Source organism: Lepisma saccharinum, chromosome 5 (assembly GCF_977018435.1).
Source record: "Lepisma saccharinum chromosome 5, izLepSacc3.1, whole genome shotgun sequence".
Lineage (NCBI taxonomy): Eukaryota > Metazoa > Arthropoda > Insecta > Zygentoma > Lepismatidae > Lepisma > Lepisma saccharinum.
Genome location: NC_139233.1, coordinates 94,332,820 through 94,621,177, shown reverse-complemented (window position 1 = coordinate 94,621,177; position 288,358 = coordinate 94,332,820). Strand labels below are relative to the sequence as shown.

At 39.1% G+C, this 288,358-nt stretch overlaps 1 protein-coding gene across 1 annotated transcript; it reads left to right on the top strand.

Annotated features, from left to right (window-relative positions):
* The first annotated feature begins 117,976 nt into the window (after window positions 1–117,976).
* On the top strand, window positions 117,977–261,627 carry LOC145988152 (uncharacterized). The gene is made up of 6 exons (XM_083122983.1): window positions 117,977–118,135; window positions 120,078–120,200; window positions 123,622–123,712; window positions 210,805–211,099; window positions 257,719–257,777; window positions 261,466–261,627. Exons 1-6 carry the CDS (start codon window positions 118,089–118,091, stop codon window positions 261,625–261,627), a joined length of 777 nt encoding a protein of 258 aa, XP_082979109.1. The 5' UTR covers window positions 117,977–118,088.
* The last annotated feature ends 26,731 nt before the right edge of the window (window positions 261,628–288,358 follow it).

The window sequence follows — 288,358 nt, the reverse complement described above, 5'->3', positions numbered from 1 at the left end:
CAAGTTTTAAATATGCCATGTGATAATCACCAAATGTCTGGCAATTTAAATTGTTCCACATCAACTGGGCATGGTGATAATCTTCATCAGTGATTCCAGATCCTCTGATTCTGCTGTAAAACTCTTCTTGTGGTGGCAGGGAACACTCATCAAATTTAGAAAAATCTGTAACATAGTCATATGGATATACACCCTTCCGCCTAATTAATTTCAGGTCCTGATTTGGAAACAATGCACGTGTGATTTTGAATTGATCATCAGATAATAGAGTGGCCAGTGTATCTAGGCTAGCAGATAAAAATCTGTAAGAATCAAGAAATCTTATGTGAATAGGAACACCATCAACTTTAATTATCTTGCTAATAGATATATATTTTTCATCATTTTCAGCTAAAATGTTTAAATTCTGCTTGTCAAACCCCTCGTACCTGATCAGATGATGGAAATCATAATTGGATGCTCCATGGCAAAATATGGGGACAAATCTTGGTCTCTTGATCTTAATATTACAGCTATTACACAGGGCCTGTTTATATCGACCATCTGTATGAGAATGGTGACGTACCTTGATATTTGTATCTGAAAATTCAGAATCACATACCGGGCATTTTTCTGCATTGTTGAAATCTTCAATCTGTTCCTCTGTTAAAGGCAACATAGGCTTTGATATTAATAAGATGTTAGATGCTATGTCACGACACTCATTTTCCATTCTATGTGCAAATTCTTTGATGGCATTTGGTCCCTTGTATGAATATTCTTTAATAACAACACCATCCCGTATAACTATATAACAAAAACTGGAAGGTTTATGTAGCTGGTATGGTGTAATTGAAGATTCATCAGGATCTGGATTGCAGAATGCAAGAGGTTTGAGGTTCGATTCGAAATCACAGACAATATATGCTGGGTGTTCCAACAAGGCTTCATACTTTTTGAATTCTGCTTTTTCACTTGGATTGGGCATCACCATATGAACAGGTTTATGGTTCCCACAGTATTTTAGATGCTCAATTAACTTGTTTTTGGCAATTTCTGCATTCACTTCACTAATCCCATTTATTATTTTTTTACCATCAAATACAGTCAAACATCTTCTGCACAACTTGAATATTCTATGAGTTTTGTCTAGTTGTGTTCTCACTAAAGCTTCAAGACTGTGTATCAGAGTGTAATGATATGTGCCATCTTTTTCAATTAAGAGCAGATCAATCGGAATTGCAGATTCATCATCAAGTGTACTGATTCTGAGAGGATCTATCAAGCAATTGCCAGTGGAACAAGTAAATACATTAATAGATAATTGCTTGCCATTGATATGCTTGGCCCTTTTTTCAAATTTATCAATATTCTGAATAGACATTGGATATTCCAAACCCTCCATTGCATCGTCAAAATCGTGCTCGTGTTGTTTGTAATAATTTATTCTCTCAGGATGCCTTGAAACTGGATACAAAGCAGCTAAAATACACCACAAAAAGCATTTCTGGTCGGTATTTTTTATATTAACCACGGCTTGTTTGTTTTTAATATTAGCAGGTAATGGCAGATATGTAGAACCTTGTAATGGGCTGAATTCAGAAATATTAACATATAATTTGTGTGATGAACCGCATAGGCTCCATCCTGACTCTTTTGCTGCAAATTCAGAGTGTTTAATATTCAATTGATTTATCAAGCTGCTTATTATTGTGTCCGAATTTGCGTTTGAATATACCGGTACAGTTTCTGTTATGTGGGGCTGTGTAAATTTTGTGCCATTTGGTTTCTTATATTGTGCAAACAATTTAAGGGACAGTTTATAAGATCCATTTTGTGCATTAAGAATTGCCTGCAGATCAGAATTTATACTGTTCAAAAAATTCTTAATGTCACATCTTGGCTCTGATACAAACAGGTAATCCCTAAGTTGGGCATTAAAACTGCTATGGATGGGTGCATGGCGTGGCTGCTTTGCTGCTCTGGTATTAAGAGGTGCTTCGTGCTTTCTTTTCAGAGCAGATGTAGATGGTTGTGAGGGCAATGTTGCTGACTGTGCAGAGCAAGTATCTTTATGTATATATATGAAGTATTGCATGCTGTATTTTCTATTGCATTTGGGGCAAATTTTTGTGGGAGTTCTGTATTTGTCCGGGTTACAAATCTTTTGGTGCTTGGCCCAATTGGGGCTGGATATATTCTTATTGCATTGATTACAATATTTTTGACTTGGCATTTTTGTTGTTGTTTATTATATACAATTTCTTGGGATTCAATTCAAAATTCTATGCTGGATAAAAATAGCAGTTGGGTTCAACACTGTCCTGTGTATGTGTGTGTACGTGTGTATGTGTGTGTACACTTAATATTTTTGGCTTTGGTATTTATATACAATTTCTTGGGATTCAATTCAAAATTCTATGCTGGATAAAAATAGCAGTTGGGTTCAACACTGTCCTGTGTATGTGTGTGTACGTGTGTATGTGTGTGTACACTTAATATTTTTGGCTTTGGTATTTATATACAATTTCTTGGGATTCAATTCAAAATTCTATGCTGGATAAAAATAGCAGTTGGGTTCAACACTGTCCTGTGTATGTGTGTGTACGTGTGTATGTGTGTGGGTGTGGGTGGGTGTGGGTGTATGTGGGTGGGTGTGGGTGTATGTGGGTGGGTGTGGGTGGGTGTGGGTGGGTGTGGGTGTATGTGGGTGGGTGTGGGTGGGTGTGGGTGGGTGTGGGTGTATGTGGGTGGGTGTGGGTGTATGTGGGTGGGTGTGGGTGGGTGTGGGTGGGTGTGGGTGTATGTGGGTGGGTGTGGGTGGGTGTGGGTGGGTGTGGGTGGGTGTTAATACGTTTGGCGTAGTTTTAGGTGTGGCCAAAAAAAATATCAAGAGGGGCATATTTTTGACAGGATTATGGACAACAATCTCACAGAAGTGCCTTTTGTAAGTATAGACAAATCAATCTGAGGGGGTTCATACTTTCTGAGAAATTCCCGAGGGCATTTTTACAAAAATCTTGGATTAGACAAGATTCCACACTAGAGCAAAAAGCTCATGTAGGCATGTTGAGCTTGTTTTAAGTATAGCCAAATCTGCTTGAGGGGGGTTCATACTTTCTACACTTGTAAGTGGTCCTGGTAGTATATACTTTTATACTACTGCATCGTGGTAGTTCCCAAGGTTTTGGCAATCCAGCTCGCGCCACATGGACTGAGCATGGTTGTAGTCGTCCTCAGAGATGCCTGAGCCTCGCAGATTGCTGTAGAAGTTCGCTCGGGGAGGCAGCGACTTCTCCGCAAACTTGGTAGAGTCGGTAATGTATTCGTAAGGGTAGAGCCCCTTACGCCTGAAGAGACCGGCGTCCAAGTTCGGAAAGATGGCAGAGGTGATTAGCAGTTGTTCTTCGCTGAGCTTTCTCGCTAGGGCATCGAGGCTGGCCGGGAGGAACCTCAGGGAGTCGAGGAAACGAAGTTCGATGCGGGAACCTGATTCTGGGATTCGTACCGACTTGCTCAAACTAATGTAACGTTCCTCGTTCTGCGCCAGAACGTTAATTTGCATGTCTTCGTACCCGAGATGCGGCACCAGATGGTGGAAGTCGTACCCCGAGCCATTGTGGAAAAACACAGGGATGAAGCCCGGGTCCTGGGCCAACAAATTACACCGGTTGCACCAAGGACCAACACAGTTGCCATTGAAGTGATTATGATGTTGAACTGTACGGTTGTTGGTGGTAAACTTCCAGGTGCACACAGAACAGGTAGTAGCCTTCTCGTGCTTGATTTTGTCGTCACGAGACAGCGGTAGCATAGGCTTGGGGGTCATTAGGAACTCCCCTATCTCGTTGGCTTCCGCAACCGTCCTCTCGAGAAAGTGTTTGGCTGGGTCGGAATCGCGATACACATAGGCTCGGGGTCAACATGTCTGTCTCGCCACACCACAATATAAGCAAAACTCGAGGCCTCGTGAAGTTAGTAAGGGATAGTGGAGGAATCTTCGGGATTGGGATCGCATGTGGACATAGGTTTGAGGAAGGCCTTGAAATCGGCGATGATGATAGCAGAGTGCTCTACCATGGCACCGTGCATGTGAAATGTTTCTACAGTGCCAGGTTTGTGCAAAACTGCCACCCCTATCTCCTTGGCATTGCAGTAGAGTTTGTTGCGAGCAAGCTTCTCGGCAGCAATGTTGGGATCTCTGATACTCTGATAATCCTGCTGTTTTCGATTATCAAAAGTGGACAAGCACCTGTGACAAACTTCTATGTGGTGTTTGTATTCGCTTGTTTTTGGCTACAAACAAGCCGAGAGAGAGCTAATAAGATTGTAGAGATGGTGAGTATCATCCTTGATGAGTAAAAGATGGATTTCTTGAGTATCATTGGTGTCTACGTCGCTTACCCGAATTGGGTATACTTTGTTTTTCTCTTCCGAGGCCATAAACATTGATAGCTAACTGCGGGTTGTGTGTACGGGCCTCGAGCTTGCGAATATCCGAGACCTCCACCGGGTAGTCGATCCCAACCATAACTTCTTTTAGCTCCAACTCGTACTGCTTGTAGTGGGCAACACGATGCGGTTGTTTTTTCCAGTGGACAGGATGCAATGCTGCAAGCACCGTCCAGAGGAAGCACTTGGCGTCTCTGTTCTGAATATTCAGAACAGCCTTCTTTGCCACAAACTTGGACGGCAGGGGAACATAGCTGGACCCTGACAGTGGCATGAACTTGGTAAGATTGACGCAGAATTTGTGCGGGGTGCCACACAGCGAGCCACCTTTAGCCTCGTGCTCCTCCTGTTTGGCCAGCAGCTCTTCGACAAACTTGTCATAGATGGTTGCGAGGTTGTCGCCATCCGCCAGATGCAATGTTTTGCCTTGGTGTTGTGGCAGAAGCTGTACGTTTCATTGGATGGCTTCTTGTACTTGCAACATAACAAGGCGTAGAACTTAGTAGAATGCGTGGCCAATGCATCGCGAAGGATGGAAATCATCCTGGCCCGTTCGCAATCTAAGAACCTTCGCACATCGCATGAGCCATCCGAAATAAGAACAAACTCTTCCAATATACGCTCGAAAGCGGTTTGGTTTGCTTTTGTCACAGGCTTGACGCGTTTGGCAGATGGTGCGTTGATGGGAGCTGCTTCTGCCTTCCTCTTGGTCGAGGTGGATGGTTGTGGAACTGGGGCTCCGTCACCCTTGCAAGCAAGTTGATGCCTTTTTATGTTATTTATAGTAATATGTTTACGACATCCCGAACACTGTTTGGTAGCAGCCACATGTTTACCAGGCACACAAGCACGACAATGTTGTGTGTAATATTTACTTGAAATATTTTTCTCGCACACAAGGCAAGTCTTCATGTCGGTGAAATATTTTTTAGGATATGTTATTTTATATGTGTTGTTTGGTTGGTGAAGTGTGTATGTTCACAAAAAAAAAATCCTTACAAAAGAAAATCTTGTGAGGCTAGTTCGCAATAGTGCTAGATTTTTTATTTATGTATATGTTATTCTTTGGTGATGTTGTCTTCCACAAATATGCTTCTTAATTAACCCTGTAAATAAATAAAAAAATATATAAGAAAATATGTTTGCGAATCGAATGTATACATAATTCTATTTAACTTGTTCGACCAAACAATCTGTTTCTAACCCTCAATCCTCTTGGCGTATGAAATATAAATCATAATTCCAGAAAACAGTTATTTCCAGTCGCTATTTTTAAAAAATCAAACAATAAGCATTGCACTAGACTCTCGCGAATTCGGCACCAATATGTGCGGGTAATGGCCATATTAGCGAGATAGTCAATAGCAATGGCTTTCTGAGAAGAGAAGAGCTTTGGTTCAACTTATCTAAAATTTCGAGTTTCTGCTTGAGGTACAGCGTAACATGTTTCCTTTTAGAAGCCATAGTATGTACTGAACTTTACTGTAAGAAAGTCACAATTTCAAATACTGTAAGTATGTATAGCATTGTTTAACATTTTTCTTTTAACTAACAACATTGTTGAACACAATAATTTATTGTTGCGCGCGTCATTTCTGCTTGAGTAACTACAGGTCGAATGTGGGCCAGACTACTGAGATGGGCAGACTATTGAGGGCCGGATTAGTGAGAGTCTAGTGTATTTATGTTTATACTATTTGTCGAGCAATACGAGATAAAACAAGAATGGGTTTTCTACAACCCATAGTTTATAAATTACAAGACATCTTAGAAATTACATTTTGAAATTTTAATCCAAAATAACTCGAAAACAGTAGGCACTAATCATCATCTCTCCAATAGGTTGTAGAGTACTTCTAATTTTTTATCGAATGCTATTAAAATTTTCGAATTAGGTTAAAAACTGAGCCAGCAAATCAAGTTTCTCAAAAATAAAAATAAAATGTATTTCTGAAACTTGATGGGGGTAGAATCGATTCTATTTGCTAGTCGAATAGTTCTCGTCGAATCCTATCCAACAAACCTAAAATCATCATCCTAACTCAATTAGGAGCGAAGAAAATCAGTCTTGGAAAACGTCTTAAGATATTTGTCTTAAGAAAATGTTCTTGAGAGACCGGAAGTAACATCTTGACTAACCGGAAGTCGACTTTCTTAAAGATTAAGATATTTGTCTTAAGATGTTTTCCAAGACATTAATTTTCTTGGCTCCAATGGGACCTAGAATCATGTAACTTTGGTTTATGTGTATACCATTGTTTTTCCTACATATTCACTCACCTTACAACCCACTCGAACAAAAAAGTAAAGTTGACCCCTGCGCACATGCACACATGTATAAATTTAAATATAGATGAGAAGCTACGCTCGAAAAAAAATTATCACTTTTCTTCCCTCTGGCCAAGATTGCAAATAATTGCAGAAGTAAAACCATAATATTTTAGACTGTAGGTCCAAGTCGCGAGCCATACAACATATTTGCACTACAACAACAAAAAAAGTAGAATTAAAAAATTCATATCTGTGCATATGTGGGCATAGGGAAGTCCAATACATAGCTCCAACATAGTTGACAATGTGTGATGTGATCAGCACCAAACATTTAATTTATAGGTATATTTAAGTCCAACATTATTTGTGTTGCAATCATGAAATTAAATTTTAATTAACTTCTCTATCCATCTCTCACTCTATATAGCCTGATCATGTTTGGCACAGTCATTGCGAGTCCGCTATTTTGTTTACGTAGCAATTGGGTTTAAAAGAAACAATATCTCAAGCCACATCATCGCCATTTTTGCGAATGCTCGCTGTAGCCATAAGCATAATTGGATATAGTTGCCATTAATTAGAGGATTTTATTTAATTTTAGGTTTAATATCAAAACGCTTTTTTTTTCGTGCATAAAAAATAAATATTTTAAATAATAAGATTCGAATCACAATGTTCCTCCACCAGATATCGAACACACAACTCTTCGATCAGGCTCTCCATTTTGTTGCCTTCCTCTAACAATTTAACACATTTCGACCTTTTATTATTTTTTAAATATGCCCCCGCACACATATTTCCTACCAACAACGGCACACAGAAGAGAAAAATATTCCAGCTAGCCACATACTGAAAACGATATAGAACTAATTTTAAGAATTCACGAATAACATATTGCTCACAAATTCTTAAAAATAGTTACATTAAATTATCAGCATGCTCCAAATATATAGAGCAGAGAGAGAGAGAGAGAGAGAGAGAGAGACATGAAACACACTCAAAAAACTTCTATACTCTCTCTTTGTATGTTTGTCTATTTTCTTCCACAATACGTAAGGGCTGTTTGGTTTTTTCAGGAAGTTACCTCCCATCCACAATCCCTTACGTCTGCTTGGATTTTCAGAATCGACTCACAAAGCAACGCCATATTTATAACTCAAAGCCAACCCATGCAAGCTAAGACACAAAGTTACTCACTTTGGGAAATCCTGCTAAAATATTCTTCTTCACTGAGGTTCAAAATAAAACAGAACTTTAAACACTAGAGCTTTTAGATTTATCCGTTTAATTGAGGTCGAGGAGTGATATGTTAGCCAAAGCAACGTGGACCAATAGAAATCCGAGACAATTCGCTCTAGAAAATAGTCCCCTACATTTCAGCCACATCCATTTTGCGATTTCCAATGCTATTAACTAAAGTCACTATTCCTCAACAATTGCCATCGTCTGTATTGAAACATGAACAAACAGATTTATACGGCAGTGAGGAATTCCATCTTTATTGTTTAGCTACTGAAAAAAACAGGAAGTATAACTTCCGCTCTCCAAAGCCTACCTATTGTTCATTCTGTCACGTAACTCAATATTGTTAGCACACAGGGGGAACGAAATTGTAGTTTCTAGATGTCATTTCATTTACCACAGAAAAATAATTTTCAAATACGATAACAGAGACAGCACACTCGCTTTCAATACCAAAAACTAATTGCTAAAATATAATAAGTATATTTAATATTAATAGCGAAATATTAATATTTATTTTCTTTATTAACAATATCTATGAATTTATTTCGAACAAAAATATGTTATAAAAGCATTGCCAGCTGTAAGATTAAATTGCCCCCTTTCCCTTCCAAATCGCATTACATACATACATTTCGTCCATGGCGTTACGAGAGAAGAGCACTGCTTAAAAAAAATGGTTAGCATGCAATAGATCAGTATGCTAGAAAAGACAGAAAAAAGGGAGGTGGTTAACAAGAGCATCAACACTGCACCACCACTATTGCCAGTTAGCATGTGTTAGATCGTAGTCATTTGTCACCAACTCTCCATCTTACTGCATACTTATCATCTAAGAAGGCTACAAAATATTACAGCATATATCGTAGTCAGCGCTGTCAACTCCTATTTGTAGGTTAGCCTCGCCTGTGAAATATCATATGGCAAAATTAAAATCGAAAGGTTTGTGAAGCGACTTTTTGGTACTAGTCAGTATTTGCTAACTCCTATTTGTAGGTTAGCGTCGCCTGTAAAATATCATATGGTAAAATTTTCGTGGGGTGGGTTAGCAACACTGTGAGCCAACTGTGCCCAAAAAGAGGTTGGTGAACCGGTCAATTGCCACTACTTGTGGGACCTATTTATCTCCGAACAGAACTAAACTCCGTACCAACTAACTGTAGACTAGGCAAAAGAGAACAAGTCTCTGGGCTCTCTGCGCAAGTAGTGACGCGAGATGGCTCCACCAATGAACAGTGAGAGAAACACGATTGTGTAATGGGCGATGGAAGTTTCAGATTTCCTCGAGGAAACCTGTAAGCGATGCAAACTTTTGAAAAGGATAATACCGAACGCACATGACACACGGACCGTATTTTTGTCTCCAGGTCCGTAGGATTGGGTTATGATTTTCTTAGGGAAATCCTCTATCTTATGCTCAAAGATAAACTGAACAGCTTAATTATTTCATAATTTCCAAAAGTGAAGATATAACAACGCATTTAAAATGTTGTGAATTTTTCTTATTACACCATTGGTATCTTATATGTTGTATTATTATCTATTCTCTTTATTATTAAACTGAATTGACGAAAGCTTTGTTTGCTCGAAATTTTTGCGTGTCGTGTTAGAATGTTACAGTGCATTTATTTCAGACTTTTCCTACATAAATTCGTAATAATTTTCCTGTATTAAATACAGGGAGGATTAATTTGTAACTCTAACATTCTACTCGTATCATATTTTCAGAGAAATAAAATTTTACTTAAAACTTTTTGGAATTTGAATATCACGCTGAAAACAGCCCGAGTTGCTTACACCAGGATATCACAGACGGGGTTTAAAGATTAACGAAATTCGAGTGCTTTTTGAACAGATTTGCCTCCCACGCAATAATGTTAATAATATACAAGATATACATGAACAATATGTCTTCTCAAAGCTTGTAATGCACTGTACCAGGGTGTTACTACTTTTCCACGTAGTCACCATATTTGTCCACACAAATGCCAACGTCGGAGAAGTTGTTATATCCCGTCGGCGAAGAAATCAGGCGTCTTCTCCCGGCACACATCTGCTTGCATCTCCTCATCACTGGTGTAACGGTGTCCTTTCAGCTGCTCTTTCAACGTCGGAAGAAGGAAAGAGCCACAAAGTGCGAAGTCTGGGCTGTACGACGGGTGGGGTAAAATATCGTGGAATTTGAGACCCTGTGTTTGGCGACTCGTGTGTGGGCGAGCATTGTCATGTTAAAGAATTACGTCCTTGCCAGGCCTAACTCGCAGTAATTGTGCGCGGAGTTTCTCAAACGTTTTCACCTACCGATAGGAGTTTACAGTGGTTGCGTTCTCTAAAGATTATGTGTGGACTATGCAGTCACAGTCCCAAGAGATGTTAGCAACACTTTCCCTGTGCATGCCTGGCTGTTATGGGTCGTCCATCGCGGACCTGATCATGCAGGCTGGTCGTGGCCGGATCGTCGACTTTCAGATTCTTTGCGCACCTCCTGATAGTACTCACATCCACACAGGCGTCGCCATAGACACCACTCATTCGTCGATGAATGTCAGTAAGGGCACAACCCTCTGCTGTGAGGAATTCAATAACAGCACATGATTTCAACCGTACGTCAATGTTTGTCACCATTTTACTCACTATTGTGCGCATGCGGGACGTTGCAGGCGAACGCCGCTAGATGTCGCAACAGTCAGTGAATTACCGATAATTCTCACACCAATTTTGCATGTCTCTGAGCAGTGTTGCTTGAGTTACTGCATTGGAGGCAAATCTCTTCAAAACGCCCCCGTACTTAGTTTAATATTAGCAACATAACTGCTTTTATGATGCCGGATTAATATTTCATTCTTTCAGCGTTCCTGACGAAGGAGGTTTAGTGTACTACGAGTGGGATTTCTTTCCTAGACACAGATATACTAGAGATGTGATGTTTGGCAAACTAGAAATAATCGGTGAGTTTTGAGTGAATGATATGATTTTTCTTTGATTTAAACAATTTCGTCGTAATAGAACCACAGAGTCGTAACTCCAATTTATCAAGAGGAAATGATGTATTCTTAGGAATATGTCCGACTCTTAAAAGGAGCCAGTAAATGGTAGATAAGTCCTTTATATGGCTTTTCTGCTAAGGATGAGAAGTGGAGATACACTATGTGGTCAGATGTATCCGGACACCCACCTGAAAATAAAGTACAAGTTTGGGCAACCCTCCATCGGGAACACTGGCAAACAATACGGTGTTGGCCCACCCTCAGCCTTGATGACAGCGTTCACTCTCACAGGCATACTTTCAATCAGGTGCCGGAAGGTTTCCTGAGGAATGGCAGCCCATTCCTCGCAGAGCGCCAAAATGAGAAGAGGTATTGATGTGGATCGGTGTGGTCTAGCAAGAAGTCGGCATGCCAAAACATCCCAGAGATGTTCTATGGGATTCAAATCAGGGCTCTGCGCAGGGCAGTCCCTTAGTGGGACGTTGTTCTCGTCAAACCACTCCCCCCACAAGCCCTGCAATATCGACGGTGTGCTCGGACACAATGGTCATCCCTGAACTGGGCTTCGACGCTAGGCAGCATGAAAGCTGTGAAAATGTCAACGTAAGTTTGTGCCGTGACATTTCCATGTAAAGCAACAAGGGGGAAAAGCCCCCTCCAGGAGAAACATGACCGCACTGTAACCCCGCCACCTCCGAATTTCACTGTAGGCACTACACAGGCTGGTAGATGTCGTTCACCAGGCATTCGCCACACCCACACCCTACCATCGGATCGCCACATTGTGTACTGTGATTCATCACTCCACACAACGGTTTTCCACTGTTCTATGGTCCAATTTCGACGCTCCTTGCACCACACGAGGCGGAGTTTGGCATTTGTCTGTGTGATGCTTGACTTATGGGCAGCTGCTCCGCCATGGAAATCAAGTTGCCGCACCTTGCGCCAAACAGTAATGGTGCTTGGAGTAGAACCTGATGCAGTTCGGAATTCCTGTGTGATGGTGGCGATGGATGATTGACGATAATGCTGTACGACCCTCTTCAACACTCGATGGTCTCTGGAGGTGAACATGGGAGGTTGGCCTGCACGCTTTTGGGTTGTACATATCCCTTCACTATAACATTGGAAACAGTGGACAGAGTCATGTTTAGAAGGGTGGAAATCTCACACACAGACTTCCTACACAAGTGGCACATCTCCAACTGACCACGTTGAAAGTCTGTGAGTTCCTCAGGCCACCCCATACTGCTGTCTCACACTGTCTGCAGACTACTGAGTTCGCTGACTATGTGTTCCATGCGGTAGATGGCAGTACTGTGTCGCCCTCTATGATAAACACACGTTTTGCGGTGTGTCCGGATACTTTTGATCACATAGTGTATGTCTGTCTGACTCCAAATAGAGGTGGAGTTTATTTTTAGAAAATTGAAAACCGTATTTTTGGAGTTACGTTCTTCTGATTCTCATATGGTGTTTTGTAATTGACATTTGGCGAAAATAACAGTTTTTAACCGTTTATAATGTCCTTGCGAAAGATTAAATATGAACCCCTAGACAGCTAAGGTGGAAAATCAGGAATACTAAAAACAAGGCGCAGTCATTTTGAAGACCTTGCTCTTTTGCTTTATAGAAATAGTTTTGGATGAAAAGATTCTCTCGGGCTATCGACCAGGTGAGTTGCGAAAAAGATTCCAAGCTTTTGAGAGAGCTAAGTAACTGACTAACTAACTAATAATCATGGGAAAATCATCCTTATCCATTTAATAAATTGTTTGAAATACAAAAACAATGGGCTGAAGCCGATGTAATAAATCCCCATATTTCTTTGTGTACTGTCATTAATTATTTCCAGAACTTCGATCTAATACTTTCACTCTCTTACATCCTTTGATTTATCAACTACATATTCCATTACATACCCAATGTTCAATTCACTTCAGAGATCTAGGTTTACATGCATTGTACAGAGAAAAATGGCCAATGCAAGTAATGATTTACTCCGATGGTTCTAAAAATAACAAAGGTGTAGGATGTGCCTATTACATCCCAGAGAAAAACATTTATCAACAATTTAGATTACCTATAGATTCATCTATTTTTACTGCAGAAAGTTATGCTTTATACAAAGCCTTACAATGTGGAATAGCTGAAGATTTTTTAAAAATCTTCTCCTTACAGATTCTCTGAGTGTTCTTCAAGCATTATCTACATCCTATCCGAATTATGTCATCAATCATATCTTATTATTTTAATTATTCAACAAGTTCAATTTGCTTGCAAAAGGAACATTGACATACAATTTAGTTATGTTAAAGCTCATAGGAAATGATCGAGTGGACTTATATGCTAAACAGGCCAGAGATATACAACACATAAGTTTCTATAGGTTAATGTATACTGATTTATTACCACGAGTGAAGATTTAAATTAAACAATGGTACGAAAGGTGCAAGGATCAATTTAAGTTTGTGGGCAATACATATAGATGGATTGCAGAATTTAAATCCGAGGTCCCTTGGTTCAATTCATACACACTCCCACGGCAAGTCATAGTTTTTATTAATAGATTAAGAACAGGACATGTACGTACACCAGCACATTTAGAAAAAATTAATATTACAACTCAAGAAAATTGTAAATGTGGAAATAATAATCCTGATGCTCAACATTTATTTCTAGAATGTCAATTTTTTTCAGATCAACAAATCACACTCTACAAAGGTTTACAACGTTTAAAAATTCCATTTCTAATATCACTCTTGTCCATTCTAACAAATTTATCCCCTTCATTAATATTAGAAAGAGCAAGAGGATAAAAAAGTGAATTATTCATAATAATCGTTCTATATTTGTGATTCTGATTAATTTGAGAGACTAACTATCAATTTTAGAAGAAAACATTAAAACAAATACAAAACAGTAACTATGTCCAAAGATAATGCTGACAGGGACAGTTAAAAAGAAGAAGAATAACAATTCGAGAGGTAACATCACCCTCATCTTCAGGGTAGAAGTGCAATCCTAAGCGTCAACCAGGTGTATATACATTCGTGGAGGGCTAGGGGGGGGGGGGGTAGCAAATGTTTTATTGACAATTAAATTTGGCTGATAACCTGATAACATAATTTGCTTCTGATAGTATTAGTAACAAATAAAAAATTACATGATTTAACGTTCATAGTTATATTTAAAAAAGCAATTTGTTTCATATTCCACACAATTGCTTTGAAACAATGTCTGCAATACATTTTTATCGCCCTCTTTTCCGTTCATGGTTGTCACAGGCTATTCGGAAGTTTGATAGATGGATGTTGTGCCATGAGCGTCTAAAGCAGCAAATTTGTTTTAGATTTCTGTTGCATAACGCAATTGACTTTTTCCTAAATGAAACAAAAATATATGTGGTAAATTTGGTTAAGTTAAAGCTAAAGTGCAGGAGGCCTTAGCAAGATCGCTTCACGGGCTTACAGCAGACGACAATATGGGGGTTTGTCTGCGAGAACCAATCAGGTCCGCGAATGAGCGAGCCCGGTTGCCACAGCTAGCTCGCTGCACCCTTCTGGAAGGGTGAGGGACCTCTGTCTTTTGCTACCTCGGCCTATTTGTTCGGCTGAGGAGCACACGACACGAGAGTGTCGGCAATAGCGTGCGAGCGACGTCTGCTGTTAGCCCGCGAAACGCTCTTTCTAAGGCCTCCTGCACTATAATGCTTCGTCAGAACGACTACACAGATATCAAATAATTTGTCAACTGGACATCAATTCAACCCACAAAGTATTACTCCCTCCACAGTTTAAGACAAATTGACGGTACTAAAGGTGCCAAGCACAGCATGTGGTAAGAAAGGGTAGGGATAGCTTTTTGTATCCACGCGTCGTCAATATGAGGAAGTCTTATCTTTCTAGGGTTAAATGCAAAATGTAAAGAATGAAAGAAATACAGCGTTTTTCAAAGATATGAAGGAAATTACAAATTTTTATTATGGGAAAAAGTTAAAAGCTAGGAATATTTTGTTACGTACCTTTCAGTCAGATCAGGAATTTACCCTTCGCTCATCTTGTTGTTGTCAAAAGACTCCAGTGATCACAAGGCCTGGAAATGAAAACTTACTTTTTCACCTTAATGTAAGGCATATTTCTGAAAACACACACTTACAGCATATTACAAATATTTTCAACATTTTTCTGCCACTATTAACCCGTTGCTATTGTAGTTCTATGCTTGTTGATTAATCTATCAGTTTGTTCAAGGTTATTAGAATTATATAAGGTTTGGTCGTAAGCTTGTTTACTCAAAATGCATACGATCTGATGACGAATCGTGGGATCAAGTGAATATAACCCCCGAAAGTTCACATGGAAGTGTTGCATTATCCACATATGAAGAAAGAGCACAATGTGAAAACTTGAAATGAAGCACAGAAATGCTTATATCTTGATGTACAGTGGGATCCATGAGTATTACCTTGCAAATTGTCCATCACCATGTTCGTGCACTTTATTTGACCCAATAAGAGCTTCAAGAATTAAAAGAAAACTCAAAACAAGCTGTTGACAACTTCTTCACCAGGACACACAAAAATCCATCGCTTAAAAACACATAGGATGTAAGAGAAAATTTAATGAAAATGATCATGGACTATTTGCATGGTAATACTCATGGATCCCACTGTACAGTTCATTTATGGTTCGAAATTACTAAAAATCGTTAGAGGTTTTCACTTTAAGGGGGTTGAAATTGCTTTTCAGATAGAAATGCAAGCTAGCTATCTAATGTGAAATCCGAGGCCACATTTCAGATATGCAGAATGAAAGTTTTGTGCCACTCTTTTACACAATTAGTGGTACAAACAACGACAAAGATCAAACTAGTAGACCTCACTGCGAAGTGGGTTAGAAACCCTGCGTGCTTCAAGGCAGCTTTGATAAGGCACCTGAATTGTCTCGAGCTGAACCAGGAAATGGACGATTTTTAATCCCCAAAGCCATTCTGCAAAACTAATGCCAGAAGAGGTTTGTTTGTGTGTGGATTTGCTGGGTAATGATCAGTGTATATGTTATTGTTTTCTGTTTTCGTTATTTTACGTTGCTTTGATACCTCTGGAATTTGAATGACGAATCGAGTGATTTGATGAACTGATATACACGAAAACACAACCCCTTGGCAAATTGGTTAGGGTACCGCTCTTCAAAGTCGAATAATTCGGTTTAGAACCTGGTTTCCATACCACCTCCAACTATCACATGTTTAATCTTTATCATCGTAATTAACGGAGACTGGTAGAACAATAGCGTGAAATTACAAAAATATAACCTTCGGTCTAGGCTTCTGAGTTTGAAGCACTGTTGTTTCGTCAATCAATAGCAAAGATAGACCGTGAGAGTGAGATGAGATCTTACAACCTTTAGATTGTGAAGCAAAAACTATAGAACTGTACTATTTTGCCACTACAACATATACGAGTTATGAATAGAATATATACTTTCCATTGTTTTTAGGTTTGAACTAGGAATCAAATATACTGCTTTAGCAACTTATAATTGTTTTTCAGTTTAAAAAGTTGCCTCTGCACGTTATATACGGTAAAAATTTACTATCCTTCGGACACCTCTAATTTTTTCGTTTCGTCAATTTTTGACATTTGTACTTACGTATCTACTTCGCGGAACATTCCTGAAGATGTATCAACATTGTTTTGATGAAAGTAAGAGCAATTTTTCACAATACCAGCAGGGGCGGCGCGTGCCTTTTCAGTCAGGCAGGGCACATTTTTCTTTTGGGTGGGGAGGGGGGGGGGGGCAGTTTACCTCTATATTCCTCTTTAAGGTTTTTGGGGGGAGTTTCTTGATATGGAGTAAGTAAATTGTTCGAACAATTTGGAATAAAATTAACATTCTGATCAATATATCTCTCCAAAGAGCATTAAATACTCACTACGTAGGAATACGAATAATCAGCAACATATGGAACAAATTACATGAATAAAATAAAACTCGAATACCGACGTCGGAACCCTATACGCTTGCAGTTGGGTACATACTGGAATGATGAGGAAAATGTTACACTGAAGTTTCTCTTCCATTGTCAATGAATTGAAAGGCGTAGATATTGAAGTTTCTACATGATTCAATGTCATAATCACCAAGTATCCACTAATATCAATGACTAAGTAGGAAAATGATGCAGCTTTAAGTTCAGTTACAACACTTTACATTGGCCATGTACAACCAAAAAGTTACGAAGATATTCTGCATGTCAAGTTGCTGGAACCCAGACACAATTACACAAATAAATAAACACGTACAGTAACTATAAAATAGCTAAAAACTAATTATTTCATAACCGACCAATACGCACAGACGGAACGCAACGCAAACACACACACTAACTCAAATCCAAATCCGTATTACAATGGGAAGAAAGGATGATTTTTTTTAAAAAATACAAGGGACTAGTTTGTGCAATAAAAAGTGTTGTCAACTTTTCAGGTCGCCGGAACAAGCGCGAAGAAAAGCATTCGAGGGATTTTTGCTGCAGGCTGGAAGAACGAATGAACTGCCTGCCAAGCGTTGGAAACACTGAACTGTGAACGAGGCAAACATCAATGGGCAGGGCACATCGTTCACTGCCCAGAGACGGCTACGAATTTTGCGCCTTTCCATTGTGAGGGGACCGTCCCTTGCCTAAGCTGCAAATGTTTGGATCAGTCAGTGACGTCACGTCTCCGGGCAGAGCCGAGCTTGGACTCTCTCCAACAGGACGGAGAAATATATTAACCTCGCACAGGGTACATACCCTGTAAGTCTCGTTGCAGCAACGTAGAGGTTGAGGGAAAAAAAAATATTTACGCGTATATACCGATCGTCTCTTCAGATGAACTTTTTATGTTAAAATTGTTATGGGGCAGTGTCCTAGTTGCAATTATGCTTTATGTAGCATCGCCACTGATTACCAGTACGCCTTTCTGGCAGGCCTTTTCGCTTGCCTGACACAATATGGCGAGTACACCTTCCTACATAATGACGCGTCGGGCTTGTCTTTCCTCGATTTTCAATTCTTATGCAGTGTTTCAACTTTCGGAACCCAAGAAATGCCCGTGAACAAAGTTCACCAGATCTATTTCTTTTACATTCTTTTTTTGCGTTCTTTTACGAAGAAAATTGTAATCTTTCGTGGCGCTATCCGTGAATCGTTTTTGGGGCTATCCGTCCTGGAATAAGTGGGAAATATCAAGAAATTGCATAATAAGCGAAAATAAGGCATAGGTTTTCGAAATGGAAACTGTCGATTTTCGCGATTTTTTCTGTTTCACAACCAAATATATATATTCCTGATGCTACCACGACACCAAACTTTAACTCTATTTTCTAACATAACTGAACTAACCTAAGCACGCGCCAATGGTTCATGGGGCTGGCGCCAATGGTTCGTGGGCTAGCGCCAATGGTTCGTGGGGCTAGCGCCAATGGTTCATGGGGTAGCGCCAATGGTTCGAGGGGCTACCGCCAATGGTTTGTGAGGCTAGCGCCAATGATTCGTGAGGCTAGAGCCAATGGTTCGTGGGGCTAGCGCCAATGGTTCGAGGGGCTAGCGCCAATGGGTAATGGGGCTAGCGCCAATGGGTAATGGGGCTAGCGCCAATGGTTCATGGGGCTAGCGCCAATGGTTCGAGGGGCTAGCGCCAATGGTTCGTGGGGCTAGCGCCAATGGTTCGAGGGGCTAGCGTCAATGGTTCATGGGGCTAGCGCCAATGGTTCGAGGGGCTAGCGCCAATGGTTCGAGGGCCTAGCGCCAATGGTTTGTGGGGCTAGCGCCAATGGTTCATGGGGCTAGCGCCAATGGTTCGTGGGGCTAGCGCCAATGGTTCGTGGGGCTAGCGCCAATGGTTCGTGGGGCTAGCGCCAATGGTTCGAGGGGCTAGCGCCAATGGTTCGTGGGGCTATTGCCAATGGTTCGCAATTATTTCCAATTTCTAGATCCTGATACTAACACGACACCAAATTTAACTATGTTTCCTAACCTAACTGAACTAACCTAACCACGCGCCAAAGGTTCGTGAGGCTTGCCACACGCCATCTTTCCAACTCTCGTTTCGTCTTTCTAACTCTCGTTGCAAACGCAGACAGTTCGAAACACTGGAAACCCAATGAACATGAACAAAACAGAATCACGACGAATGATGCATGAAGAAGAAGAAGAAGAAGAAGAAGACGACGACGCGTGATGGTGTACGAAGGTGTACGCGCCAAACGCTATTCTCTGTCGGAGAATTAATTTTCAACGAACAACATGAATTTCAGCTATGAAACAGGCCCACATCACACAAAACACTTTCCCGGTGTTCGATAATGCTACAGTAACTTATTACAGTAAGTAGTTTCTTCTGTAAAAATGAATAAATGTGTCCGAAGGATAGCAAACTAGTACCTTATTTTGTTTAACGTGTACAGCCAAAGGCAAATTAAATAGGTGAAAAAAATAATATTTTCCCGACGGAAAATAAATTGGCAATTCTGCGAACACCGAGGTATTTTTGATAAGACGCTTGAAGATCGTCGAACAAACTTTTCTGAAAAGTGCAACTCCAGTATCGAAGGCCGTGCTAGACGTGGATTGGCCACTATCTGGAGCATGGTGTCTGTCTACACAACTCTCACGAAATGCCTGTTTGAAAATGAACTTTCTACTCGCATTTTATTATTCAGATGTAGTTCCGACATTCTAGTTTGCAATTATTTTTATTTGTTCTTATTTTGCTTCGCTTTTACGTCACTTTATACATAATTAATCAAAACTATGAAGATTCATGATAATCAGATTAAATTGATGAAGGGACACTTAAAACAGAGATTGCCAGACCAGGACTCGAACCCGGAGCATAAAGCTGATAGGTTGGGTAAGACCGTCCATAACAGTAGTTGTATTTACGGTGAAACCAGCACAACAAAGGAAGAGCCTCTTCAAGCGCATTTGCTTACACTTAAAACTATCTCAACATTAGCATATGAGCTTTTTGATCAAGTGTGGAACCCCGTCTAACCCAAGATTTTTGTAAAAACGCCCTCGGGAATTTCCCGAAAAAGGAAGAGGCTCTCAGATTGATTTGTCTACACTTATAAAAGGCACTTCTGCCAGATTTTTGTCCACAAACTTGCTATTTTTTTGGCTATACCTGAAATTAAGCCAAAACACAGCACACAGCACACACGCACGCACACGCACAGCACACACACACACACAGCACACAGCACACAGCACACACACACACACGCACAGCACACACACCCCCATGCACATGCACACACACATGTAATGCAAGAGCTATTGCATCATGCTTTGCAACACCAGCGACAAAACACGATGCAGCGCCACGGAGTTGTGGGATCAATATTCGGTGCAATTTCTCGGCGCGGCAGGCAACAGGTGGGATCTGATCGATATTGCGAGCAGAACAATTTAGTTCCAGACAAATCCGCTCGCCTCAGCATGGAGGCGCTGCGGTCTCGATTGCATGTACGCTCAGCAGAAAAATGGGATGCACGCTCAGGAGACAAAAATATAAGTGTTTCTGAATGCACCCCAACCCACCTCCACACACCCCCAACCCACCCACACACGCACACACACACACACACACACACACACACACACACACACACACACACACACACACACACACACATACACACATACACATATTTACTTCCGGTCCACTTCCAGTTTGACTTCAATTGGGCACCAGGCCCAACTTGCATATCTAGTACTAAGACAATGTAATATGCAGAGGCTTTCTAGAATTGTTCTGTGACTCTCTCATTTCTTACATCATAAACATATGATTTTTCTCCTATGAGAATAACACTACATATGGTGTCATCGGGGAGTGTATCGTGGAATTCACAGATAATTTTAATGTTCGTCCTGTCATTCACCACAACTTGTTTTCTTTTGGAAGTGTTAATGACAAACATGGGTCTCTGTGCTTTGAATTCATCTGGTGTGTAATACATATCAGTATTGCCTGTAGTGACACGTTTGAAGGATGAAAAAGCCTCATATAATTTGAGGAAATCATCCTTGGACATGTCTAAATAATAATTTTCTCTAGGAAAGACCTCATTTCTGCCATTTTTAAGATAAATGTTCTTGATGTTGCAGTTATCAAACTTGCTTGAATTTTTTTCCTGATTATTGTGTCTCCCAGTCTGAAACAGTACCACCACAAAATCAGGCATGTCATATTGAATACTGGAGAATGAATTTGTTGCATCAAACTCATAATAGGTACCAGATGCGGGCTTCTGTACGCATTGATATGTATAAAATTGCAGAGGAATCTGTGGATTTTTTATTATATCTGCTTTGTGTTTAAGAGCATAACTGGCCTCGTATTCAACAACAGGGATTCTTAACTCCATAGTCTGAATAATGCATTTGCCTGCATCAGGTAAGGTATTAGGCAGAGCATCCCCTGTAGAGTTTAATGTGCTGTACCTCATCAAAGCATTGTTATCATTGGCAGCTCTTCTAAATGTAATTCTTAAACCACCCTTCCACATAATATCTTTGTAATCTGAGAAGAATCCTGGCAATAGGCGCATGGGGAACAGTACAGTGTGGCTTTTGGTTAATATTTTCTCACCAGCTTCAAATCCGCCTATTTTGTAGTATGAAGCCTCGGTTTTGGATAATTTTAATGTGGCCAAAGCTGTGGAGGTAATGCCGGGATAATCTACTCTGTTTATAACAACGCCATGTTTTCTGACCTCAATTTCAGAGAACAGATGCGGCACAAAATTGTCTACAAGTCTTATATTTGAATTTGCCGGATAATCCGTTCCATCGAGCTTTACAACATCAAATTTGATGTATAGATCTGCTCTGTGAGGGTGTATAAATCCGTCCCCTACATCAAGATCAACCTCAATCTCTGTGTTGGGTTGATTTAAATTTGCAAATGTCCTCCTGTTTGGGGGGAATGACTGCAGCTCATAACTCTCAATATTTTCCATTGTATGTATTTTTATTTAAATATTAATCTCTATGATTGCAGTTGTTGTGGCTCCAGCAAAATCAACTAATTCTTCTTTTTCATTAGTGACCATCAATTCGATGTAATCTATTCTGTTGTGGCACACAGGAAAATATAATGTTGGGGATGGATTGTAGATGATGGGCTCCATGAATTCAGAATTAGGTTTGAATGTTGCAATGATGCCGGTTTGTTTGTGAGTGCCTATGCCATTTGATTTGGTGATCATACCCTCGGCCACATTGCAGTGAATATTCAGAGTCTCTATGGCCAAGAATTTAGGTATATTCATAGCAGTGTGTTTGATGCCTGCTTCAAGTTTTGTGTTGTTCTCAAAGCCTAACAGCTCTCCTATAGTACCCAGATGCACTGTTTCTGTGGCAGATACAATTTCTACTCTGTGAGTGACAGAATTTTGACTTAACACCACACCTCTGGGTAACTGAGCATTTAGAGTAGACAGATTATATTGCCCTGGAGTGATGACAATTTTTTGATCCCCAACTGCAATTGTGTTGTTGTGGTGTGTAATATTAGGGATCAGGTACATGCCGTAAAATGCCCTGAGAGCTATTGTTTTGGGATACACTATGTCATCATGCAATTTGAGTTTCAATATTGAATTTTGGCTGGTGAGATGGAATACCCCCATGATGTTTCAGATACCACAAGGCTTTTGGAAAATTTTCAATTGATGGTTTATTTATTTGAGACATATATCTAAGAACAGATAAACACAAATGTCCGCAATTAACATCTTTGAAGTTTTGAACACGGGCATTATTGTAATAAAGATTAGCTGATTTTAGATATTTTATTAAATTTTCAGGTGGAACACCTCCAAATGAATCAAACACAAATGCCTCATCTTTTAAATATTTAAGATAACAAATCCAGTGAGTGCCCTGATTTTTGTACTCATCCAAATTAACAATGCCACACTCTTTGTTGAGTGGTTGTTCTGGCAAAGAATCAGACATGTACACACCTCTAAAATGTTTGATGCCCAGTGGCCTGATTAAAGCTTCAATATCTTGGTTTGAAAGCGGCTCTTGTTTTTTTTAAACTTATTCATGGCTCTCTTAACACCTTTGCCTTGTTTCTCCATTGCCAGGTTATGGCGCCTCTGTTCATCTAATTCTGCCCTATTCTTCTTGGCATCTATTACTGTTTTTGCTATGGCAGCTGACCCCCCAGCCAAGCTCCCAACAGCCCCGAGAGCAGCTAAGATGGCAGGGATGGTAAATATGAATCCCCCAACATGTGATTTTTTTCTTGATTGTTGTAATTTTTTTAATTGGGGGGTACTAAGCAACAATTTCATACCATGCCCCTTGGCAATACAAGAATTTTTTTTCTTGCGCTGCTTTTTGGTCAAAAGACTGTCAATAGTTTTAAGAGATTTGAGACCTGCATAAGGTATTTGATACATAACACCCTTGGCCTTCATTGTAGGTTTATTATTTACAACCCCCACCCCAATTTTTGTTTGGTGCTCATAGCTATGGTGGTTCCCAATGCTGATATTCTCTCACTCAAAGAAGCATCTTTGCTTACAAATCTGCCAAATGCAGCCTCTTCTAATTTCTTGTCTGCAACATGTCTCTTGTCAAGATCAGAATGTGTGTTGTATGCTATGTCATGGTCTCTACAAGCAGCATCTAGGGGATTAACACCAGGATCCCCTCTGTTTAATCTATGCTCTAATTTCGTGCCTGGACCACAATACTGATAGCCTGGAATATGTAGTTCAAATGGCAACTTGTTTATAATGTCATTAACAAGGCCCCGACCCTCAGAAATATTCCAAAATTTAGGTGGTAGAGTATTAATAATTTTTATGAGATATCCAATCCCCTTAGTGTCATTCACTATAAAATTAGACAATTTGGTGCTTATCATGTCCATAATTCCAACCTTTTCATTGTAAAAATTGTGGTTCCCAGCATTTTCCTCCCCAGCTATCACCAATAACCTATCTACAAGTTTCCTGACATCATCAACCCACACAAATTCTTTAGGCAGGGTGTTGTATTGTTTGATTCCACTGCCTGTCTTGATCTGTGACCATATGGGCTTGATTAAATTATTGTATTTTGCTCCACTGCTAGACTTGACTCTTTTTTGTGTGGGATCATTGTTCTGGTATAGAGCATCTGATTTTATTAATATCTCTTTATAATAATCATAATCTTGATCCGTATAGCTGCCAGGTCTCTTCCTAGTCATCAGTTCCCACAATCCAGGTGTGCCGGGGTACTTAACAAAAGCACCTTTTTCTCCGAGACGAGATTCTGAATAAACAATCAGATCATCCCCCATAAATGTTACCCTAAAATTGCCAATTCTATGTATGATGCTCCCATCAAGCTCTGTGTCAGCATATAAGCCAAACACCTCATCTTTATTGTCTTTAGGTGTTGTTAAATATTTTTGAGCAAGAAGACCCAATTCAATAGGATCCTGACTAGCTTCAATTCTTCTAGGAGCAACAGGACTAGGTGTATGAATACTGGAAAGTGGGGTGATTGGATAAACTAATATGTTCCTTGCAGCTACAGGTACAAGCTCTGTGATCAAGTTTTGATTTTGCTCTGTAACAGTTTTGATATTCTTACCTAAATTATTAATAGCGTCAATCACAGGCTGTTCTGCTTGTTTGTGTTTTTCATAAATTCCCCGGTTCTCTGATTTCCATCCCTTAAATCTTTTTACAAGATAATCTCTTAACTTAAGATCATCAATGATTGATCGTTTCATGGTTGTTTATATACGTCTCTACGTCTAGAAAATCGTTGATTTTATTTCTGTATTTGCCACTATCGGGTGTTCTTGTCATATCAATTGTGACAAACCCATAACTGTCCTGGTTCCAGCACTTGCTGCAAAACTTGGAAAAATCATTGTAGCTCAAGTCCCCACCTACATATTCATCATGTATGTGCTTGAGGTTCGTATGATCTTGATGAAACACACATATAAAATTGCTATTGTCCCGGATCAGTTGCTTCGGTATTTTAGAAAAAGTCTGTGCCAGGTAGAAGCAATCAATATTTTTGTGTCGGCCCTGTGTAAAGAAATTTCTAACCTTGTTTTGATTATCCAGTATAATGTCATCAAACACAACAACAGAATTATCGAGACATTCATCGAGTGGCTTAACATCTGGTTCAAAAGTGGCTATATCCAGTCCATCATATAACTTCATCAGCTGCTGATATTTTAATTGTTCCAAGCTCTTAGAGAAGACATACAAGTGCCTGTTTTTCCAGTCTAGCCAGTTGGGTGCCAATAAAAAATTATCAACCATTAGTGTAGTTTTACCACAAGCAGATGGCCCAACAATAAGACACCTAATATTATCAGGCAGCAAGTTGCCATTTCTCTTATTCTGTTGTTCAGGTTCTGGCAGCCTTTTTATAACATCCCAGGTGTTCATATTATCACTTTGTTTGCATCGATCCAGCTGTTTTCCGGATGACCTAGCCATTTGACAAGTAACTTGTTGCCTTTTCTGCGGATGATTTTTTCTATGAGATATGTGTCAGGCTGTTTAGTTTTGCTGAGCTCTTGTTCATAGAACCTGCCTTTGAGAATTTCTCCTCGGTGATCCTTTATTATATATGTGTTAAGGGTCCCGGGTTTAACTTGAACCACTGTAAATAATTCAGTGCTCCAGTTTCTCGTAAAGCCTCTTTTGAATAAGTGCTTATATTTGCTTATTCTTACTTGATCACCCACCCTGTATTTGGCCTTTCTTATTGTTGGCTGGTATCTAGGATAATAAACAGTGCTGATCAATTTTTGCTCATCAGATGAAGTTACTTCGGAGGGTTTCATGTTGATTGTGGAATGGACAGAATTGTTATATTTATGTAGAAGTTCTGGAAGAATATTAATCCATTTATAATTACCTTGAAGTGTAAATTGTTTATACATAAGATTTTTTAAGGTTCTGTTGAATCTCTCTACAATTGAGGCCTTGAGGTCACTGTAACTCGAATAATGTTGTATTGCATGGCTTTTAATAAATTGTTGAAACACTGAATTATAAAATTCTTTGCCATTATCTGTTTGCAAATAGCGCGGGGATCTTCCACTCTGATTGATAATTGTTCTAAAAGCTTCTGTAACGCATTTTCCAGTCTTGGATTTAAGTGGCAGAGCCCAGGCAAATTTTGAAAATGTGTCTATCACAGTGAATAGATACTTGTAGCCCTTGTTGATTTTGTCTAAGTTTTTCAACTGTCCACTTGCCATTTCAACCAAGTCACACTGCCATAAATCATCTACGCCTTTTGTAACCACTGGCAGTATCTTATAATTATGTCTGGCTTGTCTGTGTAATTCATCAACAATAATTTGTCTAGACATAGTATGTAAACAAGAATATTGCAACTATAGGGTGTTCAGCAGCTGAGACTGCAGGATTTTCTAAATATAATTTGTCTCCAATATGTATTTTAAATTCCAGAGTGCCATCATCTTCAGCATAAGATGTTTCTAATGTATTGGGGTCTGTAAAATCCTCTAACTCTACACTGGTGATTTTTGGTTTGTTATCAGCATTTGTTATTGATAAGGTGGGGTAGTGATGTGCCTGTGGCTGAAGCCAATATTTGATCTTGATAGGTCTCAATGTGCCCCCAACAAAGAATTGGTAATAAAATTGTGCAGGGGACAGCATATATATTTTGCCACCCGGTGTAAATGGAGAATCATATTCTTTGTTGGGGATGCTGTACAATTCAAGAATTACTGTATGTTTAGGATTTTCAATTATGCCTGTTATTTTCTTTTCTGCTGTGAGCAATCTGCTTGTTACAGATTCAAGATGCTCATTGATGGTTCTAACAATCTCATCGTGCCCAGGCTTGATTCTTATGTCCACAGCAAGTTTCTTGTATTGTTGCACAATTTCTTGTAGCTGGGTGGCAAAAACAGACAGGGCATTTGCTTGATTGGATTCCATGGTCCCTAGCTGTTGCTTGATATTAGCTACAATTTGCTGTAAATTTTCAACAATTGCCAATTTTGAATTTTGAGCAGTAAGATCATGGACCTGTCTTCTGATATCCTCAAACAGGGCATGCAGTTCATTAATATGTTGATTTGTTGGTAGAGTGGCCACTGTCTGTGTGAGTTGTTTGATCTCTGCCTGGATATTCTTGATATCTTCTGATTTCAATATCCTATTCACTGCCCTCTTTATATTTTTAAGTTCCTGTGATGTAGGCAGATTTGATACTGTATTTTGCAAAGATTCAAGTGCCAATTTCACATTGTGTAATTCAGAAGCATCAGCCACATTTTGCATAGCATTTTGGAGCAGGGCTATATCTGCCTGAGAGGGTGTTGAATGTTGTAAAATTTCAAGCTTTGTTTGGATATCATCGATCAAATGATGAAAATGAGATAGTTCAGATTCAGTGTTGAGGTTTTCAAGCTTTGTGATTTGTTGCTGGACACTGACAAGTGTATCTACAATCCCAGGCAATTGGGATTCAAGTACATTTGCCAAATCACTTTGCACTGCTGCTATTGTACCTTCAAGATGAGTTATGGAACTTTGAATTTTTCCAAAATCTTCATATGTTTCAAGTTGCAGCTTAATATTTGCAACACTCCGAGTTATTGCATTCAAAGCATCAGAAGATGGCAAATTGTTCATAAAATTTTCAAGTGTCTCAATTTTTTCTTTAACCTCGGCTATGGCATTGTTCAGAGGGTCCAGATTAGGTATCTGGAGTGACTGAATCTGTTCCTTTAGAGTGGAAATCACTAGATCAAAATCTTCTTGTGATTTTATGCTTTTGACAATTGTTTGGAGTTGTGTCTGGACATTATTTATCTGTTCTTCCAATTGTTGTTTCAATTGCTCAGAGTTGGTGGCCTGGGTCTTAAATTTGGCTTGAAGAGCTGCTACAGCTTCTTCTAAACTTTGAAAATTATCCAATGTGGCCAGGTCAGTATATTTCTGAAGCAGCAACTTGAGTTCAGAATCAATTTTAAGAAGAGGGTCCATGCATTGTGATTGCAAATTTGTAATTTCTAATTGAAGACTGGCATTGAGTGTAGTTTGTAAAGCTTGTAAATCACTTCTTAATTTCTTGACTCTGACATCAAGCATCAAAATCTCATCACTGTGATCTTCATGTCTTGTATGGCCAAAAATATCATTAGGCATTTTGTTTAGTAGTTATTTATTATTGAATATCTGATTCTTAATTCTATAAAAAAGGGTATAAGCTTGTCATATGATCCAGGGACCTCAATATATAAGCAGTCACCAGCAGAAACAGTATAAACAGTGCCAGAAACCATGTTTGAGTGCTTAATTCTGTAAATATTTCTCCCTACTGAAATTTTAACATCACCCTCAGGGGTTGTAATAAATTGCAATTGACCACCTACAGGTAATTGGTAATGATTTAAATTATTGTTAAATATGTACAATATTTTGCCTGTTTTATCATCAATATCTGTAAGTATGCTGTTCAGATGAATAATTAACAAGCCACTCAGTTTAGACATTACAGATTGTAAATCAGGAGAGGGTTTTGGTGTTGGCAGGTCCATAATAGCCTGTTTTTTGAACCCAAATAAGTTCATGGGCATGTTTATTTATTCCAAATCATGCTCTGTAATTGGGCATTGATTCCCATTTTTCAAATAACAATGACCCCACGGTAGAGTATGTATGCCACATGATAAAATGCATCTCTTATCATCATGTGGGTCCAGAGCCACTTTTCTTACAATATTGCTAGTCAATAAATGATCGACACTCTGAATTCTGCATTCTGATGTTTTGATTGAACTCTGGGATTTGATGCAATTTTCATAATCTTCAATTTGAAGTTCTTTTTCAACAGTTACTTTGCCAACGCCCTTGGCCTTTTTGGCAACGGCACCACTACATGTTTTAAAACTATACACCTTGGCACTTAACCCAGCAAATTTCACAATAACATCACCAAGTGTCTCATCTTTTAACATGCCGGGCACCTTTTTGTTGTGGGGTTGAATCCTTGTATGTTCGCTGGTATCAAAATATTTAAACAATTCAGGCTGTGCCATATCTTGATAAACATCTTCTGTCTGAATATCAAGAATAAAACTATCCGTGTCCATGTACATCAGTTTTACACGATCACCATAAAAAGGTTTCAGCACATCATAATACAATGTTAACATATGTAATTTGGACAAATCCAATATCGCAGCCCCTACATAAATAGGTTTATCAAACTTAATCTTTGTTTTTTTCATGTTGAAAAGTGCCATGTGCTCATCATAAATTCTTCTGTAATTGAAGTTGGGCTTTGCAACCAATTTTTTGCTCCGGCTGGGGTCAGTAATTATTTTAACATCGGTATGTTTTCTGACATTTTCAATTGTTTTGCCATAGACAGAATTAACCATCAATTTAAACAAGCTCTTATCAGATTGGCTCTTTGCAGATGTTCGAAGCTCTGTGTTTGTATCAATGTATGGTTTCAACCATCTTGAGTGCCTGAACCTCAAAACTTTTCCAACTTTGGTTACTTGAACACCATGTTTCATCAGGAACTGGAGGTTTTTGTAATATATGACATAGCCTTGTTTTGGCTCCAGGGTCATCATGAGCTTCTTCTGTTTAGAGCCAGGTGAGCACTGAACCTCAGGATTTGGGGGCAGATCAGAAAATTTGTTGTGCAAATCATCAGGAAATATCAGATCAACCTCTAAGATGAGGCCATAGTCACTGTCATCAAAGTCCTTAAGATCTTCAATATTAAAATCTTCGACCCATTCAAGCTCTGCATATGGCAGTTTATCCATCATAGCGTGACCATACAAGCTGTTTGCATCCACATACAATATATAATTTGATGGCCGTGCTGGATCATAATCAGGCATATGTTTGTTATTTGCTCTGGCATATCTCTGGGAACATTGCACCATCCCCCCTCTTATACATTGCTCAATAAACAAGTACATATCTTGATCTTGGATCAGATCCAATTGCATTTTGGTGTTGAAAAACATTGAAGACCATGCTAGACCCGGGGCACTGAAAAAATACACTGGGTCCAGTCCATAATTTTGCATAGAAGATTTTCTGGATGCCTGCAGTGCATCAGCTAAGAGAGCCACATCAAGTTTCAAATAAGCCATGTGATAATCACGAAATGTCTTGCATTTTAAATTGTTCCACATCAATTGGGCATGGCGATAATCTTCATCAGTGATTCCAGATCCTCTGATTTTGCTGTAAAATGCTTCTTGTGGTGGCAGGGAACACTCATCAAATTTAGAAAAGTCTGTAACATAGTCATATGGATATACACCCTTCCGCCTAAGCAAATTCAGGTCCAGATTTGGAAACATAGCACGTGTGATTATGAATTTCTCATCAGATAATTGAGTAGCCAGTGTGGCCAGGCTAGCAGGTGAAATTCTGTAAGAATCAAGAAATCTCATTTGAATAGGAACACCATTAACTTCAATTTTCTTGCTAATAGATATATATTTCTCATCATTTTCAGCTAAAATATTTAAATTCTGCTTGTCAAACCCCTCGTACCTGATCAGATGATGGAAATCATAATTGGATGCTCCATGGCAAAATATGGGGATAAATCTCGGTCTCTTGATCTTAATATTACAGCTATTACACAGGGCCTGTTTATATCGACCATCTGAATGAGAATGGTGATGTACCTTGATATTTGTATCTGAAAATTCACAATCACATACCGGGCATTTTTCTGCATTGTTGAAATCCTCAATCTGATCCTCTGTTAAAGGCAACATAGGCTTTGATTTTAATAAGATGTTAGATGCTATGTCACGGCACTCATTTTCTATTCTATGTGCAAATATTTTGATGGCATTTGGTCCCAAGTATGAATATTCTTTACTAACAACACCATCCCGTATAACCACATAACAAAAGCTGGAAGGTTCATGTAACTGATATGGTGTAATTGAAGAATCTTCAGGATTTGGATTGCAGAATGCAAGAGATTTGAGATTTGATTCAGAATCCCAGACAATATATGTTGGGTGTTCCAACAAGGCTTCAAACTTATTGAATTTTGCTTTTTCACCTGGCATTGGCATCACCATATGAACGGGTTTATGGTTGCCACAATATTTCCGATGCTCAATTAACTTGTTTTTTGCAATTTCCGCACTCTCTTCACGAACCCCTTTCACCATTTTCCTGCCATCAAATTCAGTCAAGCATCTTCTGCACAACTTAAATATTTTTTTATATTTGTCTAGCTGTGTTCTCACCAAAGCTTCAAGTTTTTTTATCAGAGTGTAATGATATGTGCCATCCCCTTCAATTAAGAGCAGATCAATCGGAACGGCGGAATCATCATCAAATGTACTGATTCTAAGAGGTGCTATCGGGCAATTGCCAGTGGAACAAATAAATACATTAATAGATAATTGTTTGCCATTGATATGCCTGGCTCTTTTTTCAAATTTATCGATATTCTGAACTAGCATTGGATATTCTAAACCCTCCATCGCCTCGTCAAATTGATGTTCATGTTGTTTGTAATAATTTATTCTCTGAGGATTTCTTGAAACTGGATACAAAGCAGCTAATATACACCACAGAAAGCATTTCTGGTCGGTGTTTTGTATATTGACCACGGCTTGTTTGTTTTTGATATTGTCAGGTAATGGAAGATATGTAGATCCTTGTAATGGGCTGAATTCAGAAATGTTGACATATAACTTGTGTGGAGAGCCGCATAGGCTCCAGCCACTCTCTTTCGCAGCAAATTCAGAGTGTTTGATGTTCAATTGATCCATCAGACTGTTTATTACTGTGTCTGAATTTGCATTTGAATATATCGGTACAGTTTCTGTTATGTGGGGCTGTGTAAATTTTGCGCCGTTTGGTTTCTTATATTGTACAAACAATTTGAGGGACAGCTTATAAGAGCCATTTTGTGCATTTAGAATTGCCTGCACATCAGGATTTATACTGTTCAAAAAATTCTGAATACCACATTTTGGCTCTGATACAAACCGGTGATCTCTTAATTGCCCATTAAAACTGCTACGGGTGGGTGCATTGCGTGACTGCTTTGCAGGTCCGGCATTAACAGGTGCTTCATGCTTCCTTTTCCGATCAGATGTGGATGGTTGTGTTGATGACTGTACAGAGCAAGTATCTTTATGTATATTTAAGAAGTATGGCATGCTGTATTCTATATGACATTTAGGGCATATTATTCTGGGAGTTCTGTATTTGTCCGGGTTGCAAATCTTTTGGTGTCTGGCCCAATTAGAGCTTAATATATTTTTATTGCATTGGTCACAATGTTTTCGTTTTGGCATTTTTGTTGTTGTTTATTCTGGGCTTCAATTCAAAACTTTATACTTAACAGTTAGGTTCGGCTGTGTGATTTGTATATTTAGTGTATATACTTAATATTAATATTATTAATATTATTATTAATTTTTATCCTCGGTTTTATTATATAAACTTTTTGGGTTTTAAAATCAAAAACTCTATGCCTATCTTATGACAGGTTGTAAGGCCAATAATCCACGAGTGGAAATATTGATCTAAACTGACCTTCCGCAAGTGCCTGCGCGGACATGCATATCTAGCTCAATGGCCTTGTCATGTATTGATTTTTTGTATAACAGGCTGGGGGAGATATAAGCTTGACCCTAAATACGAGTGGATTATAATAAACAAGTTGAATATCAGGCCTGTAAGTATGAGAAATACTGTAATAATACGTCTGTTCTTCTCAAGCACTGTAATAACACGTCTGTTCTTCTCAAGCACTCTCACAATACTGGCTGATATGTAATGCAATAGCTCTTGCATCATGTTTTGTTGCTGGTGTTGCAAAGCATGATGCAATAGCTCTTGCATCGTGTTTTGTCGCTGGTGTTGCAAAGCATGATGCAATAGCTCTTGCATTACATGTGTGTGTGCGTGTGTGTGTGTGTGCTGTGTGCTGTGTGCTGTGTGTGTGTGTGTGCTGTGCGTGTGCGTGCGTGTGTGCTGTGTGCTGTGTTTTGGCTTAATTTCAGGTATAGCCAAAAAAATAGCAAGTTTGTGGACAAAAATCTGGCAGAAGTGCCTTTTATAAGTGTAGACAAATCAATCTGAGAGCCTCTTCCTTTTTCGGGAAATTCCCGAGGGCGTTTTTACAAAAATCTTGGGTTAGACTGGGTTCCACACTTGATCAAAAAGCTCATATGCTAATGTTGAGATAGTTTTAAGTGTAAGCAAATGCGCTTGAAGAGGCTCTTCCTTTGTTGTGCTGGTTTCACCGTAAATACAACTACTCATAACTCCCGGCTACGAACTGTCTTAAAATACTTGTAATTGCTCAGGAGTTTTTTTTTTGCTCTGTTCATGCCAAATGCCTGCTTTCGGACACTTAATATATAAGTGACATTAAGAGGAGGGACACATCTCCAAATTCATATACCAAATACAATCATGGCCTATACTTGAATTGATTGATTGAATTGCTTTATTTTACTTCGCTTCTTGTGCCACTTTTAGCTAAATTGCGAAGATGAGGATGAGTGATGAAATGATGAAATTGATGAATACACACTCACAAACATCCACGCCCAGGCCAGAATTCGAACCCGGAACCACTGGTTAGGTTAGGTTATGTAAGGAAAAATAGTTAAAATTTGGTGTCATGTTAGTATCACGGTCTAGAAATAGGAAATAATTGCGAACTATTGGCGCTAGTCCCACGAAACATTGGCGCTTGCCCCACGAACCATTGACGCTAGCCCCACGAACCATTGGCGCTAGCCCCACGAAACATTTGCGCTAGCCCCACGAAGCATTGGCGGTAGCCCCTCGAACCATTGGCGCTAGCCCCACGAACCATTGGCGCTAGCCCCACGAACCATTGACGCCAGCCCCATGAACCATTGGTGCGTGGTTAGGTTAGTTCAGTTAGGTTAGAAATTATAGCTAAAATTTGGTGTCGTGTTCGTATCAGGATCTAGAAATTGGAAATAATTGCGAACCATTGGCGCTAGCCCCACGAACCATTGGCGCGTGGTTAGGTTAGTTCAGTTAGGTTAGGAAATATAGTTAAAGTTTGGTGTCGTGGTAGTATCAGGAATATATATACAGGGTGATTCTAAAGGTATAGTACAAACAAAAACCACAGATACCTCCCATGAAATAGAGACCAAAGTTCCCCTTCCACTTTGCCGAGAGATGCCTCCGTGAGGAGCTAGACAACGCCGAAAACGTGTGAAAATAAACTTCACACCTCTGTACAGCCAGTACCAGTGAAGATAGAAAGGCGGAACAAACGAAGTCAAAAGGAACACCAAAGTCGCCCATCCGAAAAACACTAGGCGGAAGCTGCCCAACGCAAGCGCATGGGTTTCCACAAAGGGAATAGGAGTGTCCCGCAAGACAAGTTAAGGGAAAGGGAAGCGATCGACAACGGTAGGGGGAAAAGAAGCTATGAAGCATGAAGTAACAATTGCACAGCGGGAAACAAACACCATGACTGAAGCAGGGCAGTCGAGAAAAGTAGTGCGGGGTTGCAGAACCACTTGAGGACGACGCAGGATGTAAAAACACACCGAGAATGCAAGCAAAGTGGTCCGTGACACTCGACAGGCAACAGACGCGTACATGGTTCGGGGCAGAAATGGCGGCGCTGGCGGTGCAGCGAAAGGGGAGTCCCCAAAAGAGAGTGTGGAGACACCGCAGCAAGAACAAAGCACGGTGCAACAAAAGAGAAAGAGGACCGGACGGGGAATGGTACCTGCCAAGGAGACAACAAATGCGGGACGAGGGATTCCCCGTAGCAGCACCGAGGGGATGTCACACAGAGGTCGTGCGCCAGCAGGACAAACGCAGTAACTACGGGTACAGGAGGTTATTGCTAATGACAGGTGCACGTACAGATAGGACCAAGTACCCCGTACTGACGTTGTAACAAACGTCGTGATGGGGCCCAATCAGCCTCTTAGAAATGAAGCCGGAGGCACATCGCTGGGTGCGAGCTGGCGAAAGGCTGCTGGAGTGTCGTACGGACCCCACCACTCCGTACGGTGGACGACACTAATGGACGAGGTCGGAATGTTTCCATCCCGATCACCAGGTCCAACGTTCCCAGACTTGACGCGGCTGCTTGCTTCCGAGCGCAACCCCAACCGAACAATTTGAGTCTCTCCTCGGCCGCAGCCTTCCGCTCCGAAACCAAGCGTGGCCTCACACCACCGCAGCCGCACACGCAGGCTGGACAGATAAACTGCGTGGGACAATCGTGTAATGAAGCTAAGTGGGGGCATGCACGTCTGTTCAACTGCTGGGTAACCCCACATTGGTGTACACAAACACCACACGATCGTACGTAGTGCTCCCCGTCGGCTCGAGCAAGACGGACGAAGTTTCGTGTTGTGGGTGAATGGGGCAAGAATGAAGGACGCTACATGTGTTCCACGATGACAAGGCCCCAGAGTACATGGCCCCACCTGACGGCAGTGGTCAGGTAGTGAAGAGCACAGGCGCGGGTGGCTCAGGAACGTCAGCTGATTGTACCACAGCGCCGTGCGGACGTGTGGGCTGATTGGAAGTGCAGCGTCAGGGAGCGTGTCAGTGAAAGAGCCGGTGTGGTGGTGGTGTGCTTGACGTACGACAATGGAGTACGTTGTTTCGAAGCCGTTGTGACCAGTGTGTGTGTGTGTGTGTGCCACCTGTGCACTGCAGTACAGTATTCCATAATTGGCACTATCCTCACCGTACCATGGAACGCTACACATTTGTAGAACTGAGGGACATGCATTTTGTCTACGGCCTTGCAGATGGCAATGGCCGAGCAGCTGCACGCCTTTATCGCGGACGGTATCCGGAGAGGCGACAACCCGACAGCAGGTTGTTTTCGAACGTGCCCCGTACCCTTGGTGAATCGGGTGTGTTACGTGCAGGCCATCATGTCGGTCACCCAAGACATGTGCGCACCGCGGCGGTCGAGGAGGACGTACTTGCTCGCGTGGACGACACGCCGTCCACTAGCACCCGTAGCATTGCACGTGCAGTGGGAGTATCACAGTCGACAGTGTGGCGTGTCCTTCATGATGATCTGCTGTATTCCTATCACCCACAGCGAGTCCACGCGTTGCAGGTTGGGGATTACCCACGACGTGTGGAATTCTGTCAACGACTGTTGCAGTTTTGTACCGACGATCCCCGTTTTTTGCGCCATGTGCTTTTCACTGACGAGGCAACATTCACCCGTGAGGGCATCTTCAATTGCCGAAACAGCCATGTGTGGGATTATGAAAATCCACATGCAGCAGTCGAGGTGCACCATCAGACCCAGTTTGCAGTGAATATCTGGGCAGGTATCATCGATGAACAGATTATCGGTCCATACCTGCTGTCACCACGTTTAAATGGCCGCCTCTATCGCACCTTTCTTGCATCAGTCCTTCGAGAGCTGCTAGAAGTTGTACCCCTCAACGTGCGACATCGTATGTGGTTTCAATTGGATGGAGCGCCTCCACATTTTGATGGCACAGTGCGAACCCTTTTGCACCGTACCTACCCACGGCGCGGGATCGGCAGAGAGGGCCCTGTCCCCTGGCCCGCCCGTTCGCCTGACCTCACACCAATGGATTTCTTCTTGTGGGGCCATGAGAAAACACTCGTCTACGAGACCCCGGTGCCTGACAAGGAAACATTGGTAGCGCGGATACTTGCAGCATCGGCCGAGGTGTGTACCATGCCAGGGAGTTTTGATAGGGTTCGCCAGAATTTCCTGCGACGCTGCAATGCCTGCTTTGAATGTGGTGGTCGTCAATTTGAGCAACTTTTGTAACAACGTCAGTCAGGGGTACGACTACAAACTACGTACTATTCCTATCTGTAAGTGCACCTTTGCGTGGCAATAAACCTCCTGTGCCCGTAGTTGCTGTGTTTGTCCTGCTGGCGCGCGACCTCTGTGTGACATCCCCTCGGTGCTGCTACGGGGAATCCCTCGTCCCGCATTTGTTGTCTCCTTGACAGGTACCATTCCCCGTCCGGTCCTCTTTCTCTTTTGTTGAACCGTGCTTTGTTCTTGCTGCGGTGTCTCCCCACTGTGTTTGGGGACTCCCCACGCGCTGCATGTGTTTGTTTCCCGCTGTGCAATTGTTACTTCATGCTTCATTGCTTCTTTTGTCCCTACCGTTGTCGATCGCTACCCTTTCCTTTCACTTGTCTTGCGGGACACTCCTATTTCCTTTGTGGAACCCCATGCGCATGCGTCGCGCAGCTGCCGCCTAGTGTTTTTCGGATGGGCGACTTTAATGTTCCTTTTGACTTCGTTTGTTCCGCCTTTCTATCTTCACTGGTACTATCTGTACAGAGGTGTGAAGTTCATTTTTACACGTTTTCGGCGTTGTCTAGTTCCTCACGGAGGCATCTCTCGGCAAAGTGGAAGGGAACTTTCGTCTCTATTTCATGGGAGGTATGTGTGGTTTTCGTTTGTACTATACCTTTAGAATCACCCTGTATTTGGTTGTGAAACAGAAAGATTCGCGAAAATCTACAGTTTCCATTTCGAAAACCTATGCCTTATTCTCGCTTATTATGCAATTTCTAGATGTTTCCCACTTATTCCAGGACGGATAGCCCCAAAAACGATTCACGGATAGCGCCACGAAAGATTACAATTTTCTTCGTAAAAGAACGCGAAAAAAAAATGAAAACAAAAAAATAGATCTGATGAACTTTGTTCACGGGCATTTCTTGGGTTCCGAAGGTTGAAACACTGCATAAAAATTGAAAATCGAGGAAACAGAAGCCCGACGCGTCATTATGTAAGAAGGTGTACGCGCCATATTGTGTGTGATGCAAGCGGAAAGACTAGGAGAAAGAAGTACTAGTAATGTGAAAAATTGCTCTTACTTTCATCAAAACAACGTCAATACGAGGGTCACTATTTATATTTTGAGCCTTGGCGACAGTTATTGAAGTTAGGCGCGATTTGACGTTTGCACGGAATCGTCTGGCATTACTGACCATAACGTACTTGAAATGTTTTGTCAATAGCTTCATTTGTGTTGTTTATGTTGCCTTGGAGATTGCGCAACATCAATAAAATGGAATTAACTCGTGAACATTTTCGTGCGATGATTCTTTTACGATTTTCGACGTGGATTATCAAGAAGAGGAGTGCATCGATCAACTTACTTACACATTTGGCGATGAAGCCCCATCCTTTGCCACTGTAAAACGCTGGTATTACGAATTTAGTCGAGGCTGCCATTCGCCCACCGACGAAATTCGCAAAGGTCGCCCAAAATCAGTTGTGTTTCAAGAAAACATTGATGCTGTGGAAAACCTAATACTGCAAGATTGTCATGTGACATACTGTGAGATTGAGGCAACCATAGGCATTAGTTCCACCAGCATATATAAAATATTACATGATCATTTAGCTGTGAGAAAGGTATGTTCTCGTTGGATCCCACACAATTTGAGAAAAACTCAAAAAGACGCTCGCGTCAATAAATACAATCGTGGTGCTTCAAAAGACGTATATAAGATTGTAACAGGTGACGAATCATGGATATATGCATATGAGCCGGAACGTAAACAGCAGTCGACTGTATGGGTGTTTCAAGATGAACCCAATCCAACAAAAGTTGTTCGCACTCCAAGCACATCGAAACAAATGGTCGCCTGTTTTTTTCGGGAAAACTGGTCATGTGGCAACTGTGCCTTTAGAGGAACGTAGAACGGTCAACTCTGAATGGTACACAACAATTTGCCAGAGGTCTTCGGTCAAATACGGAAAACAAACAAACGCCGTCGGATCATTCTCCATCAAGACAATGCCAGCTGTCACACATCTCGTCTAACAACCGACTTTATGAACAGTCAAAAAATCGAATTGATGGGTCATCCGCCGTACAGTCCTGATTTGGCACCCAATGACTTCTTCTCATTCCCAAATGTCAAGAATAAATTGCGTGGACAACGATTTTCGTCGGCGGAAGATGCCGTTGATGCGTTCAAAAACCATATTATGGAGGTGTCTCAAGAAGATTGGAAAAACTGCTTTGACAAATGGTTCGAACGAATACAAAAGTGTATTGACCATAAAGGAGAATACTTCGAAAAACAATAAAGCAGTTTCAATGCCAAATTCCTGTTTTTTCATTGTTAGGCTCAAAATATAAATAGTGACCCTCGTACATCTTCAGGAATGTTCCGCGAAGTAGATACGTAAGTACGAATGTCAAAAATTGACGAAACGAAAAAATTAGAGGTGTCCGAAGGATAGTAAATTTTTACCGTAAATAACGTGCAGAGGCAACTTTTTAAACTGAAAAACAATTTTAAGTTGCTAAAGCAGTATATTTGATTCCTAGTTCAAACCTAAAAACAATGGAAAGTATATATTCTATTCATAACTCGTATATGTTGTGGTGGCAAAATAGTTCAGTGGTATAGTTTTTGCTTCACAAACTAAAGGTTGTAAGATCGATTCCGGTACCAATTATTTTTCTTATTTGTATTTTGCTCATTCTGATTATCCTCGTCACTTTAATTGTATCACATAACATGATACGTGATTATTTATGAATAATTTGTATCATGATTAGTAAGTGCAATCTATTTTAAAAGATCAATCAATATATATTGAATATTGAAAAATTATGAAAATTACGTAATTGTAAAATTGAAACATCATCATTTCTCAAAAATGGTTATATACTACTAGTTTCTGCCGTTGAGGTCCAAAGATACAAACAACAAACATTTCGTACAGTAATATTCCAAGCGCTACGACGCCAAGGGTCCCGGGTTCGAATCCCGGCCTGGGCATGGATGTTTGTGGCACTAAAAGCGTAGAAAAATCAAGCTAATCAATCAATCAATGAATCAATCGAGTAATATTCTAAGGATTCGTCTCCATTTTGACCAGTGAATTTGTGCTTGCAAGCTAAAGATGCTAGCAGTATAAATAATAATATTCAATAACACATAGCGCGACAGCCCTCGAAGGGCTTTGGCCTATCTCTCGACTGCCAGTCTCCCTCCCACAATCCTACCTAGAGGTGTGGAGGAGATCTTCAACCGGTAATGGGGTGACGTGGGGTCAGGACGACGAACTCTCAGTCGATATAGGAGATTTCCGAGACCGGGTTACGCTACTCACTCGTAGCTCCCCAATTTCCTCACGGTGGTGGGTTGCCACCGGACCTATACACAGACCGAGAACCCAGAGACTGAACGCAGGCGGACTGAGCTCATGCCGTCCCGCAGTCGGGGTCCAAAGCACAGCGCCATAGACAGCACAGCCACGGAGGAGGACCTAACAATATACGAAGCGCATCCAGAAAGTAAGTTTCCCTATTTAAAAAAAAAACAACAACACTGTTTCAGGAAATCATTTATTGGCAACAGGTACAGCAAGGGTTCAGCTATTTTTCAACATAGCAGCCACCAGAATTGAGACACTTGTCGTATCGTGGTATCAACTTTTGGATCCCACTGTCGTAGAACTCTGCCGCCTGTGAATAGAACCAGCGTGTGACAGACGTCTTCAGCTCTTCGTCGTTGCCAAAACGCTCACCGGAGGACAGGGATTTCTTGAGGTGCAAGAAAACGTGAAAATCGCTGGGAGCCAGATCAGGACTGTAAGGTGGATGATCAAACAACTCCCAGCCAAATTTCGTCAAAACAGCTGCTGCGCGCCGAGCCGTATGTGGACGAGCATTGTCATGGAGGAGCACAACACCTGCAGTAAGCATGCCACGCCTCTTGTTTTGAATGGCACGTCGCAATTTCCTTAGTGTTTCACAGTAATGGTCAGCGTTCACCGTTTCACCTCTCGGGAGGAAGTCAATGAGCATAATGCCCTTCCTGTCCCAAAACACTGTGCACATCACTTTCTGTACCAACAGCGTCTGTTTGAATTTCTTCTTGACCGGAGATCCACTATGCCGCCAATGCATTGACTGCTGCTTGGTTTCCGGGGTGAAGTGCGAAATGCACGTCTCATCGCCCGTGACGATGCTGTCGAGGAAATCATCGCCGTCATCATGGTACCGTTGCAGGAATGTCAGTGCTGCTCCTGAACGTTTCAATTTGTGTTCGGGTGTCAGTTTTTTTGGCACCCACCTGGCACACAATTTTTTGAACAGCAGGCGCTGCGTGACAATCTCATGCAACACGGATCGCGATATCTGCGGGAAAAGGCTACTCAACTCCGTAATCGTGAAGCGACGGTTCTCTACGATGCGCTGCCGCACCAGCTCAACCAGATTATCAGTGATGAGGGACGGACGCCCACTGCGCTCTTCATAATGGACACTTTGACGACCTTCCGAAAACTGCCGACACCAGCGACCCAACATCTGCTTACTCATAATGTTCGGCCCTTAGACCTCACAGAGCTGACGATGAATGTCAATTGGCGCAATGCTTTGTGCATTCAGGAACTTTATCACCCACCGAACCTCGCATGCGGCGGGAGAAGGAATACGAGCTTCCATTTCGGACCACTGCTGCCTTGCTACTGGCATGCGGCGGGAGAAGGGATGCGTGCTTCCACTTCGGACCACTGCTGCCTCGCTACTGGCGCCGGGCGGGATCTGTCCGCCAGGCATACGATTGATACGTCTTAGCTCTGCTGCGCATGCTCAATTTACACGGCTCATTATGTTTACTTTCACGAGAAACAATAGGGAAACTTACTTTCTGGATGCGCCTCGTAAAACATGCAAAAATGCGTATAGTTTATATTTCAATGCAAAATACTATGTGCGGAGTCCATAGGGAAGGTCTGTAATTGTAAAGATGTAACTCTAGGAGGCAGGATACAACACTAAAATATTTCATTTTAAAAGTTGTTCCAAGACAAGAATGGTTAGTCATCTCGTGTCCTTTTAAGGAGACTTTGCATTTATTACTTTGTTTTTCATGAATTTTCTCAAACTTTCGGAGCCGGCCCCCTTGACGGAGTGGTTAGCTACGACGCCAGGGGTCCAGGGTTTCTAGTTTATGATTATCTATTCGTCAAATTCATCATTATTATGACTCATCTCCATCTTCACAATTAGCCAAAAGTGTCAAAAAAGAGTAGTAAAATAAACTAAATCAAAATTTTGGGAGGGCACTATAGCCCCATCAGTTACCCTCTGCGTACACCAGTGGCGAAATCTAAACGTCCTAGCGCCTAAGATGATTTTAAAATAGAATGCAGGTTCAAGAAACGCCTTCTGTAAATAAGACTTGGTCACCTTCCATTATGTCGGTAAACATGTGTTCACAGGAAATGCGAACAGCATTGACTCCACGTAGCTACGAATTATTGATATTAATTATTTGAATTATCAGTTCTTTGATTTTCTTAGAGAGAGAGAGAGAGAGAGAGAGAGAGAGAGAGAGAGAGAGAGAGAGAGAGAGAGAGAGAGAGAGAGGAGAGAGAGAGAGAGAGAGAAAGAGAGAGAAGGGGGAGTGGACTATCTTCGATCTCGTCTCAAAAACTCTAGAAAGATTTGATCTGACTTTCGTCTCAAGTTCTAAAAGATTACCGCAACTAGTCTCAAAATTCGAGACGGGACTGAGATAAAACAGATATCTCTCTTATCTCCTCACCCACAACCTCTAATTTCAAGAGACTCTCCATCGGCTAATAAGCAAAGTGTTCCGGACACCTTTTGACAAAGTTAATAACTTTAAGATATGGGGTATGGGGTAAGGGGTGATAACTTAAGATTTTAAGTTAAAATTGTTACGCGGAAAAAATATTTGCTTAAACTAAAGAAAAATGTTAGGTTGACAGTTTGGCGTTGAGCAGCTTCACGATTTGTTTGTTTCCAATAACCAAACATCAGTGAAAATTTCTCAACCATTTTGTTTATGAATACCAAAGAAAAATGTCACATGAAAGTTTGTAGAGCCCAAACAATGTATACACATACAAGTACAGAATTTTATTAAATACACTCAAGAAAACCAAAGTTAAAGAAAATGACTATGTTTGCTTATTCACATAACTCGGTTAAAAAGTATGCTTTTTGTGTGAAAACTTTTATTTGAAACATAAACAATATATTCTTGAATAATTATACAAGGAAATATTTCATCAAAGTGCTTGATGTTACACAGTGTACTTTGTATTTCAGTGTATAACATAAATATCAACTTGTCTTCCATTATCTCCGATTAACCTAAAGAGGCAGAAAAGCGAGCTAAAAATGAGAATATAAATGTTCATACGGTATTTCTCAATCTTGCTCAGTTCTATAGTTTTCTTTCCTTAAGTATACTTTGAAACTAAATATTTGTATAAATTATATGGAAGTCTCGATAACGAACATGTTATCGAAGCACTAGACCGTTTGGTAGATGTGACAATATTTTATAACATTGAACAATTCATTTTGAAACGATAAAAAACTATGTAAAGTTAAATAAATTTGGTAATTCATGTTAAATTATTTGGCATTTCTAAATAAATTAGCTTGGTTAGATTTACCAATTCGATACTGGTGATCAAAAATGATTTTCAAGAAACAAGTAAAACTTGAGCAAATCTAAAAGTTTGTAAGATGCCTGTTTCGTGCACATTAAATCTTTACATTGTGAACTAAGCTATTTCTCAAGTTTTTGATAAGTATAAAATCTATGTTACTTACCCTGGAGTTGATCGTAGGGACAAAATTACTTGGAATTGCCCTAATCCATTTATCTTTTTTAGTAACTAACATCTTGAGGAAATATAAATACATTAGTTTTACTGTTCTCATCATACTTTTCTCTACACTGGGATACTCAACACTTATAGACCATATTTCTTGTATGTTCACACTTCACTTAAACTACGTTTTAGTTCTTAAAATTGCATTGCAATTCCACATTCACTAAAAAGGTCGAACATTACTTCCACCAAATAAATCAAACATGGCGGCTGTCTCGCCTACAGATGATGACGTCGCTCACGTGACTAGAATAAGCCATTCGGCTTTCTCCAGTTTGAGAAGGTGATGATTATATGCACAGAGGTTAATCGGGACGAGAGCTACAGCTTCTAGTAGAATTGAATTGTTTTGTTTTTTTGAAGTTAACTTTATGCACAGATAGGTTAATCGGGACGGAACCTACAGTTTAAAGTCGGATTTGAACCACTGTGCAATGTGCCTCCACCGGGTATCGAACTCGGGACCCATTATTACAAGTTGACGACGTTACCAATACGCCATAGGGGAAGTCCTTCTTGTAGAATCTGAATGACTTAATGAAATGTTACCTTCACTGGGATCGAACCTGGGACCCCTTGATATGAAGGCAGCAATTATATTGCTAGACCATGGAGGCTGGGAAGCCAATCTTAATATTTCCAATATTTTAGCGTTTAGGAATTAGGTAGTTTGTGTATTTTAAATTCGTATTTCTCCCTCTCGAATATTTGCAGTGATAAGGATAGGAAGGTTTGCGTTGCTGCTGCTATAAAATTCGGGTTTAAAAATTCTGAATAATTAGCTACATAGAAATAGCTATAACCATGAAACCAATGAGAGAACATATCTAACTCTCATGCAGTTGTCTGTACTCCAATGAGGAACTAACAAACAGAAAGGAAACATAACGCTTCTTTAGATTTTGAACGTCATCCTATTTATACAAAAGTAATTTGTCACACCTGTTAGACCTATTTCGAAATATAGTGATATCATTTACAGAGACTGCCAACAACAACCAAAGAGCAATCTCACATCCACTGAATACTTCCGTCTTCCAGGCAGTCAGCAGATTTCGTAGCAAGTTTGGCGACTCCTGATTGGCAAATTACTTAATATCGAATTACAAGTGGCCTATTGAATTCAGAACATACTGTAATAAAGTAATTGCGATATAACCAAACTAGAAAATGTACTTGAACATTGTACTTTCCCCAATGAAAGTTTCATAATGTTAAAATGTAAATTTTACTTTTTAAGTTTTCGGTTGAAATGCGTCTACCGTACTACAAAAATCTAGGGGCTACCGGAAGAGGTGCAGAGGCCTGGTTTTTGGGGGCTTCACCCCTCCCTAGCCCCCTTTCCCCGTGTAACGCCGCCCCTTGTCACCAGAGAAAGTAATAATGAAAGTCCGCGTAGAATTTCCGTAGTATCTCGCACAAATTCTCTGCAGGTGGCCCAAGCAACATGGCGACTCTCACGAGAAGTCATTCTGAGTGGCTACTCTTCGCCAAGCGAAATTTTGCATTGTTGGTGACAAGCCACCCTGCCTACATCCACGCCTATACCTTATCTCTGGCGATATGTAAAATGCAATGCTCAGTTCCACTTCTACCTGAAAATATCCCTAATAACAAGCGTGGCATTGAGTTCATAACCGAAGACAAACTGATGCACGTGACGAATGGAAAGGATTCTTCCTTTGAATTTTTAGCCTCGCATCATGGTGCGCACATTCAGTGCAAGAAGACAATCGATATTTACTCCCTCCAGTGACGCATAGCAGATGTTTGTATCTTTTACCGCGTCCCAAAATAAAGATTTGTAATTTCCTTTTCTCTTCGAATTACGTTGTATTTTCCGTTTCCCACTGCGGAGAAATATTATTTCTGTATTTATTTGTTGTGGATGTAAATATATATGTAATTCTCTCTCTCTCTCTCTCTCTCTCTGAGAACAGGAGAGAGTGATAGGGAAGGGTCGGTTCCATTAATGTTCCTGTCCCTCACATGTCGGGCAACGTGATTGGTTGGCCAAGAAGAAATAGGTGTCCACAAAGTTTGGCGCGTTCACTTTTGGAAGTGGGATGAACGCGCCAAACGTTGCGACCGCAACCGGATCTAGAGTTGCCAGACATTCCTCTTTTATCTTGAACTTCACTGCTTCTAATTGAAGTAATATCCAACATTAAATCATCTCGTTTGTGAACTTAATAGTTAGACATTTAAAGTGAAACTCGTTTTGTTATATCTCCCGTGAAGCAATGTTGAAACAACACGGCACTCGATTTTCTTGGTTCTCTTCCGACATATGAGTCAGAAGCAGCGGTAACCATGCCAGCGTAAGCTCCGTCTGCCTGGTGTGACCCGGGGACAGAAAGTCTTCCCAACTAGCATTCCATATGCTTCGCGGTATTGAGATAGACTGAGTCCAGGCGCGTCGCCTGATAATGTTCGCATGAGCACGTGAACACTCATGCATATGATTAAATTATGTAAGTAGTAGGATTGGCCCTATTACTGGGACAACAAAAGTATGACCCCCCTCAGATTGATTTGGCTACACTTAAAACTAGGTCAAGATGCTTATATAAACTTATTGCCTACAGTGTGCTACTCTGTCTAATCCAAGATTTTTGTGAAAAGCCTTCGCGAATTTCCCGTACAAAGTACGACCCCCCCCCCTCAGACTGGGATTGGCTACACATATAAAAAGCTGGATCTAACTAACAGATTAGTTAGTATTGTGAGAGTGGTTGAAGAGTACGGACGTGTTGTTACAGTGCTCCTCATAATTTTTTTTGTTAGAAATTAAGTATTAGTAAAATGGAATATCCTATAACTAGAACACAAAAATAAAACAGACTCGTATAGACTGGACCACAGGTCTGTTCGGTTTGATATATAGATTTTTTTATTATTCATTTTAAACATATTTCTGGTATACTGTACAAAAAGCTTATATTTTGTATAAACTAGTCCGATATTTGACAAATCCAGCTTGTTTGTTATAATCCACTCATGTTTAGAGTCAGGCTTATATCTGTCCCAGTTGGTTATAGGGGATCAATACGGCGGCTATACCACGTGATACGCTTTTCGGTCATTGCCATTCTATAAACACGGCGTGCCTGTGTAGACAGGTATTTACGGTAGGTTGTTGTATCTGTAGATCAACATAGTAGGTCAATAGCTTTAAGAACTGTCATAGTTTGTTAGACACCTGTGTTTTTTTTATTAAGTATATAGTTTTGATTTGAACCCCAATAACTTGTATATAAATACATGCGACAAAAAATGCCAAATCAAAAATATTGTAATGAATGCGATAAGAATATATCCAGCCCTAATTGGGCTAAGCACCAACGTAATTGTGATCCTGAGAAACGCAAAATGCCTACTAAAATATGCCCAAAATGCCATAGAAAATTTAGCAAGGCATACTTCAATAGACATATAGGCTCTTTTTCTGCACAGGAATCAACATTGCCCCCACAGCCATCTACATCTGGTCTAAAAGAAATCTTGATATATCCGATAATACTAGACCGGCAAAGCGATCACGCAATGCACCCTTTTATAGAAGTTTTGATGGTCAACTAAGGGATTACCGTTTTGTATCAGAGTTAATATGTGATATTAAGAATTTTTTGAACAGTAAAAATCCTGATATGTTAGCTAATCTAAATGCAAGAAATGGCTTTTATAAGCTGTTTCTGAAATTGTATACTGAATATAAGAAACCAAACGGCACAAAATGTACACACCCCCACATAACAGAAACTTTAGCTGTGTATTCAAATACAAACTTAGACAAAATACTAAGCAGGTTGGTAGACCAATTGCTTGTCAAACACTCTGAGTTTGCTGCTAAGGAATCGGGTTGGAGTCTTTGCGGATCCCCACACAGGCTCTATGTTAATATTTATGAATTCAGCCCATTACAAGGTTCTACATATCTGCTTTTACCTGACAATATCAAAAACAAAAAAAAACCGTGGTTAACGTAGAAAATACCGACCAGAAATGCTTTTTTGGTGTATTATGGCTGCTTTGTTTCCAGTTTTAGATCATCCAGAGCGAATAAATCATTATAAACAGCATGAACATGATTTTGATGATGCTATGGATGGCTTAGAATATCCAATGTTTGTACAGAATATCGATAAATTTGAAAAAGGGCCAAAGATAGCAAAGGTATGCCTTTATCTATTAATGTGTTTATTTGTTCTGCTAGTCGTGGCGATTGCTTAATAGAGCCTCTTAGAATCAGCGACCTTGATGATGACTCTGCTGTCTGGATTGTTCTGCTCTTAATTGAGGGGCATGGTATATATCACTACACTCTGATATGCAATCTTCAGGCTTTAGTCAGAAAACAACAAGGCAAATCCAACACAATATACAAGTTGTGTCGAAGATGTTTGACTGTATTTGATGGTCGAAACATGGTAAATGGTGTTCGTAAAAATAATATCGAAATTGCTCAAAATAAGTTTATTGAGCATTTAAAATACTGTGGCAACCATAAACCTGTTCATATGGTTATGCCTAAACCAAATGAAAATGCCGAATTCAAAAAATTCGAAGCCTTGTTGTCTGTGATTTTGAATCAAATCTCAAACCGCTTGCATTCTGCAGCCCAGATCCTGAAGAATCATCAAGTACAGCGTATCAGCTACATGAACCTTCTAGTTTTTGTTATGCAGTTGTACAGGATGGTGTTGTTAGCAAACCATACTCATACATGGAACCAGATGCTGTTTAAAAATTTGCACGTGAAATAGAAAATGAGTGCCATCGCATAGCCCATGATATATTATTAAAATCAGAACCTATGCTACCTTTAACACAGGATCAAATCGAAGATTTCAACAGTACAAAAAAATGCCCGGTATGCAATTCTGAATTTTCGGATACAAATATTAAGGTGCGTCATCATCGCCATACGGACGGTCGATATAAACAGGCTTTGTGTAGTAGCTGTAATATTAAGATCCAGAGACCAAAATTTGTCCCGATATTGGGAACGGTGCATCTAATTATGATTTTCATCATCTGATCAGATACGACGGGTTTGACAAGCAGGATTTAAATATTTTAGCAGAAAATGACGAAAAATATATAGCTATTAGCAAAATAATCAGTGTTAATGGCAGGCCCATATACCTAAGATTTCTAGATTCATATAGATTTCTGTCGGCTAGCCTTGCCACTCTGGCCAGTCAATTATCTGATGCCCAATTCAAAATTACGTCTCACACGTTTCCAAATTTGGACCTGAAATTGCTTAGGCGTAAGGGTGTATATCCATACGTCTATGTTACAGATTTTTCAAAATTTGACGAGCGTGCTCTGACACCGCAACAAGAGTTCTATAGCAAGCTCAGAGAATCAGGAATTAGTGATGATGATAATCGCCATGTCAAGTTGATGTGGACCAACTTAAATTGTCAGAATCTTGGTGATTATCATAAATACTATTTGACACTCGATGTGACGCTCTTAGAAGATGTTATTGAGGCATTCAGAACATCCTCAATACAAAATTATTAACTTGACCCGGTCTATTCTTACAGTGCTCCAGGCCTAGCATGGTCTGCGTTGTTTCTGAATACTAAAATAAAATTGGATCTGATCCAGGACCAGGACATGTATCTGTTCATCGAACAATGTATACGAGGGGGCATGGTACAATGTTCTCAAAGATATGTCAGAGCCAACAACAAGTGTGTTCCCAATTATGATTCTGCGCGACCATCAAACTATATACTTTATGTGGATGCCAACAGCCTGTATGGTTATGCTATGATGGATAAACTGCCATACGCAGGTCTAGAGTGGGTCGAAGATTTTAATATTGAGGATCTTCAAGACTTTGATAACAGTGACTATGGCCTCTTCTTAGAGGTTGATCTGACAATTCTTGATAATTTGCACAGCCAGTTTTCTGATCTGCCGCCGATTCCTGAGGTCGAGTGTTCGCCTGGCTCTAAACAGAAGAAGCTAATGATGACTCTAAAACCAAAACAGGGCTATGGCATATACTACAAAAACCTTCAGTTCCTGATGCGTCATGGTGTTAAAGTAACCAAGGTTGCCAAAGTCTTAAGGTTCAGGCACTCAAGATGGTTGAAGCCCTATATTGATACAAATACCGAGCTTCAAACATGTGCGATAACACAATTTGATAAGACTTTGTTGAAATTGATGGTCAATTCGGCGTATGGTAAGACCATAGAAAATGTCAGAAAGCATACTGATGTCAAGTTGGTTACCGACCCCAGCCAGAGCAAAAAATTGTTAGCAAAACCTAATTTCAACTACAGAAGAATTTATGACGATAATCTTTCACTCTTCAACATGAAAAAGCGTAGATCAAGTTTGATAAGCCTATTTATGTAGGGGCTGTAATATTAGAATGGGCCAAATTACACATGCTGGAGCTATATTACAATGTGCTGAAGCCTTTGATGGTGATCGTGTAAAACTGATGTATATGGACACGGATAGCTTTATCATTGATATTCAGACAGAAGATGTATATCAAGATATAGCACAGCCAGCATTTCTTGAATTTTTCGATACCAGCGAATTGTCTGGCCATCTGAATATTCAACCACACAACAAAAAGGTGCCTGGTAAGTTAAAAGACGAGACACTTGGCGATGTTATTGTAACATTTGCTGGGAAAAGGTCCAAAATGTACGGCTTTGAAACATCAAGTGGTGCGAATACCAAAAAAGCCAAGGGCATTGGTAGAGTAACTGTGGACTAAGAACTCAGATTTGAAGATTATGAAGATTGTCTCAAATCATATAATACAATCAGAACATCAGAATGTAGAATCCAGAGTGTGGATCACTTGTTGACTACAAATATTGTAAGAAAAGTGACTCTGGACCCACATGACTATAAGAGATGCGTTTTATCATGTGGTATACATACTCTACCATGGGGTCATTGTGACTTGATAAGTGGCAATCAATGCCCAATCACAGAGCATGGTTTACAATAAATAAACATGCCGATGAACTTATTATGGTTCAAAAACAGGCTATTATGGACCTGCCAACACCATCACCCTCTCCTGATATACAGTCTATGCTATCTAAACTAAGTGGTTTGTTAATTATTCATCTGAATAGCATACTTACAGATGTTGATGTTAATACGGGTAAAACATTGTACATATTTAACAATAACTTAAACCACTATCAGTTACCTATAGGTGGTCAATTACAATTTATTACAACCCTCGAGGGCAATGTCAAGGTTTCAGTAGGCAGAAATATTTACAGAATTAAACACTCAAACATGTCTGTCTCTGCCGGTGACTGTTTATATATTGAAGTCCCGGGACACTATGACAAGCTTATACATCTTTTTATAGAATTAAGAATCAGATAGTCTATAATAAATAACCGATAAAAAAACACAATGCCTAACGATATATTTGGCCATGCAAGGCATGAAGATCACAGCGACGAGATTCTGATGTTTGACGTTAAAAACTAACTAACTCTCTAGCCTTCTTAAACCCGAAGGTTCATGGCTGCAGCAACACAGGCCTTCCATCTGTCCCTATCTTCAGCAAGATCTATATACTCTTTTCCATCCCTTCCGATTTCCTTTAGATCCATCTCAACGTTGTCCCTCCATCTTCGTCTTGGCCTTCCTACAGGTCTCTTACCATCAGGTTTCCCAACAAGAATCCTGTAAACTCCTCTTTCCTCTCCCATTCGTGCCACATGGCCTGCCCACCTAAGTCTTCTTGATTTAATTATTCTAATAATATCTGGACATGAATACAAATTATGTAGTTCTAAATTATGTAACCTTCTCCACTCACCTGTCTCCTCATCCCTTTTAGGTCCAAATATTTTCCTAAGAATCTTATTTTCAAATACTCTCAATTTATGTTCCTCTTTTAATGTAAGGGACCAAGTTTCACACCCGTATAATACTACAGGCAAAATTACTGTTTTGTATATTTTAACTTTTAGTTTCTTAGATATTAAACGAGAAGACAAAAGTTTATGAAGAGAGAAGTAACATGCATTTCCTGAATTAAGCCTACTTTTTATTTCCTCTTTAATATAATTTTCATTTGTTAATATTACTCCTAAGTATTTGAATTTGGAAACTGGTTCAAACGAGTTGTTATCAATAATTAGATTTTGATTATTACCTAACACTTGGTTTCGGCCTGTAAGCATATATTTAGTTTTCTCTTTGTTAACTTCCAAACCTATCTCTTTAGCAGTTTTGAAAAATATTTTAGCATTATTCTTAATCGTATTTATATCATCCCCCAGTAAGTCTACATCATCTGCATATGCTAACAACTGAGTCACACCATTTAATTTTAGTCCTTCTTTAGTTTCTTTTACCTTCCTAACAGCATATTCTAAGGCAAAATTAAAGAGCAATGGAGATAATGCATCTCCTTGTTTTAACCCATCATGAATTATAAATTTGTCAGACATATTATTACCCACACGAATTTTACTTTCTGTTTCACTGGTGCATATTTTTATCATACTAACAAGCTTCTTAGGTATTCCAAACTCTACTAATATATTATATAATTTATCTCTTTTGACCGAATCATATGCTTTTTTGAAATCAATGAATAGCTGATGGACATTTTGATTATATTCCCACTTTTTTTCAAGTGTCTGTCTGATGTGAAAAATTTGATCTGTAGTTGATCTGTTACGTTTAAATCCACATTGATAATCACCTATAATTTCATTAGTATATGGGGTTAGTCTTGTTAAAAGAATGTTAGACAATATTTTGTATGTTGTTGAGAGTAGAGAAATTCCACGGTAATTATTGCAGTTCATTTTATCACCTTTTTTAAACACAGGAACAATTACGGATTCTTTCCACTGTTGAGGGATTTCTTCTTTATTCCATATTAAACTAATTAATTTATGAATTTGTCATATTAATGAATTTCCACCATATTTAATTAACTCAGCTGGTATTAAATCAATGCCAGGTGCTTTGTTATTCTTAAGCCTTTTAATAGCATCTTTAACTTCAGTCAAGTTAGGTTCTGGAACTAAAGGTTCTGCTGTGTGGACTTCATTTACTTCTGATTTATCTCCTACATGTACATTTAAAAGGTCATTAAAGTAGTTCTTCCATCTATTTAGAATATCGCTTGGGTCAGCTAGAAAATCACCGTCTTTATCTTTTATCAAGTTTACTTTAGGTTGCCACCCCTTTCTAAATTCATTTACACCTTTATATAAATCTCTGATATTTTTATTTTTGCTGTTTGTTTCAATTTCGTTAATTTTGCTTTTCAAGTAATCTCTTTTTTTACTTCTAAACGTGCGGTTAACTTCTCGCTTTATTGTATTATAATTGCTTAGATTTGTATCATCCGAGTTATTTAACCACCTAAGTCTAGCCTGATTTCTTATTTCTATTAGATTATGACATTCATTATCAAACCATGGCTTACTTTTTCTTGGTTTATGGTATCCTATAGTTTCTTTAGCTGCTGATTCTATTGCATTACGTATGTGCTCCCAATTCTTATTTACGTCTGTTTCATTTATATTTTCATCATCATTTAAATCCTGCAAAACCTCAAATCTATTTGACAGTTTAATTTGGTAATCTTTCTTAATTCTTTTATCAGCAAACTTTCCTGTATCAAATTTTATAACTTTTAGATTTTGTTGCTTATGATTTATCACTGAGAGTCTTTCTCTTAATTTAGCAATTACTAAATAATGGTCACTGGCACAGTCAGCACCTCTATGTGTACGAACGTCAATTATACTAGTATGCCTTCTCTTATCAATGAGAATATGGTCTATCTGATTATGAGTTTTACCATTTGGAGAAAACCAGGTATATTTATGGATATCTTTATGTTTAAAAGTGGTACTTTTCACAATTAAATTCTTTGAGGTTGCAAAAGTAATCAATCTTATACCATTATCATTACTTAATTCATGAAGACTTTCTTTACCAATCGTGGGTTTAAATGTCTCTTCTTTGCCAATCTGTGCATTACAGTCACCTAACAGAATTTTCATATCATACTGAGAAAATTTATCAAAGACCTGTTCTAACTCTGTATAAAAATCATCTTTAGTATTATCATCTTTATCTTCCGTTGGTGCATGTATGTTTATTAAAATAATTTTACACCACCTACCCTGTAAAACTGCATATGATATCCTATCATTAATAAATTCTATTGTTTTAAGAGCCGAGATAATTCTATTATTTATGAAAAAGCCTGTTCCAAAATTATGATTTTCAGTACCACCATAGAAAAAAGTATAATTTTTAGTTTTACAATTCCCTTCTCCTGGCCACCTAACTTCCTGGACAGCTACTACATCTAATTTATACTTAACTATCTCATTAACTGTACACTGAAATGCCCCAGGCCGGTAAAGGCTCAGAACATTCCAGGTGCCTAATTTAATATCCTTATTCCTAACGTAGATCTTATCCTTAGTCCAGGGACCTCCCAAAGTAGTCCCCACCCGGAGATCCGAACGGGGGACTATTTTACCTCCGGAATATTTTACCTTGGGAACATCCATGGCCTTATATTTCTGTTTCTTGACATGTCTTTTTACATGATACGTTAGAGTCAAAAAATGAAGAAGCTATTAACAAGCTCTACAAACCACACTTATTGCCAGTCTTCAACTTGAGATTACTAATTTACAATCACAATGCATGGTCGCCCTTCTTAAAATCAACTCAGAACTTAAATTGCTGCTTCAGGCATACACTGACTTGGCTACATTAGATAATCTACAGAGTCTTGAAGAGGCTGTAGCAGCTCTTCAAGCCAAATTTAAGACTCAGGCTACCAACTCTGAACAACTGAAACAACACCTAGAAGAGCAGATTGGTAGTGTCCAGACACAGCTCCAAACAATTGTCAAAAGCATAAAGTCCTAAGATGATTTTGATCTAGTGATTTCTACTTTAAAAGAACAGATTCAATCACTAGAGATACTTAATCTGGACCCCTTAAACAATGCCATAGCCGAGGTCAAAGAAAAAATCGAAACACTCGAAAACTTTATGAACAACCTACCATCTTCGGATGCTCTGAGTACTATTACTCGTAGTGTTGCCAACATCAAGCTACAACTAGAGACATACGAGGATTTTTGCAAAATTCAGAGTACCATAACCCATCTTGAGGGTACCATAGCAGCAGTACGCAACGATCTCACAAATGTACAAGAAACTCTGGAGTCCCGTTTAGCTGGTATCGTAGACACTCTTGCAGTGTAAAGCAACAGATTACCAAACTTGAAAATCTCAACACCGAATCCCAGGTATCCCATTTTCATCACTTGATCGATGATATCCAAATCAAAGCTTGAAATTTTACAACAATCAACACCTACTCAGGCAGACATAGCCCTGCTCCAAGATGCTATGCGTAGTGTAGTTGATGCTACTGAATTAAATGCTGAAAAATTGGCCCTTGAGTCTCTGCAGAATACTGTGGCCAATCTGCCTACATCACAGGAACTTAAAAATATTAAAAGAGCCGTGAATCGCATACTGAAATCAGAAGACATCAAGAATATCCAGACAGAGATCAAACAGCTTACTCAGACAGTGGTTACTCTTCCAACCAATGAGCATATTAACGAACTGCATGCCCTGTTTGAGGATATCAGAACCCAAGTCCATGATCTTACAGCCCAAAGTTCAAAATTGACTGTTGTTGAAAATCTACAGCAAATTGTAGCTAACATCAAGCACAGCTACGGACCCTAGAATCCAACCAAGCAAATGCTTTGTCTGTTTTTGCCACGCAGCTTCAAGAGATTTTGCAACAATACAAAAAGCTTGCTGTGAACATAAGAATCAAACCAGGGCACGACGAGATTGTTAGGACTATCAACGAGCATCTTGAATCTGTAATGAGTAGATTGCTTACAGCAAAAAAAGAAATAACTGACCTAATCGAGAATCCTAAGCACACAGTAATCCTTGAATTGTACAGTGTCCTCAACAGAGAATACGAATCACCGTTTACACCAGGTGGCAAACTGTATATGTTGTCCCCTGCTCAATTTTATTACCAGTTCTTCGTAAGGGGCACACTTAGACCGGTCAAGATCAAATACTGGCTACAACCAAAGGCACACCACTACCCTACCTTACCAATAGCCAATTCTGACAACATACCAAAAATCACCAGTGTGGAGTTGGAGGAATTTACAGACACCGATACACTAGAAACAGCCTATACTGAAGATGATGGTTCTCTCGAATTTATTATACAAATAGGGGATAAGATGTATTTAGAAAATCCTGTAGTATCAGCTGCTGAACACCCCATAGTTGCAATATTCTTGCTTACATACTATGTCTAGACAAACAATAGTTGACGAGTTACATAGACCAGCCAGACGTAACTATAAGCGACTGCTAGTGGTCACAAAAGGCATAGACGATTTGTGGCAGGCTCACTTGGTTGAGATGGCCAGTGGACAGCTAAAAAACATTGACAAGATCAACTAGGGCTACAAATATCTACGTACTGTCATAGATACATTTTCGAAATATACCTGGGATGTGCCACTCAAATCCTAGACTGGAGCATGTGTTACAGAAGCTTTTAGAACAATCATCAATCAGAGTGACAGATTACCACGCTATCTACAAACAGATAATGGTAAAGAATTCTATAATTTGGTGTTTCAACAATTTGTTAAGAGCCAGTCAATACGACAATTTTCAAGTTATAGCGATCTCAAAGCCTCTATTGTATAAAGATTCAACAGGACCCTAAAAAGTCATATGTATAAGCAATTTACGCTTCAAGGTAATTATAAATGGGTTGCTATGATACCAGAACATCTAGATCAGTATAACAACTCGGTCCACACCACAATTAATAAGAAGCCATCTGATGTCACCAAATCTGACGAGCAGGAATTGATCAACACTGTTTACTATCCGAGATATCAGCCAACAACCAGATGACCTATATACAAGGTAGGTGATCAAGTGAGGATTAGTAAATATAAACACATATTCCAAAGAGGCTTTACTAGAAACTGGAGCACTGAATTATTTACAGTGGTTCAAGTTAAACCCGGGACCCGTAACACTTATATAATAAAAGACCATCACAACGTAATAATCAAATTCCGATTCTATGAAGAAGAACTTAGCAAAACTAAACAGCCTGACGCATATCTCATAGAAAAAGTCATCCGCAAAAAAGGCAACAAGTTACTGGTCAAATGGCTAGGTCATCCAGAAAACAGCTGGATCAAAGCAGACACCTGGGATGTTATAAAGCGATTACCAGAGCCCGAACAGCAGACTAAGAAAAATGGCAATCTGCTACCTGATAATATTCGTTGTCTTATTGTTTGGCCATCGGATTGCGGTAAAACAACGCTACTGGTTGATAATTTTTACTGGCACCCAACTGGTTAGACTGCAAAAACAGGCACTTGTACGTCTTCTCTAAAAGCTTAGAACAATTAAAATATCAGCAGCTGATGAAGCTATACGATGGACTGGATATAGCCACTTTTGAATCAGATGTTAAGCCACTCGATGACGGTCTCGATAACTCTGTTGTTGTGTTTGATGACATTATACTGGATAACTAAAACGAGGTTCGAAATTTTTTTACACAGGGCCGACACAAAAACATAGATTGCTTCTACCTGGAACAGACCTTTTCCAAAATACCATAACAGCCGCTACGAGACAACAGCAATTTTATATGTGTGTTTCGTCAAGACCATACTAACCTCAAACACATACATGGTGAGTATGTAGGTGGGGACTTGAGCTACAACAATTTTTATAAGTTTTGTGGTAAGTGCTGGAACCAGGACAGCTATGGGTTTGTCACAATCGATATGACAAGGAAGCCCAATAGTGGTAAATATAGAAGTAAAATCTACGATTTTCTAGACGTAGAGACGTATATAAACAACGATGAAACGACCAATCGTTGACGATCTTAAATTAAGAGACTATCTTGTAAAACGATTCAAGGGATGGAAATCGGAGAACCGAGGTTTTTATGAACAACACAAGCGCACAGAACAGCCTATTATTGATGCTATTAGTGAACTGGGTAAAAATATCATAACTGTTACAGAGCAGAACCAAAATTTGATCTCAGAGCTTGTGCCTGTAGCTGCTCGGAACATATTAGATTATCCAATCACCCCCTTTCTAGTATTCATACACCTAGTCCTTTTCGTCCTCGAAGAATCGAAGATAGTCAGGATCCTATTGAATTGGGCCTTCTTGCTCAAAAATATTTAAGCACACCTAAAGACAACAAAGACGAGGTCTTCGGTTTATATGCTGATACAGAGCGTGACGGAAGTATCATACATAAAATTGGCAATTTTAGGGTAACATTTATGGGCGATTATCTGATTGTATATTCAGAATCTCATCTTAGAAAAAGAGGCGGTTTTGTTAAGTATCCTGTATAGCGTGACATGTGTGGTCAAAAGCAATCGCACAAATTGATTAATTGGAAACAACTGGGCTGCGATCGCGTGCAAGGTAAAATAATCTTAACGTACACACTTCACGCTACAAGCTTTAATCTTCTTGTGTCGTACTTCCTGTACCGTGCTGCGAGAGTCTACGGGCAGCAAGCACAAGAAGCACGAGACAAAAAAGGGACCCTGGAATAAAGAAACTTATGAATTATGCACACTTATGCAATAGTTTCGAAGGGATTCGCCAGTGGATAGCAATGCTTGCCTTCTCCGCTGTAATCTAGATTTTATGGTTACGTTCTCCCGACGTAATATCCTTTCTCCTTTTTCAACGTTGCCAAACGTGTATTCCAATAGTAGTTCTTTAAGGTTAACTTCAAATCGGGCTTTGAACCAGTCCCACCTTTTTTTTGTAAATCTTACTATTTAGTGCAAGTAATCAAGATAATTTAAATGATCTGCACAATTCAATTTAACAAATATATATATATTCAAAGTTCCAAAACAATACACCTGCGAGTATATGCAATCTCCAAAAAGGGAGCAATTTTAACAATCAATGTAACATTAACAATAACCTGCGCGTCCTGCGCGCTATTTTAATCTTCTCGCGAAACTTTCTATTTTTTTTTTGTTAACAAATCACGAGTATGCACTTAAAATACAGTTTAAATCACAACCTTATTCTGGATGGGGCGAGACACCATAAACAGTCGGCGTGTACCGGCTTGTGTGTCTAAATTACCTTGAAGATACAATTTTGCAAATATAGCGTTCCGCTATTTCTTTTGTATAAACTCAAAAAATGCCTCTCTTTTTTATGCTTAATCAAATGCCTCTCTTTATGCTTAATCAAATGCCTCTCTTTTATACTTAATCAAATGCCTCTCTTTTATACTTAATCAAATGCCTCTCTTTTACACTTAATCAAATGCCTCTCTTTTATACTTAATCAAATACCTCTCTTTTACACTTAATCAAATGCCTCTCTTTTATACTTAATCAATTAGTGCTACCGAAAGGCGGGCAGGTAGGTTATTAACTACGAGATAGTGAATTGGGATAAAACAGTAAGAGTCGCTGTTCTTTTCTAATCAAAGGCGCACAGGCGCGCATTCGACTCCTCCGACAGCAGCTTAGGGCAATCAAAAAGGGAAACACTTCACTGTCAATCTTCAAACGCTGGCTATGCGCGGATAGAATTTGTTAATTAATTCAATTATGCAGTTAGCCATGTTTAATGTAAGGCTTTCTTTGAGAATATCAGATTATTAAACGCGTCGGCAATATAGGACAAGTTCATGCGTGCATACGCTCGCCTTCTTTCCTTTTACTCTCTTTTATACTTGTTTAACGCCACTCACCAATACATACGTTGGTTTCAAACACTTATCAAAAGTTCATCGAGAGTAACGCACAAAGCCAAAAAGGGGGGGGGGACAACCGAAGTAGAAGCACTGTTTGTTTTCTAGAATTCGTTACTCAAAGTTCCGTAAAGGTCAAAATAAATTATCAAAATGTTGGCAGCGAACGGCAAGATCGCAAGATGTAATCACCATTTCCATATCACGGTCAAAAGATAGTTTTTTGTACATACCTCCACTAACGTTCAATATACACAAAGGTCCAGGTCTTCCTTCCGCTGTACTCATTCAACAGGCTTCTGCTAGTTAACGGTTGGAATGGCAGGTTTCACTTCAGGAAGCTCTGGTGGAGTTGTATCTCTTGCCGACGAAGGATTAGACCTCGTGCCCAAGGACAGGCACCTGCCGTTCGGAGCGGGAGTAGGAAGTAGCTGCGAGAGGCGAAACGCACACGCCGACTGACTGAAGCAGCGTATTTTACGAGCTGACCAGTGGTTTCAGAAATCGCCGCTAGAGGCAGCACAAGAAGTCATCGTGAGGTAAAACGAGCTCCGATGGCTAAAAAAAGGGGAACGTCGCTTTTTCTTCACTTTTTTTGAATGTGTAATGTTTGTAAAGCAAAAATAATGCAAACGTTACAAATACCCCCCACTAGAAAAGAGAAAGGAAAACCCACTGATATAGAGAAGGCAATACAAATATATACCCAATTAGTAACCAACAATTTAAGAATGGTAAAGCAAGTAATACTAGTTAAAAAAAATTCCAAAAAATTAACAAAACACATAATGAGCACACTAAATCGTAATCACCAATCAGAGTTCAACTCTGACAATTTTCATAATTTACACGTAAAGTTCAAAATTTTTGAAAACCAATTCTGTTGTCAATTCTCCAATTTGCAGAACATCGTGCACGCCTCCCGGTCGAAACACCTCGATGTCTGACAAAATTCCAACTCTCTCCGGACTGAAGCATATCTGCAACGTTGTCATTCCTAAGCATGCATGAAAAGGCCACGCCGAAGTGTACAGAGAGTTGTAACTCTGAACCATTTCCCAAAGGGCACCAGTAGTATATCACATCCTCGGAGGAGTAAAACATAGAAAAGAAAAAAAAACAGGAATCAAAAACTAGAAAAGAGGGAAGGAAGACGTAAGAAATAGGAAAGAAGAGGAGGGAAATTACTACAACTGGGAAAAGGAAGGTAGCACTATTACAAAAGATGCAAGAAGCAGGAATAACAATAGGATACACAACATATACAGAGTCAATATTCAAGAGAGCATAATGAACAGTATTAATAAACACCTTTGCAAAGAATGAAGAAAATCATTCATAAATACACATAAAGCCTTAATTATAAGAATAATACCTATATGCATGACAATAAATCTTGAAAAAAAAATTTACATCATATATATATATATATACAAGAGTGATCGAAGAAAGGGAGCTAGGATATACATCGGAGGAACCAAGCACTACCCCAGAAAAAAAATCAAAGCCCATTATGAACCGGAAGGGACAGGTGAAGACTGGAGAGTAGCAGCAACATCGGAATCCGCTAAATCGACAGATTGAGGCACCACTTCCTCGTCACGAATAACATATGGCTTGATATGGGAGACATGAACCCTTCGGACGATTTGCTGAGTGTCAGGGTCAACCAGCATGACGGTAACCGGACCCAGCATTTTAAACTACTAACAAAATCCAAAGTTGAAGGGGAGGGTGGAGGTAAGGGGACGGTGCATAGGGAGGCGGAATATCAAATGTCATTTCGCTATCTCAGAAAAAGGCAGGGAAATATGTAAACACACAGATGAAAAATCACCAAAAATATCTGTAAAAAGGCAAAATGGAGAAAAAAAAGACGATATAAGATCCAAGGAGAAAAAAAAGGGGGGGGACTACTGAAATAGGGAAAAAGGTACGTTACAATGGTAACGAAGAGGAACAATGTTGGTTGCTTAGATCAAAAAAAGTGCTGCTAAGTCTGAACTGAATCCAGTTACAATTGCACCAAAGATAATGTAGTAACACAGTATATATGTACCCGAAAAAGGGGAAGGAAAAAATCAATTACCCAAAAAAAAGGGGGGGCCAAAAACAATCGGGGGGTGGAAAAAAATTTGTCAGGTTAAGTAATAACAAGAATAATGATGCCGCAATGAATCAGAAAACGATGCTCTGGTACCAAAATTTATAGCGTGACATGTGTGGTCAAAAGCAATCGCACAAATTGATTAATTGGAAACGACTGGGCTGCGATCGCGTGCAAGGTAAAATAATCTTAACGTACACACTTCACGCTACAAGCTTTAATCTTCTTGTGTCGTACTTCCTGTACCGTGCTGCGAGAGTCTACGGGCAGCAAGCACAAGAAGCACGAGACAAAAAAGGGACCCTGGAATAAAGAAACTTATGAATTATGCACACTTATGCAATAGTTTCGAAGGGATTCGCCAGTGGATAGCAATGCTTGCCTTCTCCGCTGTAATCTAGATTTTATGGTTACGTTCTCCCGACGTAATATCCTTTCTCCTTTTTCAACGTTGCCAAACGTGTATTCCAATAGTAGTTCTTTAAGGTTAACTTCAAATCGGGCTTTGAACCAGTCCCACCTTTTTTTTGTAAATCTTACTATTTAGTGCAAGTAATCAAGATAATTTAAATGATCTGCACAATTCAATTTAACAAATATATATATATTCAAAGTTCCAAAACAATACACCTGCGAGTATATGCAATCTCCAAAAAGGGAGCAATTTTAACAATCAATGTAACATTAACAATAACCTGCGCGTCCTGCGCGCTATTTTAATCTTCTCGCGTAACTTTCTATTTTTTTTTTGTTAACAAATCACGAGTATGCACTTAAAATACAGTTTAAATCACAACCTTATTCTGGATGGGGCGAGACACCATAAACAGTCGGCGTGTACCGGCTTGTGTGTCTAAATTACCTTGAAGATACAATTTTGCAAATATAGCGTTCCGCTTTTTCTTTTGTATAAACTCAAAAAATGCCTCTCTTTTTTATGCTTAATCAAATGCCTCTCTTTATGCTTAATCAAATGCCTCTCTTTTATACATAATCAAATGCCTCTCTTTTACACTTAATCAAATGCCTCTCTTTTATACTTAATCAAATACCTCTCTTTTACACTTAATCAAATGCCTCTCTTTTATACTTAATCAATTAGTGCTACCGAAAGGCGGGCAGGTAGGTTATTAACTACGAGATAGTGAATTGGGATAAAACAGTAAGAGTCGCTGTTCTTTTCTAATCAAAGGCGCACAGGCGCGCATTCGACTCCTCCGACAGCAGCTTAGGGCAATCAAAAAGGGAAACACTTCACTGTCAATCTTCAAACGCTGGCTATGCGCGGATAGAATTTGTTAATTAATTCAATTATGCAGTTAGCCATGTTTAATGTAAGGCTTTCTTTGAGAATATCAGATTATTAAACGCGTCGGCAATATAGGACAAGTTCATGCGTGCATACGCTCGCCTTCTTTCCTTTTACTCTCTTTTATACTTGTTTAACGCCACTCACCAATACATACGTTGGTTTCAAACACTTATCAAAAGTTCATCGAGAGTAACGCACAAAGCCAAAAAGGGGGGGGGGACAACCGAAGTAGAAGCACTGTTTGTTTTCTAGAATTCGTTACTCAAAGTTCCGTAAAGGTCAAAATAAATTATCAAAATGTTGGCAGCGAACGGCAAGATCGCAAGATGTAATCACCATTTCCATATCACGGTCAAAAGATAGTTTTTTGTACATACCTCCACTAACGTTCAATATACACAAAGGTCCAGGTCTTCCTTCCGCTGTACTCATTCAACAGGCTTCTGCTAGTTAACGGTTGGAATGGCAGGTTTCACTTCAGGAAGCTCTGGTGGAGTTGTATCTCTTGCCGACGAAGGATTAGACCTCGTGCCCAAGGACAGGCACCTGCCGTTCGGAGCGGGAGTAGGAAGTAGCTGCGAGAGGCGAAACGCACACGCCGACTGACTGAAGCAGCGTATTTTACGAGCTGACCAGTGGTTTCAGAAATCGCCGCTAGAGGCAGCACAAGAAGTCATCGTGAGGTAAAACGAGCTCCGATGGCTAAAAAAAAGGGGAACGTCGCTTTTTCTTCACTTTTTTTTGAATGTGTAATGTTTGTAAAGCAAAAATAATGCAAACGTTACACCTGGAACACCTGGATTGTGGGAACGGATGACTCCTAAACGGCCTGACGACTATACAGATCAAGACTATGAGTACTACAAAGAAATACTAATAAAATCGGATGCCCTGTACCAAAACAACAACCCTACAAAAAATGAGTCAAGTCTAGCAGTGGAGCAAAATACAACTTAATCAAGCCCATATGGTCACAGATCAAGACAGGTAGCGGAATCAAACATTACACCACCCTGCCTAAAGAATTTGTCTGGGTTGACGATGTAAGAAAACTAATAGATAGGCTGCTTATTATAGCTGGCGAAGAAAATGCCGGTAACCATAATTTTTACAACGAAAAAGTCGGAATTATGGATATGATAGCCACAAAATTGTCTAATATTATAGTCAACGACACTAAGGGTAATGGATATCTTATAAAAATTATTAATACTCTACCGCCTAAATTTTGGAATATCTCTGAGGGTCGGGGGCTGGTTAATGACATCATAAACAAGCTGCCATTTGAGCTACACATACCAGGCTATCAGTATTGTGGTCCCGGTACCAAACTAGACCATAGACTAAACAGAGGGGACCCTGGTGTTAATCCCATAGACGCCGCTTGTAGAGACCATGATATAGCATACAACACGCATACCGATCTTGACAAGCGACATGTGGCAGACAAAAAATTAGCAGAGGCTGCATTTGGTAGATTAGTATGCAGAGATGCTTCTTTGGGTGAAAAAATAGCAGGATTAGGGCCCACCATAGCTATGAACACCCAACAAAAACAGACTAAATAAACTGGTCCAGCAATAAGTGTTACGATTTAAATTTAAACCACTTAATTAAGCTATATAATCCCAGAATATGTATATAATAAACCTACGATGAAGGCCAAGGGTGTTATGTATCAGATACCTTAAGCAGGTCTTAAATCTCTTGGTACTATCAATAGTTTTTTTTAACCAAAACGCAACGCAAAAGCAAAAGCAAAAGCCATGGTATGAAGTTGTTACTTAGTACCCCCCAAATACATCTACACTCCATCACCAACATTATATTTTCCTGTGTGCCATAATAGAATCGACTACATTGAGTTGGTGGTCACTAACGAAAAAGAAGAATTAGTTGATTTTGCCTTAGCCACAACAACCGCTATCATAGAGATTAATATATATATATATATATATATATATATAAAATACATACTAAAAAATGGAGCATACCAAAGCTACGAGCTATAGTCGTTCCCTCCGAACCGTAGGACCTTTGCCAATTTGAATCAGCCCAACACGGAGATTGAGGTTGACCTTGACGTAGGGGATGGCTTTATACACCCCCACAGAGCAGACCTATATATAAAGTTTGATGTTGTCAAGCCCGATGGTACAGATTATTCTGCTAACTCAAATATAGACTAGTAGACAATTTTGTACCGCATCTGTTTTCTCAAATCGAGATCAGAAAGCATGGTGTTGTCATAGACAGAGTAGACTATCCTGGTATTACATCTACAGCTTTGCCACACTGAACGTATCCAAGACCGAGGCCTCGTACTACAAAATCGGTGGATTTGAGGCTGGCGATAAAATAATAACCAATGGCCACACTGTACTGTTTCCGATGCGCCTGTTACCTGGATTCTTCTCAGATTACAAAGACATTATGTGGAAGGGTGGTTTAAGAATCACATTTCGAAGAGCTGCCAATGAAAATAATGCTTTGATGCGGTATAGTACATTAAACTCTACTGGTGCGGCTCTGCCTAACACCCTACCTGACGCAGGCAAATGTCTTATTCAGACTATGGAGCTAAGAATCCCGGTTGTTGAATATGAAGCCAGTTATGCTCTTAAATACAAAGCAGATATACTAAAAAATCCACAGGTGCCTTTTCAATTTTATATATATCAATGCGCCCAGAAGCCTACCCCTGGTAGCTATTACGAATTCGATGCTACGAATTCATTTTCTGGTATACAATATGACATGCCAGATTTTGTGGTGGTGCTGTTTCAGACTGGTCGAATCAACAACCAGCAACAAAATTCAAGTAAGTTCGATAGCTGTAACATCAAGAACATATATCTTAAAAAAGGCAGAAACGAGGTGTTTCCTAGAGAAAATTATAATTTAGACATGTCCAAGGATGATTTTCTTAAATTATACGAGGCCTACACATCATACAAAAGAATCACTACTGGCAATACCGACATGTATTACTCACCCGATGAATTCAAAGCACAGAGACCGATGTTTGTAATCAACATCTCAAAATGCAAACAGGTTGTAGTTAATGACAGGACAAACATTAAAATAATCAGTGAATTCCATGATACACCACCTGCCAACACCATATGCAGTGTTATTCTTATAGGTCAGAAATCATATGTTTATGATATAAGAAACGAGAGAGTCACAGAGCAATTTTAGAAGACCTCTGCACAATGCATTGTTTTAGTATTAGATATATGAGTTGAGCCTGGTGCTCAATTAACATATTCGGGTTAACATATTAATACTCTGAACTGACTGTCAAGTATTTAAGCACACTTTACAGAATATTACACTAAAGGCAATAAGCTCATATGAGCATTTTAGCTTAGCTTTAAGTGTAGCCAAAACAATGCCAAGAGGGCCATATTTTTTACAATCCTATGGACAACAATCTGACAGATCCAGCTTTTATACGTGTAGCCAAATCAATCTGAGGGGATCATACTTTTTACAGGCAATCCCCGAGGGCTTTTTACAAAAATCTTGGATTAGACAGAGTAGCACACTGTAGGCAATAAGCGTATATAAGCATCTTGACATAGTTTTAACTGTAGCCAAAACCAGTCTGAGGGGTACATACTTTTATTGTCCCAGTTACGGGAAATCCCCGAGCGCTTTTTACAAAAGTCTTGTATTCGGCGGGTAGCACACTGTAGGCAATAAGCTTATATACGCATCTTGACCTAGTTTCAAATGTGGCCAAATCAATCTGAGAGGGGTCATACTTTTGTTGTCCCAGTAATAGGGCCAATCCTACTACTTATGTACATATTAAATGCACACACACACATGCACATACACACACGTAGTATAGAGGGTGACCTGTAATTAGATATATTCCCTGAAAGGGGTTAAAGTAAATGCAGTTTGCAATGAATTTGACCATATGATATCCTGTCCGAAAATTAGTAGTTTTCGAGATAATGGAATTTTTATTGTTGTTTTAATTATAATTTTTAACATAAAAATACGAATTGAGAAAGAAACAGCTCATTGTATGGCACTTATTTCAGAGTTTTCTGATATATAACAAATAAGTAGTTTGTTGACAAAACGTTTGTTACAAATAACAATCACATGTAAGTAACGGGTGGGTCTAAACTTACAAGTGACGATAAAAAAATGCACTCTTAGTTTACTTGGCAACGTACTAATAACAAAAATGGTATGACACGAAGCGTACAAATTACTTACTACTTATCAGCTATCCAACAAGGTAGAAATGTTGCTAACATTGACATTTGTGTACAAGAAATAATACTTCATTCATTTTTATGTTAATTTCCTTAGAATTGTGGTATCTGGGCCGCTGTTACTCACGCTTTGGTTGTTTCATGTTATATCGTACGCCCACTAGAGGACATAACTTGTCTCATCACGTAATGAAGTGACACAAATGTGAATCATGCAGCTAACTAGATGGCTCACGGGTTTTGTGATAGTGACGCAGCTGCAGCACGAAGAGAATACGAGCGTCGTTTCCCTAATCGCCGTTTACCAGACGCGCGAGTGTTTTGTACGACATACCGGGGCATCCGCGAAACCGGTTCGGTTCGACGAAGGCAAGGCGATGCAGGCGAGTTTGCTCCTGAAGCGGAGGAAGAAATGTGTTTTCAAAGGGACGGCATTACTCCGACGAGTGTTGTGGCCAAGCAACTTGGGTTATACGTAAAAACATCGACGCAAATACATCGATAACAAAAACATCGCCTACATTTCATCGACAGAACAAAACATCGACAGCACAAAACATCGACAGCACAAAACAACGACACGAAAAACATCGACGGCAAAAACATCGACACCAAAAGTATCGACGGAAAAAACATCGAACACCAAAAACATCAACGGCAAAAACATCGACAGCACAAAACATCGAAGACAAAAACATCGACTGCAAAAACATCGACGCCAAGAACATCAACGGCAAAAACATCGACGGCAAAAACATCGACGGCAAAAACATCGACACCAAAAACATCGACGGCAAAATAATCGAACACCAAAAACATCGACGACAAAAACATCGACGCCAAAAACATCGACAGTACAAAACATCGACACCAAAAACATCGACAGTACAGAACATCGACAGCACAAAACATCGAGGACAAGAACATCGACGGCAAAAACATCGACACCAAAAACATCGACACCAAAAACATTGACACCAAAAACATCGACAGCAAAAACATCGACACCAAAATCATCGACGGCAAAAACATCGATGTCAAAAACATCAACGGAAAAACATCGACACCAAAAACATCGACGGCAAAATCATCGAACACCAAAAACATCAACGGCAAAAACATCGACAGCACAAAACATCAACAGCACAAAACATCGACAACAAAAACTTCGACAGTAGATGAGTGTCCCCGGTTCAGAAACCGAAAATGAGGCTCGGTGAGGCTCGCCTTAATGGATTTCTCTCGTAAGGCATGAGCCTCATTTTCTCGCAGTGTTGCCAACTTCTTACTCGAAAAAATCACCAAGGTTTTTTTTGGGTCTAACCTAACCTTAAGCAAGGAGCTGGCAACACTGCTTGAGGCTTGCCTTGTAGCGTTGCCAACATCTTACTCGAAAAAATCACCAAGGTTTTTATTCTGGTCTAACCTAACCTAAAGCAAGGAGCTGGCAATACTGCTTGAGGCTTGTCTTGCAGTATTGCCAACATCTTACTCGAAAAGTCACCAAGGTTTTTATTTTGGTCTAACCTAACCTAAAACAAGGAGCTGACAACACTACTTGAGGCTTTACAGTGCATAAAGCAATTTGCCAACCTACTGGTACTTTTGCTATAGCTTTTTACAAAAAAAAAAGAGAGAGAGGAGAAAAAGAGAGAGAAGGAAGAGTTAAACAACCGACAATGCTGCCAACACCTACCTACAGTTTTTTTTTTACTTGGTAAGGGTTTAGCTAATTTAGTAAGGAGTGCCGACAACAAATATATACTGCTGTAAAAAAAAAAAAGAGAGATGGATGGATGGATGGCAACACAGTATGTGTGTGCGTGTGTGTATAATATGTAGCATTATTAACTAGAGTGTGTTGGCAACCTATCTGCAACTAAAAAAAGATAGAGATACCAACATTGCTGTAAGATAAAGAAAGAGAGACCTATTGCGACTTTTGTAAACCTCTCTCGGGGGAAACACGATGTGCTATACACACGTGCGCGCTTGTGCTTCTTATTATTTTCGTATTGTGGCGCAAACAAACAAATAATAATTGTTTTTTTTTTTTTAGGATGCCTGGCCCCTATAACCTCGCCAGGGTGCGTGGTGCCCAACCAAAAAAGTAAAAGGTTCTAACGGCTGCGGTTGTAGATTACCGCACCTCTGTAGAGTTTCACGTGTTTTTTTTTTTGTATGGTAGTGGTGGTGCTGGCAATAGTAGGTGGGTTAATTGTTGTTGTAGTATTTTGGTTATTTAGCAGAGTGCTGCTGGTAACTGGAGGAGTTAGCGTGGGAACGTTAATCGATGGCGTCTGATTGTCTCTCGCGTTATTGTTCCCACCTGAAGGTCTGCTTCGCCCAGTTCCGGTCGGTCTTTGTACGGGCGACCTCGGCGGTATTGTGTTGGTTTCGCCGCCGGGCACGCCAGTGAGGCGGTGGCGTCTGATTGTCTCCTGTGTTATTGTTCCCACCCGAAGGTCTGCTTCGCCCAGTTCCGGTCGGTCTTTGTACGGGTGGCCTCGACGGTATTGTGCTGCGATCCAAATCATGATGGACGGGTGTGTTGTTTTTTTTTTGTTATTATTTATCGTCAAAGGCCATGCACACGTAACTTGAACCAACCTTGGAATTTTAGCTACTGACAGGTATAAGTTTCTATTAGAAACCCCGCGCACATTAGTTGCAGTCGAGTATTGCTACTGGGTAGCCGCATAAAAGTGTACGCTATACCAAGTGTAATATCAAGTGTAATAGAAACCGAATTAGTTTGGTCTGTCAGATGAGTACCATATCAGCATAAGTTATACGCACACAAGTTGCTTGACCAGCTATAAAACTAAAATTTACGCAATTATACTACTGTTTTGTGTGTGTTAAATTGCTAGCAGCTTTTTGTAGGTAAGTTTTGTTTTTTGTTATTTTTTTTGCATGTGTGTGTGTTAATAATAATTGCGAGCGGCGTTAGTGAACAGAAACTGTTGTTTTGATTAAACAACGAAATTACGCTAAACAAAAAAAATATGAGCATATATATAACATGTGTTTGAAAAAAAAACTATTCTTCATTGCAAATAACATAAAAGCGAGGTAACAATCGGAGGGGGAGGGGGCAATGATTATGATCATGTTAGTTTACTTATAGTGGATAGTATTGACGCGTGTACACTGGGTTGGATTTGTTTTTTAAGTCTATTTTATGCATAGTAAGGCTAATTGAAACTGGGTCTACAGTGGGATCCGAACCACTTCCACTGGGTATCGAACTTGGAGTTTACAATTATACAAGTGTACAGGGGAAACTTTATTTTTTTGAATTTGTTGATACTCTCGATTAGATTTTGTTGTTTTAAGTCTATTTTATGCATAGTAAGGCTAATCGAAACTGGGCCTACAGCGGGATCCGAACCACCTCTGCCGGGTATCGAACTTGGAGTTTAAAATTATACAAGTGTACAGGGGAAACTCTATTTTTTTTTAATTTGTTGATACTCTGGATTGGATTTTGTTGTTTTTAAGTCTATTTTATGCACAGTAAGGCTAATCGAAACTGGACCTACAGTGGGATCCGAACCACCTCCGTCGGGTATCGAACTTGGAGTTTACAATTATACAAGTGTACAGGGGGAAACTCTATTTTTTGAATTTGTTGATACTCTGGGTTGGATTTGTTGTTTTAAGTCTATTTTATGCACAGTAAGGCTAATCGGGACTAGGCCTACAGTTTTTTTTTAAAAGTAGGATCCGAACCACTATATATTTTTATCGGGTTCGAACCTAGGACCTCTTGATTACAAGGCAACAACACAACCACAGCACTATCGAACCCTAGTAAATATGTAGGAAAAAACAACGCTATATACATAATCCAAAGTTGCGTGGTTCTAGGTCCCATAGGAACCAAGAAAATCAATGTCTTGGAAAACATCTTAAGATATTTGTCTTAATCTTTAAGAAAGTCGACTTCCGGTCTGTCAAGATGTTACTTCCGGTCTGTCAAGAAAATTTTCTTAAGATATTTGTCTTAAGATGTTTTCCAAGACATTGATTTTCTTGTCTCCTAATTGACCTAGGATGATGATTTTAGGTTTGTTGGATAGGATTTGACGAAAACTATTCGACTAGCAAATAAAATCGATTCCACCCCCTCAAGTTTCGAAAATATAAACAATTTTTTTATTTTTTGAGAAACTTGATTTGTTGGCTTAGTTTTTACCCTATTTCGAAAATTTTAATGATATTTGATAAAAAATTGAATGTACTCTACAACCTATTGGAAACATAATGATTAGTGCTTACTGTTTTCGAGTTATTTTAAATTTCAATTTCAATATGTAATTTCTAAGTTGTTTTGTAACTCGTAAACTATGGGTCGTAGAAAACCCATTCTTGTTTTATCTGCTATTGCCCGACAAATACTATAAACACAAATAATGTTTATTGCTTGATTTAAAAAAATAAAGATCGAAAATAATTTTGTTTTGTGAAAATAAAAAATGTGTGTATGGAAAAAAAAATACGATTGTGTAATTTTTTTATGATGTATGTTTGCATGTAAAAATAAGTATACCTGAAAGTTTTAGAATTTCAAAATAGCTATATATATATATTTGCTATTATATCAGTCAAAATAATAGAATATATATAAACAAGTACATTTTCATAGTTTCATACCTCTACTAGATTGGTGGAAAAATATACTAATGGGCAATAAAATCTGAAGAAAATTTGTGTCTAACAAAAATAAACTAAATAGAATTACACATGCATACAATATTTATTGTGTTTTTTTCTATCTACAATTATATTTTTCTTATATATTTTTTTTATTTTTTTATAGAGTCGATTAAAGCACATATTTGAGGAAGGCAACACCACCCATATATAAATAAACATACCCCGAAAAAAATGCGCTCCATGAAAAGTTGCCCTGTGTGTAAAAAAACTATATCAAGCAAAAATTTTGCAAGACATTGTCGCACCTGCGTGCCAGGCAAGCATTTGGCTGCCACCAAACTGTGTTCCGGATGCAATAAACACATTACAATTGCGTATGTCAAAAAGCATAAGCTTATTTGTCTAAGCAAAAATACATCTGGGGCACAGCCTTCAACCTCCACCAAGACAAAGGCAGAAGCAGCCTCTATCAATGCACCACCCGCCAAATGCGTCAAGCCTGCGATAAAAGCGAACCAGTCTGCTTTCCAGCGTTTGTTAGAGGACTTTCCCCTTACTTCGGAGGACTCATGCGACGTGCGTAGCTTTTTGGAGAATGTGCAAGCCCAAATTATTTCCATCCTCGGCGATGCGCTTGCAACGCACTCCACAAAATTCTACGCATCGCTTTGTTGCTGGTACAAGAAGCCGTCTGATGAAATTTACAGTTTTTGTCACAACACCAAGGCGAAGACGCTGCATCTGGCGGATGTCAACAACCTCGAGGTCATCTACAACAAGTTTGTCGAGGAGCTGGCGGCAAAGCAAGAAGAACATCAAGCCAAGGGCTCGGGGGGTTCGCTGTGTGGGAAGCCTCACGAACTGCGCGTCAAACTTTGCAAGTTTGTGCCTCTCTCCGCCTCCAGCTACGCCCCCTTGCCAGAAGCGATTGTGGAAAAAAAGGCCGTCCTGAACATTCAGAACAGTGACGCCAAGTGCTTCGTATGGTGTGTGCTTGCAGCGTTACACCCTGTCCAAAGGAAAAACCAACCACGCCGAGTTAACCACTACCTACCCTACGAGCCAGAGCTGGAAGATGCGATCGCTGGGATCGACTACCCGGTGGCGCTTTCGGACATTCGCAAGTTCGAGACCCGTACACACAACCCTCGGTTGGCCATCAACGTTTATGGCCTCACCGATGAAAATGTGGTGTACCCTATCCGGGTGAACGACGTAGATGACGATGGTGTGCAGGAAATTCATCTTCTGCTCATCAAGGGCGAGACCCATCACCATTACACCCTCATCCGTTCCCTCTCTCGGCTTGTTTCGAGCCAAACAAGCAAAGACAGTCACCACGTAGAAGTTTGTCCCAGGTGCTTGTCTATATTTCGTAATCGAGAACGGCAGGATTATCACCGCATCAGAGGTTCCAACATCGCTGTCGAGAAGCTCGCCAGCCATAAGCTCTACTGCAATGCCAACAAGCCTGAGGTGGTAGTCTTGCCCGAACCTGGCACCGTGGAGCGTTTCCACATGCACGGTGCCATGGTGGAGCACCCTGCTATCATCATCGCGGATTTCGAGGCCTTCCTCAAACCCCTGTCGACTTGCGATCCCGATCCTGAAGTTTCTTCCACCACCCCGTACCAACTCCACGAGGCCTCGAGTTATGCCTACGTTGTGGTGCGTCGAGACCAGCACATCACCCCCAAGCCCTACGTGTACCGTGGTCCTGACGCAGCCAAACACTTCCTCGAGAGGATGGCTGCGGAAGCCAACGAGATAGGGAAGGTGCTGTTGACCCCCAAGTCTATGCTCCCACTGTCCCTCGACGATCAACGTAGACACGACGAGGCCATCGCTTGCCCTGTCTGCGTTGAGGGGTACACTGCCAAAAACCATAAAGTCTGACATCACGATCACTTTAACGGTAGGTATGTTGGTCCTTGGTGCGACGACTGCAACCGCAGGGACCGGGACTCGCGCTTCATCCCTGTGTTTTTTCACAATGGCTCGGGGTACGACTTTCACCACCTGATCAAGCATCTTGGGTAGGACAACATGCAAATCAACGTTCTCGCCCAGAACGAGGAGCGTTACATTAGTGTGAGCAAATGGGTTCGAATCCCAGAATTAGACTCTACCGTCGAGCTTCGCTTTCTCGACTCCCTGAGGTTCCTCCCGGCCAGCCTCGATGCCCTGGCGAAAAAGCTCAGCGACGGGCAAATGCTCATTACCTCTGCAAATTTTCCAAACTTGGATGCCGGTCTCTTCAGGCGTAAGGGGGTCTACCCCTACGAATACGTCACCGACTCTACCAAGTTTGCGGAGACGTCGCTACCTCCTCAAGCGAAGTTCTACAGTCAGCTACGAGGCTCGAACATCACCGACGAAGAATATCACCACGCCCAGTCCATGTGGCGCGAGCTGGATTGCCGAACTCTCGGAGACTACCACGACGCCTACCTCAAACTTGATGTGACGCTCCTCGCCGACGTGTTCCAGACGTTCCGGGCGACCGCAATGAAGATCTACCACCTGGATCCTGCCTACTTCTATAGTCTCCCCGGACTGGCGTGGTCAGCCATGTTTCTGGTGACGAAAATCAAGCTGGAACTTCTTTCGGACGTAGACATGGTGCTGTTTGTGGAACGCGCCGTACGGGGTGGAATGGTCCAGGTGTCGCAACGGCACGCGCGCGCCAACAACCATCACATGGCTACTGGCTACGACTCCACCCAACCGTCGAGCTACATCATGCACACGGACGTGAATAACTTGTACGGGCACTCCATGATGCAGCCACTCCCTTTTAGAGGGTTCGAGTGGACTGACTCTTCCAACTTCGACGTTGAAGGTTTCGACGATTCAGAACATGGGTTCTTTGCCGAGGTGGACCTTGAGTTCTCCGAGAAGCTGCAGGATTCGTTCTGCGATCTCCCCCCTACACCCGAGTTCAAGTGTCCACCCGATTCCAACCAAACGAAGCTCCTCATGGATTTCGAACCCAAGAAGAATTACGTCCTTCACTACCAGAATCTCCGGTGGTTGATGCAGCGAGGGGTCACAGTCCACGCTGTTCACCGCATCCTCAAGTTCGAGCATTCTCCATGGTTGCGTCCATATATTGAAGTCAACACTGAATACCGCACCGCAGCCACGTCCGAGCTTGATAAGGATTTCTTCAAGCTCATGAATAATGCAGTGTTTGGCAAGACCATGGAGAATGTACGGAATCGCGTGGACATAAAATTGGTGACGAGGAAAGAGCGATGTCGTCAGCTTGTCGCGAGTCCATTGTTCAAGTCTCGAACAATCTACAACGAGCAGCTGGCTCTGATTCACATGAAGCAAGGTGTGGTGAAACTCACCAAGCCCATCTACGTTGGAGCCACGGTTCTGGATCTGAGCAAGCTCCACATGCTCGAGACGTACTACGACATATTACGTCCACACTACGGCCACAACATCTCGCTTCTCTACACGGACACGGACAGCTTGGTGTACCACGTTCGCTCAACCGACGCATACGGGGATATAGCCACAGTTCCATCTTTGGTTATCCTCTTCGACACCTCGGGCTATCCCCAGCCGAACCAGTATGGTATCCTGGCCCGCAACAAGAAGGTGCCTGGCAAACTCAAAGATGAGAAGGACGGAGACGTGATTCTTGAGTTTGCAGGTCTTCGCCCCAAGGCCTACACCATCAAAGCCGAGGGCAGCGTTACCAAGAAGGCCAAGGGTGTCGGCAGACAGGTGGTTCGGGAGCATCTCACATTCGAGGACTTCGTGGATTGCCTCAAGACCAGGTCGTCGGTTCTAAGAGCAGAACAGCGCATCCAGAGCGTCGACCATGTGTTGACCACCAACAAGGTGAGGAAGATTGCCCTGGATCCCAACGACGACAAGAGGTGCGTTCTCCAATGTGGAATCCACACACTGCCGTGGGGGCACTATCGCTTAGCAGAAAGCAAAACCTGCAACATATGCCCATCTTCAACAGAAGATTCATAAAAAAAACAACCAAAAAAAAAAACACTGACAGTTATTACAAAAAAAACTTTGACCGTATTCTTAAATAACCAGCATACCTATGAATCTCTATGGTTTCCGAAAACAAACCAACATGGAGACTGTACACCGCGCGACGACAGATCATGAATTTCTACCTTCCATGTTAACTAAACTCAACGGTCTACTGATCGTTCATCTCAACAGCATTTGGACAAAATTGGATGACGATGTGGGCAAGATGTTTTACGTCTTTAACAACAATTTACATTTCTACGAAATTCCGATCGATGGAAAACTTCAAATCACCGTGAATCCGGAAAACGTAGGCGAAATCAAAATATCTACCGGCAAGAACATTTTTCGAATCAAGCACGACAAGATGCTTTCTAACATTACGTACGATGTTTCTGCAGGAGATTGTTTATACGTGGAACTCCTAGGAGATTACGACAAACTTGTTCCTCTCTTCGTAGAATTACGAATCGTCTATCCTATTATAAATAACCGTTAACCAAAATGCCTAAGGATATTTTCGGCAACACTAAGCGTGTAGACCACGCAGAAGACATTCTCATGTTGGACGTCCGAATTAAAAAGTTGAGGAGCGATTTGATCGCTTTGCAGGAGACCTTAAACAAAAGTTTAGAGTCGGAGATTGCTACGCTCCAAACGCAATGTCTCAACCCCATTCTGAAAATCGATTCCGAACTGAAAACGCTCATAAAAAATTATGTCGACGTACCTTCTTACGACAACGTTCAAAATATACAGTTGAGCGTGGATAAGCTTCAAAATGATTTGGCCAAATTACAACAATTTCAATCGAAAAATGAAGATTTGGAAAAATTGAAACTCGAAATCGAAGAACGAACTTCGGCAATAGAAAAGAATTTCTCTGAACTTCAAACCGTCGTGAAAGATATTGATGTAGAACGCTTGCATGTTGTTGTTTCCAAATTACAAGAAGAATTCGCCGGCACGTTGGAAGAAATTAAATCCAAGTTACAGACTTTGGAAGATACCATGACGAACCTACCATCGTCAGACGAACTGCAGGTCATCGGCAAAAGCGTTGCGAACATAAAAATTCAATTGGAGGCTTATCAAGATTTCGAACACATTCAAACCACCATCGCTACGCTTCAGGCGTCTCTGGAGTTGATCAACGAAGAAATTAAAAATATTCACGCTGAAGCCAGTGCGTTGACGAGCATACAAGACACGTTGAGCACGGTTCAGCAGAAGATCGAATATTTAGAAAATTTGAACGTCGAAACGAATCTTGCTCATTTTCATCACGCACTGGACAACATACAGGGTGACTTGGAATCGTTACGGACGAGCGTACCTTCGAGCGAAGATTTGGAAAAATTGAAAACGGCGGTGACGGCACTATCCGATTCGAGCGACATCAAAAGTTCATTGAGCGATCTCGAGAGTAGGGTGGCCAATCTCCCCACCTCAAAAGAATTGCACGCTTTGAAAAGGAACATATCACGTATGCTGAAACGACTGGAAACGGAAACGGCGAACGTGGAACAGATTCGAGACGAACTTACTTCGCTGGTGTCGACGCTGCCCACTTCGCAGAGCGTCGCCGACCTTCACACGCAGTTTACCGAGATGCGAAGCATCGTGAACGATCTTACCGAGAAGAGCTCTAAATTGAATCAAGTCGAGAACCTTCAGAGTATCGTCGTTAACACCAAAAATCAAGTTGGAGTGCTGGAATCCACGCAGGAATCGACGCTGGCCTCTTTCGGTGCCAAATTACAAGAACTCAACGAAAACTTCAAGCAGTTGAACGTGGAAGTGAAAATCAAGCCGTCATTTTCTACAGTAACGGATACCATCGTCGAACATTTGTTGCCCTTACAAAATACACTGGGACAGCTTCACAGCAACCTCGTTAGCGTCGATACTAAATTCGCTAAACTGCATTCTCTGCAAGCCATCGAAATTAACAGCGTACCCAATCAACAGAGAATCTCCACGTTCGTCGAAGGTAACAAACTGTACATGTTACATCCTTATCATCCGTACTACAAGTTTCTCCTCGATGGCACGATTCAGATAAATGAATTTTCGTACTGGTCTCACGGCAGAAAAGCTAGCGTTCCCACCATGACCTTGATATCGAATCGTGGTGTCCAGAAAGCAGGAAACATTCCTCTGGCACGTTGGAACGAAACGCGCAACATATATGAAATACACGAAGACGAAGATCTTACCGTTTTTGACGTGAGTGCCGGCGATAAGCTGATCATTCAAAACACGAGCGAAGTGCCACCCTCTTTGAATCCCATCACGCTGGTGCTTCTCTTCAAACGTAATCTCTAAAAAAAATGTCTAGGCAAGCCATCGTCCAAGAATTGCATAAACCTGCACGCCGCAACTACGAACGTTTGGCGGTGGTAACCAAGGGAATCGATGACCTCTGGCAAAGTGACCTCGTGGAGATGAGTAGCGGCAATCTGAAAAACGTACATAAATTGAACAAGGGCAACAAGTACCTCCTCACCGTCATAGACACGTTTTCGAAATTCGCATGGGCTCTACCTTTGAAAGCCAAAACAGGAACGTGCGTAACGGAATCATTCAAGACAATTTTTCTCGAAAGCGACAGACGACCACGGTTTTTGCAAACAGACAACGGGAAGGAATTTTACAATGCCGTATTCCAAAAATTTATTAAAAAACATGACATTCGACATTATTCAACTTTCAGTCACATCAAAGCCAGCATCGTGGAAAGATTTAATCGCACTCTGAAATCGCGCATGTGGAAACGATTCACGCTTCGGGGAAATTACAAATGGGTCGACATTCTGCCGGAACTCGTCGACACCTATAATGATACGGTACACAGAACGATAGACATGAAGCCAGCTGACGTTACCAAGTCCGACGAGCGGCGTTTAATTTCTACAGTTTACTGTCCAAAGTACACGCTCACGACTACCAAGAAATCAAAATACAAAATTGGAGACCAGGTGAGGGTCAGTAAATTGAAGCGAACGTTCGACAGGGGTTTCACACGAAACTGGAGCACGGAACTTTTTACCGTGGTTCGAGTTCTACCCGGAAACCGTCACACATATATAATAAAGGACAGTGGCGGTGAAATTTTATTGGGACGCTTCTACGAGGAGGAACTCTCTAAAACTAAATATCCCGACACGTACCTTATCGAAAAAGTTTTGCGTAAGAGAGGCGACAAACTTTTGGTGAAATGGCTGGGACTTCCGGACACGAGTTGGATCGATTCAAACGAAGTGATTCTATGAGTGCATGGAATATCGTGAAACGTCTACCTGATTCGGAAAATCGAAAGAAGAAAAGGAACGGCGAGTTGCTTCCCGACAGCATCCGCTGTCTGATCGTAGGTCCTTCAGAGTGTGGGAAAACAACACTGCTCGTGGACAATTTTCTCCTCGCACCGAATTGGTTAGATTGGAAAAACAGGCACCTGTACGTGTTCTCGAAAAGTTTGGAGCAATCCAAATACCAGCAACTGATGAAACTGTATGATGGTCTGGACATTGCAAGGTTCTCTTCGGAAATAAAACCACTCGACGATTGTCGTGAAAATTCAGTCGTTGTGTTCGACGATGTCATCCTGGAAAATCAAAATGAAATTCGCAACTTTTTCACGCAAGGTCGTCACAAAGGAATAGATTGCTTCTTCCTAGCTCAAACGTTTTCCAAAATTCCAAAACAGATAGTACGCGACAACGCTAATTTCATATGTTTGTTTCGTCAAGATCACACCAACCTCAAGCACGCGTACGATGACTACGTAGGCGGAGACATGAACTACAATCAATTTTCGGAACGATGCTGCTCCCACTGCTGGAACAGTGACGATTTCGGATTCGCGACGATCGACATGACGAGGAAACCCAACGACGGAAAATACAGAAACAAAATCAACGACTTTCTAAACGTTGCAACGTTGTGAGAAACGACGTGTATAAATAACGCTATGACGAAACGAAAAATCGAAGACGAAAATCTCAAGCTTCGCGATTACCTCGCGAAACGTTTCAAAGGTTGGAAATCCGAGAATCGCGGATTCTACGAAGAGAAGAAACGTCAAGATCAACCTGTGATCGACGCCATCAGCGATCTAGGTAAAGAAATCAAAGGCGTCACGAAACAAAATAAAAATTTGATCAACGAACTCGTACCACTTGCAGCTAAAAGTTACACCGTACCCACGCCCATTTCGAGCATTCCTTCGACGCCGTTCGAACTGAAGGACGTACCGGCACGACGTCGAGCCATAGGTAGCACGTCTTCGGATAAAATCGAGTTGGGACCTTTGGCACGAGACTACCTGAGCACGGGGATATTCGACAAGGATGAAGTGTTCGGATTGTATCCGAGCATGGAGAGCAACGAAGGCGGCGGTGTGGTTTGGAAGATTGGAAAATCGAAGGTGAGCTTCGAAGGCAACGACATTAAAGTTAATTTAGGCGACAAGGATAGTTGGACCAGGTATCCGGGTACGGTGGGACTGTGGGAACTCGTTGCCAAAAAGCAGCCGAAAGATTACACCGACGAAGATTACCAGAGTTACAAGGAAATTTTGATCATGACGGATGCCTTATACCAAAACAACGACGCTACGCAGAATAGGGTTAAATCCAGCAGCGGTGAGAAGTACAGGAATCTCATCAAGCCGATATGGAACCAGGTGAAAACAGGCAGCGGCGTCAAACTCTACAACACCCTGCCCAAAGAGTTAGGAAACTCGTGGACCGATTGTTGGTTATTGCAGGAGAGGAGAATGCAGGCAATCGTAATTTCTACAACGAGAAGGTAGCAATTGTGGACATGATCAGCACAAAACTTTCCAACTTCATCGTGAACAACGACAAGGGCATAGGTTACCTCATTAAAATTATCAACACGCTGCCTCCGAGATTCTGGAACGTGGCCGAAGGAAAGGGACTCGTGAACGACATCATCAACAAGTTACCTTTCGAGATGCATTTACCCGGCTACCAGTACTGCGGACCGGGTACCAAACTCGAGAAAAGATTGGAGAGAGGAGACAAGGGTGTGAATCCGTTGGACGCCGCATGCAAAGATCACGACATCGCCTACAACACCACTCGCACCGATCTGGATGCACGTCACGAAGCAGACAGAAAGTTAGAGCACGCAGCTTTCGAAAGATTCGTTAGCAGAGACGCTTCGCTGGGAGAAAGAGTTGCAGCACTGGGCACCACCATCGCCATGAACACGAAACAAAAATTTGGATGGGGTGTGTAGAAATAAAAAAAATTCTCGAACCGTGAAAAAAAATTTCTTCGGTATATAAATAACACTACGTAAAAAAAAAACTCCAGTTGTGTTTGTCATCTTATAAAAATGAGTAAACAATCACTAGACGCCCAAGCATTAAAACAAATGCTAAATTCATCAGTCGAATATGTAAAAATTCAGGAATTGGAAGTGGACAAATCTTACACGATAACTTCCGGTTCAATTGTTTCTACCCAGTATGGTCCCAAGGCGCGTCTGTTGCTCAACGCACAATACAGTCTATTTTTACCAGATCGATACGCTAACATGTTATCCGACGAAAAGCTAGCTATTTTAATCGAGAACAAAACTCGAATCGTGTACAAGGGTACAAAGGAACTTCTTGGTAAGAAAACAAAGCACGTAATAGAATTTGTGTAACGGCTCTGCGCGGAGTATATCCTTGAAAAAAAAAATTACACGGAACAAAAAAATCTCAGAACATTTATATATAAATAACATACCGAAAAAAAATTACACAAAACAAAAAAATCTCAGAACATATATATAAATAACATACCGTGAAGATAACATATAGAGCATCAACATGAAGCCCAAAGGTGTCGTGTACCAGATACCATACTCCAATCTGAAAAATCTAGGTGCCCTCGATGGGTTACTCACCAAGAAACAACGCGAGAAGAAACGTTCTTGCTTGACGAAAGGACACGGAATGAAATTACTTCTCAGCACACCTCAATTGAGACGCTTGCAGCGTTCGCGGGAACAGCAAAAAATCGGAGGTTTCATATTCAGCATCCCAGCCATCCTGGCAGCATTGGGGGCCGTTGGAAGTTTGGCCGGCGGAAGTGCCGCCAAAGAAGAAGAAGAAGAAGAACAAGGCAGAATTGGAAGAACAGAAACGTCACAACCTGGCTATGGAGAAGAAGGGGAAAGGTATAACCAAAAAACAAAAAAGCAAACTCGATGCTTTTAAGAAATATAAAAAAAAGAAGAAGCCCTGTCCAACTTCGATATTGAATCTCTGATCGAACTGTTAGGAATAAAGAACTTCAGGGGTGTTTTCATGTCCGATTCTCTACCCTCTGCTGTGAAGAAAAAGGAGTATGGCGTGGTCAACCTGGACAGTTACAAAAATCCTGGTACACATTGGATATGCTACCTCAAAATTGACGATAACAATGCATTTGTTTTCGATTCGTTCGGTGGCACACCACCTGCCAGGTTGGTGAAGTATCTCAGTGTTGCCAACCTCTACTACAATGACAAACGCATCCAGGGTTTCACCGATGTTAACTGCGGCCACCTATGCCTTTCCGTTCTCGCATACATGTCTAAAATAAATAACCCGTCGGTGGAACATTTTCAGAAAGCATTGTGGAATCTTAAACACGATGGGCGTGTTCCATCTCACGAGCGAATCTTCATTCTTGAAACTCACGCTGCACGACGACATCGTCTATCCTAAATCCGTAGCTCTGCGTGCATTCTACAGCATGTACCTCATACCTAACGTCACGCAGCACAACAACAAAATTAGCGTCGGAAGCGAACACATCGTCGTCACGCCAGGCCAATACAATCTTTCCACTTTGCAAGCTCAGTTACCCAAAGGCACGTACCTTTCTCAAAATTCGGTCACGCACAGAGTGGAAATTGTGTCGGCGACGGAGACCGTGGATCTGGGTACCATGGGTGAACTTTTAGGTTTCGAGAACAACACAAAACTCGAAGCTGGCATCAAGCACACGGCAGCAAACATTCCTAAATTTCTGGCCATAGAGACTCTGAACGTTCACTGTAACGTGGCAGAAGGCATGATCACTAAATCTTCGGACGGGGAGTTGCTGGGAAGTCACAAGCAGACGGGAATCATCGCCACGTTCAAACCCAGTTCCGAATTCATGGAACCGATCATCTACACACCCTCTTCGCCGATCTAGTTTCCAGTATGTCACAACCGCATAGACGACATAGAGTTGGTGGTGACGAACGAGAAAGGAGACGTGGTGGATTTCGCAGGTGCAACAACCACTGCCATCGTGGAGATCAACGTATAATAAATAACACGCATAGTGAAAATGGAGCAAATCGAAAGTTACGAATTGCAATCTTTTCCTCCGAACCGTCGCACGTTCGCCAATCTCAACGAAGCGAACAGGGAGATCGAATACGACGTGGACGTAGGCGATGGGTTTGTTCATCCTCACAGAGCGGACCTCTATCTTCAATTCGACGTGGTGAAGAAGGAAAGCGGAGACGCGTTTCCGCCCAATGCAAATTTGATACTCGTGGACAACTTCGTGCCTCATCTGTTCTCGCAGGTGGAGGTGAGGAAACACAACACCGTCATCGACAGAATCGATTATCCAGGCATCACGTCGACGGCAGTGGGAACATTGAAATTATCCAAAACAGACGCAGCGTACTATCAAGCAGGAGGATTCGAAGCAGGGACGAAAATATCGACGACAAGTCACACAGTGCTTTTTCCCATGCGTCTGCTGCCGGGATTCTTCTCGGACTACAAAGAGATCATGTGGAAGGGAGGATTGCGCGTCACTTTTCGAAGAGCAGCCAACGACAACGACGCGCTGATGCGATACACCAACTTGAACGCCGACGGCACGCCGATAGCCAACACATTACCTGAAGCAGCCAAGTGCGTCATCCGGAGCATGGAGTTGAGAATGCCGATCGTGGAATACGAAACAAACTACGCCCTCAAGTACAAAGCGGAGATCTTGAAGAGTCCGCAGGTGCCGATTCACTTTCACGGTTACCAGTGCGTGCAGAAGGTGGCGTCGGGAAGTCACATGGAATTCGACGTGACAACGCAGTTCAACAACATACAGTTCGACATGCCAGATTTCGTCGTAGTGCTCTTTCAGACCGGGCGCGATAAGAATCAGGAAAAAAATTCCAGCAAATTCGACAACTGCAAGATCAAGAACGTTTATCTGAAGAATGGAAGAAACGAAGTGTTCCCGCGCGAGAATTAAAACCTCGACATGACCAAAGACGATTACCTAAAACTTTACGAAGCTTACACCTCTTTCAAACGCGTGACCGAGGGAAACGTGGACATGTACTACACGCCCAGCGAATTCATAACCCACAGACCCATGTCCGTCATCAATACCACGAAGAGGAAGCAGGTGGTGGTCAACGATCGCACCAACATCAAGGTCGTCTGCGAGTTCCACGAAGCCTTGCCCGAGGACACCGTATGCAGTGTGATCCTGGTCGCCGAGAAGTCCTTCGTCCACGACGTGAAGAACTAGAGGGTCACAGAGCAGTTTTAACAAGTTTTTAACATTTTTTCTTGCACAATAAGGAATTTTTGTACTAGCACAATCAGTTTCAATGGCACAATACGAAAATTTCACTAGTTCAAGATCAGTTGCAATATCAATTTCATCAGTTATCAGTTACAATATCTTTTTTGCACTATAGCACGAGACAATCAGAAATTTTTGCACAAAAAAAAATTGTTGTTGTTGTTTTTTACACGAGAAAATTAACAATAAAATTCTTTTTTTTATCGTTTCAGATGCTGTCGAACATCAAAAACACATACACATACAAACACACTAAAAAAATAAGCATGCAACTTTATTTGTAAAACACACATACATTCTCCATCTTCATCAAAAAATATTATAATAAACATAATTATTTTTATCTATATCTCACAATAAAACTCTATATCCAAAAATATTACAACATCAAAATAACACTAGAGTCGTTAGTACACGTTGCATGCATTACGGAGGTCCTCTGTAGGGTTTCATGGAAGTTTGGGGAAAAAAAAAAACAAGTGAAACTCTACAGAGGTGCGGTAATCTACAACCGCAGCCGTTAGAACCTTTTACTTTTTTGGTTGGGCACCACGCACCCTGGCGAGGTTATAGGGGCCAGGCATCCTAAAAAAAAACAACAATTATTATTTGTTTGTTTGCGCCACAATACGAAAATAATAAGAAGCACCAGCGCGCACGTGTGTATAGCACATCGTGTTTCCCCCGAGAGAGGTTTACAAAAGTCGCAATAGGTCTCTCTTTCTTTATCTTACAGCAATGTTGGTATCTCTATCTTTTTTTAGTTGCAGATAGGTTGCCAACACACTCTAGTTAATAATGCTACATATTATACACACACGCACACACATACTGTGTTGCCATCCATCCATCCATCTCTCTTTTTTTTTTTTTTACAGCAGTATATATTTATTGTCGGCACTCCTTACTAAATTAGCTAAACCCTTACCAAGTAAAAAAAAAACTGTAGGTAGGTGTTGGCAGCATTGTCGGTTGTTTAACTCTTCCCTCTCTCTCTTTTTCTCCTCTCTCTCTTTTTTTTTGTAAAAAGCTATAGCAAAAGTACCAGTAGGTTGGCAAATTGCTTTATGCACTGTAAAGCCTCAAGTAGTGTTGTCAGCTCCTTGTTTTAGGTTAGGTTAGACCAAAATAAAAACCTTGGTGACTTTTCGAGTAAGATGTTGGCAATACTGCAAGACAAGCCTCAAGCAGTATTGCCAGCTCCTTGCTTTAGGTTAGGTTAGACCAGAATAAAAACCTTGGTGATTTTTTCGAGTAAGATGTTGGCAACGCTGCAAGGCAAGCCTCAAGCAGTGTTGCCAGCTCCTTGCTTTAGGTTAGGTTAGACCCAAAAAAAAAACCTTGGTGATTTTTTCGAGTAAGAAGTTGGCAACACTGCGAGAAAATGAGGCTCATGCCTTACGAGAGAAATCCATTAAGGCGAGCCTCACCGAGCCTCATTTTCGGTTTCTGAACCGGGGACACTCATCTACTATCGACAGCAAAAACATCGACGGCAAAAACATCGACGGCAAAAACATCGACATCAAAAACATCGACACCAAAAACATCGACGACAAAAACATCGACAACAAAAACATCGAAGGGAAAAACATCAACACCAAAAACATCGACACCAAAAAAATCGACGACAAAAACATCGACGCCAAAAACATCGACGGAAAAACATCGACGACAAAAATATCGACACCAAAAACATGGACGGCAAAAACATCGACCCTAAAAACATCGACGCCAAAAATATCGCTATTTCTTAGTCATCACAATGCGAAGTGTCATGTTTCCTTCTACTTTCTAGCAAGCTGCTTTTAACTCCATACTTCATAAACGGGATAGTTGTGTGCTCGTTATATTGTGGACGTTGAAGAAATATTCTTTGATGACTATGGTACGAAACCGACTGAGGGCCCCTTTGCTGTACCTCTCCCGCCCACCTTCACGCAGCGGTATCTGCATACCCCTTGTGACAGCTACTGGACAGAAGCCTTCAAAACATCGTCTCTCACAAACATCAGGGTTTATCCGCAACTGATATCAATTCTGCCAGTCACAGCAGAAGGGTTTCTAGAATTTTTGTCACAACTATAGATTGTGCATGAAGTGTTTTTAACAAAGAACGTGTTTTATTTTTTTAAAATACACAGCCTTATATGAACTTAAGAAAATAGGGAGAATAATTTAAGGAATTCCGTCCATTGGAATTTATTTAGCTGTAATTTTTTGCTACTAGTTTGTGTTAGATATAAATACACAGGTTGTCGCCATACACATAGGCGGATCTAGAACTTGTTTCTGGGAATGGCACGGAATATAGAATATATATATACACGTATATGCTGGCCTAGGCATGTGCATTCTTTGCGAGTGTCTATCAATTTCATTATATCTCTCATCCTCATCGTCACGATTAGCCAAATGTGGCAGAAAAGTGAAACTAATTAACAAAAATAATATATACCTATTAGGGCTGAGACTATACCGATGTCGTTGTATCAGTATCGACTGATAATAATAGTATCGATATCGGAAAGTATCCGCTGGATTCAGTGGCGGCGATTGGGTTCCAAAACCGTGGGGCAAGGTGCAAAAACTGGGGGGGGGGGGCAAAACAGTATATTTCCCTTTGTATATAAGGTTCAGCATAGTGCGGGAGCAAAAGTGAGGAAAAATGGGTTGGCAACTGCCCCCCTCGCCCTCCTCCCTAATCGCCGCCACTGGCTGCATTTAACTTTCAGATATTGGCCGATACTTTTCCTGTGTTTTGAGAGTTGGCGTGTCCATAAAAATACCGCGCGACAATTTCACACAGTCTAAGTTTCTTAGGTGTTCAGCAAAATTTAAGTTTACATTGATTTTGTGCCAATATTGAGTGAGAAAACTATATTTTGTGATTCCTTAACGCATATATTTATATACTGGTACAATTTTTTAATAGTTGGATGTATTTGGTGGTTGTGGGGTTGTTCTTTTGTTGAAGGTTCAAACGCTGACGAAGAATGTGTGCATACAGCTAAGTGTGTATAATTCCCTTATAAATCGAATCGCTATTTTTAGAATAGGTCTAACAGGTGAGAAAATATTTTTTTTATAAGCAGGAGGACGTTCAACATCTAAAGAACTTTTAAGCTTCATTTCTGTTTGTTAGTTAGTTCCTCATTCGAGTACCGACAATATTAGTGTTAGCAATGTTCTCTCATTCGTGTCATAATTATACACTGCCTTTCACGGCCGATGTGGCCGTGAAGCGTCGGAAAGCGCGCCGGGAAGTAGGAAAGCGTCTTCCGGCAAACTGGGTGCAAGATCCGCGTAACTGGAACCGCTAGGTATGTAATTAAATATGCTCGTACAATTGCATTGACAGTTACAATTAAAAGGAACACGTACCTTGTTACAAAAGGTGTTTGAAATGATGTCCTCCTGCATCCACATATTTATCGGAAATTTTCACTAACACGTATCAATTCCTCTTTCGAAATTGCTTCAATTTATTTCTTCATATTTTCTTTCAATTCTTCTGATCTATGGCTTCCGGTATAAAAGCTTGGTAGCTCGCCACGATGACGTTAGAAATGTGTCTGTTTCTTGTGCAAGGCGCCGGAGAGATTTCTGAGGAGTATGTTTCAATCGTGTTCCAACGTCGTCTAGTTATCCTCAGTAAGAACATGCCGTTTTACCTTAACAAGAGCAGACCCTATTTTCCAAAATTTGTTCCCAAGTAACAGAACACTGTCTCTGTGTGAAACAGGAACATCTGGGAATTCTGCTCCGAAACGCATTCTAACTTCCCTACAAGAATTCGTAATGACGTAAGAGTCGTATATAAAAATTCGTTGTTTAAAATTTTACGAATAGAGTGGTATTATTAGACTGCAGAGAAAAGACTGGCAATACGTAAACTAAAACAAAACAATCTAAAACACTTGTTAACAAATTAACACTTCACAAACACATGCAAACTAGACAACAGCTGTCTGGATACTGAAGCACTGACGTGTCTAATGCCGGTAGATGTGCTCTTACTTTCCGACGCGCTAGCCGCCGTCCAACGGCCACGTCGGCCGTGACAGCACCGTATAGATATATCCTTTTCGCTAAAAATTCCGAGAGAGAGAAATACGACGTTATGAAATCAAGGAGTTAACAAACTATGAATTAGAAATATTAAAATTGAGTTCCAGACCCAGGTAGTCTGGCAATAAGACTGCTGCCTTGTAACCAAGTGTACCCGTGTTCGATCCCTGGTGTGGGTACATTTCATTTAGAGGCTCGAATTCCACTATAAAATATTGCAATTTGTGCAAAAGTCAGCACGCTTGGGCAATTTAATGCTCTTCGGAGTCTTAGCAGTATGCCTACATTCCACAAGCGTGCTGATTTTTGCACCGTATTGCTATATTTATTTGGTTGGATGTATATTAACCTCATTTCTGAGGTTAGAAAAGAATTATGCACTGTCATGGTAGCCCATTTCGATTCCAGCATGTGAAAGCAGAAGAGCTACATGTGAAGAGAACATTAAAATTATGATTTATGAATTTCTAAATTAAAGGAAAGCTTTACGAAGGACAGTAAGTGATGTGTTAATTGGATTTGGCCGTTTCAATTCAGAAAGTTCCGAATTTATGAACTACCGAAAGCTACAATCTTCCGCCGCTCACTACTGTTGTGATATGGAAGGGAATTAGAAATAATAACCCTCCACAAACTGCCTGCAATGGTTGAAACGCTCAAAATTGCCTTTAACGAAATTTATAAGCTTTGTGTTATTCATCAACAGTTAAATGCAGTGGAGGCGATTGGGTTCCAAAACTTGGGGGGGGGGGGGGGGGAGGGCAAGAACAATTTACTTTCTCTTCGTACATAAGGTTTAGCATAATGCGGGGGCAAAAGCAGCAAAATGTGTGTGTGTGGGGCGGGGGGGCCTTTTGCACCCCCATGCCAACCTAATCGAGAATCAAAAAGTTTTTCCATCCCATAAAAATATTATCCTGGACTATTTTGTTAAATAACTGTTACATTTGAGGGGATAAATACAGCACTCAACTTCTAGTTACCAATCCCATTACGAAGGTAACCCATGATTTGCTGTAAAGTAGAAAAATGTTCTATCACATTTAACTAGTGGCGGAGATTATGGGGGCGTGGGAGGGCAGTTACACCCCCGATACATTTTGCCACATTTTCTCTCGCACTATGCTAAACCTTATGTACGAAGGGAAAGTAAACTGTCCTTGTCCTCCCCGCCCATCCTCCCAGTTTTGGAAACCAATCGCCGCCACTTTTAGACATCATTTTACCACGTATTTCCTATTTTTTTGTTTGACGAGGAATTTCTCTATCCAAATTCATGGGCGTAACTTGGAATCTAACTTTAGGGGGTCAAAATCGAACTTGCCGTTTAACTTTTTGGGGGAGGATTCAAAAGTTTTCTAGGCCATAAAAATAGCGTCCAAGATTATTTTTATTTTGTGAAACAACTGTCACATTTGTGAAATCATAAAAATTGCTCCTCTGGTACGAAGAGGTCAATAAAAGTACCATTGACTTGTAAATTTTAATAAACCTGAAAATTTTGGACGTGCAATGCCCCCCCTTGCTTCCGCCATTCTCATTTGCGAAAGCAGTCCTCTTCTATTGCCTTCACTTCAGTTACTTTTGTATTTGAGACTATTTGCTGATGTCAAATATTTACGGAAAGAATTTATGACTGTCATAGCATTCGCACAGCAAACCCATCTTGTTACAGATAGGATCTTTAAAGGAATAAGTTTCTATCCTGCATCTCTTAAGATGCTTTCGAAGATACCATGCCTTGTTGGACTACTTGGAATTAAGCTATATATGAATTGCATTATTAAAAAAAAGATCACACTGTTTAAATTATATGTGACTTTAAATTAAACTCTCAGGTTCAGATTCAAAACAACTACACATAATAATTTATTAGTTTCCAAGTATGAGCCATTTATTCGCCAGCCATATTAAGCTACACAGCTCACAACTCACAGCTAACGTATAAAGTATGAGTGAGTGTTAATTACAAGAAATTTCCTAGAAAACGGAGTGGAATAGTTCGATTATATACAAAGTAATACAAGCAACCCCCTCTCCCGTAGTTGGTTAAACATGTATCGGCTTAAAAATAGGTAACATTCTTTTAGAGTATAATATTATAACTGCAATAAGATTATATTGCATTTCTAAGTAAAGGTTTAGGGGTGGGACAGTCGGCCACCCTTGCCTCCCCGTGCGCACGTCTATGAAAATGAAGCTTAAAGGTTCGTTAGGTGTTGAACGTCCTCCTACTTATGAAAAAAATATTTTCGCACCTTTTAGACCTATTCCTAAAAATAGTGATTCAATTTTTGTAGCAAGTTTGGTGAATTGTGATTGGCCAAATGGAAATTTTTTAATGGAAAATATTGAGTGAGAAAACTTCTAGTTTTTCCAATTTTTAGTCGAAATGCGTCTAACCTACTATAATAATCTTGGGGAGAAGGGAGCCAGAGATGTTTTGCGGGGCTTCAGTCTCCTAGCCCGCCTGGAACGCCGTTCCTGATAAGGTAGACATAAGGAAATAAGAGCAAACATTCTGAGGAAAAGTGACTCACTAGATGGATAGTTTGATTCAGATGGTCATTCATACCCATTACTGTAACGTTTGTAAGAGTGCAGTGAAAAATTTAAAAATACTTTCTATCACCAGTAACTTTATTTGCAAAAGAAACTAATTTTTCCAATTGTCTCTGGAATAAACGCAGTGTTACCCTGTAATCATGGGTCCCGGGTTCGATACCCAGTGAAAGCACATGGTGGTTCAGATCCTTTTTTAAACTATGGGTCCAGTCCCGATTAACTTCTCTGTGCATAAATAGGACTTAAACGGTTATTATTATTATTATTATTTTATGGGTGCACATGTAACATTGAAATTTTCGGTATTTGGAATAGCCTATTATTTATTTTGTACTGTATATTTATTTTTTTAAAACTGAAACATGCAATTCGTGGTTTTATACAATCTCAATTGTTTGCAAATATATTTATAACAAAAAACAATATATATTTAATCGTAATGATTGAGGATTTGGTGTTTTAGACCTTTAATTTAACATATATTAAGAGCCCGGTCTCTGGCACCGTGAGCGATCAACAGGGTAATTTTTCTCGTGTGACCCACGAAGGGTTAATCGAAACTAAACCTATAGTTTACAGAATCCATACAACTGTGCAACTTGCCTCCACCGGGGATCGAACCTCGAACCCCTTGATTCAAATACAACAGCGGTACTAATACCCAGTGAAGGCGCTTCGTGGTGCGGCACCCGGGGAAATTGTCTGGAGAGGAAGGGGGCAAGACAATATTGCAAGGGGGCAGTTATATTACTTGCACACGGTGTGTACCAGTGCATGAACCGAAAGAAAGTCACTACGGAAAAGTCAAGTTGTATATTTATTGGTCCTTTTGGTCTCCTGCGTCTAATAAACAAGGAATAACAATAGCCGGTGGTCTTTTCATCTTTCACACGGAGAAGCCTTCCTTTCCCTTTCCCCCGACCACAAACGCTGCCGGTGAGAAGTCATAAATGGTTACCGGGAACTAAACAATCACGTCCACTGCGCAATCTCATTGTTTTTATTTTATCAATAATAATAATAATGTCTTTATTGAGAGGGCGTGTTTCGACCTCGCGGGCCGTTCTTACTACAAAGACCATTGTACATTGGTAGCATGGTAGCACTGTAAGTTGGCAACTTTAGTTCGCTCATTACGCATTGTTCGTTTCACTGAAACACTTTATAATTTAGGGTAGCCATCTCAAAATATTCGGGATTAGATTTGAATTCCTTAGTGTGGAAAACTTTGTCAAAAATGATTTTCCCGTCGATGTTTCTGGTGTCGATGTTTTTGCCGTCGATTTTTTGGTGTCGATGTCTTTCCCGTCGATGTTTTTGGCGTCGATGTCTTTGCCGTCGATGTTTTTGTCGTCGATCTTTTGGGCTGTCGATGTTTTTGCCGTCGATGTTTTTACCGTCGATGTTTTGTACTGTCGATGTTCTTACCCTCGATGTTTTGTACTCTTGATGTTTTTGCCGTCGATGTTCTTGCCGTCGATGTTTTTACCGTCGATGCTTTTACCGTCTATGTTTTTACCGGCGATGTTTTTACCGTCGATGTATTTGAAGTCGATGTTTTTGCCGTCGATGTTATTGTCGTCGATGTTTTTACCGTCGATGTTTTTCCCGTCAATGTTTTCACCGTCGATGTTTTGTACTGTCGATGTTTTTGGTGTCGATGTTTTGTACTTTTGATGTTTTTGCCGTCGATGTTCTTGCCGTCGATGTTTTTACCGTCGATGCTTTTCCCGTCAATGTTTTCACCGTCGATGTTTTGTACTGTCGATGTTTTTGGCGTCGACGTTTTTGCCGTCGATGTTTTTGTCGTCGATGTATTGTACTGTCGATGTTTTGTACCGTCGATGTTTTGTTGGCGATGATTTGACGCTACACTAGCAACTTGGCATGAGTCGGTGGAAAGTGTGGTTCACTTTGCATACGGCACGGCTTTTTCCATACCACTACATACCCGTGCATGCTCTGGACTAGGGAGATCCTGCCAGGAGGATGGATTTTGTCGTTTTCTAACAAACGCTGATCTCGAAGATCCAGATCACCTAAGCAAGATTTTATGGACGGACGAATCAAATTTCGATCGGAACGGTGTAACCAATTGCCACAATGCACATTATTGGGCGCCAAAGGGCAAGAACCCGAAAATAGTCAAAAAGGCCAGTCAGAGGTGATTCTCATGGAATGTATGGATGGGCCTCATCAACAATAATTTGATCGGGCAATTTTTTTTGCCCCAAATCTTAAATGACATCACTTTTTGATGAACGAGATGGCAATCTTGTTGCAGGATGTGTCTCTAGCCACAAGACGTGGCATAATTTACCAGCATGATGACTGCCCAGCTCACTTCTGCCTGGGCGTGCGACAGTGGCTGGAAGAAAATTACCCAAATGAACGGATTGGCCGAGGCGGCCCGAATCCATGGCCGGCTTGATCCCCCGATTTGTGCGCCTTGCGACTTCTACATTTTGGCCACATGAAAGACTTCGTTTACAAGACACCGGTAAACTCGCAAAAAGACCTCAGGGAGAGGATCTTAACAGCTAGTCAACACATCAAGGACACCATCATACCATGAGTTACTAGAACAAATGTCGGTAAAACATGCGTGCCTGCATTCGTAACGGAGGTGCTCACTTTGAGCAAGACGTCTAATGTTCTTTAATTGTAATGTTCATTAATTCCATTCACACGAAAATGAATGAAGTATTATTTCTTGTACACAAATGTGAATGTTAGCAACATTTGTATACCTTGTTGGATAGCTGACGACACAAAGATTTTTTTATTGCCACTTGTATACCTTGTTGGATAGCTGATGACACAAAGATTTTTTTATTGCCACTTGTAGGTTTAGACCCACCCGTTACTTACATGTTATTGTTATTTGTGACATTTTTTTCCCAAGGAACCACTTATTTGTTACCTATCCGAAAACTCTGAAATAAGTGCCATGCAATGAGCTGTTTCTTCTCAATTCGTATTTTTATTTCGAAAATTGTAATAAAAAAACAATAAAAATTCGAGTATCTCGAAAATTACTAATTTTCGAACGGGGTATCATATGGTCACATTTATTGAAAATTCCCCTTTCAGGGAATACATCTAATTACAGGTCACCCTGTATATTTATTAGAAAAATGCTTGATTTCATGTTCTAATATATACACACACTTTTCTCTGACACAAGTTCTTTCACATCTGATAACTTTTCTATATAGTTGACGGTGTTCAACGAAGGGCTGTGAACACAATTGCTGTGCGTGTTTCATAAAACTACAGCTAAGAGGCTGTTGGCCACTATACCTCGAAGATTTTCACTTGGCTGTGCGAACACTAATGCAGGCATCAGGGTGCAGCATATAAAGGCATGCCTAGGCTACATAGTTTCAAACTTCGCCTAACCTGGCGGATTTTAAATTTCAGTGGGCGCTAAATTTCGCGGATTAGTGACGAGTGCCTTTTTTTTTTAAACTAGTCTGCGGGAGTTACATAATATCATTCGAGGTTTATATGATTTGCGCATGTGCGTCTAAGTGCCATTCAGACTGCAACTTTTTTAGTAATCGGTGTCTTTCATGCCAAGGAAATAACTGTGATCAACTTAAATTGCAAAAGGAAAGTGCCGACTACATTTACATAATTTCAACAGGCATTTTCCTAGTAACTATACTAGGAATAGTATGGTGACCTTTGGCCTAAATAGCTGTTACCTTACAAGTAACGGAGCGTTGCAAGTGTTATAGACGCCTTCATTGTGACAAGATTGCCGCGGAAAATCTTGAAAGACTAAGGGCGTCGTCAAGCGAAGAAGTTTGGAAACCCCTGCCTTAAATGGTCGAAAATCAATCTATCTGAACCATGATGCTAGGAGGAAAAATGACAAACATGAGGGAAGGTATATGAACAATGTCACATTGACTGATACTTCAATCATATACATCGCAACCGAGTTATTGTGGGCAGGAGGCATCCTGTATAATACGCAAATATATTACATACTAATAATACATTTCTTCTGCAGTCTTGGGAGGATGCTTTCCGCTAACTATGCTAACTATGCACGTTTTTTAAAATAAGTTGAACTATCAATCTCACTTTTTCAATTGCAGATGAAGTTACAAAGGAGAGGATTGATTGAAATACTTTACTTTACTTCGCGTTTTGTGCCCCTTGGCTAATTTGCGAAGATGGGGATGAGTGATGAAATGATAAAATTGATGAATGGACATTCGAAAACAACCAAGCCCGAGCGGGATTCGAACCCGAGACCCCTAGCGTTGCAGATCGATGAGCTAACCACTTTTTTATTTTTATTTTATCAGCATATATACAAAATCGATCTGCTTTCTTACATAAATTCTGTTAAACGTATTGTATAGAATTTTTAACATAGTAAGTAATATAGTAACAGATCCATTTTCGCTATCTCATACAAGATTTTTGGATAAACATGCAGTTGTACCTGTAATACAAATATACGTTTCTTCATATATTAAATACCTGTTTACACTTTCACACCACAAGTACACAATTATTGTTGTCTAAACAACAGTGAGGTCGTTTCCAAAATACTCATACATTTTTGGATATTGTAGCATTTTCCATCTGGTTGTTTTTAAATACTGTGTGAACAAAATGCTATTGCTCTCATACTTTTTACAAAATACGTAATATATTGTATTAGCTATTAACCAAATTAGTGCATTGTTTTTCTTTTCTAGAAAATATTTGAAATCAGGTCTTGTACACATCGACGGTTGAAAGTACTGGGGTGCTGTTCGACATATTTGTCCTAGATATGTCGTTAGGCATTTCCAAATTCCCTGTACTTCATTACATGTTACTATTCTATGTTCAGTGGTGTCTATCTCTTCACATATGTGGCATTTATTAGTTGCTAGTCTATTGATATTATGTAAGCGTTCATTAGTTGGTATAATATCATGTATTACATTGTAACAAACACTATACACTGATGTATCCAGAAATTTCTTATTTAAATTTTTCCAAATATTTTGCCATCTGTTATTGGGAAAATGTTTTTCAATGCGGTGAGTCGGTATCTGCAACTGTTTGTGAAACTGTGTATATAAGTATTGTATTGAGAGAGTTTTACATCTTTACCTTTTGGCGGAAGCACCACATAACTGAATTATTTCATCAAACTACGGAGATACAACGGTCCTTTTTTCAATCTGCGTAGATCTGGCGGATTTTGGGGTGGAAATTCCTCCGTCCATAACTGTATCCATAATGAAGTAATGGAGTCTTCAATGCCATAGAGCGTATAGGATCTTGCCAGGAATAGGGATTTGCATTTGATCTCAATATTTGTGAGCTCCAATCCTCCTTTTAGTTTCATTTGCCATAGATTTGATAGTGGTATTCGAAAAAAAATATCCATACCACATAAACCAACCAATTACTGAATTCATTATTCCGAGGTATTTTTGTTTGATAGGGATCACTTGGCCGTATAGTTTAATTTACTAAACATATATGTTTGGAAGAACCACACCCGTTGTATCATGTTCAACTGCCTGCTGCACATTTGATAACATTGTATGCGAATGTCTCTCGCTATCTTTTGCCAATTGGATTCTAACATTTGTTCCTCGTCCTTGTGAAAAATTATTCCTAATATTTTAATTTCCTGTACGTATGGTATCCCTATATCTGGATATTTTTGAGCCCATGTGCCAAAGGATAGCGCCTTTGATTTTTCAATATTTATTTTGGCCCCACTAGCACGGCAGTATATATGTATCGCTGTCATCATTTTTTGCATTTGCTTGTTTGTGGTGATACAAGCAGATAGATCATCTGCGAAAGCAAACACTTGGTTTTCTTTAAAGGCGTGTATCCCGTCGGGAGTAGTTTGCCTGGTATATTCAGCAAAGGATCCAGGGTTAAAGCAAACAAGAGCATACTTAGTGGACATCCTTGCCGAATTGATCTTGTTATATTTATTGGGGACGACAGGAATCCATTGACCATTATCCGAGATGTTGCCTGTTGATAGAAACCTTTCAATATATGAATAAATTTATCACTGAATCCATATGCCTTTAGCACCTCAAACAGGTAGTCATGCGACACTAAATCAAACGCTTTTTTAAAATCAAATGCAAGCACACATGCATCAAGTTTCTACACCATATAATAGGCTATCAGGTCGCGAATCCCTCCAACTGCGCTGAATATGTAAATTAACTTTAACCTATTTGCTAAGATCTTTGCCATTAATTTATAGTCAGAATTTAGTAATGTTATTTGTCTGTAGTCGTCTACTTGTTTTGCGTGTGATTTTTTCGGTATCCATATGATGATGCCTTCATTTTGTAAAACTTTTCCATTTTTAAAGGCATCTTGTATGATTTTGATTAGTTCATATTTTATAACTTCAAAAAACTGCAAATAAAACTTGTAACCAATACCATATTTTCCTGGTGCTCCTTTAAGTTTGCATGTTCGTAACGCTTCCTATACTTCTATTGTTACCTCCGTTTCTAAAAGTTGTCTATCCTCTTCTTGTAAACCATTGTTTAGCGATTTCAGTATTGTCTCTCTTGCTTCTGATTCCCCCTCCCCGGTCTGATAAAGCTCCCCATAATAGTCATAAAATGTCCGCATGATTCCTGGCTGACTCACATGCGAATCTCCACCTGAATCCACAAGATTGTTGATCATCAGTGTTTTTTGTTGTTTTTGCATCTGTACATAGTGATACATCGAAATTCTTTCATCTTGAATTAAATTCTTGGAATTGGTTCTTATTGTTATGCCTTCATTTTGTTGCCTCTGGAGTGTTAAGATTTTGGCTTTATACTGCTGTATGGCTTGGTAATTTTTGGTGACATCTCTCCCTTGACATGCCTCGTGTAAACACTGGTAATAAAAGTTGATCAATCCGTTTCTGTCTTTTGCATTTTCTTTTCCATACCAGCAGAAAAAAAAGTTTTTAATTTTGGTTTTACATATCGAACCCACCAGTCATTATGATTACTGTAACGCTTTTGTTATTTACATCAGTCGACCCATTTTTTGTACAAATATTTCATTGATATGTGGAAGCTCTAATAACTGTATATTTAGCTTCCAATATGAAGGACCCCTGACTAGTTTTGTTTCTTCCAGGTTTATTGCCATTTTTACTACCATATGATCAGTAAAGGGTGCTGGCCATGCTTCGATTGACGTTATATTTTTTATTTGATCTGTATTTGTATATAACCTATCGATTCTCGATCCAGATTTATTATTAAAATATGTAAATATTATATCCTGTCTCTTCTGTAACCAAATATCTTTCAAATGCAATTCTTCAATTAATGTTGCAAGGGCTGGACTCTTTTGATAAGCTCCTAAACAATCGCTAGGATTTAATACCTGATTAAAATCACCCCCAAGTATTATTTTAGATTCATTTAACGGTAGCAAATATAAAATGTCCTGATTATAGAATTGTTCAGTGACTGTCTATTTTGATTGCCTCATGGGGCATAAATATTCACAAAAGTGTAGTTGGTACTTTGAAAGCTAATGCCTCTCCCATCTACTAACTTTTTTACATTATTAATGGTTAGGCCGTTTCTAACAAGTGTTGCTGTCCCACGGCCATTGATACCAGTATTAACTATGGCTTCGTAACCATATATTGATGGAAAGTCACACATACAAACTTCCTGCAAAAACAATACGTCTATGGAGTGTACCCGTACAAATTCTTCTAACATTTTACATTTTACAGGCGAAAAGATTCCATTAATATTAATAGTACATATTCTAGTGGTATATACCATTAATAAATGAATAATGTAGCACACAGTTAATAGTACTTTCCGATCGTCCCTCATAACTTTGAAAAAAATTATACAAATAACAAATGAAATATCAAATTAAATTTCCCTTTTTAGGGTTTACTTCTTCTGTTCATTACTCTATTCATACCTCCTACCTCTCTCACTGATCTCCTCTTCGCTACTGTGTTCTCACTACCTTTCGAAGTATTCTTCGTCCTTCTTTTGCACCCATCTGCTGAGAATTTTTCCTCTTTGACACTGAAGTGGCACTTTCGTCACTTTCTTCTTCTGTATTAAATTCACTTTCCAGCTCACAGTCTTTCGATGGCCCCTTGTCCTCCTCTTTTGGGACGTTGTCCTTTGCCGCTGGGATGGGAGGAAGATCAACTGAGTTTCCTTCGTCCTGCATCTGGGCATCCTGCATTTCTTCACTTCCTTTTTTGTCTTGTTTGTCTAGGTGGGAAGTTCCCAGTTGGTTTGTGTTCATCGATAAGATTTTCTGGTTGAGTTCTTCCTTTGTAGTCGCCATATTTACCGGTGTTAACATTTCCACCGAGCGGATGTCACTTGGCACATTCTTTATCCCCTTATCTTTCATTTGTTCTTTTATCACCTTTTGAAGACCTTCCGAATTGTTTTGATTCTTATCTGGTTGGAACTGATTGTTCACGTTCGAGGAACTCCCCTTTTCCACTATTATATCACTATAATTTATCTCTCGGTTTTTATTCACACGAAGCGTTGTTATCTGACTCCTATCATATTGCCAGCTATCGTGTCCTTCTTTTCCACACGCCCTGCACGTTCTCGGCTGTCCGTCGAGTTCCATTTTCACTATTCTCACCCTGTTGTAAACTTGATATTTAAAGTTTTCTGATCACGTTTCTTTGTCTATACATTCCACCTTCCCAAATTCCATCATTTTTTCTTTGACACATTCATCATCTAATTCAAGTGGTAAGTTAAACACTCTTACCGCTTTTTTTCCCCTCCCCGCATCACTCAAATGCACATTTACAGTTTCACCATTATCATACAAAAGTTTGTTTCCGGAGCACATTTCTCTAATCTTCGGGTCATTATTGCTTCTCTGATACATTTTACGAAAACACATCGAAAATGCGTAGGTATTTCTATTATCAAGATCTCATCTACGTGGAGTTGAAATTGTCCATGTATAAAGTCATGAATTTCTCGCGCCGACGGCCTCGGTGCCCCGAACGGAAAACGTATCTTGATGGTATTTGTCTAATGATATTCATTTTTTTACTATTCTAAAGTACTTTTCCAATTCCACTTACTCACCAGCCAACTGCACCAAACGCCACAAGCAACACGCACAAGGCATTCCTGCTCGTTGTTTCCTGAAGGCAACTTTTCACTGACCTTCACGGAGCAACTAGTTTCCGCGTCCACTCTCTCTTAAGGCTTCCACGGAACTGGCACCACTCGGCCACAGGGTCCGGCCCATAGGAGAGGAGTAAATCTGCATTGAGTATAAATATTTTATTGTGAACACCCGTATGTCAACCGCACGTGACGCCACTCAGACTAACCTCTACCGGAAAACAGACGAATTATTACTCCACAACGTATAAGACCAGGGTAAACATTTCTCTCAACATACGCCAAATTCTACGTCTGTTTCGCTTGCTAGTAATACTTTCATGGATTGTGAATTGTATCCGATAGTCACTTTCGGCTCACGGTGTGTGTGTGTGTGTGTATTGCAAAGGCCGCACATAATAGGTTATTCTTAACGGGAGGAGCAGTGTTTAAACTGAGCATTGCTTTCCCCCGTTAAGAGAATTCTCATAATGTATCCCCAGAACTAGGATAATTTTACATATGCACTTAATATGCTGTCTTTCACGGTACACCTCGTTCATGTTTTTACGCTACAATTTCGAAATTTGAATTATGTGAACATTTTGAGATATCTCAGGGGGTTAAAGTATCCCCATGCGGGCGACCTTGCATATTGCACAATTAGAACCAGCTGAAAAGCCGAACAAGCAATAAAACATAATTTTCGCGCTCTGGTATAGCCTTTGTCTACTCTTACTGGGGGCGCTCTACATACTGGCAAGTGGGTATCGGGGAATGCGCGGCAGACCAACCAGACAGCAGCGGTGGCGCCGAGAGTTACGACGTGAGTACCACGTGAACCTCGTTCTACTTACTGTTGCGTTTCTTACCTTGCTGGAATGGTCGCTTCCCATCCACCCACTTCCCTTGCCAGCATATAGGACGCCTGCCGTAAGACTGGACATGCGCTATAGTCATATTGGGACTTGAGTGCACTGCGGAATGCAGTTGGTGGTGGATCCTGTGGTGACTGTTAACGCAGCTTTGCCCTTTTGCGGACCGCCAATATCCTGGTAGTTTCTTTCAGTTGTCTTAAATCATTTCTTCCGACTGTGTAATAAAGACTTCTGGACAGTAGGCCTACATCAGTGACGCAACCACAGAGGGAGCAGGCGGCATTGCGCACCAACCTTGGATGGAATGAAATTCTAGGGAGGTTGAGGAGGGCAAATTTTGAAGTAAAGAAAACCAAGGCTAGCATAATCCAAGACAAAATAACACTCAAGAGGAAATTAGTTTTCTCATATTTCCTGCATGTTCCTTCCAGACGGCCAAGAGAATCTGCGGGAGGGGCACAGACGGCCAATTACCCCCCACCAGCGATTTTATGGGGAAAAAAATACGATTCGTAAAATTTTCTTGCTGACTTCTCTCGCACTACTTGCTTTCTAACAGTCTCATCAAGTTGAGAGCCGTAGCTAGGGGGCGACAGGAGTGTGGCCGATGACCTATAACCATCTGGCTGGTACCTCCATGTTGTGAAAATGAATGCTTCTAGCACCTATAAAATTATTTCAGAAAAAAATAAATAAATATAAAATCTCTTATTACAAGGAAACTTCTATCAAACAGTTCGCTGTTAAACTGTTGATGGTTGCATATAGGAATTAATAATTTCCGCTTTAAATTCATGGTTATGCATACAGTATACCAAATTCCCCCCTCCCATGTACACACACACACACACACACACACACACATATATACATTACTAAATACATTTTTGTCAAAAGAAAAAGTTTTTCTCTCACCAGTGTCTGGGTAACCGAATGGAGTACTTTCACTTTTACTGGTGCTTAGGAGGTTAGGTTAGATTTTGTGATTACAATAAAAAAAGATAATTTTACATTCCTGTAGTGATAAAAAATAGTTTTCGAATACATTCTAATGTCCGTAACTATATAAATATACGTTTCTGTGCCCCCAAAACTCTGATATAGTCTTAACAACAGTTTGCAACGGTTTGCAAGATTTGGATCAAAAAATGTTCCTGGTCGCTATGTTCGCAATATAGTTACAAGGTCTGCCCATAAAGAAACTGAACTTTATTTTTAAAAGAAAACCTAACCAAATATAACACTGGCAACACTGCAAAGAGCTATAACTAAACTTCCCATCAGTGTATGTTCAATCTGTTATATGTAATCGGCATCGGGGCAGGCGTGCGTCAGATGCAGGCGGCGTACAAAATACGTGCACCAAGATGGAATAACGTTACAGCATAAAGTTTTGTTACAAATTGGATAAATCGTTTACCGAAACGTTACAGATGATACGGGCAGTGTATGGTGATGCAACATTATCATGAAGAAAGGTGCATGACTGATACAATCGTTTCAAAGGTTGGCGTAAAAGTGTCGAGGATGAACCAAGATCAGGATGCCCTTCAACGTCAAGGAATGACGACAATATGGATAAAGTTCGTGCATGAATTTAGGCCATGAATTTGTCCCTGAAAACAAAATAATCAATCAGTGGTACTACAAGGAAGTGTTTAATCGACTCAGAAACAGAATAAAGCGGGTTAGGAAGGACCTCTGTGATTCTGGCCAATAGTTTCTGTTGACACGATAATGCTCGGTCTCATACCGCATTGTTTGTAAAACAATACCTTTCTAAGCATTCAGTGACTGTGAACAATCACCCTCATCCTCCATATTCTCCGGACTTATTGCCTGCTGATTTTGTTCCTTTTTCCCAAGCTTAAGATGGCTATGAAAGGGCGAAGATTTGAAGACGTCGCGGATATTAAATTAAATGTTACGCGTAGGCCTACTTTGCGAACACTTACTGTCAATGACTATCAACAGTGTTTCCAAGACCTGTAAAAATCCTGGTCAAAGTGTGTTGCCTCCTGTGGTGATTATTTTGAAAGTGATAAAGTCATTTGAAGGTAATTACGTGTTTTTTTTTCTTTAAAAAAAGTAAGGTTTCTTATGGGCAAACCTTGTATTTTGTGTAATGAATTATAAATTACTAGAGCGAGAATTAAGACCAAATATGCACTTCAGACTGTTGCTGCTAAAGAGATTTGTTTTAATCGTATGAACAATTGCTTTGAGGAAAATGAGCACACACGTGTGAGAGGCAACTTACATCATTTTTGTTGTTGGTTTGTTGTGATGAATTGATTATGTAATGTATTTAAATAATATACATGTAAGCATTAACGAAACATTGTATATGTGGACAAATACCATGTATTAATATGTTGAATATATGTAAAACATATGTTCTACATGAAAGTTGCACATGCCATATGTACAATAAGAACTATATTCGTCATTTTTGTGTTTCAGAAGTACAGTTTGTGTATTTGTTTTCCATTATAAGCTAATGTGAAATTAAACGTGTTTGAAAAACACCAATAAAAATGTCAATAATAATAATAATGTCATTAATGCTATTATTATTATTATTGACACGTTTATGCGCTTGGTAGGCAACTCCCGAGACAAAACTTCGTAGTTGGGCCTCTGGCCTACATTTGTGCGATTACAAGGTAACTGCTAGATAATGTAAACATTCAACTAATTTATTGAAAACGAAATAATTGTAAATCATTCATTATGTCGATTTCGTTTCAGTGAATTTTGGTGGAATAGGATCACTTTTCTTCGGTGGTAGCCTGTTGTCTCTTTTCGAATTAACATACATTTTTGTTCTCAATATGTTCCAAATGATGAAACGTCACCGAGTTCTAAATCGTCTTCCTTCCAAAGGCAGAAGATTAAGAGCTGCAAAGAGAATGGGAATCATTAAAGAATTTGAAAATGAAAGGAAAGATAAAAATTGTAAATTCCCTTCAGTGCAATCTGAATTATTATTTTCCAGGTAATTAATATTAATATTTTTATTGATTAATAATATTACAACTTTTACTTGAAATGTCATCACTTATATGTATAAGAATACAGTGGTACGTCTTCCTGTTGTAGTAGTGTAGTGGAGAAGAGGAATTTACCAGTCATAGTCCTCTCAAATCAATATCATGGAATGCGAATAATAATTCTTTACAGCGGCTCTAGTAATTCTTAAATCAGTATCTTGTGCCTGAATGGCCACAAAGTTAGTTTTCTTAAATTCGGACGTTAGTCAAGAGATGTTCTTAAGTTTATTACAACAAATGCATAAATCGTGTTCTCTGATTTAAATTGTGTGTGATCTCTATGTAATTCTGATCCTTCAATAGAATATTACATACATTTTTAAAGGAATAGACGTTGTTACAAGCATACAATAATATATTGTGCGAATAAACGTGAATAATGCATTAGCTTTATGCGAAACCAGATTATTTAAAGCTGCATTTAAAGCATGCGAGACGTAAAGTGTTGACCGTATTCTTATATTTGCCATCATTGTCAAATGTTGCTACCTGTATTAGGCGGGCATCACCTATGACGCAGAGGTAGCGCAGTAAGACTGGACAAGAGCTATAGTGATTTTATAGTTCTCTATACCCAAGTTGTTCATCATCAAGATATATATTACTTCTTTCTTATTGTTTCTATACTAAAGCACATTGTCCGAAATTTGATACTGATTTCAAGTTTATGACTATATGTCTTTGCAGAACGATATTTTCTTTACTTGAATGGTGACACGAATATTCACAGACATAAAGCACTTATAAAATAATAATTCGGATAAATGTGGTAAAATGTATTGGAGAAAATGGAAGTGACAGAGAAATAGATTTCTGCATATTGAGCGAATCTCCAATGTAATATATTTCGGTATTAATCATATGTGTTCTACGTTGCAATAAATTTAAATAAATAATGCGGTTATATGGAGATGCTTTCATTCATTCTTCTTCGGAGGAAAGTATAAGTTTGCTATAATTAGATATTTTTCAAAATAATGAACAATTCACTTATTTCATGCAATGAATTGTAGTGATTTCCTTTATTTTATTTCACTTCTTGTGCCACTTTTGACTGATTTACAAACATGGAGATGAGTGATGACATGATGAAATTGATGAATGGACACTGAAAAACATCCATGCCCAGGCCGGAATTCGAACCCGGGACCCCTAACTTCTTAGCGCGATGTGCTAACCACTCCACCACGGGGGACGGCTCATCCAATGAAAGATTTTAGGTGTGTATTATTGTATATGAAATACAAGAATTTACTTTATCTATTCCCAATTGAAATTTATTACAATTAAATATTTTACGTAGTTGCTTGATATTTTGTTTAGGCATACTAATAATTTTCTATATTTTTAATAGCTGATTTTATTCCTTTACATAAGGGTTCGAATTCGGGTCCGGGCTTCGGTGTTCTTTGTGAGTATCCCTTCATGAACTTTATTATATCATGACTCACCCACAATTTCGCGATTAACCAAAAGTGGAAGTATTGCGAAGTAAAATTAACCAAATCAATCAAACATAAGTAGCATTTGTAAAACATAACCGTGTAAATGAATTATTTGTAACATATTAAATGGATATTGACAAAACAAAATGTAATGATTCAAATATGTTATTTACTTTGTTCTCGAAATTTACAAAGGTGCTTGATATTCATTAAATAAATTTTGTAATTTTATTTCAGAATTCCAAATTTATTCATTATAGTCCTAATCTGTGATAAGTAGCAATAAATTCTTAATTCATTAATAGCACGACACATACCTTCAGAAAATATTATTTATTTGCAGTGGCGAGCCCAATGGGGTGTTGATGGGGTTTACAACTTCCCTTTGACTCTGTATTTCTAAATAAATGAACATAAAAATGAGGGCTGACTACTAAGAAAAAGTATACGTAATCCCGCCACCCAGCCCAACCCAGTTTCGAAAATTCTGAACACGACACTGTTTATTTGATGAAATGTTATTTTATATAAATTTCAGCTTGTAAAACAGACAGATGGGAGCACTTTCATTTCATTTTTTCAGGAGAAGACACCATGGGAGGTGGAATATACTAATGTGTGACACATATTCTTTGGTCAAGAAAATTACCAAAGAATACCTGATGTATTCGTCTTTAGATGGAGTAAAGCATTTTCTTCAAGCTCCTAGTAAATTGCTAAGGTATTTCATAACTACATAGTATTATGTCAAATAATATTTTAAACTTTCTGAGATATTATATGTAACTAAACTAACTCTCTAGTCTTCTTAAACCCGAATGTTTATGGCTACAGCAACGCAGGCCTTCCATCTTTCCCTATCCTGAGCAAGATCTATCAACTCTTTTCCATCCCCACCGATATCCTTTAGGTCCATCTAAACGTTATCTCTCTATTTTCATCTTAGCCTTCCTACTGGTATCTTACCATCAGGTTTCCCATCAAGAATCCTGTAAATTCTTCTTTCCTCTCCCATCCGTGACACATGGCCTGCCCACCTAAGTCTTCTTTATTTAATAATTCTAATAATATCTGGACATGGATACAAATTATGTAGTTCTAAATTTAACATTCTCCACTCTAAAATACTCTTCATTTCATGTTTTAATACCCTTATATATAGTGAACTCGATTAGGTTCAAGACTGCGGGGGGGGGGGGTGGCTCAAGGTGCCAATACTGGGACAGTTTTTTCCCCTTTGTTTATGAGGTGAAGATTAGTGCAGGGGCAAAAGTGGCGAAAGGTGGGGCGGGCAACAGCCCTCCAGGGACCTCTGGTAATCGACGTATTTGCAAACGGATATAGACATTACAGAATGATACTCTGCACCAGATACACTGAGATGGGAACTCTTTATCTAGAGGCCAAAATAAACACGTCATTTTGTAAGTTTGTAAATATAATAAAGCTCATGATATCTAATATCTATCAGGTGTTGTGTAGTGATTTGAAGATAACCGGGAGTACATGCTTAGAACCATCTGCCCTTATTCCTCATGTTATTAAATTTACTCTTCTGTGTTTTCTTGGAAGAAGTGATTAGTGTTTAAAGCTTTTGGTATTGTAGAGATATGGAGATAGCATTGCACGAACACCTAGATGCCTCCCTCGACCAAATCATAGAGTTAGCTACTGCAATTGCGGCGAACCCAGTAAAATCACAACCTTATCACCACCCCCACCCCTCCACTAACACGGTTAATATCTGCTAACAGAAACTACCCTCAATTCTTACTAGGATTAAAAACACCCAGCAGAACCCGACACCAACCCTTAGCAAGCTCTCCAACTATCGTTCCTACTACCTCTAACAATACTAATAGCCCTGATACCGTTACTGTAGAAATTCCCACCACCAACATGGCCACTCCAATCCCAGCTGTGTTATATCCGACGTCTTTCAGCGGAAACGACCCCAAAGAAGTCGAACCCTTTTTCCTGAAGACAGCAAATATCGCGCACGCTTCGGGATGGTCGGAAGCTAAGAGAAAAAAGATGTTGCCTTTATTTTTAACTGACACAGATTTGACTTACTTTCACGATATACAGAAACGACCTAGCTTAGCAGACCTGACATATACACACATCAAAAATGAACTAAGTACTTTGTTCAAAGGCTCTTATCTCCCTGCTGAACCCGTTAAAATAGTCTTAGCCAGAAAACAGCTAATTACAGAACCAATTCACGCCTATGTTATTGCTAAGAAGGCATTAGTCCAGCAATATTTCCCGAACGCTACTGAAGAACAGACTCTATCCTAAATAATCACGGGACTGCGAGCTAAATACATTGGTTGTTTAACTAATAAGCACTTCGCCAAAACAGAGGAATTAATAGCCCACCTACAAAATTTCGAACGCCAACAGTTATGATTAATTCCCGTATGATGAAGGAGAAGTATGAAATTGATCAGGCTAAAGCACAAGCAAGCTTGCATCAGACATTGACCCCGACGCCACTTCACAGCTGTTCTCATGCACAGGTTTACTCCTCCCTCCCAAGTAATCCGCCGAACCCGCCTCAGCAATTTGTACCATATAACCAGAATACAACCTTCCCCACCCCACACCCCGCTCATCAAGTCCAAAGCCTGCAATCAACCCCGCTCCCGTCATTCCCTCCCAGACAGTTTATCAAGGACACAATTTCTCCTCTCAGTTATCCGCTCAACAGCCTGTCTCGGTTTTCCAACCAAGTTCCAAAATTCCCCATTGCGTGGCGCCACCAGCTGTGGCCAGCGCAGAACCCACTCATAATACCGCCTCTAGTGACGATGTAAATAAGCTTTCATCGCAGATTGCAAACATATTGTTGCTTTCACGGGAAGAACCATTAAATTCGAATTCCCTCCTTGCCTTCTGCTCAAATGTTCTGGAATTTGCGAAAAATGCTAATCAGAGCGCACATAATAGAGGTAATAGAGTTCAAAACAAGGGGAATAATAACTCCCCTTCCTACAGAGTTAATTATAGGGCTAATCCAAGAGGAAACTATAGGTCGAACCCTCGAGGCCAATTTAGGGGTAATAATAGGTTTCAACGTAGAGATCAGAATAGAAATATGGGTAATCGCGACTAGACAAATCCATCGGCCTGTACATTCTGGGGTCGCTATAATCACTTGAGCGATAACTGCTATTACAAACCACAAAGAGATAATAGTTTAAACTAGAATCATCTTCGACTTGCAGGACTGAAACCGAAGATAATGGTAGAATCGACAAAGTTCCTATCATTGAGAAGAATGGCTTGTATACTTATATCAATAGTAGCATACAAGAGAAAGAAATAGATTTACTTATTGATGTGGGTTCCCAAATATCAATTTACCCCTCCCAACTCCTCCCTTCCGAAAGAAATACCTACAATGTAAAGTCCACAATCCAAGGTGTGTCCGGGTCAAAACTGAGTGTGTCTGAAATTGTAGTACTTCCTATCATAATTGGAAAGTATAAATATTCGCACCCGTTTAGAATTATAGATTCAACAAATGTCCTCCACTTTTAAGAAATGACTTTTTGCAAACACAGAGGTGCAATATGTCATTAAAATACAATACAATAACTCTTCATCATTTAGGACGTACTCCAAATTACAGTATTTTGAGGTCAAAGTACAAGACTCACCAGGTGTCGCATTACATATTCAACCAAATAAAATGCAAATGTTAATATGGGGAAAGCTACCCTTTCAAACACAATTCAGTTAAATCCACGATCAAAAACTTATATCAATTTGAAAATTACCACTACGACACCTAACAATCCTAAGCCTGTACTTTTTACCCCATCTGCTTCCCTTATAACTCAGCATGCAGTAGTTCTCCCAATGCTACAGTAAACCCTCAGTCACCTGTCATTCACATACACAACCCTACTGAAAGCACAATCACTTTGGAAACTGACACGATATTAGGCGAAATATCGACGTGTGAAATTTTAAATGACGTCACTTCCATTTGGGAAAATAACAGCGAAGATGTCGCATTTTCATTCGCTTGTAATGAAAATAGCACAGTAAAACAACATATCAGTGAAAGTCAACAGAAATTTGACCCCTCCCCCCTCAAAGTTAACCCTGATATTTCCCAAGAAGAAAGAGAAAAAAATCATAAAACTCGCATACACGTATGCAGATATTTTTCTCTGGCCAGGGGATAAATTAACTGAAACTAATGTTTTGGAATATGACATCAAGCTGACAGATGACACCCCAGTGTTATGCCAAAACCTAACCTATACCCTTTCATTACAGAGAACCCATGAAACAGGAAAATCAGAAATTACTAGACCAAGGTGTTATAGAACGCTGTGAAGGGAGTCCCTATCGACACCCAGTCCTATTAATCAAGAAACCCAATGGCACTTACCGTTATATTTCTGATATCCGCGCTTTGAATGAAATCATAGCTCCGATATCTTTACAAACCCCAGATATCCCCACCATCATGGAAGAGATGGCTGGTAAGAAATACTACTCCATTTTGGATATGTCCAGTGCATTTTTTCAAGTTTCATTAACAGAGCGTTCTAAGGACATTACCGCCTTCTCCATTAACAATCTTGGTAGTTTTAGATATGCTCGGTTATGCCAGGGATTGAAAACATCCCCCGGTGTAATGAACCGCGTAAGCGAACTTGCCCTTAGTGGAATAGACAGTTCAGAACTTTCTGTCTATACTGATTACATCATTATTTACACCTCAAATCTCCCACACATGATTAACATACTGGACAGAGTGTTTCAAAAGTTAAGAAAAGCATCCCTTAAATTGTCACCCTCTAAGTGTAGGCTAGCCTTTACTGAAGTAAAAGTCTTCGATAACTAGGTATCTCAAAAGAGAATTACGATTTCTGAACATTTTCTTAAAGCTATTTTGGAATATCCCACCCCTAACACCAAACGCAAGCTTCGTAGTTTTCTAGGACTTGTAAATTTCATTCGGCGATTTGTGCAAGGATTTTTGCAGGACCGACAGAATGTTTATTCAACTTCTCAAAAAGAATGTCAAGTTTGAATGGACTGACGATCACCAGAAAAGTTTCGAAACACTAAAACAAATTATAACTTCAGCCCTTATCCTGCGCCCTTATAACCCTCAGCGCCCCTCATATGTGTCCATAGATTCAAGCGAAGAAGGAATTGGCGGAGCATTGTTATAGTCTGACGAAGAAGGAAATTTACATCCTTGTGCTTATTGTTCACGAGCCTTAACACCAACAGAGAAAAAAGCTGACACATTTTCCCTCGAAATTGCAGGTGCATATTATGTTTTGAAAACTTCCAATTTTTTTCTTATGAATCAACGATTTGTGGTTCTCACAGACAACAAAGGATTATCCTATCTTCATTCAACTAAACACCCTAGTTCTATTTTGGGAAGAAGATAACTTTATTTTCAAAATTTTGATTTCGAAATAAGGCATGTCAGCGCCAGTAAAAATGAACTTGCGGATGCACTTTCCCGTGCAAGCTTACCGCTTGAAAAGACTAATCCTGGCAAGAAGAATGATGATGATGATGATGATGATGATGCCCTGTTCTTTCATCAAGTATTTCATACGCAAGCAGAAGATTTTGATATTAGCACAGAACAACGTAAAGACCCCTATTTAAGAGACTTTATTGACATTTTAGAAAACAAAGATCAAGCTAGTAATCCTAAGCTAGAAAAACTTTCCTATTCTTATGTACTCAAATATGACTTCTTATACAGGACTAGTTAAATCAAAACTGGTTGCCGGGATAGGCTTTATATTCCCCACGCATTAGGAAATCAAGTTTTCGATCTTATTCATGCACATAAAATGAATGGAAGTCACCAAGGCGCACAAAAATCATATAATTTAATGCTTATGCGCTACTGTTTCCCTAATATGAAGAAATTTGTGTATGATAAAATTCGACATTGCATCACTTGCCAGATCTCAAAGAAACCACAAGGGTCTAAACCCCATACCCTCCAGACATTTCCCCCTGCCCAACTTCCTTTTCAACGAATGCATCTTGACGTCTGTGGACCTTTAGTCTCTACTAAGACGCACAAATACAAATATTTTCTATCAGTAGTTGATAGTTGTACTAGATACGTCATTACAGCTCCTTTGGCTAATCGTGATGCACAAAACATAGCAACAGTTCTAGTTGAGAAAGTTTTTCTAGTTGATGGCCTCCCAGAAACTATTTATTTAGATCGCTCAACACCCAATTCAAGCTTACTTTTACGAGAGTTAGCAAATATTACAGGCTTAAAACTAAAATATATAGACACTTGTGCACATTTCACGAATGGGCTACTTGAGAGTTCATTTACCTATTTAAAGAAAGGCATGAGAGATTTTGTGTTGGAGAAAAAGGATTTGTGGTGTGATTATTTAGCTAGTGCCACGTTTAGCCACAATATTACAATCCATTCTGGGTTACGTCAGAGTGTATATTTTACTTTGTTTTGCTACAAACCAAGGATCCTAGCAGACGCAGTGCTTCCTTCGATGCCTGACAATATCTCCCAGAAAAACACACAAAGACTTGAACTCCTGACATCCATACGTAAGACCACTCATGACAACTTATACAAACGTTTCGAACAACAGAAACAGTACATAGACCGCACTTCTAGGCAAATGCAGTACTCACCAGGCCAACATGCGTGGACCCTAGATGCCACTCCGATTCCTGGCGTGTCAAAAGCTTTTGTGTCCTCTTATAAGTAAAAAGGAACTATTCTTCGAAAAGTTAACGAGAATGCCTATGAAGTTACTTACATTGACGGCAGGAACAAAGAAAAAACCGACACGATCACGGTTTCTAGGCTCAAAGCCCGCTACGACCAGTGCCATGAAATCCCCATTAACATATACACTAACATTCATTAGCACTCGACTCTCTTTAGCCTCCTTGCTACGTACATTGCACATGCTAAAATCCCATGATCCAGCATTTTCCCACGGTTACGCCCACCCCTTCCTCACTTCCCGTGCTCACACTACACTTCTGCATCACATTGAACTCATTTTATTTTTACCAAGCCCAGGATTACAAAATGCTATCCCAATCGTCGGAACATTTATAATAAATCCCTTGCCTAATAATTAATTCCTCCTGATATTTTAATGTTATTTTTATAATTTGCGATTATACGTATAGTAATAGTCAGAACATATCACATAGCTGATTTCACTCATAAGTACCTAGCGCGTATATGGTTCTAACTAGCAAACAATTTTTTTCCCATTTGCTGGTACATATACGCTCAAATAAAAAACAAGAGAGAACAAAGAAATAAAGAAAGAACGAACTAAGATAGAACAAGATGAGCGATTTAAAGAACAAATGAACTGTGTAGAACTTGTTGAACTTTTGGCTTTTTGCCATAGCAAATTTTTATTTACGCTCAGGTGTAACGCGAACTGCTTCTTTGAAAGCTGCAATGCACTAAATATGTTAACAAAACATATAATAAATATAGGCAAATGTTCCCACTATCTCCTTTAATTTTATAGTTCAATTATTCATAGCATACAACATGGTATAGCCCATATCCCATGAAATTAAAACCTACTCTTTTATTCCATGAACTTTTATATAAATCTATTACTTATTCTTTTTCACTTATTTTTCATTTTTTTTAGTTAGCAGCGAATCGAAGGTACTTAATCCTTTGCCCACAATACATGTAAAATTCTTGCAATTATTTTCTATACGACATTTACACATATTACAGACGGAAATGTGTCATAATCACTTAGTTCGTTCTATTATCACTGAACTCCCCTTTCTTTTCTTATTTCAGACTCCTACCACAAGATGTCTCCCGCTCATTATGCTTTTATCACATCCATCGTGATAGCTCTTATCGGCATACTTATTTTATTGGTATTATTAATTACATCTTGTGTTGTTCTCCCAAATCACGTGTCACAACACCCAAAAAACGATTAAAGAAACCTCCTATCAGTTCCCCGATTGCTTTACAATCAATTTCACATGCCCCGGAGACAACAGTTATTCCACCCAACCCCCTCTTCCCCCGGCCCCTTTCTCGTCTGGTACGAAACAACAAACAAATACTCCAAATCGATGTACCACCACTTTTCCGAAAGGACGTCGACTTCCGGCACCTCAATTGAAACCACCTATGCCGCCGGCCCCTACCCGGCTAGTCCGGCTATTCCACCTATTCCCCCGCCGTTGCCCCCCGGCGAAAATTTCCTCCTATAAACGTTTGATTCATAAACAGGTCCTCTTAAAAACTTTGCGTAATGTAAGTAACCCCGCCCCTTCGCCGTCACATCGATCAGATACTACCTCCCCTCCCCCTCGAAATTCTTCCCCAGTTTCATTTGAAAGTCCTTTTTCTGTCGACTTGATCACCCGCAACCATTTAAACTCTGCTCCACTCCCTTTTACATTTTCCTAATTTTTCCCCTTTTGCTTATTTCATCATCATCGCCACGATTGCTGCCGGATCATTCACCATGACGACCTCCTGCTTGTGCTTCCGAGAGAGAGATATAGGCTCATTGAAGTGACCGGGTGACGATCTTGTGGACTTCCAGCACCGAAGGACCCAATCCTGTGTGGACCGATCGGCTGATTTTTCCATCATCCCGGCCGCGCTGCAGTACTGGAACGTTTCACTCAGGAAGTATCCGCAGCGACATCGTACGCTTGAGATACAGACTGCCATTCCCATGACGTCACGGAGAACTACCTTGGCGAAGCCCCTCCCACTCAGTGCGTGTTGACATTGTTTGCTTGGCTTCACATATTACGCATGGTCACTTTCATAGGCCAGAAGTGTGTTCCAGTGTTCGGCCTCGCTCAAATGACGTCAAGTTCACATATTTCGTATGCGAATATGTCGTATACATCACCAGGTTTGTGACCACGGATGCTGTTGTATATTTTAGTGGATTTACATTTTCAAGCCCTGTGTGAGGTACGCTGATACGATTCTTTGTTATGTTATTATCGTCTGCTGCCGAGTACGTTCCACCCATGGCGACTTGCAGTCTCAGGCGTTGCCATAGTGACGATTTCTCAATGCTCCGCCCAACCTTATGCGTGCTTTTCAGTGTGTACTTTGAACTATGCAAACAATAAACAAACCCACGTGTGTTGTGCGACGTTCTTTCACTGTGTGATGATGACCTGTGTTCTTCCAGCTGTTATCGTGTTGTCGTGTTTTATTCAAAACTAGTTATGTGTCAATACTACACGATTATTTATTTTATATGCCTCAAGACTTTGTTTGTTAGCGCTCCTAATATTTGAGTACACAAGAGGCTTTGACCTACAGTTTAGTTTTTTTTTTCTCTACGTGTTTTTTTTTTTCTCAACGGTGCTTGGTGCTATGAATCTTTTGATGATGAGGAAGTGCGAGGTAGCCGTGATGAAGAATCTTTAGAGCTCTAAGTCCATGTACAGAGTTAAACTCATAAAATTCACTCTAAATTAGTTGTGCTTGTCTTATAATACTCTCCGAATAACATTGTCTGCTCACATATATACACGAATGAGCGAATTCTCACCTTTTGAAACATTGCAAAACACCGTCTATGAGATAATGTGAATGTTACGAAATGCTGTAAGTACTCATAACAATAGATCAGATTTGTTGCAAGTGAGGGATTTGTTTTGGAGTTAATGGATGTGATTAAAACATCTAAGTTATGCACGCTAGAAATAATGTTCTCAGATGAGCGATTACAGGGTGCTTGAAAGATGGACCTTGAGTGCAACCTTACATGAAGCAGACAATCACTTTAACATCATTAACAGATTAAAATTTACACTGGTAAAGAAGATAATACTTACAGCATTTCGTAACATTCACACTATCTCATATACGGTGTTTTGCAATTCTTCTGCCACTTAAATATGTTTCGAAAGGTGAGAATTCGCTCATTCGTGTGGTATTTAATGTTCAAATATAATACTGGCCTAATTTAGAAAATTCTCGAATTTCTTGTTAGGGCAAAGTCATTATGAATTTACTTTTCGATTCTCTGCCAAAGTACCTATATATTGTTCCTAGCACTTGCTTAGTACCTATCCAATGTTTTTGTTTACATCAACATTATTTGACCAAATTTACTTACCATTAATTACCATTTCATCTTATGATAATGATGATAATTTTGATAATTTTCCTGATTTGGCTATTCTGAGTAGCTCCAAGTTTGTTTAATGTTGATTGTGATTAACGTTTTAGGGGAGAATACATATGTGTGTGTGTGTGTGTGTGTGTGTCTGTGTACACATACACTTGCATACATACGTATTCATCAAACAAGTGTACCCACACATACATCACACTCGTAGAGGAAAAAAACTATTGAAGCTATTCCCTTCCATTATTTATATTACCATATGGTGGTATCAAAATTAATCTCAAGTGAACACACTGGAGACTAATTGAAAAGGTACGCCACTGGTGAAGTAGGCCACAAAACCAAGTCACAAACTCAAATCGCCAATTTGTGATGTTCATATAGTTTTGCATCACCCGTCTGTAACGCCAAAAGTATAGGCAATGGGGAGGTTATAGATCTATTACCTTGCCTACCCAAAGAATTCTCAATTTTTAATTACTGAAATCCCACATCTAATATCAAAAGTACTTCTTGCTTAATTTACCTAATACTGACAGTTTGTGATGAACACCCCTAGTGTGATTAATAAGTAGAGGTTTATATCGAGAATGCTCACAAAGTCCCACCTCTAAAAGAAAACACACTATTAGTACGCAAATAGACATGGCTGTTCGTCTTCGTCTCTCTTCCACTGTCTAAGTCAGGGTGATATAAAGCCAAGCAAGATCAATTCACAGTGCAAGGAGAATCATTTCCCCGCAGAATGGACAATTTCCACCAAATTTTACTTATCAAATGACTCCTGCAAGTTCTCGCATTTCAATGCGTTCAATTGAAGGCAAGAAGAAACTTCCAAAGTTGCGATGTTAGCGTTGCGCTCAAAACGCGATCCGCCATGTTGATACGTCAACTATTCGTAGCTGGCTTATCGTCTGCTTCCAGTTTACTGTGTTGCCTACCAAGAGACAACGTGTGCGGCATTTTGACGATCTGTACAGATTAAAATAATCAAAAAATGGAAAGAGGGCAATAGTGGATGAGAAAGCAATGCTTTTTAATGATCGTTCTTCTATTAAATGTCTCAGCTACCCACTTGCAAGATAAATGAAAGAGGTTTGCCAGTGCGTGTTGTCAAGTCATGCGAGAAATATTGCTTCTGAAATTGGTTACCGACCAAATTTTCAAAAATAATTTTTAAACTTACCTATGGAAAGTAACGATTAACTGTAGTGCAAAATTATAATAAGATAAATTACGGTATTTAAATTGTCATATACTTCAATTCAAAGTGTGAAGTAAAGTATATACTTGTAAAGTATGTTTTACTTTCTTTTCCATAAGGCAATTTCAGTTTGTTTTGCAGATTTTTTTTGTAATCATCCGTAAGATGAATCGATTTAAAACGTATTTCGTGCCGTAGTGGAAATGCCCAATCGACTATTATCCCTATAACCACCGTTTACCACCTTACCGCTAAGTAAGACATTCTAAATAAAGAATATTAGATATTCAAAGAGAGTATTATATATTTTGAAGCCACTCGCTTTTTGTTGGAATCCACAAACACACGAATTTTCTCTCACAAGTTCCGGAACTGTTTTTTTGTCTTTTTATGCGAGAACTAATTTCCAAGTTGCAACAAATTGCCCACGAGTGTTAATTGTCTCGTCTTCATTAGGAACATTTATTGAACCCCGAACAGATGATCTTTGTTGTGAAGGATTATTGACTCTCCTTTATGTTGATGCTTTATACAATCATAAAAGAAATGCATATTATCGTGTAAAACGGATGCGAAAACACAACTTTTTGGTAGGTTTCCTCTATCGGGACTTTATTAACTATTAGATGAACATATTTGAGCTTGAAAAATCATCACAAATACACATGTCAGCCATCTATTACTGAGCGAGTAAATTACTTGATTATAAAATTGAAAGACTCTCAAGCAATGTACTTTCACATTAAGTGATATGTTAATGCTAAACAAGTAACTCAAAACATGGTTGTGTTTTTGTACCCAGTCTATTATTATCTAACATCAGAAATATCGATAGTTTATACCATTTAATTGTATTTGAAATACAAACGATTTCAAGTGATATTACATGAACGTCAGTCACACGCATAATCAAGACAGATTTTGCAAATACTTAGACTAGAAAATGAAAATGATACATGATTTTGAATTGAATCTAACCATGAAAATATTTACAGGTTGTTATGGTTTTTGGCTTGGATTGCTTTTCTTGTGGCAGCTGTGGTGGGAACACATCTCCTCTGGCAAAAATTCTATTTGAGTTCTGTTGTGTACGAAGAAAGTGTAGATGGGTTGGTTTCCAATGTGACTATGCCTGCATTTGCAATCTGCAGTGGATGTTATTACTGCGAAACACCGTAAGTGTAGCAAGAAATACTAGAAATTTGAAGCTGTGTGTTTATTATATGATTATTGTTAGCATTCACAACAATTGGATCGCATAAATGTAGTCTTATATTATTTATTTCCAAACTACACAAACCATTTTGGCTCAGTATTGTTTGTCTTACTTATCTGCGATATCACTGTAACTTTGTGTCATTTCAGCTGTCGATGGATTTTTTTTTAAAAAATGAATAATTTCAAATCAATAGGTGATTCTGGAAGTATTATGAATGCTGATCACGGAAATTATATCCTTTTTCCCTATCACGTTTGGATTTTGCATAATTTTACAATCAAAATTCTCATATTCGCCATTGCATTACGCCTATTACATAACGCAACAAAACAAATTTAAGCAAGGGAAATTTTGGTTGTTTGCAAACCAATATGTCATTCTTTAAGTATTTTGAATGCTGAAGACGGACATGACATAATAAATTTCTTCCCATTTCTTCAGGATTTTCCACCACGTCATTAAGTTCAATAATCCCAGTACATTACATCATTGAGTTTTGGACATTTTGTGAAGGAAATTTTTATGAGGGATTTTGAAAATGGAACTTACGTAATGAAAGTTTACAATTTCCATGTCAAAGTGTCTCGTGAAGATAGAAGGTGGATTATATGCTTACTATTCTACGTGCATTTATAATTCAGAATTGAAGGATTTGCATTGAAGAAAACCAATATTTTACCACCATCTAAAGAGCCAACAATTGAGGAAATGATGGAAATACACATTTTTTTTGTGAAATTAATGATGTTAATATATTGCTATTTTTTTCCGAAAAAAACTAAACGTGATGGGTAAAAATGAATTTAATTTTTGGAATCAGCATGCTGATATTATTCCGAGACAACAGTCATCTGCAAGTCATGAAAGCCCATTCAGGCCGGTGTAATAATTTTTATTTGAATGACGCTGAAAAGAGGCCAGGATGTATACGTATGTAGGCGCCGTGATAACATAGTGTGGCTCGCTAAACACACACACACACACACACTCACCCACCCACACACACACACACACACACACACACACACACACACACACACACACACACCCACACACACACACACACACACACACACACACACACACACACACACACACATCCCCACACTGGAACAGCGTTTTTGTTTTTACGTTTTCCGTGAATTGAACGTCTTACAAAAGGTTGCAACTGTTGCTGTACCGTTCCAAACAGTGATTCCTGTTATTTGAGGATATAAAATGTTCGATTATAAAATCGTGCAAAAGAGTAATTTGCTGTGTAACAACATGGCCACAGGATGTTCTGACCTATGGTTTTCCCAGAATATGTAGAATACACTATGCTTCTAGCGAAAGTAGTGGACTGGTGTAGTAGTCAGTTTCAGGTCTTTATGAGATATCCTGCGGTTGCAATTCGCCGACGCTAATCACACAAGACACGATATCAATTCTTGCCCTCATCTCTTATATTTCTTCTTACCTAATATTGGATCGTCACACTTGGTAGTTTACTAGACGTAGGCCCAGTGACACATGGCTTCATCGATTTAGTTTATGTTGCGTTGATATATAGTTTGATAGCCCTCTCAAACTCATTTTTCTGTACATGTCTCTGTTAGTTTTGGAGACAACAAGATTTGACATAGGAGAACAAAGTAGACCATCACATTCGTAGACATACATTTTTAGCTTTTGCTGATTGTTTCCTACTAAACTGTCAATAGTAATCCTCCAATTATAGAATTGATAAAATCTCTACACTAATTCAAATTGGTAAGTTGTTTAAGGACAATTCATTTTGCTGTGTTTATTGAATAAGTACTTTATATTACATGAGGTATTAGTTAGACTCAATTAAACGTATTAAGCACTATATTTAATAAAAACAATACTTACAGATACAATTTATAAATTTGTAGAGCATGCAGCGAAATTTTCGACAATTGTTCCCTCAATGGAAATGCATTCAACTGCTGTGACGTGTTCCAGAGATTTCCATCAAATGAGGAACACTGCTACATAATGGGATCGAAGCAAACAAGGTAACAGAAAATGTCCCTGTAGATGTTTATGAAAGAATTAATTCCATTCTAAAATAACATATATACGTATAAGGTCTCTTAGGGTAATAACGCCACGTTAAGGTTCTGTCAATTGTATCTACTGATGAAAGTTCATTTTGACGAACAAGCACAGGGTAAGATAGAGTAGCTTATGTAGTACACACAGAATAACAAAAGGGTAGCTGAAATCCAAAAACAAATGTTGCAGGAAATTATAGACAACTTTACAACGTTACACAACTATGTGGGTAATAACGCACCAGGTAAGGGGTAATATGGCTAAATTCTTAAATTGATAATAAATTAAGGAAAGTACATTTACACTCAAAAGTATTATAGTTAGGATGAATATTAGATAAATACCAATTATTTTGTACAGGAATGAAATGAAAAGGCTTCATTTCAAGAGATCTTTACTGTAACATTATTGAAATTGATAAAAAATTATGGAAAGTACATTTACAAACAGCAGTATTATTAAATCCTCATCAAAAGTATTATAGTTCGGATGCATTTCAGGCATATAACAATTATTTTGTACAGGAGATTATTATGATTTTTCGATGAAACATTGCGAATGAAATGCAAATCCTTTATTTCAAGAGATCTTTACTGTAACACTATTACGGTATTGTATACGTTATAAATCAAGGGCAATGAGGCACACAAGTTTTTGTCTTTTTTTGTTAATCCAATACATATTTCATGAACAGGAGCATTGTACGTTATACACTTTCTCATATCGAGAACATTGTCCTCACAGGAAACTGAACAGTAACATGAATCATCAGCTACCTTGGACAATATTCCTTCGTTTTCATTATGAACTGTTTTTCTTCTTTTGTGTCCTGATGGTTTTGAGCATTTTGCAGTAGAAGTTGAAGAAGATACACTACCAATCCCATCTGAATTCTTCTTCTTTGGGTAGATATCTGTCGTTAGAATTGTGAAAGGACTTTCGGCAGTTTCAAGCACCTCTTTTAGCATGCATTATGTAAATGTTGTTTTCTTGTAGATTCTTCGCATCTAAAATGACAAATTAACACTGATCTCAGGCTCCAAATTTAATAATCTGAAAGTAACAAATTGTGGCGTTATTCCACCTGCTCACTTATTACACGTTCTATATTGAATTACGAGGTAGTTCTTCAACACAGTCACGATCACTTAGTATATAACGATAATACATTAAACATACTAGTAATACATGTGCAGTTATATCTATATGACGGACATTTAAATTACAATCTCACATACAACGGGCTTACCTTTAATATTTTACAACAGACTGGAAATCAACCGTCTTCTGCACAACATAGAGGAATACTGCCGCCAGAGAGAATATTCCAGAACGGTTTCTTGCTTTCATGACTTCAGAAGCTTCAATCAAGATAATGCATATGTTGTCTCTCGTATTTCTTCACAACTACGCTTTTTACTAGAACGTGGCATTATTACCCTAAGGGACACACACACATACATAATAATAGTGTGTGTGATGTGTATGTGTGTGTGTGTGTGTGTATATATATATATATATATACCTATATAAAAACAAATATATAATAGCATTTACCTTTTATAAACACTATGCTATTTACAAAATTTTCCTTATGTAGGTAAGAAATAGACAAGAGAAAATATTTTCAAGACTTCAAGAATTGTGGAATATTGAGTAAGAATATTCCTTCTAGTTTTTAAACATTTCTTCGAATATGCGTTTCAGTATCTTTCATACTTCGGCATGCAAACATAAAGTCTGGGATTCTTGCTCTATTTAAGAAAAATGAATGGAACAAAAATGTTTCCCAAAATTCATTATATGTAAGGTTATTAACTTAATAATTATTGATAAGTTTACTTGAATTTTATTTTCAATGTATTTTTAATTGTTAATTCCACATCAAATCTCACATATGGTAATTCTTACAGTAGAGGATATTGGGCATTGTTAAACTTTGTTGAAAGTTAATTTTCCAACATGATTGATATTTTTGCTTTGAAATGTATCTGCTTCCACCTAACAATCTGACACACTTTGAGTCATGGTCTCTTGAAGAACGTTCCTTTTGAATTATGTGCCTTTGAAAAGAATCGATTTTTTACTTCCCCCTACAAAATTACAAATCAAAATTTTAAAAATAGGGAACGGGAATTTGTATAGTCGCAAACCAAACCAGTTATGCAACTTCCTTCTAATTCCTTCATGTGGATATCAATGTGCGCTGTAATGAGAGAACTTTATTCCTAAGCTAGTGCAATAAACGCACACTGAAAAATTAATACGGTGAAGAAAATATGGTATTCTTTGAAAAAGTAAGTCAGCTGTTTTTAAGTAGTAACCTACATTTGGAAATATCATGATAAAAATTACTTAATATGCATTTTGTAATTGAAGTTCCTATGTTTAATGATACAACTTGAAATAAGCAAATTCTTAACTTTCGTGTATAATTTCTACGTGTTTTTCCAAGATACACATAAAAGTATTAAAAAATTCAGAATGCAATATGGGACTGTGGGAAACACCATAAATATGTCATTATGTTTAATTACTCCCATGAGAAATTATTAATCATTAACTTCATCCAGATATTGTCAGTAATTTAAATGCGGCTATTAAAATTTGGAATCGTAAAATATACCTATAAACTTGCTTCCAATATGATAATGTCAGCGACTGAATATTGAAATCGACATCCCTGATGAAACTGGCATTGGAAAAACAGGGAAAGGAACATTATTCTGTAAAAAACACTGACTACAAAAAGTTCAACGCTTTTTTCTGAATTCACAGACAACTCCCTCTTGTTCTCTTCTTAATGTTTTCTCACAAACACTTTACTTTTTTAAAAAAGAAATATTCATTCCATTTTCAGCAACTTTAAATAATTTTGATCATAAGTAAGTTAATATTTATTCACACCTAAATCATGTTTCAATTATTGTCGGAACATCGTTTCGGTGACCCATTTATACAACATCATATGTGATGATAAGATGCTTAATCGATTACCAACAAATATCTTCTTGGGTTGTAAGGGGTAACGTTCCACATAGGCGGCCAAAAGTCAACCTCGCTTCCACGTAGTACAACCTGGACTGCGGCCAGTATAATTTTGTGTGTGTTATCCTGTTTCTTTTGTCCTTGTGTGTGCTGCGTGCACCTTTCCAGCATCAGCTATTAACGAGTCAGAAAATTTTAATGTTTTAGTTACGACACGACGTTACAGTTATGTTATTTTAGTTATGGTAAGGGGCTAGACGCTTATATAAAGTGACGGGTGCAAAATAGCCTTTATGTGTTGACGCACCTAAAATGTTTAATTTCTCATTTAAATATCTTCTTTATCTCAACTAGCTTGTCAAGTTATTGATGGTATTTCAATTTCTTTTTCAGAAGATCCTCACCGATTCCTGCAATAAACCAGAGTGCAGAAGCATTTGTTCTCAAGTTTAATATCGTTTTCATCGATCATGACTACATGAGGGTGAGACAGAAAACTTCGTACATTACAATAATCTGTATTCTTATTTTTTTTCCTTCTTTGTGAAGCATGTTACATACTTTCGACAAAATGCAACAGTGATTAGCAAAACAATATGAACGTGTAATTAAAATAGATTAGGACACAATACTTTATATTAAAATCTAACTTAATGTATTTTATACCCATATATTAGGAATTTAAATATAATTTCTTCCATATCACAGTTGACACGCACTTCACTGGTTCTCTAAGCCCTGAAACTGGTCACGGATAGATTTTTTCGGATGGGACTTCTCAGCTCAGGCAAAGAGGTAACATAGCTGGTGGCTCGATTACAGTTGAGTATTTACAACCCTCTTGCACTGAAACTTGGTACAGATAGTATGTAGACCATAGGAAGTGCCGACGAAAAAAACACACACACAAAGAAAAATCTTCAAACTTTCACCACGAATTTGAATTGTGGTATATATTTTCATCATGTGCAGAGAAAATGTAATCATAACATAGGTTGTAGAGTAATTTCGGTCGACTGGTATCTTGGTCGTCGGGTTCAAGAGCAAAGAAGTGTTGCTTCTATCATCAGTGGCGGTGTAGGGGCCAACGTATACCTCAAACAGTTTGCAATAGTCCACTTCTTTCTGGAACTCAACTTGTGATTCCTGACAAGGACGAAGTCACCTTTCTTTTAATGGAAGAGAGTTCCTTTCTATGTTAAATTTTCTTTTCATACTTTTTTCGTTCCCTATTCCTTGCCATGAATAGTCTCTAATTCCAATTTGATATTTTTGAATCTGCTTCGTTGATGGGCCAGTTGAAGTGCTCCAGAACTTCATTAGGACATGTATATTAAAGAATAACTCGGAGGACGCATAAACTGTAGTGTCGGAAATAGAGTTGTTTAGATATCAAGATATTCCAGTTAAGTATTTAAAGCAGGCTTGTGCTCTCAATGACATAGGAACCGGGGTAATTATACTATCTCCTGATTCATCCGCTCTATGCTGTAACTACTCACATGGTAGGTGGTGGCGAAATAATACTATATTATACTTTTGCAGATAATATTTCCTTAAGCTTGAAATGTACTGCGTACATTTGTCGGAAATTCCTAAAAGTATCCCATTTCCATCACATTGAGGATCTCCCTGCCCGAGCCTTGCTTGAGGGGATAGACTAGGACAAACGTGGTCTCTACATCAAGGTTAAGATATATTGATAGCCTAATTAGGTCTACATACAAACTTTCATGCTTATCTTCCTGATTAATCTGTAATTTTTCCTTGACGATCGATCCAGAGCTTGCCCATTTTGGTCCGTACATCAATCTCTAAAATGACCGGTTACGTCTTGTTTTAATTTAGGCGAAAATAATCTATTATTCACTCTTTTCAAAGTCTTAGCCATGACAAAATATCCTAATTTATCATGGTTCTCTCGTAGGACATTTTCTTTTAATTTATCGGGAACATAATTTCCAAGGAAACTTCTTCTCCAGTAGTTCTCTGAACAAGAGATTTCCGTACAACTGATAAACCTCCTCATATTTCATTTTTCCTTTAACTCAGCACTTTCACTTCCAACCGTAAAACATCCTGCTCTTTAACTTGGTCTCAGTTCTCGACATCTTCCACTTTTCCCCTTTTGAAACGTAGTTAAGTTAAAAAGAAAATAATAGCTTACACACATGCTACAGGACTTTTAGAGGATAATGGCTGAGTACATCTGGAACTAAGTTTCTCTTCCCATACATGTAAAAAAAATCGAATGAGCAGGATTGTTGTTTCAACTAGTGAAACAACAGTCGCACTTTCTAGAATTTTGAAGCCAGACCAATCCACGGCGATCCGTATATATTTTGAAATACTTTCCTCGGAGATATTTGTATGTACCAAAATATGTGGCCAAGCATTCCAGCTGGTGGATAGAGTAATTAGTTTTCAGTTTTCGGGTGGCATATTGGATTACAGCCTTTTCTACATCTGGTTTTTGAAACAGGACACTCCTTGTTATTTTGATGGAAGCACGTATGCAAAACTCTTCGTTTTAATCTGGCTGAGCCAGAGCAGGAAATGTTACGAATTCTTGCTTCAGAAGGTCGAAGGCTTATTTCCGAGACGAACTCCAAGTCTTCTTAACTATTTTAAAAAGCAATTTCAGCAAGGTTTCTGATTTAGTCGAATAATCCTTTATAAATTTCCTCCTCCAATTGGCCAGACCTAAAAACTTTGGAATATTTTTTCGTTCTTTGGCAGCGGAAAATTAAAGGTGGCTCCATTCTTTTCCGGGTCTATTTTTATCTGGTCACCCGAGATAAAATGTCCGAATTACACTTGCTCACTCTTCTACAAAATTGCAGTTTCCAAGTTTTACCTTTGTTTAGTACTTCGTTTGTGTGTCGGATGTTGCTGAAATCCGCATCGAATATTAGAAGATCGTCTATGCAAACTCTCAAGTAAGATTCTCTTTAAGGGCCAAAAACGTGATGCATGACAGATACGAAATTAGATACAGCTTTGTAAAAACCATACGGCATCTTCAAGAACTCGAATTGGTGAACTATGTATGAAAAAGTAGGCAGGGTACTTTTGGCATTCTGGCTTCAAAGAATTTTCAAATTGTCAGAGCCCAGGTCAAAACTCTTCAAATACTAGGCTTGCTTAAACTTCTGTTAGGATTCATCAATAGGGAGCACCGAACTTTTATGAACAATTATTATGGTGTACAATTATCGAAAATTCAGGTATGGTCTCACACTTCCATCAGGTTTGTCAACCACTGGTATTGGATTCAGGTAATTTGATACAGATGGTTGTATAATGTTCCAACTCTCCGTAAGTTGAGCTCTTCCCTTAAAGCTACCCGCTTCGAAAGCGGTACTGGATATGGTGCACCATGAACTGGCTCGGTACGTATCAGAAGGATTTCAAACTCGGCACTCTCCATAGTTCCGTGCTTCTATGTACATACTTCCAAAAATTGGGTTAGCACATTCAGCAACTCCTGTGTCTGCGAATCTCTTAGAATACCTACTGTCTCGACTGTCTGCCTGAGGTCTGCCAGTTTATAAATCCATTTTTTCCCCCAGTTTGTACATTTTGGATACACTGGAAAATTTTAACATGCAGAGAATTTCCTTCCTTATGTTCAGGAGTTTTGCAGAAAAATACAACTTCAGAGTTTTTTCTGAAATTTAACTATGCCTCATGCCGTCTCAAGAACGGCAGGTACAAAAGAAGAGCTGTATTAAGTCCCTTACATATAAATTCATTCTGCCGATTTCCATATACACTCGTTTTATTCCTAAGACTTGCTTTCTGTGGTTACCATAAATCCATTATTCTTATCTCTGAAATCCTGGTATTGAACCATTTAGCATAGCTCCCATCTTTTGATTTACGTGTAATCGAGTATTCGCTCCAGGTGGCAATCACACAATTTATTGGAATTTCCATTAACTTTGCAGACACCGCTGGTTATTTAAATCTTGTATGTGATGCTCGTCCGAATTTTAGTTAACTTCGCAAATGTATTTCCTCTGTTTCAGTCAATTGAAAATTTACCCTTAGTTCCTTTGTAGGTATTTGTGGTCGTTCCTCCTACGTCCCTTCCATACATTGGCACGAAGCACCTAGAATAGGCTCTAGTTTGTTCTACTAGACTGTCATATTTGGTTATGCAGGAAGTCCCGGTTTGTTTTATTGGCCTCCTCTAACTCAGAAGTTAAGCCTTCTCTGGTTGGTGTTTGCATTCTAAACACCGATTAGAATTTCTTCTACCGTCATTCTAGTTGTGGCGAATTCATCTACCTTGTCCTCTATAAAACCTCTTAGTTCTCGAGGTGTTTCTTCCTCCAACGTTGCCTCTGATATCAATATTACGAACCTTGAAACTATTACTTTCCAAACACTTTAATTCTGGAGTCCTTTTTATTCCTCCAGGCATCGGGATCGTCATAAATGATGAAGTCCTTGAGAAAGATGGTCAATTCATCAACCGATCTTGGAGCATGCGCAAAACAGAGGTTTCTGATACGATGCGCCAATTGGCATAATATTACATTCACAACCTCACTTCCGCTGAAATTTTCGCTCAAGTTTCGATTGGAAGCGTAGATGCTACATGTGAAGTTCTCCATATTTTCATGGACCTGGCAAGAATGTTTTTGATTTCTTACTGCCGTTAACTGTCTCTTTTTATCTGTTTCTGAGTGACACTCTTTCTTAAATCTTAGACAAAAGTCGGTATAGTTTACAAAACTATATATTTTCCAGCCAAACATTGTTCAGCCTTGTCTGTGAATACTGTAAGGAATAACTCGAGTCTAAGTGTACAGGCACCTGCATGAGCTCGAAATTTACATTGAGCTTTCTGTAAACTGAGTCTCAATATCATCCTTACATTTTGTTATATGGGCGACGTCAACCACTCTAGGAACCTTAAAATCTGCTCTACGTGGAGCAGGAAATCCGCCAGGACTAACTCCCTCTCTAGATCGCTTACACCTATCGATTTGGACTGTTCTTTCAGTATAGACTGGAGTCTGATTTACCTAGGAGATTCATAGGAGACCTCCTCTGAGTTTAAGCTGCCACCCCTTCCAATAGAATCCTAGAGAACATCTGAAGTGATACCGGTTTTTATCTAGTTCCTTGGAACTTATCCCGAAGGTCCCCATCTTTTCTGATAATATGCTCAGTTTGTTCGTAAACTTCTCTCCAATTGGGGAATTCCTTTTTCATAGACTGTACATTTAGGGAGTTTACCTTTTATCCTGCTGCTCTCGTAATAAGTGCACTCACGGTCCCCGGAATAACGTATCATTCATACCCCGGCACGGGGCTAGACGTCATTATGGGTACGTTCGTGACATTTACTTACGGTCCAGGTTTTTTAGTTCGGTACTGGGACGGTCGTTTCTTGTCGTACTAATGCGAGGCGGAGATATATACCTTGAAATGTTTCACTGTTTTGTTTACCTTAGATATGTAGACTCGAACAATAATATCACACTAATAGCATTATACCAGAAACCTGAAAAACATCAAATAATAACACTGTCGAACGGTAAAAATGTGAATATATTGTATCAACAAACTGTTTACATCGCTTCCTCAATCACTCTATCTCATTCTCTCTCTTTCTCATTCGTACTTCTGAGGTATTTTACATGTGAATATACATACAAGTCATAGATCTGATCAGCATACGATTCCCTTTTTGTTTGAACCTTTACGTGAATGTAGGTCATTAGTCTGCCTGCTCTTGTGTTCTTTTATATCAAATATGCGCCACCCCTCGGAGAGCAGTCATCTAAAACAATTGGGTCGGCGTAATTAAACCTTTCGTTCGTATGAACGTACGCATCAAGCCGTAAGCACGACATTTACCAAGTTTCTCGAACGGGGGTAATACACACAAGCCTCTCTGTTCCATTGAGGACAAATAAAACATTACATAGTGATGCAAAACTTAATCGGCTCCAGCTGCCGGAATACACAAATCAATCATCGGCGCAAGCAAAAATTACATCAAGTACAAAAAATACTACACTCGCACGACCTTGCAATATAAAAAACGCTTTCTACAATTAAAAAAGACTAATCAGTCAACTATTCACAAGCTAAATAACGCAACGGGGCTGTCGGTTACACAAAAATGGATCACACATTGACAATTTACACTAAAAATTAACGTAATGGAGTGGAGCTTCTAACTCTGAATGCAGACAATCAAATTATTACATATGAACATGAAATGACCTTTTATATAACATTACTAAAAAATATCAGAGACGGAAGTTAGGTTCGGGGTTCCTGAGTCACTTTGCAAATAAGTGAGACTTCGGCGTTTACGGTATGGCGTTGATACTAACAATACATGCTTACATGGACATAGACCAAATGAAGAATACTCTACCGGACTCTGCTACATCGTGTGACAGTTCATCTTTCCTGGATGCGTGGATTTGCACAAGGTTCCTTTGCGGCGAAAATGTTCTTCGAGGTCGAACGCGGCAAAGGATGATTGCGACGATATTGGGCACTTTACTTTCACAGAACGTCGAGTGTCTCTTCTCACAAGCTTCGGCTGCATGTGTTCACGCGTCGGGCATCAATCAAATGTCGTTCTGGAATAATCTCTCTCTGGTAACGGGCTTCGGGTGGACATCGATCTGGAGTCATCCATTACCCTCTCTCTCTGGTAACGGGTTTCGGTTGGAACGTCGAACTGAAAATATCCTTCTGGGCGTCGGGCAATGTTTGGCTTCGCAGCGCTGTGTGTCGGTCGTCGGTCATTGGCGTTGGTTTCACCGGATGGTGGCGGTGCATCCTTGCAGGCGTCGGGGAAGGCGACGGCCTCCCTTCTTTACCTTTTTAGCCGCCCATTTTTATGTAGTCCACGCATGGTAAAAACAAACCACCGCGTAATGCTTCACCAAATAAATCGCACCCTGGTAACTCTCTATCGGCAATTCGCTCACGGTACGTAAGACGTACAAAGTCCAAGGAGACAAAACAATAGTCGCGCGAAAGCATAGCGCCGAGATGCTCTCTCTACAAAATCCTGGTAAAACTGTGTGTTGAACTCGTAGTACTGCAGATTTATACCACTTTCCAAATTGTCCGTTGAAAAACACGTTAGAGTGGCTTGCATTGGGTTTCCGAAGAGATGGAATTGACCCCTGTCCATTGTCTCGAAATGCGGTCACAAGGCGCGTCCTCTGTTCTTGCTAGCTTGGGTTCCAGCTGATTATCCTGGTCATCCGTGAAAAATAGTTTCGGCCTCCCGCAGAGAATTCTCCGTCGGTCCCAACAAAAATAAGTCTTCGCTTTCTCCGTGATGTTCCGTGTTGGTGCAAATATGCCATGTACGATGCCTTATTGACAGTTCGGCTGTAACTCAGAAAAAACAGTCCCCCAACTCCCGACGTCTAGCTCGGATATAAATTTTTCCACAAAATAAACCAAACATAACACTTTACATTTAAACATAATATGTACCAATGAAAAAAAAATGATTAATATCGAACGGTGTATTTACACATGTCACTGGATACCGTGACATCCTTACTATCTGTTCCCGAAGATCCCGTGCCACTGTGCATGTATCCCTTTTAGGTTATTGAACCGCTTTCTCCATTAGCTCGCCCGCTCGCCCAGAATTATTACCACTGAACCCATTGCTTCAACATAGATGTCTAACTGTTTAACCCTCTCGCGATCTTCATTTTAAGATTCCCTTCTAGACTGGACCAGTTCTAAGCACATATCTAAGTTTATCTTCAGCTGTTCCTATTTCGGTTCGATTTCTCCACTCCACTCAGCTAAGATCTCTAATTGTTCTACAACCATTACCATATCCTGTTGGCAAGACATTCGAATTTTCTCCAATTGTTCTCCAAGACTTTCCAGTTGGTGAGTCTTATGTTGAGAGAAAAGAGTTCCCAAGTCTTCTCTATTTCTGCTAGTTCCCTGCTGTCTCTTTTCATTCTCCTCCTCATTCTCTATCTTTTTTATTTTCTTTCTGGCTTTCAACCAAGGCACGGGGAACTTCTAACTCATTTTCCCTACATTTCGTCGCACCTCGTATTTCAATTTCTCTTTCTCCTCAAGAGTCTCTATCAGAGTCTGTACCTCCTATGATTTCTTTTAGTTTCTTCCTAAATTTTCTATTGTACCCTTTTGTCTTCTTTCTCAGATTTTCCTTGTGTTTTTCGATTTCCTCCTTAGCTTTCTCTTGTGCCCTTTTAGCTTCTTCCTCAGCTCTCCAGGTGCATAAGACCCCTATTCAGTGTTCCATACCGTTCTCATTTCAAGTCGAGGACTCAGAATCGTAACAGCTCATGAAGAGTCTTAATAATATTTACTGTATTTCGGTTTTACTGTGTATTATATTAGAGGTTTATAGTTTCTAAGTTAATGGAATTTGGAAACATCTTGTCTAGTTGAAGGACCAATTCAAAGTTTGCTACACTCAGATGCCGCTGAAGTGCAAAGTTGCTAAGTTTAAGCATTCTTTCTGGGCGGTGAACTAAGAAGTTGAGAAGATAACATACATTACAGATCGTAACATAAAGGTTTCTTGTGAATAAGGATATTCAAGTTGACTGATAATATACAGGGATACAGTTTTTGACTAGTAAGCAGACAATCAAATTTCGGTATCCAGAGAATGTGGTACTAGGTTTTTCGAATATTTTATTTGAGACACAATTAAATAGTCAGTCAGGCATATATACTAAAAAATGCTTAGAGTAGATTTCTTAATGTGCATATAAAGACAGTGTATTATAAGTTGACAAGTACGGAGAAAATTTTATTCTCTAATGAATATTTGTAATAAAAAATTGCAGTATAAGAAGTAACAATCCGCGAATGTACATCTTAAACTTGTTCCTTGCAATTTGTTAACAGGGAGAAAGATATAAATGGTTCATAATAAATATTAAATACGATATATCATGTTAATATACAGGGTGGCTCAAAAATTCACACACCCTAGGTACACGGCCACTGCAGCGCGCAACGTAGAAATGGTGGTGACCAATCGTTATTAGGCCAAGGGGGAGCCACATTGACGCCACCCGCGAGGTCGGCGGCCATCTTGATGTCCGCCATCTTGAATTCAACTTCAGAATTTTAAATTGGAAGGGGGTGATATGATATATCAAATCAGGCTAGAATTTCACGAGAAATGCAATGGAGAAGGTTGTTTCGACGTATCTCTAACCAGTAAAGAGTTATGATGTTAAAGGTTACTTCCCCAAAGGCATATATACAGCATATCTGACAATGAATTTTTAATTTAATACGTTTCAATTGCACAAACATTCATATTTGTACTACATGTTACACTCACAATCAGTTGGATTTCAGTTACGTAAGAAGACACTGCATTTTAGAATATTAATGTCGATGGCAGTTTACCTCACTTTTTTGATTGAGATGTTTCCTGAAGAAGTGCATTTACTTTTTTCACATTAAGTAGAATGTTACAAGCTAATAAACCGAGGTGAACATTAATAAATAATTAATACGTTGTAATCACATTTTTTACAGAAATTAAACTAAACATTCTTTACTAATATAAAGATGCTGAACACGAAAATGTCATTAATAAACTATGGCGTAACAGAGAGTGCGTGGGGGAGAAGGGGCTTATTTTAGGGATGGCCAATCGGATCTGTTTGGATCCCGATCCGGATCCGAAAATCCCGGATCTTGATCCAAAAGTTCCGGATCCGGTCCGAAAGTTCCAGATCCGGATCTGAAAATACCGGATCCAGATCCGGTCATAAAGTTTAGGATCTGAATCCGGATCCGAAAGTTCCAAATCCGAGAGTTTCGTATCTCAATCCCATTATAATATTACCGCACCTTAAAAGGTATTATGATCTTCGATTAAAAAGAAATTTTTCATTAGTTAGTCCTTAAAGATTTTTCAAGTGTTGTTCCTAAAATAATTTGCTACGCATCGGCTAACACACTCGTGCACAAAAATAATCTTACTTGTTAGTAGTGTGATTGAAGGTGTTCAAACCAGTAGTTATGCACCCGCGTTGGGGTCGATAAATCAATTGATTGGAAAAGATCGATCAAAGATCAATTGATGACCAAGCTGTGTGGGCAAGCAAGGGTGGGGTTTTTGAGGGTTTTGATTGGTTGTTTGAAAAAAAGGGCGGGACATAATGATATGGGTTTCCTGTTGTTAATGAGGAGATTGATAAGTGTTTCCGTTCGGGAGTTGAATGGCTGTTTTATGGGGAGCGTTTGCGGTTTTAGGGCTTTGATAAATTTGAGATTACGGGAAGTGTTTCCTGTTGTTAATGAGGGATTGATATGGGTTTCCGGTTGTTGATGAAATGGCTGGCTATTTTTGGGGGCGTTTCCTGTTTGAGACCGTTGATGAGTCTGAAATTCCAGGAAGTGCGCGTAACTGTTTTCTGTATGAATGGAACATGCCCGAACATGTTTTGGGCGTAGGTTTGGAAGAATTTAAAATTTGTGGTTGGTGTAACGGTTTTCTGTTGGAACATGTCCGAACACGTTTTGGACGTAGCCTTGTAGTTTGAAGTTTGTTTACCGGAAATGGTGACGTAGGGGGGAAAGGTATAAATAGAAAGGATAGAGTATAATAGTATCAAGTGAGGATGGATGTAAGCGGTACACGACTGTCTTATAATGGTGTGAATTCCTACGAGGTCAGCTACGTGGAGTTCCGGGAACTTGTTCGGTCTTGCGGCGATCTGGACAGCGATCGAACGGCCCTGTATCGATTGCTGAGTTATTTCCCGTTTATGTATTTAGCGATATCTGAATCTCCCTGGTGTGGATGTTACGTGGTCATCGGATTAGGAAAAAGAATTCACTGTCGCTGCGAGACTTTGAAGGAGATAGAAGAGAGGAAAGGAAGAGGTGACGAGAGAACAGGATTTCCGAGTCACGGGTGTATGTGCGAACTTCCTTCGCAGCAAGGAAGAGTTGGGCAAAGTTTGAAGAAGAGAGTGAAAGAGTGGCTTTCTTTGTTGGCAGACAGAAATTCCGTGTGGTGTTCAGGCAGTGATCGTCCATTGTTGCTTAACTTAGAAGGCCATCCTTGTTTCCCTGTGGTTCCTCCCAAAGGTTTCTGTGTTCGCAGACGATTGTTCCCCGACGATGCTGAGGATATTCTGGCTGAACCTTTATCGCCGATACCAAGGACCCCTTCACCTACAGTATCTGATTTTGAGAATTTTATGGCTGAACCTTCATACCCGATGCCAAGGACACTGTTACCTACAGAAACTGATTTAATTCGTTTTTACCTCGTATGAGAGTGTTTACTTACCACGATTGTTCGACTCACACCGAGCCGTATGTTATCGATTACCTATCAGTGAATTCGAGATACAGAACATACAGAAAGTGGCCTATAGAATTATGTCAGTCTCCGGAAGAATTAGTGACTGCAGGATTTTAATATTGAGGCTTTAGCGACAGGGTATTGTGTTTTCATTGTTCGTACGGACTTTGCGATTAGACATCCAAAGATTGTCCTATTCTAGGACATTACATGTTGATACCCCAGTGTCCTTTTATACAGAGTGTTGCTGCGTTACATCGTAACTCCAAGAGCTGCAAGTATTGTGACAGTGTAGAGCCTCCTGAGAAAACATTCGATAAACCTAGTGTGCACACGTTTGCGAGGTTTACGTTTGAAAAATCATGTTGATGGGTCATGCGGGTCACAAGTTTCTCGTGTTTCATCATTATAGAACCCGCAGTAGGTTCCATGGTGTGTTCACTAGAACTGTCTCGATGGCACTGAGTGAAAGATACGGCAGCACACATTTTAAATAGATTTCTGCATGACACGAGCCTGGATCGTGTGGATAGAACAACACGTTTGTTCTCCTCTGGGACACTTGGAATGTGGTAAACATTTGAAGATCTGACGAAAACGGTGTAGGATATATCCATCTTTACTGATACCTGGTGGAAGTGTCTGGATGAAATCTTTGGTTGTAAAGTGACGTGCTTTGTAATAAGCATACACGCAACAGTAATGACCGCATAGAGAGGATGAAATCCGTATGAATCGAAATACTCGGCCACATTGTTTTTTCTCGAAATAAAAGGTCACCCAGTGTGTACCCAGGGAGTCGGACTTGTCAGTGTTTGCGATGATGAAGGCCGGGGTAGGAACGTCCGAGGTAAAAGATCTCTCGGGTAAACACCGTAGAAAATGTTTCTGGAGGAACAGTTACGAGATAGAATCTGTCTGATCTGGGACGTGTTCATGCTGCTAATGTTTTAAATAATGTATAATAATGTGTCTGTCTTTGGTCATTTCTATGCTTCCAGGGTAAAATCTGCTGTCAACTAGTTCGGGAAACAATTGCATGTTCACAGGTTTTGAAATTGTCACTTTCGAAGAAACACTGCTATGCTTATCACTTTGGTAGGTTTTTCCAACACAAGTAGTATAATGTTTACATCGGAGTTGTTTCGATAACACTGTGAGTCAGAAACACAGGCACAAGTAGTACAATAAGCCTGCTTGACAAACATTAATTGAGGATCAAAAAACCTCAAAAACTCACTTTCTCTCCACGTTCCGTGCCTCATTTATTGCGCTGACGATGTTTCACAGCGTAGAAAACAGCACCAAAACCTCAAAAACTCACTCAAGTGAGCCACGGTGTTGCTAACCTACGAAAATTTCACCAAAACCTCAAAAACTCACTTTCTCTCCACGTTCCGCGCCTTCATTTATTGCGCTGACACAGCGTGATGAGTAAATAATGCACTTTCTCATCCTTGAAGGATGAATGCATCTTATCGTAATTTTCCAAGTCCCGGTCAAATGTTTATATATCGTGACCTTTGTAAACCTCTCTCGGAACGATGTGCCACACACACGCGCGCGCCTCTCATGATTTCCGTATTGTGACGCAAGCAAACAAACAAATAATAATTGTTTTTTTTCTACATGTATGTAATGCGATTTAGGGGGAAGAGAGGGGCCAAAATTTTTGAACTTACGGCTGGAAAAATGTTTTTCTATATCATGTTTTTGTTCGAGGCAAGTTCATAGGTAGATATTGTTAAATAAACATTAATATTGTAAATATATATATATATATACTTATTTATTTAGTTTATCGGTATCGAAAAGCGACTGTCATATCGTATTTGAAAAAAAATTACGCTTTTCCCTGTGGATATCTAGAAAAACGACAATTTCGTTCCCTCTCTCTGCGTGTGCTATCAACGTTGACACAATGACACAAATTCAACAAAACGTAGGCCACGATCTTCAGTGATATAACTTAACCTATTATTTTTTTTATTTGCGCACCGAACTAACTTACATTGGACTCCGCGTTTGTTTTAATATTTCAGTCGAGAACATGAAGACGATACCTGAGGAAATAGTTCTAGTGTTTGCTACTAGATGTCGCCACCGGCGATGTGGACGCAGTGTTGCCACACTATGAGGGCCTTCCCAAGGAGCAAAATTTTCCTTTTTGGACCATTTTTCCCTTCACCTAAGCAAATGACATAATAGAATAATAATTAGTTGTGGTAGTAAAAAGCAGCATTATTAGCGGTGGGGCAGATGCGGTATTGTGGTATTTTTAATCGAAATTTCTTTTTTGGCTAAAAATCTCGGTCATGTGGCAACACTGCGTGGATGCATAAAAGAACAATTTTACACGACCTCTCTCGGTTCTCCTCCGTAGCCGTGCGTGTTAAGGAGTTCACTCGTTCTTGTCATTGTTCGTTCTACGTGTGGCCTATAGGTTCGAACCCGGTCGTGGTCGAAAGTTTTTCAGCGTGTCTAGGAGTCTTGATCAGCGTGTATATTTACTTCTCAAGTGTTGAATCTACGGATTCTGATCGGGGTTATGTAATGTATATGTTGATCTTGATATATATATATATATATATGGTGTTCATGTATGTATCCAAAGCACATTGGAAACAATATTCGATCATTAGCTGCGTTCAACCACTGCTTCGGAGGAGTAACCACCCTATGTCCCCGGGGGTCCCCCCTGTCCCTGGACTCCTGTCCCCGGGGTCCTATCCCTGTCCCCGGGCTCGTGTTCCCGGTTAAGTTAGGTTAAGTTGTCTAATGTCTATGTCTATGTGCAATGTCTATGTCTATATGTAATGTCTATGTCCATGTCTCTGTCTTTGTAGTTTTTTTTATCCTAAGATTTTTTTTAACGCAGGACTTAGAAAAAATTTTCGATTGATGAAAAAAAAATTGGTTCCATGACGACCTATGTTTATTTTGGTATGGGAGGACAGAGGATATCGAGACTTGACCGACACACTAAACTCGACCTCTCTACGCGTATTGGCACGTTGGAACGAAACGCGCAACATATATGAAATACACGAAGACGAAGATCTTACCGTTTTCGACGTGAGTGCCGGCAATAAGCTGATCATTCAAAACACGAGCGAGGTGCCACCCTCTTTGAATCCCATCACGCTGGTGCTTCTCTTCAAACGTAATCTCTAAAAATGTCTAGGCAAGCCATCGTCGAAGAATTGCATAAACCTGCACGCCGCAACTACGAACTTTTAGCGGTGGTAACCAAGGGCATCGACGACCTCTGGCAAAGTGACCTCGTGGAGATGAGCAGCGCAATTTGAAAAACGTACATAAATTGAACAAGGGCAACAAGTACCTCCTCACCGTCATAGACACATTTTCGAAATTCGCATGGGCTCTACCTTTGAAATCCAAAACGGGAATATGCGTCACGGAAGCAGTCAAATTAATTTTTCGCAAAAGCGGCAGACGACCACGGTTTTTGCAAACAGACAACGGTAAAGAATTTTACAAAGCCGTATTCCAAAAGTTTATTCAAAAACATGACATTCGACATTATTCGACTTTCAGTTACATCAAAGCCAGCATCGTGGAAAGATTAAATCGAACCTTGAAAACACACATGTGGAAACGATTTACGCTTCGGGGAAATTACAAGTGGGTCGACATCCTGCCGGAACTCGTCGACACCTATAATGATACGGTACACAGAACGATAGGCATGAAGCCAGCTGACGTTACGAAATCTGACGAGCAGCGTTTAATTTCTACAGTTTACTGTCCAAAGTACACTCCCACGACTACCAAGAAATCAAAATTCAAAATTGGAGACCAGGTGAGAATCAGCAAATTCAAACGCACCTTCGAGAAGGGATTCACAAAAAATTGGAGCACGGAACTTTTTACGGTGGTTCGAGTTTTACCCGGAAACCGACACACGTATATAATAAAAGATAGTAGCGGCGAGATTTTGAAAGGAAGATTTTACGAAGAGGAACTCTCTAAAACGAAACACCCCGACACGTACCTCATCGAGAAAGTATTGCGTAGGAAAGGTGACAAACTGTTTGTCAAATGGCTGGGACTTCCGGAAAAGAGTTGGATCGACGCGAACGAAGTGATATTGTGAGTACGTGGAACGTGGTGAAGCGTCTACCGGATTCGGAAAGTCAAACGAAACAAAAGAACGGCTAGTTGCTTCCCGACAGCATCCGCTGTCTAATCGTAGGTCCTTCAGGGTGTGGGAAAACGACACTGCTCGTGGACAATTTTCTCCTCGCACCGAATTGGTTAGATTGGAAGAACAGGCACCTGTACGTGTTCTCGAAAAGTTTGGAGCAATCCAAATACCAGCAACTGATGAAACTGTACGATGGTCTGGACATTGCAACGTTCGCTTCGGAAATAAAACCACTCGACGATTGTCGTGAAAATTCAGTCGTTGTGTTCGACGACATGATCCTGAAAAATCAAAATGAAATTCGCAACTTTTTCACGCAAGGTCGTCACAAAGGAATGGATTGCTTCTACCTAGCTCAAACGTTTTCCAAAATTCCAAAACAGTCACTACGCAACAACGCTAATTTCATATGTTTGTTTCGTCAAGATCACACCAACCTCAAGCACGCGTACGATGACTACGTAGGCGGAGACATGAACTACAATCAATTTTCGGAACGTTGCTGCTCTTCTTGCTAGAACAGTGACGATTTCAGATTTGCGACGATCGACATGACGAGGAAACCCAACGACGGAAAATACAGAAACAAAATCAACGACTTTCTAAACGTTGCAACGTTGTGAGAAACGACGTGTATAAATAACGTTATGACGAAACGAAAAATCGAAGACGAAAATCTCAAGCTTCGCGATTACCTCGCGAAACGCATCAAAGGTTGGAAATCCGAGAATCGCGGATTCTACGAAGAGAAGAAACGTCAAGATCAACCTGCGATCGACGCCATCAGCGATCTAGGTAAAGAAATTAAAGGTGTCACGGAACAAAATCAAAATTTGATCAACGAACTCGTACCACTTGCAGCTAAAAGTTACACTGTATCCACGCCCTTTTCGAGCATTCCTTCGACGCCGTTCGAACTGAAGGACGTACCGGCACGACGTCAAGCCATAAGCAGTACCTCTTCGTCTTCGGATAAGATCGAGTTGGGACCTTTGGCACGAGACTACCTGAGAACGGGAAAATTCGACAAGGATGAAGTCTTCGGATTGCATCCGAGCATGGAAACCAAGGAAGGCGGTGTCGTGTGGAAGATTGGAAAATCGAAGGTGACCTTCGAAGGCAACGACATTAAAGTCAATTTAGGCGATAACAGTTGGACCAGGTATCCGGGTACGGTGGGACTGTGGGAACTCGTTGCCAAAAAGCAGCCGAGAAATTACACCGACGAAGATTATCACAGTTACAGGGAAATTCTAATCATGACGGATGCCATGTACCAGAACAACGATGCCTCGCAGAATAGGGTGAAATCGAGCAGCGGTGAGAAGTACAGGAATCTCATCAAACCGATATGGAACGAGGTGAAGAGTGGAAGAGGCGTCAAACGCTACAACACGTTACCCAAAGAATTCGTTTCGGTGGACGACGTGAGGAAGCTCGTGGACCGATTGTTGGTGATAGCCGGCGAAGAGAATGCAGGCAATCGTAATTTCTACAACGAGAAGGTTGGCATCGTGGACATGATCAGCACGAAACTTTCCAACTTCGTCGTGAACGACGACAAGGGCATAGGTTACCTGATCAAAATCATCAACACGCTGCCTCCGAGATTCTGGAACGTGGCCGAAGGAAAGGGACTCGTGAACGACATCATCAAGAAGTTACCTTTCGAGATGCATTTACCTGGCTACCAGTACTGCGGACCGGGTACCAAACTCGAGAAAAAATTGGAGAGAGGAGACAAGGGTGTGAATCCGTTGGACGCCGCATGCAAAGATCACGACATCGCCTACAACAACACTCGCACCGATCTGGATGCACGTCACGAAGCAGAAAGGAAATTGGAACATGAAGCTTTCGAAAGGTTCGTCATCAGAGACGCTTCTTTTGGTGAACGAGTTGCGCACTGGGCACCACCATCGCCATGAACACGAAACAAAAATTTGGGTGGGGTATATAAATAACATACAGTAAAAAAAAAAATAACAACATGTCTCGTATAACTGATTTGCCGCCCGAGCTACTATGTAAAATATTCAAACACGCAGTAAAGGGAGATTGTGAGGATGTTGGGAAACTTGTAATCATAGCGAGAACAACGCCGGCATTTCGATTCCAATGTGAAATGGTTGTCAAGGACCATCTTCGGGAGATCAGCGGCCTGAGGTGCGGTGATCTCGACACTCTTCTTTCGGCCGGAGGGAAAAAATTAAACGACAGGATGGACACGGATGATTGGTGCAGGTCTGAACAGAAGACGGCAGATATTATAACGCACATCATCTCGTTTTCCGAAGCACGAGCTTTCTTCCTCTTACACACACTGTGAAAAAAATAATAATATACATGTCAAAAAAATATTGCCATGGAAAAAATTTTTATCGTCAAAAAAAATTTCTCGTCAAAAAAAAAAGTTGACGTGGACATCGTCAGAAAAAAAGTTGCCTTATCGTAAAAAATTTTTATCGTCAAAAAAAATGTCTCGTCAAAAAAGTTGACGTGGAAAAATTATTACCGTCAGAAAAAAAGTTGCCTTATCGTAAAAATTTTTTATCGTCAAAAAAATTGTCTCGTCAAAAAAAGTTGACGTGGAAAAATTATTTCCGTCAGAAAAAAAGTTGCCTTATCGTAAAAATTTTTTACCGTCAAAAAAATTTGTCTCGTCAAAAAAAGTTGACGTGAAAAAATTATTACCGTCAGAAAAAAGTTGCCTTATCGTAAAAATTTTTTATCGTCAAAAAAATTTGTCTCGTTTAAAAAAAGTTGACGTGGAAAAATTATTACCGTCAGAAAAAAAAAGTTGTCAAAAAAAATGTACAAGTAAAAAAAACTTGATATATAAATAACACACATCGTGAAAAAAAATCTACGAAATCAAAAAAAAAATTCTTCGGTATATATAAATAACACATTGTGAAAAATTAAAATTCTATAACACCCTGAAATTTCTCTTCGATATGACGACTGAAAAAATGAGTGATCTTCAAGCATTAAAACAAATGCTAAATTTGTCAGTCGAGTATGTAAAAATTCAGGAATAGGAAGTCGGCAAACCTTACACGATAACTTCCGGTTCAATCGTTTCTACCCAGTATGGTCCCAAGGTGCGTCTGTTGCTCGACGGACAATACAGTCTATTTTTACCAGATCGATACGCTAACATGTTATCCGACGAGAAGCTAGCTATTTTAATCGAGAACAAAACTCGAATCGTGTACAAGGGGACAAAGGAACTTCTTGGTAAGAAAACGAAGCACGTAATAGAATTTGTGTAACGGGCTGCGCGGAGTATATAAAATAACATACCATGAAAAAATGACAAGTGTTGCACAAAATATTTACGTTCCCGTTCGACGGGGATGTAACTAAACTCATAGACTTGTGTAAAGTAATGCCAGAATTTCGTTCACCGTGCAAAATGATTTTCATGGATCACCTCCGAGAAATAAGCGGAATGAAAAAAATGTTCCGATCCCCAGAGACTCTCTTTCGAGCCGCAAACAAAAAAAATTGACGATAGGTTAGACGAGATGCATGAGTGGAGGCAGGGGAGAAGAAGATTTACCGAAGACTGGTACGCGTCGAACATTGAAACTGTCGATCTTGTAAACCACATGATAGCATTAGGCGAAGCAAAAACTTTTTCTCTTTCCCAGAATACATATATATAAATAACACATCGCCACCTATTCTGAGTGAGACGATATAAATAACACATACCTATAAAAAAAATTACACGAGACAAAAAAAAATCTCAGAACAATTATATATATAAAGAACATACCGTGAAAAAAAAAATGAAGCCCAAGGGTGTCGTGTACCAGATACCATACTCCAATCTAAAAAATCTAGGTCCCCTCGATGGGTTACTCAACAAGAAACAACGCGAGAAAAAACGTTCTTGCTTGTCCAAAGGACACGGAATGAAATTACTTCTCAGCACACCTCAATTGAGAAGGTTGCAGCGTTCGCGGAAACAGCAAAAGATCGGAGGTTTCATATTCAGCATCCCGGCCATCCTGGCAGCATTGGGGGCCGTTGGAAGTTTGGCTGGGGGTAGCGCCGCCATCGCGAAAACCGTGATCGACTCGAAGAAGAACAAGGCGGAATTGGAAGAACAGAAACGTCACAATCTGGCCATGGAGAAGAAAGGGGGGAAGGGGGTCATGAGGAAGTTTTAAAAAAAGAAACAGCAGTCACCAACCGAGACATTGAATCTCTGATCAAACCATTACGAATCAAACACTTCAGAGGCGTTTTTATTTCCGACTCGTTACCTTCAACCGTTAAAAATAGAGAATGTGGAGTAGTCAACTTGGACAGTCAAGAAAATCGAGGCACGCATTGGATATGTTACCAGAAAAACGACAATAAAGCATTCGTTTTCGATTCTTTCGGAGGTGTTCCACCTACAAATTTAGTTTATTATCTGAAAACGAACAAAACCTCTATATACTACAACGACGAACGCATTCAAAATTTCGGAGACGTGAACTGCGGTCATCTCTGCCTCTCCGTGCTCGCGTTTCTCTCTAAAATAAATAACCCTACGATCGAAGATTTCCAGAAAGCACTGTGGAACCTGAAACAGCATCACGATGGGCGTGTTCCATTTCACGAGCGAATCTTCGATCTTGAAACTCACGCTGCACGACGACATCGTCTATCCTAAATCCGTAGCTCTGCGTGCATTCTACAGCATGTACCTCATACTTAACGTCACGCATCACAACAACAAAATTAGCGTCGGAAGCGAACATATCGTCGTCACGCCAGGTCAATACAATCTTTCTACTTTGCAAGCTCAGGGACCCAAAGGCACGTACCTTTCTCAAAATTCGGTCACGCACAGAGTGGAATAATAATAAATAACCATACGTCATGGAACAAATTGAAAGTTACGAATTGCAATCTTTCCCTCCGAACCGTCGCACGTTCGCAAATCTCAACGAAGCGAACCGGGAGATCGAATACGACGTGGACGTAGGGGATGGGTTCGTTCATCCTCACAGAGCGGACCTCTACCTTCAATTCGACGTGGTGAAGAAAGAAAGCGGAGACGCGTTCCCCGCAGCAGCAAATTTGATACTCGTGGACAACTTTGTGCCTCACCTGTTCTCGCAGGTGGAGGTGAGGAAACACGGTACCGTCATCGACAGAATAGATTATCCAGGCATCACGTCGACGGCAGTGGGAACATTGAAATTATCCAAAACGGACGCAGAGTACTATCAAGCGGGGGTGTTCGAAGCGGGGACCAAAATATCGACGAGAAGTCACACGGTGCTCTTTCCCATGCGTCTGCTGCCGGGATTCTTCTCGGACTACAAGGAGATCATGTGGAAGGGAGGACTGAAGATCACGTTTCGAAGAGCGGCCAACGACAACGACGCACTGATGCGATACACCAACTTGAATGCAGACGGCACGCCGATAGCCAACACATTACCCGAAGCGGCGAAATGCGTCATCCGGAGCATGAAGTTGAGAATGCCGATCGTGGAATACGAAACCAACTACGCCCTCAAGTACAAAGCCGAGATATTGAAAAGTCCACAGGTGCCCATTCACTTTCACGGTTACCAGTGCGTGCAGAAGTTGGCGTCGGGAAGTCACATGGAATTTGACGTGACGACGCAGTTCAACAACATACAGTTCGACATGCCAGATTTCGTCGTAGTGCTCTTTCAGACCGGGAGGGACAACAATCAGGAAAAAGATTCCAGCAAGTTCGACGACTGCAAGATCAAGAACGTTTATCTGAAGAACGGTAGGAACGAAGTCTTCCCGCGCGAAAATTACAACCTCGACATGACCAAAGACGATTACCTAAAACTTTACGAAGCTTACACGGCTTACAAGCGCGTGACCGAGGGAAACGTGGACATGTGCTACACGCCCAGCGAATTCAAAGCACACAGGCCGATGTTCGTCATCAACACGACGAAAAGGAAGCAGGTGGTGTCAACGATCGCACCAACATCAAGATCGTCTGCGAGTTCCACGACGCGCTGCCTGCCGATACTCTATGCAGCGTCATCCTGGTCGCAGAGAAGTCCTTCACGTACGACGTGAAGAACGAGAGGGTCACGGAACAATTTTAAATACAAGAAGAAAAAATTGCATAATTCTATAAAAATTATACTGACCGTAGGTTCAAATATTGGATTAACCTGCAACGCAATGTCTAGGATGTACTGCGAGGAACACCTTCTTACATTTGTGAGAATAATCTGGAATAAAAAAACACCTTACAACCCACCCGATCAAAAAAAAAATTACCCCCTGCGCGCATGTGCACATGTATAAATTTAAAATATAGGCTCGATATTGAAACAAAATATTATTTTTTCCTCCACCTCTCTCTCTGGCCAAGATTGCAAATAATTGCAGGAATAATAATACCATGATATTTTAGACTGTAAGTCCAGGTCACCCGAACCAGACAACATTTGAGTTGGTGTTTTTTTAAGTCCACTTTATGTGCAGTAAGGCTAATCGGGACTAGACCTACAGAGTTTTAAAGTGTTATCCGAACCACTTGTGCCTCCAACGAGTATCGAACCCTTGAATACAAGCCTACCACTGCGCCATAGGGGAGGCTCCAGACGACATATTTGCACTACAACAAGCAAAAATAAATTCACATCTGTGCATATGGGAAGTCCAATACATATTTGGTAATGTGTGATGTGTTCACTCCAAACATTTAATTTTTATGTATGTATATTTAAGTTCCGTGTTTGCCCGACCCTGTGGCCGAGTGGTTAGCACATCGCGCTGCGACGCCAAGGGTCCCGGGTTCGAATCATGGTCGGGTATGGTTGTTTGTGAATGTCCATTCATCAATTTCATCACTCATCCCCATCTTCGCAAATTAGCCAAGAGGTACAAAACGCGAAGTAAAATAAACTAAATCAATCAATCATTAAGTTCCGTGTTGCAATCATGAAATTAAATTTTAATTAACTTTTTTTTTCCTATCCATCTCTCTCTCAAATCTATATAGCCTGTTCATATTTGGCAGTCGGCCATTTTGTTTACGTAGCAAAAAAAATCTCAAGCCATTTTTTTTGCGAATGCTCGTTGTAGCCATAAGTATAATTAGTATAATTGGATATAATTGCCGGATTTTATTTAACTTTAGGTTTAAAATCAATAAGCGTGCATAAAAAAAACAACTAAATATTTTAAATAAGTAAGATTCTAATAACTATGTACTTCCACTAGCCCTTGCGATGGCGCAGCGGTAGCGTCGTTGCCTTGTAATCAAGAGATCTCGGGTTCGATACCCGCACAAGTGGTTCTTGAAACTGTAGGTCCAGTCCCGATTAGCCTTACTGTGCATAAAGTGGACTTAAAACATCAAATCAATCAGTACTTCCACTAGCCTATGCGATGGCGCAGCGATAACGTCGTTGTCTTGTAATCAAGGGTTCGATACCCGGTGGAGGCATAAGTGGTTCTTGAAACTGTAGGTCCAGTCCCGATTAGCCTTACTGTGCATAAAGTGGACTTAAAAAACACCAACTCAATCAATCAATCAGTACTTCCACTAGATATCAAACACACGCAACTCTCCTCCATTTTTTCTTGCCTTCCTCTAACAATTTAACACATTTATTTTTTTTTAAATATGCCCCGCACACATATTTCCTACCTACCAACAACGGCACACAGAAGAAAAAAGATATTCCAGCTACCAAGATGCATGCTTCAAATATATAAAAGCAGAGAGAGACATGAAACATCTTATATATTCTCTCTCTTTTTGCATGTTTTGTGAGTATATTTTCTTCTACAATACATAAGAGCTGTTTGGTTTTTCAGGAAGTTACCTTCCTTCCACAATCTCTTATATCTGTTAGGCTCGTTTCAAGAATCAACTCACAAAAGCAATGCCATACTTATAAATCAAAGCCAACTCATGCAAGCTAAGAAACAAAGTTACTTACTTTTGGAAAATCCTGCGGAAATGCTCTTCACTGACGTTCAAAATGAAACAGAACTTTCTACACTAGCGCTTTAAGTTTTATACGGTTTTCTAATGAGGTCAAAAGTGAAATGTTAGCCAACGCAACGTGGACCAATAGAAATCCGAGACAATCTTCTCTAGAAAATTCTTCCCCTACATTTCAGCCACATCATTTTGCGAGTTCGAAAATTCACAAGTTAATGCATCGCATCGCATCACTGCTACCAGTGCTGTTAACTGACGTCACTATTTCTCAACTGTTGTCAGACCTGATGTTAACAACCTGCTGTAACCTAAGCATCATGTGTATTGAAATATAAACAAAACAAATTGTATACGTCAGTAGGGAATTCCATCGTTCGGCTATTGAAAAAAAAACCCAGGAAGTATAACTTCCGTCGTCCCAAGGCCTACGTATTGTTGAATTTGTGTCATTGTGTCAACGTTGATAGCACACGCAGAGAGAGGGAACGAAATTGTCGTTTTTCTAGATATGCACAGGCAAAAGCGTAATTTTTTTTTCAAATACGATATGACAGTCGCTTTTCGATACCGATAAACTAAATACAATAAGTATATATATATATATATATATATATATATATTTACAATATTAATGTTTATTTAACAATATCTACCTATGAATTTGCCTCGAACAAAAACATGATATAGAAAAACATTTTTCCAGCCGTAAGTTCAAAAATTTTGGCCCCTCTCTTCCCCCTAAATCGCATTACATACATGTAGAAAAAAAAAACAATTATTATTTGTTTGTTTGCTTGCGTCACAATACGGAAATAATGAGAGGCGCGCGTGTGTGTGTGGCACATCGTTCCGAGAGAGGTTTACAAAGGTCACGATATATAAACATTTGACCGGGACTTGGAAAATTACGATAAGATGCATTCATCCTTCAAGGATGAGAAAGTGCATTATTTGCTCATCACGCTGTGTCAGCGCAATAAATGAAGGCGCGGAACGTGGAGAGAAAGTGAGTTTTTGAGGTTTTGGTGAAATTTTCGTAGGTTAGCAACACCGTGGCTCACTTGAGTAAGTTTTTGAGGTTTTGGTACTGTTTTCTACGCTGTGAAACATCGTCAGCGCAATAAATGAGGCACGGAACGTGGAGAGAAAGTGAGTTTTTGAGGTTTTTTGATCCTCAATTAATGTTTGTCAAGCAGGCTTATTGTACTACTGGCACACATATTTATAGAAAATCCTGTCTCACTGATGGACGATAACACTTCTATCTTTAGGTATAGCTACTGCAGATTCAAATTCAGCACACAAAAGGCATGTTATATTTTCTGTCAGCTGCGGAGAAAACTGCATCTCGGCTCCGATGATACCTTGTTCCGGGAGACTAGTGTGCGTGTCGTTTCCTGAAGGGTCTGGCGTTATGTCGTAAATCAGGAAAAATAATCCATTCTCGAACTTTTTCCGTGTGATCAGATGTCCGTAATTGGCGTGATGAATGCCTGTACCGGAGAATAGAGTTTGATAGGCACGTGTTATCAGTCCACTGTTTCCTCCTGTGGTGATCGGTAAAGGTTCGGAAGGTACGAGTTCTCCATTTTTCACAAGATGGAACGAAGATAGGTTATAACTTCTAAAATCGAACGGATTTTTCTTACCATCTCGCGGTGGATACCATAGCAAAAAGAACAACATTCGGAAAAGGACCTTCAAAAGCATTATCGATCGAAATTTGCTGCGTTCCGGCGACATAACAATAAGATTTGATGACACTTCTGGTGAACGGATAATGAGCAGGAGCGTAAGTGAGTGCTCTGTCTATGGCCAGACTGGTGGTAGGAGTAGGAATGATGTGATTTATTTCTAGAACAGAGTTTAAAATTTTTATTCTGACTGTAGGCGATGTCTGGTATCCCTAGATGTAAAATGCGTCACGTGATCTAGCTAGATCGATGCGTACTTCAACACCGTTGATCAGGTATTTAGACTGGTGGATGAAATCTATGTGAAGTTTTCCCATAAGTTCGACCACGGCTGTCACTTCCTTAGGATTTCCGGTCGTCGGAACGTACTGGAAAAATTCTTTCCCGGTAGTGAAACTTGTGTTGTCTGCAGTGATTTTATCTTGATGTTCAGGTGTGTCCAAATACCACAGGTCATTCGTGAGATGTGTGTTCGCGGCATCGCTTCCGTAATTGATAGCTGCTTCGAAGATCGCTTTATATGCGTAATTGTTATCAGCGGCTGTTACAGCAATGCCGTTGAGAGTCGCTGTACATTGGGAAAAAGTGAATGGAGAAGATAATTCACAACCCCGCAGTTTTTTGTGAGGGCATTTTCTGTTTCGGAAGCACTCATGGGACTTCCATCCTGTTTAACCATTTGCGTTTGCAGACGGAGATAGGCAGATGAAAGATCGAGAAAATCAGTTCCTGCCCCCGGTATGACAAACTGAATTATATTCTGATTATCGATGGAAGCGATAGGTTTATAGGTGGTTGTGTACTTTTTTCCACATTTTGCTGAATAGGTTTTTTTCCGGAAGAGGTCGAACTGCGAGATCATGCACATTTTATACTCCATCATTATCAAAAAATATCTTTCCTTGGGACCTTCTGTTTGATTTTTCTTTTACGTGTTCTCCTAGATTTTGCCGATGTTTTCCTTCGTTTTTTGGATGCTCGTTTTTTACGGATCGTAGATGTTCTAATACGGGTGGCTGAACGTTTTAACATCAACTGAGCAATTCTTGTTGCAAATTTTGTTCTTATACCGGAACCTACCAGAGAGTCGATTTTCCGTTGTGCTTTACTTTGAAGATTTTGACCCGCTTCAATAGGTTGTTTGGTTGTTGGGTTGTTGCAATGTCGGTGAGGTGATAATGTTAGCGGCTGTTTTTAAAGCTTCTCTTCCGATCGTCTTTGCACCGCTCTAGAGTAGAGGTTTCACCATTCTAAACAGTCCTGCGAAAAGTTACCCCAATCCTCTCCCTTTTTGATTTCTAGTTGAACGGTAGATGGGGCCAATTCCTCCACGGATTTGGTTACTATAATATTCGGTCTGCGAATTCATGGTGATTCATTCGCTTTTCGACAAAGACTGAGAGAAAAAGTAGTCTACTGTTTTTTAAAAGGAATTTGCTTTTCTACGAAAATGTAAAACAGCGATTGTGGGTACGGACCCAGTTCTCAAAGGTAGGTGATTTCCTTTTCTATCGTACAAAGCAATTTCTATTGTTTCGAAAGAGGCTTTATCCAGAGGAACGTAATGAATCCGGTCGAATGTATGATTTTCGGATAAGACGCAAGAGACGTACCATTTCTTCCCCGACCAATTGTTGTTTCACCAGATCGGAGTAAATGAATATATATGGGTTTTTATCCACAACGCTATTGGACATTGCGTGCGTAGAATAAATAGGTCTCAATATGTCATATCGAAATTTAGCATAGTCATCAGTTTCGTCTATGGGTGTAACGGTATTTGTTGGAGCATCGTCAGGTTCGGGCTTCGGAACCCCTATCACGGATAGATGTTTGTACACGGTGTCTTTGGAGAAAATCCTGAGATGAGTAGGAACAGCTACATTAGCAGGGTCTGTTTTCAGGAAATAAATCAGATCCTCTATCGTATATGTTGTTGCAGGGAAATAAAATGGTTGATCGTTAATATAGAGTGTGTTATCCGTACAGGTAGTAGGTCCAAATGTTCCCCATTGCGGTTCTGTCAAAAAATGCCAGAATTTCTTGAGAACGGATCTCCTTATTTCCAGGTCGTCGGGGAGAAATTCGGTGATGGTAGAGATCAGGTTCTCAGCACTTGCATATGTCCGAACAGGAAGAGTTAACATTCCAGAATCAGTTGAATAATGTAGCTCTGCCAATCCGACTTCCCACAATTCTCGAGACAGATCGATCCGTTTAGCAAGTTTTACGGTGAAATGAGTGAGTGTGTTGCTTGGAAAATATTCCTCCGTTGCAGATAGGAGGTAAACGTAGAAATAATCGTACATTCTTGCTGAACACAGAGGACTCACTGGATCGCAGTAACGTTATATTTTGATATAAATATGTTTTGGAAATTAATTTTCCGATAACTGTTTTACGGAAGTTGCCTTGATCCATGAATCGAAACTAGTCGGATATCCGAGCCAGCGAACCAGGTATTCCAAATTTTTACCTTTTCCCCTTGTGTTCAAAATCTTATCAATTTTATACTCTTCAGGATCCGAATAAACTTTCTGCAGTTCGTGTTTGTAAAATGTACCTTTTACAGGTTCTTCATTTAAGTCGTCTAATATGTATACAGGTACGGGTGTTCGCTGAACAAGGGAATGGATTTTGAAAAGTTCTCGAGACCACGATTGTTCGTACCCTTTCTGAAAATGTCCTTTGACGACAGATATTCGTACAATATCACCGACATTAAGATCTGAAGACGGTTGTGAAACATGTTTATCAGGTTTGTTGAGACGTTTCCACACAATGTAAACGTTTGTTTCGTTGACATCTATGGAACTGTGGATCGCTGTATTGTAACCTTTGAGAAGATGCGGTAAAATATGTACATAACGTCTTGTCTGTTTTGAGGTGAAATATTTCCACATCCGTTCTTTTAATGTTCTGTTGAAAGGTTTAACTAAACTTGCTTTCACAGGATAATTTGTTGCAGTCGAGAATTGTACATGTTCATTTTTTTTTTAAATTTCTGGAATGTAAAATTTGTAAATTCTGTTCCTTGGTCGGTCTGTAGTGTGATAGGTTTCCGTCTGTTTTCTTCGAAAATAGTTTTCAAAGCTTCGGTTACCGAATTGCTTGTTTTATTTCTTAGCTGTAATGCAAAGGCATATTTTGAAAATACGTCGATCACTGTCAGAAGATATTTGTATCCGTCGTTATGTTTTTGTATCGAGGTCATGTCGTTGAGATCAGCTTCCCAAAGCATGTCTATGTTCCATATATTATAACGATTTCGATGGAACCTTTTTCTCAAAGGTTTGTGGAGAGTGTAAGTTTCCTGATGCTTCAGCCATTTTTTCACCGTATCACGGGATATATTCTTATCCCGTACAGCTTTCCACAGACGATCTACAGATGAGAATGAAGCATGGTGTCGGGGATCGTAATATATGTTGGTGAGAATTTTATTGTGTTTCAACTTAGGGACTCCCATGACCGATCTCTCTGTCTACGGCTTTTTCTCAGAGGAACCAGTTTGTAAGCGTCAGGTGTTCTCAGAAAAGGTGTAGTTTTCCTGGAAACATGGACGGTCATTTTCTTCTTCTTCTTCTTGTGTCGATGAGACGGTCCAGGGCTTTCCGTTGGCGACGATGAGAAGTTCAAAGTTTTCGGATCTGGAAGTGTCTTTTCCTGACGTTCCTCTATCAAATGTTGTGCCATAGATTGGTACTCATCGATGATACTCTGTAACTGATGACGTGTATTACGGGGTAATGTCTCTGCCGGGTTCTGAGGAAAATATGTCGATTCTGGTGAAATAGTAGAAGAACCGTCATTATCTTGAACAATAGGAATCTGTAATGGTTCTTTGGATTTTCGACTCAGCCATAAATACTCGTCTAGTTCTTTTCTGTAAGGACGCCATTTTTGATCGTCTGATATATTTTTCGTTTTTAGAATATCAATCATCTTCTTATCTAGAACGGATAATTTTTGAGTTACAGACAATTCGGAACCACGAATACGTGGTAACTGTTCCGGTGAAAGGACGATCATCTTTTTGTAAGAAGATGTCATATCTCAATGAGGAATGAGAGTACCGTGAAGACCCGACAACAAGGAGCCTAGAAGTAAAGGTAGAAATCCTCCTTTCTGAACAAGAAGCTTTCTGCGTTTCTCTATGTTCAATTTCGGTTTCACAAGATTGCGTACGACCGACTTGTAAGGTGTCAGACGACGTTTTGCGGACGGTTTAATTTTCACGTTTCCTTTTAAAACGTTCAGGCAGCATTCGCTGATGAAACGTATTGTCTTTTTCAGAGCACTTTTCAATAATGATTTACGGATTTTGGGCGGTAAATTTTTCAACACGTGCAAGAAAGGTGAAGGTTTCTTGAAAGAAGTCGAATGTCTATTCCTGTTAGAACGTGAGTTGGTACGTGTCTTCCTCGTTTTCCTGATCTCGATGTTTTAAACATTCTTGAGGAAGATATACAATTCAGTCACTCTGGTTGAAAACGTCTGTTTGATAACGTAAAGGATCCGGTGTTGACTGTGAGAGATCAATATACAAATAACTGTAAGGTTGCGTGGTAGCATCTATATATAATTTTTCGAGTTCCTTCATGCGGTGAGGATGAAGTTGTTGTGCAAAAACAGTCAATTGGGTCATATCTCGAGGATTTTTAAAAATAACAAAGTGCTTCACGTTCAACGAAATGTCCCTGCAATTTTTTCCTTAGTGAAAAAGATTCTGTGTTATGAACACCACCGAAATGTTTTGTGATGGCTACCTTTTGTGAAATGGTCGGCGACTTTTTCCCCTTGTGCAACCATCATAAGATCATACAGGATTATGAGAGTATGAGTTTTTCCGTTCCACGACTGCCAATCGACGATACCTTTATGATATTGCACATCTCGAAGACTTTGTGGAATACTGTTCTTCTGATCGTAAAACCATATGATTTTCTTGACGGATCCTTCTACAAGATGAACGATGGAATCGACCATATTTGTCACAAAAGTAGTTTTTCCGCTTCCTGATGCTCCGCAAACCATCATTGTGAAAGGATGAGAAAGTTTAGGAATCATGCTGAAGAAACGTCTTACAAATTCTGAAGAAAAATGAAGATCTGTCAGTCTGCAAACACATTTTATATCAGACCACGAAGGGTTCGAACTCTGGACCGTTACAGACATATTTTAGTCTGCACAGTATCCGAAAGGAAACGATAAATGTTCATGGTCGAATCGTCGTTTCAACAATACTGGCTGAAACAGTTTTTTCATTTGTACTGATGACTTGGAACTGTTTCGTTCTTCTTCTGAAAATATTTTCGACCATAACTTCAGGTTTCTCATTGTTTATCATGTCGCACATGGTATCGAAATTAACCAATTCCGATGTGGAGGTATTTAGTGTAATCCCTTTCACTTTAATTATATAACGTTCTTCGGAGAACGGATTTGTTATTTTCATGCTGTAACTTTTCGGTCCCGTTGAAACAAACTGTTCACAAACCGCATCGGGGCCGAAATCTGCCAATTCATCGGTGAGTTCTCCTAGTTCTCCTAGTGTCTGGGGGTGGTATTCCATTTCAGGACTATCTATGTAAATTACTGAATCTGTATCACAATAACATATCCTGTCACCCAACTTTTCTAGAAGTTCATACAGTTTCAGACGACCATGGCATGTTGTGAAGGCTGCGATACGAACGTTTACTTTCCTGTTCCGACTGACTGCCTCTTTACCTTTTCCAGTTCACTAAAACGGTGTCCTGAATTATGATTACGACTCCTCCGATTATGATATTTGAGTCCGTCATTTTATCGAGGAAATCTTTCGATTCCTTGATGATGGTTGTCTGGGAAAGATTGTCCCGTTGGCAGACTTGCCCCATAAAGAATTAAGGCAGAGTTTAGCCAGAGTACGTTTCCCGGGATTGACTTCGATACTGTATTCTTCCAACAAAATACCCTCCTTATCGAAATATTCCTGTATGTACTTCTTCTTATCTTCGTCGTTCTGACACCATGAAGTCTACCCGCTCGCTTCCTGTATTATTTTCAAGAAGGTGTTGGCATAACCAGAAAAAGTCCTCCAGTCTTTGTGACAGGGTCGTACATCGATGTTTCATACTTCCACACTTCCGACACTGACAGTACTTTGTAGCCTAAACTGCATGCTTTACGCACCTCGGCTATGACCCAAGTTCCTGAAAGTACACGTTGATCATCGGAATGGCTGCATGTACCTTCACATTTTAATCTGAAAGCATATTCCTTGCACAATACAAACACCAGTTTTCCGTGCATTTTTGTAGGTAAAACAGGATGTAAAATGGTTTTCGGTGGCAGAATAGTACATTTGATGAGTCCCTCCATGTTCAAAACCTCATTTACCGAAGGAACAGAATTTCCTAGAAATATTGTAGGATGTCCGACAGGATAGGCACAGTATTTGTTCACATAAGGGTACAAACTTGAAAAATCGTTGTACTGCGATTTCTCGTTTTCCTTTATCTTGTAAAAAGTCCTGACTGTTTCAACTCTTCCTCCATATAAGGCGTCTCGTGGATTTAGAGGAATGCAGCAGACAATAGGATGTGTCGATAGTGTCAGTTCAGGATCTGCTTTCAATATTTAGTTGAAATCACTTTCGAACATAGTGACGACATGGTATCCTTCAGAACGTAAAGCCGCAAGTTTACGGCATGTTGTCTCGTAACTGAAGGCTGCAGTGTTCAACATGTCACTGTGTTTCTGACTGTTACTATTATGATCGGTTTCATCTTCATCGTCATCTTTCGGATACATATCCCTGTTAAAGGATATGCAACGTTGACAAGCATGCCAGTAACAGCCCAGAGCTTCATACACTGTCTTCGTCTCCTCGTGATAACCTTCCAATCTGTAACGTCCTCCGACATATTTTTCACGAGTACGTCCGCCGTGAAGAAGTATTACATCATTCTGTTTTTCAACGCAGGTTAGCCATTTCAATGCAAACTTCGACATTTGATCTGCATGATGGTAACCTCCTTTAGGAATTATTCCTATAGTGTTAGCAGGTATAAATTTCTGTCTGTAAATTAGTGAACAGGCAGATGCTATTGTGAGGCAATTCTTGAAAATGTCTATTTTGAATATGTCTAGGAAATTCTGTCTCAGCTTTAAACATCCTTGTCTCAACAGGGTAACATCCTTGATGCAATATTGGAGAAGTTGGTTTCTGTTGTTGAAAGGTATGTTTCGCATGCATTCGGAAGACCAAGACATGAAACGATGTTGATCTTCAACTGTTTTCATGTATTCATAACCGTATGCAGAAGGAGGAGGCATCGGCCCAATGTAATTTCTGTTCTTGTAGGTGTTCCACAAATGCGGATAATATCCTTTCTGAACAGGCAAACCGAAAAGTTTCGAAAAGCCTGCAAGATTTGTCTGAACGTAGTTGAGACTGTCCACAAAATGAAGATTTTGGTATGTCATGCTGATGATTTTGGTACCATCAAAGATGACACGAGGTTTCATTTCTCTCTCCAACATTCTACGTAATAGTAATGTGCAATCGTAACCTCGTGAATTATGTGCACAGATGGTTATGTCGGAAAACTTATGCTGCAATTCCAGATGGGACAGGAATGTGTCTTCAGGCTCATCCCAGAATATAAACTCTCTTGTTCTACAAACAGAACTTGGAACCGTTAAATACTCTTTTTTGTAACATTCGTGACAGGCTCTCTGCACCACAATAAGATTCGGAACGTGATGAAAAGTTGTCTTTCTCAAGATAAGGGATGTCAGTGTAGCATTCAAAGTCGTAAAACACAACTAGAAATTTTGAGTTCTGTTTAGGTGTCGGTATAGACATGTAACAGAAATGATTTACAGGTTTCACACAATTACATTCCGTACAATATTTCATGTTGCATGTATGTACTTTTTCATATCTATTGTTCGTGTGAACAATTCTGAAACATCTGGGACACTGTTGGATTTTGCTGCAGACAGTACCGTTTCGGAACGGTGTAGAAACATGATTCGTGAAGCAGTTCTCATTTTTGAAAATTCTGTTACATGTTTGACGTATTCTACGAACACCCTGTTCAGGCACACACGGTGGAGTTGAACGGCACATAGAACATAATTGTTTACACAGATGTTTATGAGATTTCTGAAATATGAGTTCGTTACACCCGCGACATTCTTGTTTTGTCGCAAATGCTCCAAAACGGTTCACAATCACATCATAATGCTGTCTGAGGTTATCGTAGAGAAGGTATATAAATTTGGAAGCGTTTTCAACCAGTCCTTCAAACATAACATCTTTAATGTCACGAAGATTGTTGTATACAACAATCTTATATTCTGTCAGAACTTGCTGAAATTTTCTCAGTTCGGAAATCCCACTTCCGGCACACGTATTGTCTGTCAGATCTACATCTGCTTTTCGCATAATTTCGAAAACAGGTTTGAGAAGATTTCTGTTTCTTCTGTATTGAGTATAGGAAGGATCGTTATCATCATAGGCTTTCTTTACGACCAGCGCTTCAGCTAAACAGAGTGTTTTTTTTCCTATTTGGCACACCGACGATAGTTATTTTTTGTGTGCTTAACATATAATTAGGTAAACAATATGTTCGAGTACCCTCCCACCTCCAACAGGTATATTGACTTGGTCTGCTCGTAAAATTAAGCGGTCAGTATCAGTGAAGGTTTTCGCACTTTGCAATATTTTGTACATAATGTTCCACACCATATCACTATGCAACTGATCACATCAATGCCACCCGATACAAATATATTTCACAGTGGGGTCAGATATGTTAGACAAAGTTAAACCTATTTTGTCTTCATCCTTGGTGTCTTTTTTAACATAGGTGAGAAGATTTTCAACACCTCCGCGAATCCACATGTGAGGATCGACATTTTCTGGCGGGTGTGAGAAACTTAATTCAACACGTTGTCCCTTGGAACGGAATTTAGAATATTCACGTTCTTGAATGTTATGTAATTTTATATTCCCTATCTGTTCACAAGACACTGAAGCACGTTTCCATTTTTTACCTTTTCCATTTGATACAGAAGCATTCTTTGAAGGCTGTTCTGCTGGCGGTAAGGGGTCCGGTCTCCATGACGGTCCTGGCAAAGGCTCCGGATGTGATCTGGATGCAGCGTTTCTAGAAGTTCCTCTGTCGGATGCGACGGCTATATGCTTCTCTTTGGTGACTCTGGATACAGGATTGGGTGTCGAAGGGGGGTCTTTGGACTGTCCATTCTTCTCCTGAAAGATCTGGTGCGGATGTTGTCACTGTCCGTAGTAAGTGGTCATACTCCTCGACCAATGAGATACTTTCTCCCGCAATGTTCACCAAAACTTCCCGCAATTGTGCAGGTGTTGTGTAATATCCGTCACGATATAGCACTAACAGATCGTCAGCGGATATCTGTAAGTCTATGATCGTACATGATTATTTGACGAAGACTGCCTTGTGGAGATAACTCCGTTCTTTATATACGCAAGCATGACACAGCAGTTATCTCCGATTCTGGAGGTTCTATTGACCCTATGTATTTAACCCGGAAATGGTTAACAGTCTTCACCACATGTTTTCCTCGTTGATATCGCTATGTAACGGTTTTCATGTTTATCTGTAAACACAGGAAACAGGATGTAAATAAATTCTTAACGAAGGAATTCTTATCTATCGACAAAGAAAGAAGGACGTAGATAAGGAAATAGCTCGGTTCCTAATTGAACTAGAGATTACAGATTCGGAATCTGCAGGACAAGACCTTTCATTTGAATGTAATATGAAAGGTCTCCGACCGGAAATAAAGAAAATAGGAAACCACTGGACCTAGAGCGATGAAACCCGGTTCATCTGACAGAGATCGTTTTTCTGAGAAAAATGGTGTTTGAATTATCCCACTATCTGAATTATTAGCTGCAATATTCAAATTTGAAATTTCAAAATAAAAAAAATATCGGACTCAACGGGGGTGCATAACTACTTATATAAACGCAAAACTATAAAAAGTCGTCCTGCCGGCCTTAATTAAACTAGACCGGAAGTGATTGCATACTCGGAAACTGCGCGGCAAGACTTTTCATGTGAATGTAACATCAAAGGTCTCCGAATGGGAATAAAGAAAGTAGGAAACCGTTGTACATAGACCCATGAAACACAGTTCATCTGAAAGAGCATGTTTATCTGAGAAAAATGACGTTTGGACGATCCTCCTATGTCAATTAGGAGCCGAGATATTCAAATTTGAAATTAAAAAAAAAAATGACTTATCAGACTCAACGGGGGTGCATAACTACTTATATAAACGCAAAAAATTAAACAGTCGTCCTGCCGGCCCTAATTGAGCTAGACCGGAAGTGATTGCATATTCGGAATCTGCAGAGCAAGATCTTTCATTTGAATGTAACATCAAACGTCTCCGACCGGAAATAAAATTTAAACAGTCGTCCTGCCGGCCCTAATTGAGCTAGGCCGGAAGTGATTGTATATTCGAAATCTGCACTGCAAGACCTTTCATTTGAATGAAACATCAAACGTCTACGACCTGAAATAAAGAAAGTAAAAAATTGCTCGAGGATGAATCCCCGTTCATCTGAAAGAGCATGTCTTTCTGAGTAAAATGTCGTTTGAATTATCCCTTTACATCAATTAGGAGCCGAGATATTCGAAGTTGAAATTTTCAAGGTCAAGGACAGGGTCAAGGTCAGGTCAAGGTCAAAGGTGAAGGTCAAAGGTGAAGGTCAAGGGTCGAGGACACGTTCAAATAATTATATAAACTTATATATTCCCGGTGAAAGGTCATAGAAGTTCCGATCCCACTTTAAAACTTTAAAGTGTTAAAACTGTAGGTCCGTTCCCAATTAACCTTACTGTGCATTAAGTGGTCTTAAAACCCCAAATCAATACCCCCATTATAAAACATATATAACCGATATTTTAAAATACATCTTTACTATCGGAGACACCTGCCTCAACTAATAACATCCATATTTGTAGACTTTTCCTACAGATATTACAACAGTGGTTCATAACATTACATTCAGAAACAGAAAGAAGGAACTTTAAATTAGAACAGTTTATTTCAGCACTTCTCGACCGGGCTGTCAGAGAGCTGTATATTTAATTAGACCCTTATTATTTTTGTATCAGGGTCTGCCAAGCAATTAACCACACGCAGCAATTAGTTATCTCGCAATTGTTGACACCAACTTGATATGATACTGCAATCCAAATTTACCGGATATACCAATTAGCCAGCAATTAGTTAATTCTCGGAAGTGTTGACACCAAATTGATATGATACTGCAATGAAAGTTTACCGGATATACCAATTAGACATATTCAGCAATTAACTTACTAACTTGAAAGGCGATATGATACTGCAATCTTTGCTGATATTGTTTGCGGCAGCTGTATGTTTCTCTACGATCATTTCACACTTAGAAGTTGTGAACGAAGAACCAGAATGGAGAACGGGGACGATGTAAGTACCTGATATTAATTTCATTTTGTCAAATAATAAGTTCATATTTATACATCGCAAACTTTATTGGTGTCGATCATCAGTTTACAAAATATATATACACAGAAATTCTTACACATAATGAAACTCTACAGGTGAATAATTATATAATATTGGTGTTGCAACAAATCAATAGTGCCAATCATCTGTTTACAAAATATATACACAGAATTTTCTTACACATAATGAAACTCTACAGGTGAATAATTATATAATATCGGTATTGCAACAAATCAATAAACTTCCCATCTAACTCTTCGAATGCAACGGCAGAAAATTGAACAGAGCGTTAGTGTAATAGTACTGTCAGTTCTAGCTGTTCATTTTTTTCTTTTTCAGAAGCTTCACCATTCTCTTCTCCATTCCTTTCTCCTCATCCCCCATTTTCTCCTTTCCTTTCTGTTGTCTGACACCTTTAAATAACCCCATCAATTCTAAGCACACTCGAAGAGATAGATAGAAGGTACATACTTACCACGTTTTATATTTTCGACGAAATCCTCGAATACCGCAGATTTTTCTTTTTTCCCAATTATATATGAAAACATTTTTATCAGATTGTCGATTCACACTTCCATGTCTTTGCAAACTTCTTCCAAATTTTGTAACATATCTTCCGCTAAGTTATTTTCTTCGCAAACGTCTACGTAACATGTAATATGTTTTTCCATTTGCTTAGCCTGGTTCTTATTCCATAGGTTTCTTATTTCTCCCTTCTGATTCTCGTTTTTAAGGTCAGCATACGAAAGGTCAAACTCAAAAGGTAACAATGCCATCTGAAAATAAAAGAAAAACTGTTATCTTATGCACACGTCAATATTATACAATTTTACATCGAAACATCTTTATTTTCAGCAACAGTGGATGAATTTCATCCTAAATTACCTAAGGTATGTTACAGCAACTGAAATGGAACAGGCCGTCGCAGATATACGTGCCACCATGCTGCGACACCTCGAAAACCAGGAAGAAATTAGGAGTCGCCAGCACGAGTTTCTTGCTCACCAGAGCAACAGAATAATCGCTGCTGCTGAAGCGTTCGCGGAACTTTTTCTCGAACTGTTTCAGCAGGGCGAGCTATTCCGCGCGGAGATGCTGCAGGATAGGAGAAGAACTGCCGAGCAGATCGACGAGCATTGGAACAGGTATTTATTTTCATAATTTTCGGATTTCATAATTTTTTAACAATCTATTTTTTCCAGACTTCGTCGTTCAAGAAACATCTCAATACTTAATATGTCATATTTATGATCGCTATTATTATTATTTTTCAGAGTTCACCACGCAACTTTTGATGCCGGTGCTCGTCTACTCGGCGCCCTGCCCCGGCAATTTTCCAGAACCATATCGTCGTAGCTGCTGGCCTTGCTGAGGCAGGCATTCCTATCCCTGGAGCCGCTCCGCGCGACAACGTTACTGGTCCTGCGCCTCCTGGTCAAGAGGTTATGCCTGTTCCGTCTCCTCCACAAATCCCTCAGCAGGAGGAGGAGGAGGCACCGCCTTCTTCTCCATCTGTAGTGGATATGGTGGAGAATAACGACGATGACGATGTTTTTTGACGTCCTCGTTCTCCTGAATAAAGCAAATAACAAGTACAGAATACAGGTAATATTTTTTTTCTTACCTTAGTGCCAGACACATCGTCACACCTGGAGGACGTTCCGTATACCCATATAAAGGATTGCACTTTAGATCCTTCAACACAGACTGCTTCCTTTTTCTCGAAGGTTCACCAGCACCTTCGATACAGTTTCGCTTACGGTGTTTTTTTACTTTCTCGTATTCATGATATGCCGCATTTCTTTCTTCCCATGATTTACGAAATTCTTCACTAATCCGGCTCGGCACATCCGTATTCTCTTCCGTACTCACACCTGAATGCATCGACGACTCTGCTGAATATTGAGAAATAGGTAGCGAACTACCATCAGTTACCGGTTCGGGTGGGGATGACTTTCCAATCATCCCACCGACAAACCTCAGCATCCAGGATACAAAACCCCTAGTATTCACCTCGGAATACAGATTATATACCTAGCTCGTCCAGGAACAAATGTCAGCAAGGGCGTCCAGGAACAAGTGTCAGCAAGGTCACTACCTGATAGTGTTCAGTCTGCCGAACTGTGTAAGTGAAACACGGCAAACTTCTTATATATATACGTACCTACCCCTCCTCTGTAACAATTCCCTGATATTATCTGCGCGTCCTCTCGCGCAACGCATCCAACGCCCACTTGCCTCGTCGGTCCTCCTCCTCTTTTCCCGGTATACTATGATACTCCACCTCCTCCGGGAACACAACTTTTTTATTCTATTCACATCCTGCCGCTCGGAAACTCTTCTTTCCATTCGCCCGCTCTTCATTCCACAGCCCAATAACGTATCCTTTACACAATCATACCTTTTCAACGTTCCCACGAACTTCTACACACCCATTCCACAAAACCTCCGACATTTCCGGACACGTGTTGCACAATCTCTCCATATCGCTCCAACATCCCAACACATTACCTTTCCAACTAATTTATCCCTCAACCGTCAACTATTATCTACATCAACACTAATTTACGACCCTTTATTTCCAACCGCAACGGAAACCCATATCACCATTTCCAGAAAACCAACCGTCACCTCCTCATTAACAACAGGAAACCGCAACGGAAACCTATATCAACATTCCCACAAAAGCAACCTCCTCATTAACAACAGGAAATAACCTTATCAATCCACCCGCTACCGCTTTTCCTCCTCAACCAATCAAAACACTCCTAAAAAAATACACACAACCCATTCAATAACGTCACACCAATCAAATTCAACCTAACAAAATAAACAACACCCATTTTATGACGTCATCACTCAAGAACCCCATCCTTGCTTGCCCACACAGCTTGGTCTTCAATTGATCTTTGATCGATTTTCCCAATCAATTGATTTATCGACCCCAACGCGGGTGCATAACTACTAAACCAATACTTTGTACGAAACCTATTAATTTTATTAAATTAACAACAATGGAAAACATATTTTAACGATAGTAGTTATAAACGGGGGTGGAGCGATCACCCTCCCAAAGTCTAACAATTTTATAGTGAGCTCTCTTAGTGTAATTTAACTCAAAATCATGATTGTAGCTGATTTTCTAAGTGTAAAAAACTGAAAATTTGTTTGACACAAGAGCTTAAATTTTAATTTTATTGTATAAAAATTCTAAGATTTAAATAATTTCCCCTATATCATCCAATTTTTACATATCACCCACACCCACCCACGCACACCCACGCACACCTATGCCCACAACTACACTTTTTTACTTCCGGTCCACTTCTGATTTACTTCCTGTCCACTTCCGGTACTTCCGGTCTACGTCCGGTCTAATTGACAGACACCTGTGAGTTTTTCCAGTTTTTTTTAAGTATACAAGTACAGTAGTTTTGCGGAATCAAACTCATACTTGGTACGAGGCCTATTGTTTTTATTAATTTAACTACAATGGAAAAAACCTTTTTAATGATGTTTTTGTTGATTTTATGCTATTGCAAATCTGTGTTGTTTTTTTTATTTCATACTTCGTACGAGTGTCATAATTTCTTTCGATTTAAAGTACGTAACACCCACGCACACCCATGCACACCGACGCACACGTACAACTATACCCAGCCACGCACACCCAAGCACACCCCACGCACACCTACGCTATGCAACAATTTATTATGCAATGTTTACGCAACAAGTTATTACGCAGACCCGTATCGAGCGTGTTGTTGGTTATGACGTAATGGGTGTATTCTGATTGACTTACTGTTTCGGATGTTTTCATCCGCGCTTAGGTTATTTGAAAGGTTTTCGCATTACAGATCAGTGAGTATCGTGAGAGTGATTTGAAGGGTACGGATGTGTTGTTGCAGTGTTAAAAGTTAAGCATTTAATTTATTTTAAAGCTACATACTATTTTATTATTTTTAAGTTTAAAAAAAGGGTATCAAGTGATTTTTTTTCATAGTAATTTCGATCAGATTGAGTTTTGATGTGATCAGATGTTACTTGTTGTCTACGGAAATTCTGTATAAATAACATAGCTGAAAATTTTATCGTAATAGCTACAATTATTTTATTTTGAAGGTGGTTCAAGTTGTTTTTTTCACACAGATTGAATTTGTATGAATTTTTATTTGTACCGAATTTTGTATTTTTTCCCGAGAAAATTTATATATAAATACCGACAAATTTCTATTTAAATAACACCTCGTGAAAATGACAATTTGTATAACCGACTTACCACTCGAACTGCTGCACAAGATTTTGATATACACATTCGACGGAGGTGAGGATGTCGCGAGGCTCGTTGAGTTAAGCAAAATAGCGCCTGAATTTCGTTCACCGTGCGAGATTTTTATGGACGATCTTCGCAAAATAAGCGGTATTAAAAACTTGCAGAATCCTGATTCTCTTTTTCGGGCTGCAGTCAAAAATTTGGCCGATAGGATGGACGAGCTTCATGAGGCGAAGGAAGGAAGGAAACAATAAACGTATGATTGGTATGAGTCAAACGCGGAAACAGACAGCATTATCACACAACTCATCGCTTTGGTTGAGGCGCGAACCTTCTATATAACCTCGCATGATATATAAATAAAATGCCATCACTATGAAACCCAAAGGTATCGTCTATCAGGTACCATAGGCGGACCTCAAGTTTATCGGAGGTTCGAATCCTGTTAGGTTAAACAGTATAAAAAATTCACAGCAAGAATTCTCATATGGACTGACGATTTTTTTAACAGACTTAATAATGAGTTTTAACCTGTGTTGTGATACAACTATAAACTGTATACAAAATATGCAGTCCCTGGAATGAGATGGACGAGGCTTATGAACCTCGACCTATACAGTTGTACAATCTGGCAATGAAAGGATGTTTCTTTTTATTAAGCATAACTGTGTGTTTTCGCTTATTTTAATATCAGACTAAAATGTTAGAAAGTGTATGCATGGTCCCCAAGGATACAATTTAAAATCACTAATGTAATATGAACTTTTTTCACTTGTGTGTATTTGAATATTAAAGTGAGGTACTTTGAATAATTGAGGAGAACAATCACAAAGAGGCTTATGAACCTCGACCTATACAGTTGTACAATCTGGCAATGAATGGATGTTTCTCTTTATTAAGCACAGCAATGTGTTTTAGCTTATTTTAATATCAGACAACAGTGTTACAAAGTATGAGCATGGCTCCCAAGAATACAATTTAAAATCACTAATTTGATATGAACTCCCTTCACGTGTGTGTATTTGAATATGAAAGTAAGGTACTTTGAATATTTGAGGAGAACAATCACAAATAAGCTTGCAACGGTATTGGGAGGGATCACGAGTTCAAACTTCAGACGATTTCTGTTAATCTGCTAAGGTCCAGGGTGTACGGATATCAGTACGAAAATTTGTAAAAAGAAAGCGGCAATTTTGGCTAATGGCAACGATGAGGATGAATAATGATAATTATGATGAAATTGATGTGTGGCACTTAGAAAACAAATCTTCAAAGTGTATTGTACAAACAGCTACAATTGTTCCCCCTACCCCCATAAAAGGCAGTTAACAGAGGTGTAAATTTGTTGGTTTACGACTCTGAGGGCTTAAGTTACAATGTTCACCTATAGCTGTACATATTAAAAAAAGAAATTACCTGAGCAATAAAATATAACAACACCGATTCTGGCTTCTTGTCGGATGACGTAGTTGTAACGTTGTTGCAATCACACTTCTGATGGTGTATAAACTTAAATGTTTTTCATAACATGAAATACTGTTAATGGAAATGTGTTGTTTCTAATATTCCATATAGAAAGCAGATAACAAAAAAAGAAGAAAATAAATGTTTCAGGTAGATACGAAGCTTCAACCCAAACATATATATGATTATACAGGATGTCAACGATGCGTTTATAACTAACATGTGATTATTCAAAATTCAAATAGTGCAGTGGGAAACAACTAAGTAACTAACTCTCTAGACTTCTTAAACCCGAAGAGAGAAAATACAAGCACAAGCGTAAATTATTAAATACGTTACAAGGGGCTGAGACATGGGTCGAATCTTTTGATCTAGGTATGGATGCAGACAGGTACAAATTTTTGTGTGTGGACACAATTGATAATGGAAAAATCCCCTTCAACACAATAACATAGTGGTAATGTTGGTCTTGCCTTGTTTCTATCGATAACATAGTGGTTACACGCAAGAAAGAAATAAAAAAAATAAAAACATTGTCCCCTTTTAAGAAATACTTCTCGAAATTATTCAACCACTTTTTTCTCTTCCTATCTTCGTAAATAAAAAAATGTTTTTTCAAACGTTTGGATGAATATGAAAATATTGAAACATATGATGTAATAATAATAATAATAAAACATTTGTTGAAACGTTTATATAAGAACTATGGAACGTTCTGTCATACTCATCTTCACGATTAGTCAAACGTAGCATTCATTCGCTGTTCATATTTTCCATCCTTAAATTCTAATAATTATGTATTTTATTTAACAATAGATTAAATTAAATATCAAACATTATCGAGAAGCAATTCTCAAAATATTATACTAAAATATTAACATTATAATAAGTGTCTTTGCATAGTCATTTCAGTCTTCAAACTGCTTCCAACGGCTTCCGCTTGCTTTTCAATATAATCTAAGTTATGTGTAGTTCAATTTACGGTGCTAGCATGTCTCACTACTACACAAAAAATCCTACAGGCGTTTATTTTTCCTGGAGATCTGAGACTCACCAAAACCCATATAATACTAACTATCATCATTGTTGCGATGTAAAAAGAAACTTGAGTGTCTGTGTTGTAAGTAGAAGAGCCAGAAAATCGTATGTCACAGCTTTTGATGTTATCTGTAAAAAGCATAACAAGAGCAAGAATCATGTCGAAAATAAACTTGTAGAAGGCTAGGCTTGCATCATGAAGCCTCGAAGATGGCAGTTTCTAATTAGCTCCGTATTAACCAACTAATTCTCTTGCCTTCTTAAACCCTAAGGTTTACCAACAAAAGCCTTCCATCTCTCACTTTTGTATTTAATTTTGTGCAAATCACATGCCTAGAAGTTTGCGTATATCACCCTCACTGTTTATTCAGCTTTTAACCTTAACTATTAACCATGCATTTTTATTGCATGTTTTCCATGTCAACACAAAGTATATATTTTCTCTTGGATTAATTTTAACTATGATAATAAAAATTTAAGAAAGAGTAGAGAGAGAGAGAGAAAGAGAGAGAGAATACCATAACAAATAGCTTCTAAAAGATATATCCTACCATATTCTACATATTCAACGAATTCATTTGATTACAATGCAACAACAATTTATTATTACATCATATGTTTCAATATTTTCATAGTCATCCAAACGTTTGACAAAACATTTTTTAGTTACGAAGATAGGAAGAGAAAAAAGTGGTAGAATAATTTCAAGAAGTATTTATTAATAAGAGACAGTGTTTTTATTTTTTTATTTCTTTCTTTCATGTAACCACTATGTTATCAATAGAAACAATCAAGACCAACATTAGCACTATATTATTGTGTTGAAGGGGATTTTTCCATTATCAATTGTGTACACACACAAAACTTAGTGTCTGTCTGCATCCATACCAAGTCGCCCAACATTTCATTTCGACAGAGTTGTTGTTTTGTTACTAGAAAATTATTATGATTACAGTACACCTGTATCAGTATAGAAAAACATGATGCCATTTTCTGTTTCTGTTGCCAGTAAAAGCAAATCTACAGGCCACAGGTTCGAGAAACAAGACATTTTTTTAAAATTCTCCTGAGCATAATATAGACCACCTATAGCGATGATATAATATAGATCGTATTAACAAATATACTTCAAAAGTTATGTAATAAGATTTGGATTAGTATTTAATCACAGCAGCAAAACAAACTCTCCATTCGCTTCACAACAGAAGTTAAGTGCATTTTGCATACATGTAGAAGCAGAAAATTACGCCCCGAGTTGTGGTGTTGGAAGACTATACAATGAGACACGGCGCCCCATTTTTTATAATAATAAAAATATTCAACAAATAAGCAGTGGAGTAAAATCCTTTGTTTTATTTTGATGTGAACAAAAGTTTTAGTCCATGCATTGATCTGATCCCCCTTGTACAAAAAAAGAAAAATAAGCTCCGGTCCCATCTGGAGATTGCAACACTGATATGTCCGTCTATTCAGAAAACCCCAAAAGTTTTAACATCCATGGACAAATACCGTACAGCAGCTGTTGCGTCCCCCATATGTAAAGTTTTCTTTTTTTCCTTGTTAGCTGAACGCGAATATGAAGATTGGAAGATGCTGGAAACTCCCCGTTCATTCGGGTATAACATCTTTCCTTTCTAACACTCCATTTTTCTTCTGTAAGAGGGGCATTTCTTTAGATACAAGGAGCACCTGTCTGATATGACCGCTCTCTGTCAAACTTCACCACTGAACCGTTAACAAAGCCAACTTCTACGCAATTCATAACTGTTGGGTGATATGTAAATATATTCAGCAATACTGAAAACTCACAGACGTGATGATGATTCAAGAAGATCACGATATAGCCATATGCATGTAAAACTATTTTCGTCACATACAGGCAAAAAGGTAAAAGGTAACATTTTCTCTCCTTTCTTCACTTTTAGCCATCTTCAAAAATTAGCGTCCAGTGTCCTTCTAGATAGGAGGTGAATCATGACTAGCGAAAGTATTGAAATCGAAGTGTGAATTATTTGTTATGGTCTCCCTACCTTCTTCGCATGCATGTTTCATATCACGCTCGCTGACATTGTAACAAGCGAAGACACGAAAAACTTTTTTTTTTAATTGCAAGACAGTACAGGTTATAACTGATAAGTAGGTAGTTTTTTTTTAAAAAAAATAATCGTCAGTCCATATGACAATGCTTTTGTGACGTGGACGCAAAATATCTGTTGGTTGCTGTCCGTGATGAAATTTTTATCCCTGAGAGGCCAGGGACTGAGCTTTTCGCTTTCCATATTTACAAACAATATCGTTTACAATAATACCTTCGCTAGAAAGCACAGTGCAATAAATACCCTATTTTTTATATAAATATTTTAAGTTATGCAATAATTTTGGACACCAGCTAATTGTCATGGAGTTATATTCGTGTCCATGTCTGAGACTAGTCTTTATATACACAGCCAACTCACTCTTGCAATGTAATATCTGATGCAATATAATACAAAGAGCTGTGGAAGGTTCTCGACTCTTCGCGAAACAGGACGTACACGTCAGAGTTATGCAGAACATAGGGTCGACCCCCTTGTTGATTTTGGTAATGCGGGTACGAAATTTGGAGTTCAAGGGTGGGCTAATTGTCAAAAATACATTTTTTTCGTCCAAGGAATGATCGTAGAGACATGCATTAGCTGTCCTCTCATACCAAAATTTATATGGGTCGCATCTCTGAAAATTTTCCAAGTCCGGAGTTAAAAATTTCGAATATCTCGAAAACGGTAAGAGATAGCGAAAAAATAAATCGCAAAATTTCCCCCGTTGAACCCCTTGTCGATTTTGGTGATGAAAAGTACGGGTACGAAATTTCGAGGTTTTAAAAGTTCAAGAGTGGGCCAATTGCCATTTTTTTTTGAACGCTCGATAGGATCATCGTAGAGACATGCGTTAGCGTCGGCTCCTAACAAAATAAACATAGGTTATCATGGTTGACCCCCTCTGTCGAAAATTTTCCAAGTCCATCGTTAAAAATTGCAAATATCTCGAAAGCGGTGAGAGATAGCGCAAAAATAAATCGACAAATCTCCCCAAACAACAACCCTTGTCGATTTTGGGGATGTAGGGTAAGTATGCCAAAGTTTGGTGGTCCTAAGTTCAAGGGCAAGGGGTGTTTGCACACCACCCTCCCAAAATTACGATGACTCGTAACTTCCGATAGGATCATCGTAGAGATATGAGGTTTTTTGCCTTAGCATCGGCTCGGTGTTCCTTTTGATCTGCTAACAAAATAAATGTAGGTTATCATGGTTGACTCCCCCCTCTGTCGAAAATTGAATACTTCAATTTACTTTATTGAGCAAGAAGCAGATGCAATCAGCTTCGACCTGAATAAATTGGTATATATTACCCTTGCTTACTTGACTGAAGCCAAAGGAAGGCGGCATATTAATGTTAATAATAAAATTAGGATTATCTCCTCGGTTAAGGGGTATATTATTAAGTGGGGGCTGCTAACTTCCATCTTTAGTGGTGAAATTCCATTAATACTCTGCACATTATTTCTTTAGTATAAAATTACATTATCTTTTCATGATAAAGCTGGACTTTAAATAAGTTCAAGAAGTGTTTACAGAATTATTTTATTCTTCCTAATAACTTCAATATTATGCTTTATTATAAGCTATATAAACACACATAAATTATTAATAAAATTACTATTAAAAATGAAAATATAAAATAAATATTAAAATAGTTAGAATGTATTACTTGAATATTTAAAGAACCACCCCCTACATATTTATACACTCCCTGTCCCCACATAAGTTCACTTCATCCATAATCGATAGCCTTAATATATAGACCTCCAGTAATAAATCAACTACCAATTAACCCACCAGAGGATAAATAAGGTAAAAATCACATTCCTCCTAATAAATAATATATTATTTTATTATTAAAAAATGGATATATTTCGAACAAGAAAGATGTAATATTATATCCAATTCACCCTCCCAATAAAATACAAATAAGTGCTCCTATCTTCAAACTAAGTGGAATAATAATAACAAAAACAGAAGGAAAGACTAATCATATTAACCCAGAACCACCTACAATAGATAAGAATAATAAGCCTAATATACCTTTAAATATACCTCACCCCCCATCATCAGAAAAGAATTGAAATGATACACCTCTATAAGATTTACCAACTAAATAATAATTTAATCGAAAACTATAAGCTATGGTTATACCCGTAGAAATTCATAATAAAACAAATATTACTAAATTAAAAGAAGATATACTTAATATTTCCAAAATTAAATCCTTAGAATAAAATCCAGCCAAAAATGGTATTCCACATAGGGCAAGACTGGAAATTATTATACAAGAAATAGTTATTGGTATTTTATTAATTAAGCCCCCATACAACGAATATCCTGAACATCCCCTATAACATGAATAACTACACCAGCACATAAAAACAATAAAGACTTAAATATAGCGTGCGTCAATAGGTGAAAAAATGATAGCTCCTTTAATCCCATAGATAATGTTAACATTATTAATCCAAGTTGTCTTAATGTAGATAAAGCAATAATTTTCCTTAAATCATATTCAAAATTAGCACCAACCCCAGCTATAAATATAGTTAGCCCGGATAATAATAAAAGTACCCTACCAAGAACAGTATATATCAATATATCTCCAAAACGAATTAATAAATAAACCCCAGCAGTAACCAAAGTAGAAGAATGAACTAATGCAGAAACTGGGGTTGGTGCAGCTATAGCTTCCGGCAACCATGCAGAAAATGGAATTTGTGCACTCTTTGTTATCCCAGCAATAATAATAAATCTAGTAATTAATACTATATCAAAATCAGAAACTAATCATAAATAATAAATATAATTTCAGCTACCATAATTTAATATTCAAGCAATAGATAATAAAATAAATACATCACCAATTCGGTTGGATAAAGCCGTTAGTATTCCAGCAGAATAAGAACGAACATTCTGATAATAAATTACTAGACAGTAAGAAACTAATCCTAGGCCATCCCATCCTAAAATAATTCTAATAATATTAGGAGAAATAATTAAAAACATTATAGATCCAACAAATAATAAAACTAAAATAATAAATCGATTTATATTATAATCCCCTTCTATATAAGAACCTCTATAATTAATAACCATAGAAGAGATATATGTAACTAACCCTATAAAAATTAAAGATATCCAATCAAATAATATTGTTATAATAATACTAGAACTATTCAAATTAACAATATTTCACTCAATAAAAATTGTAACATCCTTAATTAAAAATATTATCCCTAATAATAATAAAATTATCCTACTAATTAATAAAATAATTGATACTATGCTTGTAATAAAAAAGTTAAAAACCATTGATTTAAGAACTTTTTAGTTACCACTAAGTCCACAACTTACTATTCTACTTAAACTACTTAAATAATTTAAATTCAATGAAATATTGGAGAACAAAAAATAATTAAAAAATTTAATGGAAATAAATGACAAAATAATAATAAATATTCACGAATATTACTTCTTCAACAAGAATATACACCAGAATAGTATATTCCATGTTGAGTGTAAGAATATAAATATAAAGTATAGCCATCACTTAAAAAAGAGAGTAATGCAACACCTACAAAACTAAAATATGATCACCCGAAAATTCTATTTAGTAAGCTAATTTCACCCAACAAATTAATAGAGGGGGGGGGGCAGCCATATTAGTAATTCTCAACATAAATCATCATAAAGATAATCTAGGAATATAATTAATTATTCCCCTATTAATTAATATACTGCGACTACCTAATCGTTCATAAGTAATATTTACTAAACAAAATATCCCAGAAGAACAAAGACCATGTGCTACTATTAAAGTAAGTCCACCATTTATCCCTCATGCTCCTATAGTTATAATCCCTATTAAAACAAGACCTATGTGTGCTACAGATGAATATGCAACCAAGGTCTTTAAATCAATCTGACGTATACAAACAAGACTAATTATTCAAATCCCAACAATTCTAATACCAAATCAAAAAATATTATATTTAACAGCTAATCTCTCAATACAAGAAATAATTCGCAAAATCCCATATCCTCCAAGCTTTAATAAAATTCCAGCCAAGATTATAGAACCACTAACTGGAGCCTCAACATGAGCCCTAGGTAATCACAAATGAACCAAAAATATAGGTATTTTTACTAAAAAAGCAAACACCATTCTAATATATCAAATAAAATAATTTATATTAATATTAATATATCTAAATATATATATATATACAGACCCCCCACCTTATAATTTAACATAAAAATACCAACCAAAAGAGGTAAAGAAGCAAGTAATGTATAAAAAAGTAAATATACCCCTGCTTGTACTCGCTCTGGTTGATACCCCCACCCTAAAATTAAAAATAAAGTAGGTACTAATGATCCCTCAAAAAACAAATAAAATAAAATAAATATTCTTATAAAAGTTAATATTAATAATAATAATAAAATAATTAACAAAATCATAAATCTACAAGGGTAAAAATAAATAGATATAATACTATTTCTAGCCACTATTATTAAAAAAATAATTCAAATACTAAGTAAAATTAAAGAATAAGACATTGCATCTAAACCAATAAAATAACCAGCCCCCCACACTCCAATACCAAATCACACTATTAATAAAAAACAAAAAACAACCAAAAATAATAGAAATTTGAACCACCATTCATAAAGAACTATTAAATCTCAAAAGGATTAAAAATATAAAATAAAAAATATATTTTAACATTTCAGTAATACAAAAGAATTAAAATAATCATTACCATGAGTACGTGTAACTGATACTATAACAGATAGGCCAAGAGCCCCCTCACATACACAAAATGAAATAAATAATAAACAAAAATAAGCTTCTTCCGGATTATTAATAAAATAATAATTTTTGTATAAATATAAGGATAACACAATAAATTCAAGTCTTAATAGAGTTACTAATAAATGCCTACGTTGAGAAATAAAACATAAAAATATAATAAATAAAATAATTAATATAAATAATACTCTTAACATAAGTTTTTATAGTTTAATAAAAACAATGGTCTTGTAAATCATAAATGAATTAATAATTCTAAAAACATCAAGGAGGATATGATTATATCATCATTAGCTCCCAAAGCCAATATTTTTATTAAACTACTCCTTGATATTAAAATACAATTAATACTAATTACTATTATATTATTATTAGCAATAATAATACTATATATAAAACATCCACTATCTATAGGGATTATACTAATTATACAAACTATTACTGCATGTCTAACAATATCAACATTTCTAAAATCCACATGACTTTCCTATGTGTTATTCCTAGTATTTTTAGGAGGAATACTAGTTTTATTTATTTATACAACAAGACTTACACCAAATGAAATATTCAAAATAAGAACAAAAATAATGACTATAGGCATAATCCTAATATTATTATCTTTATTTATATTAATAATAATAGATCCATTATTAACCTCCTCAATACTACAAAATATAGATACATATACAACCTGAAGAAGTACACCCCCCTACCAGGAATAAAATTGTACAACTAATCCATTATAATAATAACTACTATAACAGTAGTATATTTATTTATTACATTAATTGCAATTGTAAAAATTACTAGACTTTCGCATGGGCCCCTAAAAATAATTAAATAATTACAAATGACAAAACCAGCACGGATCTATCACCCCCTACTTAAATTAGCAAATAATGCATTAGTGGACTTGCCAGCCCCACTAAATATTTCCTACTGATGAAATTTTGGTTCACTTATAGGGATATGTCTTTCAATCCAAGTATTAACAGGTCTTTTTTTAGCAATACATTATATTTCAAGAACAGATTTAGCCTTTTCTAGAGTAATACACATCTGCCGAGATGTAAACTATGGATGAATACTACGAACTATTCATGCGAATGGGGCCTCCATATTCTTTATTTGTATATATATACATGTTGGACGAGGGATATATTATGGATCCTATTTATATTTTCACACATGATCTATTGGGGTTATAATTATATTAGCAACAATAGCAACAGCATTTGTTGGATATGTACAAGGGTCGTTCAAGGTTGACCGGGACTTTTATTTCTGCAGAGGAAATAGGTAGCAGAAGAAACACCAAACTATGTCAGTTTTTCAAAGTATTCTCCGTGCGCGCCGAGGCACCGTTGCCATCGTTCTGGCAGCTCCCGAATTCCTTTGGCGTAGAAAGAACTTGGTTGTTGTCGTAGCCACTGGAGGACATCGCTCCGCAGTGCTTCGTCTGTCATGAATTTCTTCCCTCCCAGATGGTCTTTAAGGGGTGCAAACAAATGATAATCACTGGGGGCTAAATCCGGACTGTAGGGGGATGGGGCAGAACTTCCCAGCGCATGTCGGCCAGAGTTGTTTTGGCCGTGTGAGGGCGGGCATTGTCATGGAGAAGAATGACATTTCCAGACAACATCCCAGGTCTTTTCTTGCGAATGGACTTTCGTACAGCACCACTCAACAATGTGGAGTAATACTGGGCATTAATCGTGCTCCCTCTGTCCAGAAAATCTACATGGATAACGCCCTTCATGTCCCAGAAGACACTTGCCATGATCTTTCCAGCGGACGGCTGCGTTTTGCTTTTCTTGGGGGGCGGGGAACCTTTATGCCGCCACTCCATGCTGCGTCTTTTGGTCTCTGGGTTTGAATTGTGCAACCATGTTTCATCACACGTGATGATGGATTGCAACAATTCATCACCTTCTGCTCGAAACCGATTCAGAAGCTGTTCACAGACCGTCCTGCGTGTCCACTTCTGATCGAATGTCAGCTGGCGGGGAACCCACCTTGCACAGATTTTGCGGAAGCGTAAGAGTAGGGGAGCAAGGCCGGTTGAGAAACCGAAAATGAGGCTCGGTGAGGCTCGCCTTAATAGATTTCTCTCGTAAGGCATGAGCCTCATTTTCTCGCAGTGTTGCCAACTCCTCACCCGAAAAAATCACCAAGGTTTTTGGGTCTAACCTAACCTAAGGCAAAGAGTTGGCAACACTGCAAAGCAAGCCTCAAGCAGTGTTACCAACTTGTTCTTGACCTATTTTTTATTTTACGACGTTTTATGCACTAAACTAACCTACAATGAGAGTAGAGCAGCAAGGCCGGTTCTGCGCCCGAAAATGGCGCTCGGTGGCGCTCGCAGTGTTACCAACTCCTTACTTGAAAAAATCACCAAGGTTTTTGTTTTTGGGTCTAACCTAACCTCAAGCAAGGAGCTGGCAACACTGCTTGAGGCTTGTTCTGCAGTATTGCCAACATCTTACTTGAAAAGTTACCAAGGTTTGTTTTTGGGTATAACCTAACCTCAAGCAAGGAGCTAGCAATACTGCTTGAGGCTTGTCTTGCAGTATTGCCAGCTCGGGCAAGGCGTAGCCTTTTGGGTGTATGTTAACCTCACAGTGTTGCCAACTCGGCGTAGCCTTTTACGCTGTATAATTTTTTAGCTTTTTTGTGTGTGAGTGTATATGTGTTGCCAACTCGGCGTAGCTTTTTGGGTGTATGTTAACCTCACAGTGTTGCCAACTCGGCGTAGCTTTTTGGGTGTATGTTAACCTCACAGTGTTGCCAACTCGGCGTAGCTTTTTACGCTGTATAATTTTTTAGCTTTTTTGTGTGTGAGTGTATATGTGTTGCCAACTCGGCGTAGCCTTTTGGGTGTATGTTAACCTTGCAGTGTTGCCAACTTGGCGTAGCCTTTTGGGTGTATGTTAACCTCGCAGTGTTACCAACTTGACGCAACCTTTTGGATGTATGTTAACCTCACAAACAGTGTTACCAACTCCTCACTCGAAAAAATCACCAAGGTTTTTGGGTCTAATCTAACCTAAAACAGCTGGCAATTTTGCTGAGGCTTACCTTGTAGTGTTGCCAACTTACTCGAAAAGTTACCAAGATTTTTGGGTCTAACCTAACCTAAAGCAAGGAGCTGGCAACGCTTGAGGCTTGGCTTATAGTGTATAAAGCAATTTGTCAACCTACTGGTATTGTCATAGCTTTTTACGAGAGAGAGGAGAGAGGGGGAAGAGTTAAAACAACTGGCAGCTGCCAACAACTACCTACAGCTTTTTTTTTTGTTTGGTGTAACCTCTAAAGCAACTGGCAAGTTTGCTTGAGGCTTGCCACAGTGCATAAAACAATTTTTTGCCAACCTACACACACTGGGGGGGGCAATAGAGCCGGCAACAAATATATACTGTTGTAAAAGAGATGGATGGCAGCATAGTATGTGTGTGCGTGTGTGTGTAGCATTATTAACTAGTGTTGGCAACCCACTTGCAACTAAAAAAATAGAGATGCCAACGTTGCTGTAAAAGAGAGAGACCTATCGTGACCTTTGTAAACCTCTCTCGGGGGAACGATGTGCCACACGCGCGCGCGCTGGCGCCTTTATTATTTTCGTATTGCATACAATATTTATTGTGTTTTTTTTTTTAGGATGCCTGGCCCCTAACCTCGCCAGGGTGCGTGGTGCCCAACCCAAAAAGGTTCTAATGGCTTCGGCTCTAGATAACCACACCTCTGTAGAGTTTCACGTGTTTTTTTTTTTCCCCCAAACTTCCATGAAACCCTACAGAGGACCTCCGTAATGCATGCAACGTGTACTAACGACTCTAGTGTTATTTTGATGTTGTAATTTTTTTGGATATAGAGTTTTATTGTGAGATAGATAAAAAAATTATGTTTATTATAATATTTTTTGATGAAGATGGAGAATGTATGTGTGTGTTACAAATAAAGTTGCATGTTTTTTTTTCTAGTGTGTGTGTATGTGTATGTGTTTTTGATGTTCGACAGCATCTGAAACGATAAAAAAGAATTTTATTGTTAATTTTCTCATGTAAAAACAACAACAACAAAATTTTTGTGCAAAAATTCTGATTGTCTTGTGCTATAGTGCAAAAACTGATGATATTGTAATTCATAACTGATGAAATTAATATTGTAACTGATTTTGAGCTAGTGAAATTTTCGTATTGTGCTATTGAAACTGATTGTGCTAGTACAGAAATTTCTTATTGTGCAAGAAAAGAGGTTAAAAACTTGTTAAAACTGCTCTGTGACCCTCTCGTTCTTCACGTCGTGGACGAAGAACTTCTCGGCAACCAGAATGACACTGCATACGGTATCCTCGGGCAACGGACTGTTGAACTCGCAGACGACCTTGATGTTGGTTCGATCGTTGACCACCACCTGCTTCCTCTTAGATGTGTTGATGACGAACATGGGTCTGCGGGTTTTGAATTCGCTGGGCGTGTAGTACATGTCCATGCTTCCCTCGGTCACGCGTTTGAAAGAGGTGTAAGCTTCGTAAAGTTTGAGGTAATCGTTTTTGGTCATGTCGAGGTTGTAATTCTCGCGCGGGAAAACTTCGTTGCGTCCATTTTTCAGATAAACGTTCTTGATCTTGCAGTCGTCGAACTTGCTGGAATCTTTTTCCTGGTTGTTATCGCGCCCGGTCTGAAAGAGCACTACGACGAAATCTGGCATGTCGAACTGTATGTTGTTGAACTGTGTCGTCACGTCGAATTCCATGTGACTTCCCGACGCCATCTTCTGCACACACTGGTAACCGTGAAAGTGAATCGACACCTGCGGACTCTTCAAGACCTCCGCTTTGTACTTGAGGGCGTAGTTTGTTTCGTATTCCACGATCGGCATTCTCAATTCCATGCTCCGGATGACGCACTTGGCTGCTTCGGGTAATGTGTTGGCTATCGGCGTGCCGTCGGCGTTCAAGTTGGTGTATCGCATCAGTGCGTCGTTGTCGTTGGCTGCTCTTCGAAAAGTGACGCGCAATCCTCCCTTCCACATGATCTCCTTGTAGTCCGAGAAGAATCCCGGCAGCAGACGCATGGGAAAGAGCGCCGTGTGACTTGTCGTCGATATTTTGGTCCCCGCTTCGAAACCTCCCGCCTGGTAGTATGCTGCGTCTGTTTTGGATAATTTCAATGTTCCCACTGCCGTCGACGTGATGTCTGGATAGTCTATTCTGTCTATGACGGTGTTGTGTTTCCTCACCTCCACCTGCGAGAACAGGTGAGGCACGAAGTTGTCCACGAGTATCAAATTTGCATTGGGCGGAAACGCGTCTCCGCTTTCCTTCTTCACCACGTCGAATTGAAGGTAGAGGTCCGCTCTGTGAGGATGAACGAAGCCGTCCTCTACGTCCACGTCGTATTCGATCTCCCTGTTCGCTTCGTTGAGATTGGCGAACGTGCGACGGTTGGGAGGAAAAGATTGCAATTCGTAACTTTCGATTTGCTCCATTTTCACTATGCGTGTTATTTATTATATGTTGATCTCCACGATGGCAGTGGTTGTTGCACCTGCGAAATCCACCACGTCTCCTTTCTCGTTCGTCACCACCAACTCTATGTCGTCTATGCGGTTGCGGCATACTGGAAAATAGATCGGCGAAGAGGGTGTGTAGATGATCGGTTCCATGAATTCGGAACTGGGTTTGAACGTGGCTATGATTCCCGTCTGCTTGTGACTTCCTAACAATCCGTTCGAGGATTTCGTGATCATGCCTTCTGCCACGTTGCAGTGAACGTTTAGAGTTTCTATGGCTAGAAATTTAGGAATGTTGGTTGCCGTGTGTTTGATGCCAGCTTCGAGTTTTGTGTCGTTCTCGAAACCTAAAAGTTCTCCCATGGTACCCAGGTTTATGGTTTCCGTCGCCGATAGGATTTCCACTCTGTGCGTGACCGAATTTTGAGAAAAATACGTGCCTTTGGGTAACTGAGCTTGCAAAGTGGAAAGATTGTATTGGCCTGGCGTGACGACAATGTGTTCGCTTCCGACGCTAATTTTGTTGTTGTGCTGCGTGACGTTAGGTATGAGGTACATGCTGTAGAATGCACGCAGAGCTACGGATTTAGGATAGACGATGTCGTCGTGCAGCGTGAGTTTCAAGATTGAAGATTCGCTCGTGAGATGGAACACGCCCATCGTGTTTTAGGTTCCACAATGCTTTCTGAAAATGTTCCACCGAGGGGTTATTTATTTTAGACATGTATGCGAGAACAGAAAGGCATAGGTGGCCGCAGTTAACATCGGTGAAACCCTGGATGCGTTTGTCATTGTAGTAGAGGTTGGCAACACTGAGATACTTCACCAACCTGGCAGGTGGTGTGCCACCGAACGAATCGAAAACAAATGCATTGTTATCGTCAATTTTGAGGTAGCATATCCAATGTGTACCAGGATTTTTGTAACTGTCCAGGTTGACCACGCCATACTCCCTTTTCTTCACAGCAGAGGGTAGAGAATCGGACATGAAAACACCCCTGAAGTTTTTTATTCCCAACAGTTCGATCAGAGATTCAATATCGAAGTTGGACAGGGCTTCTTCTTTTTTTTATATTTCTTCAAAGCATCGAGGTTGCTTTTTTGTTTTTTGGTTATACCTTTCCCCTTCTTCTCCATAGCCAGGTTGTGACGTTTCTGTTCTTCCAATTCTGCCTTGTTCTTCTTCGAGTCGATGACGGTTTTTGCGATGGCGGCGCTACCGCCGGCCAAACTTCCAACAGCCCCCAATGCTGCCAGGATGGCTGGGATGCTGAATATGAAACCTCCGATCTTTTGCTGTTTTCGCGAACGCTGCAAGCGTCTCAATTGAGGTGTGCTGAGAAGTAATTTCATTCCGTGTACTTTCGTCAAGCAAGAACGTTTCTTCTCGCGTTGTTTCTTGGTGAGTAACCCATCGAGGGCACCTAGATTTTTCAGATTGGAGTATGGTATCTGGTACACGACACCCTTGGGCTTCATGTTGATGCTCTATATGCTATCTTCACGGTATGTTATTTATATATATGTTCTGAGATTTTTTTGTTTTGTGTAATTTTTTTTGGTATGTTATTTATATATAAATGTTCTGAGATTTTTTTGTTCCGTGTAATTTTTTTTTTCAAGGATATACTCCGCGCAGAGCCGTTACACAAATTCTATTACATGCTTTGTTTTCTTACCAAGAAGTTCTTTTGTACCCTTGTACACGATTTGAGTTTTGTTCTCGATTAAAATAGCTAGCTTCTCGTCGGATAACATGTTAGCGTATCGATCTGGTAAAAATAGACTGTATTGTGCGTTGAGCAACAGACGCGCCTTGGGGCCATACTGGGTAGAAACAATTGAACCGGAAGTTATCGTGTAAGGTTTGTCCACTTCTAATTCCTGAATTTTTACATATTCGACTGATGAATTTAGCATTTGTTTTAATGCTTGGGCGTCTAGTGATTGTTTACTCATTTTATAAATGGCAAACACAATTGGAGTTTTTTTTTTACGTAGTGTTATTTATATACCGAAGAAATTTTTTTCACGGTTCGAGAATTCTTTTATTTCTACACAACCCATCCAAGTTTTTGTTTCGTGTTCATGACGATGGTGGTGCACAGTGCTGCAACTCTTTCTCCCAGCGAAGCGTCTCTGCTAACGAATCTTTCGAAAGCTGCGTGCTCTAACTTTCTGTCTGCTTCGTGACGTGCATCCAGATCGGAGCGAGTGGTGTTGTAAGCGATGTCGTGATCTTTGCATGCGGCGTCCAACAGATTCACACCCTTGTCTCCTCTCTCCAATCTTTTCTCGAGTTTGGTACCTGGTCCGCAGTACTGGTAGCCAGGTAAATGCATCTCGAAAGGTAACTTGTTGATGATGTCGTTCACGAGACCCTTTCCTTCGGCCACGTTCCAGAATCTCGGAGGCAGCGTGTTGATGATTTTAATGAGGTACCCTATGCCCTTGTCGTCGTTTACGATGAAGTTGGAAAGTTTTGTGCTGATCATGTCCACGATGCCAACCTTCTCGTTGTAGAAATTACGATTGCCTGCATTCTCCTCTCCTGCAATAACCAACAACCTGTCTATGAGCTTGCGCACGTCGTCCACCCAAACGAATTCTTTGGGTAACGTGTTGTAGAGTTTGACGCCGCTGCCTGTTTTCACCTGGTTCCATATCGGCTTGATGAGATTCCTGTATTTTTCGCCGCTGCTCGATTTCACCCTATTCTGCGTAGCGTCGTTGTTCTGGTACAAGGCGTCCGTCATGATCAGAATTTCCTTGTAACTCTGGTAATCTTCTTCGGTGTAATCCTTCGGCTGCTTTTTGGCAACGAGTTCCCACAGTCCCACCGTACCCGGATACCTGTTCCAGCTATTCTTATCGCCTAAATTGACTTTAATGTCGTTGCCTTCGAAGGTAACCTTCGATTTCCCAATCTTCCATACCACACCGCCGCCTTCGTTGGTTTCCATGGTGGGATACAATCCGAACACTTCATCCTTGTCGAATTTCCCCGTGCTCAGGTAGTCTCGTGCCAAAGGTCCCAACTCGATCTTATCCAAAGACGACGACGTGCTGCTTATGGCTTGACGTCGTGGTACTTCCTCCAGTTCGAACGGCGTCGAAGGAATGCTCGAAATGGGCGTGGGTACGGTGTAACTTTTAGCTGCAAGTGGTACGAGTTCGTTGATCAAATTTTTATTTTGTTCTGTGACGCCTTTAATTTCTTTACCTAGATTGCTGATGGCGTCGATCACAGGTTGATCTTGACGTTTCTTCTCTTCGTAGAATCCGCGATTCTCGGATTTCCAACCTTTGAAGCGTTTCGCGAGGTAGTTTCGCAACTTGAGATTTTCGTCTTCGATTTTTCGTTTCGCCATAACGTTATTTATACACGTCGTTTCTCACAACGTTGCAACGTTTAGAAAGTCGTTGATTTTGTTTCTGTATTTTCCGTTGTTGGGTTTCCTCGTCATGTCGATCGTCGCGAATCCGAAATCGTCACTGTTCCAACAGTGGGAGCAGCAGCGTTCCGAAAATTGATTGTAGTTCATGTCTCCGCCTACGTAGTCATCGTACGCGTGCTTGAGGTTGGTGTGATCTTGACGAAACAAACATATGAAATTAGCGTTGTCGCGTACTAACTGTTTTGGAATTTTGGAAAACGTTTGAGCTAGAAAGAAGCAATCCATTCCTTTGTGACGACCTTGCGTGAAAAAGTTGCGAATTTCATTTTGATTTTCCAGGATGACATCGTCGAACACAACGACTGAATTTTCACGACAATCGTCGAGTGGTTTTATTTCCGATGCGAAAGTTGCAATGTCCAGACCATCGTACAGTTTTATCAGTTGCTGGTATTTCGCTTGTTCGAGACTTTTCGAAAATACGTAGAGGTGCCTGTTCTTCCAATCTAACCAATTTGGTGCGAGGAGAAAATTGTCCACGAGCAGTGTTGTTTTCCCACACCCTGAAGGGCCAACGATTAGACAGCGGATGCTGTCGGGAAGCAACTCGCCGTTCTTTTTTTTCGTTTGATTTTCCGAATCAGGTAGACGTTTTACGACATTCCACGCACTCACAAGATCACATCGTTCGCGTCGATCCAACTCTTTTCCGGAAGTCCCAGCCATTTCACCAAAAGTTTGTCACCTTTTCTACGCAATACTTTCTCGATGAGGTACGTGTCGGGATGTTTTGTTTTAGAGAGTTCCTCTTCGTAAAATCTTCCTTTCAAAATCTCGCCGCTACTATCTTTTATTATATACGTGTGTCGGTTTCCGGATAAAACTCGAACCACCGTAAAAAGTTCCGTGCTCCAATTTTTTGTGAATCCCTTCTCGAAGATGCGTTTGAATTTGCTGATCCTCACCTGGTCTCCAATTTTGAATTTTGACTTCTTGGTAGTCGTGGGAGTGTACTTTGGACAGTAAACTGTAGAAATTAAACGCTGCTCGTCGGATTTCGTAACGTCAGCTGGCTTCATGCCTATGGTTCTGTGTACCGTATCATTATAGGTGTCGACGAGTTCCGGCAGTATGTCGACCCATTTGTAATTTCCCCGAAGCGTGAATCGTTTCCACATGTGTGTTTTCAAGGTTCGATTAAATCTTTCCACGATGCTGGCTTTGATGTGACTGAAAGTCGAATAATGTCGAATGTCATGTTTTTGAATAAACTTTTGGAATACGGCGTTGTAAAATTCTTTACCGTTGTCTGTTTGCAAAAACCGTGGCCGTCTGCCGCTTTCGCGAAAAATTGTTTTGAATGCTTCCGTGACGCACGTTCCCGTTTTGGCCTTCAAAGGTAGAGCCCATGCGAATTTCGAAAACGTGTCTATGACGGTGAGGAGATACTTGTTGCTCTTGTTCAATTTATGTACATTTTTTAGATTGCCGCTACTCATCTCCACGAGGTCACTTTGCCAGAGGTCGTCGATTCCCTTGGTCACCACCGCCAAACGTTCGTAGTTGCGGCGTGCAGGTTTATGCAATTCTTCGACGATGGCTTGCCTAGACATTTTTAGAGATTACGTTTGAAGAGAAGCACCAGCGTGATGGGATTCAAAGAAGGTGGCACCTCGCTCGTGTTTTGAATGATCAGCTTATCGCCGGCACTCACGTCAAAAAGGGTAAGATCTTCGTCTTCGTGTATTTCATATATGTTGCGCGTTTCGTTCCAACGTGCCAGAGGAATGTTTCCTGCTTTCTGGACACCGCGATTCGATATCAGGGTCATGGTGGGAACGCTAGCTTTTCTGCCGTGAGACCAGTACGAAAATTCGTTTATCTGAATCGTGCCATCGAGGAGAAACTTGTAGTACGGATGATAAGGATGCAACATGTACAGTTTGTTACCTTCGACGAACGTGGAGATTCTCTGTTGATTGGGTACGCTGTTGATTTCGATGGCTTGCAGAGAATGCAGTTTGGCGAATTTAGTATCGACGCTAACAAGGTTGCTGTGAAGCTGTCCCAGTGTATTTTGTAAGGGCAACAAATGTTCGGCTATGGTATTCGTTACTGTAGAAAATGACGGTTTGATTTTCACTTCCACGTTCAACTGCTTGTAGTTTTCGTTGAGCTCTTGCAGCTTGCCACCGAAAGAGGCCAGCGTCGATTCCTGCGTGGATTCCAGCACTCCAACTTGATCTCTGATGTTGACGACAATACTCTGAAGGTTCTCGACTTGATTCAATTTCGAATTTTTCTCGGCAAGATCGTTCACGATGCTTCGCATCTCGGTAAACTGCGTGTGAAGGTCGGCGACGCTCTGCGAAGTGGGCAACGTCGACACTAGCGAAGCAAGTTCGTCTCGAATCTGTTCCACGTTCGCCGTTTCCGTTTCCAGTCGTTTCAGCATACGTGATATGTTTCTTTTCAAAGCGTGCAATTCTTTGGAGGTGGGGAGATTGGCCACCCTACTCTCGAGATCGCTCAACGAACTTTTGATGTCGCTCGATTCGGATAGTGCCGTCACGGCTGTTTTCAATTTTTCCAAATCTTCGCTCGAAGGTACGCTCGTCCGTAACGATTCCAAGTCGGCCTGTATGTTGTCCAGCGCGTGATGAAAATGAGCAAGGTTCGATTCGACGTTCAAATTTTCCAAATATTCCATCTTCTGCTGGACCGTGCTTAACGTGTCTTGAATGCTCGTCAACGCGCTTGCTTCAGCGTGAATATTTTTAATTTCTTCGTTGATCAACTCCAGAGACGCCTGAAGCGTAGCGATGGTGGTTTGAATGTGTTCGAAATCTTGATAGGCTTCCAATTGAATTTTTATGTTCGCGACGCTTTTGCCGATGACCTGCAGTTCGTCCGACGATGGTAGGTTCGTCATGGTATCTTCCAAAATCTGCAACTTGGATTTAATTTCTTCCAATGTGCCGGCGAATTCTTCTTGTAATTTGGAAACAACAACATGCAAGCGTTCTACATCAATATTCTTCACAACGGTTTGAAGTTCAGAAAAATTCTTTTCTATTGCGGAAGTTCGTTCTTCGATTTCGAGTTTCAATTTTTCCAAATCATTTTTCGATTGAAATTGCTGTAATTTGGCCAAATCATTTTGAAGCTTATCCACGCTCAACTGTATATTTTGAACGTTGTCGTAAGAAGGTACGTCAACATAATTTTTTATGAGCGTTTTCAGTTCGGAATCGATTTTCAAAATAGGGTCGAGACATTGCGTTTGGAGCGTAGCGATCTCCGACTCTAAACTTTTGTTTAAGGTCTCCTGCAAAGCGATCAAATCGCTCCTCAACTTTTTAATTCGGACATCCAACATAAGAATCTCTTCTGCATGGTCTACACGCTTAGTGTTGCCGAAAATGTCGTTAGGCATTTTGGTTAATGGTTATTTATAATAGGATAGACGATTCGCAATTCTACGAAGAGAGGAACAAGTTTGTCGTAATTTCCGAGGAGTTCGACGTACAGGTAATCTCCTGCACTATACTCAACATTAAACCCAGAAACAAGTTCAGACTCCCCCTCAGCAAAATCAAAAGGAGTTCGGTTAGTTTCAGCTAAACAAGAACTCAATCAGGCTAACGCCAATGGTAAAGCAATAAAAATAAATCATAAATAATCCTGAAAAACATTAAATAAAAGTAAATTATAAGCACCAATTAAAAAAAATAAAAGATAATAAGATTAGTACTATTCTAACCTCATAAGAAATAGTTTGAGCAACTGCTCGAAGACCCCCAATTAACGCATAATTAGAATTAGATGATCACCCAGCAGATATTACTCTATACACTCCTATTCTCATACAACATAAAAAGAAAAATACTCCCAAATAAAAATTAAATAATAAGGTATGATATGGAAAAACAACCCAAACAAACAAAGATAAAAATAAACTAAAAACTGGAGATATATAATATGGATAATAATTTCTCAAAGTAGGTAGTGTTTGCTCCTTAGTAAATAATTTAACTGCATCAGCAAAAGGCTGAAAAATACCACAAATCCCAACCCGATTAGGTCCCCTACGAATTTGAATATAACCTAAAACCCTACGCTCAAATAAAGTAAAAAAAGCAACTCTAATTAAAACACATACAACTAAAATAATAAAAGAAATAACTCCAATAAATAAATCTAATATCATCTACTATAAAAAGAAATTTATCTTCATTATTGAATTCTAAATTCAATGCACTTCTCTGCCATAATAGTAATTATTATTAATCAATATTATTATATATAATATAAGTATTTGGTCCTTTCGTACTAAAACACTTTTAATATTAAGAGATAGAAACCAACCTGGCTCACGCCGGTTTGAACTCAGATCATGTAAGAAATTAAAGGTCGAACAGACCATCAAATTTGAAATGCTACACCCAAATGATATCTTAATCCAACATCGAGGTCGCAACCCCTCCTGTCGATATGATCTCTCAAGAAAGATTACGCTGTTATCCCTAAGGTAACTTATTCTTTAAATCACTAAAAATGGATCCAAATAACAAAAAATATTGAGTATTAATTTAAAAAGAGCTAATTATTATCTTCCCATCACCCCAACAAAATACTATTTAACAATACATATAATTATATTACTAATCAAAACATCATTAAAATAATATAAAGATCTATAGGGTCTTACCGTCCCCTTAAAAAAATAAAGCCTTTTCACTTTAAAGTAAAATTATATATTAATTAACTAAAGACAGTCTATTCCTCGTCCAACCATTCATTCTAGCCCCCAATTAAAAGACTAATGATTATGCTACCTTCGCACGGTCAAAATACCGCGGCCATTAAACAAGTGTCATTGGGCAGGTTATACTTCATATAAAAAATCATGAAAAGATGTTTTTGATAAACAGGCGAGAATAAATTTTGCCTAATTCCTTTAATTAATTAAATAAATATATTAATAGAATCATAATTTCAAAATAAAACCCATTAAAACATATAATTAAGTAAGCAAGTAAAACGAAACTAAATTTTTAATAAAATTTCAAATAAATTATAACAAAATTACAAAAATTAGCAATCTCCAAACCAATAAATATAATAGTTTATTATAAAGTTATAACCAACATATTAACCAGAAGCACATCCCCCTAGTCATAACTAAACATTAATATTATAATATATATTAATATAAAAAATATTAAAATGTAAAGCTATATTAAATAAACAAAAGACAAAAGAAGGCCATGACATTCCCAAGCTTGTATTATTGATGTGACATACTTAACAGGTCAACGTCACGTCAATCTCTACACACACACTCAGGGAATGTTTGGAATGATCGTTGCATGAGGTGCGAAAATTTAGTTGCACCGTTGAACGCACAAAGAAATCGTCATGAAAAGCTAAAACTGAGGTTAAATCGTAAAAAAAAAAAACAAAAAAAAAACTCATCCTCTTTCTGACTGGGTGTGAAAATTTAGTTGTGAGCAATCCATCAAGAACTCCGAGAGATTTGAGGTCCGCCTAACACATCCGTACTCTTCAAACACTCTCACGATACTGACTGATCTGAAATGCGAAAACCCTTTAAGTAACTTAAGCGTGGATGAAAACATCCGAAACAGTAAGTCAATCAGAAGACACCCATTACGTCATAACCAACAACACGTTAGATACGGGTCTGCGTAATAACATGTTGCGTAAACATTGCATAATTGTTTACCTTACGAGACATCGCAATGTTGCGTAATTTAACTCGAAAGAAATTATGACAGTCGTACGAAGTACGAGATGAAAAATCATAGAGTTGAAATAGTATAAAATCAACAAAAACATCGTCAAAATAGGTTTTCCATTGTGGTTAAATTAATAAAATTATAGGACTCGTACCAAGTATTGGTTTGAACATATCCAATTACACTACTCTTGTTTAACATAAAATGTCAGAGGTGATTTTGTAAATGCCATTGAAACGAATATGTATTCATTCGAATGTATTGGAAATGGAAACACACATAAATGTGAGACATTCCATTCCAGGATGAAACCTTTAACACATTTATCAAGATAGAAAAGTTATACAGAAAATTGTACAATTGTTCTTAAGTTACAATTTTAAAAATTAAAATAAAACATTATAATATATGCAGTGTTATATAATTACATAGTGTAAGACTAACAAGGGAGGTTATCTAGGTGTCCCCCTCCGATTTGCATGAAACTTCGCAGCTGTATAGAGGAGCCCAAAGGAAGAAATACGTGTTTTTTTGTTTCGGCTAAAAAACTGTTCTAGGGAGCAACCCCCTTCAGATGTCAAGATGAAGACAAATTTAACTGGGCATTTTACCCCTGTGTCTCCTTCCGATTTCCATGAAACTTGGCAGGTGTATAGAGGGGCCCAAAGGAAGAAATGAGTGTTTTTTTGTTACAGCCAGAAACCTGTTTTAGGGGGCAAACCCCCTCCAATGTCGAGATGAAGACAAATTGAAGTGAGGATCTAACCCCTGTGTTCCCATCCGACTTCCATGAAGCTTGGCAGGTGTATAAACGGGTCCAAAGGAAGAAATAAGTGTTCTTTTTGTTTCGGCTAAAAAACGGTTTTAGGGGGCAAACCACCATCAAATATCAAAATTAGGACAAATTCAAGTGGGCATTTCACCCCTGTGTCCCCTTCCGATTTCCATGAAACTTGTCAGGTGTATAGAGGGGTCCAAAGGAAGAAATATGTGTTTTTTTTTCAGCTAAAAAACTGTTTTATGGGGCAAAATCCCCTCAAATGTCAAGATGATGACTAATTGAAGTAAGGATCTGACCACTTTGTCCCCCTCCGATTTCCATGAAACTTGGCAGGTGTATAAAGGAACCCAAAGGAAGAAATACGTGATTTTCTTGTTTCGGCTAAAAAATTGTTTTAGGGGGCAACTCCCCCCTCTAATGTAAAAATGAGGACAAATTTGAGTGGACATTTGAACCCTGTGTCCCCCTCCGATTTCCATGAAATTTGGCAGGTGCATAGAGGCGCTCTTTCCCCATTTTTCTTCCTATTTCATATTTCCATGGTTTCGGGGTCAGATCCCCACTTCAATTTCTCCTCATCTTAACATTTGAAGGGGGCTGGCTGCCCCCTAAAACCATTTTTTAGCTGAATCACAAATACACATAGTTCTTCCTTTGTGCCCTTCCATACACCTGCCAAATTTCATGGAAATCGGAGTGGGACACAAAGGTCAGATCCCTGCGTCAATTTGTCTTCATCTTGACATTTGAGAGGGGTTTTGCCCCCTAAAACAGTTTTTTCTTAGCTGAAACACAAAGACAAGTATTTCTTCCATTGGGCCCCTCTATACACTTCCAAGTTTCATTTTGAGGGGGTAGGGTTGCCCCCTAAAACAGTTTTTTAACCGAAAGAAAAAGACACGCATTTCTTTGGGCCGCTCTATACATCTGGCAAGTTTCATTGAAATCGGAGGGGAGACTTAGACCTCCCTTGTAAGTGTATTAATTACAAATCGAGCACGCGCACACACACACTATATATACAGGGTGTGGCAAAACTCTTTCAACAACGCTTGGGTGCTGGTAGATATCATAAAAACAAGGAACTTTTCCCTATAAAGTTTACCTCGAAAGCGCTTAGTTTCTGCGCTATAAGCGCTTAAAATCTATCCTGTACGTATGCAACCCAACACAGCAAACGCTTGCTCTGACATAACTACCAGGAGCGCGTGGCAGGGTTGCCACTAGCGTTCCTCGTTCAGAGAGACGACTTGAAAACATCTACTTGGGAGTCTTGCCTGAGCAAAATCCAAAATATTAATGGTACTTGCGATGTTGTAAGAAGCATTGCCAGTGTTTATAGACTGACCAAGACAAATAATGGGCAGACTGAAATTCAAGATTACTCATTCTAAAATATCTCCATAATTGATTGATTGATTGATTTGGTTTATTTTAATTCGCTTTTCTGTCACCTTTGGTTAATCGCCAAGATGAGGCTAATATGATGAAATAACAAATGACACCAATGTCTAGGCCAGGATTTAAACCCGAGACACCTGGCGCCGTAGCGAGCTGTGCTAACCACATCACCACGGAGTGTTTCGTGTATCATGCAATATCAACACTTGCAAAAGACACGTGAGATAGGGGAAATCCACGAACGAACAAATGTAAACATGATGTGTTTGCTGTCTCGATTCGAATACGCAGACTGTAATGTTATTACAATTTATTTGAAAATTATTCCTATCTGTGCTAGCGTTATTGCTAATCGTGTTCGTCTCATAAGGAAATAATTGCAAGGCTCTTTTAATTTAATGATTGATTTTGTTTATTTTACTTCGCATTTTGTGCCACTTTTGGCTAATTTGCGAAGATGGGGATGAGTGATGATATTTATGAATGGACACTCACAAACATCCATACCCAAGCCGGGATTCGAATCCAAGACCCCTGACATCGTAGCGCGATGTTCTAACCACTCCGCCCCGGGGGCCGACTTTCAATTTAATGAAAAACGTCGTTTTAAATTCACACATTAAAACCAGTTCTTATTAAAAACCAAAGCCAAGAAATGCATACTTATATCAAGCACTGAATTGTAAAGGGCACTCGTATTGCACATTTGCGTATTATTTACATTCGTTCGTTCGTGGATTTCCCCTATCTCACGTGTCCATTGCAATTGTTGCTATTGCATGATACACGAAACACTCCGTGGTGATGTGGTTAGCACAGCTCGCTACTGCGCCAGGTGTCTCGGGTTTAAATCCTGGCCTAGACATTGGTGTCATTTGTTATTTCATCATATCATCCTCATCTTCGCGATTAGCCAAAGGTGGCAGAAAAGCGAATTAAAATAAACCAAATCAATCAATCAATCATGGAGATATTTTAGAATGAGTAATCTTGAATTTCAGTCTGCCCATTATTTGTCTTGGTCAGTTTATAAATACTGGCAATGCTTCTTACAACATCGCAAGTACCATTAATGTTTCGGATTTTGCTCAGACAAGACTCCAAAGTAGATGTTTTGAAGTCGTCTCTCTGAACGAGGAACGCTAGTGGCAACCCTGCCACGCGCTCCTGGTAGTTATGTCAGAGCAAGCGTTTGCTGTGTTGGGTTGCATACGTACAGGATAGATTTTAAGCGCTTATAGCGCAGAAACTAAGCGCTTTCGAGGTAAACTTTATAGGGAAAAGTTCCTTGTTTTTATGATATCTACCAGCACCCAAGCGTTGTTGAAAGAGTTTTCCGACACCCTGTATATATATATATATAGTGTAATTGGGTTGTTTCAACGCAGTACTTGGTACGAGTGCATGTGTAGCCTCTTTTTTTATCAATTAAATATCATTTTTTGACATATATTGGCAATTTTTTGTCGATGTTTTAGCGCTTAGCGATGTTTTAGCGAAATTTTCGATTTTTCCCATCTCATACTTGGTACGAATGCCATGATCTTATGTGATATAACTTAACCTATTTTTTTTTTTTACTTATTGTTTCAAAATAATACTTTGTACTGGTACTTTTACCATAGCCTTTTATAAAAAAGAGAGAGGGAAGAGTTAAACAACCGACAGCTGCCAACACCCACCCACAGCCTTTTTTGGTCTAACCTAACCTAAAGCAAGGAGCTGGCAACCGTGCTTGAGGCATGCCTTACAGTGCATAAAGCAAGGTTGCCAACCTACTGGTACTTTTGCCATAGCTTTTTACAAAAAAAAGAGAGAGGGAAGAGTTAAACAACCGACAGCTGCCAACACCCACCCACAGCCTTTTTTGGTCTAACCTAACCTAAAGCAAGGAGCTGGCAACCTTGCTTGAGGCTTGCCTTACAGTGCATAAAGCAAGGTTGCCAACCTACTGGTACTTTTGCCATAGCCTTTTACAAAAAAGAGAGAGGGAAGAGTTAAACAACCGACAGCTGCCAACACCCACCCACAGCTTTTTTTGGTCTAACCTAACCTAAAGCAAGGAGCTGGCAACCTTGCTTGAGGCTTGCCTTACAGTGCATAAAGCAAGGTTGCCAACCTACTGGTACTTTTGCTATAGCCTTTTACAAAAAAAAAAAAAAAAAAGAGAGAGGAGAGAGAGAGGGGGAAGAGTTAAACAACCGACAGCTGCCAACACCCACCTACAGCCTTTTTTGGTCTAACCTAACCTAAAGTAAGGAGCTGGCAACCTTGCTTGAGGCTTGCCTTACAGTGCATAAAGCAAGGTTGCCAACCTACTAGTACTTTTGCCATAGTCTTTTACAAAAAAGAGAGAGAGAGAGAGAGGGGGAAGAGTTAAACAACCGACAGCCCACCTACAGCCTTTTTTTTTCTTGGTCTAACCTAACCTAAAGCAAGGAGCTGGCAACTTTGCTTGAGGCTTGCCTTACAGTGCATAAAGCAATTTTTGCCAACCTACACACACAGGGCAAGGAGAGGCGGCACTGCCGTAAAAGAGAGAGAGATGGGTGGATGGCAACACTGCACGGGTTCAACGTCAGAAAGTGTAGCTCGGTAAAACTCACCTTAATGGTTTTCTCTTGTAAGGCATGAGCTCTATTTTCTCGCAGTGTTGCCAACTCCTACCTACACTTTTTTTTTTTTACTTGGCAAGGGGTAGAGAGGGAGAGAGAGACCTACGGCCGGCAACAGTGGTGAGCGAATGCACCATATCGTAATTTTCCAACTCCCTATATCGTGACTTTTGTAAACCTCTCTCTCTCGGGAACGATGTGCCACACACATACACACGTTCTGCGCCTTCATTCGTTGCGCTGACACAGCGTGATGAGTAAATAATGCACTCTCTCTCATCCTTGAAGGATGAATGCACCTTATCGTAATTTTCCAAGTCCGGCAATGTTTGTATATCGTAACCTTTGTAAACCTCTCTCTCGGGAACGATGTGCCACACACACACACACACACACACACACATACACATACACACACACACACACACACACACACACACACATACACATACACACACACACACACACACACACACACACACACCAAGCCACCAGATAGAGTGTAAGCAACTGACCTCTTGCAATTTTTTTTATAATTTATGACGGGGAACATTAACCTACAGCTGGCAACATATTTGATCTGTTTTCGACGAGCAGTGTTACCAAACTTGCCTCTTTGCAAATATTTTTTTTCTATAGGCTAAAGCTAATCCTCTACAGCTAGAAGCTGGAAACATATACACACAAAACACCCTAGCAGAAAATGCTAACTTACCTCATGTAAAAATATTACCTCGTACGGTTTTTCACGGGTTAAGCTGTGATATACAACTAGCGAATTGACACGACCACCTGACGAAAATAAGACACACAGACAGAGAGAGTGAAACAGCTTATACGCACTTTTTCCTACACATCAGAGGCGTGGCGTGCATGTAACCGGTGTTACCGCAGGTAACAGCAAAATGTAAAGAAATTGAAAAGTGTTTTTTCTCAATAAAATAACAACATTGTTAAATAAGTTAACCGACAGCGTTGCAGTTGAGTGTATATTCCAGAGGACATTTTTTCTGCAGCCGACAAAAGCGAAGAGACAGGCCGTTCCGCTACCCTCAAGAGGCAACAGAAGGAAAGGGCGCCAATGCGGGGAAAGACTTGGAGGCAAGTGTGCTAGCCAAAGCTGGATTTAACTACAACAGAGACCGCTTAGTAATAGACGAAAAAATAAGTACTTGATGCGATTCGTGATTTGGACAAACCTTGCTCCAAAAATCTAAGTTGGCAACAGTAGTACGTACATCTAAACTTTCTTCCTCCCACTGCTGGAGGAGGGGAATTCTGTCGTCTGCTCAACGCAGAAACGTCAAACTGACCCGAATGTGCTCTTTCCTCCACCTCTTTGGAAAGAAACAGAGATGGTTGACAAGGCTCGACTACTATTCACTGGATTCTCGCGGTAACTCTCTCATGAGTGGTAGTTCTTTCTAGGAGTGATTGTGGCTAAATAAATCATTGAGCGGATTGAAAAAAAAAATGAACAAAAATCCAGATTAAAAACATGTTTTATTTGGGGGGGGGCAGTAGGGTGGATGATAACGTCTGATGGCCGGTAACACTTTTGAAAAAGTCACGCCACGCCACTACTACACGTGTACTGGGTTTAAAAGGTAACTTGCAATAACTATTTCACCTCCTACCGATCTTACGTGAACTAAGTAAACTAGAACTAACCTGACAAACACACTTACTCCCACTCCTCTGGCAACAAAAACTTATTTCTCTGTTTGTTTAAAGATGCGGATCGCCTAACATATAATAAAATAACCATAAGTTTTTTATTCTTGGTGCCAGCACATAGTGGTTTTAGACTGTAAATTCAGCCAGATTATTCTATTTGTGCATAAAGTGAACTTAAAAAAAAGAAAAATGATGCCTGCATTTGGAATATTTAATTTTTTGTTTTTGGCTTGCGGTATTTTGCGTGCCCCAGTAACCTTGCGTTCAATTCCCTCTATCCCGTACGAAGGCTATGACGTGTATTTTCTGTTTCGCGAACATCCGCGAACCTTTCACAACTGTTTTTATGTTGCATCAGATATTATATTGCAAGAGTGAGTTGGTTGTGTATATAAAAACTAGTCTTGGAAATGGACATGAATATAATGTCAAAATTATTACATAACTTAAAACATTGATAAAAAGGACATTTATTGCACTGCGCTTTCTAGCAAAGGTAGTATTGTTTGTAAATGTGGAATGCAAAAAGTTCAGTTCGCGGCCCCTCAGGGATTCGAATTCTGTTACGTTAAACAGCATAAAAATTTCATCGCGGACAGCAAGCATTGTCATATGGACTGACGATTATTTATTTTTTTAACAGACCTAGTAATGAATTATAACCTGTGCTGTCTTGCAAGTCTCTCGAGTTTTGATATCTGGTGAAGGAATATGATGCCACTATAAACTGTAAAAAAATATGCAGTCCCTGGCATGAGATGGATGAGGCTTATGAACCTCGACCTATACAGTTGTCCAATCTGGCAATGAATGGATGTTTTTTTTTTAAGCATAGCGCTATTTCAATGTCAGCGAGCGTAATATGCAACGCGCATGCAAAGAAGGGAGGGAGACTATAACGGATAATTCACATTTCGATTTCAATACTTTTGCTATAGCCTGACAAGTTAAGTCCCGATATGCGCAGATCGCTGCGGAGCACTTCCTACTACGCCATCCTCCTCACCACTCTCTACGCCTTGAGACTACCAGTGGTGCCAACTCAGCAAAATTAAGCTAAAACAAATATGACAAACTATTTTTACTGTGTAGATTGTCGGTGCCGGCTCATATCAGTTTATCAGTGGTTCATTTGCTTTAATCCGGTCTTTGAAAATGCGTGCGGTGCGCAGATCGTAAACTGTAGTATTACGCACGCGCGTTAACGTTTATAACGAAGAGAAACTACTGGGCGAATGACTTCATTTTCTGAATGCGACATCAAGCAATGGCCCGGTTTTCTTTAAAGCCGAGTGGGGTGGGGATTTTTTTTGTTTATTGTACAACAATCGCTACGAGAAGGCAATCTGATAACACGCTTGCCTGTGTTCTTTTTTAAAGCACTGAAATGTTCTTGATATTTACTTTTGGCTGCCGGGTCCAATGAAATCTACAATCTGTTCTGGAAAACCCCTTAGAGGACAGGCCAGAGAAATTGTTTACAATGTTCCAACATATTTGCGAAATCAGAAGGCGTATCTAAATGGATGGTTTCTCAAGTTTTAAAAGAATGGGATTGGATTGATTTGTTGTTTTAAGTCCACTTTATGCACAGTAAGGCTAATCGTACAGTTTAAAGTTGGATCCGAACCACTATGTGCCTCCACCGGGAACGAACCCGGGATTACAAGGCGACGACGCTACCACTGCGCCATCGGGGAGTTCTAGTTTTAAAAGAAGGAAAAGAGTGGTTGGCGAAAAGAGAGCTGAAGTTCTGTACATCGACAGGTAGAAAACAGCCCAGGAAAAAGCGAATACAAATTTCGTTGAAAATCCTCAGACCATTCCGATCCCTCCAGGTTGCGAATCAACGTCGCTGCGAAGAATGGAGTGGGGAAATGTGGTGTGAGCTGCGCAACAGCTATTTGCAGCGTCTTGTTTTTTAAACTTGTCAAGTTATAGTCACGATTCACCTGCTACCTAGAAGGACACTGGACGATGGCTAAAAGCGAGGGAAAAAAATAAATGTTTTGTTACATTTTACCCTTTTGCCTGTGTGTGATGAAATCGTTTTACATGCATATGGCTGTATCGTGATGCGAGGCTGAAAGCAATTTCCTCTGTGTGTATTAATAAGATCTCTTTACATGCTTGCTTGAATCATCATCACAACTATGAGTTTTCAGTATTGCTGAATATATTTACATATCACCCAACGGTTATGAATTCCGTACAAGTTAGCTTGTTAACCACTCTAACGGTCCAGTGGCGAAGTTGGAAACAAAGGGGGGACAGTGAGAGCGGTCACATCAGAGAGGTCTCTCTTACAGAAAAATAAGTGGAGCATTAGGAAAGGAAAGATGTTATACGTATGTCACTACCCCGAATGAACGTGGAGTACCGAGCATCCTCGCGTTCAGCCAACAAGGAAAAAAAAAAAACTTTACACATGGGTAAGGCGCAACAGCCGCAGTACGGCATTGTCCATGGATGTTAAAACTTTTGGGTTTTTCTGAATAGACGGACATATCAGTGTTGCAGTCTCCAGATGGGACCAGAGCTTTCTTTTTTTTTGGACAAGGGGGTTCAAATCAATGCATGGACTAAAACTTTTGTTCACATCAAAATAAAACAAACGATTTTACTCCACTGCCTACTTGTTCGATATTTTTATTATTGTAAAGAATGGGGCGGTGTGTCTCATTGTATATAGTCTTCCAACAACACACCTCGGGGCGTAAATTTCTGCTTCTGCATGGAAAAATATACTTAACTTCTGTTGTGAAGCGAATGGAGAGTTTGTTTTGCTGCTGTGATTAAATACTAAACCAAATCTCATTACATAACTTTGAATTATATTTGTTAAATAGATCTATATTATATCATCGCTATAGGTGGTCATGTTATGCGCAGGAGAATTTTAAAAATGTTTTGTTTCTCGAATCTTTGGCCTATAGATTTGCTTTGTTGGCAACATAAACAGAAAATGGCACCATGTTATTCTATACTGATACAGGTGTACGGTAATCATAACAATTTTCTAGTTAAAAAAATAACAACAACTAGGTCGAAAAGCAATGGTGGGGGATTTGTCTGTGTTGGGTCTTATTAACAACTTCACAGCTGTACCCGCACAACTCATCGACTACAAGGCAACAATGTTAGGAAGTGTGTGCATGGCCTCAATAATACAATTTAAAATCACTAATGTGATATGATGTCACTTGTGTGTATTTGAATATACGAAAATGAGGCACTTTGAATAATCGAGGAGAACAATTACAAAAACAGCTTGCAACGGTATGGAGAGTGGTCACGAGTTCAAACTTCAGACGATTTTTATTAATCTGCAAAAGCCCAGGGCGTACGGAGATCATTACGAAAATTGTAAAAAATGTTGGAACATTGTAAACAATTTCTCTGGCCTGTCCTCTAAGGGGTTTTCCAGAACAGATTGTAGATTTCATTGGACCCGGCAGCCAAAAGTAAATATCAAGAACATTTCAGTGCTTTAAAAAAGAACACAGGCAAGCGTGTTATCAGATTGCCTTCTCGTAGCGATTGTTGTACAATAAACAAAAAAAATCCCCACCCCACTCGGCTTTAAAGAAAACCGGGCCATTGCTTGATGTCGCATTCAGAAAATGAAGTCATTCGCCCAGTAGTTTCTCTTCGTTATAAACGTTAACGCGCGTGCGTAATACTACAGTTTACGATCTGCGCACCGCACGCATTTTCAAAGACCGGATTAAAGCAAATGAACCACTGATAAACTGATATGAGCCGGCACCGACAATCTACACAGTAAAAATAGTTTGTCATATTTGTTTTAGCTTAATTTTGCTGAGTTGGCACCACTGGTAGTCTCAAGGCGTAGAGAGTGGTGAGGAGGATGGCGTAGTAGGAAGTGCTCCGCAGCGATCTGCGCATATCGGGACTTAACTTGTCAGGCTATAGCAAAAGTATTGAAATCGAAATGTGAATTATCCGTTATAGTCTCCCTCCCTTCTTTGCATGCGCGTTGCATATTACGCTCGCTGACATTGAAATAGCGCTATGCTTAAAAAAAAACATCCATTCATTGCCAGATTGGACAACTGTATAGGTCGAGGTTCATAAGCCTCATCCATCTCATGCCAGGGACTGCATATTTTTTTACAGTTTATAGTGGCATCATATTCCTTCACCAGATATCAAAACTCGAGAGACTTGCAAGACAGCACAGGTTATAATTCATTACTAGGTCTGTTAAAAAAATAAATAATCGTCAGTCCATATGACAATGCTTGCTGTCCGCGATGAAATTTTTATGCTGTTTAACGTAACAGAATTCGAATCCCTGAGGGGCCGCGAACTGAACTTTTTGCATTCCACATTTACAAACAATACTACCTTTGCTAGAAAGCGCAGTGCAATAAATGTCCTTTTTATCAATGTTTTAAGTTATGTAATAATTTTGACATTATATTCATGTCCATTTCCAAGACTAGTTTTTATATACACAACCAACTCACTCTTGCAATATAATATCTGATGCAACATAAAAACAGTTGTGAAAGGTTCGCGGATGTTCGCGAAACAGAAAATACACGTCATAGCCTTCGTACGGGATAGAGGGAATTGAACGCAAGGTTACTGGGGCACGCAAAATACCGCAAGCCAAAAACAAAAAATTAAATATTCCAAATGCAGGCATCATTTTTCTTTTTTTTAAGTTCACTTTATGCACAAATAGAATAATCTGGCTGAATTTACAGTCTAAAACCACTATGTGCTGGCACCAAGAATAAAAAACTTATGGTTATTTTATTATATGTTAGGCGATCCGCATCTTTAAACAAACAGAGAAATAAGTTTTTGTTGCCAGAGGAGTGGGAGTAAGTGTGTTTGTCAGGTTAGTTCTAGTTTACTTAGTTCACGTAAGATCGGTAGGAGGTGAAATAGTTATTGCAAGTTACCTTTTAAACCCAGTACACGTGTAGTAGTGGCGTGGCGTGACTTTTTCAAAAGTGTTACCGGCCATCAGACGTTATCATCCACCCTACTGCCCCCCCCCAAATAAAACATGTTTTTAATCTGGATTTTTGTTCATTTTTTTTTTCAATCCGCTCAATGATTTATTTAGCCACAATCACTCCTAGAAAGAACTACCACTCATGAGAGAGTTACCGCGAGAATCCAGTGAATAGTAGTCGAGCCTTGTCAACCATCTCTGTTTCTTTCCAAAGAGGTGGAGGAAAGAGCACATTCGGGTCAGTTTGACGTTTCTGCGTTGAGCAGACGACAGAATTCCCCTCCTCCAGCAGTGGGAGGAAGAAAGTTTAGATGTACGTACTACTGTTGCCAACTTAGATTTTTGGAGCAAGGTTTGTCCAAATCACGAATCGCATCAAGTACTTATTTTTTCGTCTATTACTAAGCGGTCTCTGTTGTAGTTAAATCCAGCTTTGGCTAGCACACTTGCCTCCAAGTCTTTCCCCGCATTGGCGCCCTTTCCTTCTGTTGCCTCTTGAGGGTAGCGGAACGGCCTGTCTCTTCGCTTTTGTCGGCTGCAGAAAAAATGTCCTCTGGAATATACACTCAACTGCAACGCTGTCGGTTAACTTATTTAACAATGTTGTTATTTTATTGAGAAAAAACACTTTTCAATTTCTTTACATTTTGCTGTTACCTGCGGTAACACCGGTTACATGCACGCCACGCCTCTGATGTGTAGGAAAAAGTGCGTATAAGCTGTTTCACTCTCTCTGTCTGTGTGTCTTATTTTCGTCAGGTGGTCGTGTCAATTCGCTAGTTGTATATCACAGCTTAACCCGTGAAAAACCGTACGAGGTAATATTTTTACATGAGGTAAGTTAGCATTTTCTGCTAGGGTGTTTTGTGTGTATATGTTTCCAGCTTCTAGCTGTAGAGGATTAGCTTTAGCCTATAGAAAAAAAATATTTGCAAAGAGGCAAGTTTGGTAACACTGCTCGTCGAAAACAGCTCAAATATGTTGCCAGCTGTAGGTTAATGTTCCCCGTCATAAATTATAAAAAAAATTGCAAGAGGTCAGTTGCTTACACTCTATCTGGAAGGCTTGGTGTGTGTGTGTGTGTGTGTATGTGTATGTGTGTGTGTGTGTGTGTGTGTGTGTGTGTGTGTGTGTGGCACATCGTTCCCGAGAGAGAGGTTTACAAAGGTTACGATATACAAACATTGCCGGACTTGGAAAATTACGATAAGGTGCATTCATCCTTCAAGGATGAGAGAGAGTGCATTATTTACTCATCACGCTGTGTCAGCGCAACGAATGAAGGCGCAGAACGTGTGTATGTGTGTGGCACATCGTTCCCGAGAGAGAGAGGTTTACAAAAGTCACGATATAGGGAGTTGGAAAATTACGATATGGTGCATTCGCTCACCACTGTTGCCGGCCGTAGGTCTCTCTCTCCCTCTCTACCCCTTGCCAAGTAAAAAAAAAAAGTGTAGGTAGGAGTTGGCAACACTGCGAGAAAATAGAGCTCATGCCTTACAAGAGAAAACCATTAAGGTGAGTTTTACCGAGCTCCACTTTCTGACGTTGAACCCGTGCAGAGTTGCCATCCACCCATCTCTCTCTCTTTTACGGCAGTGCCGCCTCTCCTTGCCCTGTGTGTGTAGGTTGGCAAAAATTGCTTTATGCACTGTAAGGCAAGCCTCAAGCAAAGTTGCCAGCTCCTTGCTTTAGGTTAGGTTAGACCAAGAAAAAAAAAAGGCTGTAGGTGGGCTGTCGGTTGTTTAACTCTTCCCCCTATCTCTCTCTCTTTTTTTTGTAAAAGACTATGGCAAAAGTACCAGTAGGTTGGCAACCTTGCTTTATGCACTGTAAGGCAAGCCTCAAGCAAGGTTGCCAGCTCCTTACTTTAGGTTAGGTTAGACCAAAAAAGGCTGTAGGTGGGTGTTGGCAGCTGTCGGTTGTTTAACTCTTCCCCCTCTCTCTCTCCTCTCTCTCTTTTTTTTTTTTTGTAAAAGGCTATAGCAAAAGTACCAGTAGGTTGGCAACCTTGCTTTATGCACTGTAAGGCAAGCCTCAAGCAAGGTTGCCAGCTCCTTGCTTTAGGTTAGGTTAGACCAAAAAAGGCTGTGGGTGGGTGTTGGCAGCTGTCGGTTGTTTAACTCTTCCCTCTCTCTTTTTTGTAAAAGGCTATGGCAAAAGTACCAGTAGGTTGGCAACCTTGCTTTATGCACTGTAAGGCAAGCCTCAAGCAAGGTTGCCAGCTCCTTGCTTTAGGTTAGGTTAGACCAAAAAAGGCTGTGGGTGGGTGTTGGCAGCTGTCGGTTGTTTAACTCTTCCCTCTCTCTTTTTTTTGTAAAAAGCTATGGCAAAAGTACCAGTAGGTTGGCAACCTTGCTTTATGCACTGTAAGGCATGCCTCAAGCACGGTTGCCAGCTCCTTGCTTTAGGTTAGGTTAGACCAAAAAAGGCTGTGGGTGGGTGTTGGCAGCTGTCGGTTGTTTAACTCTTCCCTCTCTCTTTTTTATAAAAGGCTATGGTAAAAGTACCAGTACAAAGTATTATTTTGAAACAATAAGTAAAAAAAAAAAAAATAGGTTAAGTTATATCACATAAGATCATGGCATTCGTACCAAGTGTGAGATGGGAAAAATCGAAAATTTCGCTAAAACATCGCTAAGCGCTAAAACATCGACAAAAAATTGCCAATATATGTCAAAAAATGATATTTAATTGATAAAAAAAGAGGCTACACATGCACTCGTACCAAGTACTGCGTTGAAACAACCCAATTACACTACTATATATATATATATATATATATACCGTGCGTCCATTTCGATCTTCAGCCGAGAGATCGGGAGAAGTGTGGCGGGCGGCGCTGACGGAGATGCCGACATTTGCGGCCTGTAATGCCCGCTTATTTTTATGGACAGATGCAGACATTTATATAAATATTGCAAAACGATCACTACCCTGTGTTATAAAAGTTGTTCAAACATACGTATATACACCAAGTGCCAAGTGTGTAGACTTTCGGGGAGAATACGTTGAATAGCCTGAAACTTTCGTGGCTGTAGCTAAAGTCCTTCTGGGTCGGGCCGAGAACTTATCAGCCTCCATCGTAACGTGAACCTTGCGGCTGGCATTCCAATCCTCTTACTGACACAATACACATACACACTGTAATAACACAAACAAGTAACGGCAAGTAACCAATAATAACACTCTTGCGTACAGTACGAAATTAACACGCTCTTGGTTTACATCTGCTCACTATATTCACTATATTCACAGCTCTGTCGCGAAGGAACAAAAAACTCGAGCTCGGAGATTTCGGATTGCAAGGAAGCTCACGAACACCATTGACTTTTAACGGTTTCGTCTACAGCGTAATCTTGATACAGTGTTGCACATTCGAAACCTCCAAACGATCCCCATCGGCACAAAACTCTTTCAAGGATATAAACTTAAAACAGGACGTTACTGGTCAAAACTATGATTAAAATGTTTCATTATCTGTGGCTCCTAACGTCGATTCTAAAGCGTATTTTTATGTGTATATAAGGGCAGAATTTGGATGAATTACAGATGATAAATTATAACGCAGGTTAGTGCTCGTTTTTCAATATTTATAGAAATATCTGCATATGTCCATAAAAATAAGTGGGCGTTACAGACCGCAAATGTCGGTATCTCCGCCAGCGCCGCCCGCCACGCTTCTCCCGATTTCTCGGCTGAAGATCGAAATGGACGCACTGTATATATATATGTAGTGTGTGTGTATGTATGTATGTATGTATGTATATTATATATATATATATATATATGTGTGTGTGTTTTATTTTTATATTGGCTACCTTCTGTAAAAGGAGATAATTTCTCTGTTGAAGGAAATAAATAAATAAATATTTATATATGTATATCAGAAGGTAACAATATATTATAAACACATTCTTACTTTCCAAAGCGCTCATGTGGGATTGGAAAACGGATCCGGATCCGAAACATCCGGATCCGTTTGGAACCCGGTCCGAAAGTTTTGGATCCGGATCCGAAAGTTCCAGATCCGGATCCATATTGCCATCCCACATGAGCCAGGATCCGGATCTGGCCATCCCTAGCGTATTTAAGCGACCCAGCTCAACTCGAATATATACAACACTACTCACGGTCTGGCACGTGGTATTCCAGTATTATCACGCCATCCTTTGCTGTTTCAGATTTCCTAAACAATGGCCAGTTTGCATTCAGTTGTGCAAAGTTTCCAAAGTATTATTATACTTCGTATATACAGTATATACAATGAAGTGACAACGCTGGTCGTTGTTTGGCAATGTAGCATCCCAACAACAGCACTCCACTCCGACTTGTCACGTATTCAGGGACGTATTTTACCACCATTGGCTGCTAGCGAACCCCACAAGATAACTAAGTAACTAACTCTCTAGCCTTCTTAAAACCGAAGGGTTTTGGCAGCAGCAATACTAGCCTTCCATTTGTCTCTATCCTAGGCAAGATCATTTTTTTCCATCCTTTACCCATTTCCTTTAGGTCCATCTCAACGATATCCCTCCATCTTCGTCTTGGCCTTCCATCAGGTTTCGAACGAGAATCCTGTAAACCACAAGGTAGCACAGGCCGAATTAAATGACCAAATCAGGGATTTAGAACTTCCCAAAAAAACCGAATTGTTGTACTTACGACTGCAACAATGGAATCACCTGGCGGATGACAAAAAAATTCTTCCATTTTTCGAAACAAAAGAGGGACCTGACTCTCTGCCATGATAAGGGCTTCTTTGCATCGATGAACATATCACATAAGACAGAGACTAGAGATTTTTATTGATTCCATCATGTTATGTTTAAAGCAGTTTTGTTGCACAACGGTAATGTTGTAACTTAAATTTTTGTTGTCTATGTAGTTGACATTATGGAAACTTACGAAAACATGAAAGAAATTTTTCAGCGACGGTGAGTGAACTGCTTGGAATGCATTTTGACAAGTGTCATCGTTTTCTGGAGAACAGGAGAGCAAAGAACTATGAACAACTCGTGGACGAATCTTCTGACGTCTTACTAGAAGACTGGTGGGGAGTTCAACATTCATAGTATTACTGAATTAATTATTTTCTTAGTGCTTTACCGTTAGTGGTTTTTACTGCTCAATGGATCTCTTCCAGTAAAGAATGAGCATTTTCTCCCGGACAAGAGAAAACAGGATCCAGTAACCACTTATTTTAAGTCCGCCGCAAGAATGTTTTGTGTGTGTGTGTGGGTGGGGGGGGGGTGTTTAAATTGGAGCAAACATTAAGTTACGCTTTCCCCCAATTGAGAGTATTATCATAAAGCATCACCATCACTAAGTTAATTTGCATAGACGCTTAAAAGTCTTTAACGGCACCTCCCATCTATGTTTTTACGCTGCAATTTTAAAAATTTGTATTGTATAAATTCTACCCAGCAGATATATTGGGTAGGGCAAATGTCCTCCTTGGCCTCCTTTTGCGGGCACTCTTAATATATTTATCAGTTTATGCCCTCATTGCTTATGATCAATTTTTATGTAACATGAATTATGCTTATCTTGAAAATAAGAGCCAATGCATTGCTTGTGGGTAAAATGAAGTGCATATTCGTGTTCAGGAGGTCAATTTCAGTAAGAAACAGCTACATTTCTTTCTGTAACACAAATATAGTGAACATTTTTAGAACCGTGAAATTTGAGCGTGAACTAAATTAAAAAATATATATTTGCACTGAGAATATTAAAAGAAACACTTACTACAAAGTCACTAAATCAGGATGTTAAACAATATTTCATACAAAAAACAAATATGCAATAACATTTTGGGGGATCTCAGCGGGAAGTTTACAAACATTTAGAAAACAAAATCAAACCATTAGGATTGTAACAGGAATAAAATCTAGGGAATCGTGCAAAACGTTGTTTAAGAAATACAAAACATTAGCCCTCCCTTCACTGTACACTTCGCAACATCTTATTTGACCGCCCCGAAAGAATTCTAAGTCCAGAAATCGTAAACTTAGCAACATTGCACTTCAGCTTCAGGTGAGAGTAGCCAACTTTGAGTAGGTCCTTCCACTAGACGAAAAACGCTGCGGTGATAGTTTTTCAATTTAACACTTTCCATGAACTTAGAAACTATAAACCGCTATTATAATACACAATCAAACAGAAATAATAAATTGGAAAGAGAACCTTGAAGGATATTTACGATTCTGTTTGCTCGACTTGAAATTTGGCGGGTTGAAACACTGAATAGAGTTTTTCTCCACCTGGAGGAAATTGCCATCAAGTTTGTGCAGAAAGATGCAAATTTGTGAGGAGTTTATGCGACATTTTATTTACAATACCTTGCATAATATCGAAAAGTTCTCAAAAACATATATTTTGCACGACTTGTCGAGAAAATGTGCTTGAAACACAGGAAGGTGGGAGTCTTCATAAACGTCAACATGTTTTTAAGGGTATAACGTCATTAACTTAACGTAGAGCAGCTGGTTAAGCCCAGCTGTCCTTATTTTTCATCAAGCGTGAAAGGTCGCCGGTTCAAATCCCACCATCTCCTCTTTCTTTTTCTTTTTTTTTTTGTTTGCTGAACAGATACCGTTGATATTAGAATACTTTAAAAATGAATCCGATGCACACTTGAGGGGCGTCCGTTCTGCGCATATTTCCCCTTAGAAGTTGGAAATTTCCAATATTTAAAGTTAAAACTTATCTTTATAGTTATTGTTCATATGTTGTGTTAACACACACATCATGATTAATTCACAAATCACATATATGTATTCAGGATGCAAAATGTAATGTTATTTAAGTTATGTATTGTTTGTTCATCACTGACACCTAAAATATTTATTATTTGATTTCGATATACTAAAAAAAGATGTAAAGTTACGTTAAGTAGTGACGTAGTGCAGTACTGTAACGAAGGAGAGCGTTTAATGAGTTCAAATTGCTAAGATTGGTAATTTTATATCCGACGGCGTAGGTTCGAATCCGGGTCTAGTCGAAATTTATTTGGCCTACGTATAGGGCCGGTGGCAACCCACCACCGTGAGGAAATTGGGAAGCTTCGAATGAGTAAGCGTAATCCGATCACGGAGACCTACTATAACGGCTGGGGGTTCGTCGGGCTGACCACCCCAATACTGGTCTAAGATCTCCACGCTATAACAGGTGACGGAGGAACAGTGTGGGAGGGAGACCAGCAGTCGGTAGGTAAGCCAAGGCTCTCATAGGGCTGTCGCGCAGTGGTTATTATATAATGTTAACTTCTTAGCACGGTGGATAAACTTTACACCCAACGATATACTCCTGAAAAAAATCCTGCCTGGGTGGAGAATCGAACCTACGACCTCACTCGTAAGAATCAAGCACGCTACCTCTTCTCCAGGTAGCTCATGTTACATTTTGCTATCAGTTTGAAGAAACCAATTCACACATAATGTCATACCTATAATTTCCTCATGGCAATTTTCATGAGGAAACGAATTCAGATAAAATCAAAAAACGCTGAAAGGGAAAAATGATGAACATGTCTATTGGCGTTTTGTCATATTTTGTAAATTGTGTAAAAATTCCGTGTTTTGAACAAACAATCGTTTAGTTACGAAGTATTTTGTTGTTTGTTTAAAGTAGGAACAGAAGAGCGAAAAGGAGTCATTTGAACCAGACCCCGTTTCACAAGAAACTTCAGCTTTATTCCAAAGACTGTATGAAAAGAGAGTAAATTAAAACAATGGAAACCTTGAAAGATAATACTAAGGAACTTCAAACTCTGAAAAACATATTTTCGTGGTGGAAAACTCCAAGTCATTTTCGAAATATGAACTTGATATTTTTCTTTATTATGAAGTGGAGATATGGGACGATACGATCCCTCAGCAAGAAAATTTTAAGTAAGCTACCTCCAACTTTTTCAATGGTCATAATTACTAATTAGGGTCCGGAAGTTGATGAAAAATCAACTTTTTTTCTGACCCTTAAAAACAATGCTAAACCTGATATCATGTCCGTTTCCCTTCAGTTAGAGCTAGTAAAACTTACATATTTAGATTTCTTGACATGGTCCTTTTGGCAAATTCACAATGAATCGAAAATACGGTCCATGGAAAAGCATAATATTATTCTTAACTGAAATATTTGGCAATGGATTAAAATACTTTGTGTGAAGATCTACTTTGAGGTTCTTTTTCTGGACACTATTATCGTTTTAATCTGTAGTTTTAAAGTAAAATTAGTCACAATATTAAATGCAATTATACTCTGGTATACGCGAAGCAGAACTGTATTTTCGGATGCTGGCCGACTACAGTATCATAGAAGGCCCACTCTGAAAGGAGACGAATTGGTTGATTTGGTGTTTTAAGTCAACTTTATGCATAGTAAGGCTAATCGGGACTGGACCTACAGTTTAAAGTGGGATCCGAACCGAGTGCATAAAATAACGTGAACCATGTGTTGTAGGGGGATCGTTTGATTATGGAATGGAAGGTCATGGGTTCAAACCTACTTCTTTGCAAAATCTTTTTCGGGAAGTAAACGGCTTTGGACGAGAATGCTTATCTACGTTTCTTGGATATTTCCGTTGATATTTATGTGATTTATGTCCAGCATTTCTGGATGCAAGGTGGCCGCGGTGGCTAAGTCGGTAACGCGTCTGACTACCATGCTAAATGTCCCGGGTTCGATCCCCGACCGGTTCAAATCCGGGAACTTTTCTAACGTTGGAAGCTGACCCGGCGCGCACCCAGCGTCGAATATCATGGAAACCCTTGGGGGTAAAGGTGGTCAGGGTCGTGATGCTGATCACCTCACCCCCACTCACGACCGGATCAAGAAAGTGTGGGGCGTTACCCCCACACCTTCTATATGAGTTCATGGCGTGGTGCTAGGCACAGGGGAGCACTTTACCTTTTGTCCTCCTCCGTAGCTGAGCGGGTTAAGGCGTTCACTCGTCTTGAGTTCGTTTGCTGCGGGACGGCGTAGGTTCGAATCCGACTCTGGTCGGAATTTATTCGGCCTACGTATAGGGCCGGTGGCAACCCACCATCGTGAGGAAATTGGGAAGCTCCGAATGAGTGAGCGGTAACCCGGTCCAGAAGACCTACAACGGCTGGGGGTTCGTCGGGCTGACCACACGTCACCCCAATACTGGTCTAAGATCTCCACGCTACAACAGGTGACGGAGGAACAGTGTGGGAGGGAGACCAGCAGTCGTTAGGTAAGCCAAGGCTCTCACGGGCTGTAGAGCTATGGGTTATTATTTCCGGATGCAGAAAGTTGACATGAAAGTTCTTAATATCGTATCAATCCCTAAGATGTTTATTTTATAAAAGCCTCTCTGAATGATTCACGTTGACCAGGGCATTCACTTGTTTTTCTCAGTTGTCTCAGCCTCTGAGGCATGTAAACAATGCACAGTGTTGTGCTATGCAAACCTCCTGAGCTATTCAGGAAACAGGTAGTTTCTTCTGCCTATGGAGTCAGCGGTTTGCATAGTGGCAATTAAAAACACGATTCGGCATGGAGGAAGAGCTCCATGGCCTAGGGAATAGTGTTAACTTATAACAGCTGAATGAAAGGAAAAGCATTTCCTAAAATCCTGCCAATCACTGAAAGATTAAAAACATTAGTAGAAGCATTATTTGAGGCATGCACATTGGCGACGATTATGGAGTGTGGAGGGGCAGATGACCCAGCACTATGCTAAACATTATCTACCAAGGGAAAAACATGTCCTTGCCCTCTCCCCTCCCCCACCTTGCCCAATCAGTTTTGAAACCCAATCGCCACCACTGAGCATGCATCGCATAAATATTTACAGTAATATCATATAATATTATATTACGTTATTAGAGCACTTCGTGCTCGGTAAATAAAAGGGAAACAATAATAAGGAAAGGGTGGGATTTGAACCTACGATGTTTCGATCTTGACGAAAACAGTAAAAAAACGAAAGTACTGTTATCTAACCAACTACTCCAGGAGATTGCTAACAGTAAGCTCAGTAAAGCACGTTAATCTCAGTTGAAGCAACATTGTGCCGGAGTTCCGAACCATTTTTCGCCAAGAACCAAGGAAGAGACAGTCTTTGCAGAATCGTTTGATGTTGTGCAAGGTATCTTTACTAAACATTTCGCATAATATCATCATAAATTTGCCTTCTTGCATTCAAATGTGACCACAATTCTTTCCAGGTGGATGAGAACCTGTTCAGTGTTTCACAATGCACATACATTTTCCTATTTTCAAATTCAGAACGAAGAATCTTGAAATATTTTCAACATTCCTATTTCTACTTAACATTTTTTTGTCTACTCATATATTTTAATACTGCTTTAGGGTATATTTACTTTATGGAATGTGAAAGAATGAAAAAAAATCACAAGAACGTTTTCATTCAGGAAGAAGAAATGTTTCAAAGTTGGCTCTGAAGCGCTATGCTGCCAAATTTAGGAATTCCGGACTTTGAAATTTTTCAGAGCGGTCAAATAAGATGTTGCGAAGTGTACATATGTAGTATATGAAATGGCAGTATATGCGAGAAAGAATATTATGTCACGAAGCTCAACAGAACATACATACAACACCCGAAATAAACAGCTTCTAAAGTCATATTCCCAGACTAACATTAGTTCAAGAAGGCCCCGAACAGATGACAATTACAATAGTCAATAACCTACCGAATGATATTAAAGAAGAAAACATGACAAGGTTCAAAAACAGATTTTAAAAAAAAACTCTTATTAAATATGGAATATTATAGCGTTAGTGAATACTTCAATTATAAATGATAGAAATTTTGTAAGTACATTTGTTGTCTGAAGTGTACAGAACCCTCGAAATACCAATTGATACGGTTTATATGGAGTACGTAAATTGAAAATATAATGGTTATGAACTATGGAAAATCTCAATTTAAGAAAGTAAACGAATAAGTAAAATCTATGTGATAAATTATAATTACACACATGTAAGCAGGTAAAATATTTACAACTGGTGCTTATGACGCCTTTGGTTTTACATTATCTACTAGCATGTAACAATTTTCCTGAAATGTAATATTATGTTTGTACAGTTCTACATCCTGTCACCGTACGAGGTCCCTCTGTGGATTTACTTTGGCACAGTATACGCAGATGCAGATTACACAAGAACAAAGGTGCACAGCGAATTCCTGATAAAGCATGAAGAAGCAGATGAAGATGTCTTGAATATTCCTGTTGAGTCAAGGAACTGCAAGTTCCCTCAGGAGAACGAAGGAATGTGGGCCTTCAAGTACTACAGTTATTCAGCTTGCATAGCCCAGTGTGTGTTGGAGAAGCAACTTCAGCTCTGTAACTGCACAGACGCTCATATCGGATACGACACAGGTAGGTCAGTAAAAATATTAGTAGAATATGTGAAGATTTGAAATATCACTATATAAATATTGTTACCGGTTTTTATCAATGTAATAAATGACATTCACTATTTTCGCGCAGAACAACGAGACATTGCGAGCCTACAGTGAGACCATCTCAAACGTGGGATAATCGTAAGCATTCACTCTACCTGTCAGTCAGCACTAAATACGAATTTCACTGATGTTAGTTTCTCATTATTTACACTTATAAAGAAAACACGAAAAAGGAAAGTAAGATATTTGGACAATATGGAGAATCTCTTCGATTTCACTACTGGAACAATAGATTTATATTAGTTTTCTTCTTCTTCCTTCTTCTTTTTCTTGCTTTGGCCCTGTCAAACAAAAGACTTTCGACTGTGGCTCAAGTTCCAATTTATTCAGTTTTCACTTTTCGTTTCCCGTCTAATGTTAATGAATTCACGATATACTCGACACGAGATCCTGATTCGTTCACTTGTACACTTTATGCTCTGTTTTTATTTCTATTTGACATTTACCTGCATATCCATATAAAATACAAATAATTGGTGGGGATATATCAGATATAAGGGAAAGTAGAATTTTTAATCGTATGAGACTTTTGTAGATTTCGTTGTTTTGAGAATTGTCCGCATTCCAAGAATAAATGTTGGGCATCGGGTTTGTCTTTACCACATGTACAGTTTTGGTGTTGTGTAATACCTATTTTCGCTAAGTGCGCTGGTGTGCGTAGGTGTCCAGTTCTCAATCTATAAAGTAAAACTATAACCTGACTTAGAAGGGTATATTTATGGAACCATGGTTGTATTGTATTAAATTCCTTGAGCCATTTGTTTGTATGACCTACTCTCAATAATTGTTCATTGCACCAAACTTTCCAGTGATCCTTGATTTCATTTTTTACTCTAGGTAGAAGATCTATATAACAAAGTCTGTTAAATTATATTTGCGGTAAATACCTTGCACGCTTAGCATATTACTTTGTTTAATGTAATGTGCTTTCACATACGTAAATGGAACGGTCACATTTTTGGATTGTGCTTGCTGGGTTAATTCTAAAATCAATATAATGGAAATTGGTTGACGGCATATTTGGGGGTATGATAAGTCAACCTTTCTAATAAACAATTAACATCTAGCAACCGAAATGGACCTTACAAGTTAGTTCATAACCATACAAAATAATTGTAAAATTTCGCCATACTATGAGGAAAGTATTTCCTTCAATTCAGCATTTTAAATGTCATACGTATTAACAAATTTCCTTGCGCGTAGCAATATCAACGTGAAGGTTGTCTCAATGAAATGAATTTATATATTTCATCCATTATTAGAGTCCGTCATTTTATACAGAACCTTATTCTTACTCCCATTTTCGTCCGCTTCATGCTTTTTGGCATTAGGGCCCTTCAGCCATCTGCTAAAACTCTTCCTACATCGTGCATTCTCTTAACTTCCAATAGTGTCTTCCCTCTTTCAAAAACCATCTCTGACAGGTATTGGTCCCATTCTATCCAAGATCTTCTTCTTCTCTTCCCCTCTAACTTCTGCTCTCGCTTCCATTACTTGTTTCGGTTTTCTTCTCCCATTCTCATGATATGACCATTCCAGCCCAGTGTTCGTCTCTCTATTATCTTCTGAATTGATTCTACTTGAAGTTTTCTCTAATTCAATGTTAATGATTCTATCTCGTTTGGGTTTCTTACAACTGTTCTGAGGTATTTCATCTCTGTTGCTGTTAATCTACTTTTATGCTTATTTGGAGCGTTATTCTTTCTATGCCGTAGAGCATTGTTGGTGTAATTATAGTTTTGTAAATATTTAGTTGGTATTTTCTGTACCTTATTCTTTCCTACTATTGTATTACTTATTTGATAATACATTTTGTTTGTTTTTAGAACTCTATCATTTTTTTCTTCATCTACTGTTCCATCGGCTGTAGTTTTGGTTCCCAAATATTCATATATTTTTATCTGTTCTAGCTGTTCACCTTGCCATTTTATATCTAAACTCTCTTCAATTTCTTGCTGCTTTGAAATATGCATTAATTTACTATTCTTTGGGTTCTCTATCTCTACTATTACTAGGTTATCCAATTATCTGCTGACCCAGCTGCGGTGGGACTGCACCTGGCCGATACGCCGTCGTTTCCCGCCGGTCGGGCAGTACATGAGTGCGTGGTTCAGCGATTGCTTATTATGCTAGACTGACTGCTTAATAATTCTAATGCACGTTAAAATTTATGTACTCACCCACGTCATGGGAGGAGACGCTGGAACTGCCTGCCTTCGTTTTCCACAAATTTCTGACATCATTTTGGGCTTTAACCCTTACACCCCGAAATGAAAATTTCTGGACAAATGCCTGGTTTAGGATGTGTTGCACGTAGGGTGTAGGCAGTGGTGGGATCGGAAAGATTATTGCAAGTTCCAATGTTTGTTCCATTTTCTGTCACTGAAAGTCGGTAACATTTAATGCAGAGACTGTACAAAAGTCACAAGCTGGGTTGATTTATTATTGGCCACGTCATTGCGCTTATTTCTTCGACTGATCACCATTACTCTCTGTCAAAAAAACAATGGCTCATTCAGAAGTACGTCCCTCTACAAGCGAATCCGGCTGGAACTGGTAGCTGCTTGCTGCATATCGAATGAGAAAGATGATAAATCCCTCACAAATCTCAAACATCCTCGGAAACACATTAAGAAAACCAAAGATTCTTAATATGACTGTGAACAATAGGGGCAAAGATTCTTTTCACAGCGTGATTATCGTGCTTGTCATATTCTGACCAAAAAAGAAAAAGGCGCTCGCTTTCCCGACTCTACCGGGAAATGAGAATTGAATAACCTGGGAGCAGCGTTGCCAACTAAGAAAGTCGTATTGTGACTAACACAGAGTATCTCTTTCTAATGATCCCCAGATATAATAATCATCCAATTATCGTCTGACCGGACTGCGCCCCGCCGATACGCTGTCGCTTTCCGCTCAGCGGGTTCAGGCGAGAGACTATGCGACACAGTTAGTGCGTTGGAAATTCATTTTCTGGAGAGGGTCGTCTCCCCACTCCCCCCTTTATTGTGTGTAAGACATTTCAGTTAGGAAGGGCACCGAGAAAGAACCATGTGCTTCAGTGAAGCGAAATTGTTCACCGTAATCATCCCTCCCTCGTTGAGTTGGATGAGTGCATTGAAGCGAAACAGAGGCGTGGGCTTCATTCATTTGTTTCCAATATGGCTCCAAACGGCGATAAGAGGAGGTGCTGGGGGTGTCTGCCAACATATCTGTGATTCCCGGCGAAAAGATGTTCGTATCCAGTCGTCCAGGTGTCTCGGCAGTGAAGGGAACTACACGTGTACAGTCAGCTAAGAATTAATGACAAATACTAGGCCTAATTATTCTATTCCGCATCGGCTATTTCTTATGATTCGTGTGTCCGTACAGAATCTACTGGTGCTGTCAGGAGACTATTTTAGGAGAAATTCCCCGTTGATCGAGTTCCAGTCGTGATACGATTCATAAATTAGTTAATAAATTTCGGGAAACAGGAAGCGTTCAAGATAAGAAGCGAAGAAGTACAGTGCTCACAGAAGAAACTCTTGATGACGTTGGACAAGGCCTGGAAATTTCCCCTGGGAAATATCTTAGCCGTCTTTCTTAGCAAACGGGAATTTCTTACGGCTCTGTACGAAGGGCTACAAAGTTACTAAAGTTAAAACCCTATAAATGTACTGTGGTGCAAGAACTTAGGCCTGCTGACCTTGTATTTCGGATGATATTTTGTGAATGGATCTTGAATAAAGTGCATGACAGAGAAATTGATCACACTCTCATTTTGTTTTTAGACGAAGCGATGTTTCACTTAAGTGGGTATGTTGATTCACAAAACTGCCGATATTGGAGTTCAGAAAAACCGAATCTGCTCCATGAGCAACCCCATCATAACCAATAATTAGGAGTGTGGTGCGCGGTTTGCTGTGAGAGAATAATAGCCCCAATTTGTTTTTTGAGGACACACAATGATTAATATGTGCAGAACATTTTGCAACCCTTTTTTGTTGAATTAACTTAGAGGGAACGTAGTCTCGTGTTTTTTTCAGCAGGACTCGGCGACGGATCATTCAGCCAATGTTTCCTTGCAGGTAATTCACGAAGTGTTTGGCGATAGAGTTATCAGCAAAAAATATATGGCCCGCACGATCACCTGATTTAAACGTCTGTGATTATTATCTCTGGGGATCATTAAAAGATAAAGTGTAAAAGACGAATCCATGCACTTTACACGAACTGAAGGATAACAACCGCCAAGAGATCAATTCAGTTTGCCAAAGAGAACTAAGAAGGGTAATGGGTAATTTCACAAGCAGATGCCAGAAATGTGTGGAAAACGAAGGCAGGCAGTTCCAGCATCTCCTTGCATGACATGGACGAGTCATGTTTATCGTGCATTAGAATTATTAGGCAGTCAGTCTAGCAATATGCTGTTACTTCTCCTCTTCGTCATGTATTGTCACTTCTGCAGCACTCACAAACTCACACTCACAGATTAATCAAGATGTCACATTAACAGATAATCTTCAAAAAACGCGACCCCAGTGGTGTCGCTGGGGAAATGTGACTCACATCTCTGAACGGCTGTTGGTTGATGAAAGGATGGGTTTTGTTTACATTCGCAACCAGACCCACTGCAACGCTATGAGATGAGTTTTGGAATGTTCTTGACTCAACTACTGTCCATGACCAGACAGAAATAGGCTATTTTTTAATGCTGACACAAAGAACGGGAAAAATGAAGCAGTCAAACTTCAAACGAACAATTACATGAAAATTACTCGCAATATATGTAAATTATATGCACGTTAAATTAAAATATGCAATAACGTTCAAATTATGCATTTATATGCACTATAAAAATTTACGAGAATAATACAAATCAAGTGAATTGGATAAATACGTTGAGAACATATGAATTTTCCTTAAGGAGAAAAACATGCAAATATGCAAAAATCCGCTCCCTAGTAATAAGCTATCGCTGAATAACGGACTCATGTGTTGCCAGACGGCGGGACACGACAGCGTATCGGCCGGGCGCAGTCCTGCCGCAAACACGGTCAGCAGATAATTGGATGATGCAGTATATGTTGTAGTTTCTGGTTGGCTGATGCTATTAAAACTATATCGTCTGCATACGGAAGTGACTGCATATAAAGTGGTTTCAGTTTCCTATTTCCAACCTTACATTTTCGAGTTCTTCCTCTACATTGTTTATGTATTTAATCCGTTAGTATTATAAATAATAAGGGGTTGAGGGTATTTCCTTGTTTAATTCCTTTATTCATGTTAAATTATTTTGATTTCTCGCCTCCTACTAAAATACTATTCTATTCTATTCTATTCTACTATGCCTTCAACTGTCTTATACACAATTCGTGTTTTTCTTACTAGTTTTTCTGAGGCTCCTGTGTTCTGTAATGCTGACTATAGTTGTTGTCGTGGTACTGTATCAAAAGCTGCCTTTAAATCTAAAAAGACTACAAACAGTTCCATTTCTGTTCAAAAATTTATCTGAAACTTGACGTATAATAATAAGTTACCACATTAAAGGTTACTAGTAATTACATTTGTCTCCAGAATATATGCGCTATATTGCCAATAATGACCACATACCCTCTGAACGGTAAGGAGCATTGCCCATATGTCATCAATACAAATCATAAACCACTACTATTGGATCAAAAATTATTGATACTCAAGTTTGGACCTAAATAAAAAGAGTTACATAAAGATTTAGCTGATTCAATTCTACGTTAATCTATGCTAACAATCTTTTTTTGGAGGATGCTTTCTTTTTTATCGTCGTTAGGACAAAAAAAGCATTTCTTTAAGTTTTGAAAACGATTGCTCTGTTTGAAATTCTGTAAATAATAAACGGGTTCTCCGATCGATATGACATTTTAGTAGAAAGGTTTTAAAGACAATTATTAATTTAAAGGTTTTCAAAATTTGTCAAAAAACGGTATTTAACAATTTTGCGAAACATCGTTTTGTTGGTATTGGGTATTTATACTTAATATAATATTGGCCTTGTTTTCAAGCTCTTTGCATGTGTGTTCAAAATGCATTATCATTTTCAATTCTTATTGCAAAACATATTTTACACAGATTTTCTTCAGCGGAGTAAAGCTGTACGTGGAATGTGGCAGCATCGCAAACATTGAATCGCAGCGTCCGCCGTCAGTTTCCGCAGTGCAACGGGAAGATTTTGCTGTGTGCTGAATTTCCACGTTCCGTGAACAACTTTACTCCGCTGAAAATAAACTTTGTTTAAAATTCGCTTTGCAATGTGAATTGACAATAATAATGCATTTCGAAGCAGATGCAATGAGCTTCAAACAAGACCAATATTGTATTTGCGGGACTACCCAATACCACGAAAACGTTGTTTCGCAAAATCGCTAAGAACTGTTTTTTTGACTTTTGAAAATCTAAAAATTAATTAATAATTGTGTTTGTAACATTTCTGCCTGCAACCTACTAAAATTTGATAACAATCGAGCAGAGGAGAATGTCGAATTCTGCGTCAATCTAGTACAAGAATCATTAATATCAGGGCCAATTTATCATTAAAATGATGCTATATTTTCATTTCTTCTGGTGGATTTAGCAAATCTATAAGTGTAACAAATTGCCTAACCCTATGCTCATCATATTACAAGGTCTAGATCATAAAACTAGGTAAAGGTAAATATAAAAAACAAGGTAAAGTGCTGCCCTGTGCTTAGCACCACGCCATGAAGGCGTATAGGGGGTGTGGGTGTAACGCCCCACACTTTCTTGATCCTAAAACTAGGATGATTAAATATCAGGATGATTAGAATTAAGCTAATGGACTTAACTAATCTAAAAGTAACAATCCTGTGCTCATCCTATTATTAGATCAAAGGGGACTTATACTGTGATCACAGTATAAAGGCCAGTGTCATTTAACCCTGTTGATTGGTTGGGTGTATTTATATTAGTATGCCCCCTCCCCTCTTGCTGAATTTGAGAACGGCAACTTACACATGTAAGTAAAATTCGGAAATATCCGGAGAGTTGAGTTGGCTCTTTGCTCGTGTGACCGAGCGAGCTCGCGTGGCAATCCAGCCTGCGTGACCGGCATGCTATGGTAACAATCCAGCTTGCGTGACCGGTCGACCAGAGTTGACTGGTAGAGGAGAAAGTTGTTCTCTGTAATAATATTTACGGGGACAATAAATCCACTGGCTTGTAATAATATCTACACAGACTCATCTAGTTGCATGGTTGAATAGTAATGACATGTACGGGGACAGTGTCGAGAGCAGCAACTGTGGTACGGATACGTCTACGCTAGACAGACTGTGTACCGGAATAGTCGCCCACGACGAAATTGCCAAAATTATTGGCTTAAGTGAGTTTTTCTGGATAGAATTATGCCAATGTTGTCTAGTAAATTAAGAGCTCCTAGTTTGATTCCCGGGAGAGGATACCCTGTCTGTATTAAAATTGTTAACAGACAGTAGTGTATTAATTTTGGGGCCTAGTAAATTAAGAGAGTTCTGAGTTCGAATCTCGGCAAGGGGACTTAGGTGTTTGTGTATTGAAATTGTTCTGTTACTCGCTCATTCTTCACAAAATATACAAAAGTCTTCTCTGCGATAAGAATAACACTACACAAATTGTTGTCGGGCAGGTGCTCATGGAATTCGCACACAATCTTGATATTAGTTCTTTCATTGACGACTACTTGTTTTCATTTCGATGTGTTGGTGACAAACATAGATCTGCGCGCCTTGAATTCGCTGGGATTGTAGTATACATCTATGTTTCCCTCAGTCACTCTCTGTAATGCGGTGTATGCTTCATATGATTTGAGATAATCATCCTGTGCTATGTCAAGATTATAATTCTCGCGAGGGAAAATTTCATTGCGCCAATTTTTGAGATTGGCATTTTTTATTTTGCAATTGTCGGATTTGCTGGAATCTTTTTCCTGATTGTTCTCTCTCTGGGTCTGGAACATTACAATTACAAAATCTGGCATATCATACTGTATACTACAGAATTGATTAGTGGCATCAAATTCGTAATGCCCACAGAGACTGGTTTCTGGACACACTGGTAGGTGTAAAACTGGATGGGCACATGTCGATTTTTCAGAATATTCGCTTTCTGTTTGAGGTCATAATTAGTCTCGTATACCACTACTGGTATTCTCAGCTCCATGGTTTTGATGATACACTTAGCTGCTTCGAATAGGCTGTTGGGGAGTGCTGTGCCGTCGGGGTTCAGTGTTCTGTATCGCATCAGATTTTTGTTTTCATTGGCGGCTCTGTGAGCAGGTGCACAGAGTCTTAGTCACTGTAGAGGCTATAAGGCTATGTATTGCCAAGATTGGTCTGTATAGTCTCTCTCTATATATAAATACCAATACCGAAATTATTTTTACTATTCTTCATACACTTAGGCATAGACCCGTCTCTCCAGTATAAATACCATTACCTAAACATATTTTGGTATTCTTGATACACTTAGACTTATGTCTCCAGTAGAAATACCAGTACACAAAAATATTTTGCTATACACGTAATAGTTATGCATAGACTTGTGTCTCCAGGAAAGTCTATATATTTATATAAATACAATACCAAAAATATTTTACTATTCTTGATACACTTGGGCATAGATTAGTTTCTATTCAATTTTTAGAAGTGCTTGTACTAAATATATTATCTCCAAGCGAGATTAATATCGACACCCTCTAGAGTTATAGTGTTTCCAGAAAAAATTGCATACAAATGCCAAATAAAAACAATGGTAAACCCCTCTACTAAAACTGAATGCTACAATTGTGGAAAATTCATATCCAAAACTAATTTGTCAAAACACCGGGCAATATGCAACGGTCAACCAACAAATCCTCTATTACCTACCCAACCTTCTCCCTATTATGGAAATAATATTAGCATACCTAATCTGAACAAACATAAGAAGAGCTGCAAATCTCAACCATCAACCAGCTAGACGAATCCTAGAAAAAGAAAAGCAAAGATAGTTCCAACCGTCGGCTCTGAAAAGAATCAAACTAGATCTTCTACCAGACCTAGTGCTACGGCTTTTGGTGGTCCACTCAATGGTCACTCCTTCGAATCGGAGCCACGCTGTGATATCAACAACTTCTTGAAGAACATAAAATCTTCAATAATAGAACTCCTGAAAAATGAAATGAAAATAAATTTATTGAGTTCAATACTATTCTATCGTCTGAATATGAGAAACCCGATGAAACACCTCATATATATATTTGCCATTGTTCCAAGACCCAGACTCTATATTTTAGGATATCGATAATTTGGAACAAGTATATGCCCAGCGCATGGACACACTGCTCACAAAACACGAGAAATTCGAGGCTATAGGATCTTGTCGGAAATTGTGTGGGAGTCCACACAAACTGGAACTGAAAATAAGCCAATTCTCTCCCCTCTCTGCTTCTACCTATGTCCCTCTTCCGGTGGATATTCAGAATAAGAAAGCAGTGTCAATATAAGAAATAATGATAACAAGTGTTTTCTGTGGTGTATCTTAGCGAAACTTCACCAAGTTCATTGGAAAACAATCCTGAGCGGGTTCGTCATTTAATGCAGTATGAGGCAGAGTTTGAGTATGCTTGTCGGGTATCGATCGAATATCCTGTTGCTATATCCGATATAACAAGATTGGAAAACAATAACCCTTGGCAATCAATGTGTATGCCTATACAGCACAAAATAATTTTGTGTATCCCTTCAGAATAAGTACCATCAATAATTAAAATACTACTGTCATCGATTTGTTACTTATTTCAGATGACAAAATTTTCCATTACTGTCTTATTCGCTATGTCTCTCATTTGGTAAGAAACCAAGAAACCAAGCATCATGGTGAAATCAAGATTTTTCATAGGTGTTTTACCATATATGATAATCGTGTTCAAATGAACTATGACAATTTCAATAATCAAGAAATTGCTATCCAGAAACGTGAAGAGCACAAACTATTTTGTGGTGACAACAAGTCCGTGCTTATGATTATGCTCAAACCAAAAATGGTCTAGAAATTCAAACAATACAAGGCCCTGTTTGAGTATCCAGCTATAATAATAGCAGATTTCTAGGCATTTCTGAAACCAGTCAACGAATCCAATTCCTATTCAGATCCTGAAATCTCTTCGACTACACCTTATCAGCTCCATACGGTCTGTAGTTACAGATACGTAGTTGTGTGGCGCAATTAATCAAAAACCAATGAGCTTTATGTATACCGAGGACCCTATACCATCAAACACTTTTTCCAAAAAAATGAAATAAGAGGTGAGGGCAATTGGTAGTGTATTATCTGTGTCGAAACCAAGAGCCCCATTATCTGCTGCCGAAGACCAATTATATGATGCTACTGAGATCCGCCCACAGTGCTATTTATATTTTACAGATGATAATACAAAAATTTATCACCATCATCATGTCACGGGCGAAAATATCTGGCCCTTATGCAACAACTGCAATCTCAAAATACAGAGAAACAATTTTGTCCCCATATTTTTCCATAATGGCAGTGGTTAGGCATCTTGGTTATGATAAAGAGTGCATATATGTCCTAGCAGAGAATCAAAAGAGATATATCTGTCTCAGCAAAAGAGTGAAGATTTGCTGGGGCACTATTGACATGAGATTCCTGGACTCGATACGAATTCTCTTTGCCGGCCTGGATGCTCTTGCCAGCAAACTATCTGATGACCAGTTCCAAATCACAACCAATAGTTTTCCCGGCTTTGCCATAGAACATATTAGACAAAAATTGGAGAATCCATATAAATATGTGACTGACCATACTAAGTGTGATGATGGGTCTCTTCCTCCTCAAGAAGAGTACTACAACCAACTCAGAGAACAAAATATCACGGATCAGGATTACCATCATGCACAACTGATGTGCGAGGAATTAGGGTGTAGGACACTGGGAGACTACCATGATGACTATCTACAATTGGATGTGACAATCCTCGCCGTCGTATTCAAGGGTTTTAGAAAATTGTCCATGGATATCTATAAATAGGACCCGGCACATTTTTACAGTCTCCCATAGTTGGCTTGGTCGGCCATGCTGCTGAAAACAGAAATCAAACTTTAGCAGATTTCGGACGTGGTCATGCTTCTTTTCATAGAGAGAGCAGTACGCGGGGGCATGGTGCAATGCACACAGATATGTGCGAGGGCCAACAACAGACATATGACAAAATATGACCCAAATGAACACTCCAGCTATATATGCTATGTACATGTGAACAATTTGTATGGTTATTCGATGATGCAGAACTCACCTATGGTAGTTTCTAGTATATGCATACGACATCAATAGATATCCAAAATTTTGATGACACTGAGCATGGTTCCTTTGCAGAGGTGGATCTTGATTTCGTCATAACTTGCAAGGTATGTTTTCCAATTTGCCACCGGCTCCCGAGTTCAACAGTTCCAGCCAAATCAAATCCAGAACAGAAAAAGCTTCTGATGACTCTCGAGCCTAAAGAGATATATGTCAGCCACTATAAGAATTTCATATTCTTGATGGATAAGGGGGTAATTTAGTGCATATCCGAAGAGTCCTCAGATTCAGGCATTCGGAGTGGTTGAGGCCTTATAATGAAACAAACACAATTCAGATTTGGGTAGGGATTTCTACCAATTGATGAATATAGCGGTCTATGGTAAGACCATGGAGAATATTAAGAAGCACGTAGATATGTGGCTGTTCTCCAATCTAAAAAGTATAATAAACTGGTGACAGGTCCAAGATTCAAACCGAACACTATATATCATGAAGATTTGTCACTCTTCCAAACGGAGAACAGAATAATCAAATTCAACAAACCGATCTATGTGAGAGCTGGGGTCCTGGATATGTTCAAGCTACACATGCTGGAACTCAACTATGATACAATTAAGCCCTATTATAAAGATGACCTCTCCCCTTTGTATATGGATACAGATAGTTTTGTATATCACATGAAAACACCTAATCTCTATGAAGACACACCGAGTTGCTCGATTATTTCGACATATCTTCATGCCGTCCTAGTTTTGGTATCCCTTCCCACAACAAAAAGGTGCCGGGCAAACTAAAGGATGAGAAAAATAACGATATTATTAAATGGTTTGTAGGGTTGCAAGCGAATATGTATGCAATTAGACCAGAAGGAGAGACTATCAAAAAAGTCAAAGAAGTGGGTAGAACCATAGTAAAGAACAAACTCTTATTTGATGATTATTACAATTGCCTCAGAACTAGTTTTTCCAAACTGAGGGAGGAGAGGAAAATCCAAAGTGTCACATATTGACCACAAATAAAGTGAGGAAAATTGCCCTGGATTCAGAGGACAACAAGAGACGGATTCTCTCATGTGAGATACACACATTACCATGGGGTTACTATTGCCTGGGAGAGGGCAACCAATGTGATATTTGCCAGTTAATTAACCAATGCCTATGAATCTGTTCGGATTTTGAAAACAAGCCATGGATGTTCCTGTAGAGATAGCCCCACCAAATCTCTTGTCTAAACTAAATGGACTGCTATTTATCCACTTGAACAGTATCTTAACAGAATACAATGATGATATTGGTAAAATATGTTATATCTTCAATAGGAATATAAATTATTACAAAATCCCTGGGTGAAATACTACAATTCACCATAAATCCCGAGATAAAAGTTTTCACTGGGTGGAATCTTTATTGCATGAAATATGATAAGATAGACTTTGCTACACATATGATATATCTGCGGATCAATATCTATATGTAGAGTTGCTGGGAAATTACGACAAACTCATCCCTCTGTTCCTGGAGCTGAAAATCACCTATCCTATAGTAAATAACCATCACCACAATGCCTAATTATATTTTCGATCACACATAACACAATGATCACAGGCATGAGATTCTTATGCTCCATATTAGAGTCAAAATATTACGCCCTTATCTGTGAGCATTACAAGAAACTCTCAACTCCAATCCGAGATAGCCAGCCACCAGTCTTAGTATCTGGATCCTATTCTCAAAATCGATCCCGAACTCAAATCTCTACTGCAAAAATAAACCAATTTGGCTTCAATTGACATGATCTCTAAAGCCAGAGCTCCAAATTGAGGCTTCGGGAGAGCTTACAACATATTATTTCAAATATCAAGCTTCAAATCGGGACCAGTGAAACAAATCACGAATCTGCTTTATCGAGTTTCACCACCCAGCTACATGATTTGAAAGAGCAGTTCAAACAACTGTACGTCGATGTGAGAATCAAACCCAGCTATGATGAGCTGGTTTGAGGGGAACACCTGGAACCGGTGCTGAGCAGATTGGATGAAGCAGAATCTTGTCAATTGTTCTCAGTCGATTGTCAGACTTTACAGTCTTCCAAATACTCGAGGGCACTGGACATACGTTAAGGCTGGTAATATTTAAAAATTATATCCCTACACACTGTCTAATGAATTTTTCCTCAGCGGTACTATTCGGTTTCTGAAGTTTGGATATTTGAAAAAGGGAAAACACTCCTAGGTGTCGCTCTTCACCATACAAGAAAGAGTTGGTGTGTTCAGAGCACTTTAAAAGCCAATAGCATATTGGCACAATACCACCAACAAATACAAAATACACGAGGATGAACAATTGTCTGTTTTTGATATCGAAACTGGTGACCAATTATTATTCGAAATCAAAAAATTGTACCCCGAGGATAATCCCTTTTATGTAATCTTCTCTCAACTCACTCGATGTCTAGACAAGATATAGTCGATTAACTACACAGACCAGTTCGCCGTAACTACAAGCGACTATCTGTGGTAACAAAAAGAATCGATGATCTGTGGAAAGCTGATCTGGTAGAAATGAGCACAGGAAATTTGAAAAATTTGCAGAAGATAAATCATGGTTTTAAGTATTTGCTTACTGTAATAGACACTTTTAGTAAATTTGCTTGGACCGTTACTCTGAAATCTAAAACAGGGGCTTGTCTCACAGAGGCCTTTAGGTCTATTTTCGAGCAAGGCAGAATACCCTATCACTTACAGACAGACACAGGAAAATTATTTTACAATTCCGTATTCACCAAATTAATGGACGAGCATAATATTCGTCATTATTCCACGTAGAGAGATTTGAAAGCCAACATAATTGAGCGATTCAACAGGACCCTAAAAATCATATGTGGAAGCAGTTCAGTTTGCTGGGTAACTATAGATGGGTAAAAATTTTGTCTGACCTTTTTCAAAATTACAATATCTCGATACATAGAACCATACGTATAAAGCCTGCTGAGGTGACCAAATCTGACAAGGTGCGATTGATTTACACTATTTCCTGTCCCAAATATCGATCCACAACCAAGGGACCCAAATACAAAATACGAGATCTAGTGAGAATCAACAAATTCAAAAAGGCTTCACTAAAAATTGGATAACACAGTTGTTCACAGTGGTTCGGGTCTTACAAGGGAATAGGCATACATATATAATAAAATACTATCGCAATGAAATATTGAAAGGGGGCTTTTATGAAGTGGAGCTCAGCAAAACTAAATACCCAGACACATATCTCATTGAGAAAGTGTTACGTACAAAGAGCAATAAGCTATTAGTGTAATGGCTGGGATTTCCGAAAAAAAAAGATGGATAGATTGAGACCAGGTGATTTTATGACAGCAAAATGGAATGTGGTGAGGCACTTGCCCGATTTAATAGAAACTAGGAAAAGTATAGTGAATTGCTACCTGACCATATCTGGTGCCTCATTCTATGCCCATCAGGTTGTGGAGAAACTACACTGCTTATAGATAATTTTCTGCTCGCTCCCAATTGGTTAGACTGGAAGAATAGATACATGTATGTGTTCTCAAAACTTTTGGAGCAACCAAAATACCAGCAGCTTATGCAATTGTGTGAAAGACTGGGTATTGCCACTTTTGGATCAGAAATGAAGCCACTCGACCACTGTTTCGAAAACTCATTTGTGGCCTTCGATGATGTGATTTTGGAAAATCAAAATGAAATTCGAATTTTTTTTTGAGGGGCCTCACAGGGGAATAGATTGTTTTTATCTGGCTCAGACTTATTTCAAGATTCCAAGATGCGCAAAGAGTTACTACGCGATAACACAAATCTAGATTGTCTGTTTCGTCAAGACCACACCAATGTTAAACATTTTTATGATGACTATGTGGGAGGAGATTTAAACTACAATCAATTTTCGAAATTCTCCTCTTCCTACTGGAACATAGATGATTTCGGATTTGCTACAATCGACATGGCGCGAAAACCAAACAATGGAATGTACAGAAACAAAATCAACAATTTTAAAAAAGTGGAGTCGATATGAGATACATTGTGACGTTATAAATAACCCCTAATCAAAATGATATGACAAAACGTAAAATCGAAGACAACCTGAAATTGCGCAACTATATGGCCAAAGAGATTTAAGGGCTTGAAGAATCGAGGATATTATGAGGAGCACTATCGTCAGGACTAAGATATTATAGATGGCATCAGCCGTCTTGGTAGATTAATTAAGGGGGTCACAAAACAAAATAAAGATCTTATAAATGAGCTGGTACATTCATGTTAGAAAAATCTGTCGGATGGAATTTTTCTAAGTCCAACGTGGAGGCGTGACTCACGATCTTGTCCACAGGAAGTTCAACCAATGCAGCATTTTCAAACATGAGATAACGTCCCCATTGGTTAAATATTGTTTCAATAACGCGAATCAGCAGAGAGATTTCACAAAAGTTTACTTTGTCGCTTTAATTGTCTTTAATCGTTTCAAATTAGTATTAAATTCTCCCAATTATAATTCACGAACTTAATATATGTATTCATGTATGTGTTTGACAATCATATATCACTCATTAGAACAATTTTTACATTGTTTTCACTACGTGAGATGACATTTCATTTATATTTACGATAAAATAGTGGTTTGGGTGTAATAACAGTTTTCATTAATTAATTTAGACATGCATTTTTATTTCTTGAGTTAATGATTAGGTTAATTCGTTACTTTTCGCGGAAAAAGGGAACCACAGCTGAAAGAAAATACGCAAATTGCATTACTGAGGTCAAGAGTTCGTTTTAACATTACTTTTTGCACACATAGGGTAATCACGACTCGGGATACATTTAAATTGGAATCTGAAACATTATGCAACCTGACTGGAACTCGGAAAAGGACACACTGATTACAAGACGTAGATACATTACCACTATGGTCTGGCGAACGCCAATAATAATGAGGGGTTGAAAGAGTGGGACAGGGGTGACGGAAAGTAGAGAAATAATAGTATATTTGAGAGTATTTAATGTTATATTTATACACATACAAACCTAAGAAAATATTTAATTTGATACATGTGTGTGGGGGGTGGGGAAGGGGGAAAAGACAGGAACAGAAAGATATTGGGAGAGATAGGACGAAGAGGTGATTTGTAGAAAATGTTTTATTTGACGTTCAGTAATAAAAACAATCAAATCAATAAAGATTATCTTATAAATACTATATTTCATGTAAATTTGTTTTAGAAATGGGGGCGGAAAGCTGTTTGTTCAAGTTCAGTGCAGGACACATAGTGGAGACACATAGTGGTTTGTATCTCACTTTAAACTGTAGGTCCAGGCTCGATTAGCCTATCTGTGCATAAAGTGTACTTGGCATTCAGTAGGATAATAACGTCGATCTAGTATTTTGGATATTAGATGCATTGAGACCACTAAAATTACCAATTCTTATAATAAGAAACATGTCCTCATATTACCATTTTGAAAGAGAGAAAGTTAATTGTATAATCTTTCGTTGTTAATTTCAAAGAATATTAATTCAAATAGTAACAATAAGAACAATAAAGCTTACAAAAAGTTTTCGCCACCGTGGGGATTTGAACCTACGACCATTAGAGTGACAACCCAGTGCGATAACCACTACCCCACGAGTTTTTTAAATTTTTTTTTTTAACTTTTTTATTTGAAACTATTACATATTATTTTGCATGTTATACATTTTAAGTCATTATAAAGTTAACATTACATTTATGAAATTTGCATATAACATATCTCTTTTACAACGAGGGATCATTTGGTATTCCTGGTGCAGGTGATTGACAAATTGGGTGTGAAAATCTTGTTGCCTATATATGGATACAAAAAGGGCATATTGGCCTAAGAGCCATTGTACACTGTGGCGTTTTGTTCTTGGATAATATGCAAAGGAAGGATAGAAAAGAATATCTACTGAAATGTTACGTTCTGATGTACGACAAATTATACTCACAAGTTTTTTGATATATAACCATGATTTTTGGATTATTTGACATTCACTAAGCTTATGCACTAAATTATCTTGTACATTACATGTAGCACATATTGGAGTATTTACTAATTTTATATCATAAAGTTTAACTCCAGTAATGAATATTTGGTGTACAATTATATACCACGCTGATCTGACTCTTAACGTAAGGTGGCGGGCCTGTATATTATTCCATACTTCCCGCCAATTGACTCTTGGATTCCGATCTACAATTTTACACTGTTTTTGTGATAGTGAACACAGTCTTCTATATATTTTTGACGTCTCTTGCGTTGGAAGGATAGGAGATTGTATTAAAGCGTAACTGATATCCACTATTGTATTCTTAAAATACCATAATCTGTCTGTAAATCTTGTAACATCAATGGGGGCCTCCAATTGAATGTTGTCCAAGGCGTGTCTCAGAACTTTACTAGTGAGGCTGTTTGGGTGTTGAATCAGTGTCGTTACATCAGCTTGAATACGTAGAGCCTGGCTTTTATATACCACGTTTACAAGGTTCATTCCCCCTTCTGCATAGGGTAAACAAAGCGTTGCGTGATTTACACGCAAGATTTGACCGTTCCAGACAAACCAGTTCACAGCACTCTTGAGCTTACAAATATCCAGTTGCCGCAACGGGAGGATTTTTGCTACATACCACACCTTGGAGAGACCGTACACCTGTACAAACGTCACTCTTGACTGTATACTAAGTATTCGAAATTTATTCATTTGTAGAACTGCTTTAACACCATTTATCACTCTGTCATAGTTTAACTGGATCATTCGTTGAAGGGAGCGTGCGAAAATTATTCCAAGTATTTTTATCGATGGAACAACATGAAATTCTCCGCTCTGGGGGTAAGTTATATCCGGGTTTAAATGCATAAGAGTTGATTTTTTCTGATTTACTGTGAGCCCTGAAAGGGGGCCAAATTCCTGTAATACTTTAGACGTTGCAGCAATATCAGACTGCGTATTTATTAATATATTGACATCATCAGCATAGGCCAACACCTTTGTGTTTATAGATTGTATGGTGATGCCTTGTACTTGCTTTTCTAATGCAGAAAGGAGGGGTCTCAATGAGATACAGAAAGCTATCATCGATAATGGGTCACCTTGTCTTACTCCCTTGTGAATAGGAAGTTCTCTTGTCATAAATCCATTTATTTGTATTTTGGATGTTGCGTTACTATAAAGGCTTTTAAATGCTGACAAAAAATGTCCACGTATACCGTACTTTTGAAGCACATTAAATATGTAATCATGGTCTACCGAGTCAAATGCTCGTTCAAAATCTATTGCTAATATAGCATTATCATAGTTATTGCTATTGACTCTATAACAGGTAAGCACTTCACGAAGCGTTTGTAAGACATTTGTAATTTTCTTGTTCATACCAAAAACATATTGTGTATCTCCAACTAGTTTTTCTACATAGGGCATAAGTCTGCCTAGCATACAGCGAGAGAATATTTTATAATCAGTACATAAGAGGGTAATGGGTCTATATTGACCAACTTCAGTGGGTTTCACACATTTTGGTATTAAAACTATAATCCCAGTATTTGAGGATTTTCCTATTTTATACCTTCGGAACACTGCATTTATCCATTCAGTTAGTGTTTTTCCCATCAACGTCCAAAATGTTTGGTATCCCATCCAGACCAGGTGCAGAAAACGGCTTCCCTGACTTAACCGCACGGAATACTTCTTCGCTTGTGTAGTCGTTATTTAATTGCTCACTTTCCTCATCGTCAAGGACCTCGGACAAGGATTCCAAGTTATACGTCAAATCTACATTATGTGTTATTGGTTGGGAAAATTGATTCTCAAAATAGTTGTAAAATCTGTTACGTATTTCCGGGGCTGTTTTTATTGTAATTTCAGAATTGTCGTTTATTGCGCTAATAAATTGTCTTTTCGCATTGTGTCTTTCTTGCAGTACATGGCTTATAGATGCAACCTCTTCTTTATAAAAGTGGGGGAGTCTGCTGCGAAGTTTTACACCTTGTCGTCTTTCAGCTGTCATCCTCAGCAGTACAGCTTCTACACGTTTTACCTCTGTTTGCACTTGTTTCCCTTCAGTGGCTTCATGAATAAGTTCACGCAGCACACGGTAATAAAAATTATATTTATTATTCCAGTCACTAGAACGTTCCTTACAATAACTAAGACAAAACCGTTTTATGCCCGGTTTAAGAATTTCATCCCACCAGCGAATTATATCACTTTGTCTGGTACGGTGTGCTTCCCATATATTCCATTGGTCCTGAAAGGCTTGTTGGAAATTTGCATCTGTAAGGATAGAAGCATTTAATTTCCAGTAGCCATACCCTCTCGGTACTATTGGTATATCCACATTTATCGCCATGATTACGGCATTATGGTCTGAAAAACAGGTGGGTGTTATACTAAGTGACTTGATTTGTTGGCGTAAATGTGGTGTTACATAAAATCGATCTAAACGGGAAGCACAATTATTACGAATGTACGTGTACCCTTTCTGTCCAAAATATTTGTCATTCCATACATCTGTAAAATTAAACCCATTTACTAATTTTTGCAAAGAATTGGAGGTATTAAAGCCAGGTCTTTGGTCCTGTGGATGCAGGACACAATTGAAATCGCCCGCGCAAATTATATGTTCTCTTTTACCCTGCATTTCAGTAGCGACATCCGTCGCAAAAAACGCATCCCTCTGTTTCCTAAATTGTGTCCCTGAAGGTGCATATAAATTATATACCCAAACATTAGCTATTTTTGCTGACATAATTCTACCATTGGGATGGCACATCACATTTGTAATCGGTACGGTGTTACGTACTAACAGAGCTGTTCCCTTCGCTTGAAAGGTCGCATTATTATAGACTAATATGTTTGGGGGGAGGTTAAATGCTGTTATTCCACATTCTTGAAGAAGTGCTATATCTAAAGATGATTGTAGGAAAAAATATCCTAGCGCCTCCTGTTTAGTAAAAGATCGCATTTTGTTAATATTGATCGTAGCTAAACGGAGGGTAGTCATCATATATACAATTAACAGAAATTTAAGAACTAGGGTTACACAACACTGTGAATTATACATTTTGCCCAGAGGACACTAATATTCGTACACTGTTTTTCCACTCACTTCCATGCACACGAAACGTAAACCTTGCATATGTGCACGGTACCTCGTGCAAACACGTGACCAAGCATCATATACCTTTACTCATTTTACACATGCTATTTCTGACTTTCATTTTTACTTGCACCCACACATTCACTAGACACACTAGGGGATACATTGAATTTGGATCCGATCACAGGTTGTAAATCAACACTCGGGGCCAAATTTGTCACACTTTGGGATCTGGTTATACGCACTGGGGAGGGGGCTATTGCCTGCTGCTTCACGTTCTTCTTGTGGTGGGGGTTAGGTGCCACATTTTGTTGTACTTTTTTCTTCTTCAACTGCTTCTGTTCCTGGAGTCTCTTCACATTTGATTTTCTTTTGGCATTGTCGTTAGTTCCTGTTGTGGTTTCACCAAGATGAACCTTGTTTTGTTGATCTTCCAGTGTATGGGATCCTCCTGCTTCGTACATGTCAGTCTCCATTTGAAGATTACTCGTAGTGTCAGACTCGCGCATCGCTTGATAAGTTGTTTCCGGACTGTCAGTCACCAACACGTTATCCCGTACGTCACTGTGGAGGTTGTCTAAAGATGCCACCTCTTCCGCCCACGATGTGCTGTGGATAGATGCAGGTAGAGGTGTTTCCTTCGTAGGGTCCATTTTGTGTTCTAAAACATCAGCTTTTTTCGGCTCTATTTGCAGATTTTTATCGCGTTCATTGTTCACATGTTTTTCTTGCAACTGCATTGGAATTGGCAACACTGTAAATTGTGTGTCAGCCTTTATATCCGTCTCGTGCGCTGGACGTTGGCTAGGTGGTCCATGTACCCTTGCTGCATATGACTGCTTAGGCTGGATTTCTACAGGAGTAGCACATGCTCCAGTATTACCTTGCATTACTCGCTCACCCATAGCACCACGTCGGTGTGGACAAAACCGTGCTGTGTGTTGAGTGTCTTCACATATTTTACAGGTAGGTTTCTGTCCATAATATGTTACCCAATATTGCATGCCCTGTATTGATACATAGGACGGGATTGGCTTATTCAGAACCATTCTCACCACCTTAATGCCTGTACGAGTTTTATAAATATGCTCATCCGAATATCGCTCGTCCACCGGAGGGGTCTTAATTTCACCATACTGCGCAAGCACTGTACGGATATGACTATCAGTTATTTCCATTGGTATAACATGTAGTCTCACTAGTGTAGTTGTCCTATCAGCCCAATCTAATCTAATTTCATGTTCATCATCCTCATCACAATACACTAACTTCCCTTCAAATTTATTCATTAACTGTTCGCCTAATAGACGCGTCACTAGATTAATATATACGCACTTACGGTATTGGTCCAGTTCAATACTTAATACCTGGTCTTCAGTCAAGGCAAGAGTATCCCGTATCCAACGATGAAGCATCAGCGTTGATGGGCACTTCTTCACACTTGAAAACCATAACTTTAGCGTATTTACACGACGGATTTCCATTTTCCTTCAATTTAAAAACTTTACGTGACTTGAAAATTTACGCGTTTCGCGTCGTCTAGCACGCCAGAGTACCGATGACTCACCGGTTCACGAGCAGAGGCACGGCGATGTTGCTCGCGCGGGCACTTCCGCGGAACTTCGAGTTCGTTCCTTCATACAACTTGATTATAAGTTGAAACCTATTCGTTCAATGTGCATTAGAAATATAATCCCCACCCGCCTCTTTATAAACAACACACCCAAACGCTCGTTTGTAGCAAATGAAATAAAGGTGGTATGAATGTCACAAAACATTTATGCAAAATCTACTATTTCTTTACGATGCAATCGTTTTACATGGAGAATCTACAGCTTCGAAAATTGAGGTTGTGACGTGGTTTATTTTAGTGGTAGGGTAGATATTTCTATGGCAAAGTTCTAGCGTGCACTAGCCAGTCATTTCCGAGAAAGAAACTACAATTTTTCTTTAGATGGTTAAGTGGTTCGGTGACAGGCTATCAGTATCTCAGGTAGAAGATTATAGGTTTGAGTTCTGTTCGATTACCCCTATTTTTATTATATAGAGCAACTAAGTATTGTATTTAATTAATAATTTAAAGAAATATAAATGTTATCTATTTTTAAAAAATAACACTCCTTTCTAATGATATTTCAATGTTATTTTTGAAAACGTTTTCAGAATATGTTTTTGAATTTCTGATCATTTTACAAATATTTGTATAGAAATTATCCACGTGTTATATTCGATGAAATGTCGTGTACAGCGAGAGTTATAAATTTTTATTTTAGGGAAAATTATCAAGAAACAAAGCAAATAAATACTATTGAATCATTTTGTGAATAGTATTTATTTTACACTATTTTTGTTCACCATGCATAGTTGTATTCTTGTAAAAGCATGAAAAACAATATATTTCTCTTCATTGCGCAAAGAAAATAATATACGAAATTTCATAATAAGTAAAATGCAATAAATAATTTTTCGGTTTAATAAAGAATAAAATTCCCACATCTCTTTACAAAATCTCACCATATCACCATTCGCTAATTAATGAAATTGAATATTGATCCACTTCACAGTTCAATGTGCAACAATAGTTTCGACTCTTTTTACGTGAGCGGTAAACTCAATTCAATTCTCTCATTGTATGTAACTTGTATGTTGTGCTCATGTAGAAATATCAATTATGAGCTCTAAGCTAAATTTGACCCTTCAATCTCTTGATCAACTCTTGCGTCTCGCTGCCAGACATTCTACGTTCCTGTTTGCTCCAGGTCGCTTCTGCATTTCATTATCATTGTTTTTGCATCTGTTTCATTCTCATCGTCGTTATAAACCTTCGTAATTTCTACTGTTTACAGTAGAGATTATCTACTGTTATCAATTGTAGTACTCTACTGTGTCGCTCGGAAATCTACTCAAAATCAATGATTTCCTACTAAACACTTTCAGTAGGCCTAATGTGTAATTACAGTTGAGGAACTACATGTGAAATATTATCTTCAGTACTACATGTAATGTTGCATGTAGTGTGTTTGAATTTGAATTCAACATTTTGGGTGCGTCAGCATTTAGGCTATATTGCACCTGTCACTTTATACGGGATCCAGCCCCTTACCAGAAACTGAAGTCTGGAAACTGATGTCCAGGGTATACTACGTGGAAGGTCATCCCTTATGTTAAGTTACCAATTACGGTAATATGATATAATAAATCATGTGGGTTCGATTTTATACAAAATTATAATTTAATCCATAACTAAGAATATACAACATGGCTAACTCCATGCTTGACAATCCAAAATAACAAAACAATTGAACATCTATATTTAAAGATATAATAACATCATAGTTGTTTCACAATCTAGCTACTGCAACTTTCCCATTCTCCAAATCCCATCCTCGTCGCCAAATTGTTGTGTTACCAACCACGGTAATATGATATAATAAATCATGTGGGTTCGATTTTATACAAAATTATAATTTAATCCATAACTAAAAATATACAATATGGCTAACTCCATGCTTGACAATCCAAAATAACAAAACAATTGAACATCTATATTCAAAGATATAATAACATCATAGATGTTTCACAATCTAGCTACTGCACCTTACACCCTTGTATAGTGTGTTTAGCTCAGCATGATAGCTGTAAATATAACTTTTTATTCATCCTGATTAACAATTTGTTTTTATATCTATTTAAAATCTAAACCCACCTCATTTCCATGTAGTACACCCTGAACTGAATTTTACAGACTAACGAGGCTCTGGTGACTGGACCTACTGTTAGTATAATCTTCGTAGAACTGCATGTGTATTTCCTGTGTTTTATCCTTGTTTGTGCTGACTGTCCCTTTACAGCCTCAGCTTTTAACCCAGGTAAGGATATTTTAGTTTTCAGACACGCTTTTATTTTTGTAATGATAAAGGGCTGGGCCCCGTATAGCGTGACGGGTGCAAAATACCATAAGTTTTGATGCAAACAAATTGTGATTCAAATTTTAAAAACTCTGAACATAGATGTTTCAAAACATCTATTGATCTACTGAAAACAGTAGACAAAAGTTTCAGAGGAGTAAGTAGAAAAGAGACATGAAATAATACCAAAAGAAGTCAACCATTATGAATTTATGTTACATACTTTTGTTATTTCAGTTTCCAAAACCTAGGAGCTCGAAATAATACATGGCATGCGATTTACTAGACAGTCTGCTTTTCTGTGATTGATTCGTCGTGCCCAGTCGGGGATTACTACCCTTCAAGGTTAAAGGGGAAGGGGAAGAAATCCACGTCAGTACCATGACGTATGAAGTAACATGTTCACAGGCATCCAATACAACTGATAAGGGTTCACCTGACCTTGTAAATGTGGGAAACACGTTTCACGCTGGTTTCCAGAATGCAAATACTCGGTGACTGTGGCTAAATCTGGAACGAACGGTGGAATGAGAAATCGTTTGTAACATTTAGCAATGACATTTCGCATTTACAAAATATGAGATATGTAGACCTTGATTTATTTATTATAGTAGACGGTAGAGAATTACTTACCACGAAAGTCAAGTTCTAAATTGCAGACATCAAAATCTACTCCAGCTAGGGTGACCAGACATCCTCTTTTATCCGGACATGTCCTCCTTTTTAGATGTCTGTCCGGCGTCCGGGCGGATTTTTTAGAATTCTCTAAATGTCCTCCTTTTCTGGAAAGAGCAAATCATCGACCATAACAAATGTGCTGCTAAGAGAATGCTTCCACACATAACGATCATTTAAGGCATATTACTTAGGGTGAGTTACGTTTTCGAGCAATGCTGAAATAACATCTGTGAGCTGAACAGGATCACTTTCCTAACTGAATCATTAGTAGGGTGTGGATTTATAGGCACTAAAACCGCTGAAATAGGCACCAAACTGATGAAAATAGGCACCTTAAAAGACATTATAAATTAGGAAAGGTACGAAAATAGGCACCCTGAAACTTAAAAAAAAGACATTAAAACAGACAATGAATGTGAACTAATTTCAATTTTCTATTCACAATGCACAATTATACTGTATTGGCACTTCAGTTCATTATAAAAGTGGGATAACGATTAACAAACTATGATCGAAATTCTCATTTGCGTGGAATCGTCAACTAAAGTCATGCTCACAAAAAGAGCTTGTGCTAACGACTGTGCGAATTTAAACAATTGATGAAAAAACAATTTGCACCATTGCGTATCAATCCCTAAGATTATATGTTTATTTTATAAAGCCTCTCTGAATGCTTCACGTTGACCAGGGCAATCACTTGTTTTTCTCAGTTGTCTCAGCCTCTGAGGCATATAAACAATGCACAGTGTTGTGCTATGTAAACCTCCTGAGCTATCCAGGAAACAGGTAGTTTCTTCTGCCTATGGAGTTGGCGGTTTGCATAGTGGCTATTATAAAAACGATTCGGCATGGAGGAAGAGCTCCATGGCCTAGTGATATAGAGGGGAGACAAGCTGAGAGGGGACGGATTTTGGATTGAAGTTGAGAAGGGAGAAGAGGTTAGGAGAGGAGTAGGGCAGAAGTGAGTCTCTGGTCAAGCAATTGAGAAGCCAACAGAGGACTTCGTATATTTGATTCATCATAATTCATGAGATAGACAGGTAACTATCCTAACACCCAGGCTTGATTCAGGTTCAAAGATTCACAAAACCCAACGAGTGACCATTGTCTTTTCTGCAGTTTAGTTCCTTAATCTTATTTGTACCTTTCGTATTGCCAAGCGTTAACTCGTCATGTTCTTATCAGAGGATGAATGATGAGTAACTTACATCACCAAGCAATTAATTGCACAATAACTGGTTCAGATCCCATCATTCTTTAGAAAGATACGTGGTGTTGATGCGGGCCTTTTCATTTTTTTCCGGAAATGAAAAGAGTTGCTGTTAATTGTTAGCTTTGAAATTTTCCCTCTATCTCCGTTTCGATACGTGGTGGATTGCTGGGGCTTCTCATCCATTTCTTCGGAAATGCGATGAGAAAATAGTTCGTTGCGTGTAGAAGATAGAATGTTATCTAGTAGAGGTTATTGGATTTTCATATATTTCATCAAGATGTAAATGAAAATTGAAAGAATAGTTTCAATAACCTGTTTTAAATTAATCCCACCCAAATTTTTGCTAATTTGTTTATTTTTTTTAGTATGTTCTTGCCACAATGGATTTTGAAAATACATAGGGCTTAAAGGATTTTTTAACATTAATGGGGGAAGAATATTCGATGCTATGATAGATGTTTTGTTTAACATGAAGATGAAGTTTGGGTCGGTAATCAGCGAAATGTAAAAATGCAGAGGAAAATGGGCCCTAGCTCTGTCGCGGTTACCCGCGTCGGGCTGGCACGTTGGTATCAGGAGCGTCCGGCATTCCGCGTGGCGGAAGGTTCGATGTCGGATTTTAGGGAGGCCTATTTCATCAAAAGTGCGGCCGGCCCAGGGACGTCCGTGGACGATTCCCCATCAATCCGCTCCTGGTAGCTCTGTGGTTCGTTCGCGAATTCGGTACCCTGGCTATGACAGAATTCCCACCTGGGAAAATTTTTACCATTCCCAGAATTTTAAATAAGGTAGAAGAATAAGGCATTTCGATTCGAAGGTTTCTTGCATTTACAGTGATTTTAGAACGTAAGAGGTAGGAATTTTTTTTTTACGAAAATTAATACAACGTTGGTTATGAGGATTAAACTAATGCAGTAAGCTAGAGTAAACAGTAAAGAATTTTTTACCCTTAACATTTTAATTTATTAAAAACGTGGATTAAAAGTGGATTTTAAAGTTATTTATGAACGAGGAAAATAAATTAGAGTTTGTTGACTCTGACTCGGTGGCACTATGTACATTTTAACGAGTCATAGAGAGTATGCTTGTTTGAGTCAATAATTTTTTGTTATTATTATTAATTGAAATTCATTAAAAGTTTAATTTAAATTTGGTTTAAAACTGACCGTAACTTGTAAATGATTTAGAATGCTTGAACTATAACTGCTAAGATTATTGCAAAGAGGATATTACATTTTATACATATATAGTTTTGGGAACGAAAAAGGCCCCGAGGACCACTCAATGACTGAAGTCTCCTAACACCTCATGAAGGGAGCTTAGATTAAGGAGATAGTCAAGTTTATACGAGATAGTCACTTGCCTTATGTTACCTTAACTTACGAATACATTGCCTCAAATTTTCAATTCATGTTAATATGTAAAGAAACGAAACGCTAATTATATTCCTGGGCACGCTGTACATTTAATGTCCGCTATTAGTATATAGTTTGAGTGGCGTACCGTGATTTAGGATATAAACTGCCCGATTAATTAAAAGTTCTAGTTGAGAAGTAATAGATGTATAAATAGGCTGCAGTGACGAGAGATGTCCGTACACAGGTAAGCAGTAGTGACGTGAAAGAGTCCGTACACATATATACATATACTTATGATTTAAGCACAGTTAGGCACAGCCAACTTAATTTGAATAACGAGAAGAGAATTATGAGAGCACTTTCACGGCGTGGACGTTTCCACATATTAATGAGATTTTTTCTGTTATTATATATTTATATATTTTTTTCTCTGTCCGAAACAATATTTTGTTTGACAGTTGAATATTTATCCTTAGCACGTTGTAGCTTCGAATGTTAAAAATTTTAAAATGTAGATTGTTTTAAATCTTAAAATATAAATATTGCAATTTTTGCACCGAGTTATGGCATTTATTAAAGTGAAACAGGTCTAATATTTTAAATCCACTCCCGTGACATAATAATAATTTATAATAAAAATGGCACAAATAATATTAAAGGTTAAATAAAAGCAGACTTATTGATTAATAATGTGCCGTAGGCACAAAAAGTTTTTTTGCAGTATTAAAAATTCTAGCTAAGCAAGTACATCACTAAAAACTTATAGTTACACTTCAGACGAAGGTATATAATTATATTAGCAAAGTTTATTTTAAATGCCAGTTGATGAGAATATTTATTTTATATGAATATGTAGACGTCGACGTCAATAACAAGTATTTTCCTTCGGATATTGAATAGCTACCAAAATCCTGGAAATTCATTCTGCCATCACAGAATGATTATGGTTAAACCACAACGGTTTTAGTTTCAAACTTTGCCACAATAATATGCTAAGAATATTTTAGAATGAGTTGAGAGAATTAAAGATTCTTCAAGTTTTAGTGATGTTAGTATTTTAATGCATTTAAAGATTACATAAATAATAATAATTATTTTATTTCAGATAGTCAGGAGTAAATCAGTCTCAATTTTTTCCATTATCTTGTACCTTAGTACGGTTTGTTTGACTTTAAGTATTTAAAAATAAAGATAACACCTGAAATTAAATAAGATAAGTTTGCAGTAAAATTTCAAATAAGGTAAGTTAAACAGTGCCAAAAAATTTTAGAGAATAAATAATTTATATCAAATAAATAAATTAAGCAGATAAATTGAGCCTAGAATCAGAAATAATTAAGTTGAGTTAAAATACCTACTAATTTAAACTAGGCAGGCTTAAAGTACGTGTTAGTTTTGAGGAACTGTTTGTTTTGGTGCCTAAGCGACATGAAAACCATTGCGATTTTAGTTATGTTAAACGGATTTCTTCCATACGTAAAAGCTTCAAATTTTATTTATCTGTTGAAAAAGTCCTTTGACTATCCTCATAATATTATTACAAGTTCATTATTAACAACATTTATTATTAGTATTTTTATAATTTTCATAATTTGTTACTGTAAATGTCCCCGCAAGAAATATATTACTTATGACAAGGAGTGTACCAACGAATTAGCGTTAAGTGAACTTAAAAATGATTCACCGTCCATGGACCAGCTTTACGATCACGTTGCATCAATTGTTGAAGTGGTACCGTTAAAAACAATTCACCCGCCAATGCCACGACCATTCTCTCAGTCCATTATTATTCAGCACAGTGTACAAGAAGAAGTTCAAGATTCATCCCGAAATATATTAGTCACATAAACGACGTTTTAGATTTGCCTAAGAATATTGTATCTGTTAAAGATAGAGTTCAGAAATTTGCCGTAAGCAAGGGTTCAAGTTTTGTTCAAAACAGCCGCAAAATTGAGAGTGAATTGATTAGTTCGCCCTGTGTCGAGCCCATTGTAAAAGTTAAGATTTATTTGTAAATCAGTTAACAGCAAAAGTCGAGAAAGTTTCAAGTTTCACTGAAAAAGCAGAAAGTAAGCCAAATTCTTAGGTTTCCGAACCTGTTGTATCTTTTACGGATCATATTTTTTACTATTATGCTTTTGCCTAGAATTTGTATTGTATTTATTACGTTTTAAATTTTAAGTTATGATCCATTATTGAGGTCTGAATGTATTTTATGCAAGGTTTATTAGTCTTTTATTTTGCTAACAACTTCCCAAGACTTTGTTATTATGCGATCACGGAAGTATTCAAGTTTTGTAGCCACGCTGACAGAGCGCGACGATTTCTTTTCTTTCTCTCCATCCCGCCTACGACGTCATTTTAAAAGTCCTTGACTTCGTTTTGACTCTCGCAGCTTTTACTAAACCTTGTTTGTAGTAATTTGAAGTTTTGTCAACATTAACGCGTCACGCAGAGAGTCAGCGAATCATAGCGCTTCATTTTCTTCCTCCGTCCGTTGTAATGTTAACGTCCAAGCATCGTTGCTCGATGCGCTTCTTTCGCCCGCTATTCCGACGGAACCCGAACTGTACCCGAAGATGTCGCCCAAACACGGCAACTAGCCAGCCTAGCCTTACTTTGAAGCCCTCCAAGCAACGTCGGAATGCAACGCTAAGCGGAAATACATCGCCGCTGAATTTAGAAATTCTTTTATCGCTTTGAAGCCTTCCAGAGCACGCTAGAAGCTCAGAAAGAATTAGCATGGAAACGACTACGAAAACTTTAGACTCTGCATATTTTTTCGAACCAGTGGCGTTCGCTCATTAAATTTTTATGGGACCAGTTTAGTTAAGGATATAGCCATCAGTATTTGATTTTCACGATATAATTTCATATCAACAATGTTAGGGATATTTTGTTTTACATAGATAAATTTTGCCATAAACGTCGCATTTATGCACTTAGGATTTATCTCGACCAATAATTTTATCAAAGGAACAACAAGACGAGATTTTTTTTGAGTTGTTCTTGCAAAATTTTCCCGTTTACCAGGAAGATATTTATAGTTAGTCAATTTTTTGGGAAATCGATTTGCATTTCTTTGAATCAGGATAGAGCCAAACGAAATTTCTATAGAAATCAGGGAAATTTTTATAAAAGGGCAATTTTAGCATTTTATGCACATAGATTAATCAAAATTTCCAGCAACATGCCCGGGCTAAGCCTCGGTGATTGGCACAGGCATGTGCAGCAAAAGTCGCCACGGCACCGTTAGCCTTTCCAAATTTTAACAGTGTGGTTAACAAATGCTATAATAATTAATTTATTATTATGATTACTTTTTCTTATTAGGAAATTTAGTTCACTTATCCAATTTGCACCTTATTTGACGATGCAGCAATAAATTCATTACTTCTTACTGATTAACTTCGTGTTAATTTTAGTACAGTAGGTAATAACTAGTAATTTGTATTTATATTTTAATATATTGCATAACTATTCTCGATCTATTTTGTTTGGACAAACCTAAGCGATTGATACACCATTCTTATATGAGTCAAGTATATTTTTCCGCGGCGGGTCTCTTTATAAGACCAAGTGACTTGAAGTATACGGCGGACTCGAGAAGTTTTGAGTGGTAAAATTTCTTTTGTTTAAAGAAAATTTGGAATTGAGAAAGTTTTTTATTATCCTTATTGTGTTTAAAATTTGAATTTCACTCTTTTAATTCCCTGATGCTATATTTGTTACCGCCTGGAGTTTCAACGAAAGTGAGAAGTAGCATTTACTGAATTTTTGTTTTACATTGCATAATTATGAACCACGGCAAATTGCACCGGCCTATCATTTATTAGGAGGCCATTAGAGGCTTGCCAAAGCAACCTCTTAGGACACTAATAGCCTGCTTTGCGCAACTCGAATTTTTATATTTTTTTAAGGGTTCACAACATAATAAGTTATTGAATTAAATTTTAAACAGAATTCAGAACATGCTTGCAAGACTTACTTTTGTTTAATAATTCTACATTTTGTAATTTTGAAGTGACATCTATTACTGACAATAAATTATTTCAGTTTATCAGAACACGTAATGGTATTTTAATATCAGGCACAGGTCAATTTAGTTTCATTCAGAATTTGAATAATAATTTGAGCACCCACAGATCAATTCAGATTAACAAGGGGCAATCTACATTTTTTTAATTATCAGGATTTTTCTCAGATTATTGTGGATCAACAAATTTTACATACCAGAGTTTTAGCTTTTGAACAGGTAAAAATGAAGGAAGTTGAATTACCACTTAATATTCCCAAGAATTTATCTGATTTCACTATTCCCCAATGAACTCCGCTTGAACTTGCCTTAAAGCAACTTAATCAATTTATTAGTAAGGGCATTTCATTTCAGGAATTAGTTTTAAACCCTTTGCCCATGTCTGTATTAGTTTTTATTATTTGGAATTTACTGCTAACTACAGCACTTGTGTATTATTTTTGTAAGCACCGTCAACTTGCAAGACAGGTACATTCAGAGCAGCACAGCAATAATTTATAATTTAAGACAACACGTCAATCATGAACATTAATATTTTAATTACGGTTGTATATTTTATTTAAAATTTCCTTACTTATTTTCAAAGAGTTATGGCAGTTATTTAGTCAATTTATGTTAATCATATTTTATTTTGATAAGGCAATTTAATTTAATTTAATTTTAAGAAAAGGCAAGGGAATGAGTTTGGTCTTTTGTGAATACCGTGAATTAAATAAACCTATCCTCAGCAGTTTCCTTTCATTATTATACTTTTCCTCTTATTTAACCTAACCTGTCTATACGAAACGACGTGGACGAGCAATGCCTACACCAAGCATGGGCATTTTTTATGAAGGACCTCCGCCGAAGCAGTCAACTACCATGCGGAGAGACTCGTCACTAACAACTTGAAGGAGGCATGCAGACATTTTTAGAAATACTACAAGAGGACTACACTTTCACCGGGAAGACTGAATTCAACCATGAATTTCCCAGTTCAGTGGATCACAGATTATTGATTTATCAACCACACTTCGTGAAGGAACCAGATAAAATTTCCCTCCACATTGTTTGCAGTTGGGACAACATTTTTTCCCCACCCCCCAAGTTCTACGGGTGATTTGTTACACCTTTTAAATTACCCCAAACTAAGTTAAGAAGACAAGCAATACAAAAGAAGAAGAGAAGCAGAGATAACATATATCCTACAAGCAGCAGTTTTGGTTACAACAATAATTACAGAGTTGTTGTTCAAATTGTGCTTCAGTGTTTCCCCACACATGCACATGTAAGCTTATACCATGTGTTTTTATGTGGATGTTTTCCATGCATCATGGAAAATAATATTTTTCCATAGCCCTTCTTCACATGTTCAGTTCCGTACCATGCATGCTAGCCAGTTTTAACATGCGTTATATTTCACATCATACTACAAGGAGGCGACAAGCGCCAGTTCTGTCAATTAACCATCGCTAGCAATAAATAGTGTATATTTTTTTTAAGAAGAAATTTTCACAATGGATAACCAAACGAACATGCAAGTAATAGCAAAGCATTCCTACAGCACTTTCGAACATTTAAATTATTATGCCAATATTTTATGCATATGTTTATTCCAAGCAGTTATTTTTTGTTTCATCAAGATGGAACATAGTAAGCGACACATTTGTACACAGGACATTTTTCTGATGTTTTCAATCAGAGCAGACAGTTTTGGACACTTGCAAGATTTTTTCTTTGTGCAGTTATATATCAGTATTTACGAGGCTATACTACAGTGTACATAATAACATAGTCAAGGAAATCGAACGTTATTTTGGTTATCAAGGTTTTTTTGCCTGAAACAGTTTTATTATTCAGTGTAAATAATTACGTGCATCGAATACTTCCTACTCATACATAGGAATAAGCGAAATAGCCATTGACAGTTTATATATTTGAAGAGGCTTATTTGGCTTGCAACGAAGGGAAGATTTGATATAAACAGTGCATAACAATATTTTTCCTTTCGTTTGGTCATAAGTGAAGTGGCTATAAATTAAGCAAAACGTATTACATTTTGGTGTACCCAGGCTTTTCTACATGCAGAAACAATGAGATGTGTATATTGTGATAAGTTTACTGCGAACACTTGTCTACCCTAAGATTCAATACAAGATCTTACGTTTATTTCTAATATATGTTCTACATGCATATTTACGAGTTTACTTACATATGTGACAATCCACGCTTTCGTGTACTTACGTATAAACCTTGGTTAGTTTTCACAACATATTTGAAGGGTCCACATTGGGCTCAATTCCATAGAAACATTCTGAACTAGGGTTTTCCGTGCGAAAACACGTCGGCCATTTGCCTTGTTGACATTTGCTGGAAGCCAAGCTTTGCCATCGCGCTGGCGATGGACAAAAGACAAACGACCGAGCGCTCGCGACCCGCAAGAATGAGCAATCATGTAATGATACATAATATTGTTTTTATATCATATCGATAGCGTACTTGTTATTATCGATTGTAATGTTTTAGGTAACGGAATATTTTTTTTGTGGTTAGCAAAACAAGAGAAAGCTATGTTTTGTTGTTTTTATATTTTGCATGTTTGTTTTTCTAAGAAAATATATGGAATTGGCAAACCTGGGTCATGTCAAGCTTAGCGATTTGACTTTTAAATTTTCAACATGGAAAATTTTCTGCACGGCGGTAGAACGTATCAATCCCTAAGATTATATGTTTATTTTATAAAGCCTCTTTGAATGCTTCACGTTGACCAGGGCATTCACTTGTTTTTCTCAGTTGTCTCAGCCTCTGAGGCATATAAACAATGCACAGTGTTGTGCTATGCAAACCTCCTGAGCTATTCAGGAAACAGGTAGTTTCTTCTGCCTATGGAGTTGGCGGTTTGCATAGTGGCTATTATAAAAACGATTCGGCATGGAGGAAGAGCTCCATGGCCTAGTGATATAGAGGGGAGACGAGCTGAGAAGGGACGAACTTTGGATTGGAGTTGAGAAGGGAGAAGAGGTTAGGAGAGGAGTAGGGCAGAAGTGAGTCTCTGGTCAAGCAATTGAGAAGCCAACAGAGGACTTCGTATATTTGATTCATCATAATTCATGAGATAGACAGGTAACTATCCTAACACCCAGGCTTGATTCAGGTTCAAAGATTCACAAAACCCAACGAGTGACCATTGTCTTTTCTGTAGTTTAGTTCCTTAATCTTATTTGTACCTTTCGTATTGCCAAGCGTTAACTCGTCATGTTCTCATCAGAGGATGAATGATGAGTAACTTACATCACCAAGCAATTAATTGCACAATAACTGGTTCAGATCCCAACATTCTTTAGAATGATAGGATTGTAAGAATAAAATATTTTAAACAATGTTCCAATTGAGACCCTCAAATCTGTCGAATACCAGATTTCAGTCAGTACGACATAAACAAAGCCTTTCATCCTTCAATGTAGGGAAAGCCAAAGGAACGTAAAAAAAGCTGAAATGTGCAAATGTTGCAGAAGAGTCATATTTTTGCACAATAGAGCAAAACAGGAATTTATAGGCACTATTAAAATGCGTTTTCCGACTAGAAACACCATGAAACGAACTTTAGACATTAAAGCTTATGTTTTACTACAAAGGAACTATAAAGGCAAATAGGCAAAATTCCTCACCCTAGTCGTTAGTATTATTCTAACTCGTTGCTTCGCCTTCTGAAACGGTTGAAACGCACGTATTCTGAACAGTTCCTTTTCGATTGATTGATTTGGTTTATTTTGCTTCGCTTTTCTGCCACTTTTAGCTAATCGCGAAGATGAGGATGAACGATGATATGATGATTTTGATAAATGGGCACTCACAAAGAACAAGGAACACCCATGCCCAGGCCGGGATTCGAATCCGGGACCGTTGGCGTTGTGTAGCGCGGTTTGCTAACCACTCCGTCACGCAGGTCGGCCAGTTCCTTTTCGAGTTATGCATACGCGATACAGAAAAGCGTAGGGAGAATTTTGATCATTAAGTAATACTTTCTTTCATGAAATAACGAAGCGAAAGTGTAAATTCAACAATGATCGTGCCAGAAAATATCCAGCTTTTAAAGGATGGAAGAAACGAATATGAGATAAAGTGTACGGTGGCTGTCACTTTCCCCTGCTGTTGAAAGAGAGCTAGACATGTTCGTGGCATTAAAATCATATTTCTCTACCCAATGTAAACTACACAAAATTTTAATTCGGTTTTTGGAAATACGTTATAGTGAATCTTTCTTCTTACATTTGCATTCACTTGTTGGTATATTACATTATAATGTCCAAGAATTAGAAAAAGAGTAAAATTCTGTGCTACAAATTCTAGATATTCTTTGTCATTTGTTAAATAACATATTAGAAGATTCTTCCTTTGCTTAAAGGTAAGAGTTAGTAATTGAAAGAGATCACCTGAAAAGTATATGTGAACAAAATGTTAGTAAGATTTTTTATATTGATTAAGTTATGAATAATGGCAAATGTTTTGCCATTTTTGGCGGTGTCCTCCTTTTATGGCTTTGTCCTCCTTTTATGGCTTTGTCCTCCTTTTTCGCCTGCTCTGTCCTCTTTTTTGAATGTGTGTGTTTGGTCACCCTAACTACAGCTTGTAAAATAAATTTGTAATAGATAGCAGATAGGTTAATAAGGTTTACAAGATTGCTTACGACTCTTAAGACAAACGTTCAACGAAGGTTATTGAGTGAGAAAATGGGAAATTGTTAAAAATAGCGGCCTAGTTGAGTGAAGGTCGAATTTCCAATTTCTTATAGAACCGGCTATTTTTTCAACTATTTTTTGTGAGTAATAGATTTAATGTATTGCCGACATTAATAAAAAACAAAATATGAAAACTCTCCTCCTCCGTAGCGGTGCGGTCTAAGACTCTGTGCTTTGGACTCCGACTGCAGCGGGACGGCATGGATTCGAGACGCCCTGGTTCTCGGCCTGTTATGTGTATAAGAACGGTAGCAACCCACCATCGTGAGGAAATTGGGGAGCTATGAGTGACTGGTGTAACCTGGTTTCAGATATATTCTATAATGGCTGAGGGTTCGACGTGCTGACCAACGTCACCTCGCTGCCAGTTGAAGATTTCCACACCTCTAGATAGGATTGTGGAAGGGAGATTGACAGTCCGGAGATATCCCAAGCCGTTCGAGGTTTTAAAATATGAAAACTATTCCTTCCGTAAATCTAATTTCTCGTCATTGTCACGTGAGATTCTTTCAGTATGACTCCTGCAATACTAATTAGTTCCTAAGTGAGATAATGAGATGGACAGAGAGATATTGAAATATGAGGTCACTGTTTAAAAAATAAGCATTAACAGATTTTTATATTCACATAACTTTTTACAAATTCCTGAGCTTGTCACTACAAATTAACCAATCTAGTGCACACTAGAGCCTTGATTTATCAATAACTATGGGGTATCCTACAATTACAGTCAAACCACAACCTCAATTTTCGAAGCTGTAGCCTCTCCATGTAAAACGATTGCGTCGTAAATATAGTAGATTTTGCTTAAATGTTTTGTGACATTCATACCACCTTTATTTCATTTGCTACAAAGGAGCGTTTGGGTGTGTTCTTAATAAAGAGGCGTGTGGGGATTACATTTCTAATGCACATTGAAAGAATAGGTCTTAACTTATAATCAAGTCGTATGAAGGAACGAACTCGTGGGGTAGTGGTTATCGCACTGGGTTGTCACTCTAATGGTTTTAGGTTCAAATCCCCACGGTGGCGAAAACCTTTTGTAAGCTTTATTCGTTCCCATTGTTACTATTTGAAATAGTCTTCTTTGAAATTAACAACGAAAGATTATACAATTAACTCTCTCTCTTTCAAAATGGTAATATGAGGACATGTTTCTTATTATAAGAATTGGTAATTTTAGTGGTCTCAACGCATCTAATATCCAAAATACTAGATCGACGTAATTTTCCTACTGAATTCTAAGTCCTCCATATACACCGATAGGCTAATCGAGCCTGGACCTACAGTTTAAAGTGAGATACGAACCGCTATGTGTCTCCACTTGTTATCCTGCACTGAACTTGAACAAACAGCTTTCTGCCCCCATTTCTAAAACAAATTTACATGAAATATAGTATTTATAAGATAATCATTATTGATTTGATTGTTTTTAGTACTGAACGTCAAATAAAACATTTTCTACAATCACCTCTTCGCCATATCTCTTCCAGTATCTTTCTGTTCCTCTTTTCCCCCTTCCCCATCCCCCACACACATGTATCAAAATAAATATTTTCTTAGGTTTGTATGTGTATAAATATAACATTAAATACTCTCAAATATACTATTTATTTTCTACTTTCCGTCACCCCTCTCCCACTCCCACAACCCCTCATTATTATTGGCGTTCGCCAGACCAAGTGGTAATGTATCTACGTCTTGTAATCAGTGTGTCCTTTTCCGAGTTCCAGTCAGGTTGCATAATGTTTCAGATTCCAATTTAAATGTATCCCGAGTCGTGATTAGACTATGTGTGCAAGAAGTGATGTTAAAACGAACTCTTGACCTGAATAATGCAATTTGCGTATTTTCTTTCAGCTGTGGTTCCCTTTTTCCGCGAAAAGTAACGAATTAACCTAATCATTAACTCAACAAATAAAAATGCATGTCTAAATTAATTAATGAAAACTGTTATTACACCCAAACCACTATTTTATCGTAAATATAAATGAAATGTCATCTCACGTAGTGAAAACAATGTAAAAATTGTTCTAATGAGTGATTTATGATTGTCGAACACATACATGAATACATATATTGAGTTCGTGAATTATAATTGGGAGAATTTAATACTAATTTGAAACGATTAAAGGAAATTAAAGCGACAAAGTAAACTTTTGAGCAATCTCTCTGCTGTTTCGTGTTATTGAAACAATATTTAACCAATGGGGACGTTATCTCATGTTTGAAAATGCTGCATTGGTTGAACTTCCTGTGGACAAGACCGTGAGTCAACCCTCCTGCTCTTCCGAATCGAACTTTACTCTGATTGGAGGATCGTATATTTCACAACATTTCCTTGTTTCATAGCTACCAACATAATTTCGTAAGAGATTGGACTGAGAAAAATTCCATGCGACAGATTTTTCTAACTTGACTGTACCTCTTGCTGCTAGAAATTACGCAGATTTTCTTCTTACACCACTATCCAGTATTCACACTCCTCTGGTACTCCAACAACCACCTAAGGCCATAGGAGAACCCACTTCGGAGAAAATTGACTTGGGTCCCTTGGCGAGATATTACCTGAGTACTGGGAAATTCTACAAAGATGAGGTGTGTCGATTGTATCCAACCATGGAACCTAGAGAAGGAGTGGTTTGGAAAATTGGAAAATCTAGAGTCGCATTTAAAGGGGATGATGTGAAAATCAATTTGGGTGGAAGAAATATCTGGTCCATATATCCCGGCACTGTAGGACTGTGGGAACTCATCACTAAGAAACACCCCAGAGATTAAATAGATGAATATTATCATAGTTACACAGACATTTTGAAACTGTCTGATGCTCTGTACCAAAACAATGATACCAGTCAGAACCGAGTTAAATCTAGGAGTGAGGACAAATACAAGAATCTGATCAAACCTATATGGAACCAACTCAAAACCAGTAGTGGCATTAAACAATACATTACTTTATATCCAAAACTTTCGTGTGGGTGGATGATGTTAGAAAACTCATAGATAGATTGTTGGTCATAGCAGGAGAGGAATATGCAGGCAACAATAATTTCCATAATGAAAAAATGGACATTGTGAATATGATCAGTGCCAAACTAGCCAATTTTATTGTAAATGAGAGTAACGGCATAGGATACTTAATTAAAATTATCAATACTCAACCCCCAAAATTCTGGAAGGGTTGGGGTTTGGTTAATGACATCATCAACAAACTTCCTTTCTATCTGCACTTAGCCGGTTACCAATAATGTGGTCCAGGGATCAAACTAGAACAGCGACTGGAGAGAGGAGACAGAAATCAATCCTTTGGATACAGCTTTAAAGACCATGATATTGCCTACATTACTCACACCGATCTCGGTGCACGTCATGAAGCTGATCAAAAATTAGAACAAGCGGCATTTGGAAGACTGATCAGAAGAGATGCCTCAGTAGGTGAGAAAACAGCAACACTAGTTACAACCATCGTCATGAACACGAAACAAAATTGGGGTGGGGACTATAATAAATCCCAAATATATAAATACCCATCCTCATGAAACCCAAGGGTATCGTATACCAAGTATCTTACCCGGATCTGAAAACTCTAGGATCCCTAGACAGTCTCCTCACCAAAAAACAAGAGAAAAATAATTCCTGTTTGAGTAGGGGTCATGGAATGAAATTAACTATCAGTACACCTCATTGGAAAAATTGCAGAGTTTCAGAAGAAAGAAATACACCGGTGGTTTCATATTCAGTATTCCCGCCATCCTAGCAGCTCTGGGTGTCGTGAGGAGTTTAGCAGGAAGTAGCGTTGCCATAGCAAAAACAGTCATTGATGCAAAAAAGAACAAAGCCGAACTGTAGGGGTAGAAGCCCCACAATCTGGCAATGGAGAGAATGGCATCAAAGCTCAGAGAAAATATAAAAAAGAACCGTTCTCCAACTAAGCAATTGAAAATTTGATCGAGTTACTGGGGATCAAACACTTTAGGGGTGTTTTCATGTCATGAAACTACCCATGAAGGGACCATATAATAAAGCGGAGTAGTAAATTCGGATTTTTTAAAAAACCATCAACTCACACTAGATATATTATTACAAACAAGCCTTCGGTGGCATATCCCCATCGGGTTTAGTTAGTTATCTCAATACTCCTAATCTATATTATAGTGACGAGCGCATCCAGGGTTTCGGGGATCTAAATTGTAGCCACCTATGTGTTTCTATGCTAGACTTCCTATCTCGAATAAATAACCCAAACATCTAAGATTTCCAGAAAGCACTGTGACATCTGAAGCATCATGGGTGTTTCCCATCTCACCAGCAAGACTTCGGTATTGAAACGCAGCTTAAACGATGATATTATCTATCCTACATCCATAGCTCTTCGAGAATTCTACAGTATGTATCTTATTCCCAATATCACAGAAAACAATAATAGGATCGCAGTAGGCAATAAAAAATTGTTATCATTCCTGATCAGTACGATCTGTCTACATTACAAGGTCAACTGCCGAGAGGTGTGTTCCTATCACAAAACCCCCGTTACACACAGAGTGGAAATGGTTTCTGCAACTGAAACAGTGGATTTGCATACAGTCGGTAAGCTACTGTGTTTCGAGAACAACACCAAACTCGAGCCCGGCATCAAACACATAGGTGGCAATATTCCTAAATTCTTGGCCATAGAGACTCTGAATATCCATTGTAATGTAGCAGAAGAGATGATTGCCAAATCCGATGGCGGCATAGGTAGTCACGGACAAACTGGAATCATAGCGACTTTCTAACCTAATTTCGAGTTCATGAAGCCGATCGTTTACACACCTTCGTCACCGATCTATATTTCAGTATGCCACAATTGCATAGACTTCATAGAGTTGGTGGTAATCCATGAAAAGGGAGAAGTGCTGGTGCTGCCACAACAGTAATCATAAAAATTAATATATAAAATAACCAATAGCATGGAGCATATCGAGAGTTACGAATTGCAGTCTTTCCCTCCCCATCGCCGCACTTTTTCCAATCTCAACGAACCTAATTGACAAATAGAGATAGATGTGCAAATTGGAGATGGTTTTATTCACCCTCACAGGGCCGATCTGTGTATCAAATAAGAAGTGGTGAAAAATGAGAGCTACAAGGCCTTTCTCCCCGGTACAAACATAAAACTAGTAGATAACTTTGTGACACACTTGTTCTCTCAAGTGGAAATCAGAAAACAGCATACAATGATAGATCGATTAGACTATCCGGGCATCACTTCTACTGCCATAGGAACACTGAAATTTTCCAAAGTAGATGCGACCTATTACCAGGCGAGGAGATTCGAAGCGGAAACCAAAATAGTGACAAAGAGCCACGCAGTGCTGTTTCGTATGCGCATGTTGCCGAGTTTCTCTTCCGACTACAAGGACATCATGTGGAATGAGGGTTTGAGGATTACTTTTTTCAGAGCCGCCAATGACAGCAATTCTCTCATGCGATACAGTACCCTGAACCCCGACGGCACAACACTCCCCAAAAGCCTATTCGAAGCAGCCAAGTGTATCATATAGACCGTGGGGCTGAGAATACCAGTAGTGGAATACGAAACTAATTATGAACTTGAATACAAAGAAAATATTCTGAAAAATCGACAAGTGCCCATACCAGTGTGTCTAGCAACCAGCCTCTGGTAGGCATTACAAATTTGATGCCATTAATCAATTCTGTAGTATACAGTATGATATGCCAGATTTCGTAATTGTGCTGTTCCAGACCCAGAGAGAGAACAATCAGGAAAAAGATTCCAGCAAATCCGACAATTGCAAAATAAAAAATGCCAATCTCAAAAGTTGGCGCAATGAAATTTTCCCTCGCGAGAATTATAATCTTGACATAGCACAGGATGATTATCTCAAATTATATGAAGCATACACCGCATTCAAGAGAGTGACTGAGGGAAACATAGATGTATACTACAATCCCAGCGAATTCAAGGCGCACAGATCTATGTTTGTCACCAACACATCGAAATGAAAGCAAATGTGGTGGTCAATGAAAGAACTAATATCAAGATTGTGTGCGAAATCCATGAGCCCCTGCCCGACAACAATTTGTGTAGTGTTATTCTTATCGCAGAGAAGACGTTTGTATATTTTGTGAAGAATGAGCGAGTCACAGAACAATCTTAATACACAAACTCCTAAGCCCAGTTGCCGAGAATCGAATCCAGAACTCTCTTAATTTAGTAGGTCCCAACATTAATACACTGCTGTTTCAGAACAATTTTAATACAGACAGGGAATCAAACTATGAGCTCTTAATTTACTAGACAACACTGGCATAATACAGGGTGTTCATTAAGTAACTATGCAGTACTAGACATTGGTTCAGTAAGTAAATACCATATGTATGGCATTTATAAGAGATGCTCGAAGTGAGTCCCTTGAACTTGACGACACAGTTGCACACGTTTCTGCAAAGTTATGGAAGACGTTGTGAATAACATCGGGAGTGATGTTCCAAATGTGAAGGGTCAATGCATCTTGGAGTTCCTGTATGGTGTGCGGATTACCTTCATAGGCCTTTCCCTTCAACGTACCCCACAGAAAGTAATCCGGTGGAGTCAAGTCGTCCAGGGTCCTCGAGAGACGATGCGGTCACCGAAGATGTCGTGTAAAACGTTCATCGACGTGTGGGCGGTATGTGCAGTCGCCCCATCCTGTTGGAACCAGGCATTCTCAATTTCGTCCTCATTCAGTTTCCTTAGGAAGGGCTCCAGAATGCAGGTACAGAACCGTTCTGCATTGATGGTGACCTGAAAGAAGACTGGCCCAATGATGCGTGTACGACTGACGGCGCACCAAACACCAACTTTTTTGATCATGCAGTGGTGCTACCTTAAATTCATGCGGTTTCTCCGTAGTCCACAAACGACTGTTCTGGCTATTAACGTAGCCAGAAAGATGAAACCATGCCTCATCCGTGAAAAACGTTTTGTCAAGAATCCCCTCACCATTGTCCTGCAAGAAGGACAGAAACCAGTTGCGAAACCTCACACGCGCCGAGTGATCGGTGTCTCTCAGTTGATGCACTACCGAAATTTTGTACGGATAATGGGCAGGGACTTCCGCAGAATCTTGTGAGCGGAACCAATGGACACTTGGGCCTCTTGAGCTAGTCGTCGAACAGATTTCTTCGGACTTTACAGCATCATGTCCTGCACTTCCAACACATTCTCTTCGGATGTGGATATGGATGGCCTGCCAGATTTTGGAGCATTATGAACGCTTCCGGTATCGCGAAACTTGATGATGAGGTTCCGAACAGCATTTCAATTCGGCACTTTCACTCCTGGGAACGTTGCTGCAAATGCGGCTTCTACTGTTATGGTAAACTTGTCTCCATTGCGGAACACGTGCTCCACGAGAAACACTCTTTGTTCAATCGTTAGCATGATGACCTGGATCACTGATGTCTCTGCTGATGATGACTGGAACACTGGATCTCTGATGTCACTGCTGATGATTACTGGTACACTGGATCACTGATGTCACTGCTGATGATGGCTGGCACAAACAAGATGTTGTCTGCAATCGAACCGGACCTGCGAACAAATAAAGATACCTAGTGTATTGCACTGCATAGTTACTTTCTGAACACCTGTTACTATGCAGAAAAACTCACTTAAGCCAAAAATTTTGACAAACTCTGTTTGTGTTTAGGCAACAGAGTCCTCACAGTTTCGTCTTGGCCGACTATTCTGGTACACAGTCTGTCTAGCCTAGACGCACCTGTACCACTGTTTCTGCTCCCAACACTGTCCCCGTACATATTATTACGATTTACCCGTGCAACTAGTTGAGTCCGTGTAGATATAATTACGAGAGAGCCCAGCCAGTGGATTTATTATCCCCGTACATATCATTACAGAGAACGAGTTTCTCCTCTACCAGCCAACTCTTACCGACCGGTCACGCGAGCTGGATCGTCACGCGATCAAAGAGAGAGCTCAGCTCTCCGGACATTCCCGAATTTCACTTACGGGTGTATGTTCCCGTTCTCAAAATCTGTAATAGGGGAGGAAGGGGCATACTAATATATATACACCCTACCAATCAACAGGGTCACAGTATAAGCCCCCTTGGATCTAATAGTAGGATGAGCACAGGATTGTAACACTTATAGATTAGCTAAATCCACTAGCTTCATTTTAATCATCCTGATATGTAATCATTCTAGTACTATGATATAGACCTCGTAGTATGATGAGCGTAGAATTAAGCCATTTGTTACACTTATAGATGAGTTAAATCCACCAGAAGATAAGAAAATACAGCTTCATTTTAATCAAAAATAGGCCCTGATATTAATCATCCTATTACTAGGATGTCTCAGAATTCCCCATACTCCTCTACTCGATCGGACAACCAGTTTTTTTTTATTTACAGAATTTCAAAGACAGCCATCGTTTGCAAAACAAAACATACTCTCTTTTGTTCTCAGGACTATAAAAACTAGAAGGCACAATCGAAAAAAAATGGTTAGCATAGATTAAAGGAGATTTGAATAAGCTAAATTTTGATGTAACTTGTTTTTATGTAGGTCTACTGTTTAATTTGTAATTGGAGTCCAAACTCGAGTATCTACAATTTTTGATCCGGCTGTAGAATGACTCATGAAGGACAGTAGACATGTATGTCAGAAGTCAAAATGAGGGTACAACGCGAGCTGCGAGAGGCTGAACGGTGTATGATCATCTGTGCCTACCGGTTATTCCATCCGTGAGATTTTGGGTAGGTTTCAGATACCACGCACAAGAGTCAGTGATGTAGCCGAGAAACGGAAACGTGTGGTGCGACAAAACCACCACCGCGACCGGGGAGTCAATAAAGTGACAGATAGGGATCTGCGAGTTCTCCGACGTGTGGTGAAGCTTCATTGGACACTGTGGCCACAGACTCCCGAATGGCATCGGGGAGTGGCTCTCTCTGGCGAGAGGTGGTGATTATGGTACTCCATAGTAGAGCTGCAGCACATGAGCCAATGATTATTACCCGCAACATGGCATAGAACGTCTTCACTGCTGGAATAATGCAAAAATATCCTGTGGAGTTACGAATCATGCTACAAGTTGCGGCGGTCTGAACGTGTAGGTTAGTGGCGAATGCCCAGGGAGCTGTTCTTACAGGAGTGTATTGCCCCCTCCGTGAATTTCTGCGGAGGTGGAGTCACTGCATGAAACTGTTTTTCATGTTATGGTGTTGGACCGTTGACATTCTGAACGCTGATGCCTGTCGCGCAATATTATACAACTCCGTGCTCTGCACCTTGCTGAAACAGTTCTAAAGGAGCATTTCTAATTTCCAGCATGAAAACAAGCCCGTGTATAAAGCAAAGACCTTAACACAGTTGTTTGACGATATTGGACTATAAACTAGACTGGCCAATCTCAGAGCCCTGATTTCAACCCTTATGAGCATCTTAGGGATGCGTTAGAGCGCCAGTTTCGATTCATGCCAAACTGCCAACCAGTATCTCGCTGTTCACCATTTTGCATGAGAAGGGACTACTGGCCGATACTTATCGTAACCTAGTGGAAAGCCTTCCTTTACGGTAGAGGTTGTGTTAGCAACGAATGGAGGACATACACCATACTGAAACTATACTAGCTCCGGATAAGCACATTGTAAGAATGTGTCCGATCATCATTGGAAATTTAATGTATGTTCCATTTGCTTGTCAAGAATTGGGATCGTATGAAATTTCATCGAAAGACGTTGGAAACAACAATACAAGAATCTATGATGTGGGAAAGAGACATAAACAGGTGTATTAACTTCTAACACATTCTACCAAATTTCAATTTTCAAAGAAAGAAAATAGTAATCAGAATTATGTGCAAGAAGTGTTATTTTCAGAAAAAAATGTTAAAAAATGCAATGAAAATTCAAAGACAAAATTAGAAACCAGAAATGTAGGTTGCATTCAACATATGAAGAACATTTTCGTATTATGAAAATACTAAGAAATATTTTAGGCAAGACATGATCTATAGGTTTCTGCTAAATTAAAATGAACATCCTATTGAGATCTATCTCACATAATAAATTACAATTTGTAGATTACAATTTATCAGATTATTAGAAAATTAAATAAATAATATTAATTTAATGATGTGTTTTCCTTATAGATCGGCAACCAATATGTGATGTTTATGGAAAGGAATGTCTCGACGCGTACGAGGGTAATGTAAAATTTACTTGAAATTATAGATGTTCAATTATGTAAATATCATTGTTTTGGTTTCAGGCACTAAACGTGCTCGAATACTATTCCTGCAAACAAATATCATGGCATAGAGATAGAAAATATCACAAGTGAAACTTTACAGATAATATACAATAAATGTGTTATTATGAGAAACAATACAAGTATTATGTACATACATACTATGACGAGACTAGGTAGACGAGACTTTCCCGTTCCTATTTATCCTCATGCAGTGCACTACAAAATTTCCCAAACCTATATTCTCCTTAAAATTTTAGAGCCACCGCACTTTGGACTCACCCGTCAAGCAACGCACGGATACGCAGCATTGTGATTGTTATCGTGAGATCATACCCTTAAAGCTCCAAGTTAAAAAAAAATCAACGTCCAAAAATAACACATATGGTGACCAACCGTTAGAATGAACAGCTCTGCGAATGAATTAAGCTCACCGCTAGCCCTTACCTTTAACTTAAATTCCCGCAGGCTTTTAGAAAGAAAGACAAAACAATTAATCTACACTGATGGATGAAATTCGTAAACTCAAAGAAGTTCAACTATTTCGCTTAACCGAAAAGGGGGGGGGGGGAGTATGCTAGCTTTCCGTACACCCCAACCCAGAACAGTAGAATTTAACATAAAACCCTTGCTGAAATGGAAGTTCAGTTTATCGACCTATGAGACCAGAGCGAGATGAACCTTTCCATCCTGAAAGAAACATTCTTATTAACACGATACCATTTAAATTACATCAAACATGCCTGGATACATAATATTGATTTGGAGTCAGAAATACTGCTTTGACTACAACTATTTATTTACAATAGCATGCAAACAAATTTGTATTAGACAATGAATATTTTCTTACAGGTCAGGTGCCAAGTACAAATTATTATTTTTCCTACCGAAATATTTTAACGGTTTCAAATACCGGCATTGTATTATCCAAACAAAACAAAACTGAAACATTCATCAAAGTTTGTCGTAAAGACATACGTCAGAGACCTTTAACCTTCTTTAACGACTGTAAGTAAAATTCCTCAACGTTCTTATTTACTTTTTTCCAATATGTCTGCCACGGACGCCAAGTTTTCCGCCAAATCTTAAAACAAAGAAAGAACACGAATTATGGCCATTTGTGACACACGGATGCTAGCATTATTATATTTGAGAAAAAATTTGGGTGTAGATCACAATTCGTCCCATTCTTGTAACTGAGATGCAAGGAATGACATCAAAACAGTACTTACGGATCAGATGCCATCGGGGAAATTTCAGTTATGTTTAATTTAAAATATCCATCTTTTGTCACAATGGAGAATCCATACTCATCGAGATTTTTGACGAACAGTCCTTCCTGAACAATTTAAGACATATGGATTCACTTAACACTTCCCATTATCTTCGATTTCCATTGATGTTTGGTCCAATTCCTTTTTATATCCACCAAGATTCTTTCCTCTCCCGGACCGAGTCCTGAACAGTTACCTCGATTCCGATTCCTTCTCTTTCCAATCCACCGCTTATGCACAGGTAACGGGTGCGATGACCCGTTCCTCTAACCAGTTCACTTTTATTGCGCCCTCTTCCGGCGTTGACGAAAGTTTTTCTTTTGTTGCAATACCAAAATGCAAGTTACTAATTGCGATATATTTTAAATGTTCATAATCTAATTTAAATATTATTTTTTGTAGTATACACAATACAATTTTATTTATAACACTTATACAAACATTCGTGTTAATTTTCACATAAAGTACCTTGAGGCCATCTATTGTCAAATCTTTGTACTAATGTTCGGTTCAAGGTAAATTTAACACTCAAATGCCATCTATCGGCAGTTTCGGCACAATCGGCCTTAAATCACTTTACAAATGTTACAGCCATGACAAATTTTGTCATAATACCAGTCCCGATTATTCTTACTCTGAATAAAGTGAACTTAAAACACCAACTCAATCAATCAGTCAATAAACAAAAAATGTTTTCGTATCCATGTTATGTGTTAAAAGTACCCAGATTAAGACCTTCTGTAGTACACTTTAATTCCCAGTCTGGACCATTGAGAGGGTTGTTATTTTTGAAATCATGTGAAATAAATTTTGCAGAATGTGCCCACTTTCTCTCCAGTACATGTATTTTTCTTATTCAGAGCATATCTAAATAAAATAAAAAAATCTAGATAACATCCTATAAAATCTATCGTTGAAAGCCAACGTATACACAAAAGTGAAAAATAAAACGTTAATTTCAGACTCAAGAAGAATCCAATGGATACTTTACAGAGAGTATATTTATATCCAAAAGGAATCTAATGGATTTCTACTGAATACTAATGGATATTCAGAACTCTAACACGAATATCCAAGATACCTTAAATGAATGAATTTTTAGTCGATTAATGATTTTTGACCAACCATCTATCTACATGCAATACATAATTTCTTATCTAATATTCATTTGTAACAAATCTACGGTTGACATCATTTCTCAATTTTCATGTTTTTCCTTGCAGCATTGTATAGTAGCTAATTTTGGCTACATTACAATTAAATATTATTATTCATTTTTCTTACGCATATTAATACACATCGCTCAAAACATATTAATGAGTTTTGTTCCTGAATAGATGCTTGTGAGTCATTCCATGCCAAATCAACACAGATATGTGCAATTTCCAACCTGACCATCTCCGATTTTCATGAAATTTGGGGATTTGAAACTATGCCTGGAACGTAGTAACTGTGAAAATTTTTAGTCTCGTGCGTCCCGTAATTGTTAAATTATTCAAGGTCAAAGTTTGCATAAATTGCCGTTTTTGAGCCCACTTAGCTATACTAAATGTGCTGTAACTCCGCCAATGTTTCACCTAGGAAGCTCAAATATAGCTTATTGTACAGGGAATTGAACAAGATTTCCAGTTATATATAACAAGCCTACCTTTGGATAAAAATATAATTTTGTCACGTGACCTTGACCTTTGACCTTGAATATCTCGAAACATGTTATCACCAATAATCGTGAAAAAAATATATTTGGTCCCTAAAGCCATACTCCAAAACATATCAACAAATCATTTTGGGACTGCAATGGGATCAGAAGATACTCGTACAAAATAATATGTGTAACTATGTGACTGACAAAAGCCTCATTACATGAACAATGACGAGTCAAAAGTCCTTTAACACCCCCTACAAAAGGTTAAGGAGTTATCCTTGTCATGAAAGAAATAGGTTAGGCACAGGGAGATCTCTAGCTGCGTGTGTCAACCGCAGGTTCGGGATATTGTTGGCCGCCATATTGAATTCAACGCAAAAATTTCAAAGGAAATGGGGTGGGAAGTGATATACAAATCAGGCTAGAACTTCACGAGAAATGAAACAGCGAAGGTTTTTCCAACGTATATTTAACCAGCCCAGGGCGAGCATCAGCAGGTGGCGGGTCGCAGGTGGCGGATAGCGAACGGCTATCAGATATGGTGGTTAGCTGCGAATAAGGAAATACCAAATAACCAGTCCCGGACCGAGGCGGTAGTGCTGTTGAGGTCTGGGGAGGAAGGATTATGGCAAGATCATCCTCATAAAATCCCAGGAAAGCGCTATAACAGCACTACGACATGGCGAGAAAGTGTCGGCATTAAATAAGCACTGCCCCTGCTGCCTTGCAGGGAGGAGAGGAGAGGGATCTCCAAAGGCTAGGGAAAGTCACCCCAACAGAAAACCAAAGGGTGGAAGGAACTCTTAGGCATAGAGAAGCCGATGCTTCTAAGGGGAGTAAATCCCTATCAGAAAATCCCAGGTCCTCCAAGGAAGTAGAGGTTGGAGCATAGAGCCCACAAAAGAAAAGGGGAGAAACATCCAAACCCCATTGCTGGCATAGCAGCAATAAGAAGGCAGCCCCTTCACTATGCTAGGAAGCTGCAGGCCAATCACCTACACTTCTTAAATAAAGATGATTAAAAGAAAAGACAGAGAGTTGGCCGGACGGATCTACAGGAAAGACAATTGGCGAGGACTAAGGTATACGACTTTTGGAACTTGGAGCATCAGAGGCCTTAATGGAAAAGAAGTTGAAATAGTAAAGGAAATGAAGAACACCAAAGTAAAATATTTAGCCCTAACTGAAACCAAGAAAAAAGGAAATGGAGAAATTGAGTTAGATGACGGATATGTACTGATATATAGTGGAGTACCGAGAATGGAAAGAGCTAGAGGAGGGGTGGCACTTCTGATCCACGAAGAAAAGAAAAACAATATAATAGATTGGGAATTCATAAGTGAGAGAATAATGATTGTTAACATAAAAGAAGAAGAAGAAAATATAGCAATGATAATAGTTTATGGTCCAAATGAAGATGATACAGTAGAGAATAAAAACATGTTCTATGATTCACTACAGAAAATCATAGATGAAAGAAAGGAAGAAGTAATGATAGTAGGAGATCTAAATGGAAGAGTAGGAAACAATATGGAAGATTGGAGACAGGTAATAGGACAACATGGAGAAGATACATTAAATGATAATGGTACACGAATCTTAGAATTATGTGTAAAAAATGACATGGTAGTAGTAAATACTAAATTCCCACATAAAGAAATCCATAAATACACTAGGGAAGAACCAACAAGAAAGGAAAAATCTATAATTGACTATTTCATAGTAGAGAGAAATACGATGAGAAAGATAAGAGATGCCAGAGTCAAAAGAGGAGCGGAAATTGGGAGTGACCATAAACTATTAATAATGGAAAGAGTAGTACAAAGAAGTAGAGTGCTAAAAACTAAAGGGAAAAGAAGACAGGAAAATCAAAACAAAATAAGAATAAAGGCATACAAATTAAAAGATACAAAAGTTAAAGAAAAGTATCAGCAACTAATAGAAGCAAAGATACAAGTAGTGGTAACTTATTGTTTCTACGCAATACTTGGTACGAGCCCTTTTTTTTTATGGATTTAACCTCAGTGGTAGCATATTTTGACGATTTTTTTGTTGATTTTATAGCGTTTGACGACTTTTCAGTGCAATTTTCATCGCATCTCATTTTTTTCCCACTCATACTTGGTACGAATGCCACGATCTTACGTGATATAACTTAACCTATTCATTTTTTTTATGCTAAACTACACGAGAGCCTCTACGTGCTTTGACCTACTTTAGAGTAGTAGGTGGGATGGTACGTTCTGGAGCTGCCCTTTGACCTACTTTTTATTTTACGACGTTTTACGCACTAAACTAACCTACAATGAGAGAAAAATGGACAGAAAAAGCTCTGGCATCACTTTTTAAGCTATTTTTTACCTCCTGCAAATCTTGCTCTTATGCTACCTCGCCTTTTGACCTACTACTTTTTTATTTTACGACGTTTTACGGATTAAACTAACCTACAATGAGAGAAAAGTGGACAGAAGAAGCTTTGGCATCACTTTTTAAGCTATTTTTTTTTTACCTCCTGCAAATGTTTGGTCTTATGCTAACTCGTCCTTTGGCCTTCTTTTGAAATGACTTACGACATTTTCCTATAAGTCTGTCTCCTCTTACTGTAAGGTCCCTCAGTGTAATCTACTACGACCTTGTTCTCAGCGTAATCTGCTACGATGTTGTTGTTTTTTTTAAAAAACTCATGTGTGATCTTCTGCGGTGTGTGTGTGTGTGTGTGTGATATTCAAAATTATTTTTGTTAAGGCCCTCAAAATAGAAAAAAAAATATCTCGCCAGAGAGGGGTGCGTGGTGCCCAACACCAGTTCTAATGGTCATGGCTATCAAAGCCATGCCTCTGTAGAGTTTCATGAGTTATTTTTTTTTTATTTGCGCACCGAACTAACTTACATTGGACACCGATAGTAGTGTGTAGCGTTAATTTGATCGGAGGCGCCTTATCGACAGGATCGTCGTTCTGCAGCACCGTCGAGAGAAAATCCAAATTGTACACACGCCTGCCGAAATGTTTTCGTATGCGTGGAAGGGTCTGCTCAGACCAGTGTGGAAATTTATTTTTCGCACCGACACCGAAGTTTGAGAGCATCTTCGCGCTCGAATTATTAGAAGGACTCGTGGTCGAAGATGCGGTGTCCGTCGTGCTGGCGATGCTCGTCATCTCAATTTCGTCGTCGGTCTCGGGACAATAAGGCTTCTATCAAGAAAGGATTCAAAACAATTTTGTCGGGCTGGCGCAAATCCAAAACTAATCCACTAGGATGATGAATTAATTGCAAATTTGCAGCATCGACGTCGGACGACGATCTAAACCAGGCGCGGCATTTTTGGCATACTCTGTAATTGTTCGTGGTGGGTTGCAGCGAGGAAGATTCTGTGCCTACGAGTATAACTTTCAAATCCGAAGAAATGAGCGTTGCACAACGTTGCAACGTTTAGAAAGTCGTTGATTTTGTTTCTGTATTTTCCGTCGTTGGGTTTCCTCGTCATGTCGATCGTCGCGAATCCGAAATCGTCACTGTTCCAGCAAGAAGAGCAGCGTTCCGAAAATTGATTGATCAACAGGCCGTTGAGTTTAGATAACATGGAAGGTAGAAATTCATGATCTGCCGTGCGGTGTACAGTCTCCATTGTTTGCTTTCGGAAACCAAAGAGATTCATTGTCCTTGCTAGTTATTTATTGTGTATGAGATAATTTGAGACAGTTAAAGTTTATTTTATTTTAGTTATAGTTATTTAAGTTTATTTTTTTCATTTGCATTGCCTACAATTTTTACTAATTTCTAAACGATAGTGTCCCCAAGGCAACGTGTGGATTCCACAAGACAAAATACATCTTTTATCGTCATGCGAATCTAATGCTACTTTCCTAACTTCGTTTGTTGTAATCACGTGGTCTACACTTTGGATTGTTTGTTCTATACTTAGTATCGTCGATTGTGAGTAAAGGCAATCGATGTAATCGTGGAAGGTGAGTTTGTTCTCCACCGTATTCTTGCCCACACCTTTTGCTTTCTTCGTGACGCTACTCTCTGTTCTCATGGCATACATCTTCGAACGCAAACCCGCGAACTCGACAATAATATCACCGTTACATTCATCTTTCAGTTTACCTAGGACTTTCTTGTTGAGGGAAGGAATCCCAAATCTGTTGGGTTGAGGATACGCCGAAGTATCGAAATACTCGAGCATGGAAGGATTTTTTATGTCTTCATAGAGGTTAGGTGTTTGTATGCTGTAAATGAAGCTGTCGGTGTCCGTGTACAAAAGTGATATTTTATCATTGAAGAAGGGTTTCATCACGTCGTAATGAAATTCGAACATGTAAAGTTTGGACAAGTCGAGAACCGTTGCGCCAACGTAAATTGGTTTTCTGAATTTCATCAATTTTATATCTAGATTGAAAAGTGCCAAATTCTCGTTGTAAATTTTTCTCGACTTGAATCTAGGATCGGCCACTCACTTCATGCATTTATTTTTATCCGAAACCAATTTCACGTCTACGTGATTCCGCACGTTTTCCATCGTCTTGCCGTACACCGCGTTATTCATCAATTTAAAGAAATCTTTGTCTAAATCGGAAGTGGCAACCGTCCTATGTTGCGTGTTTGTTTCAATGTACGGTTTGAGCCACTCGGAATGTTTAAACCTGAGGACTCTTCTAACATTCGCTACCTTTGCACCCTTCCCGATCAAGAATCGGAGATTCGAGTAATGAACAACATATCTCTTTTTGCCCTCTAGAGTCAATAAAAGCTTGCATTGATTAGAATGAGGCGAAGATTTGAACTCGGATGCCGGTGGTAAATCGCTGAACAGATCGTGTAAATGGTCGGGGAATTCGATATCCACCTCTGCGAAGAAGCCATGCTCGCTATCGTCGAAATTTTCTACATCTATTGATGCCCATTCGAATCCTCCGTAAGGAAGTTTCTGTACCATGGCATGTCCGTAGAGGTTATTAACGTCGGCGTAGAAGATGTAATTCGATGCTCGATTCGAATCATAATCTTCTTTCATGTGCACGTTGTTGGCTTTCGCATATCTCTGCACACATTGTACCATCCCGCCCCGAATCCCCCTCTCGATGAAAAGTAACATGTCCACGTCCGATATCAGTTCCAGCTTGACCTTTGTCTGGAATAACATTGCCGACCACGCTAATCCCGGTAGGCTGTAGAAATACGCTGGATCTAATTTGTAAATATTCGTTGCCGTTTTCCTGAACGCTTGAAAAACATCCGCGAGTATCGTCACGTCTAATTTTAAGTAGGCATCGTGGTAGTCTCCGAGTGTCCTACATTCTAATTTCTCCCACATGAGTTGCGCGTGTTGGTATTCTTCGTCCGTGATTCCTTTCTCTCTGAGTCTGCTGTAAAATTCTCTTGGAGGTGGGAGAGCGTCGTCGTTAAATTTAGAATTATCACTAACGTACTCGTAAGGATAAATCCCTTTACGTCTAACGAGTTCTATGTCTACGTTGGGAAAACTAGCTTTTGTAATTTTGAATTGTTCGTCTAAAAGTTTGCCGGCAAGAGCGTCCAGGCTGGCAGAGAGAAATCTGTACGAATCCAGGAAGCGCATCTCGATGTTATTTTTAGTCTCGGGAATCATAACTTTCTTACTTATAGAGATGTATCTTTCTTCGTTTTGAGCAAGAATATCTATTTTTTGAGCGTCGTATCAGAGTTTCCTAATTAAGGGATGAAAATCGTAATTAGAACCATTGTGAAAGAATATGGGGACGAATTTCGGTTTTTGGATTTTGAGGTTGCATGCATTACAGATTCCGCTTATGAAGCGACCGTCCGTATGCGAATTGTGAAACACTTTACGATTGTCGTCTGTGAAGTGGTTATCGCACACGGGACACTTGACAGTGTCATAGTAATTTTGAAGTTCGATAGCAGATAACGGAAGCATCGGTTTCGATGTTTGCAGCATGCATCCAATTTTCCCAACCTCCTCGATCATCTTTTCGAAGAAGCGTTCGATTGCATCGGGTCCTCGGTATACGTACGGTTCATCTATTTTATCCTGTCGCACGACAACGTAACCGAAACTGTTTGGTTCGTGAAGCTGGTAAGGTGTGGTGGAAGAAACGTCGGGATCCGGATCGCAGTACGAGAGTGGTTTGAGGAACGCCTCGAAATCAGCAACGATGATGGCCGGATGTTCCAACAACGCCTTGTGCATTTTGAATTCTTCCACTTCGTTCTTTTCGGGCATCAACATTCGAACCGGTCTGTTGTTGCCGCAATATATTTTATGTTCGGTAAGTTTATCGATAGCAATCTGACGTCCGGTGTATTTTCGATAATCGACTTGTTTTATATCGTTAAACATGGTCAAACATCTCGGGCAAACTTCGATGTGATTTGCATACTTGGTAGTTTGACTTCTGACCAAGCGTGATAGTGAACGAATGAGACAGTAATGGTGAACATCGTCGTTTGAAATTAGAAGAAGATTAATCACACGAGCATCGTCATCGTCGACATCGCTTATCCTGACGGGATGCACGACATGTTTATCCAACGTATAGGAATACACGTTGATGATTAAGCGTTTTCCTTCTGCATCTCGTGCTCGTGTTTCGAATTTTGATATATCAGAAATGGTCACCGGGTATTCGATGCCAGTCATTGCATTTTCCAGTTCAGGTTCATGCTGCTTGTAATGATAAACCTGTTCTGGATGATTTGACCAATGAATCGGGTGAAGTTCCGCCAACACACACCAAAGGAAACACTTGTTATCGCTGTTCTGTATATTTAACACAGCCCTCTTGTGTTGAATGTTCGGTGGAAGAGGAACATAGCTGGAAGCGCGAAGAGGCGAGAATCGGTTCACGTAAACGGTTAACGTGTGAGGACTTCCACACAGAGACCATCCCGACCCTTTAGCCTCGAAATCGTCGTGTTTCTTAACCAGCTCATTTGAAAGATCAGAATAAAATTCGTCCAAATTATCGACGTTCGCCAAATGAAGAGCCTGTTTTTTTGTTCGATGATAAAAAATACTTGTTGTACCATCGACTTTTTCGTATTCGGAAAATAGATCAACGTATACTTTTATGGAATTATTTTCCAATTTATTTTTTAGAATATTTATCACGGATGTTTTCGTTTCACGCAAGAAACTAAGAATGTCGTAGCCTGGTTCCGAAGTAAAAGAGAAATCCTGAATATGACGGTTGAATGCAGATCTCATAGGTTTTCGTTCATTATATAATTTAATTTGCTTGGAAGTGGAAGCTTCGGTTCCTGGATCATCGATTTTTCTTTTCAATGTTCCTCGTTCGGTCGATGGTTTGCAAATTTTCAGGTGTTTACTTAAATTTGCAATGCTGATCATCTTTCCGCATCGAGCACAAGGCTTAGAAGGTAACGAACGATTAATTCTCGAAGCTGTTTCGTTACATCTTGCCCTGTGCTTGCTAATATTAGTTTTAGATATTAATTTTTCGCAAGTAACACATTCGATCAAACTGGTGGATTCCATTATGCTTTCTCAGATCACACAAACCAAAAAAATAATTTCCAGGTATGTTATTTTATATGGAATTTCTCGGGGTGATTACAAAACTCAAAAATTCAATCTATACTGTGAATACAATTTTCAGGTATGTTATTTTATATAGAATTTCTTGGGGTGATTACAAAACTAAAAAAAAATTCAATCTATACTGTGAATAGAATTTCAGGTATGTTATTTTATATAGAATTTCTCGGGGGAACAGATCCTCACGAGCATCGTGTGGCCCACGGCGAAGGCTTATTTGGAGTTCGTGGAAAGGCACGCGACTCAATTCGATCTGGGTAGGAAGCTCGATCTGTCCGCCCCCACAGCTGGCTAGTTTCAAGAGCGACTGCATCAACGCTCTGGCTTGGCATCACGTTTTTTCGAGAAGGTTTTCGGAAAGGATCCGGCCACGTACCTGCGAACGATTTTTCCGAACACCGTCTGCGACGGCCACGTTCTCAACGAGTTCACGTGGACGACCCAGCATCGTTTCCACACGCATTATACTTTCTCGGATGGGGTCTAATCTATCGATGCTGCTGCATCATACCGACGTTTTTCATCATACACTGCAACATCAATTACTTGGTGCTGCATTATACGGTTCTGGAAAACAAGTTGAACGTCCTGAAATATTTGTACCAGGACGTGACCGAAACTGACGCATTCAAAACTCAATTTTCTACGCCTCCTGAGGACAGAAAAAAGAATATCGAATCAGTACAAAACCTTCGAACGGACGATCCTGCCGGATAATTTTAGTTTCCACCAGATTGTTGAGGGTTGTGGCAGCAGCAGCAGGGATCAACAGCACAACGTGTGGTCTTGGGCCACGTACATCGATTCTCTCAACCTGGACGCAAGCAAAGAACGCTACTTCCCCAAAAAGGATTCCGCATTCGTTCGGGAGCGCATCGAGAACGTGAACTGGGTAAAGATCCCCTCGCCGTGGGTCGACGTCGTGCGAACGCTTTTTTCTTATTTTCACATGAAAGATGATCGCAATTTCGGAGCCAGGCGATTATTTGGAATCGACGCAAACAGCAACAATACCGTGAAAGCGATCGTTTCCCCGAAGTTGGGATTCAGCTTGATCCTCGACCAGATAGACCAGCAGGAGAACGAAGCGTGCTGCTTGCTCCATTTTATTCCGGGCAACAACATTCGCATAGAATTCTCCTGCTGCGACGTACCTGACGCGTGCTGCGAATTTTGCCATACGATGTGCTTCTTGCAGACGCTGAGCAACACAACCCCGACGCTCATTTCTTCGGATTTGAAAGTTATACTCGTAGGCACAGAATGTTCCTCGCTGCAACCCACCACGAACAATTACAGAGTATGCCAAAAATGCCGCGCCTGGTTTAGATCGTCGTCCGACGTCGATGCTGCAAATTTGCAATTAATTCATCATCCTAGTGGATTAGTTTTGGATTTGCGCCAGCCCGACAAAATTGTTTTGAATCCTTTCTTGATAGAAGCCTTATTGTCCCGAGACCGACGACGAAATTGAGATGACGAGCATCGCCAGCACGACGGACACCGCATCTTCGACCACGAGTCCTTCTAATAATTCGAGCGCGAAGATGCTCTCAAACTTCGGTGTCGGTGCGAAAAATAAATTTCCACACTGGTCCGAGCAGACCCTTCCACGCATACGAAAACATTTCGGCAGGCGTGTGTACAATTTGGATTTTCTCTCGACGGTGCTGCAGAACGACGATCCTGTCGATAAGGCGCCTCCGATCAAATTAACGCTACACACTACTATCGGTGTCCAATGTAAGTTAGTTCGGTGCGCAAATAAAAAAAAAATAACTCATGAAACTCTACAGAGGCATGGCTTTGATAGCCATGACCATTAGAACTGGTGTTGGGCACCACGCACCCCTCTCTGGCGAGATATTTTTTTTTCTATTTTGAGGGCCTTAACAAAAATAATTTTGAATATCACACACACACACACACACACCGCAGAAGATCACACATGAGTTTTTTAAAAAAAACAACAACATCGTAGCAGATTACGCTGAGAACAAGGTCGTAGTAGATTACACTGAGGGACCTTACAGTAAGAGGAGACAGACTTATAGGAAAATGTCGTAAGTCATTTCAAAAGAAGGCCAAAGGACGAGTTAGCATAAGAGCAAACATTTGCAGGAGGTAAAAAAAAATAGCTTAAAAAGTGATGCCAAAGCTTCTTCTGTCCACTTTTCTCTCATTGTAGGTTAGTTTAATCCGTAAAACGTCGTAAAATAAAAAAGTAGTAGGTCAAAAGGCGAGGTAGCATAAGAGCAAGATTTGCAGGAGGTAAAAAATAGCTTAAAAAGTGATGCCAGAGCTTTTTCTGTCCATTTTTCTCTCATTGTAGGTTAGTTTAGTGCGTAAAACGTCGTAAAATAAAAAGTAGGTCAAAGGGCAGCTCCAGAACGTACCATCCCACCTACTACTCTAAAGTAGGTCAAAGCACGTAGAGGCTCTCGTGTAGTTTAGCATAAAAAAATGAATAGGTTAAGTTATATCACGTAAGATCGTGGCATTCGTACCAAGTATGAGTGGGAAAAAAATGAGATGCGATGAAAATTGCACTGAAAAGTCGTCAAACGCTATAAAATCAACAAAAAAATCGTCAAAATATGCTACCACTGAGGTTAAATCCATAAAAAAAAAGGGCTCGTACCAAGTATTGCGTAGAAACAATAAGTTACCACTACTGATACAAGAGAAACATGAAAAGGAAGAAAGAGATGTAGATAAGTTGTGGGATGAATTTAAGAAGATTTTGCTACAGTTTGCAGAGGAAAGCTGCGGGACAACATACATTGGAAACAAAATGAAAAGAACGGCATGGTGGACAGATGAGCTGAAAGAAGAAGTCACGCACAAGAAAATACTGTGGAAAAAGTACCTATCAGTTAATGATTTAGAAAGCTTCGAAGAGTATAGGAGGTAAAAGGAATATAGTTAAAAAGAAAGTGTTAGAGGCTAAAAAGAACTCGTGGAGAAAATTTGGGGAAAGTATGGAAGAGAACAGCCGAGAAAATCAAAAACTATTCTACAAAGTTTTAAAGACCATGAGAAAAGATGAAGAAAGCCCATTAAAATACATAAAAGGAAAAGATGGTAAACTAAGAACAAAACAATAAGAAATCATGCAAAGATGGAAGGAATACTTCGAAGAATTGCTGAAAGATGAAACACAAACTAACAGGACGGAGGTTCAAACAGGAAACGAAAGAACAGAAGATACAGAAATGGAGGATGAAGAAGAGGAAATAAACGATATCAAAGTAGAAGAATTAACAGCAGCATTAAAGAAAATGAAGTTAGGTAAGGCTAGTGGACATGATGGTTTAACACCAGAAATGCTTAAATACATGGGAAATGCTGGAGAGCAACTGTTTTTGAACCTACTGAATGTTATATGGGAAAAGAAAACTGTACCGAAGGAATGGGAGATATCAGTAATAATCCCAATCTTCAAGAAAGGGGATAATAGAGAATGCAGAAACCATCGGGGAATCTCATTGCTCTGTGTGCCAGGGAAGATATATTCAAGAATCCTGGAGAATAGACTCAGAAAATATGTCGAAGAGCAATTAGAAGAAAGTCAAGCAGGCTTTAGACCAGCAAGAAGTGTACAAGACCAGGCAAACAAATAACAGACAAGACAATAGAATACAATAAAAAGGCACATGTATGTTTTGTAGATCTACAAAAGGCTTTTGACAGAGTTATTTGGAATGAGATATGGAAATCTTTAGAGAAGAAAGGAGTGGATAAAAACCTAATAAAAGCAATCCAAAGTTGGTACAAAGGATGCAGATGCTACGTGAGGACGAGAAACCACCAGTCAGAGGAATTTGAAATAACAACAGGAGTTAAACAGGGAGATATACTATCACCATATCTATTTATGATCTTATTAGATGAAGTAATAAAGGAATGCCATATAAAAATGAAACAATTTCATGTAGGATACTGGAATATGAAATCAATTAAACTAACAGAGCTCATATACGCTGATGATATTATACTAATAGCTAATACACAGGCTAGTTTACAATATAACCTAAATATTCTTAATGAAGAATTAAAGAAAAAGAATATGGAAAAAATACAGAGAAAACTAAAACAATGATAATTAGCAGAGAAAAGACAAACCATAAGATAAAACTGAATAACAAATCTTTAGAACAAGTGACAAATTTCAATTATCTTGGAGTAATTATAAACAGTCAAGGAAAAGAAGAGGAAGAAATAAGAGATAGAATCATGAAGACAGGAAAGCTATATCAAATGATAAACCGAGGATTTATAGGCAAAAAAGAAATATCTACCCACACAAAATTCACTGTATATAAAACAATTTATATACCAACACTTACATATAGCAGTGAAAATTGGACAATGACTGGAAAACACCTGCAAAGTGTACAAACAATGGAAATGAGGTACCTTCGAAGAATAAGTGGGAAAACCAGGAAAGATCGGATAAGGAATCAAACCATTCGGCAATCTTTAAATGCTCAACCACTACAAGAAACAGTTGAATGTAATCAACTCAGATGGTTCGGCCATTTAAGCAGAATGAGTGAGACGAGACTGCCAAAGCAGATATGGGAAGCACGTCCACAAGGAACAAGACCAAAAGGAAGACCAAGAAAGACATGGAATATGAGTGTCAAAGAGATTTTGGAGAAACGAAGCATAAGATGGAAAGAGGCACAGGAAAAGGCAATGGACAGAAACGTCTGGATAGCTCTCTGTAACCCCTCGACACCGGCAGGTAGAAGACGACGCGACTAAGTAAGTAAGTATATTTAACCAGCAAAAAGTTATTACTGCATGCTTGTAAACATTTTCTCCTTTTCGAGGTGTTAAAAGCAACTTATTATGAACGCTTCTAACGTGTTAGGAACTCATCGAGATCACGCTGACATCTTGGGAGAGAAAGAAGTATATGCACCATTGGATATGATTTTAATCAGCAACATTCACCAAATACTTGAATAGTGGAGAATATTGGAAAAAATGTCTGAAACAATTACGTGACACTTCCTTTGGAATGAAAAATTCTTCAGTGACGAGGCTATTTTTTATGTTCACTGTAAAGTTAATAAAAAAATTTATGCAATACCTGTGATTTGATAATCTACAGTAGACAGATCCCAACCGAATGGTTATTGCTGGTAAGCTAATGATATGGTATAGTGTATAGAGAACGGGAATGGTTGGTCCATATTCAGCAAGGGAACCTGAAATGGTGAGGGCTTCTTGGATATGTTAAGTGAACAGGTTTTTCATCCTTGCTTACGGGATAGGGCACTTTTCCAGAGTTTTGAAACAGGACAGAGTGTGAACACACTATGTGAAAATTATGCAATTTCTTCATGGTAAATTTCTAGGTAGATTGACGGGGATCTATTAAAAGGCCTGCACATTCCCCAGATCTAACATCTTAGGCAGACTTTTACCTTCAACAACATTTGAAGAGAATGGTGCATGCACTCAAAGTCCATGATATTGACCATTTGAGAGAATGCATAGTTGTTGCTTGTGATGATGTTGCACCTGCTACATTGCCAAATGTTCTATGTGTGTGTGAGAGACGTCAACGAGTGTGCTCACAGGAATATTGACAACATATAATGTGCACATATGGTAAGTGAAAGATATGCGTATAACTTTTTGCTGGATAAAGTTAAGTTGGAAAAACCTTCACTGCTTCATTTCTCGTGAAGTTCTATGCTGATTTGATATATCACATCACCCCATTTCCTTCGAAATTTTTGCGTTTAATTCAATATGGCGGCCAACAATATGCCGGACCTGCGGTTGACACACACAGCTAGAGATCTCCCTGTGCCTAACCTATTTCTTTCATGACAAGGATAACTCCTTAACCTTTTGTAGGGGGTGTTAAAGGACTTTTGACTCGCCATTGTTCATGTAATGAGGCTTTTGTGAGTCACATAGTTACACATATTATTTTGTACGAGTATCTTCTGATCCCATTGCAGTCCCAGAATGATTTGTTGATATGTTTTAGAGTATGGCTTCAGGGACCAAATATATTTTTTTCACGATTATTGGTGATGACATGTTTTGAGATATTCAAGGTCAAAGGACAAGGTCACGTGACAAAATTATATTTTTATTCAAAGGTAGGCTTGTTATATATAACTGGAAAGCTTGTTCAATTCCCTATACAATAAGCTTTATTTGAGCTCCCTAGGCGAGACAGTGGCAGAGTTACAGCACATTTAGTATAGCTAAGCGGGCTCAAAAACGGCAATTTATGCAAACTTTGACCTTGAATAATTTAACAATTACAAGACGCACGAGACTAAAAATTTTCATAGTTACTACGTTCCATGCATAGTTTCAACTCCGAAAATTTCATGAAAATCTGAGATGGTCAGGTTGGGGGCTGTGTTGATTCCGCATGGAAATGCGAAGACTTTTGGAAATGTGAAGTGAAGTGAAAATTTCCAACGTAACCTTTTCCATCTATTGAAAGTTGATTTGGATTTTTCTCTCCAACAGATGAACTCTCTCCAGTGTATACATATCAACCAAAGTACCCTGGACTGTATTGTTCCTGCCTACGATCTTGTGTTGAACCACATCCGTTGTACGTTCGTAAAAAGTGGTAAGCAATTCGATATATTTTTTTTGTAGGAAGCTGTGAATCAAACTTTCCACATTATTCTCATATCTCGCCAAATATATCTTATTTGTTGATTGTCGCTTAGAACCACAACAAATGGAATGTTATTATTTGAAAGCTGTGATGAGAGTATTTAATAACTTTTTGGTAGATTAACATTCGTATGAGCATTGAATCAGATGTTACTGTGGTAATTCTACGATATTTGCTTTCTGTAACCAGACAAATAACCATACAACTGCGAGTCTGCTTGGAAATACAAACATGAAAGTCAACGATGAAATATATATTTTTTTTACAGGGGTCCTTTAATGGATGACCTTGGAGAAGAAGCGCAGTTCACCATCGTGTTCAAATTTGCAAAAACAAAGAGAAGGATGAAAGTGGTTCGAAACATGCTGGACGTTGCAGGTATTTAGAAATCATTTCCTTTTTATTACGCGTTGTTACACGGATATTTAACAAGTACAAAAGTGATAACAGATATTCACACTATTTTCTGAGCCTCAAATATTCAGTAATTTAAGATTGAATTGGAAATAAGGATAAGTTATAATGACATGGCATCTTTTCTCTCAATTTCAGTGTCCGTTGGCGGGGTGACCGGATTTTTCACAGGTGCAAGTATTATGAGTGTGGTGGAAATTCTGTACTATGTCCTTCTGAGACCTATATTCTTGATATTCAAGTGAAGATGTTAATTCAGATATTTTAATACTTTAAGCATAAAGGAAAAACAATGAATCATGACTTCAGACACTTTGAGAAATTATCAAATGTTACATTTATTTATTTGTGTATGTGTACATTTTGTAAAAGCGTGATTAGAAGTATGTTTTCAAAAATGTACCACTTGAAATAATTGAAAATGAATTTTCAATACCGTGTAGAAACTACCATTTACTTAAAATCGTTACTTGCAACGATTATTAAAACAAATAATTTATTTAGGAACATAAAAGAACAGGTTGTGGAAGTTGATTTATAATACTACATAATAATGGCATGTAAAATTAAATTAGAAATCCTCTGTACACACGAAATACCGTATTCACATATATTGCCTTGCAGCCAAGTCGGTGTTTCCCCGGATAATTCGATTGGTATGGACATTTAGGTGGATTTCATAAACACCACAAGACGATCATTTGCAAAAACATTTTGAAATTCTCAAATGTTTTCAATTCCGTCGGATAGTTAGAAAAATACGTTAACACACGCATCTACGTATATACTGTAGAAAATTGATTGTGGTCTATGAGGTGGAGGAAAAGCAATGTTTTTTGTTATAAATGTACAAACACACACTTGTGTTATTCCAAAACAGAAAAAAAAACGATTTTTTAAATTTTTAAAAAATAAAACACACTTCTTCAAATTGTTCAATAGTACAGCCAATTGGTAAGTATTCGGAAGATTTGTTAGTTTCTTGACAGGACTCTTAACACTTTATCTACATAGAGGTACAAACAAATTTTGAACTAAGGACCAAAGATTATTCTACATTTGAAATACGAACATTTTTTCATCTTTCAAACATATTTTCTCGACGACAAGGAACAGGGTGCATTAAATTAAAGCAAAAATATTCATGAAAGTTGATAAAACAATCTCACATTTTTTTTTATAAAAGAGTAATAAATACACATTTTTTAACAAGAAAATTTTAAAGAAATTGAATTTGTTCCAAGTAGGTTCTGTACAAATATTGATAAGGAAGAAGCAGTGTTTGAGAGGCCATACAAAATTTTATTTGATGTATAATATATAGGTGTGCTCAAGGGAGGTTCCAGGGGGTGCCTGAACACCATTTTAAGTGTCCTAGAAAAGATGTAGAAACTACCATTAAAGTAATAAAATTATTAGCATGGTTAGAAAAGGGTTAGTTGGGTGGAATTAGCCAAAATTTTGCTCCATCCCGAAATTAAATACTACAGAAAAGATTTTTTGTAGAAATGTTCCTAAGTATTAGGACAACTCAAATCCAAAATGCCACAGAATGGAAGCTTGGGAAAATAATTCTGTATACGAGATTCGGTCAATACTTTTCTACACTCTTGCTGTAATTTTCTATAGGTTTGTCACACTGCTTTCCGTGCAGGCATGTCAGTGGACCGTGCATTTGTCATTCATTTAGTGTATTTTTGAGCTTCAGAATATTTTTTTCTTTTCCTGTAGTGTTCGCAGGATAAAAGTGGCCGACGTACCTACCATTTATAACAGAGAATCGATAATCTCTCTTTTGTAGTCTGAAGATGTATGAGGGACCGAAATCTACCGAAGACTTGCATCACAATGTAGAGGACTAATGTGCAGATGACTTGCCACTTCATCGATAGTCACTCGTGGGTCAGAATTATGACACAGTCTTCCTCAATGTTGTCGTCAGTAGTGGATGCGAATGGCCATTCTACTGCTCCATCGTGCTCCACACTGGTCAGACAGATTTTATACTCAATCCATTCTAACACACTTTGTCCTGGTTAGCACTTCTCTAAACCTTCGGCGGATTTTGGCTACTGGCAATCTCATCTCTGACATCTGAAATAACATTGTCACTAATTTTTAACCCTCTGTACGTGATAAGTCAGATATCTTGTGGTGCTGGTCGTATTGTTCTCTTTCGACTTTATTGTTCTCTCATTTTGTCGAAGCTCGATTGTGGATGCGTTGTGTATTCATCTGTTCGTTCTTCTCAACGTCGTATTCTCAACTCTGTTTATCGTGCTCGTATTTGTCTGCGTTCCGACGCATTTCGTACGGGTCCAATAGTATACTTCTTTATGGAGGTATCGGAGCCTTCGTTATCTCTACAAAACAACTTTTTATTCATTATTACCATCATCTACGCTCTATGCCATCCCCTTCATCTTAGCACAGTCTGTGACGAGAAAAGGTTGACTGTGTATTGCCACATCGTCGTGCCACAATGCTACTCTGTGTTCGTACTTACGAGATCCTCAGTACTTGGTATTGATAGCAATATGCCTGGTGTACCTCCACTTATTCCGTCTCTCTCCACCTAGGAATTCCTGCATCTCCCATTAACCTGTCTCCAACTGCTCTCCCAAATGCATTGGAAATTATAGTATTGTTCAGTATTTGTCAAAGTTTAACTTATTTGATATTTTGACTCCTATCTTTAGCAAATAGCACAATTTTGAATTTTAATATATAAATTCATGAAAATTTACTGTAATTTTATGTCAACTAATATATTTACTTTAACAACAATAATAAAATTGTACCTATCAAATAGCAGAACAATAAAGTTAAAAAAGGATAGCACTGAAGTCAAACAACCTAACTTAGATAACAAGCAGCAACAAGGGTAAACAGAAACCAGCATGGAATTCAGAAAGGGACGTCAATACCCACAGCCGTAGCAAAAATAATAGGTAGTCAAACAAGCTAACTCAGATATCAAGCAGCAACAAGGAAAAACAGAAACTAACATGGAATTCAGAAAGGAACTGCAATAGCCACAGCCATAGCAAAAATAATAGGTAGTCAAACAAGCTAACTCAGATATCAAGCAGCAACAAGGAAAAACAGAAACTAACATGGAATTCAGAAAGGAACTGCAATAGCCACAGCCATAGCAAAAATAATAGGTAGTCACACAAGCTAACTCAGACATCAAGCATCAACATACCTCAGATATCAAGCAGCAACAAGGCATGGAATAGAGTAAATCATGGCATGCTTATGGAGAAACTCAACAACATAGGTATCTCTGCAACGTGTGAACTTCAGCAAAGTACAGCGCCTTTAGTATTGCACAGAGTTCTGCCGTGTAGATGGAACAAGCAAAATGTGAAGGAAAACTGTAACTGTTCGAGTTGACAAGGCACAACCCACTGATTCAACCGATATGGACCCACTTGAATGAAAAAAAGTAAAATGTGGGTATTGTAATCGAAGCTACAAATATCATAATAGTAGTTATGTACCCGCGTTGAAGTCGATAAATCAATTGATTGGAAAAGATCGATCAAAGATCAATTGATGATGTAGGTGTGTGGGCAAGCAAGTGTGTTTTTTTGCGTGATGACGTCATAAAAAGGGCGTGGCTTATTTTGTGAGGATGATTTTGATTGGTGCGTGGGCGGAGTTTTGTTTTGTGTGGAGGATTTTGATTGGTTGTTGGGGAGGAGGAAAAGTAGTGGCTTGTTTTCCGGTGACGGTTGGTTTTCTCGGAATTGGAGTACGTGTTTCCGGAGATGGCGTTGATGATTTTCAAATTCTAAGAATTGGGAGGTGGGGGTGGAGGATTCTGATTGGTTGTTGGGGAGGAGGAAAAGTAGGCGACTGTTTTTCGGTGGCGATTGGTTTTCTCGGAATTGGAGTACGTGTTTCCGGTGTCTGAGGAAAGATGGCGTTGATGAGTTTGAAATTCTGCGAATAGTGATACGTGTTTCCGTTGTTTGAGGAGAGATGGCGTTGATGAGTTATTATGGGGAGGAGAGAACTGTTTACATCGGAATAGGGATTTTCCCTGATTAGTTGAGAGAATTGTGACGTCATAAATTGGGCGTGCGCGCCGTTTTTCTTCGAATTGTGATATGTGTTTCCTGTTTTTGAGGTGGCGTTGATGATTTTGAAATTCTGAGAATTGGGAGGGGAGTAGTGTATATTGAGCGTTTCAAAATAGTACTTAGTAGGTATGGTCTTTTTTTACCAATTGAATATCATTTTTTGACATACTTTGACAATTTTTTGTCGATGTTTTAGCGTTTAGCGATGTTTTAGTACAAATTTTCACTATACTCATTTTTCCCCCACTCGTACTTGGTAGGTATATCATGATGTTACGTGATACAACTTAACCTATCCTTTTTTTACGATTATTTAATTTTTTTACGATCCTAAGTGATATAACTTAACCTATCATTTTTTTTATTTATGCACTGTTTGAACGTTATTATTTGAGGATCATATTTTGTAGGTATTTTTTTTTTATCAATCGAATATAAGTTTTTGACATATTTTGACAATTTTTTGTCGATGTTATAGCGTTTAGCGATGTTTTAGTACAAATTTTCACTGCACTCATTTTTTTTCCTACTCGTACTTGGTAGGTATATCACGATGTTACGTGATATAACTTAACCTATCTTTTTTTTTTTACGATTTTTTAATTTCTTTTACGATCCTAAGTGATATAACTTAACCTATCATTTTTTTATTTACGCACCGAACTAACCTACAAGGGACTCTGTTTGTTTTAATATTTCAGTATTATAAGGTTTTCGCAAATTTTATATAACCTAAAATGTGTTGGATGTTGATTTTTAGTATGTGGCAATTTTTTATGAATTTTAAAACTGTTCCGTCACCCTCTCGTTCTTCACGTCGTGGACGAAGGACTTTTCTGCAATCAGGATGACGCTGCATAGAGTATCGGCAGGCAGCGCGTCGTGGAACTCGCAAACACCCACTCTACAAAAATTCTACTATATGATCTTTCACTGGCTAAGCTAACCTACAAATAGGAATTGGCAGCACTGACTTATAAACCCACTGGGTCTTCTTGGCATGTTTTTTCATGATGTGTTGCCAGGCTATTGGGCATCTTGGCGTATACAATGTATATATTTTGAGAGGGTGGTTATAGTTTTTTATGCTGTACGAATACTAAAAACTTGACAGCGACAACCAACAGAGTAAATAAACCTACATGCAGAAACTAACAACACTAGTTTCTGACAGTGAATTTGAAATAAAATATTAAACAAAATACATGAGTAAGCACTGTGATTACAAATAATACCAGTGTTATGCCCCCCCAACTCCAACTGGACAACTGGGGAAAATAATTGTACAACAATTTGTACCTAATTGTACAATACTTGTACCTAATTGTACAACATATACACAGACATAAAAAAGAGAGCCTTCCCGCAACTTACTTCATGCGCAATTTATATGATTTTACAACTGTGAAAAGAAAGCATATGTGTTCCGTATGCACACATTCATTCTTATTTTTCGAAGTTGAATGGAAGCACGTGTTTTTACGCTCTCGTAATACTGACCTTGCCCCAGTGATTTTAAATTGCTTCCATCCGGTTTTTTTTTCTGTGCTATTTCCGCGTGCTCGCAACATTCGCTTTCAATAGACAGAAAGGAGTGTTAGTTTAGCAGGTTCCGAGTTTACAATTTATTAAATTAAACAATAATTTATGTAAGAATATACTTGTACTTACCGAACACAAAATAATAAAAGCACATGTGAATCTTTGCGTGTGTTCATGTTATATGACGACTGAGTAAAAAATAATGTTGACTCCCCGAAAGATAAAAGTTCCTGGTTCGACATCAGATGCATGCAAATTTTATGTTTTGCTCTCCAAAATCTTGATTTTTATGTTTGTGCTATTTGTCATACAGCAGAGGAGAAGAGGGGAGAGGGGAGGGGAGGGGGTACTATCAGCGCCATCTATTAGCAAACAATAGAAATAAAAAAGTAGGGTCAAACTTTTTCAACACCCAAAAATTTTAAACGTCCTCGTTTAGTAATACGATCAGCAGAAGACGTTTGAAAGAGTACTCTTAGTCGAGAAAGCTAATTGCTAGGGCCCATATATTGCTAAAATGTTCTTTGATTTGCATATTTCTCATACCGCCATATGTTGTTCTAGTTGACTTCTTCCAAAAAAAAGCTAATTAGCGAGAGTTAATTAAGCCAGGCAAGTAAAAGAAGCAAATAGGGCAATATGTGGCGGCGTGGAAATATGTAAAAATTCGATAAAATTCGAATTAAAATTGGAGGATATTTTGCATTTTTTTCCTATAATGTACAAAACATTTACCGTACATAATCTTTTCTATTTACAGCAGTATAAAATAAGAGGAATGTGCGACAATATCCATATTAATTAGGAAGGTATGTTGTATGCTAGGTTAGCTAATTGTGTCTTCTACAGCTTCACTGTATAGAGGAAAAATGGAAAAAGAGAGCTCTACAAAAACTGACGCTCTTGACAATATTGTACGCCCCCGTGAAAATTATATATAAATAAGGCATAAGCGTATTATCTGCTTTCATGTCAGATTTTCCCGACCTGTGAGCTGTAGTGTTTAGGCGACAAGCGACGCGCTCTAATATGATACCGTTGACAATATTGAACGCCCCGTGAAAATTATATATAAATAAGACATAAGCGTATTATCTGCTTTCATGTCAGATTTTCCCGACCTGTGAGCTGTAGTGTTTAGGCGACAAGCGACGCGCTCAAATATGATACCGTTGACAATATTGAACGCCCGTGAAAATTATATATAAATAAGGCATAAGCGTATTATCTGCTTTCATGTCAGATTTTCCCGACCTGTGAGCTGTAGTGTTTAGATGACAAGCGACGCGCTCAAATATGATACCGTTGACAATATTGTACGCCCCGTGAAAATTATATATAAATAAGGCATAAACGTATTATCTACTTTCATGTCAGATTTTCCCGACCTGTGAGCTGTAGTGTTTAGGCGACAAGCGACGCGCTCAAATATGATACCGTTGACAATATTGAACGCCCCGAGAAAATTATATATAAATAAGACATAAACGTATTATCTGCTTTCATGTCAGATTTTCCCGACCTGTGAGCTGTAGTGTTTAGGCGACAAGCGACGTGCTCTAATATGATACCGTTGACAATATTGTACGCCCCGTGAAAATTATATATAAATAAGGCATAAGCGTATTATCTGCTTTCATGTCAGATTTTCCCGACCTCTGAGCTGTAGTGTTTAGGCGACAAGCGACGTGCTCAAATATGATACCGTTGACAATATTGAACGCCCCGAGAAAATTATATATAAATAAGACATAAGCGTATTATCTGCTTTCATGTCAGATTTTCCCGACCTATAAACTATAATGTTTAGGTAACAAACGACGTACTCAAATATGATACCGTTGACAATATTGAACGCCCCGAGAAAATTATATATAAATAAGACATAAGCGTATTATCTGCTTTCATGTCAGATTTTCCCGACCTGTGAGCTGTAGTGTTTAGGTGACAAGCGACGCGCTCAAATATAATACTGTTGACAATATTGAACGCCCGAGAAAATTCTATATAAAATAACATACCTGAAAATTGTGTCGCTATATACTAGACTTTTTGATTTCTGTGATTTTGGAGAAAGCAATGGCATCCACCACCAGTTTCAATCGTAAAAATGATAAAACTGAATGTGTTACTTGTGGGAAGCTAATCTCAAGGAACAATTTATCGGTACACAGGGCAAGATGTAGCGAAACAGGTTCGAGAATTAATCGTTCCTTGCCTTCTAAGCCTTGTGCTCGATGCGGAAAGATGATCAGCATTACAAATTTAAGTAAACATCTCAAAATTTGCAAACCATCGACCGGACAAGCAACATCGAAAAGGAAAATCGATAATTCAGAAACGGAAGCTTCCACTTCCAAGCAAATTAAATTATCTAATGAACGCAAACCAATTAGATCTGCATTCAACCGTCATATTCAGGATTTCTTTTTTACTTCGGAACCAGGCCGGGACATTCTTAGTTTCTTGCGTGAAACAAAAACATCCGTGATAAATATTCTAAAAAATAAATTGGAAAATAATTCCATAAAAGTATACGTTGATCTATTTTCCGAATACGAAAAAGTCGATGGTACAACAAGTATTTTTTATCATCGAACAAAAAACCAGGCTCTTCATTTGGCGGACGTCAATAATTTGGACGAATTTTATTCTGATCTTTCCAACGAGCTGGTTAAGAAACACGACGATTTCGAGGCTAAAGGGTCGGGATGGTCTCTGTGTGGAAGTCCTCACACGTTAACCGTTTACGTGAACCAATTCTCGCCTCTTCGCGCTTCCAGCTACGTTCCTCTTCCACCGAACATTCAACACAAGAGGGCTGTGCTAAATATACAGAACAGCGATAACAAGTGTTTTCTCTGGTGTGTGTTGGCCGCACTGCATCCTGTTCATTGCAAAAATAATCCACAGTGGGTTGGACATTACAAACAATACGAGATCGAGTTTAAAAGTGTAATGTCTGACATCGAATACCCGGTGACATTGTCGGATATAACAAAGTTCGAAAATCGTGCAGGAAAACGCATCGCTATTAATGTGTATTCCTTCACGTCAGATAAATATCTCGTGCACCCTGTCAGGATAAGCGATATCGACGATGACGATGTTTGAGTGATTAATCTTCTTCTAATTTCAAACGAGGATGTTCATCACTACACGCTAATTCGTTCACTATCACGTTTGGTCAGAAGTCAAACTACCAAGTATGAACATTGCATCGAAGTTTGTCCGAGATGCCTAACCACGTTCGACGATCGAAAACAACTCGATTATCGAAATTACACCGGACGTCAAATTGTTATCGAGAAACTTGTCGAACATAAAATTTATTGCGGCGACAACAGACCGGCTAGAATGTTGATGCCTGAAACGAACGAAGTCGAAGAATTCAAAATGCACAAGGCATTGTTGGAACATCCCGCAATCATCGTCGCAGATTTCGAGGCGTTCCTGAAACCACTCTCCTACTGCGAATCGGATCCTGAAATTTCCTCCACAACGCCGTACCAGCTTCATCAACCTAATAGTTTCGGCTATGTTGTTGTGCGACGTGATAAAATAAATGAAGCATATATATACCGCGGGCCAAATGTAATCGAACACTTCCTGGAAAAAATGGTGGAGGAGGTTGAGGTAATTGGTAGCGTACTGCTTACATCAAAACCGATGGCACCTTTAACTGAAAATGAACTTCAAAATTACAATTCCACTGAGGTGTGTCCGGTATGTGATCAAAATTTCACTGATGAGAACAAAAAAATATTCCACCACGATCATTTCAGCGGAAACTACATAGGTGGAATTTGCAACACGTGCAATCTTAAAATCCAGAAACCTAAATTCATCCCCATATTCTTTCACAATGGAAGCGGATATGATTTTCACCACCTGGTGAGACATCTTGGCTACGATCCGAAACGTATAGGTGTCTTGGCCGAGAATGAAGAACGCTACATTAGTCTCAGCAAGCAAGTGTCGATTCCGGGAACGAAAAATACAATCGAGATGCGCTTCCTGGATTCGTATAGATTTCTCTCTGCAAGTCTGGATGCTTTAGCGAACAAACTCACCGACGATCAATTTAAAATAACTAGAGCTAGTTTTCCGAACGTAGACATAGAACTCGTTAGACGTAAAGGAGTTTATCCTTACGAATATGTTAGTGATGGTTCTAAATTTAACGACGACGCTCTTCCACTTCCAAGAGAATTTTACAGCAGACTCAGAGAGAAAGGAATCACGGACGAAGAATACCAACACGCGCAACTCATGTGGGAGAAATTAGAATGTAGGACACTCGGAGACTACCACGACGCATACTTAAAACTGGACGTGACGATACTCGCGGATGTTTTTCAAGCGTTCAGAAAAACGGCAACGAATATTTACAAATTAGATCCAGCGTATTTCTACAGTCTACCGGGATTAGCGTGGTCGGCAATGTTATTCCAGACAAAGGTTAAGCTGGAACTGATATCGGACGTTGAGATGTTGCTATTCATCGAAAGAGGGATACGAGGTGGAATGGTGCAATGCGTACAGAGACATGCGAAAGCTAATAACGTACACATGAAAGAAGATTACGATTCAAATCGAGCATCGAATTACATCTTCTACGCCGACGTTAATAATCTCTACGGACATGCCATGGTTCAGAAACTTCCTTACGGGGGATTCGAATGGTTAGATCCCACTTCGATAGACATTATGCATTTCGACGATAGCGAGTGTGGTTTACTCGCAGAGGTAGATCTCCAATTCTCCGACCACCAGCACGACACGTTTTCGGATTTGCCTCCGACTCCCGAAATCAAATGTCCACCCGACTCGGTTCAAGACAAGCTTTTGTTAACATTGGACCCTAAACAGAGATACGTCGTCCACTACAAGAATCTCCGGTTTTTGATTGGGAAGGGTGTTCAGATAGTAAATGTTAGAAGAATACTAAAGTTTAAACATTCCACGTGGTTAAGACCTTACATAGAAACTAACACACAACATAGAACAGCTGCCACTTCCGATTTAGACAAGGACTTCTTTAAATTAATGAACAATGCGGTGTACGGAAAGACCATGGAGAATGTTAGAAAGCACGTAGACGTGAAATTAATTTCCGATAAGAATAAATGTCGGAAGTGGATAGCCGATCCTAGATTCAAGTCGAGAAAAATTTACAACGAGAATTTAGCACTTTTCAATCTACATATAAAATTGATGAAATTCAGAAAACCAATTTACGTTGGCGCAACGGTTCTCGACTTGTCGAAACTTTACATGTTCGAATTTCATTACGACGTGATGAAACCCTTCTTCAATGATAAGATGTCACTTTTGTACACTGACACCGACAGCTTCATTTACAGCATACAAACACCTAACCTATACGAAGACATAAAAAATCCTTCCATGCTCGAGTATTTCGATACTTCTGCGTACCCTCAACCCAACAGATTTGGAATTCCATCCCTCAACAAAAAAGTCCTAGGTAAACTGAAAGATGAATGTAACGGTGATATTATTGTCGAGTTCGCGGGTTTGCGTTCGAAGATGTATGCCATAAAAACAGAGAGTAGCGTCACGAAGAAAGCAAAAGGTGTGGGCAAAAATACGGTGGAGAACAAACTCACCTTCAACGATTACATCGATTGCCTTTACTCGCAATCGACGATACTAAGCATAGAACAAAGAATCCAGAGCGTCGACCATATTATCACCACAAACAAAGTTAGAAAAATTACCCTGGATCCCAACGACGACAAGAGGTGCGTTCTCGAGTGTGGTATTCACACATTGCCGTGGGGACATCGTCGTTTAGAAATAAATAAGAATTGCGCACAGTGCAAATAATTAGCACTCACCACCACACACAACAATTTTCACTAACTTAAGAAAAAAAAAACATTTTGTTACTGAGTAAAAAAAACACTTTGACTGTCATTACAAAATAAAACTTTGACCGTATCCTTAAATAACCAGCATGCCTATGAATTTGTTTGGTTTCAAAAAACAGATCATTATGGAAACCATACCAGATCATGAAGTCTTACCTTCCGTGTTACCTAAACTCAACGGTCTGTTGATCATTCACCTCAACAGCATTTGGACGAAATTGAATGACGATGTGGGCAAGATGTTTTATGTTTTTAATAACAATTTACATTTCTACGAAATTCCGATCGACGGGAAACTTCAAATCACCGTGAATCCGGAAAACGCAGGCGAAATCAAAATTTCTACCGGCAAGAACATTTTTCGAATCAAGCACGACAAGATGCTTTCTAACATTACGTACGATGTGTCTGCAGGAGATTATTTTTACATAGAACTCCTCGGAGATTACGACAAACTTATTCCTCTCTTCGTAGAATTACGAATCGTCTATCCTATTATAAATAACCGTTAACCAAAAATGCCTAACGATATTTTCGGCAACACCAAGCGTGTGGACCACGCAGAAGAGATTCTCATGTTGGACATTCGAGTTAAGAAGTTGAGGACCGATTTGATCGCTTTGCAGGAGACCTTAAACAAAAGTTTAGAGTCGGAAATCGCTACGCTCCAAACGCAATGTCTCGACCCCATTCTGAAAATCGATTCCGAACTGAAAACGCTCATAAAAAATTATGTCGACGTACCTTCTTACGACAACGTTCAAAATATACAGTTGAGCGTGGATTCGCTTCAAAATGATTTGGCCAAATTACAGCAATTTCAATCGAAAAATGAAGATTTGGAAAAATTGAAACTCGAAATCGAAAATCGAACTTCCGCAATAGAAAAAAATTTCTCTGAACTTCAAACCGTCGTGAACGATATTGATGTAGAACGCTTGCGTGTCGTCGTTTCCAAATTACAAGAAGAATTCACCAGCACGTTGGAAGAAATTAAATCCAAGTTGCAGACTTTGGAAGATACAATGACGAACCTACCATCGTCGGACGAACTGCAGCTCATCGGTAAAAGCGTCGCGAACATAAAAATTCAATTGGAGGCCTATCGAGATTTCGAACACATTCAAACCACCATCGCTACGCTTCAGGCGTCCTTGGAATTGATCAACGAAGAAATTAAAAATATTCACGCTGAAGCGAGAGCGTTGACGAGCATTCAAGACACGTTGAGCACGGTTCAGCAGAAGATCGAATATTTAGAAAATTTGAACGTCGAAACGAATCTCGCTCATTTTCATCACGTACTGGACAACATACAGGGTGACTTGGAATCGTTACGGACGAGCGTGCCTTCGAGCGAAGATTTGGAAAAATTGAAAACGGCGGTGACGGCACTATCCGATTCGAACGACATCAAAAGTTCATTAAGCGATCTCGAGAGTAAAGTGGCCAAT

Bases quoted from the DNA above. Each gene is read 5' to 3' on its own strand.
- LOC145988152 (XM_083122983.1), top strand. From the start codon at position 118,089: ATGCCTGCATTTGCAATCTGCAGTGGATGTTATTACTGCGAAACACC. The intron at 118,136-120,077 runs GTAAGTGTAGCA...ATAAATTTGTAG, and splicing joins TGTTATTACTGCGAAACACC to AGCATGCAGCGAAATTTTCG. The intron at 120,201-123,621 runs GTAACAGAAAAT...TTTCTTTTTCAG, and splicing joins ATGGGATCGAAGCAAACAAG to AAGATCCTCACCGATTCCTG.